Source organism: Colletes gigas, unplaced genomic scaffold (genome assembly GCF_013123115.1).
Source record: "Colletes gigas isolate AHSC1104 unplaced genomic scaffold, ASM1312311v1 Colletes_gigas_Sc00016, whole genome shotgun sequence".
NCBI lineage: Eukaryota > Metazoa > Arthropoda > Insecta > Hymenoptera > Colletidae > Colletes > Colletes gigas.
The window spans coordinates 2,670,240-2,953,483 of record NW_025106645.1 but is presented as its reverse complement, the minus strand read 5'-3'; the positions used below and the strand labels follow the sequence as shown (position 1 = coordinate 2,953,483).

At 37.9% G+C, this 283,244-nt stretch overlaps 29 protein-coding genes and 1 long non-coding RNA gene across 47 annotated transcripts in view; 13 read left to right on the top strand and 17 right to left on the bottom strand.

The window, feature by feature from the left end:
- The window catches only part of LOC122400246 (rho GTPase-activating protein 100F), a 14,950-nt gene extending 12,719 nt beyond the window's left edge, over positions 1-2,231 (bottom strand). The window contains exon 1 of the mRNA XM_043401600.1: positions 1,947-2,231. Within this exon, the coding sequence (XP_043257535.1) occupies positions 1,947-2,231 (285 nt within the window). The remainder of the gene's footprint in view (positions 1-1,946) is intronic.
- Positions 2,232-45,405: 43,174 nt separating this feature from the next.
- On the top strand, positions 45,406-49,221 carry LOC122400201 (ATP-binding cassette sub-family F member 2). 3 transcript variants are annotated; one of them, XM_043401537.1, is made up of 9 exons: positions 45,406-45,524; positions 46,105-46,295; positions 46,363-46,766; positions 46,853-47,016; positions 47,461-47,688; positions 47,775-48,162; positions 48,239-48,430; positions 48,519-48,722; positions 48,797-49,220. In XM_043401537.1, the coding sequence occupies exons 2-9, from the start codon at positions 46,112-46,114 to the stop codon at positions 48,935-48,937; spliced, it is 1,905 nt and encodes a 634-aa protein (XP_043257472.1). In that variant the 5' UTR covers positions 45,406-45,524; positions 46,105-46,111; the 3' UTR covers positions 48,938-49,220. The 3 variants fall into 3 exon arrangements, with proteins under 3 accessions (XP_043257472.1, XP_043257473.1, XP_043257474.1); XM_043401538.1 differs by having other exon boundaries at positions 45,454-45,538; positions 48,797-49,221; XM_043401539.1 differs by lacking the exon at positions 45,406-45,524 and adding an exon at positions 45,872-46,046 and having other exon boundaries at positions 48,797-49,221.
- Positions 49,222-49,508: 287 nt separating this feature from the next.
- On the bottom strand, positions 49,509-51,075 carry LOC122400231 (transmembrane protein 98-like). The gene is made up of 4 exons (XM_043401583.1): positions 50,615-51,075; positions 50,436-50,545; positions 50,217-50,349; positions 49,509-50,154 (listed from the first exon to the last, which is right to left on the bottom strand). The coding sequence occupies exons 1-4, from the start codon at positions 50,768-50,770 to the stop codon at positions 49,879-49,881; spliced, it is 675 nt and encodes a 224-aa protein (XP_043257518.1). The 5' UTR covers positions 50,771-51,075; the 3' UTR covers positions 49,509-49,878.
- A 699-nt stretch (positions 51,076-51,774) lies between these two features.
- Positions 51,775-54,931, top strand: LOC122400230 (ubiquitin-conjugating enzyme E2 J2). The gene is made up of 5 exons (XM_043401582.1): positions 51,775-51,853; positions 51,922-52,394; positions 52,489-52,723; positions 52,799-52,927; positions 53,235-54,931. Exons 2-5 carry the CDS (start codon positions 52,279-52,281, stop codon positions 53,445-53,447), a joined length of 693 nt encoding a protein of 230 aa, XP_043257517.1. The 5' UTR covers positions 51,775-51,853; positions 51,922-52,278; the 3' UTR covers positions 53,448-54,931.
- A 1,856-nt stretch (positions 54,932-56,787) lies between these two features.
- Positions 56,788-60,509, top strand: LOC122400242. Its single transcript, XR_006259342.1, has 3 exons — positions 56,788-57,032; positions 57,308-57,461; positions 60,217-60,509. It is a non-coding gene; the product is annotated as an uncharacterized LOC122400242 (long non-coding RNA).
- A 7,044-nt stretch (positions 60,510-67,553) lies between these two features.
- Positions 67,554-70,363, bottom strand: LOC122400226 (protein twist). Its single transcript, XM_043401578.1, has 3 exons — positions 69,818-70,363; positions 69,361-69,775; positions 67,554-67,690 (listed from the first exon to the last, which is right to left on the bottom strand). Exons 1-3 carry the CDS (start codon positions 70,361-70,363, stop codon positions 67,554-67,556), a joined length of 1,098 nt encoding a protein of 365 aa, XP_043257513.1.
- A 24,743-nt stretch (positions 70,364-95,106) lies between these two features.
- LOC122400245 lies at positions 95,107-98,312 on the top strand. Its single transcript, XM_043401599.1, has 5 exons — positions 95,107-95,443; positions 96,457-96,640; positions 97,598-97,706; positions 97,918-98,040; positions 98,143-98,312. The coding sequence occupies exons 1-5, from the start codon at positions 95,203-95,205 to the stop codon at positions 98,305-98,307; spliced, it is 822 nt and encodes a 273-aa protein (XP_043257534.1). The 5' UTR covers positions 95,107-95,202; the 3' UTR covers positions 98,308-98,312.
- Positions 98,313-98,425: 113 nt separating this feature from the next.
- On the bottom strand, positions 98,426-102,653 carry LOC122400199 (protein brambleberry-like). Its single transcript, XM_043401533.1, has 9 exons — positions 102,303-102,653; positions 101,846-102,231; positions 101,136-101,321; positions 100,898-101,066; positions 100,535-100,831; positions 100,249-100,461; positions 99,946-100,185; positions 99,491-99,806; positions 98,426-99,369 (listed from the first exon to the last, which is right to left on the bottom strand). Exons 2-9 carry the CDS (start codon positions 102,215-102,217, stop codon positions 99,228-99,230), a joined length of 1,935 nt encoding a protein of 644 aa, XP_043257468.1. The 5' UTR covers positions 102,218-102,231; positions 102,303-102,653; the 3' UTR covers positions 98,426-99,227.
- Positions 102,654-103,373: 720 nt separating this feature from the next.
- On the bottom strand, positions 103,374-107,621 carry LOC122400184 (protein SMG8). The gene is made up of 15 exons (XM_043401511.1): positions 107,418-107,621; positions 107,162-107,306; positions 106,811-107,085; positions 106,488-106,718; positions 106,219-106,412; positions 106,053-106,156; positions 105,770-105,963; positions 105,454-105,693; positions 105,161-105,364; positions 104,861-104,973; positions 104,639-104,794; positions 104,351-104,561; positions 103,908-104,219; positions 103,617-103,796; positions 103,374-103,513 (listed from the first exon to the last, which is right to left on the bottom strand). The coding sequence occupies exons 1-15, from the start codon at positions 107,456-107,458 to the stop codon at positions 103,393-103,395; spliced, it is 2,721 nt and encodes a 906-aa protein (XP_043257446.1). The 5' UTR covers positions 107,459-107,621; the 3' UTR covers positions 103,374-103,392.
- An 845-nt stretch (positions 107,622-108,466) lies between these two features.
- LOC122400239 (prefoldin subunit 1-like) lies at positions 108,467-109,433 on the top strand. 2 transcript variants are annotated; one of them, XM_043401593.1, is made up of 2 exons: positions 108,467-108,655; positions 108,878-109,433. In XM_043401593.1, the coding sequence occupies exon 2, from the start codon at positions 108,886-108,888 to the stop codon at positions 109,264-109,266; it is 381 nt and encodes a 126-aa protein (XP_043257528.1). In that variant the 5' UTR covers positions 108,467-108,655; positions 108,878-108,885; the 3' UTR covers positions 109,267-109,433. The 2 variants fall into 2 exon arrangements, with proteins under 2 accessions (XP_043257528.1, XP_043257527.1); XM_043401592.1 differs by having other exon boundaries at positions 108,469-108,661.
- A 1,889-nt stretch (positions 109,434-111,322) lies between these two features.
- On the bottom strand, positions 111,323-121,561 carry LOC122400180 (chromodomain-helicase-DNA-binding protein Mi-2 homolog). 3 transcript variants are annotated; one of them, XM_043401503.1, is made up of 21 exons: positions 121,326-121,561; positions 119,225-119,316; positions 119,014-119,136; positions 118,624-118,917; positions 118,245-118,538; positions 117,615-117,869; positions 117,261-117,423; positions 116,968-117,153; positions 116,687-116,876; positions 116,239-116,612; positions 115,980-116,149; positions 115,686-115,911; positions 114,060-115,604; positions 113,714-113,982; positions 113,539-113,630; positions 113,274-113,460; positions 112,792-113,064; positions 112,429-112,710; positions 112,105-112,352; positions 111,739-112,024; positions 111,323-111,640 (listed from the first exon to the last, which is right to left on the bottom strand). In XM_043401503.1, exons 1-21 carry the CDS (start codon positions 121,360-121,362, stop codon positions 111,323-111,325), a joined length of 5,904 nt encoding a protein of 1,967 aa, XP_043257438.1. In that variant the 5' UTR covers positions 121,363-121,561. The 3 variants fall into 3 exon arrangements, with proteins under 3 accessions (XP_043257438.1, XP_043257439.1, XP_043257440.1); XM_043401504.1 differs by having other exon boundaries at positions 116,230-116,612; positions 117,270-117,423; XM_043401505.1 differs by having other exon boundaries at positions 117,270-117,423.
- A 1,883-nt stretch (positions 121,562-123,444) lies between these two features.
- On the bottom strand, positions 123,445-125,583 carry LOC122400232. The gene is made up of 2 exons (XM_043401585.1): positions 124,974-125,583; positions 123,445-124,822 (listed from the first exon to the last, which is right to left on the bottom strand). Exons 1-2 carry the CDS (start codon positions 125,073-125,075, stop codon positions 124,259-124,261), a joined length of 666 nt encoding a protein of 221 aa, XP_043257520.1. The 5' UTR covers positions 125,076-125,583; the 3' UTR covers positions 123,445-124,258.
- Positions 125,584-125,695: 112 nt separating this feature from the next.
- Positions 125,696-129,513, top strand: LOC122400194 (ATP-binding cassette sub-family F member 3). 3 transcript variants are annotated; one of them, XM_043401527.1, is made up of 9 exons: positions 125,696-125,825; positions 125,911-126,016; positions 126,161-126,347; positions 126,433-126,764; positions 126,853-127,351; positions 127,444-127,667; positions 127,746-128,107; positions 128,274-128,494; positions 128,566-129,513. In XM_043401527.1, exons 1-9 carry the CDS (start codon positions 125,753-125,755, stop codon positions 128,710-128,712), a joined length of 2,151 nt encoding a protein of 716 aa, XP_043257462.1. In that variant the 5' UTR covers positions 125,696-125,752; the 3' UTR covers positions 128,713-129,513. The 3 variants fall into 3 exon arrangements, with proteins under 3 accessions (XP_043257462.1, XP_043257463.1, XP_043257464.1); XM_043401528.1 differs by having other exon boundaries at positions 126,161-126,351; positions 126,437-126,764; XM_043401529.1 differs by having other exon boundaries at positions 125,816-125,825; positions 125,911-126,011.
- A 9-nt stretch (positions 129,514-129,522) lies between these two features.
- Positions 129,523-132,643, bottom strand: LOC122400223 (WAS/WASL-interacting protein family member 3-like). Its single transcript, XM_043401575.1, has 5 exons — positions 132,353-132,643; positions 131,896-132,085; positions 131,529-131,824; positions 130,806-131,457; positions 129,523-129,680 (listed from the first exon to the last, which is right to left on the bottom strand). Exons 2-5 carry the CDS (start codon positions 132,047-132,049, stop codon positions 129,592-129,594), a joined length of 1,191 nt encoding a protein of 396 aa, XP_043257510.1. The 5' UTR covers positions 132,050-132,085; positions 132,353-132,643; the 3' UTR covers positions 129,523-129,591.
- A 680-nt stretch (positions 132,644-133,323) lies between these two features.
- Positions 133,324-138,302, bottom strand: LOC122400187 (transcription factor Sp4-like). Of its 2 annotated transcripts, none has more exons than XM_043401516.1 (11): positions 138,123-138,302; positions 137,474-137,674; positions 137,093-137,407; positions 136,621-137,023; positions 136,358-136,542; positions 135,937-136,026; positions 135,426-135,722; positions 135,110-135,347; positions 134,515-134,989; positions 134,143-134,437; positions 133,324-134,054 (listed from the first exon to the last, which is right to left on the bottom strand). In XM_043401516.1, exons 2-11 carry the CDS (start codon positions 137,507-137,509, stop codon positions 133,890-133,892), a joined length of 2,499 nt encoding a protein of 832 aa, XP_043257451.1. In that variant the 5' UTR covers positions 137,510-137,674; positions 138,123-138,302; the 3' UTR covers positions 133,324-133,889. The 2 variants fall into 2 exon arrangements, with proteins under 2 accessions (XP_043257451.1, XP_043257450.1); XM_043401515.1 differs by lacking the exon at positions 138,123-138,302 and adding an exon at positions 137,775-137,903.
- A 1,687-nt stretch (positions 138,303-139,989) lies between these two features.
- LOC122400193 (glycerol-3-phosphate dehydrogenase, mitochondrial) lies at positions 139,990-149,734 on the bottom strand. 3 transcript variants are annotated; one of them, XM_043401524.1, is made up of 13 exons: positions 149,542-149,734; positions 146,935-147,064; positions 144,365-144,521; positions 144,051-144,273; positions 143,809-143,972; positions 143,606-143,718; positions 143,323-143,516; positions 142,864-143,252; positions 142,541-142,791; positions 142,128-142,475; positions 141,941-142,039; positions 141,790-141,891; positions 139,990-141,259 (listed from the first exon to the last, which is right to left on the bottom strand). In XM_043401524.1, the coding sequence occupies exons 2-13, from the start codon at positions 147,019-147,021 to the stop codon at positions 141,125-141,127; spliced, it is 2,262 nt and encodes a 753-aa protein (XP_043257459.1). In that variant the 5' UTR covers positions 147,022-147,064; positions 149,542-149,734; the 3' UTR covers positions 139,990-141,124. The 3 variants fall into 3 exon arrangements, with proteins under 3 accessions (XP_043257459.1, XP_043257461.1, XP_043257460.1); XM_043401526.1 differs by lacking the exon at positions 141,790-141,891 and having other exon boundaries at positions 149,542-149,733; XM_043401525.1 differs by lacking the exon at positions 141,941-142,039 and having other exon boundaries at positions 139,994-141,259; positions 149,542-149,732.
- Positions 149,735-150,598: 864 nt separating this feature from the next.
- On the bottom strand, positions 150,599-156,900 carry LOC122400216 (coronin-1C-A). The gene is made up of 6 exons (XM_043401558.1): positions 156,734-156,900; positions 154,360-154,565; positions 153,733-154,214; positions 151,750-152,128; positions 151,422-151,664; positions 150,599-151,345 (listed from the first exon to the last, which is right to left on the bottom strand). Exons 2-6 carry the CDS (start codon positions 154,555-154,557, stop codon positions 151,166-151,168), a joined length of 1,482 nt encoding a protein of 493 aa, XP_043257493.1. The 5' UTR covers positions 154,558-154,565; positions 156,734-156,900; the 3' UTR covers positions 150,599-151,165.
- A 637-nt stretch (positions 156,901-157,537) lies between these two features.
- LOC122400217 (restriction of telomere capping protein 5) lies at positions 157,538-160,985 on the top strand. Its single transcript, XM_043401560.1, has 5 exons — positions 157,538-157,797; positions 158,313-158,693; positions 158,763-159,041; positions 159,138-159,631; positions 159,873-160,985. The coding sequence occupies exons 1-5, from the start codon at positions 157,633-157,635 to the stop codon at positions 160,021-160,023; spliced, it is 1,470 nt and encodes a 489-aa protein (XP_043257495.1). The 5' UTR covers positions 157,538-157,632; the 3' UTR covers positions 160,024-160,985.
- Positions 160,986-161,158: 173 nt separating this feature from the next.
- LOC122400215 (dnaJ homolog subfamily C member 7) lies at positions 161,159-164,776 on the bottom strand. Its single transcript, XM_043401557.1, has 11 exons — positions 164,452-164,776; positions 163,939-164,027; positions 163,743-163,867; positions 163,494-163,682; positions 163,285-163,403; positions 163,056-163,209; positions 162,830-162,994; positions 162,596-162,761; positions 162,370-162,516; positions 162,146-162,298; positions 161,159-162,033 (listed from the first exon to the last, which is right to left on the bottom strand). Exons 1-11 carry the CDS (start codon positions 164,508-164,510, stop codon positions 161,915-161,917), a joined length of 1,485 nt encoding a protein of 494 aa, XP_043257492.1. The 5' UTR covers positions 164,511-164,776; the 3' UTR covers positions 161,159-161,914.
- Positions 164,777-165,076: 300 nt separating this feature from the next.
- On the top strand, positions 165,077-169,091 carry LOC122400185 (eukaryotic translation initiation factor 3 subunit C). 2 transcript variants are annotated; one of them, XM_043401513.1, is made up of 12 exons: positions 165,077-165,135; positions 165,465-165,570; positions 165,690-165,822; positions 165,886-166,170; positions 166,248-166,342; positions 166,428-166,555; positions 166,634-167,047; positions 167,120-167,329; positions 167,395-167,548; positions 167,645-167,860; positions 167,926-168,742; positions 168,819-169,091. In XM_043401513.1, the coding sequence occupies exons 2-12, from the start codon at positions 165,478-165,480 to the stop codon at positions 168,950-168,952; spliced, it is 2,679 nt and encodes an 892-aa protein (XP_043257448.1). In that variant the 5' UTR covers positions 165,077-165,135; positions 165,465-165,477; the 3' UTR covers positions 168,953-169,091. The 2 variants fall into 2 exon arrangements, with proteins under 2 accessions (XP_043257448.1, XP_043257447.1); XM_043401512.1 differs by having other exon boundaries at positions 166,245-166,342.
- A 78-nt stretch (positions 169,092-169,169) lies between these two features.
- LOC122400212 (vacuolar protein sorting-associated protein 33B) lies at positions 169,170-171,803 on the bottom strand. Of its 3 annotated transcripts, XM_043401554.1 has the most exons (7): positions 171,614-171,803; positions 171,236-171,423; positions 170,939-171,162; positions 170,351-170,857; positions 170,037-170,267; positions 169,641-169,966; positions 169,170-169,471 (listed from the first exon to the last, which is right to left on the bottom strand). In XM_043401554.1, exons 2-7 carry the CDS (start codon positions 171,406-171,408, stop codon positions 169,208-169,210), a joined length of 1,725 nt encoding a protein of 574 aa, XP_043257489.1. In that variant the 5' UTR covers positions 171,409-171,423; positions 171,614-171,803; the 3' UTR covers positions 169,170-169,207. The 3 variants fall into 3 exon arrangements, with proteins under 3 accessions (XP_043257489.1, XP_043257490.1, XP_043257488.1); XM_043401555.1 differs by having other exon boundaries at positions 171,244-171,803; XM_043401553.1 differs by having other exon boundaries at positions 171,236-171,802.
- LOC122400183 lies at positions 171,803-176,004 on the top strand. Its single transcript, XM_043401509.1, has 10 exons — positions 171,803-172,018; positions 172,535-172,653; positions 172,749-172,994; positions 173,071-173,192; positions 173,319-174,698; positions 174,773-174,982; positions 175,078-175,187; positions 175,281-175,495; positions 175,566-175,822; positions 175,886-176,004. The coding sequence occupies exons 1-10, from the start codon at positions 171,857-171,859 to the stop codon at positions 175,969-175,971; spliced, it is 2,907 nt and encodes a 968-aa protein (XP_043257444.1). The 5' UTR covers positions 171,803-171,856; the 3' UTR covers positions 175,972-176,004.
- Positions 172,869-178,956, bottom strand: LOC122400218 (sorting nexin-30-like). 3 transcript variants are annotated; one of them, XR_006259339.1, is made up of 8 exons: positions 178,751-178,956; positions 178,432-178,587; positions 178,238-178,348; positions 177,964-178,128; positions 177,704-177,899; positions 177,365-177,639; positions 176,867-177,286; positions 172,869-172,922 (listed from the first exon to the last, which is right to left on the bottom strand). XR_006259339.1 is itself a non-coding variant. In XM_043401561.1 (7 exons), the coding sequence occupies exons 1-7, from the start codon at positions 178,913-178,915 to the stop codon at positions 176,927-176,929; spliced, it is 1,428 nt and encodes a 475-aa protein (XP_043257496.1). In that variant the 5' UTR covers positions 178,916-178,956; the 3' UTR covers positions 176,041-176,926. The 3 variants fall into 3 exon arrangements, 1 of the variants encoding a protein (XP_043257496.1); XR_006259338.1 differs by lacking the exon at positions 172,869-172,922 and adding an exon at positions 176,041-176,643; XM_043401561.1 differs by lacking the exon at positions 172,869-172,922 and having other exon boundaries at positions 176,041-177,286.
- Positions 178,957-179,395: 439 nt separating this feature from the next.
- LOC122400186 (DNA-binding protein RFX2) lies at positions 179,396-190,201 on the top strand. Its single transcript, XM_043401514.1, has 17 exons — positions 179,396-179,513; positions 183,477-183,787; positions 184,074-184,266; positions 184,571-184,615; positions 184,908-185,013; positions 185,150-185,249; positions 185,340-185,492; positions 185,825-185,956; positions 186,296-186,477; positions 186,559-187,029; positions 187,115-187,236; positions 187,306-187,403; positions 187,850-188,005; positions 188,092-188,294; positions 188,363-188,516; positions 188,947-188,998; positions 189,080-190,201. Exons 1-17 carry the CDS (start codon positions 179,396-179,398, stop codon positions 189,121-189,123), a joined length of 2,640 nt encoding a protein of 879 aa, XP_043257449.1. The 3' UTR covers positions 189,124-190,201.
- Positions 190,202-194,340: 4,139 nt separating this feature from the next.
- LOC122400221 (traB domain-containing protein) lies at positions 194,341-197,822 on the top strand. Of its 2 annotated transcripts, XM_043401570.1 has the most exons (8): positions 194,341-194,792; positions 195,230-195,495; positions 196,000-196,211; positions 196,474-196,588; positions 196,671-196,807; positions 196,889-197,298; positions 197,369-197,522; positions 197,634-197,822. In XM_043401570.1, the coding sequence occupies exons 2-8, from the start codon at positions 195,237-195,239 to the stop codon at positions 197,679-197,681; spliced, it is 1,335 nt and encodes a 444-aa protein (XP_043257505.1). In that variant the 5' UTR covers positions 194,341-194,792; positions 195,230-195,236; the 3' UTR covers positions 197,682-197,822. The 2 variants fall into 2 exon arrangements, with proteins under 2 accessions (XP_043257505.1, XP_043257506.1); XM_043401571.1 differs by lacking the exons at positions 194,341-194,792; positions 195,230-195,495 and adding an exon at positions 195,781-195,864.
- On the top strand, positions 197,557-200,012 carry LOC122400229 (probable histone-lysine N-methyltransferase set-23). The gene has a single exon (XM_043401581.1). It carries the CDS (start codon positions 197,675-197,677, stop codon positions 198,437-198,439), a length of 765 nt encoding a protein of 254 aa, XP_043257516.1. The 5' UTR covers positions 197,557-197,674; the 3' UTR covers positions 198,440-200,012.
- Positions 200,013-200,179: 167 nt separating this feature from the next.
- On the bottom strand, positions 200,180-202,568 carry LOC122400227 (holocytochrome c-type synthase). 2 transcript variants are annotated; one of them, XM_043401580.1, is made up of 4 exons: positions 202,334-202,568; positions 201,890-202,179; positions 201,443-201,798; positions 200,180-201,370 (listed from the first exon to the last, which is right to left on the bottom strand). In XM_043401580.1, exons 2-4 carry the CDS (start codon positions 202,112-202,114, stop codon positions 201,133-201,135), a joined length of 819 nt encoding a protein of 272 aa, XP_043257515.1. In that variant the 5' UTR covers positions 202,115-202,179; positions 202,334-202,568; the 3' UTR covers positions 200,180-201,132. The 2 variants fall into 2 exon arrangements, with proteins under 2 accessions (XP_043257515.1, XP_043257514.1); XM_043401579.1 differs by having other exon boundaries at positions 201,890-202,134.
- Positions 202,569-203,806: 1,238 nt separating this feature from the next.
- On the bottom strand, positions 203,807-206,885 carry LOC122400198 (GATA zinc finger domain-containing protein 14). Its single transcript, XM_043401532.1, has 4 exons — positions 206,763-206,885; positions 206,077-206,263; positions 204,476-205,921; positions 203,807-204,095 (listed from the first exon to the last, which is right to left on the bottom strand). Exons 1-4 carry the CDS (start codon positions 206,797-206,799, stop codon positions 203,807-203,809), a joined length of 1,959 nt encoding a protein of 652 aa, XP_043257467.1. The 5' UTR covers positions 206,800-206,885.
- A 14,770-nt stretch (positions 206,886-221,655) lies between these two features.
- On the bottom strand, positions 221,656-223,446 carry LOC122400224 (protein ALP1-like). The gene is made up of 2 exons (XM_043401576.1): positions 223,138-223,446; positions 221,656-222,738 (listed from the first exon to the last, which is right to left on the bottom strand). The coding sequence occupies exons 1-2, from the start codon at positions 223,431-223,433 to the stop codon at positions 221,856-221,858; spliced, it is 1,179 nt and encodes a 392-aa protein (XP_043257511.1). The 5' UTR covers positions 223,434-223,446; the 3' UTR covers positions 221,656-221,855.
- A 33,821-nt stretch (positions 223,447-257,267) lies between these two features.
- On the top strand, positions 257,268-265,685 carry LOC122400237 (potassium voltage-gated channel subfamily KQT member 1-like). The gene is made up of 3 exons (XM_043401589.1): positions 257,268-257,361; positions 260,485-260,664; positions 265,510-265,685. Exons 1-3 carry the CDS (start codon positions 257,268-257,270, stop codon positions 265,683-265,685), a joined length of 450 nt encoding a protein of 149 aa, XP_043257524.1.
- Positions 265,686-283,244: the final 17,559 nt, after the last annotated feature.

Sequence of the window (283,244 nt, the reverse complement as noted above, 5' to 3'; positions counted from 1 at the left end):
AGCATCGCCAATTTAAGACTCTACGTTCAATTTAAGCGGATCGAGCAGTTAAATTCCGCCAAAATATAGTCTTCTTTGAGAATTAATTCCATTTAATCCATTTGAACTCATTTGCATCGTACGTAAGAATGAAAAATATTTTCTTGTCTTCAAATTTTCTCTTATTAATCTTCATTTTTAATTATACTCCTCAAAGTACGAATAAATATTGCATAAAAGGAAAAGTCTGATTTTAGATTTATATTTATATTTGTATTACTCAGTCTCTTTAAACGAAGCAATATTGAAGTTCCACAACTAGCTGTTTATTTCTGTCTATTCTACCAGCAAGTATTTTCGTTCAGTATGTGCGTTTAGGAGACTTCGAATATCATTCCTAAATTGAATTAACTTTAATAACTCTTGTTATTGAGAAGTGCATTATTCCAGGAATAGGAATTCGAACGCGGAAGCTGTTATTGGAATAATTAATGAAACTATTTTTAAGATCAGGTATTTCATTTCGGATTCACGAACGCGTTTGAATATGTATAACATTTTAGGAACGTCTCGATACGTTCGCTACGCTGTTTTTCTTTCACGACACTTGAATTTGATGGCAGACCTCGAACAGCCTCGATTCAGCACGTCTTGGAACTCGAGGAACCAATAACTCCCTTTCGACGGTTCAGAGTACAGACAGATACGGAAACTCATCGAAAGAAGCGAACAAGTGTTGGCAAACCCACGTTTGGAGACTAACCATTATTTTCATTTCCTACAAGACCCACTTCAACGGGAATACGCTACAGACATTAATAGAACAAGCAATACATAACGTCTGTGCAAATGTAAAAACAACAAACCCCTGTTTACCGGTAAAAGTAAAATAGCGTTCAAATTACGGATAACAAAATAAACTACTTAGTATTCGTTACTCGTAGAATAACAATTAAAATAATAATTATAGAATGAAACGTTTCACCATGAACAAACAACAATTTAATCGATCCAATAAATTCATTTAGTATCTATCAATTGTGTTCTATCTTTTAACATTTGCATTTGCGTAAGAATTTTTTATGTATCCGATCTCGAAGAATTTTTCAGTAATGCACCAGCAGCACACGTGTTCTATAAAAATGCGGAAACAGTGACAATGGAGCAACTTTCTAGGGCTTTAATTTTTTTTTTCAGACGTCGACTGACGCATGAATATTCCTGGCAGATACTCCTAAACAATGGTTCGTTCCAAGCGTCGGTATTATAAATCCAGCCTTCCAAATGTCCTAATAACAATGAAAACCCGCCGTCGAACACTTCAACAAATAACTTTTCTTTTCAATCGTACTACAATTTAAATATGTACACGTTACTGATTAACGCTGTACGTACTTGATCCGTTCGTATTAATGAAAATGAATCTAGAGCAACGAGTAAGTTAAAAATATATAACATTTGATTTTCATGAAATCTAGCATTAATAATCCAAAGCCAGCAACGTTATCTATTCCTCCTGAAAAATAAAATTCCTGGCACTTGCATTTCTGCATCACTTTCTCTAAAAAACGGTTCAGCTATAAATTCTATGATTTGTTTATGCATATCGTCGCCTGGTATTCTACGCTCGGTCCTGACCGTAGGATTCCCTAGCCGGCAGTAAAACGCCAACGCAATCGTTCGTGTGTCATGGCCCTAAGGACATGGACGTAGCAAGGTGAGCAGATCTTACGGACAGCGAGTAGTGAACGCGATTTCGTGGCAGACAGACTGCTATTCCTGAGGGAAGAAGCTATTAGCGGTACCGATCGAGGGTATTTCGCTTAACCAACCACTCGAAACTGACTTAAGTGGATCACTATGTATTCGTTGGAGGAACTTGTACGGTCTAGAACCGGTGCACGCACGTTCCACGGTAAGCCGGTGCAGGACGGTTCCGAAGAGAGGCACGCGACGTGTAAACGCACCCCGTGGAGGCATGTGAAGAGGACGAGCCACGCGGCGGAGCCGCACATCCGATCGCAGAGGGACAACAAGGACATCCACACTTGCGCGGCCGATTTGCAACCCCTTTTGTTCGAGGCGTCCTCGGCAAGCCCGGCGGCGGCTAGCTCTTCGCCCTTCGTGCAGCCCTCGGCACCCCTCTCTCTGCCCGGTTCCTGCGTCCAGGTCTGTTCCTCTTTCCGTCCGTTGGTCTCACCCTCCGTTCGACCCCCTGTCGTCGCGCGTTTCGTGCCAGCCTGCGTATCCATGCGTCCACGGCTCGAGGATTCGAGGGAACGCAGAACGGCGAATTGGGCCACCGGTCCACCCTTCCGCCCTCTCCTCGGCCCCAGAGGCAGCCTCCTCTTGCCCTATGGCCTTTTTACCAGCCCGGTTTTCCGTCCGTGGACACCACGCGACTTGAAGACGGCCCGGCCACGCGACGAAGTACACGGATTACCTTACGGGAGAAGAAGCAGCCCGAGCCACCCCTGTCGCACATCCTCGCCTACCCCATGCTGGCTAGTATGGCGGGAAGGAGAGCGCTCAGGAGCGTACGAGCCGCGCTTGCGTACTATCGCTTACGATGCCGGGAAAGGGAGTGTGGGTGAGTATCGACCCGACGTGACGTCACTTCCCGCACAACCCCCAGCCCTCAACTTCTCTTGCTCTGTCTTTCGCGTTGATACTCGGTTACGCTGCCCCGTACTACCTCCTTCAACATAACCTCTCGTCTCTGTCCGTCTCCCTTTCTACTCCTGGGTTGCTTCTATCTGGTGCTGGTTTTCTGCTGTTTGCCCTCTCCCTTTCTCTTTACCACTCTCTGGGTCTCTTCTTCGGAGTCTCGGTGTCCTGTTGGCGGCTACGCTCCGCGACGATACGGCAGGACTGTTTGTATCTTGTAGCGTTTCGACCGGCTAAACGAGATGCAAAAGACCGAGCTCTATCTCGTTTGCAATGAAAGCCACGGTTCGTGAAACTGATCAATCTGATCGCGTCTCTCGTTCAAACCTCTTTGATTTTCTACCCTCGATTGATTATCCCGCGTCATCTTTAACCATCAATACTCCTTTACACGATTCCTGGCTCTTTTCACGCTTCTTCCTTCCCCTCCCACTCCCATCCTCTTCGCCGAATCATGTCTCTTCATTTCTCACGATTTACGGCGAATCTTTCTCCACCTGGAACTCATATTTGTCTCCCTTTCGCGCCAGTCCGAATCCTCGTCATCGATCCCACCATTATTTTTACTTCGACCTATTTTACCCGCTCGAGGATATTCATTTATCCCCCTTTTATTTCGCGACGCGGCCGTTCGCCACTAATTGCATCCAATCCGTCCTCTCTTGACATCCTTCCCGTCCCGATGCACCTTGCCCAACAGTTCCTTTTATTTCCCATGGTTTTCATCCTGGATCTCGAGTGGGTCGTCGACACGATCGCACGCACACTAGGGTGGAACCTTATCTTTCGACCTGAAAACTTTTATTTTTATGTAGTACGTTGATTATTGGAACCTCGATTATTCGAATGTCTACTATCCAAACACAAGTGAAATTGGTAAATAAGTTTTGGAGAACGCATCGTCAACGACTCCACGCTCGAATCAAGTAGAAATAACTAATAATGGTTAGACGTGTTCACAATCGCGAACATTAATGATCGATGCAAAACTGCAAATCAATTAAATGAAGAATCGCGGGGGCAACGTTAGCACGTCGCAACGATAAAATAATCCAGCACCTGACGGCCGGTATTAATTGTATTAAAACGCTAAACAAAGGGAAACGAGAATCCACGAGGGTAGCCCGCGAGAAGCGTGCTCTTCGGTCTGGACACGTAAAATCCACCCGTGTCGCGAAAGGTCGTCACGCATGTGCCGACGATTTCGTTCGGGACTCAATGAAAACGCCACGCTCTAATGCCACTCGCTACTACCGCCAGAAAAAGTCACCTCCATTCAAATTGATACCTCGCGAAAATAATTTGAGTAATTCGGGGAGAACGGCAGCGCCGACAAAACTCGTATTTAGAATTCGAAAAACACCGCCGCCGAGGCAACGGTGAATTTTATTTCTGGCGTTCGTAGCACGAAAATGAGCGATTCTTCGTTGATAGGTTGATAAACGAAAGAGAGATTTGTCGGCTCCATTCCCAGTGGATCCAACTTCCCTATTCGATTCCACGACTTTGGGAACAAATTTTTAAATTTTCAAGCTCTCGAATGGACGATTTTGGTATCGAACTTTCGTATGAAAAACTGTCCGCAGTCCCTTGCAAGTTAACAAAAATAAGAATAATCGATTGCAGGGTCTGTGTGTGACAGATAAAACTCTCCGGCGAGTACGCTCGACCTAAATATATCTGACCTAAAATCGTTTCGCATCGTTCGAAAAACACTTTCGAGAAATATGGTGGAAACTTCATTAATAGGAATTAATTGGGGGACAAAAGTGGTCACCTAAAAGAACAAGCGATTAGTCCTCAGCCTTGAACAAGACTGATATTAGAAGAAGATACATATAACAGGAGTTAGAAAATTCTGTGGCTGGTGGTCCAAACCAAGAGACGAATGGTAAGTTCGTAATAGACAATGTTTGTTAATCACCGATCATCAGCACTCTGGGAAAGGTTAGAACAATAGTCTCATCGTTTACATAGTAAGAGACGTTAATGTACAGTCCGCGTGCGCCATTACGGGCCTTCTTGCACCGGTTTCAACCTCCTGCTAACGCCATCCTTGTTACCATCACCGCCTTCATCGTGTCGCTATGTGCCCGACGACCCGTTGCAACCCCTCGCGGCAATTTCAACCCCACGGATTTCGTTGTGGAAGGGGTTGTTCGACTCGGCTTGTGAAAGGAAGGATAGCTAGAGATGCAGACGCTTAAGGGATGAAGAGACGTTGAAGCGCGCAGGAGAGATAAGTATGTGTACAAATAGGTAAAAGACTCGGGAGTATTAGCATCGACGGAATCATGTGGATCCGTGGAAGAGATAAATATGATTAGGAATTATTTTGGTTAATAATATTTAGACTTGAAAACTGAAATTAGGTATCAAAGTGGTTACAGGTGGATGATGTTAAGAGAACTCGTAAATAAAATAGACGGATGAAGAAGCAAAACGGAACCAGCATTCAGAGGATATAGACGTGAAGGTGTATCAGAAATTTGCGTGGTTATGAAGTGGAATAACGCGGAAATAGAGGGAAGAGTAGAAATGAAAGTTAAGGCGGAGGAATATGCAAACACAAAGTACAAAAAAGGGCAGAGCATCTAAACAAGAGCCAAGCAACATTCAGACGGATAATAATAGGGGACGGTCGAGGGGGGAGTTAGAGTCGAAAAAAGAAGAGCCAAAGCACTCGGTTCACAATGCAAAGCACCCTCGTGTGGGATGGAGAGAGGGGAACGATAAGTGCCGAAAATTTCAAGAACCCCCGACGACGGCGGCATCGGCGTCGCTTATATCCGTGTCTCCGGTCGTAAAACGTGCTTCAACGAATTCTCCCCGGTTTTTCGACTCTCGCTGAGATTGATTCGTTAACTCGAGTTAATAAAGCGCGACGAGAAACATACCGGCCGTCAAAGCATGCAAAAAGCGAACCGGTCGAAGATGGGAAAAATAAATAAGAGAGGAGGATTCTGTCTGAAAAGGACCGAGATTCAGCTGCGACGATGAAAACAGAGGAAAAGAGGGGGAGGGAATGGAACGTTTGGCGGGAGAACGCGAACCGGAGGAAAATGATTACCGACTCGTGGGGTTCTGAAAAGACCAGGGAAACTGTGAGCGGCGGAAAGAGAGGACTAGTCAAAAGAAACACACAACGACAAACGGATGCTGAGAACAAAGAAGACAGGCGGACAGATAGAGACGTACGGTACCGAGGACAATATGGGTTCGCTTCGAGGAAGATGACGATACCGCGGCAAATCGAAAACCCGAACAAATGTGTACCGTCTGTTTACGAGTCACCTTCTAGGATTTGAAGTTAGACCCTTAACGCGTTCATTACCGTGTATCCTGCCGACGGTCGTCAATGATAAAACTACAACGTTGGAGAGAACTTGAAATTCAGATTAACAATCTAAGAAAAAAATGAACTCAAACAAAAGATAAGTTGTGCGTCCATATTATGCGGAGAATAGCTCTGAATTTACCCTTGCAAAAAACTTCTAACTTCACCCTGGCCAGTTTGCACGTTACCCGAACTTAAAGCAGAGCGCAAAGTGTTAAATGAATTACTTTCAGGGCTTTAAGGGCCTATTTCGCGGCTGACAGGGCGCGGAAAAGTGGCCAGCCCTCGGTAGGCTGCGAACCGAGTCGGTCGAGGGTCGAAAAATGGTAGAAGCAGGTCAGAGGGTTACCCTAACGTCGAAACGTGTCCCGCTGGGCTGGATTCAAGGCGGCCGATTTACCACGGTTCTGTTTCAATTTGGCACCGCTCCATTGGCCTACCGTATACTTTTCCAGGGAATTTACCCACCGGCGAACAAAAAGGAACGCGGTTCGATATGAAAAACGACTTTTGGCTGCTCTGACGTAAGTCTCGATTTGTGAAAACAGCGAGCGTCGTTTCTTTCGAAGTAGACTGCATCAACGACTAGCTGCATTGCTCAGAATTATACAATCTTATCTACAGACAGATGTAAATCTGAAGAAGCAGAAAATAACAGTTATTTACAACATTTTTTTGGTAAAGATCGTCGAGTAAAAATTAATTCTTAAAAGATCTAATTGTTTTATAATTTCCTAAGTAAAATTACTGATACTGTGCTCTATTCTTTTATATAACAAGCTGCATAAAATAAAAAGAATTTGGCATAGAAGTCATTTTGTCCGTCACACGAGCTAGTCTGTCGTTCAAATCTGCCGCTGCGAATGGCTCTAGAATAATGTGGGGCATCGATAACGCTCGACAAAAAAAAAAAAAAAATAAGAGAGGAAGAAAGAAATGGGAACGAAACACGAAAATCTCTTAAACCGCTCGAAGTGTGGAGAAGTGTCGCGATAACCGAAGCGATCAAAACCGTACGGAGGATACGACGTCGAGAAAAAACGGAGACGAGATGAGGACGAATGGAGGAGGAGGGTAGGAGAGGAGAAGAAGACGCTGGGCGGTGGAAAACGTAAAGCTACGCTACTGCGCGTAGTAGCCCCGGAAGTATCAGTAGTAAAACGTAGTAGTAAGTAGTAACGGCGTGTACGCAGGCGTACGCACGTACGGCGTCGTTCGGGGTCGAAAAAATGTGGAGCTGGTGGGAGATTCGAGGACGAAAGGGAGCGAGAAGGAGGATCGTTCGCGGTTCTCCGGAAGGAGATGCTGCCAACGATGGGGAGAGGGAAAACTCCGAGGAGGGGGACCACGTCGGGAAGAAGGGAGGAAAGGGGAGTAACTGAGAGCAGGATGAATACTGGGAGCGGGGGAGAGGGGGCAAGGGGCTGGGTTATAAGAAAAAATAATACCGAAAGTCGGGGGTGAAGTAGAAAATATAGAACGGAAGTTATAGAAGAGGAAAATAATGGACTGGGTCTCGAGGAAGGCACAAGAGGGAAGATGGTGGTGAATGAAATCGAGATGGAGAAAATAATGGAACGCGAGGGAGAGTAAAGGAAGTTAACTAAGAGAATGATAAATACCTCATCAGGAAGAAAACCTACGAAGTCAGATAATAAGAAAAAATGAATTGTAAACCAAGATATGCCAAACAGAATGCATGGTTCGGAAGGAAAGACTGAATTCGTGAGAAGAGAGTTAATGAAGACATGAAACCAAGTATATACAAGACGACGGAAGAAATTGGACAGATGCGGGAAAGGGTGACGAAGAAGAAATAGTCTCGAAGATTAACGGGGCGAGAAACACCTGGACAAGAACCGTAAAAGAAAGAAGAAACAGTTCAAAAAACCGGGAATAAAGACACCGGCGAGAAGAAAACGCGCAGAACCGTGCAAAAACCGGGAAATACACTGCAAACAAGACGTCGGGATAGGGATAACAGAATCAAACAACGGGAAATAGCAGAAACGGCTAGGATCGCGCGAATAATACGACGAAGAGCATGGCTGGGTGGCTGGAGGAGAGGATTGAGGGGGTGGTTTCAGTGGATCCTGCAATACGATGGTCTGGTAACGCGCCTGCGTCTCGCGATCCTGAAGTGGCTCGAACTGAACTGAATTCACCCCGGTGGTGCGCGCGTGTGCACGTGAACGTTTCCTTCTTCGTTCCTCTCGGCCTCCGCCTCTCTCGTCCCCGGGTGTTTGACCACATTTCCACACTGGGTCTCTGTGCGCGCGCGCGCCCACCCGGAGGTCGATGCACGCCGGTGTGGGATTCTCTATGTGTCTACCGGACTATGTACATACGGGAGTACGCCGAGAGGTATGTGCCACGTATGTACGCGCAATACGTGACATATATTGCGCCAGTGTACCGGCTTTTTACCAACTTAATACGGCCTCTAAGCGAAGCGTTGATCGCGACAAAGCCGCGCGCGTCCAATTTTTTCATCGCGGATTTCGGCAGAGACGCCCGCGCCCCTTCCGGTTCACACGAGCCGGACAAGATGGTGGCGGGAACAGGGAGCGGCTAAAACTCGGGATAACGGCATCTACGAGAAACCAAATGGGATTAATAAAATTGCAGTTGGGATATTGTGGGATCCGGAGATTCCCAACCCATAGAAAAGAAATCACTATCACCGGAAATAGCAGCGGTACGGTGATAGCGAGGTTGGTAAGACGACGGCTGGCAGGCAATCTGAAGGTCGTGGGTACGAATCCTGTGACTTCTCTTTTCCTTTCTTCCCTTGATTCTACGATATTAAGAATAAGAGTTTCTCGAAGCCAAGATTCCACTGATCTGCGACTGCGTGTTCAAAACGATGTCCCTCCATAATTATGCATTGCCCAAAGACTTCTCTTAAACCGAAGAAAACTAGAGGCATTAATTATTCCTTCGATGAAATACGCGTTTATGAAATGCAAAATTCTTGTGGAAATAATATTCTTCTTTTCAACCGAGAGGGAACAGAAGATACCTTTGGAGTGAGTATTAATTATTACTTCGACTAATTAGTCTTTTCGGCCGTCTTTGAGCATGTTTCTATATGAAATTATTCCATTAAGTTACAGACAGGTAACGGAAGACGCTTATACGCAAGATAATTTACGGTATTAATTATTAATTCAATAGACTAAGCGGTTTTGAGCGTACTTCTATAGAAAATTCTTCCATTGAAGTAAATACATGCGCCGGAAGATCATTCTTAAATCGAAAATAAATAAAGGTATTAATTATTATTTCGATAAAGATTATTCTTGAAAGAAAAGACGAACGTTATTTCTTTCTCGCTAAACTTGTTTGTCTTTTTTCACAGTGTACGATTTAAGTATCTTCTGATGAGGATGGGCGCAATAAAATTTGAGGAAACTGTTCTCTGTAGCCGCTGCAAATAGCCAGTTTATTTGTCTTGTTCCTCTTTCACCAGCCACATACGAGCGTCCAACCTAAACTGGGTCAGTTTTATTGAATTTCTAGAATGCTTTTGGGAATTAAATATTGACCGTATCTTGAAACAGCAAAACAATTCCATCGAGTACACTTATTCACCTGAATATCAACAGGACCACTTCACGAGTACAAGGAGCTTAACTTCCGATTCATAATAGTATTCGAAATTTTGAAAAAATGACTGACTGGACAGCTATTTTTCCGAGGGAATGGAAACAAAAGACTTGTACGGCGTTTGAATGAATACATCGAGCTAAACGAAAAATGTAAAGGAAAATTCTATTTTCTTGTCTAGGTCAGGTACTTAATGAACAACCCACGTGTGTAGTTACGAGAGCGAGAACTCGCAGAAAAGTGCAGGCTTCGTGCGTACAGCGGGCGACAATAATGGCGGGTCTCGAGTACGGGGGGCCGTCAAACTTTCGCAATTAGCAAAGTAAATTGCCGGTAACCTCCTGAACTTGCGAAAGAGCGGCGTTTCCATAAATTAATAACGCGCTCGAGTTCCCAACGTGAACTCGTCTCGCGGATTGTAATCCTCGGCTAGCCAGCGAAACGCTGCTCGAACTTTTTGGGATTTGCTTTTCCGATGGAGAACACTATCTTTACAATGAGGAAATCCGCAGTCGGCATCGAAGCAACCATTAATTATTGCCTCGATAAACCGAGCGTCACCAAACGAAATTTTTCTGTAAAAAGTATGCTTATTGGCGACTCTCTTTATTTATTGCATTGGATACAACAGCAGTGTGTAAACCAATGAAGAGCACTTTTTTTATTATCAGGTGGTACACCAACATTCGATAACCCCTTACTCCACCACCGTCACCCAAAGAAACGTCCACTTCACAGAGAATTAACGTTGTCCTACGTACCCCAGAGCATGTGTGTGTGTGTGTGTGTGTGTGTGTGTGCTTACTCCTTCAAGAGTCTGCAGAATACGACTCCGATAAAAGGAACGTTCTGAGCGGGCTTTGAACAAGCCTGAAGAGAACTTTCGACTCCGAAGCCGAGTCGGTCACTCGGAAGATATCGGTCCGGAATCGGATACGTTTCCCGGGGCTTTATCGGGAAGAGAAAGAGCCGCTTATTGGGTAATCCTGCTCGTTCGTGCACAAACAACGCCTATAATCCGATCGGAGAAAAATACAGGAATATCTCTGGCTCGATTTGCCTCGCTCGAGAAATAGCCTAGTCAACGGAGGCCCGATTTCACCGTATAAAATGAATAAATCGGAAAGTCTTGGAATTTTCGCACGGATAAGCTGGCTGTCCCAGTAATCGAGCACTTGGCACAGTTTCTTTTTTTTTTTACAATATCTGTGAATTCAATAGGATAACACAGTGTGTCCTAGTAATAATGGTACACCCCTCATTCTGTGTGAAAAAATGAGTCTGTCAATTGAATTTGAAGACGATTTGCCTGGCGCGTCTGACTATCAATCGATGTTTCCACTTACGGTGGTATCCACATCGATTAAGAATAAGAATTTATTCTATATTCTCGACTTACGACTTACTCTTTCGACGTAGAATTACCTTCACAGAAAACCTATCACATATTTTTAAACGTCAGAACTATAATGTTTAACGCTGCGATTCGACAAGTAGCACATAAACTTTGCACCGCAGTTTAGAAACGAGGACATTAACTCGAAACGACGATTTCTACTCGATAGCGAATGTTTTTGAAGTTTAGGGGGTTACTATTGGACGAGAGTCAACAAATTTCGTTCGGTATAAAGATCAGAGGCGCCTCGACGTTGCGGAGGGACTTCACTCGAACCCTTCGAAGGAGGCAAGAATTGCCCGCCGTGAAGTTAGATCGCAAGAAAATTACTTTTTTTAAGTAACCGAGGGTTTATTGTATGACCCTGGAACGACTGAGGAGTTAAGACCCTTAAAAAAAAGTAGTTACCTATAAAATAATCGTATTAAAAACTTTAAATGCGATTTTCGCAAAACGGTATCTTGAAAATTGCCGTGCAAAATATCTCGAAAACTGCTCGATCGATCGAAGTGAAATTTTAAATATACACTCATCGTTATACGGTCTCTCTTTATACGGCTTTTCGCTATAACGGCTTCTATTAATTAATTAATACTAACGGTAATAATAATTTTTAATAAAGGCTGTTCGGAAAGCCGTTTAACGGGGTACTAATGTACAATAAAATCTTCGTCATCTAAATAATCCATTATCCAAATATTCTTCTATTCGAACGTTCTACTGCACGGGCAGATAAGGAAAAAAGGTAGTGTACTGATATTAGAAAAATCTTGATTAACAATCTTTGAAGTCACACATTGTAACAAGGGATAATATTGTAACATTATTCGAAAACTCAGGTCAAAGGGTTAAGGGCTAAAAAGAATCGTAAGATAGCTAATGGTAGCACTAGCAAACCGTTGATTGTTTAGAATTGTTCGAATATTAGGCGAAAATTGATTAACGTCGACAGAGGCAGCCCGCGAACATTTCTGCTCGTTTTAGCGTTGTTATTTCCTGAAGGGCTTCGTGAACTTCGAGTGGTCTCGTTCATTTGTTCGCGAGCTGTTTCCGAAAATTTCTGCTTGCAAATTGTCGCCGGGAATTTGACCCCACCGTTGCCGCGAACTTTGCACCCTGTCGTGGCAAAAAAACACTTTGGAAATTAATTGTACGGAAGTGTTCGTTTCTGGGTGCTTGTTTGATACAAATTGTGCTATTTCGAAAGCTTGCACTCGGATATTACGCGACGAAAATAACGATTACTACTTTCCGGCCTACACGACCTGTCGCAAAACTAACCAGACTTCATGAAATAATAAAACATTGTTTTAAACATTATATCATAACAGCTCATAATAGCAGATATTTTACATCATAATAGTTTGTATTTTTTGTTGCTTCGCGCAACTTTTCTTCGATCGCGAAGTATTTTAATCAAGGGAACCACAATCGGTGACCTTCGACGTCAGGGAATTCCATCCAGACAAGATCAGTTTTCAATCCAGAGCTTTCGGGGAGCAACGGAGCAAGGGAAGAGCAATCGAAACTACGAGACGTTGACAAGCCAGAAGACGTTTGCTATGTGCAAATATCCTCGGCGAATATCACCGGCATATAATAATATTTCGAGGCAAGCTTTTCGAGTACAAAGGTTGTTGCACCGTCTAGCATAAAAATGCGCTCGGTGTCTGGCTTCAATGCGACCCAGGTCCTCCAACTTTTCCAATAACTTGCGTGAAAGGATTGCCTAGCCTCGCTGTTCGGAAGAACTCGTGTCGCTAAGAATCGACCACGGATTAAGTATGGAATATTTTTGATCCAATTAGGCGCACGCCGAGTTTCCATGTCCTTCAGGATTCGTCTTCAATGGTTTTCGCATTGATTCGACGCCCCTTTCAGTAACTCGTTGTATGCAACTCTTTCTTATCGAATGCCAAATGATCGTGTATTGCATTTTATGCAACCATTGTTTTCCAGTCCTTTGACTTACGGTGAAAAATTCTCTTATCAAACTGACGAGTGCTTTGTTACGTCGTCAAAGAATTCCCTTTGAACAAGAAGTATTTCTGTACGTTTAAAACAGTTATGCTAAATACGAGTATGGTTCGATATGTTCCTTGAACGTTTCCGAGTGTTTTCATCTGAATAATAAGAAAACAGACATAAATAATATAGAATGAACTAATAGGAATTAAATCATAACCCGTTAGTCAGGCGTCGATCTTTCTTTTAAATGAAATTTAAATTATTAAAAATTGAGATAAAACAAAAGGGTGACGCTTCTGAGTTGTAATAGTAATTATGAACTGTACCGCTAAAGTAATTTCTAGACGAAAGTATGCCCTAATAATCCCGAAATTTTCCAATAAAATTTCATTTCGGACCAAGTCGACACCGTTACTCCCCGTGAAATTTGTAACTGGAATTTGCCAAAACTTTTTTCAATAAGTACGCAAGCGTTTCCTCGGCACAGTACAGTTTCGCTGGTAAAAAGAACGCAACGGTAAAAATGGTAATAATGAATATTTTTCTAAAGAGAACGATAAATGTACAGATTAAACTCATTTTGCTGACAGATCAGATACGAACAATAATGGAGATACATTGCAAGTTCATAAGATTGGAAGTAATTGAACGAACGCAAGTAATTCAATCTAGCGAGGCATCTCGGTCAAAGGTTATGGAATGATGTCGAGGAATCGATCGGAGCTTCCCGAAGTAGATAACCGACTAACTGTTCGCAACCATGCTTCCACTAAATGTCAAGCGTCTGCAAAACCCTTTGAAAAGATTTTGATCGAAACGGAGGACAATAACCCAATAATTCTATCATTTCCAACCGAATCTGTTCCTCGTGAAATGAACCAATTGCTCTCAACCAAAAGAAACTAAACACATAACCAGTTGTTGGATAAGAAAATAAACGTTTCTGAAACTCAATAAGGATATAGGTAGAGTCGATATTGTATAGACTTCATTTTTAATATAGATTTTAATGTTATTATGGACGTAAATTTGGAGATTAGAGACATTTCTAGCGTTAAAAATAATTTTAAAAAATCATATTAGATAAACCAAAAAAAATTATTTTCAAATGAAAAATCTTACTACACAAAATGAATTATCGTTGTATTATTTGTATACGATTCAGTTTCGCTCACATTTTTGTAATTTTCTCCCTCACTGGTTATGTACTATAATGCTTTACTTCATTGAATTATTTAATAGTTAACACCCTCCGTTTACAGTAAGGCTAACATTGTCATATGCATTTGCTCTGAATAATTGTACAGAAAAGTGGTGTGACAGTTAACGTGTTAAATTCGTTCGTATATTTACGAATTCTAAAAAAACAAAAATACCGACGCTCAACGTCAAGAAATTCGTTAAAATAATTAAAAATTGAGCACAGAAAAGTACGATGCTCAACGTACCACCGTGCAGTAAAGGATCGAAGGTTCGCTCTTTTTAGGGAAAATGGTGGCAGAGGTTCCCGAAAAATAAAAGGCGGAAGCCACAATGTAAACGAAGACAATTGCTGTGATTGCCCAACACGTGGAATAAACCACGCCAGCCCGCGTGCATATTCTGGTTGATTCACGAAGATAATGCAATTATGGGAGACGTCGACGGACGTTCAAATTATCTCCAATGTATCGCGTCGAATCGAACATTGAACATATGCGCTGCGGTTGGAACGATAATGTCCAATAATTTGAAACGGCCTATGACAGGCTATCCAATAACCAGATTACAAAAAGACCAGCGTGTGTCCTTTCAATTCCTGAGAAATTTTTCACGCCAGGATACACCCCGAATAACGAATCAGAAGATTAAGGAGTCGAATTAGTTTTTCGTTTCATAAAATACATTTAAAACTTTTTTGAAACCCGAGTTGAGCGACGGACGAAAAAAAACCACAGACGAAAAAACAAAAAGGGGACAAATCCACCAAATGATAATTTATTTTTTCCAACAAAGTTTTTCAGTCATATTCCGCGCGGCAGACCGGCGGCCAGAGGAGGTGGGTGTCGCGGTTTTGCAAATCGATCGACCGCCGCGGGGGATTATTGTTTTCGAATAAAATTTTTCCATAAAATCGAGCGGAAAAGGGGAGAGAGACGCACTTGGCGCGGCAGGCGGAAAAATATCGGTGACAGCGATCGCCGAAACAATCCGTGTGAGAAGAATGAGTCTCGAGTGTCCCTCGATTCTATATAAACTCTCGCCTATAAATCGTCCCGGTCTGGCTATGAAACGAGATCCAGAACGGCATGATTAATTTTTCGAGAGCGCTTTTTAAATCGTTTTTTATTGCATCGTGCTTCTGTTCCAAACTTTTTGTCTATGGCGCGATGTTATCGTTATAATCCTTTAGTTGGACAGAGAATTTTGGATCGATTTTATGGCTTCGATAAAGTATCATGATCCTTTCGTTGGGAAAGAACTTTGTATTCTCTCTTCAACAAAGTATCTAATCGAGTCGTTTCTGATCACTTTCATTTTCGAGATATTAATATATATTCGAGCAGAGCTTTTCCCCAGGAAGAAAATAAAATCATAGAATATAAATGAAATTACAATTTGAACTAAAAACGAAGAAGATAATTAGACTATATCTACATATGAAGTGATAAAAACGAGGAATATAATCACAAACGAGGTGTACGTGTAAACCTTATGTCCACTGTATTTTTTCAGCCCATTATTCTGGGGCTCTATCACCATTTTCGTGTTACTTGCAACATTACCAACAGGTTACAGAAATGAACGCAAAAGGAAGTGAGACAGAAAATGAAATTACAGAAATATTTCTGTCCACACATTATATTTTCGGTAATGAATTTTTTTTTCGAAAGTGGGCAGAATTTCGGGGGTATGTCTATTGACCAAAAATGACTATAGTTGACTCCCACAACCAAACAAATTTTTTTTTAAACGATTTGAAAAAATTTTTTTTTGCTAAAAAATTTAGGCACCTACCCCGAAAGTGGGTGGGATTTCAAAGGTATGTCTATTGACCAAAAATGATCGTAATTGACCCCTGCAACTCAAAATACTTTTTTTAGAACGGTTTGAAATGTTTTAATTTTGTCGAAAAATGTATCCACTTATTGAATTTTTTTCTCAAAAGTGCGTAAGATGTCGGGGATATGTGTATTCACCAAAAATTATTGTAATTGACCCCTGCAACTAAAAATAATTTTTTTAAAACGATTTGAAATAATTTTTTTTCTCTGAAAAATTTAGGCACCTACCCCCTGTCGATTTTTCCTAAAAATTCGTTTTTGATCTTTAATAATTTTATTTGACGTCTTACAGAAAAGTTGTCTAATACTTATTTGTAAGTATCCATGAGCTCTACTTCAGAAAAAAGTTTCATTGAAATATATTCACTATTGTAGGAGTTATGGCAATTTGAAAATTGGACCATTTTTATGCGGTTTTTCTCACTTTACGGGGTTAAGGAGCAACTTTTCGAATATTGTTAGAATTTCTACATATTCTTCACTAAAATACGCGTTGTTCGCATTTTGAAACATTAAAATCCTTCAATCCGTTTAGAAGTTATGACGTTTTAAACATACGCATGAAATTTCAGGGAAATGTATCAATGTCTAGTCAGACATTGTATTTTCGGTAAGGAATTTTTTTCTCGAAAATGGTTAGGAATTCGGGGGTATATCTATTCATCAAAAATGATTATAATTGACCCCTGTAACCGAAAATAATTTTTCCAGAACGATTTGAAATTTTTTTTTCACCGACAAATTTCTCCGCCTCCCCCTCTCAATTTTTCTTAAAAATTTGTAGTAATAAACAACCATGGGTAGTGTAGTAATACAAGTTGTTCATGGCGGCTGTGACTCCTTTATTTGTATGAAATATTATCCGTAAATAACATGTACTGAAGAATATGCGAGGTAAATATGGCTGTTATTCGGATATTCCGGATAGCCAGGTGCCGGATATTTGGAACTCTACTGTACTAAGTAAAAAGTCGGCGAATCTGATAATCGAAAAACGTTCTACTTGTTCCGTGCTCAAAAGTTGTCACGAATGTTGCACAATGTAAAACCGAAACTTCGCGTTAAAATTTGCGGAATAAGTTGATCGAAGAAGATTGATCATCCGTCGGTCATACGGTGGCAAACAAAATGGAAGACTTAGTCTGGTATAACAGAAATAGTGCTGCACGAGAATTGAAGCTCGAACACGAATGGACGGTGCATGGACTGGTGCTTATTGTAAATGTGCCGCATGTTCGGCTTTGAAAAGAGCTTTGCAAGCGCTTCATTTGAGACTCAGTCTGGTGTGCGTCGTTTCAACGCGAACGTGGATGTTCGATATCTTTGATATACATGGCGAAAAACCAGCGATAGGTTAATCGACCGGCGAGCACGAGAAACGAAGAAACAAGGGAAAAACAAAGTCTGTGTAATCCGTGGGATTCTAAGCTTTGAAACTCGCGCGTAATTCCGATTACCGATAAATCATACGGTCATCTTTGACTTTGCCATTTGCCACTTTGTGAATTGAATCTCTGATTTTTGCTTTTCCGCTCCAACGTTCACTTCGAAGATTGTAATAATTGAACGTAGTTTTTCAGAACTTTAATAACAATAAAAATTGAATTGATGGTAGAAGAATTGGAATACGCAACGCTCGAAGGGTTAAACGGCCTATATAAATGTTTATTCGCTAATCGTGAATGAATTTTCCCAACTTTGCAGGTACGCCAACGATAGAAATGTCTTGGAAGAGTCAGGAAGCATCGAAAGATACCGCGAACAGAACATACGAGGTTTCATTTAAAGAGAAGGATGCGTAGGAAATCCCGGGTGGCAAGCGATCGGGTAAAAAAGACAAAAGGGAGTGGCGCGAAGCGGCCGATAAAAGGCTCTTTCGAGTGGCCCTCGGGTGATTAACCGTGGCCTTCCGAATCGGCTTTGAAAATCTGCGCGGATGATTTTTAATGAGACCGAATCCGCGACCGGGTGTCGTCGTCGACAAACGAGAAACTCGATCCTCTCATTCAGCTTGGCTCGCATTGTCTTCGCGATTGCTAGCACCGATATAGTCCCCTCCGAGTCCCTCCCCCAGCCCCTCTTCAACCCCTTTAAGTCCCCATGCCCTCAGGGTGGATGCTTCCCTCCGCCTTTTCCGTGAATCTTTTCATGCATTTTCGCGGTGAACCACGATCGCGAGGGCCACGGGGGTTGTGGACGCCCACGGGAGGGGGTGTTGAAAGAAAGGGGGGAGAAAAGGCATCGTAACGATCCGACTGCTCCAGTTCCGGTATGTGGAACGTGCGAGAGGGATAATTGCGGCTCGCCTGAAAATCAAAGGGACTTCCGTTTCGTCCGACATTCCCAACACCCCACAGCCACCCCTGCATCGTCGTTTTCCGTCCCATTTTTCCCCCTATCTCTCGTCCGGTTTCACCCTTCCGCGTATATCGTCCAAGCCTATCTCGTCCCACGCTTCCCTCACTTTTCGTTTCGGGTTAAAAACTGGAAGACCGTATCGGGACTTTCTTCGACTTCCTTCGGGGGTTCTCAGGGATAGTATGACAAAGGGGTAGGCGAAGAACAATTAACACATTGACCGTAGAGGCCACCATCCACAATATCTCCCATCCTTTCGCAACTCCGATAAGATGTAAATCGATTGGGATAAAAACTGTGCATTGATACGCGCAACTGAAAATGGAAAACCGATAAAATCCACCGTTTTATAATAAACGATCAGTTGTTCCCTCGTTTTCGAATGAAATTAAAAGGGCAAACAATTGCAATGGCTGATAGTTCAATCACTGAAATTGGTTTACGATACGCCGATGTGTCGGGGGTGTTTGACATTTTATCGAAACATCGATAATTTTAAAAAAGAAAACATATATACAGACATCGTTGCCATTGATCGCTCTTTTAAATATCGGTTTACGACATTCGCGAAATTTGAATTTGCCTTTACATTACTGATTTCAGATCGGTAGATAATTCTTACCCTCATTATTCTATAATACTTATTCCGTTTAAAATATTCTTTTTTTCATATTCTGAATTGTTAGATTTAACTTGTGATCACGGTAATTTTCAGATAATTTTTCGTGTAAAATCCAATTAATTATTAATGCTGATTATGTAGATTCACATCATAAACCATATGAATATTTAATCCACTATGTTAATTTTAATAATCCAAGGGAAATCAGGATCCTCCACACAGATAAAATAATTGCTGATATCTCATTAAAGTTTCCTAAGAGAGAATCTGTTTACTACTGAACAGGGATTAACAAGCCTAACGCATTTAATTCTATTTTTTGTTCTATATACTTATATAGATTTGCCAATGAAATTACACGTACTAAATTTTTGGAGAATGCAAAATAAATATTCACGTTTTTCCAGTTGAAAAAGCATTGCATGTCGTGTGTGCTAAAAAAAACGTGCTAAATATAGTTTAACCATTTTTTCATTGGTTGACACAAAAACCACTGCGTGGCGAATATAAAAATTTATGCGGATTCGCAACCAGAGAGACCGTATCAAATATTATTCGACAAATTTTGTTACGGAGTAAATAACTGCTACACGAAATTGATAAAAACGTAATAATGGAAATATGTATTCGTCTCTATTAATTTTCAATCGTTACCTTCTTTCTTTCTGTAACGCGTTTTCGCGAAATACTAAATGTTTGTTCACCCTGTAAGTGAATTTGAGCATTGGACTTGATCGAAGAAGCCACCGAAAACTTGATCATCGACCCGACGCACATAGTTGGATCTCTGTCAAACTCTCCCCGTCGCTTCTCTTTTTCCAGCCTCTTCATTTCACTCTTCTCGTTCGGTTCGTGTACCCCGCGACGCGACAATTAGTCCTCAATTATGAAACCTCCCTCAGCAGGGTAACGGGTGACCCGGAAAGGAAGGGTGGCGGAAGGCCGCTTAAGGACGTGTCACACACGACCAACCACCGCCCCAAGCCAGTGGTTTGCTTCCTCTCGAGTACGTGTCGGGGCTGTGTGTACCCGATCGAATGCTTCGTGTGCATGTACTTTTCGTGTCGATGCTAAACCGATGAAGGGTCGTCGCCATCGCCCGGATAGGGGACTATCCGTTTTCTACGGGGTGGCTCGATGGTAACGAGATCGTGCCCATTAACAGACTTTTCTAGTTTGCAACGCTAAGCAAAGACGTTTCTCCAGAAATTCTAGCCTCGAACACCTTTCGTTATACATATCTTTCGGAAATGTTCATAGTCTTTACAGGCTGTACAGTGTGTACGATCGGGCAAGATGTAATTCTACACATAGTTGGAAATGTAGTCCGGTTTTCAAGACAATCGAATTTGCAAATTTGTCGAGTACGCGTGCGATCGAGCATAGTTTACTTAGCGCGTCTGACCATGAATTGATATTTCTACTTAAGCTCCGACATAAGGTCCAACATAAAATAGTATTCTACTAAAATGTTACTTTACTTTTCAATTATTCTAAAGTGTATCGATGTAAATATATGTTTTGATTGATAATTTTTATTTTTCAATAATATTTCGCGATAACAATTGGAAGCTCGGAAACACGTTGGATTCTTGCAAAAAAAGTGAACAGTGTCGCTGAGAAACCGTTTAAAAGGTTAATTCGACTTTAAATGGCCAATAAAAAGAATTTTTTCTTTCGACAGGGTGAACATGGACTGCTGGAACGACGGCCAGAAGAATGAAAAGGGCAGAAAGGGCCGTGGGGGCTAGCGAAAGATAATTAGATATTGATTTCGCATTAGAGGCGCGTTAAGATAGACGGCTATTCATTAACGTGTTATAGCGGAGGGTCTTCGTTCATTGGCCGATCTATTAAAATCAAAGGATGGTCGAGACCTTCTGCATTTTATACTTGCTCGTCCAACCTTCCTCCCTTTTTCTCCATTCTTTCGCCTTTCCCTTTGAAAGACTCCCCCTATTGTTTCATTCCGACTGCATTACCAGCCAGTCTTGTCCCTCGCGGTGAACTCCGTAACCTCAGAAATACCGAGAATACTGTCTTTCAGCATTGTTTCTTCGAAAACTCGACCACCTATAATGTCGTGGTTCCGATATAACCCAGAACCGAAAGTAGATTGAATATACAGGATGTCCCAGTAATTGTAGCCCGACTAAGAAGGTGATTTCGTGTATGAAAATTAATCGAAATTAGTAATTTATTATGCAGTTTCAAATAATACTGACACCATGATACGATATTACTGAAAATAGTTTATTACTCAATATTTTTAGAAAGGAAAGACTAAAAATGAAATTTAATTGTTGTTAAAAAAGTACATAGTTGTTGGTACTAGACCAAGACAACTATTTTGTATTTGTTTCATACTGTAACAGAGGAGGTTCGTGACCGTCGCAAAAGGATATGCAAACGAAACAGAATTTTTCAGTGAGAAATGACAAAGGCGTCGCTGTAGTTCGCCAGCAAACGAGAAGATTGCATTGTAGAGCGATGTACTTCTTTCTGGGAAAGGCAATCTAATATTCAAATCTTCTTGGAAGTAGGTAAGTAAGGCGAATCGAATGCTCGAAGCGAACGTTCCGCATAAAGATTCGTGTAAAAATATCATCGAGGCAGAAAAGAACTAGTATCGTGACAGAAATTCACTTCGAACTGTATGAAATTCCAGCAAACGTTAATAAACGAAAGAAAACTTCGTTCGACGAATGGAACTGATATTATTTCGCCGGGAAATGGTTCGACTTATTATAAATCGGCAAGTAAAAAATAATGCGAGCGATTGAAAGTTGTAAAGCAAAGCAGCGTATCGATAAATTACACCCACGATGGAACAGGGCTAATCCGAAGAAAGCAACGAAAGCCTTTCAAATATTTAGCGCACCAATTATCCTCGAATAATGGCCGAATTGATGCACACGGCTGTGAAAAACCGGTGTAGATTGAAAAGGCGACACGTTCATTATACACGACGCAAGAATTTATTACTCGAACCGTATCTCTAATCGATCATTAACATCAATAGCAGGTGAACGAGCCAATAATGAGCCGGCGTTACGGACAGGTGAAAAGGAACGACGATATTAATTATTTCTGACAACCATTCAGCGAAACGGATTCAAAATGATCGCAAAACAGAACACGTACTAAAATAAAATAAAGATGAATACACGCTCGATCAATATATAAAATCGCCACGTGTCCTTACAATATGAATTTCATCTTTTCAGATTATGCGTAACGATAGGGTCAATAAATAATAGAACGAGCAAGAGTCTTTCCAAGTAAAATATCGAGGTAGCCTGCAAAACGAAGACGACATTTAACGGTATAGTGCACAAGGCACATCAATCTTGCCGAGGTACGATGCAAAATTCAGACTACAAAGGTCTCGTTCCAAGAACTGGTAAGTCCACCAATTGCTAATCAGTCGGATTTACATTCTTCCTAGCGATTTCTTTCGTAACACCGGTTGTGCCGCAGCCATCCTTACGAAACATCCGGTTCGCGTGCACCCTGGTACCCGATTGCACGTAATTTGCCACGACTGCAAACGAGAGTGGTCGGAGTTTTCGCCAAAGCATGCAAAATGTTCGGGGCGCGATATGCGGAAAGAACGTAAACTCCGCTTCCGGAAACTTGTACACACCGACCGCGCTTATGAAAATATCGAACCGGAAGTCGCTTTTACGACCTCGAAACTGCCCCCGTCGAACAAGTTCGACGAAAAACACGAGGCTTCGACGTTGTGCTGGCAAATGCTTTTCTATACATTTTTTACTTTTTAATAGTACAGCAGGTTTATGCTTAATTTTTTATCCCTATCCTAATATTAGGTCGAGTCATAAGTAACTGCCGATGCAGCTAAGTAGAATCTATTGTTCGTATCTAAGTTTTTGTTTTCATTATATAGACGAGGCTTCAGTTAGTCTTTTGTCAACTGTTTTGTGTGATACACGTTACGTTGAACTGTTTTTTTTAACCTCTGAAATGGAGAGTCAAAAAGTACATATTCGTCATGTAATGCTTTGGGAATTTAAACAAGGCAATAGTGCTAAGGCGACAGCTGAACAAAATATGCAGTGTATATGGTGAAGGACTAATAACTGATCGGGCAGTTAGAAATTGGTTTATAAAATTCTGTTCTGGAGATACGGCCTTAAAAGACGAACCTTTTAAAGGCAATATTGGAGCAAAATCCACGTCAATCAACAAGAGGTATAGCAGAAAAGTTGAATACATCGCAATCAACTGTTAACCGTCACCTGGAGAAATTAGGGAAAGTCAGCAAGTTAGGAGTATGGGTACCTCACAATCTCAGTGAACGGAATAAAGAAGATCGCATGTCGATCGCCACAAGTCTGCTCTTGCGGGTAAAAATTGAGCCTTTTTTAAACAGGATTGTAACAGGCGATGAAAAATGGGTTACCTATGACAATATAGTCCGCAAAAGACTACCACCTTTTCTGTTTCTTACAAAACTTTTTGAATGGAAAAATCTTCAATTCTGAAGAGCAAGTCAGGCAGACTGTCGAAAACTTTTTTCAGTCCAAACCAACCACATTTTACAAGGAAGGAATTGATAACCTGCCAGGAAGATGGGAGAAGGTTATAGATAATAGTGGTGAATACATAATAAATTAATATAATTTTGTTATTTAACCTTTTGACTGCGGCGCGTCCTAGGAAGGATCCATCAACATAGATGGCGCGATCGTCATATGCCTGTCGCTGCGACTGGTGACCAAAAAAGTACCCGGAGATTTAGGAGATCATTCTTACGGTTTAAAAAAATAATAAATGCAAATAAATTAAAATATCCAATTCCATGTCGAATCAATTGGTAAAACAGTAAAAGGTGTTATGGTAAAAAAAAATGCAGAGGGCGTAAATTTACGCTTTTCGTATATATTGATAGACTTGTGAAAGCGTATATAGACGCCTTTAGCAGTCAAAGGGTTAATGAGAGCAAAATAAATGTCTGAAATTACATGCTATAATAGAAAGCCTTCTCTACGAACGTCCTGATGGCCGCCGATCGGCGGGAATTGACTTGCAATGAAATTTATCGATGAAAAGAAAACGGAGACGCGGACGGACCAACAAACCCTCGAAAAAAAAAGTTTCCCCGGCGTTTCTGTCTGAAGCGAAGTTGCAAACCGCGGACCGCTGGGTCGGCTTACATTCTACTCCCCAAACGACATCGTTTATTATTTTAATGACGTCATTAGTGGAATTTAAATAAACTTGTCCGCGAGCCACTTCGTTCCCTCGGTCCTGGCCAGAATTTTATTCGTCGTTGCCCCCGACGTTTGGCGACTCGCGCCACGTTTACAGTGCCATTAGTGTCTTATTTTTCGTGAAATATTGCGCGATGACGCCAGCTAATTTGCAAATCGTCCGTCGTTTCGAGATCCCCCCTAAACTTTGTTCTAAAGATGCATAATTAAATACAATTTGTACCGAATTTCAAGTTTCAGAGGAAATCTTAGCAAAGCAATGTTTGTTGAATCCCTCCGTTACTATTCAAATACTCTGAACTCTTAACAAGTACCTAGATATTCCCTGTGTTTAATTTCCCCCTAATATTATCTACACCATACGTAAAACTATCCCTGAGAACCAAATAATAACACACGTGTGCAATTTGTTTGTCCAAGAAAACGATAGATCGTAGAGAACGATAGCGACACAATATCGATACAGATTCAACAAATACCCGGACAAATCGTTAACAAACACTCACACCTAATAGCGAAACATTTTTCAGCGTGGAAATATCGAGGGAAACAATCAGGGATTCGTAAATTCATACGGTAATCCAAACATGGCCCGGCAAGGATACAATTTGCAACGGTAAATATCGCCACAAACAAAAGCTCGGTGTTCCGCAAATATCGAACGGGTTTCTGTGCCATGTTCACGGCAAACTTTTAAACTTTTTTACCCCGTGGTACATGAAACGCCGGCACAGAGTGGAAGGCACCCTTCAGCAAGTGTTAAAAGTGCTACAGTGGCACAAAGGGGGACAACTCCCTTCAGCAAGTATCAAAAGCATCGCGACAGTACAGGAAGGTCTTCACGACGACGAGGTAAAACTCAAAGAGTTAAATTTCAAGATTCCGCGCGGCGAAATTTTGCAATATCTTCTTGCCTCGTTTTTCACCCTACTACAGATTTTCATCAGCGACCTGCTAACTTTCTACTCGTGGAACAATTTTTTAATTTATAATTCCTCCGTAATATTAGGTCGTCCAAAAAGTTCGCGCAACAATGAATTTTCTCTTCTAATTTATAACCTGTTTGACAATCGTAGGTATAAGATTGTAAAATTGTTAGAACTTCGACGCCAGAGTGTGTTGCAGAAGTAACAAAGTAGAAAAAGAAACCTAACACAATTTCAATACATAAAATAATTTTGTCATAAATTAATAGATTCCAGAAAAAAGTTTTTGATCTGGGTTGTACCAGTAACAAGATGTTTTCGAATGCCCTCTGACCAGGTCGCTTCTACTTGCTGGTGGATTAAGATAGTTGGAGCCATAATCTTGGAGTACCAAGCCGTTTCTAAGCGCGTCTTAACGATGCTTTACGCGTTCGAATAATCTTGCGAAGAAGCAGACTACCGGGACTAATGTGGAATAGTGTAAATAAAAATTGCTCGACCGTAACAAGATACCGAGAGAAAACGCTTACACGGGAAAGAGGGGTTAATAAAACTTAATCAGCGTCCGAGGCTCGCGGTTTAATAAAGCGTAAACGCGGCAGATAATAACGCGAAATAATAGATCGTGAAATCTCCACGTGGATGAAACATTTCCAGGCCGTAGCTCGGGGGCTGTTTTCGAGGGACAATATAAAAATGACGCGGCACTGCTGCGTAGGCCCGACGACGGCGTCTTTTCTTTTCCGCCCTGTCTCCATTGTCTCGCTTCCGTTGAACTTGTGCACATGGCTCGTTTTCAAAAGACGAGTTAGCGATTCTCCGCTTGTCAGACGTCAACGGGAAATAAGGCGAGACGTATGCCGAAGGCCGTGATATTTCGTGGTAATCCGCTGCTAGCAACAGTTTTAACGGGGTATTCTACTGCGTGAATCTTTGAAAAAATCAATTTTCTTAAAGAACAGTGAGCTCTCGAAAGTAACGTTGTAAATATTACAAGAAACAAGGGTCGAGATCGTAGGTACAAAATTGGAAACGAATGTGAGGTCTATAAAAGTTATTTAAATCAAGAGACAAAATCCAATAACCCAAATTTCCAACTCCCGAATCTCTTCGCGGAAATAATAAATAATGATCCGCGATAAAATGTTGATCACGAGGGGAAATCGAGGGAAGAAGTACGCGGCGTTTATTTCGTCGGTTCGGTGTCATCGGTAGAATAGAAAATAATAACAGACTGCCGGATATTTGTGGCCGGGATTGTGACAAATATATATATGATAAAAGCCGACTGTTCCGTTCCATATCTCGATATTGATTTACAACGAACCGATACCGTATCGGGTTTGCGTTTTCGATTTCCATGTAACGCGTTCAGCCAAAATTTCATATTACGCTTGAAACGCCGTAAAGGATATTAAAAACCAAAAATACAACCGCCTCCGGCTTAGTTGCGGTTGCGAATCAATTTTATAAAACTAGCACGCTCCTTGAAAGATAAATTTGGTTTAACTGCACCCTAACTGAAAAACAAAATTTTTGTAAAATTACTACACGCTTTAAACAAAATAAATATTGAGAATTAAACAAGGAACCGGTGGCAGCAGGCCCTATCGTAAGATATTTTTCACCCTGTACAGTAGCAATACTCCGCACGAAATTAACACGGGAATAATGAAGTGTATCTCTTGATCTAATCACTTCGAGTCGAACAGATTCAAACTCCTCAGCTCTGAACTTGATACCACCCCTACATCAAAGGGGTTTCTCGTCCCCTATGCAAAGCAGCCCCCGTCTTCGACGCAGGATCTCATTGCAGCCTGTAACGAGCATGCAATCCTGAAGAGGAAGAGTACTCACTTTTCTGCGGCCGCAGCAGAGCATGGCTGCTGTGCTGCAGCTGCGGCGAGCCGTCGACGAGAGTTGAGGCTGATGACAGACGTAGCTGAGTCGTGCGCCCCCTTCCCACTGCAGCTGCAACACGCGCACCTGCAGCTGCACCTGCTCCCGCTCCCGCTGTCCTTGACCGACACCGACTCGACCACCGTACTTGATGCGCACGTGTTTTCGCCACTGCATGAGTTCGGTGAGTCATGCCCTCTTCCTGAAATCAATTCGTCCATTATCAGAAATCCACCCCAAACTTAGGAAATTCGGTCCAAGTCTACCTCGAACGTCAACTTCTTGCCCTTCGGGGAACGGACACACGATGGAACCCTACGATCGTTCGTTTTCGAAAGTGGGAATCGCATGCGTGGTCTAGTGACTGTATTATTTTAGAGTTGTACTCGAAAAAGCGAGCAATTCGAAATAAACAGGACGCTTCGAGAAACCAAGAAGCTTAAATGTGAAAGTACTTTTTATAATGATGGATCGATAGCACTGCAGAAAACATGCAGTAATGAATGTATTCACTAGACTAGGAAGTACTTTTTAAAGAATTGAGCCCTAGTAAGCTCTTTTGCACTTTGGGGTACACAAATATGGCGTAAAGAGCCGAAGGAAAATAGAAGAAAGATTTTAGAATTTTTGTCTATTTTTGGCACGAAGTAGTGATATCAAGATCAATCAACATTACTTAACGCATCAGTGTTAAAAGGTTTCCAGAGCGTTACCGCGCAGCTAATGCACTTTGGTAGCAAAGTACCTCCCCCCAGGGTCACAAATTTTTGTTGAAACTAAGGATGCCAAAAGTTACTTCCCTTCGAGAAAGGAGGACGAAACGATCGATACGTACTAGGAATATAGAGTTCGCAAGTTGGGAGAGTATGTAGAACACGCCAAATGTCACTATAATCTCAACTAGTACTTCCAACACTAAAAGCACGTTCCCGTCTCGTTGTATCGCTTCTGGTTTCAAAAAAATTCTCTACTTCTTCCACAGATCTCTCCACTTCATTCAGTGTTCGCAATCTCGTCATTCTACGCAAAATGAATTCGCGATTCTATACAATGTTGGTAGATGTTTTCGTTCTATTTTGTAAGTGTTAAGAGAAGGAAGCAATTCATGAATCGTGGCACAGTCAAATTCTATTAAACGATATTATAAAAATCGATATATTTTCCAATCTGTTCTAGGGTCTCTTATCTTCAACACGTATTTCGTGCGACATATGCTCATAATGAATACAAGGTTTCACGTTTTGGAAAATAAGAGTGATAAGCAGCAAAAATTTAGTCGAATATTGATTAATTCGTTCGATTCAATGGTTAGATATCTTTGTTCTTGGTTCTTCTATGGGGTCACTGAATTATAACAAAAGAAAATTTACACAGGATAGTCTTCGATAAAGTAAACAAATCTGTTTAATTGGTTGTTAAGATATTCGAATATGATCTTTTATATTATTATGTTTATGTACATGTAAATAAAATTATAAACGCTAGAAGAATCTGCATTTGTGCGATCATTTTCACACTAAAGTTTAAACGAACGTTAAACACTAAATATGGAAAACAGGCGCGGTAGTCATTAATTAATGATATTCAGTTTATAGTCCGTCCCTGCCGCGTTATGAAGAATTCATATCGAAAGAGTTCGGGGACGAAAAAGGATCGAAAATCGATACCCGTGCGCCATATTTATATGTGGCAGAAGAAACGAACAAGTGAATGTAAATCCGAGAGATACCCGGGAAAAACGATGCGAAATGTAGAACGAGGCCATTGGGTGTACGCGTTACTTGCCAAATTAAAATGAGTCGATCATTTGGGAGCCGACGAATGGATTTCCACGGCCCATTAATAAATTAACACACCGCCGTATCGACTCGGAAACGAGAGTATCGGGTCACTATCTATATCTGCGCGTATCTCGTATGGAACTGTGGTATTTCATAATGCAGACTCGTTACTATCTTACTGGATCTCTACGATCGTATGCCGAGTTCATTAAATCTATCAAATCTTAGAGTCTTCTGGATCATGGATCATTAACAACGGGGTCCCAACATCGCTTTTAATGAAACTAACTTAAATTTTAAAGTTAAAAATATATTATTGACCTCTTCTCTAAACCTACCTCCTATCTGGTATCAGAGACATACTTCCATTTCCAATACAAGCTTTAAGAATTTTCCACCGAGTAATCAAGAGTTTGTAGAAAAGCAATAAGAAGACATCCTTCCCATAAAAAGTTCATCCATAACTATTATGGGCAACTGAAAAAAAAACCAAAAAGTTTAGAAATCGATGCTTTTTAATAATGTCGTTTGTTAAAAATTTTCTACGGACTTTACGATTGTCCTCAACTTAAGTAACAATTTTTCGTATAGGGTATTAGGATATGTTATTTCTGGTCCCTGTCATCTTCTTTCGAAGCGTGTCGCGTCCCCTGCTATGGGGAACTTTGGCACCGAGGGTAAAAGCTCGATTCAGGTATAACTGCAACGCTCTCGGCCGGAATGATCAAAATCACCAGACCGCGGTGGGGTCAAATGGGCCGAAACAAAACGTGAGCAGGCCTCGAGCTCCCTTCATCGTAACCGAGTAATCGATCGCACGTGGTCTGCGCGCAATCACAGTTGACCTAGGGCCGCGAGAGTTATGCCAGGAATCTCATAAGCGACGTCCGTCACGGCCGAATGTCTCGGTCTTCAATTCAATCGGGGTTACTATTCGTACGACATTCTGTGTCAAGCTCGCGTTGGCTCGTTAAGAATCAATGAAATCCTCAACCGCGCGGTGATGTCGTGCCACAACCTTGACCTCCCTGACGAGATCTTCCCCTAAAAAGGGGGTGGGCCCCTACTGCACCGAGACAAATTGTTGGATAATCCCGTTCCGCTCGAACTTCCTGGAGCAATTAATGTTCTGCGTGACCCAGTTACTACAATTTTCCTCTAAGTCCGCGTGGAAGTTGCGATCTCTAAAAAAAAAAACAAAAGCAAAAAGAGGAATAAAAATCATTGTTTTTCTGTCGCCTGGATTTCAGTAAAATGGCTCGAGGAACGACTCTAATACAGTATGTTCCGTTATTGGTAGAACAACCAGACAGGGGCGATACCTTATGAAAAAATAAATCGAAAAGAAGCTCCGTTTACGAGAAAATCGAATTCGAAAAATTTATTAAGTTCACGTGTACCACAGATTTCGAGTTTCCGTTTCTGCTGGTGTTTGTGTTTATAAAGAAATTCTTTATGAACCCGAAGCTAAACGTCGACGCGTACACCGAAAGCTTCATAATTTTTCGAATTTCCTGGCCAAAGGCCTTTTCCTCGTTAGTATGCCTTGTCCCTGAGCTGCTGCAGCTTCGCGCAGCCTCGCAAACAACGTCGCGATGCTTCTCGAGTAAACGACCAATTGGTCCCCGGTGATGTTTCCTGCGAGGAAACGCGCTACAGGGAGAGAAAAAAACGCGCAACGTAATGATAATGATGCACGTGCAACGACGAAAAGTAAACTGTCGCGTTCCCCCCCCGGGGAGCCCTATGGATTCTACACCCACTCCCCGACATAAATTCTCGGCAGCTTAACGACTGTGTAAAATTTCACTGAAAAGTGACACGTTAATTTTATAGCCTAACTGGTAGTAGACCTTGCGGGTATAATAAGAAAAACAAATTTTACAATCCCAATCGAGCGTCTGTAAATTGGTGTTGAAGTATGTGTTCGAAGAAAAATTACTGCCTAATAAATATAGAATGACAATCGGTAGAAATATTTACGATTCTGTGGTTAAAGATATCAAAACTCAAGAAAACGTTGCAACCGGTTCATATTAGTCAACCTTACCCTACATTCTTATCCGAGACAGTCATATTCGTATGAAAGACATTGCATGCAGACGATTCGTATTTCCAGAGTAATTTCCAGGCGAAGCAATTCTCTGGGCACACTTGAGAGTTCGGCGAACGAGAGGCCGTAGAAAGGAGAATAAGAAAATGAGAATGAACGCGAAGGAAGTTTGATCGGGTACCTTCTAAAAATCATTTCTCGTGCGAAGGACCGACAGGACCCTGCTCGAGCAGACTCGGATGATTTCTCTCATTCTGGTCCACGGATCACCCTCGTCCGTCCTTCTGAAACAGAAATAAAAGATGACCTGGTTACGACGATACAGCTGGAAATCAAATTTGAAAATGTTTCACAACATTAAATCTCTTTTCTCGGCTCTAACATTCAAAATTTTCAAAACATCGAGAGACGTCTATTCAACTGCTATTCTACAATATTTTGTAACTGCTTTTAATGGGTAAAATTAACGGAAATTACAATTTGTTGCTTAAAATGTCCAGTAATGTATATCAAAAGATTTCGATCGTCGCAAATATTTAAATTTATACCAGAAATATTGGTACAAATTGAAGTATTGGAAACAAAATATTGGTACTTGGGCAAAGTTGCTAGGATAGGAAATCAATTTTTTAAAAATTCACGACATCCAAGTTACAAAGAGACCCCTTTAAACGATTGACTTTCGAATTTACGAGAGGGGTGATTGCCAAGTGACATCGATGAATTTTAAAGCCACCCCTGTAAAAATTCGTGGGAACCCAGCCGTATCCATTTAAGTTCACAGCCAAACGTGCAATAAAGCTTCCTAGTCTCGGCTCTGCTGGCATCTCCACGGGGAAACGTCAGCATTTAAGCGAAAGGAATTTACATATGTACCAGTGGTTTGCTTATTTTTTCGGTAAATAATACTTTATAATTTTTGCTGCGTTTTCTTTTGAAGCATACCATTTATTTAATAATCTGTATACACTGCGTAAAACGAGCAGATAGATTGGTCTCTGAACAATTTCTCAGAATGATCCAAAAATACAGTCACAGATTATTAAAAGACAAAATCATTTTAAGCGTTTATAACGTCCTGACTGTTTTATTTGACCCTTGTCGGTGGTAAAGACACTGAGTGTACGGAAGTGCACACGGTATAACTTCTATCTAGTGATTAGCATTGAAAGTATCAAGTACCTGCGGTAGTAACATCATTTGAATAGACGTTCCTCCAATTACGGTCGTACATAGGAGCACAGGGTCACGGAACAAAGGTTCACCGAGTTTCTGTAGCCGAAATCGACGGTATTTTTCTACGTTTACACAACAGTTCATCGAAAAACACAGGATAAAAAGTTGTCCACCGGGGCGCACGCACGCGAGATTAACTGCACCGGCTCACGCCAAGCGTAAACTTAATAGCGCAGTGCACACCACTTAAAGCTTAACACCGCGAGACGATTTTCGTCCTCTCCGCGTACTGACGGACGACTTTCACGGAGAACGCGGCCCCAAACTGCGCGGCGACGAGGAACTGTGTGGCATCGTCAAATAAAAGGGGGGACACACTACTGCGCACAATCTTAAGGATAGTTCGATCGCGATTCGGTCCATGTGATATCAACCACGTTCCTAGAGATGGCCCAATCAGCCTCATTTCGGTAAAACGTAATGCGAGCAACTCATTAATCGACTTTCAACCTGGCGGATTCAACCCTTCGCACTCTCAGAATTTTCTTCGTCCCTTGCGTAGGTCAGGGTTCCTAAAAATTCTTTAATGCGTTTACTTCGAGCTAACGTGTCCTTAACACTAGATTTGCGTATGTTTGTCAATGAAAATCCAAAGATTGTAAGGAAGCCAGCAATAAAAGTTTCATTGAAGTAGGATTAAAATTAAAAAGTTGATTCTGTTACGAGAACTGATGCAACTGGGCGCTAGAATAAAATATTTTTGAGGGGACTGGGAAGAGAATCTAAAGGTGAATCTCAAAGGACGATTATGTCCTTGTATTTGAATTAGCCAATAAGGAAACCGTTGGTTGGTAGCGGAAAGAAAGAGTCAACGAGATTTGCCGCGTCGGCATTCAACTGGTTCCTGAACTTCATTCTCCGATTCCGCTTTCCGTTTCACGTTCTATCGATCCCGAAGACACAAGGAGGGACTTGTGGCAATGAAGCAGCACAAAGCGACACACGGAAAAATACAAACAGACACGCGCACGGAAGCTGTCCAAGTAGCCCGAACCGAGAAAACTAGCAGCCACCACGACGAAGCGCAACGCTTGTCTTCGATCGTCTTCGTTCGCGGGGAAAGAAAAGGCGACACGACCGGGAACTAATCAGTCAACAAAGTTCTTGATTTTGACTTTATGCTCTCCACGTTTCCTCGAAAGTAATAAAACCAGGCACACCGGCTGCTTTAACGACATCATTACTTTCAAAGAAAGCCATACAACGTGAAAAATAAAGCTATTTACACGCCTCCCTGCTTTTTCCCTGAGGTCTCGTTGTTTTAATTATGGTTCCCTTTCGTGTAAGTATGACCCGATGGTCGCTTTACGGAACAAGTCCAAAAATTCTGAAAGGCGCCCAGCCACGCGACAAAAAACGCTGCTCAGAGTGATCAGAGATCGTGTATCCAAACAAGCCGACCCAATATTTCTATGCTACAAACTTCGCGAGCTAAATCATTCTAACGGTATTTGGATTATGTTACAGATCTTATTCGCTGAACTTTGTCCTTTCATCGATGGACCATAATTCTTAAATAGGAGACTTGATATAACACGATGTTGTAGTCGCATAACGCGATTTGTCATACAATGCGCTTTTGTGTAATTAATTATAATTATATAATACATTTGTTAAACTATTTCTTTTGCTGAATGTATATGAGATAGAAAAGTTTTGTTTACATGCATTAGTAATATATATTTTTTTTTAGTAAATAACATATACTATTTATTTTGACGAGAATCATTTCAAACACGTTACTCTATATTATTTGTGTTATACGAGAAAAGTTCTTGTGCAACACGATTTCCTAAAACGTTAATTCTTACAACGCGTAACGTATTAATCACGTTATACAGGTATTTCAATTTCACAAAGATCGGCGAGAGTGCACCTTTACTTTTAATATTGGTATCTAAACGCGAAACCTGCTAATCAGTTTGCGTGTTAAACTGGCGAGAGGATGGTGATTGGAACAGAAAGAAACGGTTTGAAAAGAAAAGTCAAAGAACCGGAGAGTCGGATAAGAAACGTAGAAATATGTCGTAGGGCGCAATTTTGAATTGTACGGCGGCGTAGCCGGGCTTCGATCGATAAGGGATGCGTTTAAGGGCGAGCAGCAAGAGTGACACAAGAGCAACACTGCAGCCTGGCGAGCCTCTTGCTCGCGTTTGGTAATCCGTAGCCAGCGTGTGCGATAAAGCCGTGTGCTCTACGTGTAGACGTTTGGCGAGCGACACCTGTCAGTGAACATCGAATCGTGGCAAAAAAAACGTGGCGTATACCGGTTAAGGAGTGGAGAGGGTGGTACTAAAAAATCAAAAACAACACGAAAAATAGGGGTCGCGTTAAAAAGAAGCAGGAAGCAAAGCATGGTAGAAACGAGAAATAGGTGAAAGAATGGTGAAACTGGGGGCAACAAAGGCGACAAAGAAAACAGAGACATCCGGAAGAGAGGGTGAAATAAGGAATGGAAAAAACGAGGAGAGCCGGCAGAGAGAAGCACGATTTCGTGGTGGCGTGCCAGAGCCGATGGTCCCGGACCAGCCGATCGATATACCCTTTTTCGAGAGTGCCTTCGACCGACCCTCCTTTCGGCGTACTGGCACACCACCCTCTACCTCTCTCTTCCTCGAGGAAGACGCGCGTGTCGCCTAGACAAGGGCGGACTGTTAAAGGCGCGCTGAATGATCCGACTGTTACCAGGACATACCTTCCGTCGGCGGGGACGAGCACCTCGAAGCGGGGAAGCCTAACCGCCGATGGTCGTGCGGCAGTTATTGGATTTTTCAACGGGCGACCGAAGAAGCGGCCGCAAATCTTCCGGTTGCAGCTTTCTCACCTCACCGTATAACGCCACGCGGGAATCAATACGCGCGCCTGCCTCAAGCTTTTCTCTCTCCTTCCCCTCCTCCCACTCTCTATCGCGCTTCTTCTCCGCCCTTACTCCGTGCTACTGCTCTCTCCCTGTCTCTCCCCGTTATCGTGCACTCGCGCGAGCACTCTCCCTGTCCCTGTGTCCGTCCGTCGCACCGCCAGTCTATCCAGAGCCGGACGAACCTCGTGGAATAGTCGAACACGGGAACCTGGACGGGCTCGACGAGCGTTTTTTCCCTTTTATTTTTCCACCGCGGTCGCGGAACAACCTTCAGACCGCGACCGATGCCAGTCTCGACGGGGCACGCGTCGCGCTCACGAACGCAGCACGATAACCGAGGATTGGTCTGACGACGGTGTGCAACGCGCCGCGCCGCATAACCACGACTACCTGGAGAGCACCCGGGCGGACATGTTGGACGCTGGCACTGCGCACACGCGCCAACCCCCGGCGCAGCGCGCCGCGGCGCTCGTTTTCTCGCGTAGTCGCCCCGCGGGGTCGGCTCTCCAAACCACGGGACGGACGCCGCGCCGCGCCGCACCGTCGAATCAATTTTTCCGCCAGCGGAGACTCGATTTTCGAAGGTTCCTTTGCTCGAGTTCCGCCGGAAAACCGATGCCGTAAACGCGGCCTGTGTGGACGAGAGACTCGACGACCGATCGGAGGGACCAGTTTAATGGGAACCAGTTGCCAGACAGGTCTTTCGAGTTTGATGGGTTTATCGATTCCCGTGAATCTTTGCTGCCCCGTGCACTATTCAGAATATTTTCTTTTTTTGCTTTTCTACTTTAACGCCCGATGCAACAGGTTATTCGAAAGCTTTTCGTGAATACTTTGTTTCAGCCATCACAGGACCCGCTCTTCCTCATTCTCCATGTTAGGATCTCGTATCGTTCTGCCGTCGCTCGTCTCGCTCGGTTGCATCTTTCTTCTCCTCGCTCTTCGAATCCTTTTCCTACAACAAAAAAAGAAAATAATAAATGTAATTGAAAGATAGAAATGCACAACTTTATCATAAGGAAAGCGTTCACAATGTTACGGATGTGTGGGAAATTATAGTAAATACAAGACTAAGTAAGGTATTTTCAAAAAAATGTATAACACATGCTCGATAAGAAGGAATATTTGTTTACTTATAACTATCACTAATAACCGGTGCAATAAGCATAGAACTTTCTTTTCAAACTACCGTGTTGTATGAAGGTAGACTGTAATTACCATCCTCTAACGACAACGTTCTTTGGACAAATATGTTCCAGGAATCTCGAAATTGAAGTAAGGAAGAAGCTAGGAATTTTTCCACGACGGAGGGGAAGTCTGCGATAACTCTTGGCAAAGTTACCGTAGGATCGAAAACTGAAATATAGATTCGTCTGGAAAATTGATTCCATGCAACTGTGCAAGACCAGTCACCCTCGACTTCTTCCCGTCCCGGTTCCTTACGCTCATTCTCAGGCTGTCGAACTCTTGCACGCAGATGTCGAAATTTTTCTCTCCCTTTTTCCACCCTTCGCCATCTCCTCCGCCCACACGACGACAGTGACAGAGAGTATGCACGAGGATACGTCGGTTTCTACAACGACTTGACTGAGTTTTATTAAATTTCTTGCCGCTCGGTAAATAGTCCCTCATACGAAACGATACTTATCGAGCGTCGAAGATACGACAGGGAAGGTTCTACCCGTCCCATTTTTTCCACGACCGATGTTCTTCGGTATTTTAGGCCACGAATCGATGGGGGAGCTCGTGAATTTCCTCTTTGCGGCGTTCGACACTTTGGCCAATGTGTTTGCCAGGCGTTTATCACCCGTTAGAACAGACCTTCGTAATTGCTGTTGAGTCGACTCATCTTGGCTTTGGCATTCTTCACGTTTTCTACAAATCTCCACGTATACCTTTCGAATACAGTACGCTCTTGTACGACTTGTACATTTATTGTATTTTACAACTTGTTATCGAAGACGACGAGATTTCTCCTTTTCGAAGACAAACATGATTGTTTTCCAGATAACATTATTTTTTCTACTTTTGAAAGTTATCGATCCTGTTAGAGTTACTTATATCCAAATAAAAAAAAGTTTTAACAACGCATTAGAGGTCGACAATGCGTCAAGAAAAACTGAATTGATTATCTGTTTGAACAAAAATTCACGCGTTTACGATCGGAGGAGCATGAACTCCGGGGGCTCACCAGTTGAGGTGAAACACGGCTTTCCGGTGTCGCGCGTGAAACTGATACACTACCTGAAAGACAAGTAACTTTCATCGATTCTCGTTCGACGATCCCGTCGTTCCCCTACCACAGGCAATCCACTCGTTTTTGCGTTTAATTGCTTGTCACGGCCGACGAGGCTCGAGCAGAGGCTCGAACCCGAATAAATTTGGAAGCCGTTCACGGGGAATTTTATTGGACGTTCGAGGGGCTCCCGATTCTCGCCGTTATTAATGTTTCTGTCCGAAGCACGTTATTTTACTCTTAACGCCAACAAAACGGTCACGTTTATTGAATCGTAAAATCACGATTTTCCCGATCAGTTGAAAACCCGGGGCTAGAACTGCTCGTCGAATTTTCCTACCTCCGAACACTACGGTGGTTCAAGCATTCGGTGAGTGACATTAGAATTAGCGCCGTTGGCATACTCGAATACTCAAACAGAAAGATCGAAATGTACAATGATCGATTTTGTAAATCTAGGTGGATGAAACTCAATTCCTAGTTCTTTCAAGTATTAACGAAGCCACGCTAGCATGTACATTCGGTGATTCTGTGTCACTCTTTATCTCGTCTTGTAAGAGTTTTTTACCAGTTCCGTAGTTACTTCGACACCAGATCCATCGATCGACATTATGAGTTATAATCCTGCAGCAAGCCTGCTAAAATGATTATGGCAATTTATATTCTACGGGGCTGCCTACAGCAGTGTTTGGTATCGTAAGAAATAAGAGCTCTAGTATTTTGAGTAGCATTTATCTTCGCAAACGTCTGAAATCAATCGGAGGGAAAGAGGATAAAAATATGTAATAAATTTTTACCACACGAGGCTTCCTTCGCGAGAAAACTGAGCACAAAAGGCGACGACGGTAGTCGTAGAAGTTGTTTTTCTTTGGGAACGGAAGTCTCGAATGAAAAAGAAGTCCATTCTACGTTTTACGCTTCTTTCCCGAACTAAGAGTTATGTCCGCGATGTTGGCGGTTATTTAAAATTATTTTCATTCTCATAGCTCTACGGCGCTGGAAGTGGCAAGGTAAGTTTGGGAAGTCTGACTAGAATGGTCCGCGTCTACTTGGACGTCCCCTTCATCGCGCAATCCGGACTACGCGGTCTCCTGCGACAGCTGTATGACAATTGCTAGCTGATTGCGATCTTTTACTCCAGGGAAAGAGCAAAAGTACGAGAGAGAAAGAGAAAAAGGATTAGCTGCGGAGGCCGCAATCAACGTGTCTCAGAAGCACCGTTGGCCAGGCTGGTGTATCGATCTAATAGTCTGTACTTCGTAGTGGCTCGTAAAACACGGTGATTACACCACGTGATTTCGAGGAAAACCATAAAGGCGAAAACACATTGTCTGTCACGTGATCGCACTTGAAGACAATTAGGGGACGGATAATGATGCAAGCTGAGCATTAACAATTTCGTAGGTTCATCCGTGTGCCATGGGAACAAATAGAAAACTACGAACAAACTGTTCGATCTGTCAGAAACACGAGCAAGAAGAACCGTATAGTTCACACCATTGTTCTCAAAAGTAAGAGGCATGATCCTTACAAGATCCTTTAGCTAAAAAATAACCGTGTCTGAAGAGACTGCAACAACACGTTTTTCATTCACTGAGACTATATTAAAATATAATCTAATCGTAATCTAATTTTGATCGTTGAAAAAATTGTGATTGTTTAAGCTGTATGCCATTATTTTATTGAACAGAGAAAGGGTTAAACTCTTTACCTTACGATTCCATTTGTGACTGCGAGTGCTATGGTCGGACTCTGGATCACTTGTACACCAGGTCAAAGAAAGATCCGGTAATACGCTTAATCTCCTTTTGTAGGTTGTACAGAAACCAATGGTACTCTCTAAAAAAAAAAGAAACCTGTTTCAAAATTAATTCTTTTATGAAACATGAAACGAGCCGTTCATTACGGAAGTGCTGGAAGCCCATTTATCTTTGTTTCGCGATATAAAAGGTTTTGCATTTCGATCAACTTGAAAATGTTAATAACCGATAATTGGCTCGTTGTATACTTTTGATAATACCCGATAAGTGAATTTAACAGGTGTTTAAAGAACGTAGACGTTGCAAATTGATTTACGCTGTTACACCGAAAGCGTTCCCTAAGTCGGTTTCAAATCATTTTTATGAACATCATAAAATATCATAAAAATCAACATTCAAACAATTCGTGACAAGAGAAGAGAAGTAAACTGCATAAGTACCATTCTTCGCCAGCGTTTGATCTCACGGTTTTTTAAACTGAATTGCGTGCTCGAACGATGCCTTTTGATGGGACACGAGTCACAAAAAAATTTTTAAGTTAAACCGAGAATAGGTTTCAGAGATACGAGGGGAGTCAAAGTAGTCAAAGTTAATTAACGCGTCAGCCCATACGCTTTGAAGCACGACTTTTTATGTCAGTCCGATAATTTAAAACTTCGTACCCGAGGATTTGACTGGCTGCTGATAACGAAATTAAAGTCACATTTTCAAAATTGAAAATGACGGAGCATACATTAAAAAGATATTCTAATTTCTACGACAGACATTTAGAGGTTTTTTAATCACTGACAATAAATCTGAAGTCAAATTAGTGGAAAAATATTGATGCCCGTCGTCTGAGACAATCGCAAGTAAGAAGATTGCTCGCCCAGCCACGGACACTTGGCCATCTTATTAATTATTTTTATTACTCATAATATCGTTTACAACCATCTTCGTCTAGTTCGAAATACGATCATGTTGACGCCCATAGTCTAAATGTTAAACGCTAACACAGCTAGAAGAATCACGCTCCTAGACGCAAGTACACGGCTGGCATCTTATCAACCGAAATTCGTTCGAGTGACTGGCTCGGGGTGGAAAAGAGGGCCAAGAGATTCAAAGTTAAGTCACTCGGTCTCGATTCACCGTTGTCATTCCCATCGAGGCTAAACGTCCTACTTCCGGTTCGGCTATTCTGGCTCCGATCGATTGGCGAAGCCGCCTCCGTGTCAAAAACACTCGGCGGAAAGACGTCACGTCGATTCTACGCGAAGAGGAACGAGATCGTCCATCGGCTCATAAATTTCAGGACGGTCTGTAGCTACGACTCGAATTCCCCGGCTGAATCTACGCGGCGAGATTGCACGGGTTGCCCCTTTCCTACAGCTCCAACTCCCCCGCCATCCCAAATCGTCCACCGCGTTTTCCATCTCGTCAAAGAACGCGCCGCGGCGTATCCCTCTGTGTCGTCTAGCACGCAATTACTTCTCGTCATTACTGGGATGAAATGAAGTTCAACGTGTAGCTGCGCGACAGGGAACCAATTCAGCAACCTAAGTATCATCGAACAGCGCGCGACGATTTATTGTTTGCGTCAGTTTGGTGAATTTGCCCTGTCTAGCTTCGGCTGTATTCGTAGGCGGGCTGATCACTATGAAACAGACACAAATAACTTTTATTTACATATAATTATTTACTACGATAGTATTTCGGCTTAGGGACTCTGTAAGAATTTTGATAATAATTGTGTATCTCTCCACGATTACTTACAAAGATTCGAACAGGCAAATAACAAATACGATGATGGTTGAAAGTTCTATCGCGCTTATTAAAAAAGCCTGTATTTATGAAACTGATCGAGTACTGGGCCAACTACCTGACTTTAGATAGAAAATATCGCGTGGTCATCTAAGGTTTAACGCGACGCGGAATCGGCGAGGACTTAATAATTCCCGGTGTATGCCCGGCCCTGCCACGCGACCTGGAGTACGATGCTGTGATTGGACGGCATTTGAATGAATGCCATTCGGCATTCACACCTTTTTTCAGCCCCTTCCTTTCAGTCGCGACCCCGTCCGTCGTGAAACTCCCCGATGTACTCGAGGGTTACGGTGGTGACACGCGACAACGCGCGCACGTGCTCGCGTGTGGGTTCGCGTCACGCATACGAACCGCAGGGACGTGACAACACAACCCAACCTCCCTTGGATTAAGAAACACACTCCTTCCTAGCAAAGTTGGACATCGTACAAATAAAAGTCCACTTATTGTCCCAAGAGTTCTTTTCACGTTACTTTAAATACGAGACGTACAATCTTTGATGTTTCATGTTATATTATTGAATTATGTACGATCCATTCTACAATATTCTATAATATTCGTGACAGCATATTTCCAAAGTTTCCCTGATTTATTAGCAAAATATTGTTCAAGTTGATTTTGTATCTCATTTATCGAACCGAATTTTGTATTTCTGAGGTAATTTTTTAGCGAAAGAAACAAACGATAATTGAAAGAGACATGGTCTGAAGAATATCTAGAAGAATTGACCATCTGTCTGAGACTATTTATTAACAAACAAAGGTTTCGCCAAATGAAGTTATTCCACGAAACCCCATTCCGCTGGTATCTCTCCCTGGGACAGATTTGCATCGTCAAAAATTAATCGTTGTCCGCTTCGAAAAGTGTGTCAAACGTCTCAACCGATCGATTATTACGTCGGTGTCGTACGTCCTGCCGATTGGTCCGTATTATCGTCGTTCCGGCGATTCCAGCCCCTACCACTGACTAATGAACGACACTTCGAGTACGTCGTTCAAAATTGGACTCCTAGAAGACGTCCAGAATCCTAAAATACATGTCTTAATACGTTATAAAGAGTCCGTAATCCTTGAACTTACCATTCGAATCAGATCAGCGTCTGCACGACCGTCTGAAAGACGTATCCAGATTTTTAGTTCGATATTAAAGAAACTATTTAAACTATTACTTATAAAGAACAGTATGACAATATTGATCTCAATCGAAACTTTAGATTAACAAATAGTACATATAGAGTTCCAAAAAGTGGATAACAAGGAATAGAAAGTTCTAGGTTCGTCGGAAGTTTAGCTGCTAAGAAAAGCAGAAGGATACTTCAGGACTCCTAACATCCATCAAGCTCTACAAGACTATCAAAACTTTCGAGCGTCTTAGATTCTCTAAGAGTGTCCAGCCCCACGAGACTCTTGAGATTCTAAAACACCTTACAATCCAAATAATCATTCTACAGCTTACACCTTTTCTACTAAATTAATAGAATGGACTGTTAGTATCGGCAGTTACCACTAAGTTTTAAGTATCTTAGATTCAATCAATTCTCGACAATATTGAAAATCCCCAAACATTCTTCAATTCCATACGATAGACTAATGATGATCGTGATCTCCTTGATGACGAAGTAGTCGAATTCTTCATAATTCTTTCAACAGGTACACTCTAATAATGAAATAAATAGAATGTTCGGCCATCCCTGGGAAAAATTTTAATGGGGAATTCTAGAGGCCAAAATAAGACGAAAATCAAGAATACCAATTTGTTAATGAAAACTTCGTTAAAAAGTTATTAACGTGTAAAGTTCCGCCCGTAATGAATATTTTTCCCGAAAATGCGTAAGATTTCGGAGGTATGTCTATTCACCAAAAATGATTGTAATTGACCACTGCAACTGAAAATAATTTTTCCAGAACGATTTGAAATTTTTCTTTTTCGTCAAAAAAAGGCACCTAATTAGATTTTCAGTAAAGAATTTTTTTCTCGAAAGTGCGTAGGATTTCAGAGGTATTTGTAAGGACCAAAAATGATTGTAATTGACCCCCGCAACCGAAAATAATTTTTTTAGAACGATTTGAAATTGTTGAATTTAATTATTAATAACTTTTTAACGAAGTCTCCATCAACAAATTGGTATTCTTGATTTTCGTCTTATTTTGGCCTCTAGAATCCCCCATTAAAATTTTTTCCAGGGGTGGCCGAACACCCTGTATACCCTGAAAACATGTACATGTACAATTTTCATCCATCATTAATAATAGCAGCTTATTGTATCAATAAATACAGATTTACTTTGGACAGCCCAAAATTAAATTTGAATAGGATTTATAAATTTCGATGAGATTTCAAAAATTAATATTACCCCAAATTTTAGGTTAAGTGGTTTCTAATTTCCTGAAAACCAAACGATTTGGTTGGTCAGTGAACGCGTTAATTAGGTTGGAAGCTTTCAAGACTGAGAATCGAATTTTCAAATAAGGGGTTACCAGAGCACCTATTGGGCAGCGTCTAGGTACGTCACTGGTAAGTATACGTCGATTCGGACAAGCGTGCAGCTTACATACGAATAACGACGACGCCGACGACTACGCCGTCGACGAGGATGAGCACGACCGAGGATGCATTACGCCCCCACCATTACGTACTACGAAATACTACGTTCTGTGATGCGGTGCAATTAAGCCCACAGCCCCTCCCTCGCCTACATCCTACGCCCTCCTTGCCCCCACCATCGACCCGACAGACTTCGGACCCGCAGGGGCGCAAGTCCGTCTCTTCTTTTAAACACCCCCTACCGCCGCCGTTTATCCATTCGTTCATTCATCAGAACACACTTCTTTAACCGGCTCGCAATTCGAACGACGTAACCTCGGAAAGGAGAATACGATTCTTATGGCCTGGTTTTTCCCGAGACTTGTATTTCCTACAGGGTTCAGAGTCGATACGTTACCAAACTATGGTAAACGTCTCAATTATCAACATACATTATAACAATCGTTGCTTCAAACGATCATTATTTTTTGTTTATTTTATAATACAGTCAACCATCGACCTAAAACAATTAATTCTTACAGTGAGTTGTTGCAAGGAAACTGAACCTGGATAGGATCCATCAATTTCAATTGGATTAAAGAATTTAACAAAAAATCAAAAGAAAAATTCGAAAATCCCACTTTAGAAATTATAAATAAAATTATATAACATAGTACTCTCGAAATTTTGACGACGCGTAGAATTGAATCACCATTTTCTCGAGAAGTACTTTTCAGACTTTAATAATGAACGTCTTTGTTGCGAATATTCAAATAAAATTTCACCTTTTAGAGCGCCACTCTTTGAAACATTAATTGGATCCGTTACAACGAAGCCAAATGCAATTATAAAAGTTACAACCGATTTAAACAACTTGCTATTATTCTCTGAAAAAAAATCTTTGTTACATTGTTCTTTCATTACTTTGCATGTGTTTCTACTCTAAATTACACGTATGTAAGTTTTTATACAGATTGCACAAGAACGCATATTCGTTTCAACGATTAAAAATCGATTCATTTTTACTTATCACTATTATATACGGGCGCATAAATATACGGACTTATTTTTTTTTAAATTTAAGTAAACGAAATTACGAAATTATAATTAAACTCTAAAAATCATTACTAAAAAACATATGAATACAACTACAAATAATTAGAAACAAAGCAGAATTACTTAGGGTTACTTACAATTAGACAATCATCTTCAAAATTCGCCATACATTTTATCCACCATGACAGCAACTCCATCCTGCAAAGATTTTTCGTTTCTCGTACCAAGAATCCAACATTCTACCAGAATCCTACAGATCGTTCAAAATTCGTCATCATCCGAGCAAACGTCATAACTCTTTACACAAATTTATATACACATACGAATTTCACAATTCGAACGTAGCTGTCTCTTTAGCAACATTGTAACGACTAAGTTTCAACTTCACGCAACGAATTCCCTCGCAAATTTTCAGCTGTATACGTGCTGCCATCTCTCGAACAATCCAGCAACCGTTATTTTTAAATTATAACGGCTTTGTCTTCATCCGTGCTCGCGTGTATAGTTGTGCACGGATTTTTCGATTTTTTAAGCACAACTAGACAATTTCTTAAATTAGATATGTTTCCACTATGAAAGGAAAACATTTCCGAATAGCCTTGATCTAACAAACATTTATACAAATCGAAAGCTTTTTTAACCTTCAATTCTCAGATAGTCTTCATGTTCAACAATTTATATACATTGCAACGCTAATTAATATACGAATGCAACTACAAATGATTAGAAATAAATATGAATTACTTAGGATTACTTACAACCAGGTCGATCCTTCTGATGTAAAATTTCTTCAAAATTCGCCACACTTTTTTCTATCATGGTGGCAACTCCATCGTCCACAGATTTTTCGTTCGTTATACCGTGAATCCAAAATTCTTCCTCAATCCTACACACCTTCCGAAATTCGTCATTGTTCAAGCAAACATCACAACTCTTTTCGTAAATTTACATATTCATATTTTACAATTCGAATGTGATTATTTCCTTAATATCGCAACGATGTACCTACTAGTTTTAGTTTCATACGGCGAATTCCCCCGCAAATTTTCCACTGTACATGTGGTACCATCTTTCGAACGATCCAACAAACGTTGTCATTTTGACGGCTTTGCCTTTATCCATGCACGTGTGTTCGCGTGTTGCACGGATCGTTCGATTTTTGGCGCACAACTAGGTAATTTCTCAAAGGTATTCTAAGATCAGTAAGATTAACATCGATTAAGAAAAACGAGAAATAACGCGCGTCATTAAGCATTGTGTAATTTTAATATGTTTCAACATCAACGTTGAATCAAAGTTCCTTTTGTCTCGACTGGTGGTGTTTCGTTTCTCCTTTACAAATCGTTGTACCCTTTTGCCTTCGTTTAACTTTCGTTTTCATTTTTCGAATGCTAGCTATATGCAACTGAATTACTTTCGAAAAAGTTACTTTCAATCCCGCGCTTGGATACTGAAGAAATGCGACAAAAAATGAACCTTCTTGTCTGCCTTCCTCTTTCCATCGCCCCACTTTGTCCCTCTCTCTCCTTCTGTCCATCTTTGTTTCTCTCGTTCGTTGTCTCATGTAACGAGCCGTTTACGGCAATGGAAATTTTTCGGATTTTCGAATTCAACGTTACTGCATCGTCTCAATTTGCCACCTGAACGCACGTGCGATCGTGTTCCTAACCTGCAGCTTACATAACTCATATCATCTGTACGAATTTCATAAATTTACGTAGTAACGACGCTAGAAGTGTTTCATGAAATTTCAGACGAACCATGCCGTCCGACGCAAAGAAGAAACAACAGCAAAAAAAGAAGGAAGCCGCTAAGGCTAGACAATCTGGGAAGAAACCACTCCAAACCAATCAAACAAAACCTGCAGAAGATAGCAAAGAAGGCAGTCCTGGTTCAGGGGCCCTTCAAAACGGAACCAATGGAACCCCCCCTATCAGTACTGAAGGTAAAACTGAAAATATTTTATGTCAATTCTACATCCCATCTAATTGAATCTCCCTTGATCATTACAGAGGCATTATGTCTGAAATTGGAAGCAGACGCTAGACTTAATGCAGAAGCACGCTCTTGCACAGGTTCATTGGCTTCGCATCCACGTAGTCGAGACATAAAGATATCTAACTTTTCTATAACTTTCCACGGCTGTGAGCTTCTACAGGATACTATGTTAGAATTGAATTGTAGTAGACGTTATGGTTTACTTGGTCTTAATGGGTCTGGAAAGTCTACTTTATTAGCCGTACTTGGAAATCGTGAAGTTCCTATTCCCCAACAAATTGATATCTTTCACTTGACTAGAGAAATGCCTGCTAGTGATAAAACAGCTTTAGAGTGTGTAATGGAGGTAGATGAAGAGCGCGTTCGGTTAGAGAAACTAGCAGAAGAATTGATGGAATGCGATGAGGAAGATGCTCAAGTGCGTTTCTATTTATATTATTTTAAATTTAATATTTACATTCGTCGACGTAAAATTGAACCAAAACGAAAATTTTATTTAAATAGGAACAGCTCATGGATGTTTACGAAAGATTGGAAGATATGTCGGCCGACACGGCCCAAGCTCGCGCTGCTCATATTTTGCATGGATTGGGTTTCACTGCAAAAATGCAAAAGACACCCACCAAAGACTTTTCCGGAGGTTGGCGAATGCGAATCGCTCTTGCTAGGTACAAAAAGCTATAAAAATAATTTTAAAATATTGTAACAACTACAGTAGTCTCCGCTTTAGCGTCTACACTTTTCCCCGCTTAGGCGTCCGTTGCTATCCCCACCAATTCTTGGAAATAGGACCTCGGAATGAACTTTGAACGATCCGAGAAAACTAATATGAAACTTGATATAATGTTTACAATGTTAGTAAAATTTTTAGTAACAGAACGTCTTCTCGACGGACGTTCGTATGTCTTACCTTTTTCTTTTAGCTTGTGTCTAAGGCATTTGATGCTCAAGTGCACTTTTACGTGTACTGGGTACCGATATCTCGCTCATCCTTTCCCTTTTCTTTATTTAAATTTCAAGAAGTCACCTCTCCATATAAACATCCAAATTTGGTCCCAACTACGGACACTAAAGCGGAAACTAGTGTATGGAGTGAAAACATTTTCTTTCAGAGCCTTGTATGTGAAACCTCATTTATTGTTACTCGACGAACCTACCAATCATTTGGATCTTGATGCTTGCGTGTGGTTGGAAGAAGAGTTGAAGACTTATAAACGAATTCTCGTCATCATTTCTCATTCGCAAGACTTCCTTAATGGCATTTGTACAAATATCATTCATGTCAATAAGAAACAATTAAAATACTACACTGGTAATTACGAAGCCTTTGTGAAGACAAGGTAAGTTAATAATAATAATGAAATCTTCCGAAAGTAATAAATGTAAAGTAAACATCGATATAGTTAATATGAACTGTTTAAATTAGGATGGAATTACTAGAGAATCAAGTGAAACAATATAATTGGGAACAGGATCAAATTGCGCATATGAAAAATTATATTGCTCGATTTGGTCACGGTTCCGCCAAGTTAGCGAGACAAGCTCAATCGAAGGAAAAGACTTTGGCGAAAATGGTAGCTCAAGGCCTCACAGAAAAAGTTGTCAATGACAAAGTATTAAATTTCTATTTCCCCTCTTGCGGAACTATTCCGCCCCCCGTTATAATGGTTCAAAATGTTAGTTTTCGTTACAACGAAGATTCGCCTTGGATCTATAAAAACTTAGAATTCGGTATCGATTTGGACACCAGAATTGCGTTGGTTGGCCCAAATGGTGCCGGCAAAAGTACGCTTTTAAAACTGTTATATGGAGATGTAAGTACCATAATCTATTATACATTTCAATGATAAAAGCAGACTTAAGCACTTACATATTCATGGATAAATACAGTTAGTTCCATCAAGCGGCATGATACGTAAAAACAGCCATCTTCGAATAGCAAGATACCATCAGCATTTACATGAACTATTAGACTTGGATATATCGCCTCTTGATTACATGATGAAAGCCTTTCCAGATGTTAAAGAACGCGAAGAGATGAGAAAGATTATCGGTCGTTACGGATTAACTGGTCGTCAACAAGTATGATTGTTTAGAAGATTCGAAAACCCGACAAAAATGATTTTTTTTCAACATTTTAAAAAGTGTTACTTCGTTTTCTTGCGTCTAGGTATGCCCAATACGACAATTGTCTGATGGCCAGCGTTGCAGAGTAGTGTTTGCATGGCTCGCTTGGCAAGTACCTCACTTACTCCTTCTTGACGAACCAACGAATCATTTAGATATGGAAACAATCGATGCATTAGCCGACGCAATTAATGACTTTGATGGCGGAATGGTACTTGTATCTCACGATTTCAGATTGATTAATCAGGTATATTTTGGTTTAAAAGATTAACCACATGAGTTTTGAACAAGGATAACAATCTTTTAAATTTGGTTTATTAGGTGGCAAAAGAAATCTGGGTTTGTGAGAATGGTACTATCACAAAATGGAGTGGAAATATTTTGAACTACAAGGAGCATCTTAAAAACAAAGTTCTCAATGACAACCAAAAAAGGCAGAAGGAATTATTTAGAACTAAATAATGTGAACATTATATTTTGTTCTGCTCCATTTCTCTTACCAGTATACTGTCCCTCCGATATAGGAATCTGCCTCTTACCCCCTCTTATTTTTGGACATTTCTTCGTGTCTAGCACTGAATTTGCGCTGCTGTGTAGCGTTATCAGTGGTCAAGAATTTCTTAGCTAATTTATTTAAATAATAAAGCGAATTATTCTGTGACAACATACAAGATTAATCCATGGTGTATTTGCCATGCTAATAATTTAGGGATCCGATATCAACAATGTACTGTGAGAAATATAAATTGGATATATATATAGATTATTACAGAATATTACAAGAATAAAATACGTTTAAATATTACAAAAACATTTCAAATATTCGACTTTTTCTTACAATTCGGCTTTATTATAAAGTCCTATTTATCTATAAATTAATTTAATTTTTATAGATATACAAAATATATGTGTGTAAACACTTATAAATACTTAATACAATTCAAATGACGTGATCTTTGAGATATAGTTTTTATCTCAAGTATATATAAACAATCTGATAGTATAACAATGGAAGACTAAAATTCTGCGCATATCCATGTCACAAAATATTACCTCTGGTGTTCTCTGATCATAAAAGTGTTTAAATATATATCTTACAATATTTTTTAATACGTCATGAAAATAATGTATGCATTTTTATAATTACTGTAATTAGAAACAATGTAAAACACTAATATTGTTGGTAGAAAACTTGAAATTGCACTGTTGGGTTTTTGACCTTGACATAATAAAAACAGAAATACATAACACGTAACATTTTCATAACACTGTGTGTACCTTCAATATCTTAGGTATATCTTAGGTAGATCTTAATGAAACTTAGTATTAAGACCCAAAACCATGGAAGATATGGAAATAGTAAATACTAGAATAGTTTTTTACATGTCAGGAAATTAAATTATTTAAACCGGTGTTGAAGCTGGAACAGAACATGCTACCTCTTGTGCCAGAGCTGCATTCCGTAAAATTGCTAAATGAGAGTCCATATCGCTTAAAGCTTGATCGATAAACGCTAATTTCCTAGCATGGTTTTTTGATACTCCATGCTTGGTCACTAATGCTAAATGTGCCACAGCCAATACCAATGCTGCTACTCTAGCTTCTAAAAGTCTTGCATCTAATGGTGGATACAAACTTCTAACCACATCATCGACACGAGGTGGAATACGTCTAGCAACCTAAAAGTTAAAAACCTTAGAATATTAAATCGAATTCGCGAGATCAAAAACTATTCACTTACATCCACTATTTCCAGTGGAACAGTGTTACTGTTTACTGTTCCTGCAATAGCAGTAAGACTTGACGCCAAGGCATGACAAGATCTTAATACAGCTATACATAGTGGAGCTAAACCAGTAGCATCATCAACCCACCTGCAGTTTTTGTACAATTTTATTGATGAAAAACATTTTTAAATTGTTATATCTTTTCAACATCATTAATAACAATTGTATTATACCTCTCAGCGCCTGCTAACCACTCCTCACTTTCCCATGCATCTAAGCCTAATCCAGAATAATTTTCTCCCTCTAACAAATCTGAGCTTAAATCTGGAGAATCTTTTTTATTCTAAAAGAAAATCATAGAAACTTTGTAATCATTTTCTAGTTTCTATTATATTGACAACATGTAACTTACATAGTAACATCGTTGTCTTTTACAAATAACAAGCAGCACTAAAAGAGCTCCGAGGAAAACAGCAGCAAGTGCACCAAGTGCTACAGCCACTACTGTTTCCATGCCAGTAGCACCAGCCGTAGGGCCATTATTGCTCATAGACACTGGAGAACTCATCCTTTAGATAAGCTTGATAGTTAACTAATTTTATTGAAACGAATATTTAAAAGGATCGTAAAAACCTCGTAAACAGTTCATGAATACAACTCAAAGTGTTTCCCTCGTATCTAAAATGTCAACAACAGCATCGAGTTTCCCGGTGATAGTCGGTGAGAGGCAGAGACTGTCACAAATGTTAAGCTCCATTCATTAACAAATTCCTTGTTGCATCTTTCATAGCTACCGTGATATTATGTAATTTGAGGCTGATATTAACAGGTGGAGTACATTTTATATTGTTCGTCGTCTATATACAACAGAATCGTGATTAAAGAACTTTCAAACAGCGGGAGAATTGATACTGAATGTGCTTTCGAATTGTAACATTGAGAAGATCATGACTACTGATCGATGACGAGATTAATTAAGACTCATTTCAGTAAAACCGCTTAGAATATAATCTTACTAATTGATTCGTTAGGATTACAAGTGGAAAATTTTAAATGAGAAGAGGCATTAGTTGCGTGGAAAAAATTCAACATTCTTATAATTATTAATTTAAAGAACTAAGCAGTACAATTATAATAAATATTGTTTAAGCATACGCTTAAGTAGGTGTCTATATAGGCATGTGTACTTTTAATGATGTATTCTTATATAAACATTAACATCTAGGGAATTCTAACGTTATGGATGTGTATTAACAACTCCTTTCAAATGGAAATACAATTAAATAATTAATCATTGTACAAAATACTTTAAAAACATTAAATTTCATTGTATAGTCCATGTTATATTTTGTTTGATGCTACCAAATGATTACTAGGATCCGCGTTAATTGAAAATTTTCAAATAATCATTGAATTATTCCTTTCGCTACACTTTTGATAGGAAAAAGATAAATACCGACGAAGTGTCAAGTGTAAACGTCTAACTCAAAAAACAATGATTTAACAATTGTTCAGATAATTGAACACCATATGTCAAACGAACTTGGTAGCACTGATTGCGAGAATTAAAATATTTCAGTGGTTTTCATAGTCATATGTTTTCTGTCATGAAAGAATTGCTGTCAAATTTAGTGTCATTTGTGAATATTCGGTAGGTAGATAATCAAAAGATTTTCACCGAACAGTTTTCAATTCTATAATAAATTATTTTCAGTGTAGTTTCGAACTTTTGACACTGATCGACAAGTGGAACGTAACCTGTTTCAAATCATTTATAAACTTATTCCTTCACATGTGCAGGTTACAATAAACTGTACGATTTTTAACGATACGTTTCATGCGTAAAACACGTTGCAAACCTTCTAAATTGAAACTTATGTGGATATTATGGCTCTATGAATTACTTCAGCACTGGGATTAACCCAAAAGGTGTTACATTACTGACAGACATAGAAGAAAGAAGTATTGCACAAAGGACTTTCTGACAAGGAAATACTCTTTAAAATATTAGAAACATTGCCTATCAAGAGATAAATAAATATTTACATAGCATCTGTAATAAACTTTGTTATCAATATGAACAGAAAAGCAAACAGTGCTACAGCAATATTAAAACAGGATTATCTGCGTCTGAAGAAGGACCCTGTACCCTATGTCCTTGCAGAACCAGTACCTTCCAATATATTAGAATGGTATATTTTTTAAGTATTTCAATACAATTAGTAGGTGTCTAGAAATATAGAGTAATAATGAATGATAATGAGTATGATGTAATATTTTTTGTAGGCACTATGTAGTGAAAGGTCCAGAGGGAACTCCGTACGAAGGAGGATTTTATCATGGGAAGCTTATATTTCCTGGAGAATTTCCATTTCAGCCTCCTAGCATTTATATGCGTACACCAAATGGTCGATTTAAAGTTAATACTAAATTATGCTTATCTATTTCTGACTTTCATCCGGATACATGGAATCCAGCATGGAGTGTATCTACTATACTTATTGGACTGCTAAGTTTCATGGTGTGTAACTAAATACATTAACACATATCAATATTTAAACTAAAGTTTAATGTCTAATGTTTATTTTTATGGTAGGTTGAAAAAAGTCCTACTCTGGGTAGTATTAACACAACAGATTATGAAAAAAAACAATTGGCTGTCCAGAGTTTGGCATATAATTTAAAGGACAAGATGTTTTGCGAGCTCTTTCCAGAAACCGTTGAGGTATTATTAATGCTTCTATATTTATTATGTACAGTAGTGCCCACATAAGTGACCGCATTTTTGCCCGCTTAAATGACCGCGGTGATCCTTACCAATTCTTAAAAGCCAAGCGGCTTCGACCATCGAGCGTGTCGAGCGTAACTTGACGTCGGTCGTTATCGATACATCATATATATGTCCTCTTTCCTTATCTCCATTGAATTCTGAGAAGTAACCATGCCCACATAAATGACCGCGGCCGGGCCCGAGCTTGGTCACTTATGTGGGCATTACTGTATATATGACCAATTTAATATTTATGTTACAGGTTATAAGAGCAGAGTTAGAACGTAGAAAAGAGTTGGAAAAACAGGCGAGAAATCACTGTAATATACCTAATGGTTCATCTTTGTCACAAAATCACTTTCAAACAGATCAAAGCCCATTGAACAGAGTGTTAACTAATCTCGTTGTTATTGTCGGCTTTGCGGCATTTGTTTATATAGTGAAACACGTTTTGACGAGCATCGCTATGGAATAAGCTAAAAGTGAACGCAATGCAGTCATCTCTGATTTTTAGGTAAAATAAGAAAGAAGAAGAAGTTGTGATAACAGTGCGTGCAGATCTTGAGTAAAGATCTTAAGAATGTGATCGAGGTATAAACTTCTAGAGTTCAACATGCCTGTTCATCTACTTATCTACATGGTACTATGCAACCTTTCGGTTTTGACTATGCTAGTATACTGTGGATGTTTGGTAGATTTTCATGAAGGTTAATTGTAAAATACAAGTTGTACTATATTTGCAAATTTTAAACACGATAACAGCAAGTCAAACGTAAAAATTTATTGGATTTTCATCCAAATGTTTAGTATTGGAAACAAAGCGTCGTATGGTTTTATTTGTTTCTGAGAATTTAACACCGTTATCGATTCAGATTCTTTCAATCAATATCATTAACTCAAGTTGAATTCTGTTACGCGAACTTCCAAAGCATAGTTCTTGGACCACCTATACTTAGCAATTATTTGATAAATTATGTACAAGAGCAAAAGCGAAAACAAGGAAAAAGAGTGAGAGAGTGAGAATAATAAGATCGTAGGGGCTTCCCGCGTTACAATCGTTGACCCAAATCAATGAACATCAAATAATTTTGATATAGCTTTCGTACTTCCATTTCCAATTCATTTGTGTACTTATGATAAGTTTCGCCCCATGATATATTATAGCCTTATAAAAGAAGAAATAATTGCACAAACTTACGTTAATAAAATAGCTGATGTTTGTCTTTGCGATGTGCCAATGAAACTAAGTCAAAATTTTTAACTGAATTGGACTGAGCTTAATGAAATAGCTTATATCACGAGTGAAAAATGTTGATCTTGTAAATATGTGTAACAGGTTAGTAAGAAATACATAACTGATGAATACGAACTTATCTTAAATCTGGAGATCAGTGTCAGTATTTATTCTTTATCCGGATAGTACTGCTAAAAAATCAATTTTCAAAAAATAAGCACGTAATCTTGCTTTTCTGAATGTACAATGTATGTATATCACGTGTGCTCGCTAAAGGTATAAGAACGGATTCTAATTTAATTTAAACTTATAGATTAACAACGTAACATTATACAAAATAATTAACAATCAATGTGTACCAAGAACACTAACGAGAACTGAAATAGGATCTGTAAGTCGATATTTATGTTACATAAAACTGCCTCAATTTTATTTATGAATTAAACAATGTAACAATTTCGTACATAAGAAAATGCGTCAATTTTTTTTCTTTGTTACATATCTTACATCGTTTATTCATTACTCGAACAATTAAATAGGGTGTACGATATAATAAAAAAAAAAGCATAGAATTAACACGAAAGCTAAAATTAGAAAATTTGGTGCGCTCGTCGTTTAGTTTAACTGTGCCATCGTTTATTATGATTCGTTCGAAACAAAAGTTATTGCGGATGTTACGTTACTTTTGCAAGAAATGAACGTATTCGCATTAATTACAACATTAAACACGCGCAATATTAAATAAATATTTGTCTTCGCTTACCATCGATTTCAATCGATCGTTTATTCGCTTTCTGCACAAGAATTCGAGATAACGCGTGCTTGTTTATACTTGTGCCTTCTACTCGTGTGTGCTCGTGAAAAAACTGTTTCTACTTTACTGAATGAACGTGTAAATACGATGTACGCGTTATAATTAAAAGTGTTAAAGTTTCAGTTACCTGACGATAGACAAAAAGTCGCGGTTTCTTATCGTAACTATATTAATGCAGTTCGACGAACAGAGATGTCGTTGCAACCGATTTTCAAAACTGCACCTGTTCTTCGCTGCGCAATTTCGTTTTGTTGTATGGTATGTTTTATTTATTATTATTTGTTTGTATTTAGAGTATATTGATCAGAAAATTCTAAGGTAAGAAATTTGAAAAATACGAGCAGTCTCTATTTTCCAATTTCCATATTTTGTTTTCGAAAAACATTGTCCGTGTTCCACAATACTTTAGTATGCAAGCAGGGAATCCTAATATAATCACTCTAGGGAGGAATCATTTTCTTTAGTGTATAATGACTTAATTGACATCAAAACCAAGTCGAGCCCCTGTAACAGTACGACGTTTGAATAACCTTAAATACCAAAGTTTGTGTTCGAAACATAACGTTACAATTTTGAACAAATTTTTATACTCTATCATTTCAAGGTCACATGTTACAGGCCGTTGAAGTTTTCTCGATATCAACTAAAATATTATACACGAAAGATAGATACGTGTAGTCTTATTAGGAGAAAAATAAAAAAAAAAACACCAGCGAACTTAGTTGAAAAATATAATTTTGAAGAAAATGATCCGTCGATCCAATGGCGGCTTATGACAGAGACAAAACAGACAATTGTCTAGTACTCATGATGTTCTAAAACTTGGAATATTTAAAAAATATTGCAAAGCCCCGAGTGCAAGAGATCGTATAGCTTCCATTTTAATGCAGAAATTAAAATGTATACAATAAATTAAATTATTTAATTTTGTTCTCATTCAACATTAGGTTAAGTACATTTTAATTATATTGTACAGAAATTCAGAATTTTCTTTAAATATAATATAATAATTTTAACGCTATAATAGAATAGTTTTAATCTTTTCTATGTTTCTACGTTTTATAAATATATTATTTTTAACATTAAAACGAATGGAAAAGTAATGATTATTGTCTAGGGCCTTGTTGAAGGTTAATTTACTACTACTTCGATCCAAATGATTTTTTGTTTGAAGAGATCGTTACGTAATCGATAACGAGAATATTTTAATAACAATGAAACAACTATGTTTTATATCTATTGCCCTCTCCCCTATAACATCCTTTACTTGTGAGAATTTTGTGATGTCATGCAGGTTAAACCTTAACCCTAAAGTACCACGCTGGGGCCCCACTGGATTCTAGTCTGTTTTCTCGTGTTTATAGATTTCATAAACAGCGGTGTTGGGTTCCTACTGCTACCAAAAGAAATGTACATGTACAGTTTACGATGTCCACCATAAAATAGATGGCGTTTTAGCTTTAGTGCTCGTCAGAAATTGGATCCTATCACGGTATAAGAAGAAGGATCCTACAGAGATTTTATACAAATATGACATATTATGGTATGCCATCTTAGAATAACAGATTTGATACGTCATGAATTGCTGATCCGTTTCTCATTGAAATTAAACGACAAACAGGTACCATCTTTTGCAAACTAATAAATTTCATCTAGATCCACGTGAAAAAAACACATATTTAAATTTTGACGAAAAAGTGACATAATCAGGCTTTGCAATTTGACCACAGATTTGATCGATGATTGTTTTGATGCGTAGCAATTTTGGATTCACCTGATTCATTCGCGGACGGAGACGTGTCCCACTGTTTTTGAGCGACGCGTGTAAAGAACCATTCACAGTTTATCGATCGTCAGCGAGCGAAGGAGAATGGGAAGGGAGGAGGTTCGTGAGATAGCTCGCAGTTTACCGCAACGGTAAACAGTTAGGATTTTCTTTGAATGGTCCCTTGTACGTGTGCGCTCGGGAGGAAGGATGCATCCTGCGAAGACAGCTTCAAGCTTTCTTACAGGTTTTGTGTTTATATGTTACTAGATCCGCGACCGGACTTGGAATTTCGAGATAAATGTCATAGTACGAATTTCAGTTCAAATAACGACGACTGTCTTATGCAAACAATTGAGGAGTTACTTGTAATAAGGGCCTATTTCCTACGGTTGTAGTTTGAGACGATTCAATATCGAAACTTCTGTTTCTTTGTAGAGCCGCGATATTAATGATAAACTTATACAATCGATGTTGTATAAACTTTATTTTTCATATAGGATAAAATAAAATTTATTGCAGGGAGGTTATGTCGAGAAGGAAGACAATCGATGGACGAGGCGTGGTCGGAAAAAAAAAAATATACTTACCGCCGAGCTCTGTCTACGAACTTTTATTTACTATTCCAAGGCTTCGCGCGCACTGACGCTCTCATTGAGAGTCCGCGCTATTTATCGTACATACCACGGGTTTTGTGTATATCGCCATCTATATTATAACCGCGGCTTGGTTTCACGAAAAGCGAGGCAAATACAAAATTTGCCTACATTATTTCATATGCTCATAGCAATATGGTGATAGTTAAATTGTTAAGGGGTAAGACCACCGTAAAAGCCTGAAATAAAGCGTTTTTTTGCGACTGTTTTTGAATGAATGGGAAAATGAAAGAATAATAACATTCAAGAATGTTATTAACCATGTCGTTAAGTGTTTAAAAAAAATATTTATTCAAAAATAGTGCGAAATGACGACGCTGGCTGGAGCCATGCTCGCAAAGCGTGTGAAAATGAAAAAATTTTCTCTTAATCTACATGAGTATAGAGAAATACGTAGGGGTTTTTTGAAACATTAATTTTTGTGTGATTGGCGAGCATTTGAAGTAAAAAGTTCAATTTTGTACAAAAAATGGGCCAATCATTTATCAATAAATATTGTTAAAATTAACTTATCGAAGATCCCCTACGTATTTCTCTAGCTATACTCATGTAGATTAAGAGAAAATTTTTTGTTTTTTCCAGATACAAATTTGCGTCAGTTACACTCAATTCAACACTATTTTTAAATAAATATTTTTTTTTTGTAACACTTAACGACATGGTTAATAACATTCTTGAATATTATTATCCACTCACTTTTCCACCCGTTCAAAAAAAATCGCAAAGAAACGCTTTATTTCAGGTTTTTACAGTGGTCTTACCCCTTAACTTAAAAACAAAAGATATCAACGTCTACATAGTTTTTAAGAGAATGGTTTGTAATTCTGTGTGTACATGGATCACCCTATGGACAAGACAGACTATACTTTTCCTTTACGAATTCAACACCGGCAAAGCTGTGAGCAACAGCTTGGTGCTTTAATATTTACTTAGAACTCACCCGCGCTTAGTTTCCCTCGCGTTGAAACGGTTCTGCATCTGTCGTAGAGGCTTCCTGTGGATTGGTCGTTGGTAGATCCACCTTAATCCACGAAAACATCCCGCAAAAGAAGCAAACAGCAATTTATTCGGCCACGAAATAACAAGGAAGTCGTATTCTACGTGGCGCGTAACTTCTTCCTTCTTGGGGCCACGGTTTCGAACCTCCCCGTACGACCTCCTTTCGTTTCGAGAACGCCCCTCGAGAGTTAATCATCGCAGTAGGCGCCAGGACACTTTGGTTTCGCCTGAGATCCTGCGAAAATAAGATGCACATGTCTGCGACGTGGCTCCGTTCCGTTCTATGTGTTTGGATTTGTCGAGTCGGTTGGTCTATTTTATATGTGAAATTACGTTAAAGAAATTACGCTGGTTTCTCCAAGAAATGTTTAATCTCTACTGTCTTATAATTTCTGTTTAGGTACCTATCTTGAACGCTTTTATACGAAGAACCAGATTACTTTGCATTCTGTTGATTCGTATTTTCGATTCAAATATTTTTGCACAAGCACGATTTGTTCTGCATCTAACGCGGCTAATAAATATTATCTCGGAAGAAAAGGTAGCTATGTCGAGTTGTTTATATTTACTCTAATTTATAAGTGGCTAGGTGTACAAATACTTTTTTTTATCCACTGTAAATTCATTTGAAATTGGCCCACGAGGCGGCAAAGTGACGTACAGTGTCGTCAATCGGTTCGAAACAGTTTCGGGGAATCATTTTACGTCCCCATTTCCTGCCGCCGGACGAGCTACGATCGCACAGGACCGTTCATCCGTGTCACAAAAATAATTAACTCGTGGAACGACCTCATTATGCCGCTTAATTAGCCGCCACTGGTATCCGTGTTTCTCGCGGAGCCCGGGAGCCCGAGGAACTTAACCGAATCGGCTACCGAAATATGGCGATGTTCCGTGGAAGGAACGTGCTTTTTATCAACTTAATAAAGTTTTAATTATTTAACGTATGACTTCCTTATTATTTTCTCAGAGCAGAAATCTTTTAGTAATATGATTGAGTTTTGTTTTACAGCATATAAAAATCGCACCTGTTAAGCCGTTACATCCAGCAATAGTGCTGGTGTTCCGATAGAAACGTCGTCCCCTGTAAAAGCACAAGGACGGAAGACCGCGACATTTCGCCGGTTTCTATTTCCATCGGCGTCTATCGGCGTCCAGGCATTGCTGATAGGGTGGTTTCCACGCTGGTGTATTTACCTACGTCCCGTTGAAGTGGCACAAACCGCCGTAGAACGGTTTACTGCTGGCGTAAAACGGTTTCTCCCCGGTGCTCGAATAAATGCCGTGCCATTGGATTGCTTCTATTCAGATATATATACGTCCGGCACGGTGGGGACTGTACAGGGGCCAGTCGTTGGCACTAACGACGGACGATTCATCATCCGAGGGAAAACGAAAGGAGTGACAGAAATTGCGGTGATTTAGTAGGAAAAGACAGAGAACAGATGTTAAGTCTTTCCGTCGCGTCTACCAGCCCCCTTATCCGTTCCCTTTCCTCCATCGCGATTCGCTTGTCGCACACTCTCTTTTCTTTAACCTTCATCCAATTCCTCTTTAAGGTAGAACGCCAGGAGTTATCTTCCGTTTAGTTAGCGGAATTGATCCCTGACGATCGCGGACTCCGTTCCAGCCTTTTGTGGGTGACACGGACAGTAACGAATCTGAAGGAGCTCAAAGGGAGGGGGGTTGTATTTTGAATCGAAGGGAATGAACAAAATTGTAATCTTATAGAGATTTCAGTCGTCGAGGTTCAAGTGTAAACTTTTTGGTCAATAGGTGGAGGAGAGGGAGAGCTTATACCTTCGCAACCCCGAAGGACTTGACGAGTGGACGAGGAATGAGGATTCTTGATCTCCCGATGGTAGGATGAAGTGGTTGTTGAAGCACTCGTACCTAAGTGGTAGGGTTGGAGATTAATTGGCCATCCATTGAAACGGGAGACTTTGTGTAAATATGCAACTCCACTTAAATTAAATTTAGGATAACCACAAGGTCGATTTTAAGTGGTGCCAGTAAAATAGTGAATAATTAAAATTTTAATATTTGTTCGTATTCGTAACACTACGCGACCCCCAACATAACGTTGCATTTCGTTTGAACGACAGCTTTATTTCTAAAAAAAAATAACGATGATGTCTTTCGTTTAGATGAATCTGCCGCGATTATTGCATATAAAAAATGGATATTTGTAGCATTGGAAAGAGGTTGCAATTGTATCCTAGCACCCTTTCCTGGTGTACTACTGAATTAGCTTAACACGTATGTAATATGGAGGACATATCGGACCGCATTGAAATTGAAAAAGCAAAGTCCCAGTTGGAGAAAGGGAAGAAAAAAGAGAAAAATGGTCTACAGTCGTGCATAGAACGCTGTCAGGATTTCCATCAGAATCCCCGCGTTCGTAAATAAACCGGTGAAGCGTGGTGGGTCGCTATGTTTAGTTTAGGTGGTTTCTCAGATTTCTGGGATCACCATGAGAGAATGTGACAGGTCTTTCAGTTACCGGTGGCCGCTTTATGATCACGACTACCCTACGGATTCGCTTCCAGTCGCGAAGGGGTAACAAAAGATTTTATACAGTCAAACGAATTGCCCGAGATTATTTAAGCTAATCGCGGAAGACGGTTCTCGAAGGATTATATCATTTGCAATGACGATTTCGTTGCATGAGAACAAAAATGGTCAAAAAGAAGTTAATTACGAAGTGGAAGATGCTATGGAACAAATTTATTCCCTTTTTATATTGGAACCCTTTCGAATTCCAAGCATTTTGGTTGGTCGTAGAAGGGTTAGGAGGTCGGCAGAGGTGGGCAAGTAGGTGAATTACATCAGCCTGTTTGTCGCGTTTTGCGCTCACGTTCGCTGTTAGGGTGGCGGCATCGCGTTGGAGGGGGAGCGACAACCGGTCGAAGAGGTCGAAGCAAACATCCGGTGTTCGCGGATTGGCCGAAGGACGATTGGTTGACATCGTTTTTGGCCAATAAGGCAGACTGGGCGTCGCTGGCCGCCGTTTCCTTGCAATAATATTTGCACTGGCACGTCTAATCCATTAAGTCCGCCATCGGACGTCGTTCGGTAAATTATTTATCGCCTCTTTCTCGTCGCTATTTCGTTTCCCTCCACTCCGCCCCTGCTCGTCTCCTCGCGCTAACCCGAATTTACGATCTGGGAATATCCGTATGTTTGTGGCGCGAGTCGTTACGAGCATCCGTGACGTCAGAAGTCGAACGTAACGCAACACTGAGATTTAAACGCTACCAGCTTCTGCAACGTCTTTCAGCGCGGTCGAGACCGCGTGACGTTTAGGGTTGAAAGAATTCTTTTTTATTTTTGTTCATTGACCGATCGAAATCAAGCAAGACTTTTGAACGATAAGATTACCTTAAAAGATTCTCAATCGATCGAAAAAATGTCCCTCTTTGCGCTGTATCGCGTTTTACGTTATTTTGAGTTTATTTTGTTCGAAGCGTTGCGTTGTTAATTTTGAATTACCAGAATAAAAAATGAAAACCTGATAGTGACAAGACGGGAATGAAAGGCGATAAAATTCAGGTCCGATGATCATTTATTGCAGTGCTCGCAATCGATATAAAAATACTGTACATTAGAAAGACGCTCGATCATATACAAATAAAATGCACGAACGACACGCCGTTTAAGGAATGGAAATCTAAATTTCGCTGTATCCGCTAAAAACTGCAGGAAAACGCCACTTCCACAAAGATGGCGCGCGTCTTAACATGGTTTAAGCATCGGTGTAAGTCAACAGCTTAAATAACTAGGAAATAAACCTTCAATATCGTTGTGTTAACATTGTTACAAAGTTTACATCAGTGTTTTCGAGAAAAAGAAATTAAAGAATATTTTTCGATCGACTTACACCAATTTGCTTGGAACTCGTCCACCATTTTGACCATTTCGTTGCGAAAGGGAACATTAAATTATTAATACTATTCTAACAGTGTGAATACGTACATCTTAACGTTGTCTTTATGGAAAATTACTGAATACAACGTAAACAAATAAGCTCGTCGAATATTTCAGTTTTCGATTTGGTCGTCAAGCTTATTCTTTAATTTGGACAACGTGTAATTAAAAAACGAAAAAATTTCGCGGCGAAAGAATCGTCACGAATTATTTACAGAATATTTACAAAGGTCCTCGTCGCTGGCCCTCAGATTCAGAACGAGGAATAATAAATTATTGCGTCTTCCGGCCATTGTTGTACATACGTAAAACTTAATCTAGTCTTAACTTAGGCGGTAAATCGTTCGTGAAAATATACATACTATTATATTACAGTCTCTTGTACGAAAATATACAATGGATCTTAACGTTACATACTTAACTTACGTCGACTATATACAGAGTTTTTGGTATTGTTAGCTGTATGTTCAAGGCACTCGAAGGCAGCTTGAAATGCTTACGATTAAATAGGTTTTCCGTATTACATATATACAAGGCACGTTTCATCTCCTCGATTTAAATGGAAATGGAAAAGAATTATCGAGGTGCTCTATCTCTATGTATAAAGTATCTTGTTAGAAACAGACCACCACCTTAATGTCTACAGTATTTTTTAGATATTCTATAGATAGCAATTTCGAATTCCACAATAGCTTCAGAATCACAATTTTTATCAAAACTAGAGAGGATCATTATCTTTCTGTGTCTCTAAACACTGCACTCTACAAAATATAGTCTAACATATTAAATCTTCAAGAATATTAGAATCTTCTGTTCCTTTTTTTAAAATAAAAATATTTAATCGAGATCACTGTGCACCGAAAGGAAACAAAAATGCAAAATTGCTTCTCTTCTTTGCTTCATCGAGAAACAAGTATAAAGATAAATTCGATAGACGCCGTCAAACATTATTTACACTATCTTTGATTCCCTCAATGTTTTTTCAACATGTCTTCGATTCTTATCTAATATATTTCTCATAAAATATACATCGATCGGTATAACTATTCCTTAGAATTAAATAGACTGTCTATAATAAAAGTCACAGTATTTTGGCGTCGTATAATTCATATCGAGTTCCTTTTTCATTTATATCGAATTGATAAAATATTTCGAAAAACGAATCGTTTAAGAAGAATGCAATTACCGAATAAAATTAAAATTACTAATATAACATTATGTAACGAAACTATGAAGTAATTTAAATAGGCGATCCTTTGGCGTGAACCCATAATCGTTTTGTCCGCTGTATGTTCCCGCCAGAATTCTATAATTTATACATTTCGGCGGGATTATAACGTAGTAACTTTAGGAAGTCGTCGATTATCTTGGACAATTTACCAAATAGTATTTACATTTTAGAAAATACTCGGCCGAACGGTGTTCAGAATCAAGAGAGAGCAACGGAATTACTGTCACGCTTCTCGAGGGCGCGGATTTCGTATTCTATCAGCTAAAAACGACCAAAGACCATCAGCGATCCATTATCGGGGCAGTGAATCTCGGCTAACGTTGTGTCAAACATTGTTTTGAGTAACTTGGCGGGCACGATGGATGTCAGCGCGGGATTCAGAGAGGGATTGTCACTCGGTTGCTCGTCTCTGGAGCCGTATTTTTAGTAGACCACGAATCACTGACAATTACGCGAGACTTGGGATTGAATTCAAAAAGTTTTCGAACCGTCATTGGACGATTCTGTTCGCCGGTCGATTGGATCGTCCCTCCTAGGAAGAGAGAAGGGGATCTTTCTTTTGGATCTGATACAAAATCTCCTAGAATCTTGGACAGAGAACTGGTACGAGTAAGGACAGTTTAGATCTTTGTCAGAGATAATATACTAAGAACTTGATTCATTCGTTTCTATAATTTCGGTAGCAACTATGTTCTTTGGGCTGGCTACGGGCGATACCAGAGGATGTACAATTTAGCGTCGAAATTAGAAAGAACTGGACCGAAATGGGATGTCTGAATTATGATCGAAAATCTTGGCGCGATTTTCAGCCACGAAGCGTTGATTTAGATGCAAGACGTAATCGTGACTGCCAAAATAGCAATTGTGAGTATATTAAGTAATGTTGCAGTATTATACTATGAAATTAGTGTTAGAGATTCTAAGACATAGCGTACAGTGTATCGGTCGTAATAATAATTTCTCTCGGTATAACTGCTCCAGCAACATACTTTACTGCTTCCTCCTGTTGCCATTGAAACAACAAAACTTCTACCAATTCTGAGACGTTGCTATGAGAGAAATATCACGGAGACATAAGAGAAGAACTTGATCCAGCGATCGATGACGAAATGAAAGAAATGAACCAGCCCAGTTACTAAATGCGAAATGGTTTCAAGGACGGAAATAAGACGCGCCCGATGCGTTTTTCAGGGCGTCTCGCGACTGGAGGATGAGTTTGCTCTTGCAAAGAGAACTGCAGAGGAAGCATCATTGGGTGTCCTGATTCCCCGAGAAGTCACGGGATGTCAGACTTCCTGGCTAATTGAATTCAAAGAGATTTATGGTTGGCACCGGCGCACGTCGTCGCGAAAAAGAATATTCGCGCCTACTAAAGGTGTCCTCGGCGACAGTCGTCGAACAGAAACGTTGATGAATGTTTAAGTCTGCAATTAAAATCCTTCTTTCAATAACGGAAACGAGACGGTACCGACCAACCATCCAATTCATACAGTCTTCCCTCGCTGCGATGAAAAAAAGAATCGTGAAAAGATCAGAATCGTCTATGGAACGAGGATCCAAACCGATTTTGCGGTATTACAAGAACATTAACCGTTTTGTAATGAAACGTGAGAAAGAGTACGTCTTGGTATCCGGTTATTGACACAAGGGTTATAGTATTATTTTTAAATCGACCATTTGCCTATTTCTTCCGTCCTCCGGGAGACTCGCGAAGAAAAAGTATTGTACGTCGGGCAGACCTTTCGAAAAACTTTCCGAAAGAAGGCATGCGACGAAAAAAGAACGTGCATACTCCCCGAGCATTCTCTGGCGATCGTGACAGCTTCTCGAGGGGAACGCCGATGGCACCTCGTTTGGAAGGATGGCGTTTTTTCATGAAGATTCAGTGCCGCAATAAAGACGCTGGCGGATTTAACGCGGCGTGTCTTCGTTAAGCCAGTCAAACGCGGCGCAACTTTTCCTTCCGTCGGTTTAAAATAACCGGCCGCGTTCGAGATATATTCACACGGTCGTTGGTTCGATTCAGAAACAAAGCTCCCGTCGGCCTGATATCGAAGAGAATCCTCCTCCGAACGGTTCGAAGGGAGTAAGGGGGAGGGAAGAGAAAAAATCGTGCACCGACCGACGTAACGGCGCCAAAATGCTCGTTAACGCTGCTCCGCCGTTGTTTTGTTTAAGTTTCATCTACTCTGTCGGCCGGTTAGGGCTTGTTTCCACAGCGTCGGGACTGTGCATCTTCGGTCGTAAAAAGAACTTGTAAAATTGTAACGAATGACGCAACCGTGCTCGTCGTTCAACCAGAAAAGGAAGATTTTAAAGGAGATTCGAGTTGCTTCGTATATTAATTTATTCGTGATGTTTTCATTTAAAAATTTAAATCAGCTGATTTGGACATAAAATGTAGAGCGAATATTTTAATTTAATATTCATTTTCACAATTGGTTATAACAGAAACTAGAATCGATTGCTACGGTGAAAGCACGGAACAAAGTTAGAGAGCAGTACTCGAGGCATCCACTCCCGAGGCCATAAATTCACCCTAACGGATTCGCCACCAACGTTTCGAGAGGTAGCGAAAGTAGCAAGAGAAAATGATGTCGGAAATCCCAGCAATAATCGACCATTGAATGACTTAATCGTATACAAAGAAACGGTTTTACATGTTTGCTGGAAAATGTTTATAAATTTCGACGATTACTATCCTGCTCCAGCTTCACCACTTCGATGCAATAGCGAAAAATATTAAAAATTATCTAAAAATGTCATGAATTTAGTCTGATATATATGTTAACAAGCGCTGCAAGAACTGGTCAACCGAGCCACGTTAAAGCCAGATCACGCCCCTAACTAATACACTGTGATGATCATGCTCATTTCAGATCACCTGAATCAAGATTCGCAAGTCGGAGTAGTTCACGATCTCCGTTTCTAACCAGGAACGGATCATTCCTGAGATTGATACCGACGGCGGGGGAGCACGATCTAATAAGACCAGCGTACACGATTGCAGGATTTCACACGGTGCAGAAATTACGACGGAATTGGCCAGCCAGCCAAACTTGTCGCACCGTTAATAGACCGACGAGAAGACGTAAATTATTGGCTTACATTATCACGGAGACTAGCGGGACCGGCTGATCTATCGCGTCGCGAAATGAACTGTCGCGATTGGATTTCAAAGAGCCAACAATGTCCTGACGGTGAGGAGAAACGATCGTTATTAATTACTCATCGCTGAATCCGCGGAAGTGTGACAGTGGTCCCTCTAATTGCATTTAAAACACTACTCGTCTCTGTTCTAGATCGAAGACCTTCGATTCCCGAACTCTGTACTAAAAAAACTCCCACTCTGCCGCAACATAGTCTTCGAACGATATATTTCAATTATATTCGCCGAATCTTGAATAGTTGAAGCATTCAAATGGTCGAATATTCGAATACAGAAAAATCCTACAATGCCAGCCCTAATTCTAAGAAATATTCACCTCGATTTGGCTAGGAAACAAATGGAAATCGCACCTAGAAACTCGCTCGAGCACGAGTCCACCGATTCTCAAACGCGTAGCAACGCTGTGTATTTGCAAGGGAACATCTCCAAGTGATCAATCTTCAAGTTACTTATTAAAATAAAAATACATGCCTTGAATTAAAAGAGAATAGTTAAACTATTTTAGAAAAAAAAACGTTATTCCATGTTTTTGTTTATATTGAATAATACGAATGCTTTCGTAAGAACTGTTTAAGCTTCATCCTAATTGACGATTGTTGCTTGACAATATTCCCTTGTTAGTGTCTTTTACGCCTATAAGCAATTCCGGTACTTTCGAGCCGGCGAAAATAGGAAATTGACCTAGTCTTCTCTTCTTACGTTTGCTCTTTGTAATTCAAGAGTGATTAGTCGCCGTTGGACTTTTACCTCGTGACTGAAGCGCGGAGCTTTTGATGGAAGATCTGTCTAGAGGTTCGAGTTCCAATCGTCCTCCATTCTCCAAACGCTGAAAGCGTACGAGAGCTTCTCGTGCGCCATATAGCTGCACGACGACGAGGTTATTTCTCTCGCAGCCAATACCGCGCTTCTTGGATTTCTGTCACCTGGAAAAAGAAAATTCGGTCTTTTATCGAAAGTGTTCTGGTATTCGAATTATGGACATGGGAATTTATACAAGCCAAGTTAATAATAATTAAATCCCAAAAATCGACAAACATGAAGTTCTTTGACGACCCTTTCTAAGCGAGGGTCCAAAACTGAGGCTTTGTCAGTCTCGTGGTAAATCCGCCACTGTGTAGAATTCACTACATCTATAATATTTGCACCGAGAAATGAAAAGTGCTTCGCGTACAATCAAACAATTGTTTCTGACCTATCTTTCAGGTCTAATCAACGATCGGAAAGTTAAGAACGCCGCGTCCCTGGCAAAAGAACGGCCCGAAAAGATCGCGGTACTGCCGACCTGGTAAAAAAAAACGCACAGCAAAACGAGGGGAGACGCGACGGCGTATCAGCAAAAATAAAAGGAAGAACTGGTATTTGCGTCCCGGTTGCTCGCTGAAAGGGGACTGCGATCGGTGCCTTCAGACCAGTTAACGTCTCGATATCTTTAGTCACCTGAAGTTATGGCGTATCTCGTCGCGGTTTGCCGTGTACTAGGTCGTCTTGTACCCTGTCAGCCTCTGAATGAGATACTGGGGGATGATTTACCCGCCACGAGCAGGACGGTTCGTCGTGTCGACGCATTTCTGTCGCAATTGTCCCGTCGACGGAAGTTGTTGCAACTCCGTGGACGTGGATTCTTACGAAGGAATTAAAACGGTGGCTTCCAAACTTCTTTGGAAAACGAAAGTTACTAGAAAGGTACCCCCTTAAGTATTAAACTGACATAAAAGAAACTTTTTGTATACTCCTAATAGTTACAATTGTAATAATGGTGCAGTGTCCCATAGCCAGTTGTTACGAAGATATAGGGAGAGTCGCATGGCGTGTTCATCGGTAACCAAGTACCACGTGTTTAGAGGGACTAGTCAGCGTTTATTTACAGTGCAGTGTAATTAAACAGAACCTCGCGATGAAGGGGTCCCCAGATTCGGGAGTCAGAAACTGGCTAGTCGCGCGCCACCCCAGAAGCTCTTACGCGAGTGTCTTGCTACCCTTTTGGGCAAACATAGTTTTCCCGGGTACTCGAGTCGATTCGCCGTAGGCACAATATTTACGAATTGCTACGGAGACAGAGGATTTCATAGACCTAGTCCAAACGATCTCAAGTATCCCGTACGAAAGCAGACTGTGTGTTTAGAAAAAAAACGGTGACCATGAGGTAACATCTAAACGATTAAACTCGTTTCTCTGTTGCAGGGAACATATGGATTTTCGTGTAAATTTCTTCGAGCATTGAAACATAGATTTCATATATTGTAAACATATAGTTAAGTATTGTAGATACGTTGACACTTTTTTTTCCAGCGCTGACCGTGGCCTGAGTCTTTATCTGTTTCGGCAGTTTATACGTATCTGTTTTAATGCCCAAAGAAATTTACGGCCTCGCTATATCATGAAGGTTACAGTACAATCATGGTTGACGGACCTGTTTTAAGGATCATTGAAAAATCTGTGGAGTTGATAACACAATCGCTGCTGCGTTAAACACGATATCACGGACAAAAAGATAAGACTCTCAATTAATTTAAATTCAACGCAAACATCGTGAAAGTAGATTGGCCTATAGTAGTCACTCAATTGCAATTTTCAGAAAGTGAATAAGACTCACCAACATCATCGGCGGCGTCGGTGTTTTCCATGTTGCAGTGCAACACCTGGAACAGGAAGTCGATGTACCTGGTGGCCAGCTTAAGCGTCTGGATCTTGCTGAGCTTGTCGCTGGGCAACGTCGGTATGATCTTCCTGAGAGACGCGAACGCCTCGTTCAGACTTTGCGTCCTCTGCCTCTCTCTTACGTTCGCCATCACCCTCTGGTTCTGGATCTCCTCGAACGTCGCGCAGCTCTTCTTCCTGAACTTCGACTTCGTCGAGGAGGCGTTGCTCTCCGTCTCGGACTCGTTCTCGGCACTGCTGGACTTCCTCTTCCTCTTCCCGCTGCCCCTGGACCCCTCGACCGCGTAGCTTTTCGTCGAGGACGACGGTTCCATTATCTCACTCAATTGTTTGTACCTTTGCTGCTCCATCTCGGATTTATAATCGACGATCTCCGGTTTGTACTCGAGAACCTCAGGCTTGTAATCCACGATCTCTGGCTTGTAATCCATCGGCTCCACGTGATGGTAGCTCTGTTGAGGATGCCTGGGCACGATCTCTTCGCCACCGGACGAGTACATCTGGGGCGAGGGTGTTAGGTAGAGATTCTGCTCGTGATCTCGACTATGATCGGACAGAAAGCCCGGCGAATTGTCGTGCAAACGTCTGTCGTACTCGGTCACCTCCGTCTGAAGGTCCCTGAGTATCTTATTGCTGGCGTGCTCCTGGTACCTCTTCGTCTCATCCTGATTTCCATATATCGGGTAGGCGGGTGGCTGGTAGATCATCTGGTGATGATGATGGTGATGATGGGTCTGGTAGCCTGGTAGATCTCTGTGCTCCGGCGGGCTGCTGAGATCCATCAGGTGTGTGGGCGGTGAAAACCGTTCGTAGTGGTTCGGAGAGTTGCTGGCCGAGCTTCCGGCACTGTGGGGGATACCGGAGCTGTCGTTGTTGTCCAGAGTGTAAATGCCCTGGATACGCTGCGACTGAAGGCTCACCGGATGCGTGGTCTGCATTGTTTCCCGTCGGAACTGTCAACGCATGAAGGACGCGATTCTCTTCGGAACTGTTACGGGTTCTTCTTCTCTCGTGGACGCGGTTCCTCGAAACCCCGAACACTCTCACCACCACTGTTCGCACTAAGTTGTTTTCTCAAAAACACACCGGAGGAAACGAAACTCGGAGCGGAAACAGTCGGCCTGCTGGTTCTCGAGACCTTTCTTCGTCTGTTCAGAGTCGACACTACCAATATATATTATCGATAAGGGAAACGTCCAACTATCTTCGAGCAGGTTTCTCGCCAAAGACACGTCTCTGCACGAAGGTTAACACACGTCTGAACCAACAGGGCCTCCGTCGACTTCTTGGTTGTCAGAAAGGAACCCCGCCTCCGAGCATGGGGCTGCACCCCCACCTTTTGCCGTTGCATCTTCCCCTACCTCTGTCTCCCTGCTCCCCTCTACCTCCCACGCAGCCACTCCACGGGCCCGGATGGTTTCTTTTATCCGTCACGTCTGTCAGTTAGTCCCCACCCACGAATCTTCTCCCGTGGAAAGAAAGGGAAGGACGGATGGTGGCTCGGATGAGGAGGAGGCTGGGAGAGGGATTTCTGATCACGGAGAAGAATCCGAGAGCAACAGAATTGTATCTACAATGCGAGAGGACCACCGAGAGAAGGCTAGAGGAATTTGTTAGATCAAGGAACAAATATGGAAATCGAGGTTCTTTGAATTTTTATTCGTACAATGGCTAACGAAAGTACACTTCGCAAAAATATAATAGGACACCCCTGAAGTTGTCCTGTTTCTCAAAACTAATAATATATAGAAAGATTTTTTACACGTGTGTGTAAATAATGATTTTCCCTTAATAACGTGCAAAGAAACAGCCACTGACCACGTATGTATATTTTTACAGCAATCTAAGTCCTTCGAAGGCCACGGGAAAGTCATTTTATGGAATATCCTTCAAACAGATATTAACTGAAGTCTCTTTACTTTCATCGGTAATTTTAATTTTAGGAACAAAAAGATATCAGCTAAACTAACAAAAAAGCTATTAGATAAAGATCAATTTCTTTTCAATTTGTTCGATCATCGAGGTGAAAGAGGACGGTGAAAAGATCGACGGTCCTCCGTGATCGCGATCGAGGGGAGTAGGGGCTGAAGAAGGAACGAGTTTACGATTTCCCGCGTCCCCGAGAGAGATGGACGACTCAGGCGGAAGAGAGACGACAGGAACGAAGAAGAAAGATGGAAGTCTTGAGGGACGACCCATGTTGAATATTTATATCGCGAGGAGCCAGTGAGAACAAGGCGAGGGATCGCGAAGAACAGGCTCTGATCTGCGAAACTTCGCATTCGCTTGCTATGGAATGGCGCGAAAACGGACGATTCTCCGTTCTCGTTCAACCTAATGCATGCTTCTCATTGTTTTCATCTATACAGACTCTTTAATTTACACGAGTAACAGTTATCGTCTAGCTGACTTCCGAAATTTTATATAAGAATTTAAAACTTCTCCGCTCGGGGCGATTTCTTCTTTGAAGTGTAGTTGAAGCTGCCCCCAAGATCTATTTAAAAGTGTCTGGAATAGTAATTATTTTCTGAAAAAATCAGTAAACGTTTTAGCTGGGCAAAGTAATTTTAATTTCACTGAGAATAGTTGTTTCATCAATTGTTAAATGTACTTTTAACGCGTACAATTAATAATTTATCCACCCACTGTAGAAGCTTTCTGCTTCAAAGTTTCCCTGTCAAGTTTTCTTCTGGTCAACGGATGACGTCTTTATGGCCGACGAAGAAGGTGCAAATTGGACGCTTAAAGGGGGCTAAATATCGGCGCCAGCTTCGTGGATGTTTTAATCTGAAATAGCTCCGGTGGAAGTGTTTTCGGGATTGAAATTAATGTAAGCGGCGTGGAACGATTCAAAATCGCGCCCAAGACCCGCACCGCCACGGCGACCAGCGTGATGGATGACTGTGCTGGATTGCCAGGACGTGTTTGTTGTGACGGACGAAAGCTCTTTTGAAGGTGTCTATAAATTCCGCGGTTTCGAGCTTTCACGAGTTCCACGGTTTTGCCTCCGCCTCGTGATTTACCATTTCGTTCGACGTCGCGCCACGCCTGCGAGAAATTTAGTTGCGGGGGTGGCTGCGAAGAAAAGTACTAAATTTGTCCTTAACCGGACAAACCGCGGCCACCTCGATACAATTTCCCCGCGGCGTGCTTTCAAACCTTTCAAAATCTTTTTCTTTCGTCGTTTCAACGAACTACATACTCGTTTGCTTATTTTTGTACTTCTTTCCTTCACTCGATGTCTTTTTGTGTGCCTTTGTCGTGACATTCCGACGCGATGATTTCTTCTGTACACATTTTTGTTCTTCCATTTAACTTCGCTAAAAATACTTATTACACTTTCATTTACTGTTTATTTCCCCAAACAATCTATCAGTTTTTTGCCTATTATTTTTTTCTGTTTCAGACACGTTTACTTCCTCGGTATATTTATTTCTTCTCCTTTACTTCCATTGTCCAGACTGTTTGGACGTAGGATCGGTTGGAGCAAATTTCAATGGCTATCCAGTAGAACTGAAAGGGGTTGAGGAAATTACCGTCCTGCGGGAACAGGAAGACGCCACGAGTTATTCGACTTTGATCATCGGCTAGTATTATTTTCGTGTTCGACCGCGTTATTTATCGGCCTCTTTATTGGCGATCTGATTTTCAGTTGGACCGCGGCCAGGATCCAGTGAGATGAGGATGACTACAAGAGACTCGGGTGTTTCTACTGGTCGTTTCACTTCTCAGAACCGCGATCCGATGGCGAAACAAACCGCGATGAAACTCGCTAATGTCTTTACTTTCGACAAACGCGTCTCGACGTTAACGACGAACGCGCTCGTCGTGGTTCAAGTGTTGTCAAAGCGAGAGAAATTATAATTGAACCATTTTACCTGTAACATTCAGCTAGAATCAAAGTTGGGTGAATTAAACATTTCGTACAATCAACGAAGCTAGTTTAACACTTGCTCCGCGGTCGGTAGCTCTATTTGGACCCAGGTATTAATTATTTTTCATTCAATCTTTTCATAAATATTTTCCTAATAGTTACCTACAGTTTTCTCTATAAAATAATAGGAAAACTCTGGTGGATGTAGTGAATCGGCTTTAAGAGCATTTCGACCTGATTGTTCGCATTCCTTGAAGAAAACATTGGCGAACATCGCTGCCTGGGTGGTCGTGTTAGGAAATTGATGGTAGAACCTGGAAGCGCTTTGTTCCTCTGATCTATCTTTCTTGATATTTTATAGTGAAAGCAGATTAATGTTAAAGATTGTTATCTGACGGTGGATGAATAGCCTTTGGATGTTGGACTGTCTTTAGGCTCGTGTTTTGATACGAACTACTTGATAATATTTGATAGCGACCAACATTGTTACAAAGGAATGCACGGTGAGCATGAATAGCTACGATACACGAAGAACTATGATGTCTATAAAAAAAAAAAATAATCATTAACCGAAATTTATGCGGTATGCCCATTTGTGCGGTAAATGAGTTACGTGTGATATTTGTGTAGAGTGTGGACTGCTTTCCCGAAAAGCTTATGCACGTGCGCATACTTGTGCCGCACGCACCGTTTCACGATATTAACGCGGACTTAATTGCCCGTGCTCGGTCTCGTTTAATCGGCGTATACGCGCGATGTACATAAATGTGTTCTTCGTCGTGCGCGGCTGCAGGCTTAAGAGTCCCTATCGACTCCTTCGAGTCCTTTTTTTTACTAACAATTAAATAGTCTGCAGCTTCGATCCTCAATTCCCATCGTTTAACAGTACATAAAGACATAAAAATTTATATAACTTCATTAATTTTAATGTTATGAAAATTCTACGTAACAAATTTAAAAATAATGTGTTTTTACCGCGCTTGAATTAAATGAATCATGAACCAGAACCAAGTAAGTTTCTATCCCATTATTTTCTATCTCAATATATATATAAATAAATAGGAATAAAATTTGTTGACCAGTGTGATTAAGAGAAGGAAAAAAGGAGACGATCGTTAACTTTATTCGAATTAATCACAGGTTGTAACTTAATCGTTAGCATGCGCCTTCTAAATGCTCAAAATAAGCAATAAAACATTTGTTCGACAGGGCACGTATTTCCCAGCAAACCTGTCGCCGACGCCTCGTCTGGATCTCCTAATTAGCAACGACGGGTGTTCAATAATAACGCACCTTTTCGACGCGAAATCCGATTTAATAGGGATTTATGGAAGGGGCTGTATACACCAGCAAACTGGTGACAGAGGCGGGACGTGCTTTCAGGTTGAATTCAGCCACCAGCAGAGCAATTAGCACCTGATGGGCACCAGTCACCTCTCCCCTATTCAAAGCTTCTTGCCCCCACTTAGTCATAAAATGGGCGCCGAGTTGTCTACAGTCGACCACTACAGAGTACCATCTGGGTGTTTATGGTTGGAAAACCCCGAGAACTCCTTCGAACGGCGATTCAAAGTGACCCTTAATCTCATTTCTCTTTTTAAGGTAAAAAAAAAAGTTCCATACTCGTAAATAATAAACTACATCGTCCATTGACCATTATGTTACTTATGTGATTACATTTAATTTTCGATTTACACGAACAGCTTCATAATTCCTCGTTCATAAAAATCAATCTGCTTCCTCGTAAAAAAACTAATCAGAAGCCGTTTAATGGCCCTTTATGAATCAAAGCTTTGGCTATAGAGAGAATGTTGCCCGGGGCATTATAATATTAATTTTTTTTATGTTTGTTATCGTTTATCCGTCGTTTGATACGAAATCTTTTCGTATATTCCGAGCGCGTTAAACCAAAGTCGGGCAATTCGACTGTTTGAACCGAGTAAATCGGGGATTAGGCGTATAATAGACTTAAAAGTTAATAAGTAGGTATTGTGGATCAAAGTAATCCTCTTAACTCCTTTATCCTGTGTAAAGGGTGAAGAGGACTATGAGTTGTAATAAAATTATGAATATAAAATTTGTAATATTGCTCAACTGTGTCAGGCGGCAACTCCGCTACCTATCTCAGCTAGAAAATTTTCACGGTGGAAATTTTTCAGGAGGCACTCCCAAACTCGGCCTGCGTTTATTCCATCGAGTGTCCCTGTTTTTACTGTTCAACTTGCACAACATACTCGCCAGCCTTCGGGACCAACATTTATGGTAGCCTTTGAGGGATGGACGGCTAGCATTACGGCAATAGACGCAGGACGGCGGTCCATGTGTCGCTACTTCGAGGACCGTTCCACTGGCGAATTTGCATTTACGAGCCGAACGGCAACCCGGAACATGTGTTCGCGACCTGCCGACAACTGCCAGTCGGAAACACATGTTCCCGCCAGGAAAAAGGTGAAAGTCCCTGGTGGGACCGCGAAGAAAATTGGCAAGGTCGCAGGACAGGCTTCCTTCGTCGACCGTCCAACTCTTTCCAAAAGAAGCGAATAGCTAACGCTTTTTCTATCAAAAGACATCTTTTAACGTAAAAAATTATTTTCTACGCTTAGACATTTATTTAGTAACATGATATTAAAATAATGTACATGAACAATTATTTGAATCCAAATGCGTGCGTAAAACTATGATAGAAATAGTGTTAATGAACCGTTAAAGAAAGGTAGAAAATAGTGACCAAAGTCGGACCCTTTTCTTAATCAAATTAAAGGGAACATTTGTAGATCGATAAAGATCAATACAAATCACGCTTGAGACTTCTAAAAAAACCAGAAACATTCAGATGCACAAGCGTAGAGTTTTCCAATCAGAGCGATAGAACTTTTAATTAGCCGCCATATTTGTTATTCGTTTGTTTGAGTCGCACGAGTGCTTGAAAATGAATTGTACTAAAGACTACAAGAAATGGAAAGGCTAACACCCTTTCAGGTTTTAAAAAGAACGTTTGTCAATTGCTTGGATGTGACGGTTCGTCCAAAATGTCAGATCCCGCGGAGGTAAATTTTTCCACGTGGTCCTGAAAACGGAAGGAACGTGCCTCCGCGTACGGTTTTCGTTCTACCTCGGCCTTATTGCTCTGTTCTCGGCGCGGCACCGCCGTGTGTTCGACACATGGCGAAGATAGTGCCACCGGTGCAAACATTGTAGAAGTTATCTGTCGGCGCGGCTCGTAAAGGCAGCGTTTATAATGCGTACGGTTTAACCCGGGGACACTTGGCGAGCAGCACGTGGGCAATAATGTTAGCCGAGAAGCCATGGGAGATATTGTCTGTCCGCAGATATTTCAAGTTTATGGCCTGCCTACCGATGAACAGACGCTCCGATTCGCGGGTCCGGATCTTCCTTTCCGTTCCCTCAGCTTTTCTACGGTCGTTGTTTCGCGCCCCGGCAGACTCGTACCTGACGCATTTAATCTTCGCTCGCAAGATTTATCGACGTACTCGACTCGCTAGAGCTAATAAGAACCGGATACGTAACAATTGTACGACAGATACAGTCAAATTTATTACGATCCGGGGACAATTAGCAGAGTCACATTAGATTTTTACCGCTAGAATCCTGTAGGAAGACTAGTAAACTAGTCTCGACCAATTGTTAGAAATAGTATACAGAGTGTTCGGCCAACCCTGGGAAAAATTTTAATGAAAGATTCTAGAGGCCAAAATAAGACGAAAATCAAGAATATCAATTTGTTGATGGAGGCTTCGTTAAGGAGTTAACATTCAAAGTTCCGCCCGTACTGAATTTTTTCCCCGAAAATGCGTAGGATTTCAGGGATATGTCTATTGACCAAAAGTGATTGTAATTGACCCCTGTAACCGAAAATAATTTTTCCAGAACGATTTGAAACTTTTTATTTTCGCCGAGAAATTTAGGCACTACCCCCTGTCGATTTTTCTTAAAACTTCGTTTTTCATTTTTAATAAATTTGTTTGATGCCGTATAGAAAAGTTGTCTAATACTCTTTTTGTCTATTACTTCAGAAAAAAGTTTCATTTAAATATATTCACTATTGTAGGAGTTATGAATGTTTGAAAATTGAACCATTTTTATGGGGTTTTTCTCATTTTACAGGGTCAAGGAACAACTTTTCCAATATTTTTAGAATGTCTACACATTCTTCACAAAAATACGCGTTGTTTGCCTTTTGAAACATCAAAATCCTACAATCCGTTCAGGAGTTATGACATTTTAAAGATTCGCATGAAATTTCAGGGAAGCAGTTCCTACGTTAGATTTTCAGTAAAGAATTTTTTTCTCGAAAATGCGCAGGATTTCGGGGGTATGTCTATTCATAAAAAATGATTGTAATCGACCGCCGCAACTAAAAATATTTTTTCCAGAACGATTTGAAATTTTTTGTTTTCGCCGAAAAATTTGGGCACCTATTCGAATTTTTTTCTCGAAAGTACGTAGGATTTCGAAGGTATGTCTATTCACCAAAAATGTTTATAATTGACCCCCGCAACCAAAAATAATTTTTTCAGAATGATTTGAGATTTTTTAATTTAATTTTTTAATAACTTTTTAACGAAGCCTCAATCAAGAAATTGATAATCTTGATTTTCGTCTTATTTTGGCCTCTAGAATTTCCCATTACAATTTTTGCCAGGTGTGGCCGAACACCCTGTATATCAAGCCAATATTTTACACAACGGGCATAATTTGATCGACATACATCTAATTGTTTTTTTATATATATCTTTCTATTCACCTTAAGACACTACACGCAAATAAAGCTGTTGTTATTGTTCCAAAATTGATTATTGTAAACACGTTATTTTCATCGCGTTGTTTGGCTACATTATTCAAATTATGTTTACAGGAGCCCGTAGTGCTGAGATTTACATCAAAATTCAACGAGCAAATCGTCCTCTTGAAAGGGAAGAAAGCAGCAGTTTGACTTCTGCGGGAGGCATGACACTGAAAGTTGAATGGTCTTTATGATTCTTGAATGGCGACAAGTGCCTCTCACAATGCCAACCCTCTAAAGTATCACGAAAGTATCTTACTGCTCCGCCTTTTTATTATATTCCTGTTTGTACATCATCATCGACACCCATTACTAAGAATGCAACCCGTTCTAAAGTTACCCCTAAATAAATTTCTATATTGTTGCACATTTTTAATTTTCCTATAAGGAACGAAACTATTCACTTTTCTGTATGGAAAATAGTCCTGAACTTTTAAACTTTTATCCTTCCATGAAAAAATAAAAGTTTCAGCGAATTTGCTTAATTTTATAACTGTTTCCATGGAACAGAAATGATAACGGTTAAAAAGTTCTTATTGTTTTGTAAGTAATTAAAAATTTTAACAGTTTCATTTAATTCCTAGTCAGAAATTATAAAATTTCCTGTTCCTTTTTTCGTAGAACTTAGGAGAGCGTCGGTCCGTGCATTCACTACGTGGGCAGATACTAACGGTAAGTACGATCGCCAAGAAACCGGTAGTTGCTAATCTGCCTATTGTTTTCAACACAAATATTTTTCCGGCCTGTTAATCCGAATTACCAGCTGACTTTGGCGATCAGAGTTTACGTGCAAACCACGTACCTTTTACCGAAAGCTTTCCCAAAGTTTGTCAAACAGACCACTTCGAAACAATAACAATTTTCTAACTGCAACATACCTTTTCTCAGGCTTCCAATCGGTACAGGAAAAAAGAGATTTCGAGGGACAGCAATCTTCCAACCATTCGACCGAAAGATAATTTTTAAAATAAGTCCAAAGTAAGTTGGAAGTTAATTAGAATTCATAAATTTTATAATTAAAGTTCTACTTTTCATGTTGATTATATTATTCTAGAATTCTTCAGACCTGCTCCATATTTTGCTATATTATATCACTAGTAATGGTTTACATATTTTATGAGTATTGGAGATCTGAGGAATGAGATGTAAGGAAAAATAATTTCAAGTTAAAATGTTAAACGGTGGCTTTCGACGTCTTTAGTAGAAAGAGCGTTAAACATTTTAATTGATGGCTGACTCTGCCGTCGGCCATTCAACGGCCATGTACTATGCTGATCCATTGAGTTACGTGTTTCAGATTTATGACAGTATAGTGCAAGAGAAACAGGCAAGTTGACCACGGACAGGACCGTGATGGCGGCGTCTTGAAGCACGTGCTACCTGCTTGCACGCGGCAATCCTGCGTCGGTGACCTCCCGGCATTCCTGGCGAACACATGTCAGCACTCTGGCCAGGTCATATAAATTCGAGAAAATTTGGCGAACACGTGGTGATCACACGGTGCACTTAGGTGCACCTTTAATGAGATTCTGGTCACGTTGCTTATCTGGCGTCCCTCGCGTGTACCTCGTCCGAGTAATTGCACTAACATTTCAAGGAGAAGGGAACAGCTTTAGGGCAACGTTTCATAGTATTTACAATCGACAATGGAATTTTTAAGAAATATGATGAGTATTTAAATTTAAAATAATAGCATGCACGACTAATACAAACGTTACTAAAAAATGCAATCCGAATAAGTTCAACCTTTTACTGCATAAATTTAATTTCACTAATACAATATATTAATACTCAAATAATATAATATTCTAGAATGGAATTGCACGAGAATCGTCCCTCTCTCTGGCTGACGTTTCCGTCGAATAGGAATTTGATTTTCAGCCAGCAATTGACCGATCCCGGTCAATGTTTCCTGAATGAGTTTGAACGTGCTGAAAATAATAGGTTTGCTGGTGTTTTTACCACACCACGATGGGGAAATACGTCGCCCGCATGTTCGCCACTTTTGGATTACAGGGCTAATAAAGTCCCATAATCCAGCCTCGAAGCTAGGGAAGGAACCGGAGACAACGAAGCCCGAAATTAACTGTCGGGTTGCACAGGTAAATAACTGAATCGCCCTCGACGGGTTTCCCCAACAATTTCTTCTATTGCACACACCTTGCTGCGATCGTCGTTTTTGAACGCTCGAATAAAGGACCTGTGAAACATGATGGTCGATCGATGTTTCGTCGAGCGCAAGGTAGACACAAAACAGATGCACCTTTTTACGTTCCAACCTATGGAAAAAATAAACATGTTTTACGACCTCCTTTTCACGTTTTTACTATTATAGCATTTCCATAATACAGAAAGGTGTTGTACTATAAAACGTGTATTTGTAAGATCTATACACCTTCTTTTTCTCAGAACACCTCACACGTCTTTATGGACATTTATCAAATACGTAGAAATTTTGTAAAATTAAAGTAATTGCGATCGACCATTCTGCATGTTCTAAAACGTATATTCAAGATTGAATTATTTGTGGCGTTCTAGCACGATGCAGAGGGGTTACGCAATGCGTGAAACGTGTTATTAAACGTCGGAGCTCCCGGACAGCGATCCTTCAGTGACAATAAACAAAACGAGCGACGACGGAAGTGCAGAAACGCGGCGTCGTCGGCTGTTTGTTTGATTTTCGGGTCGACTTTCTTTCTGGCGGCGTCCACAACGTCAACGACGCCGTAGACGACGCGTGCACCGAGTATACATCGGTTCCAGAACGCGGTTTGTCGAACCGTGAGAGAGGACCACCCTGGTTGCATGCCATATATACATAACTTTACACCGATCCACGTCAGATCCGGGCTAAATTACACCTAAATACATTTTTCGACAATTACATACTCTTGGTTTTACTACACTTTCTTTAGATTTCTCTTCCCCTTAAGGAAAGTACAGGGTTACGAATTACAAATATTAGAAAGAATAGAGTTATAGAATAGTGCGCTTTTAGACGCACAAATGAAAATTTTCATAGTCTGCGCGTTGACCTGGTAACGTACAGAAGCTGGCAAGAAAGTCAACGTCCCTGACGAAGAGACGAAGAAACGCGACCGGGTGAATGAAATTGTGTAACGTCGTTGTAAATTCTTTACACCCTTGTAAAACGGACCTAATGAAACGTAATTCATTCCCATGCACCTTGAGGAGACATCGTCTGGCGAACACATGTCTCCGTCGAATTTTATCCATTATGAAAAAGCACGCCCTTCGTCGCGCAACATTGGCCGGTCGTCGAACATCGAAACCCGAACTCGCTAATTCTCTCTACTTGTCCAGATGCTGAGCTAAAGGGTTATTAAATATTTCTACGTTACCGTTCCCTAAACGGACCACCGTTTCCCACCAACGAAAACTGGAATTTACTAATTAATTTATTACTAACTCAAAGAAATCTACGATTCTAGTTAAAGAATAAATGAGAGGTATGCCACTTTCCAGAATCCTGATAATTATTTCAGTATACGTAATCATCTGTCGTTTATACAATAATGACAAATCCTTTCGAAAAATACACTTTCGAAGAACAACGTTCATTGACAAGATATCAGTTTCTTCTAAAGCGTCTAATTCGAGACTTGTAGGTAGATAAGCCTGTTAAACTGGTTCACTTCGGACTCTTTGCAAATATTTAAGTTAGATTTGCTCCTTGATCTCGTTCTAGGGAAAGCATGCTAAAGCAGATAGGGTAGCTTCGAGGTATCGATACCGTGCACAAACCTAAGCAAATGTCTTTTCAGGATTATCTACTTGTCCTTCGGTCGACCGATATAATTCCAATCGATTCTCTGATTTCATTTATAGCGTGAAAATTAAACTACGTAATAAATACAGATACATTCGCAGTGCATGTTTCTTGTTTCAGAACTCGCGATCGGTCCTCCGAAAGGAAGAAATACGATTCCTCGGGCGGGAATGATGTCGCAAGAAGTCCGGAAGTGAAAGAAACCAGCGAGAGCCGGATCGCAAACAGGGAGAGACGCGTCAGGAGGCCCCCGGACGTGATTGTCCCTGCGAGTTTTGTTTTCAACGAGTCGAAAGGGATCACAGGGACGATTAGTGCCGGTGCGGCTAGGTAGCCCAGCCTGCATGTGCAGATTCTTGGAGCATTTCAGAAATGCCTACTTCGAACACACGTGTTCGCCATTAGGTTGCTGCGGTGGTTGGTCTTAACCTTCGTATTCCTACCCTCCCAATCCTTCCTCGTGGCCCTGATATTCGTACAGCCGACGATAGGATATCAGAAATGAGCAAAATTCTTATTCTATTCTGACAAACCAACGCAAGATAACTTCATATTGGAATATACTAGTGCAAAATCATGTATTACGGCAGATACAAAAATCTGCAAAAAATTCTTTGAAACGTTTCTATACGTATATTTGGAAAACGCACTTGTAAGGATTGTACGATAATAGGAACTTCTTTCTCTATTGTATAATACATTAAGAAACGTTCATATTACTTACTATAATGATTGTATTAGGTAATTTCATAAGCCTGTAAGTATTTTACGTGAGCACCGTAGAGCCTGGATTGAATTTCTCGAATCAACGTCTTCGAGGGGGTATTAGACCCACGGGGATGACCCCTGAACATCGTGGACCCCGATGTTAAGGCCGACGACTGGAAAAAAGGGCCTCACGGGTGGTAGTGGCTCAAGGGTCCTCTTGGATTCCTCAGTGGGGGTCCTCCGTTTCTTTCGTTTTTCTTTTCGATTTCCGAGGATGCATTGTTGTTTTTTCTGCCTCTGTGTGCTACGACTGCTCCCTCCTCGCCGTGGAACGTCGGTAAATTATTCGGATCTCTCGTTACACCTCTACTCGCACTCCATTTCCACCTTCTTTGACAAAGCCGAAGAACTGTCTTCGGTCCCATTAAGAGTCTAGTTTGGCAGTTTGAAAAAATTATCTTTCATTTTCTTATAGTATAGGATCTTAAATGTAGTTTGTATTAGTGGAACATTAATCGCTAAAGAAATATAATGTACAACAATAAATTTCCTCTTGTCTTTTCAGAGTTAAACGATTTGAAAAAGAGAGTTGTGAAAACTGTTAGTGTAAATTTCTCCATACTTGAAACGTATCATAGTGCTAAGGGGAGACACTTCTTAGACCTATGACGCGTCACTTTTGCTCCCCGCAAATGTCTTCCAGATGTTTAATTTATTTCGGGTTCACACTTGATCCCGTACAATATTGTTTTAATCATCTATCAGCATTGTTCCCTTGCACACTCTTCTATTACTGCACGCATGACGGTTGCTCTTTTTTTTTGTCTCGAGACCGAGAAACAGGTTTATGGGTTTACTGACGGGATTGCGAGACCGTGAAGGAACGCTGTACTATTTGGAAGAACCTGAAACGCTCAAAGAAAAGGAGGTACGCACGCACACACATTCGACTACGTTCTTTTTCACGTTCATTATTTCGTGAAGGAAATTAGACACAGCTTTTCGAGGACCCCTGGGACACCAAGGACTTTCCTAGGAGGTATTTAAGTAATTAAAAAAACCGGAGCTACTTGAACATAAATCAAAGTTTGAGTCATAAGAGAGCCAAGAAATAGGATACAAATATAGAAATAAGTACTCCAAAAATTTAAATTCTTAATAATTTAGTGAGCAAGAATAAACTGATAGAAAATTCCATGCAATATAGGTATGTATACATATTACTTGATACGAACTATGTAATTAACATTTAAAAAATACAATTAGAAACAATGGGCAATTTAATGTTGAAGAAATGATGTATTTACCAGAGGAGTATTGAACATTCGACGAATACAGTATGGACTAATGGAATATTGAAACATCAAAGGTATAAACGATGGAACACAATGTACCAGAAAGAGGAAACCATCTGAAGAATGATAAAGAAAATGGACTGCAGAGTAAAATGAAACTAACGAAGAATCTAAGAAACGAAGTCCGGTAATTACTAGCAGGACTTTTGTTGGGCGGGGGCGACGAAGCCATTCAGAGGTCCAGAGCCCCGGGTCGAGGTCGAAGGTCGGCTCCTTCGAATCTAAACGATCCAGGTTCTTGGAACAAGAGAAACATCAGGACACGCGACACTTCCCGAGTCGAAGGAAGCGTGCCCTTTCTTATTTTTTCTTCTCCGTGGAACCCCGCGGGAATTCTCTCGATGAAAGATTCATAGTTGCTGTTTCAGCGGGTCTCCTACACGCTACCAACAAATGCAATTTGTAGAAGCCTCTCGGAAAAAACGAGTCACATTGAAAACCACTTCTAAGATCGCTCACGACTTTCGCTAGGTAATTATTTATCTCCGGAAAGCAGCACGGGGAAAAGTAATTATTATTTATTCTTCTTTCAAGTTACGTTTCGTTTCTAATGAAATGGATTAATGGCGCTTCGTAGCTCACTGTCGAGCATTTAAAAATATTAACTATTGTGTAGGAATTCAATAGCAAAAAATGAAGTTTGACTTGATGTTAATAATTTTCGTTATTTTCCTGTTTGAAAAAAAGACTGTTGAAATATTAATATGTAGTTACTTTCTTTCTGTTTCAATTTCATTTTCATCGAGGCGAAATGATAAAATAGAGATCGCCGTCCCCGCCATTTTGCTTCGAATCCCCCGTGATCTGAACTCGACCAATCGTCGAGTATCTCGGAAGACTCACCTTTGCAGGTGTTTCGGGGTCGCCATTGGAGGATTTGAGACAGGTAAAAGGCAGATGGGCTGACGGCCACCACCCAGTTTAAATGGACGCGTTCAATGGACGAAAACAATATTACAAACATTAATTTACATCAGTACCAGTTATTAATATTACAAATCTAGTTTTTTGAGACTTTAAACGGCTGTTCTTATAGAAATTTCGTCCACTGTACTGTCCTTCAGAACTATTTCTTCGCCGATTCTGCAACGTTTCTTCGTTTCTTCAGAGAAGACAGTTTGCTGGAAAGCAACCAGGAGAGAAATTCGGAGACGACTTCGTCGTCCTCATTGGAAGGTTCTTTGGTATCGAAATCTTGAAATATACGCAGGACATTTGTGGCCAGGTGTGACAGACGTCTGCACTTGCAGCGCATCGTGGACACGACCGGCTGCTACGTTTCGTCAAAACAGCTGCTGTCTGATGTCGTGTCGTCTCCCCTTAGACCCACACATAGAACCATTAAAATTCGACGGAATCTATTATGTGAACGTATAACTTGTCCAAGATGAAATTTATCCAAGGCTTTGTAGAACTGACTGATCCTCTGGGCTGGAAACTGGAGTAATTCATTGCCTGTCTTCTGACTGTCTCGCCTGGTGACGGATAAAAAATTTAGGTGATTAGGTGTAAGAGTACAAGGACAAGTACGAAAAAGTAAGAAGGCTATGCGTATATTGATTTATGCTCCTTCGTTTTTAGAACATTAATATCTTTTCTTCAAATAATACAAGGCAATCAAAAAGAGTAGAAAAGAAAGTGAGAAGACGCTTTTCTTGAACCTCGACAACTATTTTCGTTCAAACAGTATAGCTTGAAAGAACAGTGAAAAGTATCGTATTCAGGTTTTGTCCGTTTCTTTGTTTCTTCTTGTCTCGCACGCTTCACCTGCGTCGACTCGTTTCTATCCGCCTTCTTTGATCCATTTCCGCCGTTAACACGAAATAGTGGCTGTGTTAAAAGAGAGGCACCGCTAACCATTACCTAAGCCATTCATACTTCTCTTCTTTTCCAGATTCCGCTTCGATATTCCGTATTCTAAACCCAGCGTGTCACGTTTGCGCCGTGAACCGCCGTTCGTATTGCAACCACGTTAAATGCACCGTGGCACGGATGTGTAACGAGAGACGGTCGGCCCTTCTTTTCGTTCCTTTTTTTCCCCGAAGTCGGTTCAGCCGCTGCTTTGAAATTGGCACGCGGGATGATTTTAGCTGTTCCGTGGCCGAAGAAGAGGAAGAGGAGAAGAACGTCGCCTTCGACCCGTTGGCGCCAGCGCGACAAAAACCACCCATAATCAGCCGTGTCTCCCCTCGTTCCACCGTTTCTACATGCACCCCTGCTCCGCCGTTGCTCGCTCGAAGATCCTTAAATCCTCGATGAACTCTTCTTTAAGCGGAGAGATTCTCCTGTAACAGAATTCCGACATTCTTGGCAATGAAATCAATTTTCATAAAAAATCTATGGTAAGAGACCCAGTTACTGCCACCTGAAAAATTGTCACCGGTACTATTTCGTTGTTTTTATAGGACAGAAGAGAATAGCGACGTGAAAAGTATTAGAAGGCAGAGGTTTAGAGATTGGAAGATAAATTTTAAATACTTAACATGGTACAGAGATATAAAAGAAAATGACTCTATAAATCTACTACTAACTTTCCCACGTCTGAGCGTATAAACTGTCGCTATTATAAAAACAATGACGCAACCAAAGTCGTTAAAAAAAATCAATCGTATCGAAAGCGCCGGTATCTCGGTGGGTGGCTGCCTCTCGGAGCAAAATAAGGATAAAATCCTAAAAGCGTTCTATAAAAAACGAGAGGTCTAGCTGCATGGGGGAGGGGGGCGCCATTCAGTCCATGTGAAAAGGGTTGACTCGTTTTAGGAGTGGCATCCAGAAAGGAACCGCGATGGCCCCTTTTTATTTGGACACCGAAAATGGTGGCGGCGATGGGCTTCGACGTATAAATCAGCGGCTTGGAAAAACACACGGGAGTCGTTGGAGGCTGATATACGAACGCGTGATTCGTTAACGGCTGCTGATGAAGTATGTGTTAATGAAGAGGCTCGCCATCACCCCGCCACCCTCACGAAACACGTGGACGAAGCGTTATTTTCGAGGTGTTGTTGCTAACAAATCATCTTCAACGGAACCGTCGATCAAGGCGAAACTATTTCGACTTAATCCTTTCAATGTGCCAGTCTTGCTTTTCCTCGGGCGGAAAAAGTGCTGTCCGAAATGTTATCGGGGCGAAGACGAATTGCATTTAATTTAAAACTTCAGTTATGCGTTTAGAACAGTGGTTTACGAGCATATTGGTAGGCGCTCCTCTAAAAGAAAAGAGATAAATGATAAGTTTAAAACGGTACAAGAAAAATATCCCGCAACAGGATAATAAATAATTTTTATTAAATTACAATTTTACATGCGTTCTGCTAGCCCAATTCTGATAAGAGATTTTCTTCTAGGTGTACTGTATCAGCCCCATGGAAGATCGACACGCACCGGTGGTTTCCAATCACGAAGATAACCACCCCTTTTCGTTTCGAGGGATAGTGGATACCGCGGAAGAGGGCTGTCCATTTCTTCTGTTTCGTTCTTTCTCCCGTGTTCCTTTCATGAAACCGACGATACGCAACCGCAGAAGGGCGGTGCCTTCGGAAAGGGCTTTAGAGATTCAGACGCCCTTGGTTTCACACCGTGCTTCCGGTAAGGGTGGAACCATTGAATCCTTCAGGGTGTCTAACGCCCCCGCAGCACTCCTCGTAAATTATCCAGGTTCTCAAGCTACATACTTCCAGATTTATCTTTTTCAAATCCGTGACTCGTAATTCTTTAATTGATTTCTTCGTTCCGAAGCATCTTCATGGCGTCTTTATTTCCGAAATCAGCAACCTCTTCGAGAAGAAATCAATTGCTCCAACGCGGTACAAAAGCTCTTCGATCAATTTCTGCTTTCTGCAATGTTTTCATGACATCGCCCTTTGCTAGATCGACGATCTCGCCAGGAAAAAGCCCTCGTCGTCCGAAATAAACGTTGGATCGAGCGCAGTACCCTGCACCAATCGCCTCGAAAATGTGTTTACACGGCACTATACGCTTCACCGGAATAATTCAACGCTCTCGGGCTCGTGTCTTTTTGCTCGAAACGAAAACGAACGAGTTTTCCTTGGCTGCTGGTAGTATTGTGGCCACGGATTTCGCGGTATCGTAAAGTAAATTCCACATTAGGGGGCGTACGAAACGGGGGAGCGGCGGGCGAAGAGGGGTTGCTGGAGCCGCTTAAAATTTACTGTTTCCACGTTCCGATCTATTTTAATTATTTCACCCCGGCACGGCGTCGGCCGTCACGATGGTCCTCCCGAAAAATTCCATAAATCTTCGTCCCGGGTAATTAGCGGCCGCGATACTCTCGCTCCGGAGGAATAAATTGCACGATCCCTTCCAGGAACTTCGGAACATTGACGACACGAGGTGCGCCTCGAAGTCTCAGTGTCTCTCAAGTTTCACGATTATCTCCCCGGATCGTTGAGTTTAAAAGAAAAGAAAATTCCTACTTCGCCTCCGACAAGGGTGAAAGATGTCGCGATCGAGAAAAATTTCGAGAAGTTATTCTTACGTAAAAACACGTTTAAAAGATTTTCTTCAAATTTTCGTATGTACGCGACGGCATATTTGAAATTTGGTTGACTTTAATTTGAGAGACACTGTATCAGAATGTATCGCTTGAAAAATGAAGCGGCTGAAGAAACAACACGTAAACCGCTATTATAGAGCTCTGAATGCTTATAGCAGTTCTTAATTTGCGGGGACGTTTATTTCGTGCCCGTTGGATGTGCAATGTAATTTGACAAGTTTTGGGTATTTTTGTCGTTCGGTGATTCATTTTCTAGCATTAAAAAGAATTATTACCTTAGGACTTTAACTCGGCGTGTAGGACTGCTTTCATTTTTATTCGAGCCTCCTCGGTTCCCTACCTTAATGACTTCAGTAATTTGTTCAGTTGAAAAAGAAATTTTGTAACACTGGTCCGCAACGATTATGCAATTTTAATCCCTATTACGATACTAAATGTAAAACACTACATTTTTTTTCTCATTCCACCTTTAACACTAGATTTACGGAAGCCGTCAATTTGACGGATGTCAGATTCCATATTTAAAATTGCAGAACGCGTAAATATTATTTTTTAACAACTTATGTTGAATTTGTTTGGTGCAATAGCATGAATACATATTCTAATTAAAAGAAAAATCGTATTTTAAGGTAATCGTCAACGATCATCATCGATGCCCGTAAATCTAGTGTTAAGTGAATCAAACATTTTTATAGCTTTGATAAAATTGTCTCGAAATAAAAACTAACAAAAATGCCTATAATAAGCCCGCCATTTCATTGTCGAAGAGAGGAAACTGACTGGGGATAATAATCGCCTTCCGTTACCCGTAAATCTTTCCTTATGAACGATGCGATAGGGTTCTCGAACGAAAATAGAGTTTTTTCCTGGCCGTCGTAAAATATTTATATGCGCAAATAGTCGAGCCGAGTCGGAAATAGGAATCGCCCGTGACTCGGAAAAGAAGAAGACGACATCGATATGAATTTTCTTCTTTTTCCACCCATAAATATCCCTTTGATCGGACTAAAAAATTTGTTCGAGAAGTGAAAATTGTCGGATCGGTATAAGATTTAAGTGAAAGGTCTTATGAAGCTTCGGCTACAGAATGGTAACAGTAGTTTTCAGAAGAAATAATACGTCTTGTTCTATAACATACACAGTATGTCGGGAAAATAACGGAATTTTTTTAATTTAATGAAAACTGCTAATGTCATCTATTGAAATAATATGTAAAAGCTGTATATTTCCTCTACAAAACAAAAGCATCATTATTGGAATCGACTAACGAATTGTCAAGTTAATTGTTAAGTTAGAAACACAATAGAACAAAGAGTAAATATTTAATTTTGTTTCAAGCTCGGGAAAACTTTTACAGAAACATTTGAATTGATGAAAAAAGTTTATGGTGATGATTGTTTATCCCGTACAGGTGTGTTCGAATGGTATAAACGATTCCAGGATGCTCGTGATGCTTTGGAAGATGACCCAAAGCCAGGTCGGGCAAAAATGAAAAATCGCGATGAGTGGTATTAAATACGACTAAAGACATGATTCACGAAATTTTGACAAAGGACTTAAACAAACGGAAAGTCTGCGCTCGATTTGTTCCTCGCGCATTAAGCGAGGACCAACAGATTGCTCGCGTTGAACATTGCAAGGATCTTATTAAAACAGCCAGACGGTACTGCACATTCCTGGAATCGATTGTGACTGGAGACGAGACTTGATGCTTCAAGTACGATCCACAAACAAAGTGCCAAAGTGCAACGTGGAAGTCCCCAGACTCTCCGAAATCGAAAAAATTGCGATTCCAGAAGTCACGAGATAAGACAATGTTGATCTGTTTTTATGATTCTAAAAGTATCATACTTCGGGAATTCGTTCTATAGGGTCAAAATGTCAATGGTGAATATTATGTGGGTGTTATGGAGCGTTTGTGGAAAAAAATCGTTCGAACGAGGCCCGAATATCGAGCGCCAGAAAATTGGTTTTTGCTGCACGATAATGCACCATCGCACAGGACTGTCGCTGTTCGTGAATTTTTGGTGAAAATAACAGGTCCGTATGCTCTAACATCCTCCGTATTCGCTGTACTTATCTCCATGTGATTATTTTCTATTCCCAAAACTCAAACTGGCCATGAAAGGAACGTTTTATGACAGTGTTACACAAGTCCAAGGCGCGGTGACAAGAGTCATTGAGGCGATTCCGCAAAATGATATAAAAAAATCTATGCTGGCTATATCTATATATTGAATAAAAAAAAATAATTTTGGCAAAATCACTAATTTTCTTCTTTTAATTTAAAAAGTTTCGTTATTTTTCCGACATACCGTGTAATTATTACAAACTGCTTTCAGAATTAAATTGAACGCCAGGTTATAACATATAAAACGTAACAAATACTCAGGCAATTGTATAACCGAAGAAAAGAAGTTCACAGTTTCTGTGACGAATAGTAAGATCAAAGCAACGGCTCAGAAATCTTTCATGCGTCCATATAGGCTGAAAATCCTTTGACTCCCGCAGATGTTGGCAGTTGTGAGTGTCGAGGAGCCGGAGAGGTGACAAAATCGGGCCTCCGGTTTTAATAGAGAAGTGGACCCATTACATTATCGTCCCGTCGAAGCGAGCGTTACTTTCGTCGGACAGCTGTTTCCTCGCCCGGCGTTTTGGGAAGAAGTGACTGCGAAGAGATCCTCGAGAGTGGGCGAAGAAACGTTTAAACGGCCACGAACACGCTGAACCCGAAGAACCTGAGACGAATCAAGGAATTCGATATCGACAGTAAAGACAATATTAATTTTTACTTTCTTTACATAATCCGATACAAGAAACTCGAAACCTTACGTCAGTTTTATTATTATTATCCGAATACAACTTGCAGGTGACAGAGGAATGGACAAATTTTATTTTAACCGTTTCATACATACCTGAATCCTTAAAGTATGTATTTCTTTTATCATTTGAAATCTACCGCGCAGGAATATTCTATTCTCTTCTTTCTTCTTTCTTCTTGAAAGGGAGGCGCTTGTAAACAATTTAGAATTTTATGTTGGCTTGGAAAAATTGGAAGACCGACACTGAAAGGAACAGAAACGAACATGTAGTTGTTAGTTGGTTTTCGGAAAGCTCTTATAAAAGTCTACTAAAAAGAAACGAAAAAGGGGAGAGCCGTGCGAACCGGATCTTACGTTGCGGCAGCTGTCGAGGGGACACGTCGTCGGCTTCTCTCCTCTCACAGAAAGAATCTTGCATAAAAAGGAATAAATGTTCGCCGAGGAGCTAGAACGCAAGGAAACCACGGAGAGACAACCTGGAAATCAACAAAATTACTAGACGACGATTCTTAAGTACAAATAGAATAAGTATACTGCAACGGGGAAAATTTCTTTTCGAAAACGAAACGAAGAAAACGAATTTAAACGCTTTCTTTGCTTTACAAAGAAAATCATAAACTTAAAGCTTTTAAAGAATCTAGCCAGCCGTTATTTAATTATTTTGTGTTACTCGTTTGTAGTTTATAAATAATCTTCCGTTGTGATTCGCATGTCACGGCAATCGATTCAAGATCAAATTAAAAATACAGAACTGAAAAGAATGTCTCGCATAGATTCGCGTTTCCTCTTTGAAGTCGCCGATAAAATGAAATCGCGCAATGGCCGCGAGACGGAAGATAGGAAAGAGAGGTTCTTACAGGGTCTCCCAGGAAATTTATAATTCGAACCGCCTGTCGGCAACTAATTTCCTGTTTGGTGGGCGGGTCGTCGAGTTCGAACGATTTTTCTAACAAAGGCCTCTGACCTCGATCTCCGAGCATATCCATCGCGTAATTAAAATTCGAACGAGCAGAACACCGGAGAAATTTTTTTCAAAATCGCCTCTCAATCACTAATATTTATGTGGAGTTTTAAAACGTGTTTTTCTGTAAAAAAAAAAAAGAAAAAAAAGAAGCATTGTACAGGTTAAACAAATTTGTTCTATAGTTGATTCGAACGTGGAATATGCTTGATAGATTCTGGCAACGAACGAAAGACGGCTGAGTCACTTTTTAAAAAATTGAAAAAAGAACCTTGCGAGCGACTTTTTGCTAAATCGCACTTATCAAGGACGTTCAATTTGCAACACACTCGCGCGAAGATGGTGCTGGTGGAAGTACGTATCGATAAACAGGAAAACACTGTATGCATTCATTCCTCTTCCCTGACCCACATTCGCAGAAGTCGCTATCTTTTCTTCTGCTCGTCTCGCCCTCGAACAATCGCCCATAATTCAAACCACGGCTCGTTAAAGATCGCTTTAAATCTGTCGTTTCGCTCCTCGGGATCATAAGAACACAATATCCTTCGTGGAAAAGTTGAATATGAACGATTAAAAAAATTTGTCCAACGAAATAATAAAATTATTAAATTCTTCATTCGTTTTCTCAGCAATATCAAAGCCTGAAATCTTCGCCGTGTTTTCTAGTAAAATTGTAATGGTTACTATAAGCTATCGTTCCATTAAAGAATTACTGCATGGAATTATCGCTTCGTTTCTTCTGAAAAATCAGACGTTGAATAAACAAGTAAATATCAATTGACTGATTTACTTTATAACGCTACTTCGAGAACCACTCGACTATACATATCTATAACTTCGTCTCTTCGGTACTTCAAGTTAAAGTGTTTGTTCCACAGTTTTTTTGGAAACGTTTCCCAACGCACGAAGGAGAAACCTGTCCAATAGTAACCAAGTTACGTCTGTCGTTGCGGTGTTCCGTCCCCTTCGCCTTTGATGTTAACTGACACGAGTACAAACCGTACTTCTTCGAATCGAACGCCGTCAGGAGATACCGGCGGCAGTTTCGGCTCGAATCAGTAAATTAGTCTGAAATAGTCGGCCGATGTCTGCGCGAACGTCAACGAAAACGGAATAGAAGAAACACGATGGTGTCCGGTAGATGATCCCTCGGCGTCGCGACGCTGTCGCACCTTTGTGACCTCCGACGATACGGAAAAGAAACGATCACGACTCCCGTGCATGCCAATAAAATATATTTACAAAATTTAACAGTTGTTTCATACGTGTATTGCAAACCAATTTATGATTTTACAACAAAGGACCCCGCACGGATATTATGGAAAATGGCCCCCGGTTAAATTAGCTGAACTTTTGATACGATGTAGTTCATGACGTCTTGATGAAAAGTTCCAATGGGCCCAAGCTCGTAAATTGAACTGTTTCCGAGATACGGGGGATCAAAAGTCAATAATAGCGCGCCTTATTCTAGACTACCACGTTTGAGCATATTTGAGTGTAAGAAGCACTGTTGTGACCCCGTGGGCCCTTAAATGTTACCCCGTGACCCCCTGACTCTCTGACTCCCCTTCAGGAGTCAAAATAAAAAAACGCCAAAAAGGTAAAAAATGGTTCTTTTTTTCATTGTACAAACATGAAGCACCGTCGAAATTAGCATTACCCATTTTGCACACCATGTGGCCCCTGAAAAGGGCCGTTTTTATAGTTCTCTCTATTTGTCCATAACAATCTCAACATTCATATTGTCTTGATGCCCTCTGTGTTATTGCGAGTATTTTAAGATTATTAGGATTTGCTCGTCATCAAAGACATGTCAAATATTCGGATGGCAATCTTCTAAATACGACCAGAGACCATCAAGACAATATGAATGTTGAGATTCTTAGAATAGAGAGAACTATAAAAACGGCCCTTTTCAGGGCCTCATGGTGTGTAAAATCCGATCGAGCAACTTCCTCGTGGTGCACACTGGGTAATGCTAATGTCGACGGTGCTTCATGTTTGTACAATGAGAAAAAGAACCATTTTTTACCTTTTTGGCAGTTTTTTTTTTTGACTCCTGAATGGGAGTCTGAGGGTCAGGGGGTCAAGGGGTAATATTTAAGGGCCCACAGTACAACTACTGAGTTTTAAGGGGTCAAATAAATGGACAGTGTACAACAGTGCTTCTTACACTCAAATATGCTCAAACGTGGTGGTCTAGAATAAGGCGCACTATTATTGACTAATTTAACCGGGGGCCATTTTCCATAAGATCTCTGCGGGATCCTTTATAACGAAGTAACAACTGTTAAAAGAATACACCGCGCTAATTAAGTACAAACAAGCTGTTCAACTTCATTTTTTCAAGTTGTAATCTGTATTTTGATTTATGCAGAAGGTGAAAACGTTACAAGAAGGACTCGAGCAGAAACGGAAAAAGCAAGGCAACGGTCAAATGGTCGACGAATTTGTAACAAGGTTGTTTGAACACGAGAAGCGAAACGAAGTCGAGGAGAAGAAAAGGAAGTAGCCGATACGAGTACATTTATGGGTTGTGTCTTCGTAGATAGTATTCATTAGGGACACCGCGTATGCGTCAGCGTGCTCTGTAAAAAACGGGACGAAAAAAATGATTCGATCTACGCTCGTGGGAAGTCGACGTCCCCTGAAGACGTCCACGAAATCGAGATAATTTAACAAAAAGTGTTCTTTGCATGCAATTAAATGTTTAGAAAAAAATAAAACAACGTTAATTCTTCTATAGAAAAATGCAATTAATATTGTATGATATACGAAATGAAAATGATATTCAAGAAAAAACAATGAACTCGGAGTTCTCGATTTATTTCGTGTCCACATCGTACTATTTAAACATTTCGAATGTCTGATCAAATAGTATTCGAATAATCGAATAAACAAGAACTAATCATATAACATAACTATTAGAAGAAGAAGAAACGACAGTCGTATGTTTTCATTTCTTTTTGACAGATTTCACGGAACGTCAGACGACTTCTTTTCTTGCGCGAAAGCTGATCGATTTGTGATGGCGAAACCGAAGGGAAACGTTACGAAGATCGAACCACCGCCATACAGAGAGCGCATGGAGCTCAGGTCAATGTCGAGACGCTCTCCGCCACCTTACCCTGAAATCGACAGCCCGAAGAACCTAAACTCGCAGGATGATTCCACATTGAAAGAGCAAAACGGTGCCTTTTCGTTCTATTTCATCAGTTTCTAATTCGTCAAACTTGAACATTTATAAGTATCTTTGAAATATCGCCTTCCCACGGACCCCCTTAACAAAGGAAAATGATTGTCAAAACCTCTAGAGTGGAATTAAATTATTATATTTTCGATATCGTCGAAAATTGATTTTAAAAAATTGTATTTAAGTTATAGGGAATATCCTGTTATATCTCAGACATTCGACATTCAAGTTCCTGTAGCAGCAAATCTTTCTTCCATCACCTATTTAACATGTTGTTAATATCTAAGATAAAAGTTATTTGCATTTAAGGGGCCATTCTACTTTGTAGGCAAGAAAAATACATGCGTCTTTGTGATTTTTTTTTGCGGGCTATTAAAGTGCGATTAATTCTGTGTTTTGTGGATATATTTATTATATATTTTACTATATTTACGAATTTTTGCAACGCATAATATCTATTGATTACGCAGTTTTTGTTGACCAACGAACAACAGTTTTTACGAACGGCGCCCGACTGCGTAGGTGATATTTTGCGAAGAAGCTAACCGAAATCCAAAAACCAAAAATATTCTTAATGTAGATTTTTTTAATTTTTTTTAAAAAAAGTATTGCATATATCGCATTTATCCAAGTTCATACGATAGATGAGACCAGTTCTGAAGATACTGTATAAATTTGACGTTGATATCTTGAATAATTTTCATCTTATTGTCTACGCAGTGCCAAAAAGTGTATTTTCCAGAAAAACAGCTTTAAACATTTACGTCCAGTTGTTACACCTGCGCGTGGTACATTTCAGCAGGATATAACTTCGTTAATTTTCCGAATTTCAATTTAATATTTGGTAGATATATTTTCGAGACTGCATACCAAAAGATATCGCAAAAAAAAAAAATTCGATTTTTTTAATCCCACAAAGTAGAAAGGTCCCTTAATACAATTTTATGACTAAATGTTTTTGTTAAACTGACTGCTGTATAATTAAAATAAAGTTTCTGTTCGAAAATCCAGATTCCGATAAAACAAGGTTGGAAGAAAGCGTAGATTCGGCGACGATAATAACCAGCAACTGCTGTGGCAAATTTCCAAGATACATCTGCTATCGCATCGGTGGATTCTCAATGATTATCATCACTGTTGTCCTGTTAAACTTCTTGTTCCCCTATCCGCTACATGCTTCGTGCGTTGTTAAATGGTATCGCCTGAACACCTTTTATTGCTACAGTATTTGTCAGAATACGGTAATATTAGCGGCAAACTGTATTTATTACTTACTGCTTAATCCTTTGCAGTACAATGACGAGTCTGACTCGTCGTAAGCTCTTTACGCCAAGTTTTTCGAGGTATTTGCAAAAGAAACACTGCACAACGAACAAAACAAAATTAAATAACATACATTTGAAAAATTGCTTGTAATTAAATCGTGCACCAAGGGGTTAAAATTTATCCTTTACCCAGAATCCTTTCTCTCGGCCATTTCGATCCTTCGATAGAGCTTTACATTTTTATTCGATATAATATCTCTTTATTTTTGTACGTTACTCCGACGACAAAGTTCTTGGGCGTTTTAATGGGTTAGCGTGATTATTTGGCTGTTCCCGCGAAAGCTCGAGAAAAATGTGTTCTAAGATAACGTCTACTTGCCCAGCCGCTTCTGCAAACAATTCTTGTGCATAAAGAAACTCAATATTGCCCAGCGCAGGGTTCGTATATTTTTCTTTGGCTGGACGACACCGCTTGAAAAATATACAAACCGCACTTTTCAAGCCCATGAGAACGTTCATGAGACTGATACTGTGTTATTTTGGTGCACCCCTTTGATCTTCAGTGTAGCCAAACGATGACAATAAACTTTCTTGACTACGGAAGTCAGAAAGAGATTAATCCGAATAATATGTACTACACTTTTCTCCACTTTTTGTTCCCCATAATTGTTTCTGAACCTTTAATCGAATAGTTCCCTGGAAAAAGGACGTATGTTACAAATGTTCAAACTTCATTTTATCGTGGGATTGTGGTCAGTACGATTTACTTTTTAAAATAAAACAAGGGCGTATATTATACTAGCTGCTTCCTCATTTGCTGCAGCAGCACTTTTTTCCAAGAAACTATTCGATTGAGAAAAAACGTGTTTCTTATTGTACTGTACTAGGAAATTTGGAGATTCCTGCGTCGATACTATGCAAAAATTAAGATGGCAAATACTTGACTGGTCGTCCTGCATTAATTGTGGCTCACGTGGTAGCAGATGCCTCTACACGGTAAGGGAAAAGTCACTAAAACTAGTAATCAGTTATATTAATTTGCAAATTAGAATCTTTTAATTGCATTCAGACGAGCGAATCTGTAAGCAAAAATTAACTGCTGAGTGAATATAAAATTTATATTCGTTAGTCATGAATTAAATTTACTCAATTCTGCTAATGAAATACTCGTGTCCTTCGATTGTAAGATTCCAGTTCAATTTTACAGCTCGAGGAGTCAAAACCGGATGAAAGCAATGTGATCAGAGCCGTGCACGTTGCATCGAATACGAGAACCGTGGAAACAATAAAAATAATTTTTGAGGAAGTCAACAAAACCTGCGTCGCAACGGTATAACAATCTAATCGTTATTATTGATTTTCTCTTCACCTTTGACCATATAGCGAAGCCGATAAGAATAATTCTTAATCGTTTCACTTCTTATTATCGAAGGGTGAATCTGTGTCAAACGAATGGTTCAGGATATTCGATTACGGCATCAATTACTGTAATTTACATAACTTGGTGACCGGGCTCGGTTATGACAAAAGCCCCAGATTTTTGGAGCTGACAACCAACGCAGTTTGCACTCAATATAATATGGCGGTTTGTGGCTAGCCTCTTACATTTTGTATCGTGTTTTCATTTAATAATGTCTGCGGAGATTTTTTTTTTTTTAAACTACGTCGAATAAAACAGTAAATCATTCTGAATTTTTATTCGATATTACGTTGCGAGGTATTACAAAAATAAATTATAATTAAGTTCAACATGGTCAGATAGTTAAAACGTATCCTCTCCTAAAATCGTACATTATCGTTTAATCGACTTAATCACAATGTCATCATCGTTGCTCCGATTTAATGAATAATTGTAATGGACATTTCTGGCATAAATTATTATTAAAATACTATCCAATTATGTACAAATTGTTACCCCGTGTTTGCAAAGAGGGTATTTTTGTTATTCCTATTCAAAGTGAATAAAATATTATTTTCTACTATGTAGCTACAGGTGTTCGATTCAATTTTTTCTTTCAGTTCTTTTCTTAGATATAGCTGTTTAAAATAGTAATTATAGAAACATCTTAAGTCTCTAACTTAACGCTTTAAGAATTTGTTTTACATTAGCACAGAATTGGGCCGTATTAATAAATTATTAGTGAAACCTTTGTAACTTATAGAATGCGATCAAATAGATCATTATAAACTGTTACACGTATATTGTCATCACAATATTGCTTAAAGATTAAGTTACAAACGTTTCGCTAACAAAACAAGCTTTAATCACGTATCAACGTGAGATGCCCCTCCTTTGTGCGCGTGCTAAATTTTATACTAAAACAGAATCGTTCTTAAAGATGTTAATTAACACGTTGAGTGTCGCGTACGTGACTTTGCCAGTCAGTTATGCGAACAAACATAATTATTATAATTAACTGACATCTCAAGGAACAATTACGCTCCATCACTCTAACACGGAATTTAAGACATTATCTTTCTTTAACCTATGAACTATTAACGTCTACAACAAATATATCAGTCGCCCATGCTCGAGATTCCGCTGGAATGTCTGCTACAATACTGGTGACCACTTACCGCATTCAACCGACACTTCCATCCGCTTTTTGTTATAGCGTTGCATTGAAATTTAGGTGTTCCTGATGCTTTTGAACTGACGCTAGAAAACAATGTTATTTCATTTTTTTTACCTTATTAACAATATACAGTAGCGAATAGAAGTTTCTCTAATATATTTTTATTGCATTACTCGATGCAAATTTCAACTCTACTTTATGTACCTTCTGGCAGGAGATGCTTGATGACTGCGAGAGGATCTACCGATAGAATGATCTATTGCGTTTAACCGTCGCCTTAACTCGTGCGCATCAAGCATAATGTCATAGTCATCGATATTTACGTCATTTTTATTCGATACATTGGAATTCTCGAAGTCAGTAACGTCATCAGACATACTGGGAAACTCGTGCGGATAATTATACACAAGATCCTCCCGAGGCTTCTTAGAAGATACATACGTACAGGACAACTCCTCGCGTTGTACTTTATCCTGCCGACTGCGGGGAATTATCGATTGTACCAAGGAACTGCATTTCTCTATAAGAAAATTGCTTTTACGTCATAAAAACTTTTCTTCCAACAGCCCCCTTGAATTATAGAGCGTTTCCATTGGAATTGCCCTCTCTACTTTAAAAACCACTGAACGGAAGATAGACTTGCAAGTCTGTGAACTTACGTATGAAATGATTTATTTGGCAGAAAACTATGTCATAAAGTTTCCTCGTCATTTTCTTCAATTTCGTGTATAAGGACACTGCTGGAATGCGAGGCGATTTAAGATTAGTATTAGAAGATAAGACGTAAGCCTGTGTATTGCCATTCGCATGCCCGTTTTGATTAATAACTTGTATCGGTTCTGATCGTGCGGTTGTTTTCGGGCCAAATATCCGTTGTATTCCAACCATCAGAAAGTGCACTATAAAATCAAAACAATTAGAGTTATCAAATAGACTTATAGATATCTTTACAAAATACATACTGGTTGTAATTAAAAGTATTAATATAGTCATCGATGGAAAGTCCAGGCAAGCTTCCATGCCATGTCTCAAATATGATACCAAGTTTAATGGCACAATTCCCATTATAGTGATTCTAGTTAAGAACGGCGCATAAAGAAAAGAGGCAATTATCATCGCGCATAACAAGTAAATAATGTGTAATCCTACGCGATACATTCTGTGCATTTGTTCTCCTGAAAATTCAAAACACTTTAATATCCTAATTATCGTTCCATTACGAGTTGCAACAATATTTTACATAGATACCAGTGTCGCCGATATAATTGGTTAGCCAGTTTAGTTTCTGATCCACTTCTGTGCGCATAGTGTTCGTTAGGTTCCAAATAAATTGAATTGTTTCATTGATCCGTGCTAATCTTTCTAAAGTCTGTTCATACTGGTCAAGAGCCACTTTGTGTTGTGCAAATATGCGATTAGTGCTAGTCTCTATTTTGTCCCAAATCAATTGAGCTTGTTCTTGAATGTTTGTCAAATCATTAAGTATTTCTCTATGGTTTCCGCTGCGCTCGATTGCTTGTTGTTCTAACTTTTGACTTGCCTCCTCTACAAAACCATTCATGCAATTAAAACGATCATGATTATGTACGTATTTTTCTTCTGTTTAATTACCTAATCTCTTTCTAATGTCTTCAGTCATCGATGTTAACTGACTATGTCCTATTCTTATCAATGCCCTTTCATTGATCAATTCTCTCAGATTTGTTGTCACAAGATTGTGAGCAGATGTTTGAGCATCCATCAAGTGTTGCTGTTGTTCTTCCAGTTGATCTTGACTTACCTGAATTAATATTTAATTAAAAGTAAATAGATAATACGAGTTACGATAATATAGTTTTTATGCAATTACCTTAAGGGAATCCAATGTTTTGATTTGTACGTGTGCAGTTTCCATCAATTTATTAACAGTCAATTCTGAAAGAGCACGAAACTGTGTACTACGAGCCGAATAACAAACTGCTCTTGCTCTGTTACTCATTAAATGGTATGCATTCCACATATCTGCATCCATATCTGTTGTACACTGTTTCAGGGACTGCAAAAATGTACAACAAATATATATTGATATCACAAATAACATTTCTTCCATATTTTATAAGTATACAATTTATTAATATATTATACTAAACTATTATTGTTCACTTAGAAATGCAGACTTAATATACAATTCAAAAAAAGTTTGGAAATATTTGATTTGATGTGCACATGTATGAAGTACTAGATGTTATGAGACTAAAACTGAAGGAAGCTCAGAGGAGGTCTGGATTGAATCTGGGTGGGGGGTTGACAGGTCTGAACATGTCCTAAACCACCCTTCTATTATGGCAAACACATACACTAAATCAATATATGGAGGTACTAGTTTTACTTAGGGTAGAGTGATAAAAGTAAATGGTAAAATGAGCAACGCTTGAAAATATTTAAAAATACAATTGCAAAAAAAATTATACCATTTAAAAAAAATTCATAATGTTATCATAATAATATACGAAACATTTTTAGAGGAAATAATGCCAAATTAAATAAAGGATAATTTATAATTTCAAAATTTGATTGTACCATTTCTTCTGTACATGGGAACATCTTTCTGCCTTCTACAGCAGACTGACAGTTTAAAAGATTAACGCTTAATTTAGCAAGTTCTTCCTCTGTCATCTGAGAGCAGGCAGTTCTAATTTTCATAATAACTTTGTGTTGGCAAGTTTCCAACGGCGATGACACCTGAATCTCTGTAAATTTTGCTGCTTCCTGGAGGAACTTTTCATCCTCTGTCATGGATTCGTACGGGATCGAAATAAGAGGTACTCCATCTGCCACCAAAACAGTTGTCTCGTCTTTACTGCTGCCCCAGACCCATTCGAACATTGAATATGCTTCACCTCCAGAAGTTATTGTCATAATAAGGAATGTTAATAACCATGTATGCTCCATTTTTAACGAATTTTCTGAAAATACATACTATTGATTATTTATTGCGTTTGCTTATAAAATTTAATTTGTATTGATCATTCATCACCTGCTATAAATTATCTAAACTTAAGGGTAAGAAAATAACCTCCTAACAAAAATAGTGTATGTAATGAATCAGGTTGACATACATATATTTAATAAAATTGCAAAATCAGTTCTCGCAATATGTTGTCCGATGCCACATCCGTATCTTTTACAAAAATTGATTGAATAAATACACAACTCGATTCAACTAGTACGTGTTCAACGACCACTGCTTTGGCTAGAAGAAACGAACTATTTTTGCTATTTGCAAAGTAACTAGGTATTTCATTCGTGTATTGAAAATCTTGTGGATTAGTGTGTTACGGATAAAAATAATTCTTGTACAGGGGAGACGGGAGACACTACACGTGCATATATTTTTTCACATTTGAAATACTGGCAACATTACGATGCTATACCTGTGCAATGGTGGAAAGGAATACAAAGTTTGTTTTCAATTTTATAAGAAATGTACTTCTACATCAACATGAATTTGTTACAATATATACATATTGAGTGCAATGTATATTTCATTACAACTTTTAATTGCAACGTTATGCAATAAATTAGAATTTTGAACAATTTAAAATTTGTATTGTTATGCTTAACGTATTTGAAATTCATGTAGTAACCGACGCTACTTTTGACAGCTTTCGAATGGACCAATCGCAATGGTCCTTACATAACCGATCGGCATAAGCAAATTCATCTCACGAAATAACTCATAACTTTCTCAAATTTTAGTAAGTACTGCAAATGTAACTTTGTTAAACAAACGATAAGATTTAAGGGAAAAAATGAAAATTAAGAATATTTTAGTGTTCGATATTGGAAACACATGTAAATCTTTCGGCAAAGGTAAATATGAAACTATTTTTAGATCTTTTTTGTTTTTTTAATTTGTGTGAACAGTTCAATATTCTAATTTCCATTGTCTTTCAACTTCCTTTTTTAAAACGTGTAAAACGGGTTTTCATTTAAATAAGGTATGAATACAAATTGTACTTCGTTTATTTCAAACTACAGCAGATAATTCACCTAGTACTTTCATATTTACAAGACGTAAATCACACGTTTCGTACAAATTACTTATACAAAAATTAAATACTATGTTATTTCTTTTCTGGGACCACTTCACTAATTCCATACATTCCCGCCAATAATCTTCCGTGTGAAATTGGAACCGGTTCTTTTGGTGCTAAATATGGTCCCTTCTCGTCCATGTATACGTATCTAAATCTCGGTCAAAGAAATTTTTTTAATTTTTGAAATTGTTTAATTCACCGGAGATACCATTATTTAATAGACTACGTAAATATATGTTTCAAAAGGATACGGTAATCTTAAGACCCAATATGCACTTTGAGAAAGTTTTATCGGTTCGTCGCAACCGGTTACAAATATTGGACAGGGTGGAGGCCCCGGTTGAACTCGAGGATTCAAGGTTACGTGAACAGGTGCTTTTGGAGTTACCACGTGAATCCTCATTAACTGAGCTATTAATGGTTTCGTTTGCCTAAACAATTATTCAACTTTAGACGTTATTACATTTTTGGTAAAAATACGAATCGAACGACAATTAAATGAAAAATCCCTTTGATAGTTTAATCTTCTAAATAGTATATACCTGCAAGGGCACGGAAAATAAAGAGGCATATCCGCGGTACTGGATGTGACTTTATTACCACTATCCTTTACGATTCCATTTCCAGTTGCTTTTAGGACCTTGTCAGGCGCAGATGCCATAAATCTGTGTCCTCGTGGACACTCGTACTCTACTCCAACGAATATCTTCACAACAAATTCTTTTCCACCTTTAGATTTACGACCGCGAATTGTATTCATGTTTTGGAAATTTTTCCCTCTTGGACAGTAACCAAGAATTCCTTGATCACCTATTGTAGGCCACAAAGAACCTCTTTCCTTTTGATGCTCCAATCTATCAGAAACAAAGCATATATGACGTAAGCCTGATACATCCACCTAATAGACAAAACTTTATAAAATGTACATCTTTTCTTTTGTGTAAAACTTAAAATCTATGAGTACACTTTGTCTACTTCAAACAACCTTACAGTCACATCCCAGGGTAGAAGGAAAGCAGAAGTGGGCAGAACACCAGCCTGATGTTGCAACCCCAAATTGTGTGAGTATAAACTACTCGGTCCAAGACAAACTAAGGACCAGCTGGAAAATTGTGGTAGCAAACCAGCTGGCGACTCCGTGTGTAACATTCCTGGTAGATACTCCGTTGTCGATGGTTGTCTGACCAGAGACTTCTCTGTATATTTGAGATTGTTAAGCGTCTCTAGTCTTTAACATACAACGTTTTCAGGATTTCATTGAGGAATTAATTACCTTTATTGTCCGCATCGCTATCAGAAACCTCTATCACAACTTTGTGCGCGTCGCTTGGTGTCAAACTGGTTTTACTACTAAGTTTAGGAACATCTTCGTTTGTTTCACTTGTTTGCTCGGATTGACCTCCACTTCCATATGGAGTACGAATGTCGTCTGGAAATTTTAAAGCGAGAATATCGGAATTTTAAAGTACAATAAATTTTACGTTAAAGCGAATACCATTTAAAGTGTTGACTCCAAGGCTGCAAGGTTGAGTGTTCCCTCGTGGTGTTGGTGATTCTGCGTGACAGAAAGAATCTTTTCGTTTTGTCACCGAAAGTAGTTGTGCTGGTCTGCAACGAAAACAGATAACATTTTATAAAATATCCTTGACCCTTTAACAATAAAGGACTCAAATTTAACGCGTTTAATCTGCTATTTTTTTTAAATTTTTGTATTACTTTTATTAAATAATCGATTAATCGAATCGAATAATGATCGATCTTACTAGTATTTCATCAGTGTCTAAGAGTATCTTACCTATAATTATGCGTACTCGGTTGAAAAACTGGAAACTGTATGCTTTCAAGTTGCGCACAGCCACACTGTTTTGCTAGCATTTGGAAGTAGTCATAGTTAGCCTGACGCAGACTAAAAGGGTCCTCCCGCGAGCCTTGATAGCGACCGCAGATACAAGCGCAAATATATCGAACTCCGCTACAATGTTCTCTGATTGGCAAATCACTATAAAGTGAAATAAGTTTTTATTGATGTAATACATTACGCAACGCGTATGCGATTAAACGTGAGAAATTTATTTTAAATCGTCGTACTTATCGCTGTCCCTAGGCTCCGCTGGTTCTCCACCTCCAGCGCCATCGCTTCCACCTCTATGAGTCGGATTCGTGCAAGGGTTGCCTGTTAAGGACAAGACTTCGCACATTTGTCTTCCGGAACGCCAGTGTTTCTCACACTCGGCTTGTAGCTTCTCGCTAAATTCCTCGAATAAAGGACCACGCGCATGCATCTCGAAAACTGCCATTGCGTGAGCCAATTTCGTCTCGTGATATGCTCTAATATAAATATCAAAAGATCCACGTTATCGACATTGTAATTCTTTTGTAATTTTTCACCAAGACAAGGCTGTACCTTGTGTAATGTTGAGGTAGATTTTCCTGATACGTTTGCAGTGCTCTTGGTAGCACTTTACTGCATCTACTTTTGCTGAATTTCACATCTGTATCCAACAAACTGTGTAAAGTTTGAAACTCTTTATCTGTACCATGTATGAAAAAATCGTAAACCTTGTTTGCCACTTCACAGAATATTCCAGTAGTAGGTATCTAATAGAAAGAATGAAATATAAGTATCGCATAATTCTTCTCTAAATCCAAAACTATATAATTATTAACATTGAATTTGAAATTCTTACCTCAAAATATGCAGGTACAGAATGTCTTCCAACATTGTCATCAAAACCTCTTGCAAAGGCCAGATTGATGTGTTGCTGTAGAAACAATTTGAAGGAACGAGTTTCTACGAACACATGATAAGATAATGTTGCTTCAATGAATTAACTTCAGTTGTTTTCCACTCACCAGTTTCTGTATCATCTATCTGAAGATTAGAGTCTTGACTGGCCAAACTTCTTGAAGTACTACCACCAGAACTGATTTTGCAACTTTGTATTAATTTTCTTGCCATATAACCCAAAATATCTCTAGATTCTGTAGTGCCTGTGTTTACATATACAAATTCTTGATTCGCCGGAATTGCAAACAGAGAATTTGAGCTAAAAATGGACCGATGAGTTTCATTAGGCAAAATATAATGATTTTAAATTCTTTTCTTTCAAGTAATTTTTTACCTAATATTAGTTACTATACGATTTTTTCTCAATACGTGGTAAATTTGATCTTCCAAGGAATGTTCTAGCTTCTTGATATTTGCTCCACTAGCAGGATCTTGAAACACAGCAGGACAAGTTTCAAAATAGAATAATACTCTAGGAGAGCAAGGTCTAACATCGGATATCCAATCTTTAGGCAAACTATAAATGCAGCTCAAAACATCAGAAAGCTGGGGTGAAACTTTTTGTCTAAGAACCAACAGATTGATAAAATCCAGCAACTTTTAAATAGCTTCAAGTACAGCTGTAAATATGCATGCTTGAAACAGAATTACTGTTACCTCACAATATCCATTGCTCTGAATAAATGTACATAACTATAGTCAAATGTGTGAGTTGGATGAGTAAGGACAATAACATGAGATATATGAAACAGAACTAACAAAGCTCTAGCATATTTGTCTCTCATATGAGCCCATATACTGAGGAAATCCTTGCAATCTTGTCTCTCTATAAACCTATCATACTCTGTTAAAAGAGTATGTGTGTCTAATAGACCCCGTAAATGCAAATATATAGTTTTATCTTTTGTATCATAGTATCCTTCAATCTCACACTAAAACCAAATTCAATAGATTAATTGATTAATTGCAATTGCTGGTTCTTACTTTGATATGTTTAATATTTCTTACAAATGAATCTTTATCCACTTTTGGTTCATCCAAGAGATCCACTTGGAGGATCGAACCAAGCATATTCGTCTTGCATCCTTTTACACGATATTGCGACTTTCCAAACACAGAGACAATCACTACCTTCTTATCTAAGTGCGCGAAACTAAAACGAAACACCGTACGACATTAGCAAAATTTCAAAATTAATACGACTGTCCTTGACTTTGTATGTCAGAAGAAAAGAATTATTTTCTTCGTTTAAATATACAATTACCTGTCTGCATTACACGGCAGTCGAAATTTTTGCGGTCGCATTGTATATTTATTTATATTTCGATAAGACAGAAATTATACCATTGCGTTCACTATCGAGTATTTGTAACAGATCACAGTACTTGTATTCCCTGTCACTGCTTAAGACCAAACAAACTAATCAAATCCAGCTACAGTGGCGGCCACACAGGCAGTGTTGACTTACACAGGCCACACTGCTACATAGTTACGGCGTATAGTGTCTACCGTGTTTATAAATAATGTTTTATGACTTTTGATATGCTACTCAAATCGTCGGTTCGTCGTAGCTTCAACAGAAGTTTACGTTAAGTTTACGTTAAATAAGTCTAGGGAAATCCTTTCTCACCAACACCGACGGATTCCGGACGTAACAAGCGATATCTGAATTGGAGGATTCCCGTCATTCCCGATCGGAAAACAATACAAAGAATAGAAAGAAATCTTTTGAAAATGGTTGTTTCCAACGACCACTACGAGACTGTACAAGTATTCGTCAGAGAAAGCAAGATAATTAATTTCAGCAATTCTGTAATTAATATTAAATGATGAAGTTAATCCATTTTTAATTTTTTTTTGAATCTAGTAATTCGTAAATATTCTGTAAAGATTGTTTACAAAACACGGTAGACACTATATGTACAGGGCGAATCGTATCTCGGCCGTCAGTGCGTATAACACAGAGCAAATTTTAAAACTTGATTATTTCGAAAACTAAGCCGAAATGAAAACAATGTTATTCTTTTTATTTCTCTTATTTTTCCATAAGGAATCACCTACCGCTCGCTCATACATGTTATTCGGGAACACCCTGTATATGGAGCTTCCTGCTTCGTTAAGATTCGTTTTCATGTGGCAGTAAAAATCCTACTGGCACACACTGTAATTACACTATGGGAATTAAAACATTAAGGAAATTATAATACCTTTGTTTGACAACAACGAATTTAACAAAAAATTATTGGAAATGTTAAAAACTAATTGTTATTAAAAAAGCATAATCATTAAAGGCGTAGCACCTTTTCACGCTATTTACGTACATGAAAATGAAGCGCATAATTTTCGTTCTTTAAGATATTTCAATCACATACATTTTTGTACAAAATATAGCTAAATTATACTGATCACGTTAAAGTTGAGAATAACTCTTTATAAGGATGTGTTGAATACATCAGAATTTTCAGTTTCTTTTTTGTTAACCCACTAGATAGGGTCAAGAAGGTATACGTAAGTAATTACAATTTACAATTACTTCGTTTCATCTATCGTGATTTATTTCAAAGTGCGATTAGTATAATGCTAAGTAATGATAAATAAAGTGTAGCTAATAAACATCCAAGCTTTGCATTATATTTAAATAATAAAGTAACAGTAGACGTAATTTCCTCGATCGTTCAAAAGTAACGATCCTAATTTCCTAACCTGCATTACTCAAAATCGTAGAAACGAAAATGGCAAGGGAACCGGACGAAGAATTGAAGAAGGCGTTCTCTCAACTCCATGAGAAAATGATCGACACTACGCAAAAATTGAAATTGGCGGATATGCAGATTGAAAAGTTAAAACGGTCCAAACAACGGGCCGAACTTACCCTCAAAGAGCTAACCTCTTACCCGGAGAACACGATGACGTATGTATCTGCCGGTAGAGGGTTCTTTTTGGACGACATCAATAACGTTAAAATTGATCTTGACAAACGAATGAAGTATGCTGACGAGAAAGTGAAAACTTTAGAGAACAACAAGACGTACTTGCAACAGAACTTGAAAGAGTGTGAAAACAATATTAGGGAAATGGTTCAGCAAAAGCAGAACAAAGACACCTCTGGTTAACGTTTCAATCTTTGAAACTTTTTCTTATCTTCAATCACCATGGAAATATGATGGAAATTTCATATTTTCTTTCATTACTTTATTGATTTATTTGTTTTTGTTGCATCTATAAGAAATCATGTCTCTGTAATTTAAATAATAAAAAAACTGCACAATTCAATACTCGATTACAATCGTATGTTTGTTTCTGAATCTTTTGTATTTTGTTGAATATATTTTGCATGTATCTATGTGAATTATAAAATGTACGTTCTCTTTTTACCACAATCCATCTATTAAACCATAATAAAATTTTTGTGTAATTTTTAAAGCATATACTAAAAAAGCGAGTGCTCTAAATCTGGGCTGATGAATTTGTGATCTGTGAAACGTTTACAGTTCTTTTTCTACTTTGCCTGCAATTAACTAAAATATCTAAGATGAAAAAAAAAAACTTAAAGTATTGATTTAGTTTCTAATTATTATTAATTTATTCCAGCAGAATTAATACATACAACAAACGGGTTTCCGTGGTTTGACTTACTTTTTTACTTTTATCATTCACTCTCCCTTTCTTTCACTCTGTCCACACTCTCGCTTAAATTCCTTAGCTAGGTCCTAAAATTACCCTTAAAAACTTATGTGCCAACACAGTAATTTGGCAAAATCGATTAAGACGAAAATGAAAAATGTTCTAGTGTTTTCGAATCTGGGGTAGAAAAGATTGAACAGTTAATATGCTTACTCAAAGACCGGTTAATGGTTTTCTGTCTCATAATTACATTTAGTCGCTGTTTACTAGCATAATGCATGGGGTGTCGCGCGCTTCCGGCCTTATGAATTACTATGATACTCATGTGTATATGTGTATGTGTGTGTGTTCTGACATATGGTGCGAGTAGAATGTAACGACAGTATGTACAAAGATTATATCAAATTTGAACCTAAGTCCTATTTACTTTAACGGTGCTTGCTCTCATGAATTCGGAGTAAAACAACCGATCCCTGCGAAATCGAATTACATATATGTAATATATTATAGTTCACGTACCGTGTGCATTGTTGTATTATTTAAGTATCAAACAGACTTTTTGTGCCACTGCTTCCCGTAGTTCATACATGCAGTATCCCGTGATTTGTTTAGAAAGTCAAACACAAAATTTAAGAACCTCACCACCGAGTTCTTATTCATATAAACCCATGCATTACAGTAGCGTGTTGTGTAAGAAAATGAATTCTCTTGGATACAATATGCAACATCAGTCTTAACTAAAATGATTGCCATTGTTCATCGTCATAATCTATTGTTAATTCTCGATAATTCGTGTGAGCATGCGATCCAAATGAAAACCGTTGATTTCGCAAATTCGACTAAATCGAGTCTTTCCTGTATCGAAGGGAAATAAAAATAAAAACGAAACGTTGAGAATAAATTATGCGAACGACCACTCGACGCAGCCTACCTTACGATAAACTGCACACGTAGATCCACGACGTAAAACTATTCATTTCTTAAATAAGATTTTTTTTTTAAGTAAAATGTACTTATCGTTACGTTTACGATACATCGGCCAATGAAGAAATAGAAATCATGCTATCTTAATTCAGCCCAAGAAAATAATTTACATTGCTTTCTGCAGAGACCGTATGTATAAATACAAAAAAAAAAAAGACATGAAAACTTCGATGCTAGTCGCCGATTGTATATGTAATAAATACAGGGAGTAATGTAATTTGGATGTAAAATATTACGCACGTACGCATGTATGTGTCTGTGTTTTTTTTTTGTTACTCTTTTTTAACCCTTAGCGTCTTCTTTCTAATGAAAATTCAGCTAAAAATCGTAATTTACGAAAAATAATACAGCGCTACACGATTGCGTGTCAAGGTAGTGCAATCCGCGCCATTCTGAGTTATCTTGTTTGAGCCACTATTCGTCAATGTTTTGCTCTTCAAGCTGAAAAGTAAATTATGTTGATAAATAGTTTATCTCCGTTATAGAGAAACTAATAACTAGACTGTATATAAAAATATGCCTTTACATAAAGATCCGTAGTCTATTAACGATAAATCGTCATTACGAACCTGTGAATCCTTGCGGCGGTTGACCCGGTACTGAGTATTGCGGTCTGAAATTACCAAAATTGGCCGCACCCGCGAAAGTAGCTGGCAACTGTCCACCGGAAAAGCCAGCGGGGAACTGTTGTGCCAGCAAAGCCGCTTGACCCGACTGAGAACTACTACCTCCCGGTGCTGTAGCTGCTAATCGACTTAATATCGACCTCTCGGACATCTGAAGTCTTTGAGCAACAGGTGGAATGCGAGCTAGAGTTGCTGGTAAGCGGCTCACATCCGACTTCATATCAGACAGCAGCTCCTCTAACTGATTTAGTACCTACGATGAACAATTTAAAAGGAAACGTTCAACATAATTGTATTCTGAATGAACTCTTTCATTTCGCGTTACTTTATGTAAACGAAAAAGTCATTTACCTTATGCAACACAGCATTCGCTGGCTTATTGCCGGCAAGGCTCTCTTTACTAAGATGTTGATGCGATTCGGCAAGGCACTCAACTTCAGCAAATCTCGCATTTAGGCTCATCGCAGGATGGTTTGGGTCCTGCGTTAAATTCAGGTACGCGGCTCTCCTCAACTGCTCCTCTATCACTAATGCCTGTTCCAACAGTTTGAAGCGTCGAGCCAAGAATTTATTTTTTATTTCTAAGAAGTTACCCTTGCCCACATCCATTTTGAAGGGTTCGTTTATTATCGCAAACCTGCAGAGAACAATAAAAATGTTTAAAAAAAAAATATTCGAAGTAGACCACTTTACTTTTAGCGTTGATGTTTATGTCACCTGATATCATTCTGGATGTCCTGCCAGCGACCATAGCCGTGTGTAACAATACCAGCCAACAGCCAATAATCATGTCTTCGATGCCATATTTCATACTCACGACCAGGTACCGCGGCTTTCTCCTCGTTTAACCATAACGTGTGTAATTCCGTGAATCCACCATCGGCAATGTTGAACATGAACTTACGTTTGGGTTTTATCACTTCTGAATCACAGTCCTTTACATCTTTGTCCTTGTTGTCCTTATCCTACAATTATAAAATTAAATACGTTGACCACAATTGAAGTGATCTCGATATTCCGATATGTGAAATAGATGAATACCTCTCGTTTCTCAGTGTCTTCCTCATCGTCTTTAACGATAACAACATCTTCCTCAGATTCTGGTTTAGGTTTATTTTCATTATTCTCAATTTTATCGTCATGTTTCATTGCCGACTTTTCGTCTTTTGTATCTAACTTATCTTTCTCTTTTTCTATCCCTTCAGCCTCAGAGTCCTCCTCTTTCTTAGTATTCTCCTTGTCCTTATCCTTTTCAACACTGCTCTCTTCTTCATCTTTGGAATCTTTCGGTTCCTCTTTAACAACATCCTTTCTGTCAGTAGTCTAAAACATATGTTTTTTTAAATTTCTAACTTAACTCTACTTTGAGAATTCTATACATTTTACATCGTCGTTAGCACGAACCTCTTTATCCTTCTGTTCCTCTTTGTATTCCTTCAATTCGGACGCGTCAGAATTCGATTTACTGATCTCGCTAGTAGCGGTACCAAGGGCAGAAGTTGGTGTTGGAGTCGCAGCAGGACTTGGACTAGGCGCGTTCGAGGTAGCCGGTGTCGCACTAGTACTGCTAGTTCCAGTTGCTCCGTCGACCCCGCTTTCAAGTTTCACAGGTTCTACCGGTTTTCGGATCATCTCGGGCATGGAATAATATCCGTTTATATGCTCGAATTCTTGAACCTGTTTAGAGAGAATTCGTTCAGAAATCAATCGCAAAAAAAGAATCAATTACACTGTTCTTCGAAATTTCTATAAGAACACCACAAACAACATTTTGTTGCGTCTCTAACTGTTTTAAAAATATAGCTTTTCTCAGTTGCGTGGGACAACCTGCATATTACTAGCGTTATTTGTGAATAAAAATGCCGATAATGTATTCGCGCACGTGCCTTCTTCCTGATTAAGGACATCACACCAATTCTCGTTAAGACGTGTTGCCTACTGAGACCCTCTCTTGGTACACCATCCGCGAACGTCTCAGCGTTGTCGGCGCCTGGCTCGCAGAGATGTCGCATGAATAATGAAACGTATGCCTTGAAGTTCTTCTCTGATTTACCCCGGAGATCCCGAACCAGCCTAAAATGCGACAATATACTTTAACAGAACTTTAAATTAACTGACAATCTACAATCGTGTTCTGAGCGAGCGACTAACCACTGAGAGTTGAACGCATCCTGCGGTGGCATGCCGTAACGCATAATGGCATTGAGGAATGCTTTTCTTTGTCTGGCGTTAAAGCCCAATACCTAAACGAAAAAATTCATTCTATTAACATTGTTGCTTACCATTGATTATTAAGAACTTAAAATTAAAAATCAAATTGCTGTACTTCAATGTTTCCGTTCACTCGAGCAAGCAACGGTGGCAGAGGTCGATCCTTTTCGTCTCTCCTCTCCAATCTTCGTCTACTTCTACGAGATAATAAATCTCCGTCGCCCTTCTCATCAAAATCATCATCCTCTTTGTCGTCATCGCTCGGTGCGCTGAAATCACTATTATAATCCGACAAGTTCTCCTGCCAGGGCTGATCGTCTCTTGTTCCCTGATCCCCGGTCACTACACCATCATTGTAATTCACTTGCTTACGTACTCGTTTACCTGTAATTAATTAGCATTTCTTAATTATCCATGTACAGAAAAAAAAGAACAATAGATTGCATAAAATATACACATACCTTTTCCAAGAGTTCTAGCAATATCTTCTTGCTGCTGTTCATAATGGTGTCTCAATAATTTGATCCAGTAAGCAGGATCCGTATTTTCAGCTTCTTGCTTTATGATTTCCGTATCTGCCTCTTCTTCAGTTTCGCCTTCCTTTGTCACGTACGACGCAACTTTGAAGGAACTTAAGTATTCATTGGCCCAATTCTCTTTCTGTTCGATACCTTCCTTGCTTCTGTCTAGCAATTCAGCGACAGCTTTGTCATCGTAATGAATGGCTTCGTCCTCTTTGCCTTCCTCCTCCTTGAACAATTCTTCGGTACCGAATCGTAAGATGTCATCCAGTTCCTGTTTGCTGAAATTAGCACCTTTCCCACCCATTCCGGGTCTAACGACCAAATGTGTAAGCATCATTTTTCGTTTCGCTACTTGCGTCACTCGTTCCTCGACGGAGTTACGAGTAACGAATCTATAGATCATGACCTTGTTCGCCTGACCGATTCTATGAGCTCTGCTAAACGCTTGAATGTCGTTGTGCGGGTTCCAATCAGAATCGTAAATGATGACAGTGTCGGCAGTTGCCAAGTTTATACCCAAACCACCGGCACGAGTAGAGAGTAAGAAAACAAACTGCTGCGCACCAGGCGCGTTGAATCTGTCTATAGCCTCTTGTCGCTGCGCACCTGTTATGTTACCGTCGATTCTTTCATACTTGTAACCCTCTCCTTCCAGATAATCCTCGAGAATGTCCAACATTTTCGTCATTTGAGAGAAAATCAGCACCCTGTGTCCACCGTCCCTCAATCTCTTCAACATTTTGCTCAAAAGCACCAATTTTCCAGCTGCTTTAATCAACGCGGATGTTTCGTAACTTCCGTTAGGCGCGGTTGGTGCCTCTTGGGAAGCAGCTGGGAATAAGTAAGGGTGATTGCAACACTTCTTAAGATCCATCATGATATTTAACAACGATACTTGTTGACCACCTCCCTTGGGATTCAACGCCTCGAAGTTCCTTGTCAAGATGTACTTGTAATATTTCTTTTGCATGGGAGACAATTCGACGCGAACGATGAACTCCGACTTACTTGGCATATTTTTTAATACGTCGGCCTTCAATCTTCTCAACATGTGAGGCCCGAGCAACTCGTGCAATTTCTTTACCTGTTCCTCCTTTGAAATGTCGGCGAACTCATTTTGAAACGCAGCCAAGTCATTGAATTTGTCACGACACAAAAAGTTTAACAGATGGAAGAGTTCTTCCAAGTTATTCTGCAGTGGAGTACCGGTCAACAATAACTTATATGCGATGTTATAAGAAGCCAATAATCTAAAGAATTTTGACTGATTAGATTTCAGCCTGTGCGCCTCGTCTACCACTAATACGGCCCAATCTATTGATCCCAAGCATGCAGAGTCAATAGAAATAAGTTCGTAACTGGTGAGCAGCACGTTGAATTTGATTTGTGACGATCGGATTTTCGACGCTCGACCACCACGTACAGCACCCTCTTCAAAGGACAATTCATTCTCTCGTATCACGATACGACTATCCTTGTCGCCTGGAATTAACGTGAAACACGATAAATAATCATAAAATTGCGGAAATCGTTCGTAATGACTTTGTAATTGTATTCACTAACCGACATAAGTGACGCAATAGAAGTCAGGTGCCCATGTTTCAAATTCACGCTCCCAATTAATAATGGTCGATAAAGGGACTGAAACGAGAAAAGGTCCTTTGCAATGACCTTCTTTGTACAACGAGTACAGGAAAGTGATAGTTTGAATAGTCTTTCCCAGACCCATCTCGTCTGCTAAGATCGTGTCTATACCTTGGCCCCAGGAATATCTCAACCAATTCAAACCCTGTGAAGCGACGAAAGTATAGGGCACTTTTCATAAATATTTAGATAGTTTCATGATTTTATACTTACTTCTAATTGGTAAGGATGTAATTGCATTCCAGTTTGATCCAAGTAATCTGGTTGTCGCTCATACTTTTTCTTAAGATCGGTGGTAGGCTTGTCAGGTGGTGGTGTGTACCGTTTAGGTGTCCTCTCTTCATCATCGATGAGCTCACGAGCTTTTGATTTTTTGCCTTTACCTAGATAACACGAACGATTACCGTTATAACCTAATTTAACAAAGGTTGCAAAAACAAAAGAGAAAAATAAATTAACCGACTCTTCTCACCCTTCTTGCCCTTGCGAGAGGAACTACCATCGCAACAGTTCGCTGCTCTGAGATCCAAGTAGTACTCGATGGCCTGCTTCAGACCCGGAATATCTTCGTGTTCATCTTCCAAAGTAGCTTGATCGTATCCTAATTCTCTCCATTTAACGAGATACGTTGCTCTGCCGTCTCTTGATAACCGATGATTAATTACTCGGTGTACTACTAGCCATTCTGGCCGAACTCCATAACGATAGAATCGTTCTTCCAAATTATATTCATCTCTGTTTGTAGCACCGTCTTGCTCTTTTAACCGTTTGACGCGGGAATCGCTTTCGTCTAATGGTTCCTCCAATTTTGGAGGTTCATCCATATCATACTTTCGTGAATAATTTCTACAATATACATCAAAAATCCATAATAACGAAATATATTGTGTATATTATCGTTTATTCGATCAACACTATACCTGAACATAAGAGGATGAAAAACGTCTAGCTGTAATTCTGTAATCCAGTCACAATGCCAATACGACATATCCGCCCATTTTACAAAGAACTCGCGCATCTTACGTTGCTTAGGAGCTGCCTTACTTGTAGAAGGTTCTTCCGATGGCATTTCTGGGCAATCCTTCCACCTCCATGTTAAAATCTTAGCAACTGTCAAGTGGTAAAGTTAAGAAGTGTTCGTAAGTATATGTTCGCCGCTGTATGTATCTTTCCAATATTATTTTATAGAACATATACAAACCTTTTCCACGTAAAGGCGGACAAGAACATCTAGGGCACTTCCAGTCGCCATCAGGAATCTCTGAGAGCGGTGGATTTAAACAATGCGTATGGTACGCGCTAGTACAGCTATCGCAGCATAGCAATTCACCACCGTCTTTACATATTCTACAGAATTCCATATGTTCGTCGTCATCTTCAGCCGCGCCTAAAAATTTAACAATTAGATAAAACTCAGTTTGCATCTATTATTTCTCTTCTCTTTACTTCAACATGGTGGGCGGGATAATAGGTGTAGGATCATGAGGAAGGTACCTGCAATACCTTCTCCTTCGCAGTGAGGACAACTCCATTTTCCTTCAGGCGTTTCTTCCAACTCCGGCTCTAGACATACCAAGTGGTACGCTCTAGGGCAGGTGTCACATAATATAATTTCTCCACCTTGTTGACACACTTCACAATAATCCTGATGGTCAGTCTGTGCACGTATGAAGATAGGCATTATTAAAAAAAAGAGGGAGATACATATTTTCTGAACAAGTTAGTTGCTTGATACTAACAAGAAATTCTCAATGTAATTGTTAGAATACGCGAATTTTTACAGTGAAAGGACATAAATCATGATGATAAAAACAATATCGATCGTCCAACGAAGATAGCTTGAATTACCTGAAGACCTTCCTCTCCATCCGGAAACTTCGATGTAGTCTTCGTCTTTTTCTTCTTTTTAGTTTTGTTTCCAATTTTAGTTTTTGCCTTCCTACGAATAGGTGGTTCTGCAGGTGGCTCGACTCCATTTTCTTCAGCATTCCCTTTAGTTGTTCCATCTGCACCGGGCGGCTCTTCTGCGTCAGCCAACATTTGCTCAAACTCCATATCGGAATCTCTGTCACTACCAGCGCCACTACCTTCTGCTTCCTCATCCTAAACAATAACATCAACGATCATCGGAAACGAATAAATTACTAACGATTAATATATAAACTACGAGTGTAAATTATACAGAAATGAAAAAATCAAAACGGTTTCGATACTTTGGGTTGCAGCATCCTCAGTGACCACGTTAAACAGAATAATTATACAAGAATGAAATGTGCGAAGAAAGAATTAATTTTTGTATAATTGTTATGTTGAACAGTGGTCACTAAGGATGACACAAACTAAAGTGTCAAAAACTTTTTGTCGTTTGATATTTAAGGCTTTCACGGACCAGGTGTGTTCTGACGCTCTCGAGAACTACTACATTTTATAGCTTTATAAACATGTGTATCACCTTAAGATATATCAAATTTTGATTACCGAACTTCCTCGTTTACGTTTTCCAAGTTTTATTTTGAGCGTTGGCACTTTAGAAGCTTTTTTTCCTTTTTTCGCCCTGGACCCTCTCGATTTTCGTTTCCTATCGCTATCTTCGTCATCGTCCTCCTCGTCTTCACCTTCCTGTACCGTTCCACTGCGATTCGCTCTTGAATTTCTACTATCCTCATCCACATTCGCGGATGCCACATCCGCGTCTGGCTGCGTATGTGGATTCAATTCGGAAAAGTCTCGCCACTTAGCAGCTACCAACATCATAAGTTTTGACATTGGAACCTAAACATACAAAGTACGAGAATCAACAAATGTCTACAAGAATTATCTCCCTTGCGCCCAATAACTATGATAAAAATAAATTTACTTTAGGATTCTCCTTTGCTAGAAGTGGTCTGACATGTTGTTGAAATAATTTATATGTTGTTAAATTCTGGAAGTCTGCATCTGTATATTCAATCTGTACATCAGTCAATCCAAAGGTATTACAAACTTCTTCTATAGTAGGCATGCCTGTTGTGGGTTCCTGACTCGAAGGAGCTGATGCAGTGTGGCTAGATGACTTCCTAGACGATGATTTTCTACTTTTTCTGTTACCAGCATAGTCACTATCCTCTCCAGCTACATCACCTGCTTCACCGCCACCTCCAAAATCACTTTCCTACATTTTCGATCATAAAAAAGGAAGAAAAATTAACAAATTAGTATACTACATAACATTAACTAAATTATCCATTCAATTAAAGAAGATAGTTACGTCTCCAGAATCAGATTTTTTCTTCTTTTTCTTCTTCTTTCCCTTCTTGTCTTCACTACGGGCTTTACGTTTCTTCCCCTTCTTCTTTTTTCGCTCCTCTGGCTCATAATCATCATCTTCTTCCTACATTGAAAAATGTTTAGAACAATTGTAATGTTATCTTACAAAACTACTAAGACGTGTAAATCTAATTTTGATAGAAGATGCTCACTAGTCTCTGAGATTCTTCTGCGTCAGACGAACCATCAACTTGCTGATTAACATTTGAAACTTGACCTCCAGTTTCTTCTATATCATCTTCTCCTGAAAGTGAAATACGCAAAAATAATATTTAATGTAGTTTATATTTATTTTATTGTTGTAATAAAAAATATGATATATATTAAACATGAAATGCTTCATTATTTTACCGTATTTTTAATATTTTTGTGATTCAACCATGTATAGCATACAACTGATACAAAATGACTTCATTGTCAGTTTCTGACTTACATAAAATCAATATCTGTATTCATTATAACTCAGACTTACTAAAGAATGATCTATATATCAAATATTAATGTTTGCCGAATTATTAATTACATCGCATATTCGAAGCAATTAATGTAAAACTATCGAATCTATTTTACATACATATATAAAAAAAACATTACATGTCTAATCATTAGAGAATATTATTCAAATTATCTCTCAGCGCGCTATTACGCGCGGTATGAAGACGACTTCTATCAATCAAACATTTTTCCATAAAATTTGGTAAATTTTACTTGGAAACTATATAACGTGACCTTGACTTTTCCCCTTCGAACACGATACCCATTAGAAAATAATTTGAAACCTGCGTTAAAAAAGAATAATAACAATAAGAAGCAAACTGTGAACGGAATTTTGTTCATCCAAGCCTTTGTTCGCATAACGACGCAGTATTGATAATTGCCGAATCAATAACAACGTTTATAAGAAACCGATATTTTTTTTTTAATTTAGGAAAAACGATTATACCGATAAAACTAACATAATTTTGGACATTTTCGGCAAAAACGAACATTTGTACATGCGTAAGCATCGTCTCAAAAAACAACACCGACATCAAAATCAAATTAGTCCGATCGTATAAATTATTTCGGACTAATCCGCCAGTTCGGTAAATGCTTTGTACGAGTGTGCGTCCGCCATTTTCTTCAAAAGGGCTCACACCACATTAGTTGTCTATATTTTATATTTGTGACATTGCCGCGGAATTTGTAGCACGTGTGTATTTTTTAAAGGCGCCTAAAAGAGCCATAGTCGAAGTCATCCTTTTTAGACTGCAGGATATACCAAAAATCTGTATTAAGCCCTGGAACACGCGTTCTTTCCACGCGTGGCTATGTGTGTGTACGTCTATACGAATGCACCTGAATGAGAAAAGAGAGACTTCGTGTGGGCATGCGGACAGTAATGCACACATACATAGCCATGCCAGATGTTCGGAAAACCGAAGCAAACGTTGTAAAATTACTTCGAGATTTCACTCGGACAGAAATTAGCAATTTTTCACTTTCAAAGACGATTCTTGCAAATATCGAAATGTATTGTATGTGTACGAAGTCGTCGAAATAAATTGAAAACGCATTGCAACGCGGTTCGTGTGACGAAACAACGCGTGTCTTCTAATTTTTCGCGTGAATCGCGACGGAACGAAAGAATTCATCCATATCGGATAAATGAAACTAATTACACAATGTATCTTTCATGGAGTGTTCATTAACTACTAATTATGTAAGGAACGCTTTGAAAATAGCGCGAAGTATTTGAGGGGTGCTTGCAAACAATCTTGGCCAGCAATAAAATCACAATGTCACGATTTTAAATCTAATTCATACGGGGATTTGTGATAGAACGTTGACAGTGATTTAGCATTGACGAAAGGCCGAGAACCATGTGATTTCCGTCCAACTATTGGATGTAAACAATAACCTATACCTGAACGGTTATTTCGTTGCGTTTACACGGAGATTAAACGTGTCGCGATTACCGACTATCAAAAGCATCGTTATCGAAGACTCGAAATATTTGACAATTCAAAGGTTATCTTCTTTTTCATCGATAAAGTACCGAACCTCCATGAACCGCGATCAAACTCCAACAAATTCCCTGTAGCGTGACACCGAGTCTAACCAAAGCTAGTTAGAAATCGCGGTAAAAAAAGCATGGAAAACTACACAAGGACCAATTGACATGGCAGCCATCGTACGAAAAGCGCGCGTCCTGCGTGCTCGAGGACACACAACTTTCCGGTAGTATTCATGACCAAGAGGCCATGCACTTACCCGCGTAGCTCTCGTCCACCTCCTCGTCAGACGCCATGCTCCAAAACCACGGGATGGATGATCAACGCTTTCGAATACCACCGGGATATCGCTTTCACCGGAGAGAAAACACAGCGTAGAAATTAAAGCGACATTAAACTAGGCTCGCGTTTGTAGCTCGACGCTCTCTTGCGTTTCTTTCAATTTCGGCGTGCCGTCACTTCGTCTCGCGTACGTGCACCGATGTGCACCTACTGCCGTACGCTTCTTCTCTCACGCGATTCGTCGATTCTCCTCGTTCTTCCCTCCACCACTCGCCGATTTTAAGTCCCTTCTCTGCCCGTGAGAGTGTTTCTTCCCCGCTTCCCCTCTATTCACCGCCGCGTCCCCTTGCACAGACCGTTACAGCGTGCTCTGTGGCTGATGTACGCGAATGGATCTACCGTGTTGCATTTATTTCTTTTTCTTCACCCTCGCCCCCTCACCCCTTTATGCAACCCGTAGATTTCAGGAAATGCTTTTTAATCTTTGAAAAAGGTCCCTTTCTCCAAAATGGTGATGGATTTCCGTGCGGTGTACATAATTGCTCATTACGCCGGTCTGTATCTTTTTTATATACATGTATGTATGTATATATTTTTCTTTTCTTTTTATTTTCCTTATTAACATATCTGTATATACACGATCTGATCTAAGATTAACTGGGTCCACAATCGTGAAGTGTACGATTTTCTAAAAATTACTTTTATATCGCGGATTTTTTTTAGATTATTATTGCCGAGTGATATATTGTTTTATAACTAAAGTATGCAGCAGAGGTTCTCAACCTAGTCGATCAATTTTTCAGAGGGTCGATAAATTACCAATGAAATTTATTTTCAGTATGTTTAGAATTAGAATTACCATCGTTAATTATAGTACGCGCTTTCGTATAACAAATCGTATATACATTTGATGACTTCCATAACTACGAATTAGAAGGTACATTGCGACTCCTCGTTGTTGTCTGTACAAGAAAAATTAAAATATCGTTGACATCCTGATTGATATTTTCCTTAATTCTATTTATAATTCATAGTTTTTTACGTTATAGAGTACCTAGAATTAAAGAATTCAGGAAACTATATCGTGTGAAAAAGGTCCATTACACGAAACAATTGAGAACCCCTACCATATAAATTTGTATTTGTTTATAATAATCACACAATTACTATAATTGTATTGCAAGTGAGATAAAAATATTCCTTTCTCTCGATTAAACTGGGAGAAATAAATTGCTACCAATTTTTATTCCGAAAGCAACAATTTATCACGAATTCGACGAACAGTTATTATGCGAAGAATTCCTCCATTTTAGTTTGATGGAAATTGTCAAAGCTGTAGCCTGTAATAGTGTGCGTGTACGAATTCGCGGCACGATTAATGGCTGAACACTTAATATGTACTATACTATATATTTCGAGCGCGTTATATGTCATGTATCGTCTTTTTTGATAGAGACAAGATAACCGAACACAGTCGATGTACATCGTTTTTTTTCTTACCATGCGTGATGCTTATTTTTAATTTAGGAAATGTATCATAATATGCATGTTATTGATTTTGCGCGTTCACTGCCTCGATTCGCCGCGGTATTGATGGTGAGAACAAATTGGAGACCATGAAAAAATTTAAATTAAAAAATTCGTTATTATTTTTTAATACATTTGTAAATATATAGTACTCGTCGTTTTTACAATACTCGCAAGTTCATAATGATATGAAATACGAACGATAAGGTCGAAAACGGTGTAATGTATCGTTCTGATAAAATGTTGCATTGAAATGTAGTGACTTGTTCTATACCTTTCACTGCCCTAGAAAAACTATGCTAATTAAATAAAATTGACCGATTAATGAAATAGTTCTAAAACCGTTTAAAATTATGCACGGAATTATTGCAGATGCATCGCTATCTGCAGGTACTGTATACCTAAGAAAATACCGTAAACCTTTACATTGTTCTCTGTAAGAAAATCGCCTTAGTTTGGTCAAGTCATAACTTTGTTCTGTCGTATTATAATTCGCACCAATACCGTTAGATGCTGGAAAACTGGAGGAAATCTGTGCGTAATAACACGGTCTAGTATTCGTTTATATTTATTTATTTATAGTTTATCAGACATATGAATTACCGAGAATGCGTTACATGTCTTATTATAGAGCTACATGTCGTCGTGTAACGTGAATGGAAATTTATTTATACGTTTCGTACGTAACAATCTATTTACAGATATGAAATACATATATTGTGAAGGCCATTGTATACAAAAGGAAAAAAATAATCGTAGTATTCTTACATACAATGGCCCTCTTTTGTTTCTAAAAGTATATATATATATATATATAATACTAATTTTAAAACGTAAATATACTTTATGTATCGCGCAAAAGTTACATTATATAGAAAGATGAAATTCATCTCCAGGAATGGATAAAAGTAATACAATGCTGCATGGAATGAATTAGTACCTTTGAACATACAAAACTTGTAACTGATGTCACAGTTACTGTACATACATATTTTGCATATGTATATATTATTGAGTTATTTGTCAAAATGTCTAAAGTTGTAAATGCCAGCTAAAGACTGTAATTTATTGCAATTTGTAGTACTCTTTTCAATGTATTAAAATCATACTTTTCAATTTTTTTAAATGATATGCAATATGAACAAAATTTTGTACTAAACTTAATCTTCTTTTATATATTAATGAAATCTGATCAATGATATTTTAATCTAACATACACATATGTTACACTTCTATGCATAACTGGATTTATCTGCATTTGATAGGTAAAGAAATAGATAGTCATCAGAGTCTTTTTCCTTAGAATTATTTTGACAACTTCCGATGAATATCATCTATGCTATTATATAAACATATTTTAGGATAAGATTTTATTTGGCATGCTCAACTATAGTTAACATTAGGAGCAGTGAGCCCTTTTTTTTTGATAGCCTCTGCTACAGCTCTTTCTAAGAAGTTTTCCTGCTGATCACTCTCATCTATTTTATCCAAATCCAAATCAAGTCCATTGTATCCATCCACATCATTTAAATTGCTCAGTCTCAATGAATTTGTAGATGTATTTATAAAATCTTCAACATGAGTAGGTGGACAGGAACAATGTATACCTGTCCAAGATTCTGGAGCATTATCACTGGAAAGTGCACTGGAATGACAAACCAGTTCTGCAGATCCAATTAGACCATGATTTTCAATTGCCATCATAATTGCAGTGTCTTCCATATCATTTGTTCTAAAAAATTGAAAACTGGATTCCTCAAGAGAATAAGAGGGTTCCCCCAACGTGTAGATTTCTAACAGTTTGTTAATGTAATTGTCCGCATGTCCCTTAGCCAATTGACATTCTTGCCAATTTTTCAACCTATCTCCCACATGTATTTCTACATCATCATATTCAATGTTGTCTGTATATTGTACAGTATCTTCCTTTATGCTTGAACTCCTCTCCTATTAATAAAAAATCCTGTTAAAAGATATTTTACAGAAACATTTTAAAACGTACAAGTAGATAAATTAAAAAATTGAAATAAACATAATTTATTGGCACACACTGCCTGGTAAAAAGTAATCGTTGTATGAGTATGTGCCATACAATTACCGTATCCCGAAACGTCTCGTTGACCTTAACGAATTGCGTGCATTGTCTTTTCGGTGGAGCGTTCGATTCTTCAATGTCCGATTTTTCAATGTCGGTCGCCATTTCCTCTATTTCGAACACCACCGTGCTGAAAACTACGCTCTGTTTTTAAAGCGTTGTAAAGGAAGTTAAACAGACCCGTTAGTATTCCAGAAGAATCGTTAAAAGATAACTCGAAGCTTCGTCGTAGAAATTCGCAGTGCTTCTAACTCTCCCCTCAACATCTTTCTTGAAACAGCGTTTATTTCACATTACACATTTAAAATTCAGATTTAAACCTTTTTTACATTTATGATTATGTTTACTTTACACGAGGCGAGTGACCCGCAATATAAAAATCTAACAGTAATCAACGCCGAATGTCAGAACACGAAAGAACGTATCGCGCATACAATCAAACAGCAAGAAACGCTTTTGACAGCTTCAAAATGGCTACTTAGTTGTTGGATTCCTAATTGAAAACGAAAACGTGTACGTCGTGAGGAAGTTTTTACGAGATATTTGCGCGAACTAATGACCTTGACAACATCAGACACGAAAACGTACACAAATCGTACACTTTAAGAATTCGTTTAAATTCGAATCAATCCATAGCAATAGCGGTAGTAAGTTCCAAAATGGCGTAAACATGTGTTCACAGTGCCAGAGAGAACTTTGACGTCCGTTCTGTCAAGCGTGTCATTTTGTGTATCGTTCGAAGCAAATTCTCTTTGACATTCTTGTTGAACGTGTTAACTGGTATGGCAGTCTGCGGAGAATATATTCGCAGTCAATTTCCTACGATAGATGATGATTTGTATCAATATGTGGAAGGTATATTTCAAAGACACCTAACCTGTAAATCATGAAACTGTTTCTCATTACTGAAATTGAATGTACGATATTTGGTTGTCCAAAGGAATCTTAGATAGTTCGAAAGATGACTTCGAGGACGGTGACGAAGTGTATGAAGCGATAGGGGAAGTATTGCACGAGGTTGCAGAGAAACCAGAGAATGAGGTTAGGTCTGTAAACGTGTTCGCACTTGTCACTTTTACTCTACTCCCGATTATATCGTATCGATGTCATTCAATTCATTGTCGTCGTTGTTTGATTAATGTATTTGTAACAAAATGTCCAATTTAGAACTATTTTTTTTTTACATGTAGGCAAATATGCGTGAAGTTACTGGAAATGCTGAAAGGCGGTTCGAACGACGAAAATGTCGAAAGGAGAAAAAATGGGGTGAATAAAGTATTAAACGCTCCTGTTCATTTAGGTACTATGGCTGCTACTTTGGAGGCTCAAGTAGAACAAATAAAAAGTATATGGGTCACTACAAGGGATGATGGCATGTTAAGTATTTACTTTAACTATATGTCAATATTAAGGAATATCTTATTTCTATATCATTATATTTTATCTAATATTTATCTAACAGAAAGTAGATGCTAAGAAGTTGGAAAAAGCAGAGGCAAAGTTGCAACAGAAACAGGAGAAACGAGTTAATGAGTCAAGTGGACGTGTTAATATTACAAATCCTGGTGTAGAAGCAGCAAGCGCAAGTCAAATGACAAGCAAAAAGGACAGTAGAATGGAAACTAAAGGCAGTGTAAATAAAACTCAAGACATTAGGATAGAGAATTTTGATGTAGCATATGGAGATAGAATTTTATTGCAAGGAGCTGATCTGACTCTTGCATTTGGTAGACGCTATGGCCTTATTGGTAGAAATGGACTTGGTAAAACCACTTTGTTGAGAATGATATCTAGGTACTAGAAAAGCATAATCTCTGAACAGTTTCTTAAGTAATGATGAGATTTGATTTGTCTCTTATTTTACTATTCTACTTTGTTGCAGCAAACAGTTAAGAATACCTTCTCACGTAAGAGTGCTACACGTAGAACAGGAAGTTGCCGGTAATGATACTTCCGCCCTTGAGTCCGTATTAGAGTGCGATCAAGAGCGAAGTATGTTACTTAGCAAGGAAGCAGAATTACAAACAGCAATAGAAAAAGATGGTGGCAAAGCAGGAGACGTGTTAGGCGAAGAATTGCACAGAGTGTACGAAGCGATGCAATTAGCTGAAGTAGATAAAGCACCTGCTAGAGCAAGTGCCATATTATCGGGACTCGGGTTCTCTGTTGAAAGACAATCGTGGCCAACCAGATCCTTTTCCGGTGGTTGGAGGATGAGACTTGCACTAGCGCGGGCGCTATTCTCTAGGCCGGATCTTCTATTACTCGATGAACCTACAAACATGCTTGATATAAAAGCGATTCTTTGGTTGGAAAGATATTTACAGTCGTGGCCAACCACGTTACTCGTAGTTTCGCACGATCGAAACTTTTTGGATACGGTACGGTATTAAACCTGGCCTTACTCTTATTTTTATTTTTTTTTAATATTATTTGTGAACAACTGGATAATGCAGTAATAAATTTGTAATAGGTTCCCACAGATATATTATATTTACGCGGGCAGAAAATAGAGGCATATCGTGGCAATTACGAACAGTTTGCGAAGACCAAAGGGGAACGCGAGAGGAACCAACAAAGAGAGTACGAAGCTCAACAAGCTAAAAGAGCTCACGTACAGGAGTTCATCGATCGGTTCCGATACAATGCCAATCGTGCTTCGAGTGTACAGAGTAAAATAAAGATGTTGGAGAAGCTGTAAGTATAATGTCAGTATAACAATGAACAGATTAAATTTTGAACAAACCATTAGGAATATTGCTGTCGCGTTATTAGGCCAGAATTGAAACCGATGGAAAAGGAGGGAGAAGTAACGCTTCGCTTTCCGGACGTCGAACAACTAAGTCCTCCAATATTACAACTTAATGAAGTGTCCTTCAGTTACACTGGAGGAAGCGACAACGCCATATTCACCAGTGTAAATCTTACCGCTAGTTTGCAATCTCGCATTTGTATCGTGGGAGAGAATGGTGCCGGAAAAACTACGCTTCTGAAAATAATAACAGGCACTTTGAGTCCAACGAGGGGTACGGTACATGTACATCGAAATTTGAAGTTTGGATACTTTAGTCAACATCATGTCGATCAACTGGATATGCGTGTGTGCCCGGTCGAGTTATTGCAAAACCATTTTCCAGGTATGAACAAAACTAAAGAACATCCCTTCGGTAGCATTTAACGGGAAGGGGAAGGGGGGGGGGGCATTCAAAATATTTTACAAAAATATATTTTTCTATACTTGATTTTTAACTGAATGCACCCACTTAAACGATCATAATATAGATTTGGTTCGATGTTCCGCAGGTAAACCTGTTGAAGAATACAGAAGAATGCTTGGAAGCTTTGGAATAAGCGGTAATTTAGCCTTACAGAATATAAATTCTCTATCTGGTGGACAAAAGTCGAGGGTTGCCTTCGCACTAATGTGCGCTGCTATGCCAAACTTTTTAGTGCTCGATGAACCCACAAATCATCTTGATATCGAGTCAATCGAAGCTTTAGGGAAAGCACTAAATACTTGTCAGGTAAAATTTAATTTCGAGTTCATAGTCTTATAAAACTTATGACAGGTATATTAATTTTACAAATTTTTCAGGCTGGTGTAATATTAGTTTCGCACGATGAAAGGTTGATTCGCATGGTGTGCACTGAACTCTGGGTGTGCGGAGAAGGTTCCGTTCGATGTATCGAGGGAGGTTTCGATGAATATCGTAAGATCGTTGAAAGGGAACTTGAACTATAAAGATCGATTTAATTCAATCGCACTATCACTTCGCATTGTCCTGTGTTAAGTTACCGATATGAATATTTCCATTGATATAAATAAATGCAAAAAATACAAACGTTCGCTGAGACACGTTTGCTCCGTCATTTTGGGACAATGTATCTTCTGATTTGTTCGTCGATGTAGATATTTATCGACCACCGCGAAAACATTATACTGCCTATTTTAAATAAAACTGAGTGCATTAAAAATTATTGTTTATAATATATATTTCATTGTCAACACAAAATCTGCGAGATAGACTGAGTCTTAACGAATTCACGACAAATAGGATTAGGAAAGTATCACATCGTTTGACTGCCAGATACAATAACTATATCTAAAGAATTCTGATATTTAATATTGTACATTAGTAAATAATAAAAAGTCGTTGTTATAAATAAAAGTATACAACATTCTATATCTTTTTATAAAACCGTGAAACATGTAGAAGATTACAGTGATAAATATCATGATTAATTAGTCGCGTAGTTATTATTGTAGTTCTTCATTGTTATCAGAAAAACCACAGTTTCGTTGTGGTTTTTAATTTACACGCATATGATTTTAGAAATCACCATATCATAATTTAATGCAGTCTTGTACTACATCAATAATTCATGAAAGAATACGTAAATTAAAATCAACATTTTATTTTTATTTTTAATAAAATAAAATGTTCATAATTTAAAGTAATTAATAATTTTAATATTCTTATTTCAACAGTTTCTTATTTGACCTTCCATTTGGTTGTAATAACGCTCCGAAAGGTATTAAAACTAACGTGTATCATAATAAATAAAACAAATTACTTGAAAATGTTTAATATGCCAAAGAAGTTGCATTGTATTGCCACGATTAACCCCCGGATGTCGTATTTAATGGTACCATTATATTGGATAAAGAAGACGTTTGCATAGGTGGTGCGGGAGCCTGTTGTTTTGCCGCTGGAATTTTCAAACATTTCCATTACTATCCTCTTGATGAATGTACACTTTAATTACATATACCTTTATTGAGCAGTCACTATGAGCACTATAACATGCAGGTATGTCTCGAAGATCTGCGTATTAGCCAACTCAAACGATTAATATCAATGACCAAAAATCATTTTGTTAAGCATGCAACTAGTATTAGTAGTTTCCAATCAGAATTTTATTAATCACTCCTAGTCTCTTGATATAGTACAATATACGATAAAGCGAAGTAAGCGATTGAACTAATTAAAGGAGAACACCACCTTGACAGTTTAAAAAAATCGATTATTTTCTTTTTTGCATTTTCTTAAAATCTAACAACTTAGGAATACTTTTCAAAAATATTAAGGTAAAATTCGAAATAATAGCGAAGATAACATTTTTCGTTGAGCTCCAATTTATTTCTTAGCATCTTTAATTTATTTGGTCCTGAATTTCTATATGTGAAGAGAGTTATTAAAACGTTGTTTCAGAGAAAATACTAACGAAAGCGATGCTCTTGTAAAAATTGCAATGTATCTTGCTACTTACATACTTAATGATGGAGCAAGATCTATGCTACTAATTACACTAGCAATAAATACTAAAATTAGACATCTCGCTATAAAATACTGCGGGAATGAATCCCATGTTTTTCTTTTCGATCTTCAAGGTGATGTTCCTGATAAGATACCAAACGATTAGGGAATATTGTTATATGTACAATCACCAAAACATAAATATTTAAATACACAGCCACAAATGCTAATGTCGTATAATTTTATTCTCGATTTTCAGTTTGTTCGATGCAAATTTACACTCTAATAACGTAATTTACAGACAATGAAACAGGTCGTGTCATTCATGCATTAAATCGAATGAGAATGATTAATCCTTAAGGTATGAAAAAAGACATGTGAGATTCTAGCATGGTGACTCATCCTTTGTTAAATCACACGAGAAGCAGTGAATAAGCCTTGATTTATATTTTTAGAATTGCAAATGTACAGGACTTTCTCGTGCAAATTGAAATTTACAGAAACAATTCAGAAGTGTATCGTCTAATGGTAAAATTTAAGAAAGAATGCGAATGAGGCCCAAGCACATCGTTCTCACCATTTCTGCTGCTGTAGACTTTCGTAAATCCTTTGAACTGCTCCGGTGGTGGAAAATTCGCAATAGAATGAAACATGTCCGCGAATCGTACCTCTAGGTCTAGGGTGTTCATACTTCGGCCATTGCGCATCGACGAACTCCTTGTAGGAGGTGTCGGTGGTGGCGGCGGTGGTGGTGGAGCCAGTCTCTGATGAATAGGAGCAGGACGATGCGGAAGTGGCGGAGGTGGAGGCGGTATACATGGAGCACTAACTGTGACTCTGGAAGGTGGTGGCGGTGCTGCTCTCGTTGCTGTGGTAGTCGAGCTATTCGCTCTGGAAGTAGGAGGAGAGGGTGGTTTTGCAACCGGAGGTCTAAGAACTCGATTCGTTGGCCTTGATTGAGTTTCATTTAAGCAATCCTGTGACTGATGAAGAGACGGTGGAGTTGGTGCGAGCACAGGAGGTGATCTAAGCAATCGCATACTTTGTGCTCTCGATACGCTTGCTCCGGTAGTCAAGTTTAATTTCTTAGGAGGTGGCGATGGCTTGTGCAATGTCGTTGACGAAGTAGGTGGCTTGGGTGCGAGAGTGGGCTTTCCAAATCTCTTGGGCGCTTCAGCAATGGAACTCACAGAGTCTGTAGTGCTGTATCCCGGCGTCGAGTTGGCCTTCTAGAATATTAATTAATATTTTAAAATACATTTACTAACATGCTTTACCAACATCATCCAATGTCCTATACCTGAACAAACATTTGTGGCTTTTGTGAAGCTGGTGGAACCGGAGGTGGACCTCGTTTTATGCTAGGTGTAGTAGATTGACTGAAATTCATACTATTTACATTGCTAGTGTCCTTTTCACTAGAAGACGGCCTGAGTCCTGTAGGCTTTAATTTTGGCATACCACTAGAGAATAATCCACCTAATCCTATGGGCCCTCCATTATTTATATTATTAATGCTGCTGGCTACTACATTAGAACTATTATTTTCTCTGTTATTTGAAAAAGAGGAATTTCCTGATTCTCCTTTTATTTTACCTGGTAGAATAATATAATTGATGAAATGAAAATTTTATTTTCAAAATCTGCAAACATACTTTATAACATACCACCAACCGCAGGAGCACTCTTATCTACAGTCACAGTTTTCTTCAAGGTTTTTCCAGCTCTAATCGATTGAAGAAGTAAACTTCTGTCTTGTTCTCCGCCACCAGAATTGAATGCATTGCAATTAGGAGGCGGTGGAGGAGGTGGTGTAGGCATAGTCGTTCAAATTTTTACAAAAGTATTCAGTTGCTCCTAATAAGATCAATTGATCGATTAATTCAAGAAAAACGTAACGCGATCTTGGTGGTTTCGGCTTGAATCGTGGGAGGTAAATGATACAATGGCTGAAGTACATTTTGAAAGATAAGATTAGACCTCCCACAGAGAAATTGCTACAATTAGGTTAGTATAAAAATAATTTCCACGTTTTGCCGAATGTGTAGTGTTTGTATTAGAATACCCTATTATTACGTTGGATTCATAAAGAAGACAATAATACAAGTTCCGTTAACTGTTTACCTAAAATTGACAGCTAGATCCTCTTTTCACGGCGGGATGACCTTTGAAACTACCGCACTTTGTGTCAGTTTTTGATTCACTATGAACAAACGTAACACACGACATTCCAAAATTTTCCAGTGGTGGCGAACGATTCAAATAGACTAACACGTTTTACGAGTACAAGTCGACGAAGACCCGGCACACGTACGGACGATCGTGTTCTTGCACATCCCGACAATAGTTCATCGTTTGTTTATGGCATTGACGAGTCACATCCGATCGAACATGCATACGTCGAATGCACCTGAATACATACCACACCTGGGCTGAGAGGCCTTAAAATCGTGCAGTGAAACGAGAACGGCGCTTTTCCCTTGTAACTCTTTTACAATTGGTCACGAGAATGTTTCTGTATCCTCGTATTCCGTCGGAGAATCGGACATACATCCGTTTTCAAACGGTCAGCATGCCAAACCTTGAACGTCTTAGCAATATTGTTTGAAACAATTAATTCGTATAATGTGTTACTTTCTATTTTACAATTACTTCGTTTGTAAAGTATCGATTCATCTGCACGAATAATGCAAATTTTTTCCTTATATTATTACCAGATGGAATCCGTCCACATATTTTACTTTATCAGTTATAACATTTTGCGGTTTGCTGTTCACGTAACTCAAAAATTTAATTTTAACTTTGGCGCTCAGTAAATAATGCGTTAATTTTTCTTCTTTCTGGTTTATTGAAAGATTGATGAAATGACAAAAGATTCTGTTGAATTTTTAGATAAATCGAGTGTCTGAAAAACGCGTAAACTATTTTTATAGCACACAAGAGATCCATTGCTTCGACTATGAAAAACACTTACATATTATATTGGAAATGTGTGGAAAAAAGGTATCATAAATACGAAACGTGTATTAGTTCATGAAGCTGTGCGATTTTGGTAAACTACGTAATTAACATACAATAATAACACATACATGTAGGTAGTATAAGGCTGTTCCAAAGTTTTTTTTTTATGTAAATTAGAAACAAAACAATCTTACCTTTCATTTGTTTATTTTTTTATATTATTCTATTTAAATATTATGCCTGAAAAGATTAATTAAACGTACCACATTATTGTCCCTACGTGCCATAAAAATTTCACTACAATAAGGTGAAAGACCATTTTTACGAATCGTAATATCAAAAACTGTTTATAAGTGTAAAATTCATTTTGTGCAAAAATTTTTACATTAATATACATTATATACATATTTACAATTTTTTTTTTTCAATACAAAAATAGATTATATGCACTATGAATTATAATAATCCCTGTAAAAAGTTTCTTCTCTCTCGCCTTCGCTTTATCGCAGAAAATATTTGCAATAATCTTTGAAAACCGCCAATAAACAATATAACGCTATGGCTATTGACAAATTTCATCTTTTATCGATGTCATGAACGTAACAATCAACCAACCAACCAACCAACCAACCAACCAATCAACCAATCAACTAACCAACCAACAGTTTTACCTAAATCGTTAAAGACAAACGATTCTGTTTTATTCGTTTGTTACATGATTCGTTGATTGTGACTTCATTTCATCTATTTGCTCAGTAATGACAATATCGGATTGTTCCGTGTCTTTGTGGAGGGCAATGATAATTTTTTGTTCTGTAGAAGATTGACTGTCGGAAGAACCTTCCTGCGTCGAAGTAGCTGCTTCCTACAATATAAAGGAAACGATTACAATATATTTCGTAGTTAGTCGTTCCACATAAATAAGTTTCTCTTTGGACTACAATTCTTCTTACCGTACTTCGAATCTTCGTGTGTGTCTTTATATGTTTCGTTAAATGATCTGATCGCATGAATTTTTTTGTACACTCAGGACATTGGAATCTTTTCTCTCCAGTGTGGGTTCTACGATGCCTTTGAAGCTCATCCGATCTAGTAAATTTCTTACCACAAAATATCCAACTACAAACAAACGGTCGTTCCCCGGTATGCCACCTCAAATGAGCTCGTAGATGACTGGTTTTTCCGTACACTTTATTGCATCCAGCTATGTGACAAACGTGTTGCCGTTTTCTGGTCAAGTCTCTATTCCTGTACGAAAAATTTTATTATAAAGCGTATTCATGCGAATGATTATGGGAAGAATTTCCTACTAAAACGTTCCCCACCTATCACCATCGCCGCAGTTGGGACACGTGCAAGCAACTCTTCTTCGATGCTGCTTAATAGAGTCTGTATCCACGTTTGGTGATCCTGCGGTGGTTACTTGATGCTGGTGCGAAGTAGGAGCAGGCGTCGTTAACGTGTTATTTGACTGAAGAGTTTGCAGAATTTGCCATTTTGTTGGATCGTTCGAGTCTAATTGCACCGTTGGAGCAGCTACGATAGGTGTAGCTGCGGTAGGCAAAGTCTGAACAGTGGCGGGCTGAAGCGCGCTAGCGGGTATGACTTGCACATTGCCTAGACCTGGGATATTTTGTACAGGTATCGACTGAAGGAAGCCATTCGCCGCATTCATTCCAGTGGCAGGCTGAATCTGCATTATACTCCCGCTACCAACGCCTCTCATCATATTGCCTTGTTGAGCGGTTAGGTTTGCTAACGCGGACGCAGGAATTAGAGTTAACTGTTGCGCTTGCGTTCCTATAAAATGTATGAATTTATTAGTATATTTCTTTCAAGAAAAAATTAAAAGAGCTATGGAATCGATATATGTTTTTATCTATTTTGATGAGAAACAATATTGCGAAACTGCAGTCATGCCTGTAATCGTGATAGGTTGGACAGCAGGCTGTGCCGATTGAGCTGCTGGAATATGTATAACTTGACCACTAGCTAATTGTCTGGCATCGATACTGGTTACTTTTATATCACCTTCAACCGACTCTGGTGGTCTGGTTAACGCCGACAATGTTTGCACATCAATCTTCTGCCCATCTTTTGTAGTGATTACATTACCGCTTGCCGTGATTGGCCTTCCAAGTGCACCAATTCCAAGTACCTCCAAAAATAGGAATATTCAAAGCCCGCATTCAACGATCCATTTAACGATTGTTTGCTTATTTATTCTACTATTTACCTGGACATTGCTCGGAGTCGTTACAGTTGTGCTCCAAGTTGCTACGGTCGAGGATGGCGCAGAAGATTGTTGCTGTGCTTGTTGAACTTGTTGCTGCTGTTGTTGTTGTTGTTGTTGTTGCTGCTGCTGCTGTTGTATAACCTGTTGAACAACCTGCTGTACTTGTTGCTGCTGTTGTTGCTGCACCTGAGCCTGTTGCTGTTGTTGCTGTTGTACAGATTGTATTACTTGTGGTTGAGCTTGCTGTTGCGCTTGTTGTTGAGCAACTTGCTGGGCTACCTGCGTCACCTGTTGACTCTAGAATATCAAAATGCTTTAATAGAAACAAATATATATAAACTCCAGTTTAACAGCCAGAATTCTACGGTTTTATGTTGGTTATTTGCCGTTCGGTTTTTCCTCGTATTACTTTAAAATTGGATAATTTCTTGAACAATTACATAGTTTGTTAGGTCAAGGTTTTACTCTATTTTATTACACTATCGTAAAAATCGTTTAATTTTATGTTCACCTGTAAACTTTGAAGCTGTGGCAGGTTAGCAATTTGAACCTGTTGAATCTGTCCATTTGGTGTAATTATCTGAGCCATTTGAGGAATTTGCTGTAATTAAATTACACTTAAAATAATCAACATGAATTCTTGTGTTACCGTAATTAATTATCACTTTATCAACTAATCCATTCGGAAATGAATACGTCGTAACAGCTGGAATCTATCACGCATAGGTACGTACGATTATGTATTTATAAAATTCTATAATTTTCTAATAAAACTTGAATGAAGAACTTTTTATCTTAATCTATATTTATCTGGACAGGAGTTAATTTACGCGTAATCTATGTACATATATAATAAATGTCTAAAAAGGTCTAATAATAGGCTTTTAGTAGGTAAAGTTTCAAGCAGCTTTTATCATTTTGTTCCAACATACTTGGGTGATCTGTGGTATCATTTGCGTAGCAGGCACATTAAAAACACTAGACAATGCTTGAACAGGAAAGTGTACTGTTTGATACACGGTTTGTCCATTGCTAGCAGTGACTGGTACCTGCACAGGTACAGTTTGCTGAACATGCTGCATAGGAAATTGAAGCGGTCTTACTTGTACACTTTGCCCTGTAATATGTACATAATAATATTAAACTATCAAATACATATTAAACGTAGTTTGTTCAGTATACAAAGAGTACACACCTGATGGTAATTGAACAGTTTGTCCAGTAATATTTTGTATGATAGAAGTAGGAAAGACATTGGGTGCCCTTATCAAACTGACAGGTTGTGGTGTAATAATGGTCTGACCATTAGCTAATTGGACTTGCTGACTAGCAAGTTGAACTTGTTGCCCACTAGCTGTAGTAAATTGCATCGTGGGCTGAGTTTGGTGATGACCGCCTGCTGACATAGCAGAAGATGGAATGAAGAGTGCTTCTTGGCCATCAATGTTAACAGTTTGCATCTGTGGAATTACGCTATAGCTAAGTTGTTGTTGTGGTTGATGTTGTTGTGGCTGTTGCTGTGCTTGCTGCTGCTGTGTTTGTTGCTGCTGCTGCTGCTGAAGAGCAGCTTGAGTTTGAGTACTAATTAATTGAGCACCCTAAAACAATTATTGTATATTAGTAAAAGTTAAGCTATTTATGGTATTTTTATCAACGGATATACTTACTTGCAAGAACTGTTGAGGCAAAGATTGTACAGAAATCGTTTGCGCTCTCTGTTGGTCATGCTGCGGCTGTTGAGTTTGTAAAGGCACAAAGTTTTGCAGCTGCTGCAATGTAATAACTTGAGGCTGTTGCTGCTGTTGTTGTTGTGCTTGTTGCTGAACATCTTGCTGTTGCTGTAGTTGCTGCAGAACATTTGCACTTAAAAAACGAATCTGTGGTTGGGCACTTTGTTGTTCCAATTGTTGTTGTTGTTGCTGTTCAGCCTCCTCTTGTTGTTGCTGTTGAACTTGTAAGGGATCATGATCTTCGATCTCCTCCTATCAAACAATTATTTTAATATTCTTTCGTTTCTATTCATTTAATATCTATTAAAACTGTTTTACCTGGGTGATATTCCTTCCATCCACGCTTCGTTTCATGATGAAAATATCCGTCGTGTATATTTTCCAATGAAAATAACGTCGACGTCAACGCTAATTTTACGTTGAACACCCTTATGCTAGGAATCCATCCTTCGTTTTTACGATTGGGACTAACTATTTAGTCCTCGGTACGTGAAAATACTCACTCCGCGAGCGTTTGATCTGGAAACCCATTTTCCTCTTAGAAATTAATCTCCTCTACAATGTATTGAAAGATCATATTCATATCCGTTTCCCATTTTCGAATTAAACAAACACACACCTCGCGACCCGTATCCTGACCCAGCAACATCAAGAGAAGACACTAGACGTCAATCGAACCCACGGGGCGGCCAAAGACTAATCGTAAGAAGCTTGAACGACTAGAACGATATCGACACGTGCAAAGACCACTCTCGGAAGACAAAGAAGGCCAGAGAGCACTCCTCGAGAACCCGATCGAGGACCGCCTCCCTACGCCCCTGTTCCTGCCGCCCCACCCGCCTCTCGAAATATCGCACGCTGTGGCAAGGACGCGCATAGCCACCGACACAGGCGCATAGCGTGTGTCGTCACACCCGCCCACTCGGTCGCGCTGGTCGGCTGTCCGCACACTCACACTATCACGTACCTGCGATAACGGGGAAGGCAGCCTCACGATGCAGCCTCCACCCACTTTGCGCATGGGACTCCACCTAACTCGCGAACCGGCACGTGCTTCTCCGCGGAAACGTCCACACCAGTCCACACTGCCTCCCGCTACCGTTTCCTTCCCTCGAGAGAACCAGATATCGCACCCCTGCTGTTATGCTTCCTGTTTCACCTCTCAGTTAATGTGAAGGCGGCCATTATAGGATGCGACCAATAATAGAGTTCTATCCTTCGCAACGTGTTTGCGTGTTAAAAATTACGAGGAACCTCTCACGTTGGTCATTTTATAAAAACGTACAGGATTCGTTTGGACGCACTGGTTATTGCCAGGCACGTTTCACACATGCAAACGTTCGACGATGAGGGCGGGCAGGCACGCGCGCGCGCGCGAGCGCACTACGTTGCCCAGAGTGATCACGGTCGACGATCTACGACTTTCCCGTTGGTCGATACACGAAACTCTTTGTTCCCGAAGCAGTCGTTGTCCGAAGCAAAACTTAGCAACGAATTTATGCAGTCGTTACGGAGTCCTTAGCTGAACGGTTCTATAAGTGAACGAGAAAATCAACGCTGCGTTTAAAATTGCCGCCAAAAGCACCGAGTACGTGGTCAAGCTGATATTCTCGTTCTGTTGTGACGATATGTCTCCGCCTAGATTGAGAGTTCTCGCTGATAAACCGCGGCCACGTTGGTCCCTGCAACACCTGGCGCACGCGATCCAATTTCCAATGTGATTTCAACACGTGCACGTATATCCGTACACGACAACGTGTTAGTCGGCCGTCCCTCGCGAAAACAGGGCTACGAATACCGCTATGAGAGGACTACTTTCGCCGTGGGGCGGTACACGAGGTGGCAACGTCGCCGTCCGCGAGACGATCGGACGAGAGCCCTGATTGGTCGTACTCGCCTCACAATTGCTGGCAGCGAGCAAAGGTTCGTTAGACAGGGGCGTACGCAGGAACCGTCGGACGCCCACCCCGACGAAGAGGGATAAACGATGCACACCTCCTACTTTCTCTGGCCTTCCTTCCCCTCTTTTTAGCTAGTGGTAGCCCCCGGTCAGGGCCACGCTCGAGCGGGGTTGCGACACGCCGTCGTTATTGGGTATATGTTCTTTCTTGCTCCAGTTACTAGGAGCAACATTAACTGATGACTGCCAGATGACGGCTGAATCTGAAGAAGGGAGGAGCTGGACTCCCTCGCTATGCCGCCGCCCTTCTTTTCATAATAGCTTCACGCGATTTTGTTGGGTATGTACTAAACGGCGTTTTTGCAAATATTAGATTTCCAACACTGAAATCTTATAATAATGGCGTGCATTATGTTAAATGTACGCTCTTATTTCAAACTTTTCTAAAGACACACTGAAAAACTTTATATTTACTATACTGGCAAATATATGCACTTGTTGGTAAATGAATATGCCGAATCACGCATTAATGAAGCCATACTAATAATAATAATTATACATGTGTACTTCTACTTTTATAGAAAAGGGTGTTCCTCATTCGAATTTGATAGAAATATACATGAAAGTTAATCCACGTTAAAAACATTTCACTTTATCTTTGAGGTTATGTCAGTATACGTATCATGTTTTGATGCATTGGAGAGGGGAACCCTTTGCACGGCAAAAAAATTAATCTTCCGTTTATTGTTTTATTTATGTGTTGAAATATTAGAAACACATTTCTAAAAAAAACGGCTAGGGCGTTTTCGGCTACATTTGTTAAATAAAAGTCAAAATGTATACATATCATTTCTTTATTTGCCCCTTCCACAGTGAAATCTCTTTTCGAGGACATACTAAAAATAACATCAAAAATTGGAGTATAGTGAATATTGTATAGTAATCTCTGCAAAGAAAGTGTTTGGTCAGATAGTGCAATATGTACTGTATATTAAAATTAAATTTTATCATACAATAATTAATCTCAATATTTTAGCTATATAGCTATATATTAACCTCCTTTCAAGAAAAAATTTAAACAACTTTAAACAAGTCATGTTGACTCTCATGTTGCTCAAGCATAAAAATGATTAAATTAAAAACAATAACAAAATGATATTGAGTAAAATACATTCAATAGTAATAGTACAATATGGCTTTTATTAAGTCAATGGTAATGACTAATGACAGTAAAATAAATTAATCTCTAACATAGATCATGTATGTCGTGACTGTGTGACATTAGTGGCAATAAATTAAATAAGTATAATAATTACTTAAATAATGGGTAGCCTATGTAGAGACTAGTACTAATACACAGTAGTAATTAATATAATTTATAAATAAAACCATCTTATCGAGTCCTAAAGACAGGATTAGACTTGCGACGCGAATTACCTTCACAGTAATCGACGTGTATTTGTTGTCCTGTGCATTGCAATTTTCATGCGATAACAGAGACGAAACCATCATTAAACTGCACTGTGTTCTTGTGTAGTTATGATGAAGCCTAATGATAATGATAATTAAAACATTCGCACCCTATGAGTTGCCAGTATCATTCCATATACATACACTATACATATGCATGTATATATATGTATCCGTATACAAACAAGAAAACGAATGTGTAATTTGACGTGAGTTATATTGACTGATATATTATAACGGTATATTTATTCGTTGATACGTCCGAATCATGTTGTATTTTGCGAAAGGCGTATATACAGACACAGTGCATCTATTTTTGAGTAACTTAAACGCTGTACACAAGATATTTACATTAAAATTCAAATTCGTATGATTTCATCATTTTCATTGTTAAAATCTAACGGATGCAATGAAGTAGTAATCGCTGTAGAAAGTACGAAAGACAGCTTTTCGTGATAATTCTGTGCTACAGTGGGCTACATTTCATGTTCAGAGTAAATGAAAATTCTATGATACACAGTTTGCCGTAGCTGTTTGAATGTGTTGATCATATTAGAAACGTACGAAAATTTGTACGATGCTGCCGAACGTGAATTTTTTTACAGTCCACCACCTGATCTCTCCACGCTTATCTGTTTCTTCAATACTTCTTTTTCATGTTGCGCTTCTTCCATTTCCGCCATCCTTGCAAAACGCGAGTACGCCACGTGTCCAGATTTGATCGCTGACATCATCTGTAGAAGTAAAGCGTTTACATTTGAACGATGTAAATTAGAAATGCAAGAAGAAACTGTGTCCAAAAACTTTCAAACAATTACAATTTCGATCTGGCACAAGAGCAGCATGACACTAGAATACTTTGCAAAAAAGATAACAAAGCAGATAGATTTAAAATGTTTGTTATAAGGCTAATATCGTGATGGAAAATGGTAACCTTTGTATTAGATAGGTTGCCTATTACTATATTCACGAAAGTAAATCTATAGTTTGGAAGTAAGGAAAAATACTGTTCGTGCAAATAAAACAAATATTAAGAAAATTGTTACAACGGAACTATAATACAACCAAAACAAATACGGAAAAAGGAAGATTAGAGTGTTAGCTATTCGTATCCAACAGGTCTTTCGATTTTACTTTTTGTATTAAACTAATAACCGATTCTAAGTTATATTAAAGACAACAAAACTTAGAGTGTTATGTAACGCAGGAAATTTGAAAGCAGCAAGACTATACGGCAAATCCGTGCGTGCGAGCTTTCACAGACCTGAAGGTATTCGTCCAACTCAACTTGACCATTCATATTAGTGTCGATTTCGCGTAGTATTTCATGAAGCTCTTCACCAGGTACTTCCTTGTCACCAAATAGCTGCGAATAGTAAAAAGAAATCTGATTAAGTACATGTTCTATAATTTACCTGCAGGTAATCTTGTAGTTCCATTTGCCCATTGTAACTGAGATCAATTTCATTGAGCAATATGTGCAGCTCGTCTTCTGAAACTTTTGTCCCAAGTGCCTGGACATCGATAATTAAAAAATACGAAACCAAGAAAGAAAAAGGTGAAAAACTTAAATATGAAGTTAGTATAATTCTTTTTGCGAACCTTAAGTCCTCGCCTGATGTCGTTAATGGATACGTATCCTTTGTTGTCTTTGTCGATAATACCAAAGCGTTTAATGTACAGCTGTATTTCTTCCTTCGTAAGGTTGATGGGAATCTTATCGCGAGAAGCACGATTAACCATCTGGCCCATTTCATTGCAAAGGAATTCGCTGGCTTGTTTGTGTTGCTTTTTCTTTTCATCCTCGGACCAATGTAGTTCCTCTGCCATGATGTCTATGATGCCTGGAAGAGCCTCTTGCGCTGCTTGAACATTCAGGAACGCTAATCTCAATCGTCGCGCGATCATATCAATTGCCGTTCTCGCGTATTCACGAACTCCGTACCGAATCTGAAATTAATCGCGAATTATACTTGAAAGAAAAGTGATTACCAAAACGTACTGACAATACTCACCTCAGCATCTATATATGGAAATTCAGGATGGAGCTTTTGACCTATAATTGGCCACCGTTTACCAGTCAGGGAAGCCATCTTTGCTACAGCAAATGCTCGATCTCCGTAGCTTTTGGCCAGATGTTGCGCGACTTCGCACTCCAATCCAAAATCTTGCACTAATCTAATGTACATCGTTGGACTCCAACCATGAGCTCCCTCCAGAAGGAAACCATTCGTTTGGCAGGGTCTTTCAGGTTTCAGATTACAAGCTTAACAAGAAATTAAAATTAATAATATAGATCGAGAGATAATTGCGAGTATAGATTAAAATACAAAAATACCTTTGATAGCTGTGTCGATTGTTTCTTCAGCCATCGCCCTGAAAGTTGTCCATTTTCCTCCAGCTATCGTGATAAGTTTTGTAGGGCTAACGTGCACAATATGATTTCTAGCAAGCGATTGAGTGTTTGGTTTATTCGGATCGGAAACAAGAGGTCTGATACCGCTCCAGGCGGACAGCACGTCCCCTCGACGAACTTCAACGTCTGGGTTGAGGTAGTTCTTGACTTCGCGTAAAATAAACATGATTTCGTCTTCGGTGGGTTTGGGATTATGTGTTACATCACAGGGTAGATCTGTCGTTCCTGCGATCGTTTGCTTTTGCCAAGGTAGGAAGAAGATCACTCGACCGTCGCTCGTTGCTGGATCCAGGAGTCCCATCTGATCAGGACTAAACAAAAATTTATTCAATTAATAGAGGCATCCGTCGTTTCGAAATTGTTTGACCCGAAATCGCTCACCTATAATAACCTGGAAGAACAATGTGAACGCCAGAGGAAGGACAACAGATCTCTTTGACACTTTGATCGTCCATTTTCCTTATGTAATCCGTGAAGGGACCTGTCGCGTTGATTATAGCTTTTGCTTTTATGTCCCATTCGTCTCCAGTGAGTTCATCTCTCAAATGCGCGCCAGTGAGTACTCGGTTACCATCCTTGATGCATTACAAATTTTATTCTGATAAGAGATTCGCTCTAGAATCTTACCTCTACCTATACAAGTATAAAGACAATATCTATGTACCTTATCAAGGCCTTTTAAGAGATTAACGACTGACACATGATTCACAACCGTTGCACCGTGCCGCGAAGCAGTCAGAGCGACAGCCAAATTCATTCTGGCATCATCCTGTTGACCTGTTACATCAGAAGAGTAGAATTACAAATGATATACGTAACTGAGAGGAATGTTGTTGACAAATGATAAATATACACAACGAGACGCACCATCGTAGTAGACAATAGCTCCCGTAAGTTTGTCTCCTTTCAGCATAGGGAACAATTCTAATGCATCAGCTTTGCTAAGGAAATACGACGATTTCACTGTTTTGCTTCCAGCCACCAGATCATACATCTTTATACCGAACCAGTAATAGGGAATTTGCCACCATCTGTTAAAGGCGCATCCAATACAGATCAATGTATACAATTACTTTTAGATGACGAATAATAATGAAAGACAAACGTACGTGTAAACAGGTAACATAATAGGCAGAGGATGAGCCAAATGAGGCGCGCTGTGTAGCATCGATGCCCTTTCGTGTAGCGCTTCTTTGACCATTTTATATTGCTCCACGTCTACCTGCAGTATGGCTTTTTGTAAATAACGGACACCTCCATGAATAAGCTTTGTACTTCTAGACGATGTACCGGATGCGAAGTCATCCCCCTCGATCAAGGCAGTTTTCAAACCTTCAAATTAACAGTGACATATAATTTTTAATTATTCTTTCATAGGATATCGACGTACTTTTTTTCAATTAATAAATATAAAAGACAATACCTCGTGTACAGGCATCCAACGCACATCCAGCCCCTGTTGCACCGCCACCAACAATAAGAACGTCATATTGTTCTTGACTTTTTAACGTCTTGACTTGTTCTTCTCTCGTAGGCAAAGGCCTCTTCAATGGCTTTAGTATCGATTTGTCCGCATAAACCTACAGCGAACAGACGAACATTATTTCAGTTGGACCAGCTATTTATACGCCACTGAGAATAGTTGAGGATAGATGGTTTATCTATTTTTACATCTACGAAAAAGAATTCTTCTTTTCGTGTTTAACAGAACACCAAGGGTGTTAGACCAATGTAATCGCATGATTCGCAGAAATTAAAGTACAAAAGAGCGAACTGATTGTCGCAGCGTAGGAGTCCCTGCAACTTTATTACCACCGATTGAAAACGATTCGTTAGTTGCCATCGTGCACGCTCGTGTTAATATGCATCCGATTATCACAGCAGAAGATTTCGTATGCCTAGCGCCAGTGTTGAATAATCAACTACAATCATCTAATAACTAAATAAATTGATCTCGTGATGCCTGCCATCCACAAAACTAATTTCCGAAACTCAATTATCTCTTCTTGGCATTCACGTGACTCCAACAAGTTGTATCACTTCTGTTATTGCGTAATTTAAAAATTACATAATAGTCAAACAGTTTTTTGTTACAGTACATGTTTACGTCTCAATGATAGATTACCTAGATCAACGATACCGCAAACTGAGTTTTGTGCAACACGAACAAGTGTTTCACACTAAATCGTAATTGTTAACATTATGTTTTATTAATCAATTAATAGTTAATCGTGTTACGACCTGTACATAAACTTTGTACGTCGTAATTATATTTTCGAAGAGCTACAAATGTAATGTAATTTATTTTATTCTTTTAAAAATTGTAATTTATGTTATTTTGGTCGGCGTTAAGTAAAATGCGATCTGATTAATGATTATTTATTAATTCAGTAATCATAATTAATGAATAACATAAATAATTAAAACAAATATAATAGATATGATTAACTACATTAATCATTAATCACGAAATATTTAAATTTCTAATCTAATAAGTTAATAATGATACTACTCAACATTGTTTTAAGAAAATATATATTTATTAAATAAGTGAATGGGCGAATGAATTAATTATGAAATCAGAAGTAACGAATTATGAAATATGAAATGGATACAGAAGTATAATTTACTTTTAGTACAACTCTCAGATATTTTATCTGACAAAAATAAACTCAATATAAATAATATAAAAATATTAATATATAAATTATATGTATTATATTTGTTATACCGAATATTCAGTAACGGATGCCAGAAACTTTAAAGGATGATCCTACATGGCAAAACAAGACACAAATAAAAAATGACAAAATTAAATTTAGGGCAACATGCCTTTTACTTTTCCATCTATAAATTAGATACGTAATCAAGACAAATTTTGAGAAATTTTTTTTATAGAAAAACACAACATTCCCAAAATTAAATAACCATAAAAAAAATAATATATTTTTTAAATACTATTACAAGCAATATTTTACTAGTAATATGATATCTAATGTAGTATTTCAAATAACAGTGTTTTAAAAGTGTCTAGGTCTAAACTATATTACTGGTTCTAATAGAAATTAAAGTAATCTTTCATTGAATTCTTACAAATAACTGATTTACGATTGTAGATTATAAATGTAGTCTGTGACTTTCGATTAATCTCGCGGTGATGTCTGCTACTGTTAGATTATGTTTATCATGATTGCTTTGTGTAATCAGTTATAAAAGTAACCATAAAGTAATTAATTTCTCCTACATATAACTTTTCTCGCGTAGAATATAGCATTAATTCTGAATTAATTTTAAAATTTGTACATGTATATTTTTATTTTGATTTTGTTTTTAAAAAAATCAAATTCGATTAAGATTTGATTTAATGTTTTTCATTATATTCTCCGTAACTAAAAAGTTTTGGAAAATGTTCTAAATAAAACGAAGCAGTGAAAGCGCGTAGTCTTTCGTAGCGCATCGAATCTATGCCTAAATGCCTATCTATATGCCTAAACTATGGTTTTAGAATAATTGTATCGTGTTCGAAATAGTCTGGCCTGGCTTGGCACAGACCTTCCCAGCAGTGAAATTTTGGTAACCACGCGACTGCTGGCTGAATGTGAAACACTGTGCAGCCTTGACTGCTAGCATAGATTACGTTTAGTAATACATAGCTTTTCATTTCGTGACTAACCGACTAAACCCGGATTCAAGAAAATATTCGAATAATAAAGTTCTCTCTATTCAGATAACACTATAACTATCTCTGCATTTACGTCATTTCATTGTCTTTTCTTACGCGCCAAAAAGTACTAAAATTTTAAATCCTCGAATCTTCTTTCTTTCCCAAATTAAGGAAGTCCAAAATGTACCCGTCTTTCGAAATCTTGTTACTTCTCGAAAAATAAATTTTCGATTCCTGCGAAAAAGATGGAAGGAAAAAAAGGATGCTTTTTTTTTATTTGCTTCGAAGGAATTAATGGTTCGTCGTTCCAATAACGGTAACGTACTTACGGTATTGTCGGAAAGTAACAGATAAGAGGTAAGAGCACTGGCACCTATGGCACTCGCACCTCCCACCAGCAGCTTAAGCGTTGCCATTTTACGTCACTTACGGCCTGGACGACAATCTTCCAGGAAAGATCTGGAATAAAGTTAAACGTGTACACGTGATGAGATAATCGTATGACTCGTTGGCAAATTTTCCGCGAAAAATGATGACCGCCCAAGGTCGCTCGACTTGTACATGGAAGATTCTTCCATTTTCGTTCCATCCAGTTATATTGCTAAGAAAATTTCATCCTAATTAAAAGGTAAACGAGCAGCTAATATTTTCCGCTTAGAATATAATTATCTAAACGATATACAGAAAATTTCAGAAAAAGATACCAATTAAGGGTTGTTAAGATATTGAATAATCGATCGCGCGATAAGTAACCGTGAAATTATAAAAATTTCACGCGTGAGATTAGACAAAGTGGCTCGAATCGCCCGTAAACCATCGGACGTAATCTTTGCCAATCGATTAATCGCGCGGATGATCCACTTAGTGAATCACTGTTCATGATATTTGGCAATGTATCAACAGGTGCAGCATGCACGTGTGACACGGTGATCACGAGTGAATATGGTTTTAGCATGGAAGAACGAAGAGGCATTGAAATAGTTCGTTGGCTTCAGCTGGTCGATTTATGTTTAAAAACTAAATGTATTGGCAGAGTTGGGATACCAGTTACATCAACCACGTTGGATTGTATAACTGACCGCATGTGACAAATGATTCCTGTATATTTCGTATACATCCATGTGCTATTCCGATGTGTCATGCAAAACATACGCGTACAATTTACGATATAACGTTTTACGCTATGATGCAATAATTTACCGATTAAAATCCCCACCGTTTTCGTAAAAAAGAAAAAGAAAAAAAAACGCACTTATGATTGCGGTAAAAACATCCTACTTGTGATTAATAAAAATGCGGTGATAACTATATTACATAGAATAGTCACTGCCAACTTATCGGCGAAGAAAATATGTGATTGATAACGAACACGTTGAACTAGACGCTTAGCATGGCGTAACGCGATACACGTAAAGTTAATGAAATCAATGCTCGCCTTGCTGAAATACCATTGCTCAGACTGTTAGTTACGAAAGATTACAACACACTTACTTACTGGATTATACCAGATTATAAATAACGTTCTTCAGCAACATATCACACCTCTGCGTTTCAATTCCCGGTATGCGCACGAGATATACATTTATCTCGAAAAATGTATAAACAGAGCGTATGAAAGAATTTTGAAATTTCTTTACACCCGGAAACGGAAAAGGAACCGATAACGAAGCGAGCTACACCCAACTCCATTGTTCACGCATACTATTGCTTACTACAAGGTCACGCACACGCGTTCGTGTTACAGGTGGACCATCTAAGATGGCCACCTACTACTGAACTAAGGTATCATTTAATTAAATTTTTTCATCGCAAATCTATTTTCTGGCAAAAATTTTTACGAATGAAATGTGTAGCTTTGAACGTAATCGTTTGGAATTTCACTTTGATATTGTTGATAAATCTAAGCGCAATCGTGAATTACTAAGAATTACAAGAGCCACGTGTTTCCAACGTATAGTTTTTTCCCCCGATGAGTGACGATATTAATTTCCTTACGTTATTTTAAATGATTGTGATAATCTAAATATATCGATAGAAAGAAAAGAATAAAAAGAATGGGTGTTTAAAGAATAGCAGTGATCAAATATTTTTAAATACCAATAGCGCATTAAATCCCTAGAATTCCTACATTTGACGCCACTATCGTTGAAATGTCGAAAAATAATTCATATTATGCTAGCTGAGACCTTGACAGACCCCCGAAGCACGTGGGATTACGTAAGTTGGCACTCGTATAACCAGCCAATTCCAGTATTTTTCATTACTTTCACGAATATTTTTCAATTATCGACGCATCGTGGTAACACAAAAAAGTCATTAAAAAAAGATGAACTACGAAATTCGAATACGAAACATCAAATAAATCGCAAGGGTAGGTTTACCATTGTCCGTACAAATGGTGTCATAAACCTTTTCACGATGTTTTACAAACGGCACGCCTTGGAATACGTGCATATTGCGATAATACAAAATCGAAAATGATGTCGCAAGGCTATGTTTTAAAATAGCACCCGCGAATCCCGTGCCAAATGCCTTCAAATGTCACTTGTATTGGACGCGTTCTCATTATGAGCTACATATATATATCGTGTTCGTGAGGGGAAAGAAAAATGACGAGAACGTTTAATAATTTTTTTTCAAACACTAACGAACAAGATGATTGTAAATAATCGTTATTCTTCGATGAACTAACCTTTCTTGATCGCGTCACCCTCGCATATTAAGGGATAGTACTCCAAAGTTAGGTTATAAAAATGTTCGTAGGGAAATGAGAGACACCTTTGCTCGCGCGCGCGTTAGCAAGTGAGGTGCTAAGTGACTGACCGTGAGGATGAACGTGTTTGCTTCAAGGATGATTATCATTGCTGTGAAACGTTAGTACTAGTCAGGAGAATAATCGAAAATGTTGAATATAACAATGCGAAAATATTACTCACCGTGAGAGAAATTGTTGACAATTACCTATGATCGGACTCTCGAAAAAAAAAAACACCCAACGCACGATGGTGACGAGTGTGATCTGTGAAGTTAAAAGTCAATGGTGCACATATTCAACAAGGATGCCGGCACGCACTTCACTGATTCGCGCAAGACTTGCGCCGCAAGTGAATAGCTGGTAGCTCGTACTGCTCGTAGTGAACGATTAGGCTACAAGAGCTAATAATTCAAATCTAAGACGGTAGAGGGCACCACTTTACACGCTTGTAGAATAACGCAACCACCAAAGCTTGCTACATACCGGCAAACATATCGATAAGTGCTTCGTTTATCTACTTCCAGTATTTTCCAAAATGGGGGCATCTTATAACCCCTGGAGAAGCGCGAAAGAAAATTTGTTTAATCGTAGAAAAATGTATAGAGCACTTAACTGTAAAAGAAATATTTGAAATATGATTCTTCAATCAAGTTATAAATAAAAAATTAAGCTAATTTGTGTTGCTATCTTTTCAAGATTTTTTTGATTAATCTCGAACGCAAAAGGCAAAAGTATATATTGCTTTAATATAAATTCAAACTAATTTTGTTTGCGCAGCATTAAAAGTATTGAAGGATCTAATGATAAACAAGTTTTTTCGGCATTAATTCTAATTTTTGTTTAAGTCCCAATTTTTAAATAGCAGAATTGAGCAGTGTGCTTACATTATAAACGTAAGTTACGCTACAGAAATTCCCATAATCTCCGTCAACGACTTTCGAGAAATAAAATATTATTTTTAGCCTTAAAAACAAGCAAGATGTTGACAGTTTCGATCATTGCAGCAGCAATATAGATGTTCTGCTTAGATCTCTGTGAAAAAAGAACAAATTCATTCTGTCAGAAGTAAGAGTTAGCGAACCACAAAGATATTATAACGAATTTTTCTATAATGAATAAATATTCATGTTTTATAAATATTGCAGACCATTGTCCGAGGATTAAAGAACCAATAAAATTCTGTTGGATCAGTTATATTATTTTGTATTCACATTTTTTGTACAAAACAAATGGTTTCCTTTTACGATATTCGAAAAAACAGATTAGTCAAAAATACTTAATATCTTATTATTTGTTATTTGCACAGTGTTTGTAAAATAGCGATTATTTTTTGTTTTAATTAATTTTATGTCGCATAATTTCCACATAAATTACGCATCTGTCCGAGAAAAGTTACAGGTATTCACATAAATGTTATACCAAAATAAAATAATCATTCGTTATTTTACAATGAAATATCTGTACAAATTAGGCACTCGTTTATGCTTATAAAGTTGAATATACATAAAAGTTTCGAGAGATTACTAGACATTATATCTTAATGCTAGCAAACAGGCGATGTCACGTGTCGGCTATGATCTAATAAAATAAAAGATGTAAACATAGTACAAATGCAAAAGATGTATGATGAATGGATGTACAATAAATAGCAAAGATCATTTCAAAGAATCAAGACACACAACGTAGCTAAAACCTACTATTTACACAAATTGTTATATCAAAATATATGATCATTTTTTTATTACACAATTAGTTATCTTGTCGTATTATTTTTTTTTTTGCGAGCTAAAAATATAATTCAAAGATTAAACCTCGTCAGATGCAAGCACCTCTCTTTCAGCTGGCGAAGACGATTTCTCTTTTCGTTCTTCTTCTTTCATTTGAAGAGCTACAGCAGACTCGAGCACCCGTATCCTTCCCTCGTGTTTTACAATCACTGCTTTTAATTTTCTTATTTCTTCGGTAAATTCCTTCAGCATCTCCTCCTGTAAGAACATAATCATACATTTTAACAAATTTCCTCTAAAATAATAAAACAGGAATTATCTACATTAAACGCACTGTAATGCCTGCCGACGCCTGTGTAGCATTTTGCGCAGAATTAGAAGCAACCTTTGCTCCTTTACTGAGAATATTTGACTTTTTATGAACTTTAAGTTCATTTTTGGCTACCGAAGGTTGATAACCGTCTCGCAAACATATCAGCACAGGATCCCCGTCTGTTCCACTTTCCCATTCCTCCGCCGAAATTGCAGCAGTGTCACCAGGAGTATCTGGATATAAATCTTCATGGAAAAGTTCAGACTAAAAATTAAACAACATTATATTTATAAAAAATGTTTCATCTAGTTTAAAATTTGTCAACTAAGCTCGGCTTGCTTGAACATACCTTTCTTGGTACCGTCATAGAAATAACCTGGCAAAAGCCTGAATTGTTGAGTCGGTAAAATCTAGCTATTTCACAGCTATTAACATCACAGCCTCGTTTTGGCATCATTCCTATACCTCGTTGAGGATCAGGAGTTTGAAACGTATTGATATAGTGAACAAAAGGAGGTTCGGGTGTAATTTCAAAATATCGAATCACAGAATCACCCTTCCCACATAAGTAAACTAGATTCGTATCAGGATCGTATAGGGGAAACATAACTCCATTACTCGTATCCAATTCTACCATAACTATAGGTTCACCTAACATGTCAGGGGCGCGCAGCGAATATTGTCTCTCAGACATTTTGCTGAAACCTGTGGTAAAGATCAAGCCTCCCCTGCAAACATAGTAAACAGAACCTTGTGGATAGAGAACTTTGGTCGAATATGAATATCTTTAAAACATGTATCGATATGTACACATATAAGGTCTTACAAGATGTAACTTATTTCTAAATACTCTACACTTATACTATATAATCCTTTCTATCATATTGTTTTACGAATTCTCTTATTTAAGTTAATCATCAAAACTAAATAACATCCACCTTGTTACAACATTAGGAAATTATGCTTTTGCATAAATTTCTATGTTTATATTAAACACACATGTGTGAAATAATATGAAACAGATATAGTGACGATTAAGAAAAATTGTGTTGTTTGTACGTCAAATTATTCGAAGTTGTATTTAAATAAAAATCAGTATACCAGCTGGACACTGAATATTATAAGATGTATACCTGAATCATTTGTCTGCTTTTCGAAACAGATATTAACAGCATTCAAAATTGTATTAAATGTTTTATTTTGAATGCAGAAAATCACACTTTATCGTTATAATATGCTCTGAATTAGTGTAGTTACTTCGCTGTCTTTTGAACTTATACACATATTTATTTATCAACATGTACAAAATGTTATACTTTAAAGTAATAACTTGAGATACAATACTTACTGCAATTCTTATGTAGATATTACACAGTGGACATCTTGATATTGTCATTTACTAAGCTGACATCCTCCTGATGTTGTATTTTCAATCTTGCAGTTTTCCATTAAAAAATACCAAATCTCGCGCTACACAAATTGGAAAGACCATGTGATAATAAAAAATAAAAATATTCTTAACGTGCGAATAGAAGTGTATCTTTCATGAAACTTTTACAAATACTCTTGTTAAGAAATATTAATTACACGTACAATTAAAAGATATTGTAGACTGCTAAAAAATTTATGGTATTATTAGTTATTGCTGCAAGTAGTAATCGAAATATATATCATATATTTGTAGTTCTATTTCATCTTTCTATATATACTTATTGTGTAAAAAGGCGGATGTATATTGTTTGATGATTATTTGATGTGAAAAATATGTTGACAGTGTTTTGCATATTAAAAAGTACTTATTACTCCTAGAAACATTTCAACAGAAATACTCGTCTTAAGCTGATTTCTACATATCAATTTATACAAATATAGACAAAAACAGCTTCTATGTGCTAAAACAAATGTATACAATTTTAGAAGACAACTAATAGCACACCTGTGAAATAAGAAACAAAGTTTTTTTCTTAAATACATATGTATTCATTTGATGATTATAATTACTCACACCAATTAGTTAATATTGTTTGCATAAAAACTAAAGTCAATATTAAAAGCAAAAAATAAACTATATCTGTAAAATGTTTCTTCAAATTATAGCAAGTTATTAATTATATAAAAAAGTAATTGCTTTACTGAAAAAAAATTGCTAATTGATATTAACAACCAAAGATTATGGCTATACATGTATCATATATTGCATAATAAGTTTGTTAAACTAAAATGCAAAAATTATTTATATCTAATATCAAAATTCGTGAGTAACTGCACGAAAAATTAAAAAATAGAAGCATTTATGCATTTGTATGTACTGATCAGATAGAAGTTTACATACCTAAGAAAGATTGCACGTGTTGCTTTACTACCTTCGTGCGCAATAGCTTCTTCTATTATTTCTCCTGATCTTGGATCCAAAATACGAATTTTTTTATCCTTACATGTAGTGACTAATCTGGATCCATCCCAGTTCCAGCAGGCAGAATAAATCATGTCTGGATGACAGTCTATTCGTACCATGGCTTCCCCAGTACCAACGTTCCAAATCAAGACAAGATTGTCTGATCCAGCTGTTAATAGCACGTTCAGAGCAGATGGATGCCATAAAACGAGACCAACTCTGCGCTGATGCAACTGAAGGTCTACCACTGATTCGGTTAATGTCTTGGAAATACCGCCATCGGGTATTTGCCATACTTTAACTACACAGTCTTCAGATCCAGATGCTATGACATTTTCATTATGAGGGCACCATGCAATATCTAATACAGGACCTTTGTGTCCACCAACTAAAGGATAATCTGCTGGTATTCGTCCTACCTATAACAATATGAAATGACTATCAATACTATTTACGATAACTATAACGTTCTATGTTGTTGCTGCCATGATTCAAACATAAAGGTATAAATAAAATCAAATGCATTTATCAGAAATAGCTGAAGAAAAAGAGGGTGAGACTTACTTTGTTATGAGGCAAGACTATGAAAGCACCACCACCCGCGGATTCCACAATGATGGCGAGGAACTTTGGGTTCACGGCACAAAAGGTTGAGTCCCATGAAGACTTAGACACCCTTATATTGTCGTAACATTGTTCGCGTTTTAAAGGCGTTCCGTACACGTGGCGAAACTTGCTGCTGCGCACAACACGGAAAGACATATCTGCACCTACTTTCGGCAGATGAACAAACAAAAAAAACAAGAATGAAAGCAACAGATATTAACCTAAAGAAGTGGACGGGGTATCTTGGTGTGTCAGTATTATGATTTTTTTAATAAATTATTGTTACGTGTCCACCGCCGGCGTGGGCGTCGCGTGGACCATCCCCGTTTTATAAATAGTTTCCCCACCCTTGATGTTGAAATGAGCGCGACTGGGAATAAGAATATTTTCGAATCCTGAGACTTTTACGGTTTACGGAGTTAAACGCTCGTCCGGTCTGAGCACGTACACACATGTACATCACAGTGCTGCCAATTATCACGAATATCGCCGGAAAATCTTGTATAGACCATACTTGGCGAATCGAAAAATAGATCCGATCCACCCCGAAAATAAACCGGCCGCCGCTTTTATATGACGATGATTCACGCACTGATCATCATAGCGTTCCCAAATTTGCATTATTGGTCATTTTCGAAATAACGTTGTTCAAAATATTAACTGTAAAACAAAAATCTCTCACCGATAATTTTGTTCGAACAAAGTATCGCTCGGAACGAACTATTCTGAAGATTCCTTGAAACAGAAAACTGAAACGTTATTTTCTATTTTAATTTCAAATAAAATTTGTTCAGCTCTGATTCCGTCTAAGGAGTGAATTATTATTCGGATATAACGTTATTCCTGATATATTTTTGGACGGCTTTCCACGACTAAATCGTAACATTTTTGCCATTTCTGAAACGATTCTGGCTACGGGCGGATATTGAAATTTCAATCACCTTGCTGGAGAACCATTTAGGTCAATTGTATTCGATTTAATATCTTTCGTGGCATTAACGCGTTAGAAATCGCAGACACTGCTCAACTTAAGTGGAGCAGATTCTTTGCACGGAAACAGGCGAAATAATAAGCTTTAACGACAGAACCGAAATGATTATCATCCCCCTGAACGTGATTCCTTTATTTTATCCCGACTCGGATAAATGATCGAACTTCATCGGTGAATGATTTTCAAATTGCAAACCGGCTTATTTGACGAATGAATCACACACGTTTCTAGAAAGCTGAGTAACGGAATAATTTCCACGTCCCGATTATGTAGTCGTTCTGCTATCGTCGACAGATTGACGCTGACTGCTAATCACTCACACTAACTGTATCTAATCTACCAGACCGTGTTTATATCGGAACATATTTACGGTCGAATAATGTAACATTTTTCCAAATTGGATGATTTGTATAAATCATAAATATTTTTATTAAATTAAAATTTACATTATACTATTAGACTTAAATTGATTTTATAATGTATCGCCAAATTTAAATTTATAACTCTTAGTTGTAAAATAAACTAAATGCGTGGAATAAAAATCTTTTAAGAATGTGTCTTGAATAGACGTTTAATCGCCAAAAAAACCTCAGTGACTCTCCATACAATACATTGCTACATATTAATGTTACGTTTGTCAAAATAATTTTATACATTTTTGTGTGACAAAAACTTACTTTCTCAATCGAGAAATTGCGAATATTGTTACAATCAAATTTCGGGGGGAATACTTTTACTGATTTGTTACCGAAAAAAATATATTATTAATATAATCACTGGAGAACCACTGAGATGTTTGTTGTCAATACGCGTAGTCCTCAATTAACTTTCTAACTCAATTTTCTTAAAACAGAAACCTCGTAAGAAGAAATGTTACTCCGCATTTTTTTTATTTATTTTTAAACAAGGAATCACCTTCGGTTTTACTGTATTACGAATTATGCCGCACCCTGTATGCACGATACATACACTCATACACATAGAAATATTCAGGCGTATGCACGGATATACATACGGTTCACAGTCAAGCATTACACTGGCGTACTACTGATAAGAATGCAAAGCTGCATCTGTGACTACGTGAATACTTTTGAAAACTAACACTTCGGAATTTCAACGTTCCCGCCGGCAAGTAATAACGTTTGCATCGTAATTCAACGAACGATCACGTAGTGGCGCTATCGACACGGATTGGCTGGATCATTTGGGAGCACCTTATTTGGAAGCGCGCACCCTGCTCCTGTGAATACCTACCCCCGAAGCTACCACTTCTGTCGCATTATTATGACTTACAACGTGTTTCTAACCGTGAATCTTTTTTAATGATTGCTTTCGTCTCACCCTTTCTTTCTTTCTTTTCTTGTTTTCAAGCACTTTATACGCACGAATTGTCAGTGTTGCATACGCCACGAGTGAAATGGGAAGAAATCGATTCAGATCGTTCAGTAAACGCGACGGAACACACGCGTTCGCGTGAATATTTTTTTCGAGTCGGGTACGTGTGGCAAACGAGATCTCACCGACAAAATTTTTTCCCGATGACAGGCGATGCACGCTTTTGGAAAAGAACTCTCCCCACCCCCCGATGTCTCACGCGCTAACGAGGATGATGGATGCGCGCGCTTCCTAAACGCAACATGGCGGTCATACTCGCGGAATATATGAATGTTGAGATCAGACACATTAACACTTTCACGGCGGGGAATTTAAACTACCAAAAGTGGCGTTATATGAATCTATTGGGCAATGATCATAATAATTAATTATTACAATGATTAATATTTTCAATAATTAGAAGCTTCACTTTTTCAGTATGCATTTTCACTAATTCGTGTCACAATCATTGTTGTAGTTAGGAGATAGAAAATAAAATAAAATTACAAAAGAATGTTACGGTGCTAAAACACGAACAAGTTTTGTGTAATGTGTAGCGTCTCACCTACCGGAGTGACGTGAAGTGGGAGGTAGAACGTAAACATTGATTCCTCGTTATAAAATAATCGAATTGTTGGGAATCGATTCTTATAATAATCGTTAGAATAATCGATTTTTCGGAAAAAGAATCGAGTAGAATCGTTCATTGCTATTGTAGCGCACGCACTACTTAATTTTGTATAATTCATGACGATCTTGTCGAAAGTTGCATATGGTTGCATGCATGTTTGTTGTCGTGGGCGATGTTATCTCCAGACGAGAAAGCAGTGAAGTCGCTTATACTATAATATTTTAGTCGAATAGAAATGGGTAATCAAGTGACACGTGGGCATGCATCCACCAAGAAGACTGATTCTGCTGCACACGCCGGCAACGCAGCCAATGCAACTAGCCTTTCGAAAAGTTCCTCGGGAACTGAGTTAGAAAGTAATTCGCACATGCAGTTCTTTCCGATCGAGAGTCTAGCGAAGGTATGAGGATGTTGCCTTATAACTGCATTATTGCATCGCGTATTGTTCGTTGCGTATTTTAAAAGAGATGTTTTTCTATGAGTCGCAAAAGAGAATAACACTGCGATTTGTCGTTGTGAAAGCTTGCCGTTTCAGGAAATTCCTTCGTGTTTTAGAAATTTGAACTGTCGTGTGCGCTTCATGAATGACTTACAGGTCATTCTTCAACGCTTATTCATGAAACTTTATTGTATATTGACAAATACTGCACTTCATGTAACCTATAATCATGTTCCTGATGTAACATTTTGTCATTTTTCACAGATAATGTTATTGCGTTGTGAAAATAAATTTATATAAAACACTGTTGACTTTGCTCGGAAATTTAAATGAATATTTAACTGTCATTCATTGGTATTTTGATATTGACAAAATAAACTATAACTGATTGTTTATAATAGTTCGAATAGCATTAATGCATATTACAGATTAGATTTTTTTCTGTATGTGTTGGTGATACTGTATACATTTTGCAGACTCTGTCACATCTGACACATGACGAGGAACGTATAAGTGGTATTACAAAATCTGTATTTCAACGGTACCTTTTCCCTAATTATCCAGAGTTAGGTGAAAAATTATTCAACTATTTGCATCACACTGCCAATGTCAGTACTTCTCATATGAGTGCAAATTCTTTTAAGCAACAAGCTGAGAAATTCCTCTCTGTGATGAATGATCAAACTGTATTAGAAAATTATGTAAAAATGTATTCAAACATGAAGGATGATGGAAACATTGATCCTGAAGGATTGAAAGGTCTATTACATATCTCTTACAAAATTGCCATGGATAGTAGTGGGACTGCTTCATGTATTTATGCTGGACAAATAATCAATGCAGTCATTATTTCTTGTGTTAGTAAATTTAATATTTATTGAAGTATGATTTTTATTTGTTTCCATATTATAAAATATATATTACAGTTTCATGGCAAATATGCTTTATCTGTGAGTTTTGTGAGCAATTGGATTTCGCAGCATTGTCCACGTATAATACATGGTCCTCATCATTACATAGTACATGTACTAACAACTGCTTATCGAAATGGTAAAGTTCTATTGTCTAAAGAGCAACCCCAACCGCATCTGGAGATACCAACGCCTATATTGGAGCAACCAGAATCCATAGATTTTCCTCAAATTCTACTACCTGTGAGCTATGTATGGTTGCTATCAAGTACATTACCCGAATGTTACCTTCAGGTACATTTTAATTAAAAACCTCATACACACCCCATTACAAACCCCATATTGTTTCATTGCATTATTAAACAATGGACCAAACAAATATATGTTTAGGTAGATAATTCACCACAAGATGTTCCTCATGCCTTGATAGCTAAAAGGTTGGGCAGTGTGTGTCCTAGACATTGGGCATTGTTATACAATAGCTCAGAGCATGGAACAGGAGCCAACCGTTTTCTCCATCACGTTTTAGGATACAGAGGTCCCACCCTGTTGTTTATAAGAGCTGTTAGTCCAGACAAGGATACAGTGTGCCCTACATATTGCATATGTTCAGCAGTAGAGTGGCATGAAAGTCACTTGTATTGGGGTGATGAAGATTCAGTAGGCATTGAACTATTTCCATCATACAGGGTTATAGAAAAAGGAGCCAAATTACTTTATTTAAATACTAATATTCGGGGTTATCCTCACGGATTACGATTTGGAAGTAATACACGTTCGCCGTACATCAGTATAGACGAATCATTCCATTCAGTCAGTATTGCAGGTGCACCTTATCCAATTGCTAGTTTAGAAGTGTGGGGCTGTGGAGATACAAAATTGAGGTAATGCATGTCTCATTATAAATACCGGTTGACTTAAGGGTTTACATCACCTTAGCAGTGGAAAAGAAATCAAATTTATTTTGTGTTATTATATGTTTAATTTATAAACGCAACAATCATTTCAATTAGGTGTATATTATTGTTATAAAAAATTGTGAAAATTTTTTTGTATTTACCTGCCAAGGTAGTGTAACCCTTTAAATAAATGTTGACAAAAATATTAATGGAAGAACATCTTTAGGGAGCGTCAATTGGAAATTAAGAAGTGGCAGGTAAAAGAAGCAGAAAAACAAAGAATTGTTAAATTAAGTGCTAGTGATTGGATAGATCATCCTGATCGTTACCTACTTGAATTGGCGGGTAGAGCGTCTTATAATGAATCTAGTAATTAAGTATAAGATAATATACAATAGCACAAAGTTGATTCAGGATTTATAGTGGATTGTTTGTATATATGTATATACTATCAAACAACTATGATATCGATATGTACTTATGCCGTATGTGTAAGATTGCAGACACCATATTTGTTTGAAACAGTTTAGTTTAAACGGATATACTTACTCTAGAGTATGCCATCAAGGACAAGTTTTAATATACGGATATTATAACAATTTTAGTATTTTTTAGAGTACCAGTAAACTCGTGATATAGTTTTTAATATGCCATATGGAACAAGTGATTGAATGATACTAAAAATTATGTTTACGTTCAACATTTTACCAGAACTAAAAACTAACATTAAAGTATCTGTAACGCCTAAATTATATAATAGTTGAAAGAGACATTTTCATAAATTATTACCTGTGCTCTGTAAAAGAGTTACTTAAAACTTAGAATCCAAGTACTTACTTAAAAGACCTTATGCAGTATATTTTAAAACCGTACTTTTATGCTCAATAATATTAGCTAATGTAAAAAATATACAAACGAAATACTTGACATGTACAAAATGTAAATGTGCTGTCCTATGTAATTAACGATTGTATGTTTACAGTATATATGAACAAATGAAAAAACGATAGTCGAAACGTTTGTTAATATTGTAATTTTTAATTTCGGCAAAGTGGCATGCACATATTCTTGCTGAAAGTGAGATTTCGATAAATATATAGGTGCTGTTACATTTTTTAATGTGCTTTTATAAAATATATTTCGGCTGTTGCGTGCCTTATATTCAATCGTTTAATTCAATCTAGTAAAATGCGCATAATCTCCGCAAATTTACATGCCTGTATTTTTCAAGCTGTGACCAGTATAGCGTGCCTTATACATATATACATATTGTTAAAAGACACCTGGTAAAAGTCAGCAGACGTTAGTAGTGAAATATTTCTGTGAACAATATACCGTTAAAAATTCTCCTTGAAAACTACTATTTGCGTCTGAAACTTTATTTATTTATATTGTTTTTTTTTTTTTTTTTTAATAAATTATTAACATTCAGGAATTTATGTTGAACAATTAAATTTTTCAGAAGGTGATATTTGTATTTAAATAAACGATAAAAATACCAAATTTGTTTATTTTGATGAATTGGATGTGTGATCTATGTTGCCATCTGTTTAGAGAAATAAATAAGGTACTTAAATTATTTCTTACAAATTCCATAGTTATTCATAATATAATAAGTGAATGTTTAACAGGGATACTTAAATAATAGTCTGTTTACTTACTTTCCGTTTACTCTATAATTGCTATCGCATTACTCTTAAATTTACTCGGTTATCTAACTACGATTACCATAAAAATCCGCAACTTCGTTTAAGAATTTATTATAGTTTCATTTAACAATGCTTCATACATTATGTTTCTACAAAGAGACACGAATTGCGTAAAATTTATTTATCTCATTCCAAAGTCAATTTGAACGTTATATAATGCGCACGAACAACGAATTAAAGCGAGTCTGGAAAGTTTATAGCGGACTGTATTACTCGGCTGAATATATAAGCTAACTTTGTAACATCACTGAACGACGAAAGAACTTACATATAACATTTAGTAAGTAACTATCAATACAACTGTACTTTTTCAAAAAATGTGACCAGTTTAAATACCGATATGATTCATAAAACTCGTCATTTACGTATCGTACTGCGGTGAACTCTATAAGGATACATATAAGACATATTTACAAATATTTAAATAAATATATAAAACTATATCTAGTAAGTTTTATATTATTTACGTTGCCTGATAATACGAGGTGGACTACGAATGAAAGGTACACAAAATCTAATATAATATAACGAGCATAAAGACGTGCTTCTTGGAATGCTGTTAACTAAAATGGAAGGTAAAACCAGACGGAAAAGCACCGGGATAGCCGCCACCTGTATGGAACTGGTAACCGTTGTGTTGGTTGAAAAACGTTTGATACACTGCATTTGGATCGATATCTATATAAAAATATAAATATTTTTCCTCATTTAAAAATACCACACGACGTACTGCAATTAACGATGGCATATTTTGCTGCACCTTAGATATAAATAAAATCATTACTCTAACCTTGAAAACCGCCATCACTATCAATTACATCATGTCCATTGTCGTAACGCGATCGTTTCTTCGGATCCGATAAAATTTCGTAGGCTTCTCCAACGTCTTTGAACTTCTTTTCTTGTTCCTTCTTTTCTCCTTCGGTTGCATTCGGATGCCGATCTACAAACAGCAGGAGAATCAAAGCAATATTAACATGGCTTGTAAAAGTATGCCATCAACTTCAATCTTACCTGGATGATGTACCATAGCTCTTTTCCTATAAGCTTTCTTAATATCATCAGTTGATGCATTTTTGTCGATGCCTAAAATCTTATAATAATCCTTCCTCATAGATATTTTTAACGCCAATTTTGCTTCCATAAGTAACCGTTTGTTGTCTGTAAATGGAAGTACGAGGAGTTACTACAGTGTACCAGAAAGATTATTTTTATTGTAAAAACAAATTTTATATCGTACCGCGACTTTTATCCATTTTATATGCTTTTTCGAGATCATGAATAGCATCTTCGTATTTTTTAAGTTCCATATAAGATGCTGCCCTCCTAAGAAGAGCTTTCAAATAATTGTTGTCTAATTTCAATGCTTCTGTACATTCTGCAACTGATTCACTTAGGAGACCCAACTATAAAGTACACAAAATATATAATCCTTTTCAAAGATTCCACTTTGGAGAAAATAAAAATATAATACCTTTGTAGCTACTGTCGCTTTATTAAAATGAAGTTTCGCATTCGTTACTATGTTTTGTGGATCTATGGTCAGGGCTTCAGTATACAATTTATATGCTTCTTGATACTGTTCCATATTGTAAGCAGCATTACCTTCATTTTTCTTTTTCTTTAAATTTTTGGCTCGCTATAAAATTATAATGCAATGTAATAAATAATTAATCAGACATTCTTTGAATGTTTCTTACCTTATATATTTCCAATGCCTTAACGTGATCTGGTGCCAATCTGAGTACTTGTTGAAAATGTGCAAATGCTCTGCCAATATCATCTTGGAAATACAAACACATACCGCGGACATACAGCGCATCCGGATTTTGTTTATCAATATGTAAAATATTGCTGAAACAGAAGTGTGCAATATAAGGTAGAAAGCATAGTACTATTTTGAACACTTAATATAAGTAAGTCATATACTTTGCAATTTCTTGTGCTTCTTGGTATCTCCCTAAGAATGCTAGACATTCTGCCTTAGATAGTTTAAATCTTGGACAAGAAGTGCTTATATCGCAACATCTGTCCATACAGTACACAACCTACAAAAGTTGTAATAATTAGTCATTTTTAATTACATCCATATAAATTTTATATGCGTATCTTGATTTATTTAAGAATTTATTCCAAACCTTGCGAAAATCCTTGGCCTTATATGCAGCATCTGCATCTTTAAGAAAGTTTTGTAAATATTGTAATTTTTTTTTTTCTGCAACTATTACTTTATTATCAGGATCAATCTCTAATAACTTTGTTAAGATGGTTTGAGCTTGAACAATATCTCCCAAAATTAAAGAACACTGTATAGCTCTTCTGTAAGCCTGAAAATGTGAATAAATACAAAAGTAAAAGACTGATTATTTAATTTATACATAACATACTTTGATGAACTTCATATCTAATTCAATGCATTTTTTCGCATCATTTAAGGCATCTTGAAATTTTCCAAGCATCATATAACACGCAGTTCTATTTCCATAGTATACTGGAGACTTTGGGCAAATGTCTAAAAAAATATTTATGTTATCGATTCATTAAATTGTATTGTAACAGATTCATGACCAAAAAATACCTTACCAATAATTTCATTGTATTTTATCAATGCCATATCATATTTCTTTTTCAAGTAAAATTCCTTGGCTGATTCATTTTTATTTTTCGCCAAACTAGAATGATCAGACATTTAATCATGGAAAGAATAATTCAGCAAGTCACCTTCATAACTAAAGTACAGAATGTTTATTAAACCCTTTATTATACTTATTACATAATCCAATAATCTTCTGTAAAATGTAACTAACATAAAAAGAAAATATTTATATAAAAACTTCAAAGATACATTTCGAACTCAAAATACGTTAACCGTAAATAGAAAATTATTCTTTTTTACTTTGAATGAATATAAAAAAAAAAGTAGATTATGAAATGGCTAAATATTTGGAAAAATGATTTATTATACAATTCATCGAGTAAATCGTATTATTCTGATTATATCTGAGTTAACTACTTCAAAGCGCGTATCGTGTGAGTACATCAAGACTACGGGTCAAACAATATGACATTGCATGTTTATACTCATATATTACTTACTCCTCCACCAATTTTGTGCAATCCATGTCACAGGCTATTAAATCTGATTTATCGTCCATCGCGTCAATTGTTATCGTTGCAGCTTTTTCAATAAACTGGGGAAACTCCCGTGAGAAAATGTGACATTCAACGAAGCGTTACGTATCGCAGGTAAACTGTTTTCTGTTTTGTGTCGAAATCACAATCTCGTTGAAACGGATCGTACGTACTTCGAGAACGTGTTTCTATTCTTTGTATAAGAGTTGTAGGTAGGTACTCCCTTTAATAGTGCCAACAGAAGGGACCGATTCCTAATAACGATCCCGGGAATTTAGCGTACATGCGTTCCGAAAGGTTCGAGGCAATTTTGTGACAAACGTTACAGAAGTATGGGCTAATCCACAATCGTTTTCAATACCACATTTTAAATAAAGTTATTGAACATTTTATTATTGTATAAAATTGATATATCCAATCGATGACATAAAAAGTTTGAATATCAACAGGTTTACATTTTACTAACATTTAAGTTGAGAACATCAGAAAGAACAAATTTAAAAAAATATTGTACAGTTCAGTTTTGGAACTCATTTTATGTCATGCGCTGATTCGGTAGCAAGCGTATCCGCCTTTAATGTCGTTGTCAGTCTAACCTATAGTGGTTTTGCCCTTTGAAAGAAAAAGGAGCAAATAATTTTGTTCACTGTAAGTTTTGTAGAATAAATAAAATTTGTATTTTTAAGATAACTTTTCATTTAATACTACCGTAAGTGTTGTATTAAGCATTATTGATTAAATTATTGTACCATGTGTTCAAAGATAATGCAAACCGCTATATGGAAATGATTGTTTTTATATTATACGCACAATTGCTTTGTAATATCGTTATATTTTGTTAGTATTTAGAAGCAACGAATAAGTTATACTTAAATAAACACTTAAATGTACATTAATAACAAATTGCATTTGAAAAGTTTAACATGTTGCTATGAATAAAAAATACCTGTTAACCATATTCCACTTTACTGTTACAGTATCTTTTGCAATATGAGTCGTTTCTTTGCAACTGGTTCAGACTCTGAATCTGATAGTGCCTCAGAAGAGGAACAGATTCAGAGGGCACCAGCCACAGCTTTTACGGTAAATACAAATTACATTTTATAATATTATTTATTGTAATTGAAAAAAGTAAAATAATAAGCCCACTAGATCAACCTGTATTTTAATCAAATCATTTTCTACGTTCTTTCTTCTTATAGTTCAGTGATGAAGAAGAAGAAACAAAGAGGGTTGTACGTTCAACAAAAGAAAAAAGATATGAAGAAATTGCTAATCTGATCAAACTAATAAGAAACTATAAAAAGATCAAAGATATGAGTAGCATGTTTTCCAGTAAGTGCATATAATATAACTTGCAATTAAGATTTTCCTTATTTAGAATCGTTATGATCATAGGTTTTGAGGATTTAATGCGTGCCTATCAAAAGGCATTACCAGTAATTACAAAGGAAGAAGGTGGTCAAACACCACGTTTTTATGTCCGGTGTTTGGTGGAAATGGAGGACTTCATCACTGAAGTGTGGGAGGATCGTGAAGGACGTAAAAATATGTCAAAAAATAATTCAAAGTCATTGACATCATTGCGACAGAAACTTCGTAAATATAATAAAGACTTTGAAGAGGATATAATCAAATTCAGAGAAAATCCAGATCAAGATGATGATGAAGATGAGGAAAAACGTAAAAAAACATACATAACTTATATTACATGTATGTTTCTATAAAAGAAAATTAATTAATGTCTTAAATTTTAGCAGATGAAGTTATAGAATCAGAGGAAGAAGATGACAGTGCAGTTGCATTTAAGAAAGCTGGTTCTGAGGCAAGCGAACCAGATTTATCTAAATTCAAGGTTTGTTGTAGATGCAATTAATCTTTATAGATCATTTCAGGTACACGTTTCTTTTTTTATAACAAAATTTTGCATAACTTTTTAGAAAAGTGTGGCCGATGGTGAAGATGGTAGTGAAAGCGAATCTGATTGGGGTAGTTCGTCGGATAGCGAGAGTACAAGCAGCGAGGAAGAGGGTCAATATCAAAACATACGTGAACGATATATCAAGAAGTAAGTTTGAATAGATTTATGAAAAATGAAGAAAAAAAATATTTTGGTATTGTAATGACACAAATTTTTATACTGTAGTAAGGCGGCATATAAGGAAGAAGACGAGGATAAGGCAAAACGGAAAGAACAGCGAAAGGAACGCAAGGAAAAGGAAAGGAAGAAGAAGAAAGATGAAGATGATGGTGAAGGCGAGTGGGAGACCGTTAAAGGCGGTGTGGCTATTCCGTCTGAGAAGCCTAAAATGTTTGCAAAAGATGCTGAAATTAACGTGACTGCAGTTTTGAAAAAACTCTCCGAGATTATTGCTGCTCGTGGTAAAAAACGTACAGACAGACGAGAACAGATTGAACTGCTGTACGAATTACAATGCATAGCTGATTCTCATAATCTTGGATCAGCTGTAGCAGTGAAAATTAAGTTTTCCATTGTATCTTCTATTTTTGATTACAACCCTAAAGTATCGGACGCGATGAAACCCGAATATTGGTCAAAGTTCGTATATCTGTCAAATCTTGTAATATGAAGTTCACTTTAGAATATATATAAATAAATTATTCTACACAGGATTCTGGAACGTATAACAGAGATGCTTGACATGTTGTTAGAAACTAAAGATATGATAATCGCTGAAGTTATTTCCGAGGAAGGAGAGGAATACGAAACTCCTCCATATAAAATACACGGATGTGTGCTGACACTAGTAGAACGGTTAGACGAGGAATTTACGAAGCTGTTGAAGGAACGCGATCCACACAGTAATGAATACGTCGAAAGGTGCATAAATTAATACTTGAAATTAGTCGTAGTATCATGAAATTATTATTTGATATTTTGTCTAGGTTGAAAGACGAGAAACAAGTGTCTGCAATAATAGACAAAGTTCAGGAATATTTAGAAAGGCAAGGAACTGTTTCAGAACTTTGTCGTGTATATCTACGTAAAATAGAGCACTTGTATTATAAATTCGATTCAAATGTTCTTAAACAGAAAGAAGTAAGTTAATTATTACTAAAGATATAAACATATAAATGCAAAGATATTATGTGTATGTATATACATATATATATATATATATATATATCTTTTCAGGGAGAACTTGGTCCAGAAGTTGTAACGTCTGTACAAGTTATGGAAAAGCTTTGCAAATACGTTTACGCTCACGATGGAACGGATAGGCTTAGAACTCGTGCGATTCTTTCCCATATTTATCATCACGCTCTTCACGATAATTGGTTCCAAGCACGTGACCTTATTTTGATGTCTCATTTACAGGAGACTATTCAACATTCCGACCCAGCCACACAAGTGCGTATTTTTAATCACACAAGGATTAAAATTACTTCCTAACCTCATTAATTTTTTGTTTGCAGATTTTGTATAACAGAACAATTGCCCATTTGGGCTTATGCGCATTCCGGCACGCAAACATCAAAGATGCACATAACTGTTTGGTTGATTTAATGGTAACAGGGAAGGTTAAGGAACTTCTGGCACAAGGTCTTCTGCCTCAAAGACAACACGAGCGTAGCAAAGAGCAAGAGAAGATTGAGAAACAGAGGCAAATGCCTTTCCACATGCATATCAATTTGGAACTTCTCGAATGCGTTTATTTGGTTTCTGCTATGCTCATTGAAATTCCGTACATGGCCGCGCACGAATTTGACGCAAGGAGAAGAATGATTTCCAAGACTTTCTACCAACAATTAAGATCGAGTGAACGTCAGTCGTTAGTCGGTCCTCCAGAATCTATGAGAGAACATGTCGTGGCCGCAGCGAAAGCGATGCGCAACGGAAATTGGCTGGCATGCAATAATTTCATTATCAACGAAAAGATGAATGCTAAAGTTTGGGATCTTTTTTACCAGGCAGACAAAGTCCGTGAAATGCTAACGAGACTGATTAAGGAGGAAGCGCTAAGAACATATTTGTTCACCTATTCACACGTCTATGATTCAATTTCTATGCCCAAATTAGCAGAAATGTTTCAGTTGAAACGATCTATTGTTCATTCTATTATCAGCAAAATGATTTTCAACGAGGAGCTGATGGCGTCTTTGGATGATCCAACAGAGACTGTTGTGATGCATCGCAGCGAACCAAGCCGCCTTCAATCCCTGGCATTACAGCTTAACGATAAAGTGAACAACTTCGTCGACTCCAACGAGCGTATCTTTGAAATGAAACAAGGTAACAAGGAGATATACTTCAACTCATTTCAATTGCTTATATAGAATTGAATAAATTTAAATATAATATGTTACAGGAAACTACTTCCCAAGAGGAAATCAAGGAAACTTCCGCGATAGACAAAATTACAACAGACAGGGACAAGATTGGGGCCGTCAGAGACGCGATCGTGATCGAGATCGTAACCGAGAGGAAAATCGAAATTATTAAATCAAAGAACATCGAATACTATTTACTTGGGCGTTTAACATTGGATCATTGTTCTATCATGTACACATTCATGTAAATAATGTTGGAAATAACATTATGCAAAGTAACGGTATATTATTTTACTGTACTATTGAAATATCCGGACTTCCGTACTTGTCATTTTCATTATTTACATATAAAACATAAAATATACAGTACAAGAATAAACAATATTCATTATTACAGATTTTATATTCTCATATTAGTCACGAAGTATTATATTTCTTGCACACTTTCGAGTATTTTATTGCCTGTTATTATGCAATCAGATGCAAGAACAAGTTGAATTCCAGTTGATTTTTCTATTAATCTACAAGCAGCTATTTCGGCATAAGTGATACCGCCTATAATACATATCACCACCATTTTCGGCTGTAACGAACCACGTCGACCACTTACAACGCAGTTTGATAAATTTGCCAGTTCTTCGAGATTCTTAGAGTCCCTTTCTTGACTCATAACAACATTTAATACTTGAGCCTGTAGAGATATAGTTAATTATTTAAATATAAGAATAAATGAGTTAAACGAAGAAATTACTTGCTCTGTATAGTAGTAAGTTGAATTTCGATTTTACTCTACATGAATAATTAATTACCTTCATACAGGTAAGAATTAATGAACAAATCGTATTAAAAATGATACTAACAATCACAGGAATGTAAGCATTGTTGAACACATAACTGGGACATGTTCGTCTTTTCTGGTCTATTTGTTTGGCATAACTTGGCAAAAGTTTTAATTTTTGTGCATTATTGTTCCATTCGCTATTCCAATTTGGTAATTTGTGCAAAATATTTTCCGTTCTGCTCTTTAGTAGACCTATGCTTTGCAGTTTATAAATTAATGGTATATGTTTATAACCGTGCGCGTGAAGATGAAGTTTCTGGATAGAGTATAGCTCGTTTTGAGTGATGCCGTCACTCGCGATGGACAATAAACATAACAAACGTAAAGCTCTCAATGGATGATCATCTGAAAAATTTATTGTTTTACAAACGATACTGTAATCTTAAGGTATATAGTAGTAATAAGGTATACATACCTATGTGTCTTTCAATATGAGTTAAGCATTCTTTTCTATCTTTACATTCAAGTATAGACTTCTCTATTTTTTGTAATGTTTGAAAGTCGGAACCTAGCATATCAGCAATAAGTTGACAAGCAGAAATATGAAAAGCCAGTTGACGCGTCATATCCCTCGTTTTTTGCAATCTCGTTGCTACGTATCGCTCCATTTCGGACAACTTCATTGTTTGTATAGCATCCTGTTCAGCTAATATACAGTATCAAAGATATTACTGTTTTCTATCGAAATCAGACGAAGTAAGAGGAATGTATAGAAACGTGAAACTGTACATTTTAGAGACTTAGCTTTCCCATGTAAAATGGGAAAAACATCACTGCACGGTGTGTCTCTTACTTCTCCATAAATCTGATCTTTATTTGGATCTAATTTAGTTTGAGATTTGCCCAATGTACCTGTACCAACATTTATCTCTACAACCTCGTGCAACAATCCAGCATAAGTTACAGGAGTTAGGAGTGGTGTAGCTAGATCATAATCCCTATCCATCAAAATTAGAGCTCCTATTTCATTTTCTGTATTCGATGTGCCTAAACACTTCCTTATAGATTCCATAATTTTGAATGTTTTTTGACTATGTTTACCAAATGAAAGCAAAAGTTTGGGTGAGCCAAGTATAAGTTGTAGTGACCATAAGTTGCGTGCTAATGCTGGCAGTAAAGTAGTATCTTTGTGATAATAAAGATCGGTAAACATAGGACTTTCTAAAGATAAGACATTGCCATCTAATCTTATGAATTCCCATGATAATGTTTGTACAGTGACTAATCCAGATAAGCCTAAACAAATAATGACATTCTTACCCAAATTTGACTTTAATGATCATAATTATTATTATATTTATTACTGTAAATAATCACCCTCCTCTTCAATAATAGAGTTCAAAACTGTTGGTACAAATGGAGTTACCAAAATATGATGGCACACTTGTACATGCGGTCTGATATTTGCAGAAATCTCTGACTGTATTTGATCTAATACCCTCTTACAAGAGATCAAATCACTTGAGACTAGGAATATACGTTGAGAGTTTGAAAACTTTAAACTTTGCTCCATTTTATAAATTTTGTCAATTCCATAACGTCTAAATGAAAGACAATATTATTCTATGAATATTTCACAATAATATACTTTAAATACTTATTACAGGCTATTACTTTAGTACAGAAACTCCTACAAAGCTATCCAAAATTTTCATAAGTTTTTGTTCTATCACCAAGTCTTTTGTTCCAGGAATTGCGTCCAATATTTCAACAAGTTTTCGTTGACTTATTTGTTGCAGTATATTTAATTTATCATCCAGCGTGATTTCCATGTTTTCGTCGCGCATAAATTCATTTAATTCCTAACATTATTTCGAATAAATGATTAAAATGTTATTCCGTAATCGTTAAACCGTATTTCAATTTCAAAGAAAACATTTGCGTATCTCCGATTGTTACAAATAAATAGTATCGAAGCTCTTTAACCCTCCAGGGTTATACGAATCTTGTATTTTTTATTGACTAACATGAATTCGACACAAAGCTAAATACCGTATGTGCAATTCTCGCGTCTCGTAAGGTCTATCGGCGCGTTCATCCGAATCGCGTACTTTCTCCGATTATTCTTCCAAACAATCAGAGGACCAAATAATCGAGATTGAGTTTTCACGTTTCTCGAGAAAATAGTGTTAAAAACAATTCGACTGGTGCGCCCATGTGGTAAACCTTGGTGAATCGCGTTTTCCGATCTTCCTGACGCTCCTCACGCGTATCTCTCAGTAGGGTTATTTAAAAATGGCGGACGCATCGTCTTCCGACACTACCTCAGATTGTTGCAATGAATGGTTCTCTGATATTACCTCTGAACGATCGGAGTACGTTATAGTAGGCCAGAAACCGTGTCTGTCCCACCGTCGCAGCAAAAGACATTTCTTACAGAAGCTTTTTTTAAGAGAGGTAGGGCTGCTTAACCTTCAACTAGCGGAGGCATTAATGAAACTGACAGACAGACTCGATACTAGACCTGTCAAAATACATCCTCGATTTGAACAAAAAAAAATAAGTAGCATTATGATATCTTAGAGAAAAAGAATGTTCGATTGTTTTTCGATACGCTAGTATGCTTGTTATTAGACAATCGCTATGCTAAGCATTCAATGGTTGCAAGAAAAAAATGTGCTTTTGTTCTTGCCCATGTAGATTTTCATTCCTCTTTTTGTTATGACTTGAAAAAAAAAAAACAGATGATTGCATGATATTTAAAAACTTGACAGAAAATGATGAATCATCGAAGACTTGCAAACTAAAAGTATTAGGCAATCTTATTGATAATAGTTTTTCTGGGATTTAATTTCTGAACACTGTTTCCAGTTTTGTTGCTTCATTGCATGATGTTTAAAAAAGATTATATTTATTTATAAGACTAATTAGTAGAATACACTTACGACATTGTAAAAGGATTCATTTTTATAGATCAGAGGTTGTTTATCAGCGCACAATTATGCATCAGAGGAAAGACTGTTCGCTACTGTACCTTCATGGAGACATTTACCACTTCTACATGTACTCCCAAAGTCTGCATTAGAAGCAGGGTATGTTGGAATGTTTACATATTATTGCACGAAGTAATGTGAAAGAAATAATTGTATCCTTAAGCATTTTGTAATAATAATTATTGTAATTGAAGGCACATTGTAATGGGATTAACACAATGTGGTCAGTTTTTACTTACATATACATACACAATGGATATGAGCGGCAATACTTCTTTGTATAAATACTTGTTACACTGGTGGGCTTTCACTCCAAACCATGTTGCACGTAAAGTTGCTGAAGTCACACTTTTTGGTAATTACACCATCTATAGAGAACTTAGTATTGTTATATCTCAATGGCCAATGGAGCGGAATAAGCTAGTAATACATGGCCTATGGTAAGTTTTTATTAAGCTATTTCATTCGTTAAATATTTCGATAATTATTATGTAATTAATAACAATGAATTTTTAGTACAAATTGGCTGCATCTTCAACCAACAGATAGAGCATACTTAACAATAACCACAGTACCGTCTCTCGAAAATTGTAAGGATTGTTTGAAAGTTGCTGCATCCTATGAAGAAGAAGGTGAAGGTAATGAGATAACAATTTTATTATTCAATTTATCGTTTATGAAAGGATAAAACGAGACATATATCTTCTATAGCATTGCATTCTAAATATAATTTTGAAATGAATACATTTTTTTCGTTTCTATAGAGTTGGCTGTAAACTGGGATGGTTGCGTGCGGTGTAATTGTCTTCAACATGGTCTCACTGTTCATACCACCTATGAAGTAATTTCTCCGTATCCTAGGTTCCGAGCTACCGTCTGTTTGAATTATTGGAATCACGTAGTAGTTAATACAGGAAACTTTTTACATGTACTCAGGGTGGATTTGGACATTCCAAAGTTCAAAAACCAGAAGACTTGTGATAAGCAGGACACTGTCATTCCTGATACAGTGCCATTAGATATGAGTGACGTCGAGGAATTATATTATACGAAAGTGGAACGTTACGAAAGTTCAGACGAGAAAGTAGGTACACCCGAGTGCGTGGTCGATCAATCCCCGAGATGCGAGTCGAGTATAGAACATGACTTTTTAGAAGAATTAATTAAAGTAGATGATAAGTTAGCTCGTGATCCATTGAATACCTCAAGCAGTAATCAAAGTGACTGTGTCTGTGATATAAATAAGTCTGCCGATGCTGTAAGTGTTAAGTCGTGCGAATATTCGGACATCGTTGAATATAAATGTCGAAATGCGAGTCCAGTTTCTAGGACCGAACAACAAGCGATATCGGTCAGAGATAAGATCTTGCAGGATTTCTGCGAGGATATGTCTCAGGAACTCAACATTGGTAGTGATTTAATTACTTTAGTGAAGCACCCGTCGTGTTCTCCACGGTCTACGCCTCAAAGGCTTCCCTCTGATCTCAAAACAACCACGTGGTCGTCACCAATTCTCACACCACCGTCAGATATCTTAAAGACTCGAAATTCGGAATCTAGTCATAAAAACGCACGCAGTCAACGTTCAAACTCCCCGCAACCAGGTGCTTCGGAAGATAGCAATATGACTTCCGTAAATTCTCCTCTTCACTCGGTCTCCATAAAACCTTCTTCCTCGTGTTCTTCGCGTTTAATGTCACCGCCCGTTACGCGGTCATTTCGTCATCCAAGTCCTCGCAAACGGTCTAATCTTCACTCTCCTCCACCTATCGTCAACTCCACGCAATCGAGAACGAGAGCCACGCACAAACTTATTCTTGAAGCGGAGAAAGCGTATGAGTTCACGGATGAAGCGCAGGAGACCTGCGAGAAGCTCAGTTCATTCAGAAAACGCAGACTCGCCGATAAGAAGTACGAATTTTGTGATGAAACAGAGGACGCCGAAAACATAGTTCCTTTCAAGCATATACGAGATCAATTCAAACACCGTGGCTGTTCGATACATCAAATACCATCGTCCCCGACGATTTCACCTGTATTGTCAAACGGTAGGAAGCATTGGCCAGATTCTGATCAAAGCGAAACTGATGATTTTAGTATTAATCAAGACATAGGAGTGTCGAATGATTTAACTGCAGATTCAGGTAAACAGATTACTATTATTAAGAGGAAAATTTTATTCTTGTGCTCACTCTATATTACCGTTCTAACTTGTTAGCTGAAAAGAATGTGTTACGTCCGTTGAACCAAAATCAATTACCTAATGGATGTATAAATAGAGATCGTATAGGCAAACATTCTTTAAATTCTTCTCCATTAGTTCCAAAAATAAATTTACAATATCCTACTATAAAGTGTACTGCACACTTTAAAAGAAGCTATATTGAACTTGACGATGAAATGATATCTGTTATCACAGATGTTGAAGGTATGTTTATTCGATAGTTACAGTCAAATTATGTATTAAACGAATGTAATGTTACTTGTCAAAAGAAGAAAGAATACTGTACAAATATTTCACAGATGAAGAGACAGGAGGATACGTGAGTTATCAATATGTTCTTCCTATGCATGTCCATGGATCTGGATATGTTCAAATGCAAATGATCAGCAACAGCAAAGCTGAGAAATTGGTATTGCATTTGAAACTCTGCCATTTTAAATTATTGCCTCGTGACCAAAAGGAAGTTCAATAAATTTTAATAGAAGGATGATTGCATTTTCAGATACTACCTTGTGTATCAATAAATCAATTAAGTTTTGACATCGAAACATTTTCTCACCACATTGCTGATTGGATTTGTATGAGATTTAAAAAGAGATATTGGCACTGCAGCGATTACGACATTGAAATAATAGATGTATGCGCATTAAGTGGTGATATTATTTGTTTATTAATTATGAAAATCCAGGCTAGTGAAATTAGTAGTCAAACTCAGTGGTTAGTATCATTTTACACTTAGGGATCTTTGTTACACTTTGAGCACTCAACATATGTAAAATGTATGCAGTTCTCAAGAAAGGAAACAATACGAAGTGGGATGCAAATTTACGTGGAATATTGATACAAGTCAATATAGAATAACAGACGTATTACCTATGGAAGAGGTAAAACCAGAATCCTGGAAACCAAACTTTATGAACGTTCCGAATTTTCGGAGTCCGTTGTGGAATCCAACACGACGCTTAGCACCAAAGTTAAGAGAAAAAATACAGCAACCATATGCGCACGCAGTACGATTTTTACATAACGAAATGACGCTGGCAGGTGAGAGTTTTAAATGAAATACTATTTACTGGAATGACAAAAATATGCAAAATTGTTTTGCAGGTGAATCTATAACCAGACTATATGATTTGGACAATTTGGTGGAATTCTATATTACACCAATGCCAAATTATCCTTCGATCGAATAAGGTAACTGTTGGATCAATAATATGTTGCAAACAATAATTTATTTGATACAAATCTAAGAATTTCATTATCAATAAGATAACGTGTACAATGTAATGAATGTATTGGAAACGTAAATACTATATATAGTATACATAACTATCTCAAGAATCGTTAGTTCCAAGCGCGAACAACAGCAGATATACTACGTTGTATAGATTATGTGCTTTTTTCACGAGACTACCGTTGTATAAGTTGATTGTTAAGTGCTGCTGCGTGGATTGTCCAAAACTTAATGATGTAGATTAAGTGTACTGATTAACGATACAACGAACATTGCAAGCGTTTGCTCCGATCTGTAAATTATATTCTAGCACTATGCTACGTTGACTATCTATGATATATAGATAACTTTGGTAACTACCGGATATAGATGACTAAACACTGATTGTCAATGAATGTATTGTACGTGATTCAAATTAAGAGAAAGAACAAATCGTAAAAATCATTTAGTACTTGGTCCCAAACTTAACTGGTGATCTAAAGGAAAATATATCTTAAGATCTTAATTGATTCTATGCCGAAATTTGCCCTAGCTATATTTATAGGATTAAACATTTTAATTTAATTTTTCATGTCATTTCATGATCTTGTATTATAAAGCCATTTCACCATGAACTTTTTATATCTGAAAACTATGTGAATACATTATATAAATGTGTAACATGTGCGTCTAACGAATGCACTTGTAATTTATGTAAGTACTGATTGTAACTTTCAACAAAGAACATTTAAGACTTAAGAGATAAAGTTATTTAATTGCTGAAGCAGAGACATTGAAGCTGATAAGGTCAGTTTCTTAAATGCAATAAAATTTTCGTCATTAATGGCAAACGTCTTTTGTGTTTACGTTTTTACCTTTGTAATTGTACGAGATGTTTACTGTGTGTAGATGTGTCCAACGAAAGTTGTAGCAATTCAAACAGGTATTTTTATAGGTGGTCCTACGCTAAGATCAGATCCTACTCCATCTAATTTCAAATCTGCAAGAACTTCGTCCCATGCGTTCATACATTGTTGGTAATGTCGGATTTGTCGGTCTGCCGTTGAGATTAACATATTCTTTAAATCCATTTGTTTCTCCACGTTCCATCTTTGTAAATCACTGCGCAAATTTTCATTAGCACATTCCACGCGATCCTGCAACACTTCCGCTTGTTTAGCCAATCGTGGTATTGTTTGTCCAAGTCTTTCCAGCTTTTCATCGCGAGATTCAGCCTTCCATAGCGATCCACCCCAATTTTGTGTTGATGTTGCGCCACTTGTAAGACCCATTAGCTTTTCAAACAATTTAAATTATTAATTATCGTAATTCGTTATCACGATTTAAACTAACATTAAATTCAATGTACAGACCTGATCTTTCTCTAGTCTTTTCTTTGCTAAGTCTTCGACAGTCATTTCATATTTGATTTGCATCGAATCGCGTCGAGATAATGCACTTTTAACTGCATCTATATATGAAATATACTCTCGCTCTTCATTCGGAACGCTTTCTAGAAGCTTCTGGTGAGCCATTGCATTACAATCTATTGCTTTGGCAATTGCTAGTAGAATAGGGGCGAGTTCCGGTTCAGAAGTTGCCCATAAGGTAAATATTGGATGCAGCTGATGCAGCTCAAGCAAATAGTCTGATACCAAAAATAGTATTTAATAGAATTTGTAACAGAAATATTTTAAATAATTTTGCTCTACCTTGTCTCTCCTTGTGTATACAATGATTTATTTTATCTATAGTTCCTAATTTCTCACTAAGGGCTGTACAATAATCTCGAATTTGCTCAAATTCAAACTGACGTTGTTTCATAGTATACGTGCTTGCTATATTTTGTAAAGAATCAGTCATTTTGACAAGAACATTTGCACGATTTTTACGATGTACAAGGAATTCCTATGAAGAATGAAAATATAATATTTGACAGTATATTATGTAAAGTGTCATAGGATATGCTTACAGCAGGTTTAGTAGTCAAAAAAATGTGCAGATTTTTGTCACAGCTAAGAATCGGATGATTAACAACTCTGTTAAGAAATACATGTAACAGTTTCATACGTGCTATAATAAATTCCTTAGAATAACGATCTAATTGGGCGAGCAATGTATGTTTTCCAGGCATTGGCTGTAATAATAAGATTAATATATAATCTTTTTCAAAAGCTACAACATTATCCTAAGGGCAAACAAGTAAATAATTAATTAATAGGCTTTTAATATATGCAACAGCTCACTGGTATAATATGCGTTGAATATAAATCCACCAATTTTTGTCGCAACCAAATAAAATCATTGTAACGTCTTCGAACAATGTATTCTCCCTCCTCAAATTCTGGTCTTGTGGACTATGATAACATAGATACAACGTTGTTAAGAGAACTTTTACTAAAAACTGCCAAACATAAAATCAAAATGAAATTAAACCTACCCTTGTTGTTATACGAAAAGTAATATAAGTTTCAAGTGTTTCAAGATGTTTTTGAGGATTGTCTACTTTTACTTGTAGGTCTCGAGGATCTATTTGAAAGTCTGATATCTCTTGTTCAGGTAGAGTAGAGAAACTATCAATGGAAGGGGATGCTATCTGAAAATTGATATGTAGCTTTTCATTGTTTTTGTAATATTATTGCTACATTCGAATGGAACCCACCACTGTTGTACACGTCAATTATTTATGTTATTTTAATAGTGCTTCTTAAAACTTATTTAATATCATCTGTCAAAAACATTTCAGGTTATACTCTTACCACAGAACCTTCAATGGAGTTACTGCAATTTGAGAAAAAGTCTGCATCGCGGCTTTCCTGTTTGACAATACTTCCAACTGCAACTGTACTCACTTCTAAAATCGCGGTATCTTCCGTACCTTTTTCTTCTAATTTCTCCACTTCAGTTTCTAAAGAAGTCATCATCTTTAAACTGTCAAGCAACAGAACTTACACTTCACGAACTGCGTCACAGCTGCGCAGCATTACGCGAAACACGAATGCGATATACGAGCATCGATCACGTTTCGAAGAAACTTTTCGCTAGGAAAATTTCAATCGTAATCACCTTATATTTTTAGAAATATATATATATATGTTTACTGATAACAATACGTTTAATCTAACATATAATAGATATATAGAATTACGGTACATAAATATTATGATTTACCCGCCTTTTTTTCTTACATTTATGCTATGAGACGTTGTATCGTAACGCATTGTTGTTCTTTCTATAATTGAATAGCTACATTTCGATTCTCACTTGTTTGTGAAGCGTAGCGGAAAAAATTCACGACTCTACGAAATAAGAAGCCAAATATTTTGCGCCCGTGGAAACCGTATCTCTGGGATACATTCGACGCTTTTTCCCGCGATCAAAAATTCAAAACTTTCGCGAGAGGGATGGACTGGCCGGAAGACGACGAGTATAGTTCCATTTTTCCCAAGAGATATTCCATATTGATGACGGAAGAACCCTCGTTGCCAATTATATATTACCGATCTCAAAATCCGTTATCTAGTAAGTTTATTTTCATCCTGAAAATATAAACGAAAGTTTCTAAAATTGTTATAAATTCCCAAACTATATAATATTACACGTTTAGTAATTTCTAATATTCTCGTTAACTTTATTCGCTTCTTTGACATAGTATCGAACAACAACCAAGCTTGCCTAAATTCAATAATTCATGAGTTCATTGTATCTTGATAATTTCGAACAACGCGCTTCGTAAAGACGCGGTGTTATTTGTTCGATTCATTGATTTGAACGGACCAACTAAACATTAGAATTGATTAGTGAAAACGCTTTAGCATACTGCGTGCATTTAATTAGGTAAAAATCAACAACCGATCGAAAACTTATATTTATCGGAGTAAAACAAATGTCATAATGCGGGCTCTCTGATACGATGTGTGGTGTGCGCATTAATATGCGATTGCGCACGCACGTAAACATGTTCCAATAAGTAAAACGTTATTTTGATGTAGAAATAATATTTACTGTTCGAAGAATAAGAATTCCTTACAAAAATAATTGAAATTAAATTCTTGCCCAAACAGAAATTATAGATTTCAACGATTTAACGAAATACCTGATTGACTATCAGAGTAAAAAGAGGGGCACCGTGGAGCTCTATAGTGCTGTATCAAAAGTTCGATGTTTCCAGTGCGATATATGCATAATTTTTGTGAATAGAATTGTCGTAACTACATTACACTTAATTTTTGGTAAGATTTACAGGATTCGTCGTTCAAAATTGAGTAGTATATCAGAATTTCCAGCTATCTTATTATCATTTACAAAATTACAAATACTTCGTTAAGAAAAAAATATAAGATTCGTTCAAAATGTACTAAAAAATAACGAATGAGCATCGATACGTTTACTAATTACATGGAACGTGAGATTAAAGTTTAATTTAACATCATCAATTGGAATTTAAAATACCGAGGTAGGATACGTATCTACATACTTCTGAAGTGCATATACAGAGTGTCGTTTAGAAAATAGGAGTCAGTTTGACATATACATTATCGAGAAATTTTTCGAATTGATTTCTGTGTCGAGAAAGAATCTTCGCACAAAAAGATTTTATTTTACGTTTTCGATTTTTTTTTTTACGGTGAGTCATTGGTTTTTTGGTTTTACCTTGAAATTATTGAACATACTAAAGTTCGAACGCAATGTTTCAAGGTTTGATTCCATTTATAAATATTATTTTTGTTTTTCGAAATACTTGTATGAAATTCGAACGTATTCCATCAGATTTGTGCCTCTACTCATGATATATATCATTTTGCTGTTAGTTATCAATCTCTTTTTGGTTGTACCTTAAACTTATCGAACACTCGGTATAATAGGGGTACTGCACCCTCGTAGCCGCTGTATTTCGTACGGTAATGGTTGTGACGCGGGCAGTGATGCCGTAGTCAAGGAGACCGCAGTAGCAGACAACCAACACTCCGACTAGCCGTCGACAACAAAATATACAGGTTCGTCGAAGTGTGCTACTCCGTTTTTCCGCTTCTACGGTGGCTTGGCTGTTCGCGTGGTTTCCTGGGTGACAGGCACGGCTATTCCTTAAACGGGAAAAGACCGACTGAAATACGTGGGGGAACACGTTCGGCCGCGCAAGTGCGCCCGGGCGTCGTGTTGAGAGTACACGCCATTCATGAAGACAGGTGAGTAAAAAGAGACGTACAAATCGCGTTTTGTTACCATTCTAATTACGATCCTCCTGATACAATGCTTCGTTTTCATGATTTTCTTGTACGTGCACGCGGGAATAACGCATATGTTCTGGAACTTTGAAATTCGAGCGCGTTATTGACTTCGCGATAATAATTTTATAGTTGACAATATGTATTCATTTAATGATAGTCAATAGTCGTAATTTTAATATGAGACAGTATATTCAAGAATATATTGATTTTTCATGATTGTATGACCAAATTTCTTAATTTTTCAGTATCTTGTCATTGTCATTTGTTTGTTGGTATCGAGTTTTCCAATGTGAACTTACTGTTTTAAGTCATTGTATTTAATTAATCACTTTGTTTTGTCTGTAATATACAAGTTTTACTTAACCCTTTGTATATCTATGTAAGAGCAAAACAAGGATTATTCCAGTAAGGAACTATATTTATATTTAGTTAATAGACCATATTAATATTACATTTTTAAAATTTTTTTCTTAAAAATTCTGTAATATTTTTTGGTTCACTGGTTCTTTCGAACATCTTTCTTTTTCAATATTACCTCTAACAGCAGGAAACCATTACAGATTTCTTGCGTTCTATATTCCCCTATTACATCACGCTTTACCAATTTTATTGTGCACCCTTATCCAGGGGGTATATAATATTTGGAAGCCTCTGTGTAGCTTTTAATTAAAATGGGCTTATCAATTATATCAATGAACTTCTTGAGGCATGAAAGAAGAAGCACGGCTGAAAAGCAACTACCTTTAATTATTCCATTACTGCTTGCAACATATTAAATTATTTTGTTCTTTTATATAGTATTTATGAAATTACCAGTGCAATCAATTTGAAGCAATATGCATTTTAATTATTTCCTATTTTCTATATGTTCCAATAATTGTATGATAACATTATGAAAGAGTTATGCAAATTTCTGATTTTATAAAGATTTAAAAGAAAATAATAAAAGAACAAAGAACATATATTGTAAAGGAACAGATACAGTGTGCAGAGTAGTCCCAAGCATCAGTCATGCATAACACAAGCCAGGTGTACACATGGTATGTTTTCCAATATAATCATCGGTTTACAGAATGACATAATACTTTGTGTTAAGCAATATATGCACGAACTACTGTTTATTTCTTCCATTATATACTAAATTAAAAAGAGAACTTTAAATATTTGGTTTATAAACTGTGTTTGTAGAAAAAGAAATTGTTTCAAATTAACTAACAAACCTTATACCTTTCTTCTAGTAGAATATGTACTGAAAATTTTCATATCCTTCTTAATAGTAAAGCTTTATTCTCTTCGCAAGCATTTTGGATAATTAAAGAATTTATTGCTACCAGTAAGAAGGGAGTTTTAATACTCTCTAATTGCATCTATGATCTGACCTTTTCTACTGATACTTCTAACCCTCTTGAAAAAGGGCCTCTATATGTCCAGTCACGCGTACGGTGCATTTTAACCATCACCCCTCTCCCTCTCGTTTTCTTCCCTTTGAAACATTGTATTTGGTACCTGCCACCCTACAGGTACAGAATTTACCAACACATTTTGGTGTACGCTCGTTGCAACAATGACGTGTTCATTCGTATTGGGAGCTTTTCGGGGCTTCCCTTTGATCTACAGATTATTGAATGCTGCACACCTGCGAGAAATTACGTAGCCGATCTATCTTATGTAGGTTAGGGTGCCTGTTAATCTGTCGGTATATCTAATGCCCAATCCGGGCGTCGTCGTTCGATCATATTCATTTTTTCTATTTCTAAACATACACACACGCACACACACACACATATACATATACATATATATATATATATAGCATGTATTGCTAAAATTACGATGATACAAATGATAATTCTACGATGTATTCTATATCGTAATATTTTTTTTCAATTTTCTAGCAACAATATGCATGAAAACTTATCGTTAGAGAATAATAAACGATCGACATATCTATACAAATTGTATAGAATACCATATTTACGCAACAGACGTAAATAAGGTTTGTATTTGATGAGAAAAAAACCTTTTGTCTTTTCTACTTTTAATTATAAGTTCTTTAAAAGTATTTTTTTTAGTTTGCATAATATATTTGATAGTAGTTTTGTTTCTTCCTCTGATCACTCACCTTTCAAGCTAATTGTGTTTTGAAAGATGATCAAATTTATAAGGGGATATTATAGTTGTAGTTCATGCATTGAATCTGTTGGAAGACATTATTGATATTTGTTGCATTCGTGTGTGTTATATATCTATGTTACAGATCCTTCCCTTCAGAAACGGGGAGGTAGCAGTGGTGGCGATACTGTGGGAGTAGAGAGAGGTGAAGGAGTGATTGCCATGGCTACGACGGGAGCTCAGTATGCCCTCGCAGCATCCACCAGAACTAATAACAGTGGGGGTAGCTCTACGACAGTAGGGGTGGAACCTAAGCCAAGCGTCGTTGTCGTGACTACTTCCAGTTCCAGTGGCAGTGGTAATGCAGCACAGAGTCAGTCGACAAGAGGCCAGCAGCTCATCACTGTTGTTACTAGTCCTGATCCTTCCAGCTCAAATAATCTGCAACCTATCCAGGTTTGTTACATTAAATTATACTGATCATTTGTTTATTCATGGTAAGATTTTTTTTTTTTAAATTTAATGCTAATTTAAAAAGTGTTTTTTATTGAGATTTGAAACATAAATGTATTATTGATATTTTGTATGCAACTAAATCAGGATTTATGGAAAATACGATTTTATTTATTTATCGTATGATATTGAAATATATACATAAAGATATCCTCTCTAAATATTAATATTATTATATAGAACTTTGCTGTTGATCATGAGGACACGCATACTATAAATAATAATTTAGTTATTGGTTCAGGATCCACTTGAAACCGCTGCAGATTCTTCCAACGGCTCAACAGGTACTCCGGCACACGTTACAGCGCAAGTTGTAGTGAACACTACTCATTCGGGTCAACACACCCTCGTGGATTCAGACACAGCATCTACATCAACTGGTACTATTGTCAGTGGTTCTCCGCATTTTATCACTGTAACAGGTGTGTTTCAAATAAAATAAATTGTTACATACTTTTATTTCATCTGCTTATCAGTTTACAAAGTTGTTGATTACAAACGTATGAAAAAAAATCTGTTCAAAAAATTAGTTTTACCGCGATTAGCAATTATGTATCATAAAAAAAAATAATGTTGATAAGTTGTCAAAAGACTTTTTACAAGTTGTTTATATGAGGGGTGAGTATCAGAATCAGTTTGAAAAATTATAGTGTTTGAGTAGAGATTTGGCCCTTTCCATGCTGCTGAAAAACATGCACCTCTCTTCTTCTACTCTGACTACACTAGGCACCGGTGATTCACCATCTTACGCGTCCCTCACAACGGCAGTAGGTGAGGGCAGAATATAATCTGCATGCATTATTCTCGTTAATTATATGCAGCATATCTATAAAACTACAATATATTGTGTTGATCTACACTTGATTTTGCATGTGTTGATATATTTCTTACATTAATACAAGATTTCATTAGAAGAGTGCAAGCATTAACACTCTATTTTTTCACCTGATTTCTTAACAAGGTATAATTCTGTCACACTTAAATGTTTATGAATTTTGTGAAGTTTTATTTATTTGAAAATCAGTTGCTGTAAATGAATTAAGATGCATTGTATCTGTTTCAGTGTCAGGTGAACCAGAGGCAGTGGGGTCCGAGTCAGTTACTCATCCTACTTATGTTCAATATGTTGAAGGGGATGGTTCCACATATATACCGGCAAATGGTCAGATGTGAGTATGTAAATATTGCAATTAACCCAAAGACAATTGGTTTGTAATAAATCGATCGTATTATTTATCGTTCTATTTATACTAAAAATGAAATTATATAATGTTTCATTGAATTGTATAAATTGTATATTTGTAGGACATATCCTGTATATGCTGTTGGAGAAGCAGGAGCAATGTACACTCCTGCTTCAAGTCAATATTACACACCGGCATCTACCCCGGTGACCTATGCACAGGTAATTTATAAAATTGTTAGAACCACAGCGTCAATTGAAACACGACACGCGTCTTAAAGTATAATTATCAACAATGTTGTACGAATTTAGGTCACTGGTCAAGGTTCAAATTCAACAACCGGACAATTATTATCTCAGGGTAACGGCACGTATCTAATTCAACAAAGCGTCGTAGATGGAGATCCGACTGCACATACGTTGATATCTGCAACTGCACGTGCTAGTCCACAGACAGAAAATGCGGTAAGACAGTACTGCATGTTTATAGTTTTTATTTCAAACTGCTTTTCTTTTTTTCTGGTTTTTTCTTTTTTTTTTTTTATGTAAACTTTTAGACTGCTAATTTATGTTTCTGCAGGCATGGGAGCCCTGCATGGTTGTAAAGGGATGAAAAGAGTGGTTTTATTTGATAATTTCATATTTTTAACTTAAAAATGGATGATAGTTGTGATGGCAGTTATACTTTTTAGAAATATAAGTTTTGTTCTTTTTTTGTAAATGAAAAATTATAAAAACCTAAAGTTCTTTTTTAAATTGGGGTTAACAAGCTATTGGTATCTTGGGTTGTTTGATAGGAAACTGTGGTTAGCGGGGGTGGAGGGGCATACTTGATCAGCGGTAATTCAGGAGGTACTGCTGTCACCGTGGAAGACGCTGCAGCTGCCGCAGCAAACATGACGCATGCCACTAGAGTTTCTCAAGCAACAGTAAGCTGATATATAATCTGTATTTGCAGGCTTTACCATATACTAATTTGTTGTAGCACGTTTGTTGGCATTAACTGCTTGCTTAGGGATGCTTTTTGTACATAAGTTCAAAATTTTATTCATTTCAGTAATAACACAAGTAAAAACATTTTTTCTAACATGATTGTAACTAGTATGAATGTTACGAGTAATTTAATTAGTATTCTATATTTAACGTTGATTTGTTTTCAGTATTGCATTGGGTACATATTTCTTTTGTTTGTATAAAATTCATTTTTAGTTAGAAAAAATAAAATTCCCTTCCGTGTTCATAATTCATAATATTTGTTAAATAAATAGGTTCACTGGTTACTTGAAAATTATGAAACAGCGGACGGAGTTTCTCTTCCAAGATCTACCCTTTATAATCATTATTTGCGTCATTGTTCTGAAAACAAATTGGACCCTGTAAATGCGGCAAGTTTTGGAAAATTAATACGTTCCGTCTTTTTGGGTTTAAGGACTAGGCGGTTAGGCACGAGGTAATTAATCTTGATGTTGTTTTTGAACGTAGTTTATATAGAAACATATCAATAAATGGGGCTATTTGTGACTTTTTATAGAGGAAATTCAAAATATCATTACTATGGGATTCGTGTCAAACCTAGTTCTCCTTTAGTAATGTTAAATGAAGATGGAACCCCTCGTCAGCAACAGAGTGCAAATTCACAAACAAAACGATTTAAATTTGTGAATCAAAAGCAAGATACTACGTACGAAAATAATACACATTCAAACACAAATATTTCTTCAAATACTTCGCCGCCACAGTATCATCAATACCTTGGTGAAGCGAGTGGCGCTATTCCTGAATTTCCCGAGATAATAGTGGGGCATGGTTCATCCCCCCCAGAAGATTGCACGTTAGAAGATATTGACACATTCCGTAGCATATACAGAGAACATTGTGAAGCATTTCTGGATGCTGTTCTCAATTTTGAATTCGCTACTGTAGAAAGTCTTTGGAGAGAGTTTTGGCGTAGTCAGGACAATAATAATGGCGATGAGTGCGAGGAAGAAAAATATTTATCAAAGTAAGATTTTTAAGAGAAATTTCATTACATGTTTTGCAAGTTAATTAAAGGAAAACAATTCTAACTGTATGTATTGTGTATCTAGAACCAAATTATATCAAATGTGTAAATGTTCAGAAGTTCAAGATTTCATTAGAAAGGTTGATTACACATTTTATCAAAACTTGGTGGAAGTATTAATGCCTAATGTATTGCGACCTATACCAAGTGAGTTGCATCAATCCTTTCTTTGTGCACTTATGATTTCATATTATTGTATTAATATATGGTTCTTAGGTTCATTGACGCAGTCTATTCGAAATTTTGCAAAAGGACTAGAATCATGGCTGACATCAGCAATGGCTGATTGTCCAGAAGAAATGACTCAGATAAAGGTACTACGAATACTGGTATTTGGTGGTGTTACATTTTATTTTATATGCATAATTATCTTCCAGACTATTTGTTATTCGAAAAAAATGTTTCCAATAAAACTTACTCTCTTTCGAATAGGACTTTTTATGATGGACACAAATATTGATTAGGTGGAAATGCCTTCTGAATTACTAAATGATCTTTGTTTTTTCCCCCAATACAATTATGTATTTTCATTTAGTTAGACGTGTAGTTCATTAAGAAATGAATTCATTGATGTAAAAACTATTCACTGAATTAAGTTACATACTTCCTCGGAATAATGTAAATCCTGCTGTAAACATTTTGTCGAATAACAAAGAGTACAGGAGATAATTATGTGAATACATTAAAAGACGCATCCTGTATAATGTTAAAAATTATATCTTTGTAAGCTGTTCCTATTATAAACAAACCTTTATTTTAGTTAACCGCTGTATCTGCATTTGCTCAGACACTAAGGCGTTACACATCACTGAATCACCTTGCTCAAGCAGCACGTGCAGTGCTTCAAAATTCTAGTCAAATAAATCAAATGTTAGCTGATTTGAATCGCGTTGATTTTCACAATGTACAAGAACAGGTATTTACAGTAGTTAAACGGACAAATGATGTATCAATACGATTCTCTTTACAGCTGCATAGAATACATAGACACATTTTTTCCAGGCTTCGTGGGTATGTCAATGCGATTATGCAATGGTGCAACGCTTGGAAGCAGACTTTAAAGTAACATTGCAGCAACAAAAGTCATTAGAAAATTGGGCGACTTGGTTAAAAAGTGTCGTGACGCAAGTTCTTAAACCATTCGAAGAGAAACCTACGTTTGCAAAAGCTGCTCGTCAATTTTTACTCAAGTGGTCCTTCTATAGGTAATAAATTTTAATATACGAAGTATTATTACCAATTCATTGTTGTTTTCGTTTTATTCATTCAACAGTTCCATGGTCATTCGTGATCTTACCTTAAGAAGTGCAGCTAGTTTTGGGTCTTTTCACCTAATTCGATTATTGTACGATGAATATATGTTTTACTTGATCGAGCATCAAGTAGCTGTTGCTACAGGAACAACTCCAATAGCTGTAATGGGAGATGTGCGTACTATTTGTTACTGTTATATACCAGGGATGGAGAACCTTTGGTATTGAAAATCGCATGTCACTTCACAGACCCTTATAATGACATACATTTTGCGTACAGTTAATTTTGCTAAACAAAATGATTTGCTAAGAATGATTTTTTGTTTATTCTCTTTTGTTTTAACGTTTTGTATCCGCAGCACACTACACCAATCATAGAACAGTGGATATATCAATAAGAACTGTTAATAGTTTAACATTGTACATTCAAAATAAGAATTTCATAATCTTAATTAAAGTACATACCGTTTAGTAATATATAATATATAAACGAAAAAAATAGGTAATTGATCAAATTTGCGAAAAGGCCGTAGGTTCCCCATCCATGCGATAGATGATATATTTTTTATAATTCTGTAATTCAGTCCGTTGTATTTCCTTTCAGAAAAGTCAAAATTGCTCTTTAGTCAGTGCATTTGGTGCTACTTCTAATGGAGGTGAATGACTTTTCATTTATATTTCTGACCCGTAATCTATAAAAACTATAGTGTCTTAAAGAATGTTTTTTTTTTTTTTAGATACATCAAACACAAGTCAATCAAAGCGTATGAAACTAAGCTAACTGCGTGCCTACGCCCTTTAGTTTGCAAGTAAGCCAGTAGCACCTGAGAATGGAATTTTAGCACAAGAGCATGCCAGGCCTACTAACACACTAGTCCCATAAATTATAATTTTGTATAAGACAAGATCTTGTCGTATTATGACTTAACAAAGAAGATTTTTGCATAACGCCCAGAATGTATACAATCTAATAAGTAAGTTTGTGTGATATAATATGTAGGAATACGTAATTGCAGTCTTGCTTTATACAAGAAAGCATATGATTCAAGTGTAAGGTATCGCTGGCACGATGTTTAGTACGTTAATGTATCATCTAGTCGAAACATCATTGAAAAATATTTGGGACCATGAATTTGTCATGTCCTTATAGCATCGATATCAAAAGTTTACTTGAGCGAATATTTTATTTCTTCGAGGTTCTACGAATTCTGATGTTTAGAAGAATTCAAATGCCTTATTTTAATAAAACAAATTGATTTGTCAACAGGCCATCCACGATTCGAAATTCGCGTTACTTAATATTTTACTTTTTAACAATTAATACGCTATATTTTTAAAGCATGTTACGCGAAAATAAAGTCGAGTGAGCTTAAAATAGGAAAAGTCAGTTTGTGCAAAAGAAAACGTTCGGGGAGAAACATTATTTGCGGGAAAAAATGGTAGTCCTGCATTCATATCGACGGATTCTATTTTGCACAAAGTACTCAATAACATTTTACTAAATCCGCCCTGCCGACGGTATTGTCAAAAAATTAAAAAAAATATTCCTACTGGAGCAGATGCAAATTAGGTTATTATAATTATATAACAGTACGAGTTTTAGATATTTCCAACATTCATATTTTTTAATGTGATTTATTAATTATACATCGAGCTACGTAAGAAATTCTGTTCTAAGCCGTCTGTTACACTCTATATATATTCTTTCAGTATTTTTAAACGAATAGTACAAAACAACAGTGGAAAAGTATGGATGCAGCGATATATAAAGTAATCGTTTTGATTTACTGATAGAATATACAGTATGGCTCTTGCATTAAATGTACATACATATACAAATGGTGTGGCAGATAGAACAAGTGCACAGTTGTTGAAGTTTAAAAAAAAAAAACAGAACAAAAAGAGTAACAGTAGAAGCTGTGAGTGTCTTCAAACATGCTTCGCATTTAAATAATTTTAATATATTTACTATAAAAAGAAAGTGTGTGTCGATATATCGTTTATATTTGTAGACACTCAAGTAACTCTTCTGTGTAATAAAGTACTAGGATTAAGTGTGCATCGTGAATTTCACGTCACATTTCTTTTGTTATATATATATATATATATATATATGTATATACATACATACATATAAGCTATTTCAAATGTTGAAAACATACGTAATATTTTTCTTTTATGTACAGCGTTTAAAGTGCTGCTGTTCATTCATGAAATATTTACTAATTTATTATTATAATTAAATTGAATTATGTGAATATATTTTGTAGCCACTTCTTAAACATTGAAGATTGCACAAGATGATGGCTGAATTGACGGCAAATAGACGAATTTAATTTTTATTTATAATATGACACCAAAAGACTTACTCTAATTTAATATATTCTTTTCCATTAGCATTTTAGTGTACTTTGAAAGGGAATATAATCTGTTGCATATTACAGGATCATTAAAACTTTGTATGTGTTATTTTTTATTTTCACAAACATTCGTTCCATGTCTCCATATTTTCATATACTATATATTTATATTTTATGTACTTGTACTATCTTATGTATTCGATTCATATGCTGAGTAATGTAAATGATTATATACACACTATCATATCTCATTAAATAAGTACAAAGTTTCAATGAAGTTGATATGTACTGCTTTATATATTTTTCCAATAACTTGTTCATTATGGTTATCAATTAATGTCAAAATGCTTATTAAAGCAACACTCCTTCATAGAAGATTCATATGGAAACTTGCACTTAAGTGATCTTACATCACATACAACGTTTTAAGTTTTCCAAAATAAAGTTTGTGCATATATATAGTTAATTATTCTTGCGATAATTATCACGGAATATTCTACAGTGAATATATTGAAAGACTATTGTCCAAAATTGTTAATGACTGTATGCAAGTTCTTTCAGGTACAGGATCAATGTTCCAATTGTATTTTCTATTGCAAAGTACTGCTGTATAGACCATTTACAAAGCTTTACATATTCACATCATATTATTAAAAGGAATTTGAAGTTTAATATGTAAGATCACATGAATTGCTTGATTTTACAGACAAATCCAGAGTCTGATCATATCTCACAATACAAAACGAACGAATAAATGCAAAAAATGTTTGAATTCACTGTAAAATGCTATACCTGTTCAACAGTTAATTGAATCGAAAGATATGAACTCCTATGAACAAACTATAGATGTTTGGCAAACTTGGTGCCTTTTATTTCATACAAGAAAAAAACATTTTTTTACTGTACCTTAATTATATAAAGAATCGATAAGAAGCTTCCGACGCCAAATGACCAAAATGAATTAAATAAATAAACAAACTTGTGCTCTTCCTTTAGAGCTTCTTTGCAAAGCTATTTTAATTTATATCGTATTTTTGCTTTAAAAATGAAGATATACTAGTAAATTTTTTCAAAAATATGGAACAAAAAAAAAATTAATGAAAGTTTGGAAGAAAATGTATGCATTGTATCTATAAAAATATTGTATCAAAAAGTATTACTTCTTTTTCTATTTATTTAACCGAGTCTCTGTGACTGAAAATTTCTTCCAAACTATGATTCACTTTATTTTAGATCATAATAAAGGGTACTAAACACTGGTCAAATTTATTGCATTGCGACATTCGCAAATAGTTTTAACGAAGATAGGATATATGTTTATTTATTGTATAAAAATATTGCATACTAGTCAAACTTCATAGTTTTAAGTCGAAAAACAGGGATTGAGTATCACACAGTACATCGACCATTGGTTGCGCATGCATTATTTGTGCAAGCAGAAAGGATAGAATATTTCCATAACTATAATGAGCTTATATGTATAAAAACTATTGATACCTATGTGTACTTAGCATAAGAATGGCTTTCTAAGGAATTTCTAAGTTTTCTTTTCTTGTCAAGGATAATGCACTGTTGATAAGTACAACCGAATATAGAAATGTGCACCCGCATAACTGGCTTTTGGAACAAGGTGTTTCAGTATTAAAATTGAAAAGAAATATCCTATTACTAAAATTGAAATAAAGCAATCGAATTTTAGTACACAATTCTATATTCTACGATACTCGTTTGTACTTTTAGGTAGGATTGCTGTTTGTAAGTTTCATAATTATCACAAGGTGCGAGCAATTGTAATCTTGTTGTTGACAAATGAAAGATCAAACATACCATGGTTTCCTATGTTGCGGAATAAAACGGCCTTAAATATTTTCACTTGTAAGACAGAAAAGAAAGATTTACTATGTTGTTAAGAGTGGACACGTATAACATGAACAACAAAAAAGGGAAAATTAAGACTTACTATTGAAAGAGGAAGGAAGTGAAAAAAAAGTATTGTTTTCCTTATGATGTATAGAAGATATTTTGATACCTCCAGATTTGCACAAATCGAGTGTCATTTATTACTGCTTAAATAAAATTATTTTTACTGAATGCAGCTCAAAACGATAACAACTTATATAAAGTTATGTGAGATATAAGAAGCTGTAAGAATTGTATGAATGCGCGGATCGCAAAAAAAATAAATAATATATGTTTAAAACTTGTAAAATTGTGTTTGTTGTATAATTTCATAACTCTGCATATTTTGGTTTGCTAGAAAATTTGAGATTTCTCATTTGAGATATACAGTCGTATTCGGAAATAGTAATATTCATAAATACCCAACATGAGCAGAATCTATTTTTCACGTATCGAGTATAAATTCAATCAGGTATTTATACTCAATCGTATTAATAATATACATACAGTATACATATGCTTGTTCATAGGAATAATAACAAAAATTTCTTTTTTTTCAATAGTTAAAACATGATCAGGGGGTCTTAAAACGCGCGCACCCGTTTGGTTGTCCAGGCGGCAGGGGAGGTGAACCCCTACGTGACGCGTCACCAGGTGGCGGATAGGGACAGCCGCTGGGATGGGATGCGGGGATGAGTTCATTAACCTATGAAGGATGGTGGCCGCATCCTCGCTTGGCATCCCGGAGGTCGGAGCGAAAGCACCCCGCGGAACAAACACCGGTATGAATGTGTGTGTGAGTGGATTGGAGCATGGGATATTTGCCGTGGGTTTTACCTAAGGCCGCAGGTTTGCTAGTTGGCTGCAGATGAGTCCTGCGGCCAACGTGACCATGCGGTCGCGGGCGCTGGTGACCAGGCACCTGTGGTTGAGTGGGAATGCGGAGGGAGGTGTGCCTCCAACCGGGAGGAGCCCAAGAACGGGAATAAAGCATGTATACGAATACCCTGCGTATTTCTTAATTCCTAATTCCATTCTACGCGTCTGTCTAACATATATAAAATTTAATTCGTCCTAAGATTTATATGAAACATTTAAAAGATTTTTTATACATTATGCCTATACATATATCGGAACAACTATGAAACAAGAGGTATAATCATTATTATCCATGGACTGATTATAGTCAAAGTCTAACCGGACTTTGAAATGAGAACATAAAACTTAAATGTAAAGTTTCATTTAAATTCATTTAGCTATTTATACTCAATCGTATTAATAATATACATATGTGTGCTCATACATGGGAATAAAAAAAAATTTCTTTTTTTCCAATAATTAAAATATGATCAGGAGGTCTTAAAACGTGTATTTCCGTAAAATAAATTTTACAACATTTTTTTTTCATTATGGGTACTTTGCTTATGTGCGCCTACATAGGTCGGAAAGTAAAAATGCCTGGGCAGTCGAGAATCTCGGCTCGAGAATCCAAATCGTATGCCGTTGACTGGAGGTCGGATTTCAGTTGTTAAGAGCGAGAAGGCAAATGTGAGCCTTTCTCTCTCGACTCCCACGAAGCGGTCCGAAATTACTTCGGGCAGCTTCGGAGAATCGAGAAAGAGGGCATGCGTCAGTTTGCCTTTGTCGTCTTTCCGGAACTCCACGAGCTCACGTACGCGTATCTAGCATGTGTGAGTGTGCACCCGACGGTGCTTTTCTGGCATCACTGGGCTTGGGCTTATTTTGAAGTTGTAAACTTCATTTCACTTTAATATTCTCTACCAATCTAGAAATTGATTCTCTCAGAACTGAGAAAGATATCAAATATAAATATCATTCGAGATATTAAGGCAGGAAAAAAATTGCAGAATTAATAAGCGTAATATGTATCGAGAAAAATTATTGGACTTATATTAAAAAATAATTTAAAGTTGACAGTAATTGTCGATCGTTTTCTATGTGTGTGTCATCGTCTGTGATTTTCGATCGTTATAAATGAAAAATAAGTCAAACTATGCAAAACTTGATTTTCCCTCAACAGCTTTTAACTACTTTTATCAGATGATTGAATTTGATAAGGATTTTTTTTCACAGTCGAGCGAAAGAAATTTTTTGCTGACAACTCCTAGTAAGATTTTGGGAGGTGGTGTTGTGTTCTGTCATTAGTAGCTTTCTTCCACAATATTTACTTGTAAGTTAAACAAAAATAATACGTGTCAATTGTCATTTTTCATGGTCGCGTTCGTAAGATTTTTAGAGATCTTGATTTATTTTGATTATATAAATCATTTAATAATTAAACCATATGTTTGTTACTTTATTGAGGTTATTGAAACGTTGCGTGATTGATTACAATTAACGTATGCGATCATTGAAAGACAGATATTCTCAAGGATTTTATAGTTCTTGTTACAAATCTAGTAAAAGCTTGTCTTTTTCATTGCATAATATTTTCACTTTTATGCGTTAATTATATTTTATAATCATGCTAGAGAAAGTCAACAAAAATAATTTGTTTTAATCAGTTACCATATGGAAAAGTAGAAATTTCTTTTTAGAAAATTTAATTACTAATAACCAGTAAAACAATGTTAAATAGTCTAATATAATGCGTACTTTAATTGTCAGATGTAAAATGTCATCAAATGATGAAAACTTTGGCAATTCGAACTTCATCGTGTCTCAAAGCCCAATGTCTGTAGAAGATAAACATTATTATGTAGTCAATGAAAGAGATGATTTCAATGTAAAATCCAAATCAGATATGCAAGATATGACTGAAAAATTAATTGCCAATGAGATAGGAATGGATATAGATCCTTTGCTCAAATCAGGAAATCAATTTTCTACAGTGGCATCTTTTGCAGATATAGAGGAAAAAGAAACTAAAGATGGTAATACAAAAATAAATAAATAAATCTTAAGTTATGAAATTATTGTTAATTGAACTTAAAATCATAGTTAAAATGCATACCTGTCATTTTGTTTTTCTGGATACCTTATTTTTGTATTCAATCGTTAGAAATATTAAAAAGCTTTCAATAATTGTGCTGCCATTTTGAAAGGTGCTTTGAAGTAATTGATGTTGTAAGGTTTCAAAACAGCAACGTTCCACTGTTTCTCTCTCTAATGTAATAATGAAATCAATAGAAGGCCATTGTTTGAATTCTAGAATGAATTTAATACAATAATAGTGTTTTACATTGGTGCTTTCAAAATGCCAGTGCAATACAAAAATAGAAGAAAATTATCAAAATATCGAGGTATCCTTATCAGTTACAACACTGTTACAATGATTATTGTGAACAATGTGTTTTTGCAATGATATATTTGTTAGACATTTATAAATTTATGAATTATTAAATTGTATGCCTGAACAAAGATTCTTCTTGCTCTAGAAAATGTTGGATCTCAATTAGGGGCCAGTGCTCTCGATAAAAGTGACAATAAGAATTCTGATACTAATGTGTCAAATCAAAATGAATATGACGCTAGTATAGACGAAAGGTTACCAGAAACAGTGACATTACTTACTACACCGGAGGGAGCAAAATTGTATTTAGTAGGAACAGCACATTTTAGTATTGAAAGCCAAAATGATGTCTCAATGGTAAATAAACAGCATTTTATAATTTTGTAAATATAGGACGAAATACAAGGGTTATTTTTGAAGGTTTAAGATTTTTTACATTTAGTATATTATTAATTCATTTTAATATTTCAAATTCAATAAACTATTTATTACTGATTCCTAATTATTACAAATTGTATAATGCAAAAGATTTAGAATGACCTTTGTATTTCTAAATCAGTTTGTTCGCTAATTTTGAAATATGAGAACAGTTAAAAATGTATCCTTTTATAATTAAAAGATAATTCAAGCTGTACAGCCTCATATAGTTGTGGTTGAATTATGCAAAGACAGAATTGGTATATTACAACTTAATGAGGAAGTCTTGTATCGCTATACTAAGAATCTAACTTATCGTGAGTGTTTGGTATTTCTTATTTAAATATTGACAGTTACTTTTGTTGTTTGTTAGAACATTCATAAATATTTATTTTATAGAATGTATTGTTGAAACACTAAAGGAATATGGACTTTATAGTGGATTGTTACATATCTTGTTATTGAGAATGGTAGCCCAAATTACTAAGGAACTTGGAGTGGCACCTGGTGGTGAATTTCGTAGAGCATTTGAAGAGGTAAATTAGAATAGATAGGTTAGAATTCAGGGATCATTTAATCATTATGAAATAATTATAAACTCCATAATATTCTTTTAGGCAAGGAAAGTACCAAATTGTATTGTGCATTTGGGTGACAGGCCCATTGAAATAACATTTCAACGTGTATTAAAATTATTATCTTGGTGGCAAACTATAAAGCTTGGATGGCAATTGATAAATTTAAAAGGGGATATTAATAAAGAATATGTTGAGATTTGGAAGCAACGAAGTCTATTAAATGATGTGATTGCTCAATTAAAACAACAGTATCCATCAATAGAGCAAGTATTTATAACGGAAAGAGATCTGTATCTTACATACACACTTCAAGTAGCATGTATGCCTCGATGTACTCCAAATGGGGTAATATCACCTAGAGTTGTAGGAATTGTTGGAATAGGTCACACTCCAGGAATTATGAAAAATTGGGGAAAATTGCAGCCATTTGACATAGTGCCCATTATAAGGTACTTTTTTAAATATAGTTACCTAGACGAATACTGTAGATATAAAATTGTACCTCCTTTTCCTTTACAGTGTGCCTCCCCCATCATTATCAAGCAAAATATTGAAATTTATTCTTAAGACCTCTCTATTGAGTGCAGTAGTTTACGTGGGATATAAAATTTTACCATTACCTTCTGGTATTACGTTACAATCTATCAGATCGTCGGCCGAAGGACTATTAAAGGTCAGTGGCGAAAAGTAGACTGTTTGGAATTTTATTTCTAGGACTCCTGGTATAACAAATTTTTATCGAAAACCAAATTTCTCCTTTATTTTGTGCTGCCCATTCCTAAAGACACTATCAAATTTCTTTGGGTTTTTTGTTGATGTAAAATTATGGTAAGCATGGAGGTAACTGCTTGTGCAGATAAATACGAGCATACAGTACCAAATGTTATGTATGTAGTAAATAATATACCAGGTCCAGGTGTAGACATAGAAGATTTTGAATCAGAGTACTCGCTAGGTTGTTCTTGTGTAGTTAAGTGCTCTGATTGTTCATGTACACGCGGTTCCCCTAATTATATTAATGGTCGGATATTAGATGAAAAATTAACAGGGCCAATAATTGAATGCAACTCTCATTGTACATGTAGAGAAAATTGTGGTAATAGAGTGATTCAGAATGGACCTTTGGATTGTTTAACTGTGTCAGGAGTTGGTGAAAAAGGACTCGGTCTGTTCACAACTAAATTAATCAAAAAAGGTCAATTTATTTGCGAATATGCCGGTGAGGCAATAGGTATCGAAGAAGCACGTCGCAGAGTCGAAGCAAATAAAACTGGTATGAATTACGTTCTTGTGGTTTCCGAACATATTGGAGATCGAATTATCGTCACGTGTATAGATCCAGAATATTTTGGTAATATTGGACGGTACTCTAATCACAGCTGTGAACCGAACGTTAATCTCGTACCTGTCAGGGTTGAGGGAGTAGTGCCTCGATTATGTTTGTTTGCATCTAGAGACATAGAAATCAACGAGGAAATAACTTTTAACTATGCTGGTGGAGTTGCAAATTCCGTCCATGATTTCAGTGACACGCTCTGTCTTTGTGGTTCCAATAATTGTTTTGGCTATTTGCCACATAGTTCTATTTAGAAACATTAAGTAAACACGGAGTGTCTCATTGAGATAAGTATGTCTTACCTTGACATCACAATACTCTGATAAATTTTGGAAGAATAAATCATAATGTCACATCGAAATAATTCACTAAAAATTGCAGAATTTCGAATGATTACTTTAATTAATTGCAAGATTTTGGAAAAGTAGAAATTCATAATAGCGTTTTTGTCGTAATACAATTGGCACTATGCCTGGTTGCTGCTTTGTAAGAAGTTCTAATATACTGGGTGTCCCGTAACATGTGGAACCCACTTAAGGACTAGAATCTGCAGATGAAAACAAAAAAAGTTCATATAAACATACGTCCTATTCGACCTTGTTTTCGCACTATGACGAATTGTACAAGGCTTTCATAAAATTCGAACAATTCCTGAACAAACGGAAAGGATAAAGCAGGTAATGATAAAACGTCTCGAGGCCTATGTTCAGATGCAAGGAGCTCATTTTGAACATTTGTGTAAAGGTGAACAAATACGGTGTATTAAGGAAGAAACTCGCCATAACTCGAAAATGAAGTCGAATAGGGCGTATGTTTATATGACCTCTTTTTATTGCTTTCACGTGTAGAATCTAATCCTGAAGTGGGTCCTACATGCTACGGGACACCCTGTAGAGACATTTAATTAATTGTAGTTCAAGACTACTATCTTAGTCAAGAATACATACTTATGTGTATGCATTCTTGATTTCATAATTTGTATATTAATTTATCGCTTTGTATGTTAGTTATCGATTGAACAAGCAGTATGAAGGTATAAAATATCAATTGCACCCTCGTTTATTTTCATACAAGTTAGCACGTTAAAATATATTTGTATTTAGTGAAAAAGAATAGTTGACTATTGAATAAAAGCTTTGACATTTATTATAGAATATAGACAATTAATGTGCCAATTGTACAGAGAAATTTTAATTTTTTCCTAATTTATATGGAATTGTAAATATTAAACACAAATTATACTACTTCAACCAATCATGGCAATTACATTTTTTATTACAGTCCATTTGTGTGTTCATTTAAACTGATATTAAGAACTATAAAGGATATTTATACAGATGTAGCCATTATTCATTTTGTAGTAATTTTTAAAGAACATTGCAAAAGCAAACATGGGAATTGTCCATAGTATTAAGGATCGGATAATTTACGATAATACAAATTCATCCGTTGCGACGATTGTAACTACTATTGATAATATCAAAATAAACCGTTTCTCTCCAAACAGTAGGATATGATTTTAACACAGGAAGCGAGATTTCCATTAAAAATTTTTCTGATATCAGTTTTTATCGATCAAAATAATTATATCTAAAATAGTTTCTATGATTTCAAATATTATCTATGTTTTATTATGGAAATATTTTACGTGCTATTGTAAATTTGAGCGAAATTACCATAATTTCAAGTTTCTTTGAGTTGTAGCTGCAAAATCTACGAATCGAATTTTATGTAGGGGTATAGTGTATAAATGAATGTTCTCTAGGAAATTAAATTTAAAATAAGGGCAGGGTAAAGTTAATATTAGAGATAAAAATATTAAATACTCTAATTGATATAATTTCCTAATGATGTAATGTCATTGTTACATATATATATACCGATTTAAAATTCAGTGTTATATATGTATCAAATATTTGTGTAATAATCAATGTATATTACTTATGTATTATATAATGATGCAATATATACATATTTATACAATATATGTCGAATAATGGTTTAATGGGTATCGTTTAATACAGAGTGTTTTATAATTCATTTTATAAATATTATTTACAGTGCCCAAATTTTAAAGAAGGAACTTACAAATTTTATATATCAATCTTTTAATCAAACTAAGTCCTCATGTGATTCTAGTGAGTTTCATTGTTATATTAAAAATGAATTGTTACAATTTTGTTTGCACTTTTAGATGAATATAATTTCACACAATATAAAGTCTTTAAATTCCCAAATTTCGTTATAGATGTTAATTCAATTTTTACTATTCATTTCTCCAAGCTCGGACGACTTTTACAGTGATCTTATTAAACATGTATTCATATACGTATGTTTTGGACACATTCGTGAGAAATTTTTTATTTAACTCTGATTAATTGTTTTATCAATGTTTAAAGCAACGGTTTTTAAAAATACAATATTTTTAACTACTTCATCACGAACATTATAATTGCAATATGTTACAAATAATATACGTGTCGGTTTGATAAATTGCATCATTTTTTGAGATCAAATTGAAGTGCAGTTGTATTAGAAGCAACGTAAAAAGAGGTGAATCTATTATCACTTTAATACTGTTCTTAGAAAAGTTGATATTGTAATTTGTTATATGCAGTACGTTATATTTATTAACGTATTTTCGAAGGATTTTTGAAATTGTTTATAAGATAATATTGCTGTTGGCAGTCAATTTTTCTTCCAAGGCTGAATATATTTTTTGTTGTATAAGTACTCAAAAATATCGTAAGCAATTGAATGCATATATTTTGTTTAAATATGAATAAATCTCTTTGGTTTTACTACAATTACAATTTTTCCTCTGTCTTTTAAAAACTGTACATTCTTTGACAGAAATTGTCCCATCCAATGTCCTCAAATTTATAAGATGAGCATCTAATGAGGAAGCTAATATTTTTTAATTCTATCTAATTTCTAATTTCTCTTTTCATTGCGTTTTGTTGCACTCAGATTTCTCTGATTCATTACAATATTTCCAGCGCAACCACGCTACTCTCATACGATCCCAAATATTTTCTAAAGAGTCCATAGCAGGTCTTACATCAAGTAAGGCAAATGTGTACTTTTCATCTACCTGACCACCATCATAATAATCTATAACGTATCTTACGTTTTTCCCGCATCTGTCTACAATCCAATCGTGACGATCAAATGGCAATTCATACCTAAAAGTATATTTATTTATGTAATATTTAATGAATAATTATCTCTACATCTTATACAAAAAAATAATTTACCCCATCCAATATCGAATGCGTGCGCGTGGTGAATAATGAGAAGCTTTACCTCCAAAGCTGCGGAGCTTTGGAGAATCACATTCTCTAGCATGAAGTGCTTCCCACTTAAGAACTTCTCGCCATGCTTGCTCATTGTTGGCATTATGAATTTTTATTATATCGTCCATGTCCTTTGGTGAAATATCATCGTTTTTCCAACGCCAGCCTTTCCTTAACATTGCATTCCAAAACATTTGTTGAGAGGGATATACCCAAAATTCCTTGTTTTCTGTTGCTTTTGGTATTGACGAGACTTGTCTGGCGGTGGGCAATGGGAAAGGCTGATCTGGTGCTGGTTGTTGATTGGCAGCAGGCATCTGTTATAATGGAATTCTCATTTAATAATAATTTTCATTGTAAACAATAATTAATTCTGATGCAAAAAACTTAAATGTTGATTATACAAACCATGTTGAGGGGATTAATTTCATCTTCACGCGTGTGATCTACTGGACATTCGCTAGTATATTTAGGAGATTCTTTTTTAGCTGGTTTGTGCATAGGACACTCAGGCGGAGGTTCTCCTTCAAATTTATTTGTACCATGGTGGTATATAGATTTTGAAATCTCTTGCTGAGGTACTGTTATAATTACATCAGCTGCTGACACTGCAGAAGTTAGTACATTGCCCATTGCGTTTGTCCTTGTAATTTCTATAATATACGTTCACTATTATATTCTTCTTTTCATTTAAAAGACTGAAATAATTAACCTTAAAGTAATAACCTATAAATAGATTATGCAATAACCTGAATGTTGTGATATTACATTTAATACTTCTATTTTAATGCCGCTATAGTAGACGTACGATCACAAGAAACAACAATATAATTTTTTGTTAATAATACTTACACGCAATTAATCTATAAGTTATTTCGTTGTTTAGAAGATTCTATTTGTTTATCAATATATTTTAAATATCGTTACGATGTGTATCAATGCATTTCAATAATCACAAATGATGAAAATACGTCACAAATTAAATGTAATGCATTTTGAAGAATTGGAACACCTCAATTCCGAATTCTTCTCAGCATGAGGCTATATAGATAGTTTAGTAATATACATAAAGGTCCATTCAGGTCCATTGATTCGTTCCATTTGAGGAGAATTGAGGGGTATTCCCCTTCTCCTCCATGATATTTTAGCAGTTGCTACATGCATGCACGCTTTTATGCATGTTAAGAATGCGCCATATAATTTAGTGCGCATGACGACCGCGCAAGTCTTTTTGCCGCGTGAAAGTTTTGATACGAAAAAGCGACGCCAAGTTAGTTAGTCGGCGTTCGCGCTTTGGAAGACTGAGATTGTATTTTGTGGAATGTTTTATTATTGTTATAGGTAAATGCATAAGTTGTTGAATTTAACTGTAGTAGTTCATATCAGTTCTCCTACGACTGTTTTGTGGGGAAATACCTAAAGCATAGTGTTAATTCCTAAAATATATTTTTGTTATCAGGCGGTTCAAACGCTAGGTGGCGATATTTAAACAACTTGACTGTTAACTCATTTATGTACTAATGTATGAGACCTAGCACAACAAATTTAAATTACTGCATTACATTAGTTGTAAATGAAAAAACACACATGGTTCCTTTAACTTTTGTTTCAATGTTATGAAAAATGTAGAAATATGGTTGAGTTAATAATTCTTCACAGCATTGTAAATATATGGGTATCTGTGTATTAAAAAATACACGGATTAAGATTCGGATAGATTTAGTACACGTTAAATAGGAATCTCTGATAGGAACGTTGAAACGCAACGGGGGAAAAAATTAAAAGGCTCGACGTTGTTTAGTGCTTTTTGTTTCAATTAAAATACTTATAGTATATACACTTAGTCCGCATGTTTTTGGATACGAATGGAGACATTATTACAAATTTGAACATCTTTCGTTGTAGTATGTACAAAACGTATAAAATTTCGACAACATTATGCTACCAATATACGGCGGAATATCGTTTTAGCTTATTTGTAAACTGTTAACGCGAATGGATGCTTCACGTACATAATACTTTAGTCTACAATACTGTATAAAAAAGAAAGATATGAAAAAAAGAGGTCTATTGAAATAGGCATAATCGTCAGATCTCAATGGATCGTTATGTACCTAATGTAATCTACTCGTTACGACAAAATCGGCTTTCAATATCTCTTTCTTTATATTGTCGTCGAAAGCCGATTTTGACAATACACTGGCCACTATTACGCGTGAAGTTATTCCAGAGTTTCTTGGAACTTTGTGTGGCGAGATTGGTTTTTCTAATGTGTGAATGCGTATCATTGATTTCCGAGGGATTCAATTGAAAAACGGAATGGAATCAATTCCTCGCGATCTTCGTGGATTCTTTGTTTCCGGTTACGTGTTCAAGGTCGAGGCTGTCGTATTCGAGGCCCGCAGTGTTATCGTAATAAGCGTAATCGTAATCAGATTTTTTTCCGGATTTCGGTCGCGGTGTACTGGTAGCGGGTAGTCTCGTCGTAGACGAGAAAGGCCTCGCAGATCCACTGACATAAGTGCTTCCCCGTGGAGTAGTTGGCGATTGCGGCGGCCTCTGGGTATTCGAGTTGAAATTGTTGGGATTGTACGTGGTAGCTGTGGAGATCCTCCTGTACAAACGAAAAGGATTCTCGATTCGTTGGATCTTCAACTTTTTTATCAACGGTGTGGTAAAAGTGTGTAAGTTTGATAAAAGATCTTGGAAAAGATTAACACTCGATCAGCCGACGTTGGGTCATTTTTAACCCGTCTCTACAATGCGTTCGTAAATAACCATTGTTTTTGCAATTCCCCGCTTTTGGGTCGGTACTGGGGTGGTCATCGATCGTAAAAGCTGAGGACTCGTACGACACTCTGCAAGGAAATTTTCTAAAGTGAAATTAAACAAATGACCCGTTTAAGCTATTTTCCCTGCAGATGTGCAATGTGTTGCTGGAGGATCGGCTGGGCGAGGGTTAAACGTTTAACATACTATCCGCTATTGGAATACCTCGGCACTGGAGTGGTAGATCGCGGAGATTCAGCCAAGTGGTTGATACTCGCTGGACTGAATCCGATTCCAACGGACGATCTTGCAACGTCGTAATTACTCGTGCTGGTTTCGGTGTAATATTTTCCATTGGTGCCTTCATAATTATTGTACTGCGTAGCCTTTTTTGGCGCCTTGGTACTATCATAATATTGGGACGAACTTTTAATTTGTTGGCTAGTCTTGTCGTAATATTGTCCATTATCGTTATTTCTTACAGAGGTTTGAACTTGACTATTGTCATTAGCAATGTACTTCTTTGTGGCTGGACTGTAAGTGGTAGGTGCATAGCTGCTGCTTGCATAACTGGGGAAATACTTCGTGGTTGCCTGAGCAATGTCTTGCCTTGTGGATGTACCGCTTCTAAATTGGCCATTATTATTATTATTATTGTTGTTGTTGTTGTTGTTATTGTTGTTATTATTATAGGTATTATCGTAAATAGTGGGTGGTGGAGTCGTAGATTGATACGGAACATTATTATTTCCACGTTGAATGTTGTTGTAATTTCTTTGATAGTTCGTGTAATCGTTTGATTGGTAATTAGTGCTGGGTTGCAAGGTCGTGGGTTGCACGAACTGCCCGCCGTTGTTGTAATTCTGATAATTCTTGTTGTAGGTGGTTGGTTTCACTGTCGTGCTCTGGCTAAAACTGCCTGTGCTCTGTTGATTATAGTTAGAATTTACGTTGTAAGCGTTGTATACGGTTGTTCTTGCCGTTGTACTAGGAGACTGGAAATTGTAGTTGTCTTGATAATTCGTGCTAGGTCTGTACGTAGACGATGGCGCGTTGTATCTTTGCGTGTTTTGATTTCTACTGTAATTCTCTTGAGGCCTGGCACTGGTAGAGGAAACGAATCCATTAGCTCGCTGGTTGTAGTTCCCGCCACTGTAGAATCCAGTGTAAGTGTTCTGATTGTTAACCGACGGAGGCGCGGACGTACTGGACGAGGCGTAATTGTTATTGCCATTGTCGGTGAACTGTTGTTTTCTGCTGATCTTCCTTACTCCCGTTTTCTTCCTGGTGTCCGGAACGATCTCTTCTTTGTACGCCTTTTCGTTCTCGTAATCTTCCTCCTTGCCGTTTCTGTTATTGTAGAAGTTACCGCTGCTACTGCCGCGCAGATCTCTATTGTTGTTCGCGTTATAGTTGGTGGAGGACACTCTGTTCAGAGTATTGGCAGACGAACGGACCGGATCGCTGGTTTCGCTGCGCTGCAGGTGATCCTGGGGCTCGGCGTCGCTACGTATGCTGTCGTAGTGCGGCGATTCCAGCCCGGAACCGATTCTGTACAAGTCGAAGTTGTCGCTGGCGTAGTAGAGGGTGGCTGCCTCGCAGTCCACATCGTACCAGTCAGCGCACGTTTGACTCTCCTGGTCGAACGCGGTGTCGTTAGGACACAAGAACCTTTCGGAAACCAGAAATCAGAATACCTACTATTTGCCTAATTGTTTATCGCGAAATAAAGAAACGTGCAACGGTCTATTTCGATCGTAACATGGATCGTCAAAAGTAGCTCGGAGTTACCAGGTTCCTTTTTTTTTTGTTTCGCCGTTGCTTACTTGTAATCCTGAATAGTGCCCGACACGGACACGCAAACGTGGAACACTTGGCAGTCGGTCTCAGGGTCGGCGTAGTAGCTTCCTACGATCTTATTGCGACAAGTGAAGGAAGTTTCCGGCATATATTGTTGGGAGTACCTGGGCGGTGGCCGTTGAAGCCCGAGAACGCAGGTTCCCAATACAGCTACTGTAATAAAAGAGAATTTTTAGTCGAAAACCGATTGTATTTTCGTCGACGAAAAGTTTCTTTCGAAAGTTAGCCTCGGTATCAATAATTCGCACGAAGCCATTCGAGAATTTACAGCGGCTAGTCGTTCGTCATGGTTTATGAAGACACTATTATATTTTTATCGGGCGCAGACTTTTTCGTATGCATAAAAGAGCGTGCGCGATATCTCCGTTAAAGAGTTTCTACCCACGTGTCCTGCTTGAGAAGGCGTGACAGCGAACGCTAGTCGACGCCGAGCAGAAGAAAATTCTAAAGGAAAGTACTCTTGCGCTCCTCGTTTAATCGATGTACCTCTCACGTTTAATTAAATCAACTATGTCGGTTTCTCTTCCAAAATTGCGCGCGTGTAAATCGTTGAAATCGATCGAACGAATTCTCCGAAATTATTAATAATGCTGTTGACCAATCGATCACTGTATCGAGTGTTTTGTCCGACGGTTCGAAAACTGAAACGTACCCCAGAGGAGGATGAAACGTCGTCCTACGGCTTCCATGGTCTCGTAATAGGTTTTACACTGTGTTTGCTCTTTGTCGTAGGAAAGATTACACTGTAACTCCCGTGTTACCTTCGCGAAGGGATTCTTCGTGGCGACTGCGGTGTCGAGGAGAACGTCTCGACTGAGAAGAGGATGCCCAGCGGGAAACGGTTTCTGGGAGGATGGCTCTGGGGCCCGCGAAGGTAGGGGGCTCCCGTGCTCCTTCCAGGAGAAGGTACTTACACGTGTGATGGGGGTAGAGGACGTAACGCTTCGTTACATCACTCTCGAGCTCGATCGTCGGCTAAGTCAACGGCAGATGGTACTTGCTGGAAGATGAGTTCTCTGCTATTTCATGACTCTGATCGTTCCTCTCTCTCTGTATGTGTGGCTGCGCGAACGCGCGTGTGGTTACATTTTACCACCAGAGAAACTGTCGAGGAAAGTGGGGGCGGGGAGGCCTTCTGGGCAATTTGCGCCTACAATTATTATGGTCTCGAGTTTTTGCGGTCTTTTACTATAATCGCCTCTCGGTCTGTTTTAAGGTGGTAGTCCAAACCTTTGGCGGAAGTGTTTTCGCGTCTAGGAGAATCTGAAAAAATTGCAAAAATTTATCTTCAAAATATCAAATTTTATCTAAAAATTTATATTCAAATTATAATTATAGAAACAAGCAATACTTCGATTCTTAATCAGTTTGTTTACGAAGAATTCTGTTAAATGCTAAATACTGAATATAATTCAACGCGATAGGCATTCTATTTTATAAAATTTCAATAGATAAATTTTTATTACCTGTTGGAAAACCCTATAGTACAGTGAAATTGTTTGTCTTATTTTCGACGTGATAAGAGAGGAGTTGCGCTAAGATTGACCTGTACCAGAGTTCTGATCTTTGAGATCCTGGCTGATCTTTAAACCCGAGTTAGAGGCGACATTAAACCTTAAGGTGTACTTGTTCCCATGACAAATCTGTTTCGCGATAATCTCTAACGGATGACAAATGGTCAGTCTCCTAGCCGGAGACAGTAAAAATATCGCGTTTTATTAATGAGGCTGTCTGGTAATTTTAAACTAAAAAATCGATTATTTTTATTCGTTCAATTATGCTCCTTACTGTACACTGTCTACTAATTTTTACTTAAATTCAATTATTCCTTCGTAAGAACAAAAACAAGCGATAAAGAATCGTCAAGCTTTGGCTCAAAATATCGTTGACATTTAAATCGTTTTAGAAAGTATCTAAATATAGCAAGTCATTTGAATTTGATAAAAATGCCGGGGAAGACGACACAGCTTGGAAAAAACATGACTGAGGACTTGTTTTAGAGTTCAAGATCGATAGAGATCTAACATCGGGGTTCGTTCGATCAGTCGGTACGATTGAAGCTCACGACGCGACGTCCGGATCACGTTTTAGTAACATATGTACGAAACGTGGCATCTTAAGTTTGCCGTGACCGGTCGTCCCGTGCCCTTTGCCAGGGAGATCGAGACTAGTTGCACTCTAAAAGGCGCATCCAGGGAGTGCTGTGTTGCATTCCAATAGCTTGGACTCTGCGTCAGCCTGATTAGGCTGTACGGAGATCTACTTGCAGGATTCACTAATCAAACGTTGGACTCCACGTTCCAAAGATAAATGGCCAGAGTTTGTTGCAACCTAAATAGAAAAAAACGCTATTTGTAACTTAAACTGATATCAAAGCAGAGGATAGTAGAGCCACGACTGATACGGAAGTAATAAAATTAGAGAAAATGCTTTTGGGCGGAATAAACTTAGCGATCGATATTTTTGATAAAGGTTATTTCGCTATTATTCGGGCTATCGTATCGCGTAAAGTAATTACTATTAACGTTACGGTCATGAAAATTTTATGGGCGAAAAAGGCGGATTTGTTCCGCAACGTGAACATCATTCAGGAGCATTCTTTATGGTTATACGCGGTAGATCGAATACGATCGATTACACTGTGCATCGAAGGTAAAACGCAGAAAGGAAACACAGGGGGGAGGGCGTAGTCACGTGGTACGACTATTCTACGAAGATCGAGGTCGTACCTCGACAATCGAAATTTCGCAATCTCGTCTGCCTTGTATCCTGGCGGTACGTTGTTTACCCTGCGTGTAACGCTACGGGAGAAAGAGAGAAAAAGGTTCCGGTACGTTTACGAATCGTAGATGTTAAAACCAGGTTACGTAAGGCCTCAGTTAGAGGTGTTGCTTTAAATTGCTTCGTAAGTACCAAGAATCATCCGAATCGATGATTATCCTCGTCGATACAGAATCCGGGTCTAGTCCCTGGAACACTATAGACAGAAAGAAAAGACCTACGAGAAAATGTCCTCAGATGCAATAGTACGATGAGAGTCCTTTACCCTTTGGAGCGTAACGGTCAGGGTGTTTGGTATTCTGCGTAAAAAGAAAGACTCGTAGTTAGCCTTCGCAAGGCAGACTTGCTCGACCACGTCCACATTTATTCTTTTTCCATTCGGTTGTAGCCGGGGATGCGTCCGTTGGAACAGCCGTATTTCGTAATCGTGTGTATGCGCCTCGTAACGGTTAATTAACGAGGGCCATTCTATTTTTCAATGACCGTCTGTCTCTATTAAACGCGATGTGCCCGCGACAAGGAATCTTCTCAGCCTTGGAGGGCGAAAGTTGTCTTCGGCTTGTTCGTAGATGGCCACGATATTTGCACCTACGAGTCACGTATCTCGATGCTAAGTGGGGAGCCAAGTCACCGACGTATCTACCAGCCGTCTTCAATTTCGTCAAATTTATTTATTTTCTCCAATGACCATACTCGCTAGAACGAAGAAGAGAAAATTACAATCGCGTCGGTATTTCGGTCGACGTTTGTATCTTTAACAAGTTAATGAAATAAATTCGTAGTAAAAGTATTGGTACAGGGTCCCCACGTGGATTTGATCCTCCAAACTTCGCAGAAATTCTTCGTATCTGGTTACCGCGAAGGTAGTAGCCCAGATGTAGGAGAACATCAGCTTCGTCAGGGTTTTCAACCTGACCAGAAAGTCCCACTCCAGCCTCGTGCCCCCACTGCATATTGTTAGAGGAATTTGGCGTCTCGTTGTTTGGAAAAGGTTGGCTCGAGAGATCGTTCGAGAGAGCTGAAATTCTTCCTCGAAGATTCCATCGCTGGCAAACTGCGCTCTGTCGCGATATTTGTCAGGAATTTCGTAGGCGAAAGGTACACAGCTACGGTAACTACGAATCGATTTCGCGTTTGATAAGCGGGCGCATTTAATTGGGCAATCGCAATCGACCGAACAATACGCAAATGAATTCTGATTTGAAACGAGCCGCATCAGATTTCGTTCGTTTAAAGAAGAACGATAGAAAATTTCAGATGTCGAAACAATCTGAAATTTGATCATATTCCTTTTAATTAAGACGTTGGTCGCAGCTCGGCCAGAGTCATTGACCTTTCGTGTTAATTTCGGTTGCACAATCGGGTGTTCCGTTTGTCATAATTGTCGAGCTGTTAAAACACCGCTCGTCGTTGGTACACGTTAGGGATTGCTTTAGGCTATCGCCGTTCTAACGTGAGCGAGGAATCGTCGTTGGGAAACGCATGCTTCTAATTAAGCATTTTGATTCTATTTCTCTGTCGTAACACGTCTCCCGTAGAGAAACCGATAGGTTACTTTTGATGGCTTCCTCTTTTCTCGGTTTTGTAATTTTAATGCACGTTACTTGAATTCAGCATGGTCTATAACTCTATTATGTTAGAAAATTAGGCGAACTGTACGAAGCGATTGATTCTTGGGATGTAATACGTTTAAAGCAATACCGAGTACAATACAAATAGAAAGTACGGTAGTACAATCGATTCTAGCTTGTACATCCTATCTTTCTGTCGATGACGGAGAAACATAATTCATTTCAATTGAGGAACTCGTCAGAGGTCCCTGACAGAGTCTGTGTTTTGTTAGACGTAAGATCGAAAGTGCACGGCGTTTTGCATAATGTCCATCGCTTCCATCTTTGTTGGTTAACGCCTACGTTTATAAATAGCAATTCGTCTGGGAAATTTCAACGAGCGTGACATCCTTCGGCGACCGTTAAACCGCCCGGAGAAAGCTTAGAAGGTCAGAGGTTCGGGCAGACCATTTTTCCAAGATGTAATCTCGTTTGATAGTTTTCTCAGCTAAGTGCAGTAAATGTAACACTTCGGTAATCAATTTATCACACCGCGTACACGGATCAGTTCGATACTGAAAAAGACTCTTATCGGTATTCTATATATTTCGTGCATTATTCTTTCGATTTCCATGACTCTTGAATAGGGAACAATGCGATGCAGATTCGCATTGTGATTTAAAACTCTCAACATTCCGGGAGATGTGCGGTTGTTCCTTGAACGAGGCACATCCGCGGAATGTTTCTTCTTACTCAAGCGGATACAAAAAGGTGCTAAGTATATGCGAGAACATTTGACTTCCGTCAGGTACATCCGTGCACGAGCTGACATGCGCCTTGAACGTATCTCGAAAACACAAAATCGGAGAAAAGAGATCCATAAATTACAAATTCGTGTTTTCGTTTTCTTCCTCACCATTATTTCCACGAAACAAAACTGTGTATTTGAGATTAATTTAAACAGTGGTTGTTGCATTCAAGCGATTAGGTTTATGGGGAGTTCTGTCTCAGGAGGAGGAGTGCTTACGCTTCTGTAGCTCTCCCCCCCCTCTATATCTGCAGATGCAGTTAATTTTTCGAGTCCACGTTTCAAAAATAATTGAGTCGAGATAAGCTTGATGAATAGTCTCGTGTTCGAATGCTCGAGTAAACGTATCGAGAACTATGGAGAAGCGCGAAGATGAAAAAACGTTTAGAATTATTTCTATCCAGAACTGATCTGAAAGTGGAGATGGTAGTGTTGCCCCAGCAAGAATTAGAGATTCGCAATTTATACGTCCTTGGTATGGGCAAGAAACGAGCTAGGTTCCCCCTTTTCCTGTTTCCCTTCGTCCGCTTCTCATATGCTACGAATCGAGCTAGTGAAAGCGTTGGTAGATCTCGAACGTCCTCCACGAAGCATCGCATAAGTACATTCGGCTCGTGCGCCGAGCGAATCCTCCTCACGAATTCGCGATTTATGGCGTTGCTGATCCGCGGGGAAAGCAATAGGAACTGGAGCACAGGGTATCGTCATCAGGATTCAATGGGATGCATAGATGTTGTCGATGGTTCTGATCACGTTGCCGATCTTCCGTTGGAGAAACTGGTTCTGATTCGATACAGATTTGGACAAAGTTACGAAACCGTGTTTAAAACGAATGCTGTACGAACAAATGCATTTTTACGAACATTGTGTAATTTTAATAAACGTATATAAATTACTGATTAAAATTTAGATACACTTACTATTTTTTATCTTCGACCTCTCTTCATTTTCGATATAAAGGAGATCCCATCTCTGTTAGGTAAACTAATTCTGGTTGCATTGATACATTCATATTTATTCTTCCGGTTTCAGTCTCTTCGTCGGTGCCCCGTTGGTAGACACTTTTCGTGTACACCGATTCCAGAGAGGTTTCGACACAAAGGAAATTATATTTTAATTGGTGACACCGCAAGGAATAAATTACTCGCGTCTTCTCGCGATAAAAATCGATGGGAAGGAGGTTGAACAAATCGATGCTTCGCGTTCCTGACCTACGACCCCGATTGCGTGGTGCGTTTACGTCGCAAGAGTACGCGAGGGAAAGCTGGTGGCATTTGTTTGCGACTTTTATTTTATTTTAACGGCATATTTCCTCGGTCATTGAAAAATTTCACCGTCTGACGTAATCGACTGTCTCCAGCTATGCAAAGACAAACAACAAATTTCCTCATTGCGAACTGTACGAATACAGAAGTAAAAATTCTGCACAAAATTCGTATACTTTCGAACGTCTGCGTCAAACTTTCTATCTGAGATTTTCGTAAACATCGAAACGATATAATTTCGTTTCATACATACTATCTGTTTCTGTTTATTGGTAGTTCGTATCTCGAAAGGTAGTCTTCTCTTTGAATATTCTTCTCGCGTGCGGTAGGTTCGCGCGCATTATCTCCCATTACGTTGTCGCAATTACGTTTTCTCTCTAAAAAAAAAACAAGGGAACGTTTTGTATCTATTTACCCGGTTCTCGTTTCACTTAACGCAGTTTCGCCGCGGACTCTAAGCTCGAGAATCACATACAGCGACAGGGATGCGACTAGAAATCAGTAGAGGCGAATACGAAGATAGAGAAAAGTTTGTTAATACATAAAACGTGTAAACGTAATGTTAAAACCCGAAGCAATTTAAAGACGATCGATCGAGTATCAGTTACAATCTGCCCTCTCGGTAGATCGATCGCTTGTTCGTAACTTTCGTAGCGTATCGATGCCATCGCTAATCACGCAGCCGTTGCAGGGGAACTGCATTTAATGCACCGTTGCATACGTGCTAGACTCCAAAGATGGAACAGCGAACGGTCTCGATAAATTCGCTCGTGCACGAGGAGGACGATCCTCCTGGAGGACTTTGGTATGATCCGTCGCGGTGCAGAGGGGCTCGAGGAGAGGGTCTCCTCTCGTCTCCACCACGTGAGAAAGTGAAAGCAAAAGGCGAGCGTTACGCCGTGGAGGTATCGTCTCTTCTAAGCGAACACGACTCGTCCTGTCCTGACTGGCGATCAACCTGAAAATTATTCCTCGGTTAATACTATTTTAAGATCGAGAGCACCGTTGATCGAGGTCGCGTGGAGCAGTTATTAAACCAAGATGTCATTTTTAGAAGCTTCGATCAGTACATACCTTAAACGTCGGCGGGTTGTGTCCTTTAGGAACTGAGTTAAGAATTCTTAGAAATATTAACTAGAACGCTGCGTCTAAGGCTTTCGAAGTAAACGATAACACGTGTACGTAGGAAGAACAAATTTCTTTCCAAATACGAATTTGTATGATCTCGTGTAATGTCACGGAGTCGCCGCGGAGCGTAGCCTCGACGATGTAAGCGAACGCTCGAGGTCTTAATTACACTGCCGAGGAAGGCTCGCTCGTTATTGTGACACGACGTGCATACTTTGGTGCAATTCCGTGCGAAAAAGGGAATGATCCGCTCCTCGTCGCGATACGCACTTCTCTCTCACGTAATGCAGTATCGTGCATTTCTAAAAGTAGTTACATTTGAATCTCTCCTGGTCGTAAACACGTCTCGATGAAGGTTCATAGATGACGAGGTTGCAAAACGACTTTTACCCGCTCGTCGGTGTAAACATTGCGATTCATGAAACATTTGCTAAGCGGATAATTAACCCATTCGCTGGCAAGCCTGAACTATACGAAATCGTTCCTATTGCCACGAGTATACTTTAACGCAGTGTACAATATTCTCGAAACGAAATATTTCTCGGACAGCGTTGGTCCTCGTCTTATCTACTGCGACAGGAAACGGTGGGAATTGGAGTGTTCCCGATCGAATCAACCGTTTAAATCGTTGCTCCACTTTTTATCGAGCACCTCACGCAACAATCGTGTTTCCCAATATTGTTCGCGAGCGGAACGATCGATACCATCTATTTTTCTACGCGCATTCTGGCAAATTTCTGGCCAGATCTAGGTGGTTTTTCGCTAGGATGGATTTCGATGCATCTCCGCGCGAAACCAATTTATAAATATGATAGGTCATTCCGATGCTGCACGGCCCCAGGAGTCGGCATAACTTTCACTCGCGGTGTCGCCGTCCTGCTGGTTGTCGGTGCACACCACACAGCCGATAGCCGGGTTGTGTTGATCCGCGTGCGTACACGAATCCTCGAGCAAAGTTGCATAAACGCCTTTACGCGCTCCCGGTGCGCGCGAACACGTCCTGGAACGTGGAAGTATCGTGGTTATACAAGCAGGCCGGTTCCTCGTCTCTTCTTTTCCCGACAGTTCACGTAGGAGTCGACTTTCCGGGCGACCAACAAGAAACCCTGAATTCAAAGACAGAGATCTTGACTCGTCAAGTCTGGTATCCGTTCAACTCTTTTGGATAGTTGATTTATACGGAGTTGTATAGTGGTTTACTTACGGAGAAACCGTTCGATTAAAGACGAAGACCTTCGGTACAGTTGTCTGTCGAGATTATTATTTGATCAGAGGCTTCATAACACGTTTTCGACCTCCCACCAGCTCGAAACACCTATCCTCGCCTGAAAAGTAAAACGCTTAGTACCGTTTGCGAGGACTCGATAGACAAAGGAAAGCAATGCGTAGCAAATTGAGGACAACTCGTGGACAATGTACCCACGCGTATCATTGTTAACGAGTTATTCATCACACTTGAACTCCCGTTGGATGCAAAATAGAGACGCGTTTGTCTCGAAGCGTTCAGAGACACCTGAGCGTTGAAAGGATGAAAGTCGATCGCAGATGCGATTCGTTAAAAGGAACAGAGGTGAAAAAATCAACGTGCGAAAGTGGCACGGGATGCGATGGCGGTAGAATAACAATATGGGAATACAATGTCTAGCTATTAAGACATTGGGACGCCGTGTTCGCCGTGTAAAACGCGTGCACGGGTAGTGCAGTCCCTCGAACGATATTCGAAGATGGTTGAGTTCGATAACGGCAACAGAGAAAGTCAATTCACCAGAGGTCCAGTGCAAATTTCGTACCGAGAACAACAGAGGCGAGATCGAAGAAGCGCGGAACGAAAGCGACTCGTTTGAAGTGACGGATACGGGAGGAAGAGGTCGTCAGTTCTCCTGGGACAACAGTTTCGATCAGCTGATCTAGAGATCGAACGACGCTCTTCCTGAGTCGAGGATAGGGTTAGTTGCCCTAATATGGAATACGTTACTAATTTGGAACACCGCAATATTGAAGAATCGTGATTTTGCCATCTATTGGCGATGCAATTAATGTGCATATGCCCGAATTCCAAAGCAAAGTTCGTAAAAGAATATTGAAGAAAATGTCGCAGTCTAATATTATACATAATAAGGTAAGTGCATCAGCTTTGTGTTAGCCCGATTATTTCTTCAAATATAAATATAAATATAATTATAATATAGTATTCCATATTACGAGCACTGTGAGTCTAATATGGAAAATGAGGGCCCCACTAAAAATAGTAAACATTTCCTAAACCGTTATTATATTTTAAATTTGACTGTTACCAGTCAAATGAGCATAAAATATTTAAGTTTTTGTAAAAGTTCTGCAAGTAAGTGAAACATGTGTATAAAAAAGGGTATTCCATATTAGGGCAACTAATCATTATCACGCGAAAACTATTGCATTTAAAATAACAATTTTTTGTAGGAACAAAAAATGCACGGCTGCTACCGATCCTGATCTCCCTCTTCCTGTCGCCAGTTCAAGAAACGGTCTACAGTCCACGATGAGTTTACTCCCGTCAACGTCGGAGAACAGAGGCAAGGGAAAACGGAACCACCAAGATCCACCTGACCGGCCGACGAATCCTTGTGCCACATTCGAACCGACAACGACACATTCGTAGCACGAAACCGATCTTGCGATTTCGTGATTGCAACAGACGCCGTGCCCGTACGCTTCGTTCCTGTCGAAAAGATGCGTTATCGCTTCCTATAGCGTGCTGCTTCGCCTGCAGGAGATCCGACTTTCTCGTCGCCTCGATCCTCGGGGATTTGTATCGTCAAGTGGCGCTCGTCAGGGATGTTTCCTGTAATATTTAGTACAATTGTTACCGAAACGATCGTTTGAATTACAGTTATAAAGCGATTGGGTTTACCGAGTCCTATCGTTGAAACTCGACTTACGAGTATCGCAGAATAAATCGCGCAGTCTGTGGTTTCTATTAGAGTTCAAGGATCCCTGCAGCGATTCGATCCATAGTTGTCACGGGAGACAAACGTTGCTTCACGAAACAATCAATGAAGACGTCTTGCGCTAGATCGTTCGAAACGTAGGATTGATCTGCTGTCCGTTCTGTCTTCCACTATAAATGAAATTATCGCGGGATGAAGAAACCGCCGGACGGATTTACATAAGTAACGTTCACAGGCTGGACTGATTCCCACGAATGAGTTTAGAATGACTTTTTTTAGAAAACGAAAAGACGCTTTGAACATTTCTGTGATTCACGGGAACGTACGAGTTTCTTTAAAAAAAAGCAGACAAGAAAACTGTCTCTTGAACGTTCGTTCAACCAAACACTTTTCCCTTTTCTCGTCGAGCGAATCGCGTTAATTAAAGTAAGATTATTTCCAGTCGAAAGTGTTATAAGTTTTACTGGGAGAAGAGCGAACGCAATTATTTTTTTTTTGTATGTAGCGTGTAGAGTGGAATTCGATGGACGATTGTGTTTAAATACTGATACCGTGAAACTGATGAAAGTGCGGGATGTTCGCGTTGATGTTGCGTGATCGGAGGCAAGTTTCATTAGAAAGAGGAGGTCCCTAGCGTAATTGGGGCGAAGCTTAGGAAGCGTGCATTCATTACTAGTGAAATGGTGCAACTTTGGCTGCTTTTTAATTATCCATCACGCAGCGAATCTCACGGACATGTTTATGTAGATTCACGTGCCACGCAGAACCATTCTTAAACTAATCATCTGGAAACCGTTTCGTTCCCTCGGCGTATCTACGTGACTTCTTCAAGTTTTGTCCAACAACCGTTCGTCCCGTTCGTATTCTTTCAATATTGTTTTTTTTTTTCATCGTTCTCACTGCTACTTTGTACGTAACGGAATTCGTTACCTCGAGGATGATTTCCCTCCGTTCAGAAGTTACCTGCTTGGTTTGCTGTAGGTTGCTACAGGTCTTGGTACGACCCGGTATAAATTCTATTTTCCTGGTGCATTGTTAGTCAGTAGACTCGCGTCTAATTAGCGAAGAGCCTCTCACTCGTCGCACCTGTCCGTGGGCCCTCTGCGAGAATCTCTCACGAGAGTTACGCATACGTTACGGGGGCCCTCGCTCTTTCTCGTCGATTCCCGCACAATTTGCCCCGAATACGGCCTGGAAACGCGTAACCCACATTTACGCAACCTCCGTCGCGCTCAGAGGTGCGAGAGATCCGTGTAAACGGACTTTTGCGCGATCGAGTACGCCGAAGACGTTCGAGAAATGTCGGAAACGCAAAGGTCAACGAAGCGCGTTGTTGCTGAAGAGGAATCCCAAAGGACAACCGATCGACGAAAATGAGACTCGATGTCGGCGATCGGACCCTTTCGATTCCGTGTCTTCAAGATTTTCTGGCGATCTGATCGCCAACGAAAGATCCATCTACCTTGATTCCAACAATAAGCAAATGAAAAATAATTTTTATGTTGAGCATTTATAAAATTTATTTTAATATTTGGAAAAAATAAGGCCTCTTGAAGACTGTAGCCCGGAACTACAACCTCCTCCTTAAGCCATACTTGATTATCCTTATTTAAAAAAAAACTTTCGCGGATGTCATCTTTTTGAACGACGCGCCACTATAGTGGCTCAATCTAGTGGCTCATTCTCGTGGCTCACTCGCTCACCGTTTGAATTCAGTGATCGTTTTCATACGTTTAGTTTCACACTATGTTTGCCTTCGCAACGTTTTATAACGGTGTTAACAATGTACAGAGAGAATATACAGTCTTTGTTTTTGAAACACCAGTGTCATTCCAATGTACTCGCGTAGAGAACAGCATTGCCCCGCGCAAAATTCAGCCATGCCTAAGAGGTTAAGGATACTTTATCGCCGGATCCACGTTTCGTTCCACGTTACGAAATCATTTACCGCGTTCAGCAATCGCGTGTCCATGCGCTTTTCCTCGCGATTATCGGTCACGCACATGATCTTAACGAACTTTCGTATCGGAACCTTGAGAGAGCCAGAGACGAGCCAGGAAGAGCCCACTAGAGACGAGTCGATCGAAGGAAGTTCTAATTGGTCGAGGGCATATCCTGGAATAAGCGTGGGGCCCCGTTATTTTTACGAGGCAAAGCTCTCGTGGGAGGCTGCCAGGAATCTCACAGTAGACAACACTCATTTTATTACGCCGCCAGGTATGCGCGCCATCAGGTCCCGTAATTGTTGGTAATGCGACCCGCTACGCTAACGTACGTATGTACACGATCGCGTAACACGCATGCGTTATTGTATGCGGGAGGGGAGATGACTTTTTTTTTCGCGGTGTCCTCCTGACGCGAATTTAAGACCAGGAAGCGGCCTGGTTGCGCAATGGGAAACGCTTTCGAAGATGGAATCTCGGGAAAAATATGGAACGGATCGTCTCTGTTCACCCGAATTTTGAGAAATTAGAATAATGTCTAATTTCTGTACCGTTGCATAGTTTAGAAATTTAGATCGCACGCGAAAAAAGTATGCTGTGAACAGATTTTATCATGACCGTGGCCTGAGCCATGAACGACATCCTCCGACGTAACCTTTTAGCCTCGGTAAATTGTCGAACGGGGAATCACCCACACTTTCAACTGTAACGACACCTGTACCTAGTAGAACGTATCGTTCGATCGTGGAAGTTCAGGCGGACATTGTCAATGCTCGATCGAATTGTCCAATAGCATCACTGAAAAATGAATCAAAATTCAAACTTCTTGTGTACAAGAAATTTATTGAAACCTTATCGAATCTAAGATTATAGGTTAGTATCCCAGTATTGATAGTACAGTGAAAACTCGATAAATGTCACTACACATTACATTACCTAACCCAAACCTATCTCATAAGTGTTACAGTTTCTGATCACTTACGGAACAGTGGAAGCATTCCGTTTGAAAATAGCTACCGCATATTCGATAAATGTACCCAGCACCTCGATCCGTCGTTCTTTGATGTTTCCGAAGATAGAAAAGGACAGCACAAGATGGATAAACAAAGAGAGAAAGACTCTCAAGTACAATATTTAATTCAATATTATGCTAACAAATATTGACCGGTTTATATCGTGTTTAGTCTCATTTTAATCAGAAAAATCTCCCCCAAACGATAGTAAAATTTTTATTAAAAAAAAGGAAAAAATAAAAAACTTTCTTCTTGTATAGATAGTAGTGTGGTCACACTGACAGGGGCATTTAAACGAAGATGACGAAGGCAATAAAGATATTTAAAGAAAGCCGCTACGTCTCCGGTTACACTTCGCCTCACTGGTTTAAGGGGGAGCCCCCTAGTGGTGAGGATAAAAATGTATCATTTACGGAACAGCTCTTGAGGACGTTAATCGAGTTCTCACTGTATTATGTTGTTCCTTACATTCTTTTCGTAGTTTCCACATTCGGCTTTTATGGTCAACGTCAAATTTTAGTTCCATTCCTGTACATTTTGAAATATAGATAATTAGAGAAAGCATTTGTAGCACGTGATGCTCTACTATTTTGTAGTATAAGACAGCCCACCATCGTCGCGAACGTGAATACTCAATTTCATTCATTTCGTTCCCTCTAATCACTATAATCCTTGAATGCATAACCTTTTGATGAAGTCAGTGAGGATCCGAGAAGTTTCATCTAAATGCCAGAGGAGTAACATCACGATGTGCTCATTGATCTACGACGCTATCGGGCATACCATAAGATGGAAGCGCTTCATAAAGAAAAAAACTATACAGCCTTTTATGTTACCAAGGATATTCCGTTTGTATTGCGACTCCGTGACTTTATAGAATTGCGGTAACCGAACATGTAGTGTAATACGTTTTATTTCCTTTTCTAGCAGCTACCTCAAAGATATCATCATTGAAAATTGTGTAAACCCGTTTTGTAATGTAAAAAGTGACAAGTTGACAACTTGTTTCAAAACGATTAAATTCTAATTCAGGTTGTAAAGGAATTCTCTATCTCATAAATATTGAAATAAAGATAATCAAGTATGGTGATTGTAGCTCCGGGTTTCGGTCTTCAAGGGGCCTTACTTTTTCCCAAATACTAAAATAAATTTTTATAAATGCTCAACGTAAAAATTATTTTTCATTTACTTATCTCATTTCAATGTATTAAAATTTCCAATAAGATTGTTTAATTTTGTCATTATTGAAATACTGCTTTTTGAACCGTGTAAATAATATGTTTTCAATTAAAGTTTTTTGATAGAAACTTCGATGGCTTGAAGTTGGCTTACTGTTAAATGTAGTGGTAAGTGGTATGTGTTTTTACATTCGCCATATACACATTACGTATTGCAACGGTTGTACTTACATGGTGTTTTCTCAGAGCTATATACGAAGATTGCTTGCTACAAGAAATTCGGTAATGATTTCAAGTGATAAGTAAGCCCTGAATAAATAAATTTATTTCGTATAAAAGTCTCCATCCTCACAATTTGGTTGTCATTATTATTTTTGAGTTAGTATAATGTGGTCCACTCTACAAAACATGGCTCTGCTCGTAGCCCTCTGGCGAACAAGAACGTAATAATTTGCATCAGAGTGCCATCTATTGAAAGGAAATTTACTTATAATGTTTGATAATGTAGGAAATTAAATGCAACCACAGATAATATATAAGATAGTTCAGAAATTGAATGGAATTTTCTGTTTCAAAATATTTTAAAATCCATTTTTCCCACTAGGATATGAATCATCTCTATAGAGGATAAATTGTTAGAACTGACTGTAGAATAGCAAGAGTTTTTACAATTGTTCAAAGGATAAAGGTTAGAGGGCTTTGGTCAAAGGAATATGAACAGTCTGCTACATACTTAATTTAGACTACAACAATTCTTTATTAATACATGAGTTCTGTTTCAGATCCATAGACATTTTAAGTGTTCACAAAATTAACTTAAACTATTTCTTTTTCTTCTTTACAATACATTTGCTCATACTTCCTTAAATAGATAGTCACATTTAAATCCTACGTAGATATGTATATATGTTAATTCTATATCTTATATCACAGTTCTTCTATATTAATTTAAATTAATCTCTAAAAAATATTTCCTATGTATCATATTTACTGTTTCTTTAATACCGTCTGCGATAACGTAGATAAAAATAGTAGAACAGATATAGAGATCTTATTGTGCAACGAATGTTAAAAGAAATGTAACTTACACGGTACGAAATACGATACTTGGTATATACATATATGTATGTACCGTATCACGGACTGAATAAATTAAATATTATCGTATTGCTCTGGAATGGGGCCACGAGACGAGACAAAGTATGTTGTCAAATAATCACGAGTAATCACATGACTTCTGCCTCGTAATTCTACGTTTCGTGTATATTTATCTAACCCACATTCGTGGAATGTATCTGTGAAATCAATCCCATCTTTGCTGCGTACATAATTATGTAAAAGACAACAAGCTTGAATTACAGCCACAGAAAAATCCATATGATGATCCAAAGGACGATGGAGTATCCGCCATTTGTTCACCAACATCCGAAATGTGCAGTCGACCACTTTATGGGCTCTCGAATGCCTATAATTATATATTTTTTTCGCGTACGATAAATTTTTTCCCTCGTACGGTCGTAAAATGGAATCCGACAGTCCAATTGTTTTATCCCCTAATAGATAAAAGGGCACAGCTTTCCCTTCATCGTCATTCGGTAATTTTCTCTCGCTTGGCACATTCAATGAATTTTCTACCAGCCGTTTTCCCATATCGAACGTTTTGAAAATATCAGAATCGCTATTTTCATGGGCGCCGACGTCTACGTAAACGAAATTGTAATCCGCATCGGCCCAGGCCATCAGAATACATGAAAAGTAGCTTTTGTAACGGAAGAACGAAGAATCGGAATTTTCGGGTTTCTTTATTCGGACATGTTTTGCATCCAACGCTCCAATTACGTTCGGAAACTTTGTCCTCTCATAAAATCGATTAGCTATTTCAATCCAATCTTCTTCAGATTTATCTTTCATATACAGTGGTTGTAATATTTTCCAAATTTGGTCACAAGTTGTTCTTACAATACTTATTACTGTTGATAAATCTATCAAATATTCGGACGACAGCGCCGAAAAACTCAATCCCGTGGCTAAGTATCTGAAAGGTATTTTTCGCATATCATTACAGGATAACAAATTTCGCAAAAAACGGAGATTTAACAAAAATTTAATTCCGCTCGTATTCACATCTGGCATTTAAACTAATTGCATAAGAATATAAATTTAATATCGTACCGAATTTTCTATACGATTTTAATCTATAAAAACTTCTTTCATTACGATTCAAACAATAGTATAAATGAAATATTTTATAATTTATTGGCAAGAATTGCTAATTTATATTATTATATTATTTATATTATTTATGAACGATAATAGAAAGGCAATCATGATTTTGTCATTGTATATTTAGCAAATTTCACGTATATTTTTTCCATGCATACCTTTCTCTTTGAATATAAAATAAAGCAGTTAATAAAAGTAGCATTTCAGTCACCTTAGCGTAACACTCAATCTTTCTTCTGGAGAAATAGCACGTCTTAATTTTGTGTCTTCCATTCTTATACTATACGGCTCAATTAATGCCAAAAGATGTGTAAACGCTGCTGGGCTCATCCGATAATAGTCGTAAAACTTACGTGGGTGATCTAACAATTTCTCGTGTAATAAGTGAAATTTTCTTTTTATTAATCGTTCACAGTTTATTGGATGAACACAGTAACGTCTACTTTTTTCCTTCTTTTTACGTTCCCGGTATAAAAATGAACAAACGAGACCCTCCACGTTCAACATCTTGTTGCCGCGAAGATCAGCGACCAACTGTTACTCGCATTGCATATTGCGTCTCGCAATAGTGTCACAGATAATGTATACGAGTAGACCTTTCACCTTATGGACTTTCGTGGTCCAATCTGACTGCCATACCGGCCTGAAAATACGGAGGTGATTGTAGCGTCCTCTTCTCATGAGTGGCGGTCAGTTGACGAACTATTCACTGAATTAATATTGATGGGCTGACAGCTGTAGTGTGTGCATAAATCCATACGAGTTGACTATGGGGAAGGGATTGAAATTCATTTCTAAACTGTTGGTAATGTTGCGATTGTCATGAAAATGGTAATGGGGCTCTAGAACTTCATAAAAATAGGCTGAAAAAATACATTGGGTGAAAGGTTTACTCGTATACCTCGTCTGTGGTTACACTAAAGGACGTTTCGTTGTTCATTGTCGATACAGTCATATTTATTCGTGTCCATTATATCAAGTGAAACACCTGAAGCGACAATGTGTCTAGGCTGGCTAATTTATAAACTTATCATAACTCGTTAAAAAGCTTCGAATTATTTAATTGCAGTGGCCCCCCTTTATCAACATAATGAGCAATTAATTGATTCGTTTGCTTTCCTAGATCTTAATTTTGAGAAACAGACCTCGATGTATCATATGGTTTATAACTAATTTGAACAATATAAAAGTATCTTGACTGTAGAACCATACGACCGTACAATGATTAACTGTAAATAATTTTTTATACAAACTTTTGTCGATATTGTATCAGTCAATTTGCTGATGTTACCGACGTCAGTGAACGGGTTAAATATGATTCACGGAGTCGTTGTCTTTAAATGCAGAGTGCGCTGTAAAACTACTCATTGTTTACGTGATTAGTATTTCGATTCGGTAGAACACAACCTCCTGTTAAATCGGTTGTGTAAAGAACACCTAATTAGTCATTAAACTATTGTTTATAAAAGTTATATTTATTCCAAAACTTGTTATTTAGATGCGGTGAGTGCTACGGAATGGAAAGTGTCGACAAATTCGCGATATTGTAACTTCACAATCGATTATCGTTACAACGAATAAATTTTAATTATATTACTTTTTGATACTTATTAAATACTCTGTCGGAAGAAGGATAAATTTTAGATCAGTTTCTGAATTAAACTGATCTTCACTATTATTTTATGTATCCAGAAAGTAAAAGAATAAAATTTATTCGTTTTGTCAGAAGAACAGAAATTCTTCGATCAATAATCGAATAGAAACATTGGTCGGCTCTCGTACGCACTCTATGCGTAAAAAATGTAACTTTGTCAATCATAATTACATGTAATCATCGAAGTGAATAATGTGAACGAATGCAAGAATCTTGTCATCCATCAGTGCGATTCTACATTCAAGGTATTTACGTTGTTCTAGTACGTAGTCTCAGTATCTTCGTCCTTTCTTTTTGTATCCGCGGTTTCTACCTGAGGTGTCCCTATTCCTTTTCGATATACAAGCTTCGCGAGACATCGGAACTTCCCGTTCCCTCCTACCTCATTCGCGAGCGATGCTGGGTACCACGCGGGGTCGCCATTACTATCGTAAACATTGACGGGGTAAGACGTGTCCGAACGCGTCTGGACCTATTGGCGTTTCGCGATCGGAGTGTGTATTTCTAACCTGCTATTTCCTCATTATTACTACTCGCGTTTATTTTCTAACGATGCTTTCGTTTAAAATTAATACATTTCTACCATAAATTGAATCAGAATCGTGAGAAAAGTTGAATCGCATTTTGTACGTTTTCCAATCGGCGTCGATTCTTTATATCCCTCTAAACGAAATTACATATCTTATACATATTATTTCAAGTTCAATTATTCTTTAATTATGTTTACTGTAATACAGTTGCTTTTAATTTGCATTTTATTTCTGTTACAGTCTCCGAAATTCGAAGTCAAGGAATTTCTTTTCGAAATGGAAGCTTCGGGAAAGATCGGAGGGTACCGCCACCCACCACTTAATTCGCGAGCGCTGCTGGGTAGAACGAGGGGTCGCCATTACTATTGTAAAAATTGGCGCGATAAGACGTGTCGAGACCTGTCGGTGTTTCGCTATCAAGAAGGTACGTATTTCTAACCTGTTGATATTTCATCATTATTACTACATGGGTTTAGTCTCTAACGGTGCTTTCGTGTAATATTAATACGTTTTTACTACAAATTGAATCGGAATTGTGGCAAAAACTGAATCGGGTTTCGCGCGTCTTCTTCGATATCTAACCGGCGTCGATTCATTATATCTACCTAAACGAAATTGCGTATCTTGCACATCAATTATTGTTTAATTACGATTAGATATGTTTTCTACAATGCATTTGACTTTAATTTGTAGTTTATTTCTGTGGCAATCTCTGATGGGAACACGACGCCATGGAATATTGGCGCGTAAACGACACCATGATAGATGGCAGATAACTCGATTTTCGGAGGGAATATTCGTAACGTTTAACCTATTATAATGGCGCGTAAACGACGCCATGGTAGGTGGCAGACAAATCGACTTTCGAAGGGAATATTGGTAACGTTTAACCTATTATAACGAAATTAACATACATATTAATTTTTATATATTTTTATCTATTTATCAAGTTATTTGTTGATACATAATTTTATAATTTGTCCGTGTTAAGATGAATCATGAAAATGATTAATGAACTTTGTATCTTTTTCGATATAGATATATCAAAGCACTTTCGATAGTGTAATACTTAGGAATGGCTAACGGTAGACATTAAGGTTAAATTGGAATGATTTATATTTAACTGTATTCTGGCCGCGAGTACTATTTATTAAATTGATTGTTTATAAATCTGTCTTTATGAATTGTTGTAATTGTAATTGGCATACATTTTCGATGCAAGTTTAAGAAAACGTAGAAACTACGTAGTTGGAATATGCTATTAAAGCATAAATAACTAACGAACTTTAATTTTTGCAAATTTCGCAATACTTATAAAAATTACGATATATTCAAACATTCGATAAATTAAATATAATCATTCCTACAACTCTAACTGTGAAAGTTAGTGATATAATGTTTATAAATTGAATAATTACTGTAAAGTAATTATTTTTGTGTATAATATTTTATCGTTGTAAATCACTTCGTTTGAGAATATTTCGCCTTCGTGGCAGTAACCTTTTACGGTTAGTCGTAACAAATTATATAGCAGTACTAAGTGAAGCAGCATTTCTGTTGACGAACATTGAAAGAAAAAAGAAAACAAGTAGGAAAAGCACAGATGTGCTCGTTGTATTTCTTGTCTCCTGTCCCTTTCTTTTCAGTTTCTTTTTTCCAGGAAATTTGTTGGCCGCGAGCAATGCGGCCGGTAGCTTCGGTGTTTGTGCGTAGCAACAGTTTGTTTTTCGGGGCAAGTGACCCTGAGTCGTTTTCGTGTTAGGTTACGCGATAATAGAATCAGTGTTTCTTACGCAGTTTTAAAATTATTTCCAGAGCATCGTGGCTCTCCTTGTTTTCTGAATCGCGAAAATAGAATCATTTGTTCGCCGATTTCAATCTTCGGTCGCGGTAATGTAATTTAATACTTTCTAATAAAATTAATTATTTTTTCAATTTGAAATTTAAACTCCTCGTTATCGGAATTAGAGTCAGTGCATCACTGAAGAGGACTATTGGGCGATGCTCCACGAGCAAACAATGTAAGTATAAATTTATACTTTGACATTTTTAATTAAAAATCTCTGTAGTTTTAACAATAGATTCTAACTGTTTTCTTACAGTTTTCTTACAGTCTCTGAACCTGATCTTGGTATCCAGCAGCAGTACCCGGGGGGGTATCGGGCGGTGGACCACGAGCGAACAACGTAAGTATAAATTTATACTTTGAAATTTTTAATTAAAAATCTCTATAGTTTTAACAATAGATTATAATTGCTTTCTTATTCTTTATAGCAGGACCATGCAGGGGGCTCTGATGACTTCCACTGGGCAGCAGCAGCATCATTATGCAGTCATCCCAGAGGTACAAGTTCATCATTTGTGAGTCGCATGCTATTTGTGTTCCTCTGGTTCCCAACCATGTTGTAGGATGAAAGATCCGAATCAACACGGGTAACCAGTTGTATACTTAGTAGTTTTTACGAGTTAAGTGACCGCGGGTATGAAAAATACCCATGAGTTATATTTTTTTAGTGCAGGCTAGGGTCTTCTTGCACTCGCGTTTTTTAATGTTATCAATAAATATTACACAATATGATTATTACACAATTTTGATCAAATATATGAAATATGTTTATTATCTTTATATGAATTATATAATTGAGTAGAATATAGATTCAGTAAAATATCTTACATTATTAATATAATTATTAAATATTCGTTTTAATAATTAATCCATCATATGATGTATTTTATGTGCAAGAAGGCGTTTCGCGACTGGTCGATTTTCAACTCAAAGGAACATGCATGTTAATTTTATTTTTTAAAAAATTTACTTTGACGACAGAATCGACCAAGTTTAATTGAATATTTTGAATAATAATTTAATGAATTTATTTCAATTTGCAAAGTAAATTATTTTATCATGAAATCTTGATTAAAGTCTTACATTTTAAACAATTAAATTTCAATCACAAATTTTTCTTGTATAATAATATCTTTCAATATTAACGTACTCTGTTGTTGATATATTACATATAACGAGTCGAGTCATTTTAATTGAGAATAGATACCGTTTAGTTAATTATTAATAACCAGTTTTTCTAGTCAGGATTTTCAGGATACTTTTCCGTGTTCGTTGCCTAAGTTCATGCACATGCCCAAGTGTTATTTGCACGAGCAACGGCAACGGGGCACGATGAGTTAGTTTGTAACATTTACAATAATAATTTATCTGTGCGACTGACAATGCTAGTGTATCGTGCACGATGTACTGTCCACATATGTGTGTTTGTGGTTAGGATGTGGAAGTGCATCGTTTCAATAGTTTATTACAATTCAGATACAGAATTTTTTGACATTAGATTCATAACAATCACAATAGTAATATTAAACTTATAGTTATTATTTACTTGGCAATTGTTCGTATTGCATACACGTCGATAATATTGTAAAATGCATAATGAATTAGCTTTTCAATCTTATATAATCATTTATGTATAGAGTATATTTAAATAAAGACTATATCAGATATATTAAAATGTTTTACATAAATAATAAAAGTATGCAATGGGCACTAGCTTTGTCAGTCCACTGCAAAAACTGGTATGTACACAATTAGAGTATGAATGAGGTTGTGTCCGGGTGTCGGAGGAACCCCGGGGAGTCCTCCCTAGTTTAGGTCGCGCCCAGACATTGTGAATGAGAACCGTGGAGTGTTTGTTTGAGAGACTGAGTTTTGCATTTTTTTAAATATAGGGTTAGGTAGGTAGGTAACTTTCTCTCTGGTGTGTGTGTGTGCGTGCTTAATCTAAGTAGGTAGGGTCAGGGCAGGACTGTCCACATTAGTAATTCGGGTAGGCGCGTTTTCGCGTGGCAGTTCTGTTCCTGTAGTTACGATTTCGAGAGTAGAAATCTTGCTGATTCAAACGATGCACTTGTGCTGTTTGTTTCGGCTTTATTTTCGACTCCTCGAATCGCGCGACTCTTAAAGTCGCTCTCTCGCGCTCGCGGTCGTGATTAGGTCCCTTTCGAAACGCTCGTCCCGCTCGAGATGACCACGTTGCTCTTTCAACAATTCGTATATTGTTGGAAGACTACGTATTGCACGAAATCTCGAGCCCAGTCTTTCGTAAGTTTCAGGCATCGGCAGGACCGCCGAAGAAAGAAAAGGCTCTATATGAGCTGAAGAGACCCTGACAAACTGTTTCAAGAGTGGGCTACAACAAATGGCTTTTCATCTTCATCTTTGGATGAGGATGGAAAGTCATTCCTGTTACTATTTTGTCACTTAACTCGTCTGTAGTTGTAGTTAGTTTGTTTCTTTGGCTGGCTCACGTATGCATGTACTTTGTACATGATTGCACCATACATGCCAGCCATCCCTTCCCATAACTCGCGGTTATGATATACATAGAGTTGCGAATATGCAATAATCGCGTTTGCTTGTAGAGTTGCGAACTCTTATTTTTCACGTTGCCTTTTCAGGGTAGCGTTGCGACACGATACGCGATTGGTTTTTTGCAAACTTAGGTACTGAATGTTTGCTTAAAAATAGCGTTGCGAATTATTGATAAACGCGATTGCTCGTAGAGTTGCGAAATACTATTTTTCGCGTTTGCTTTTCAGGGTAGTGTCGCGAACAATCATGATTCGCGTTGCATTTTTACACTTTTGTACATATAATGGACATCAACCGCGTTTGCAATTTTCATACTATAAATTAGCGTTGCGACCTTGATTAATCGTGCGATTTTTTATTTAGCGTTGCGACATTTTCAATGCCCAAATTCTACCGCAATTGTAGTACTAGTAGTAGTTAGTTTATCTTGTGGCCAGTACATGTATATGTACATGTACCAATAGCCCCTGATTAAAGTTAGAGTTGCGAATAATATACAATGTTCGCGTTTGCTCGTAGAGTTGCGAATAAATATTTTCGGTTTTTATGCAAACCGAGGAACCGGGTGTTTGCTATCAATATAGCGTTGCGATTGATTAGAAAACGCGATTGTTATTAGAGTTGCGAATTACCATTTTTCGCGTTTGCTTTTCAGAGTAGTGTTGCGAATAATTACCATTCGCGGTTGCTTTTATTCTTACAAGTCGCGTTTGGAATTTTTTCTATTATAAATTAGTTTTGCGATTGTTGATTTATCGCGTTGTTGCCCCGTAGTGTTGCGATATTTAAAACGTCTAACTTCATCCCCATATGTGCCACTCTATTGTAGTTTTAAGTAGCTTGAAGTAGCTAGTTTATTTATTGCATGTGTATTTGCATCAACGATGGACACCGCCAACACCCACGATCCAGCATTTTTGGGCAAAACGCGATTTGAATTAGCGTTGCGAAACATAAATATATTTCCATTAAAGATAGAGTTGCGAATATACAATAATCGCGTTTGCTTGTAGAGTTGCGAAATTCCTATTTTTCGCGTTTCCTTTTCAGGCTAGTGTTGCGAATTCCATACGCGATTGCTTTTATTGTTATTTAAGAATAGCGTTGCGAATGCACTGATCGGTTTACTCTTAGCGTTGCGAATTACTATTTTTCGCGTTTGCTTTCCAGGGTAGTGTTGCGAATAATCACCATTCGCGGTTGCTTTTATCATTAGAAATCGCGTTTGTAATTTTTTTATTATAAATTAGTGTTGCGATATTGATTTATCGCGGTTTTATTAATTAGTGTTGCGATCTAATGCCCAAAATCTGATGCTGGCCACTGCTTCAGGATCACCATGAAGAAGCTGTGATTCTACAAAGCCTCGAGTGGCTCAACTTCTTTATTAAAATTAGTGTTGCGTATTATTTAATATGGGTGCACGCGATTTGATTAATAAAACGACCCAGTGTGGTTTATTTTACGAATGATAAGCACCCCTCGCGACTTTTGTATTTTTTATAAATTAGCGTTGCGATAGAAAGAATGGTCCACTCACGCGTTGTTATATGAATTTATGAGTGGACGTTTATTCTAACTATATGAAATATATCTTTTTTTTTTATGTATTGGTTAACGAAAATACTGCTTGAAAGTACTGTTGTATATGTATAGATCAAATGTTTTATTCTTTATAATGTGTAAATATCTGTAATTTTTTAAAAAGATTTAAAACATTTAAAAAAACTATATTATGATTAAATTGATCTTAGATTGAATTCAGAATTCTAATATATACATATATCACTAATTATTCATTATTAGAGTCGTCAATTTTTATGGGATATCGTGATCTTTCTAACCGGAATATTTATTTATAGATAGTGGATTTTTTTATAAATATTCGAAATTCTTTGCATAGATCAGAGTTTGTTCGCGATCATTGTTTCAATCGATGGAAAATCAAATACTTGCATCAAAAGGGGATGCAAATTGCAATTTGATATTTTATATTGAGAGTTAATTTCCGTATAAAATCGACATCTGTGTTCATTATTGTTATATTTTGTACAAACCTAACTTACTTTTGACTACAGTAAAATATAATTATTGCAATATATACGTCTTGAAAAATCTATATCTAATATTATTAAAGAATAAAATTCTTTAATTACTCAATTTTGCAATTACCAAAATTTTACTTGAAAAATGGAACGAATAATAGAATCTACGATAATGAATGGATAAAAAGTTCAATTTATTCAGTATTAATCTTAATACAGACGAATTTAACTTTTCATTAAAATTCGATTACGTAATATTTATGTTTTTAAACTTTGAGCGTGAAAGGTTTAATTTAAATGTTAATTTCGTAGTATCTATTTTACTATGATCGATGAACATTGTTCTATCTTGACAGTACACGATTATTTTTTTTCTGTGTCCACTAATATATTTTCATTTCAGCTACTAATCCTTTGAACAAGTTCTTCTTACAGAGTATATGAGCATATTTCGATTGAAAATATAGAGCACGGAAAATGAAAAAACCCGATATGAATTGGAAATAACAATTGGTAAAAGTTACTACAAGATACGAGGTTCAAACTTAATCGTACTCAGGGAAATATCTATTTTATACAATTTTATTTATTGTCTGAGTTTATGTTTCAGGAAAGCATCGTGGGATTCCCAGACATCAAGAAGAAAATATCTTTTCATATTTGTTTGTTTTATGTGAGTTATGTTTGTTCTGTTTGAGTGCGTGTTTCAGGAAAACATCGTGGGATTAACGAAGACATGAAGAAGAAAATATCTTCGTTAATTGCGTTAGACTATAAGTATAAATGTATAGTTAAGTTATTATTATTAGTGGCCACTGTAAGTACCTACCTTATAAAATAAAGAAGCGATCGCTATAACGTCTAGTTAGATACTAGCAAAATACAAACGTACGTTTAAATAGGATTAATTAATATTAAGGTACATATTAGTATTCCACTAGACAGTGGAACAGTTCATACGTGCAGTCGCACATTTCTACTTCGTTTTTCAGTGTCTTATTAGGCACTATCACACATATATACACAAATACATAATGATATTTATGTATCTATTTTGTTCATAAAAAACACGTGTCTTATTAGACACTATCATACATATATACATAAATACATAATGATATTTATGTGTCATTTATGTATGTATTTCGTTCATAAAAAACACGTGTCTTATTAGACACTATCATACATATATACACAAATACATATTGATATTTATGTATCATTTATGTATCTATTTCGTTCATAGAAAACATGTGGTGGCTGATCTCACATATATCGACGTTTTGTTAGGTTGTAGGCCTTTTTATCAGGCAATTCTTCTCAAAACACTTTCCTTGTCGTTCATTTCTAACGACAGTCGAATTTTGATAGCTTTTCTCTTAGGGGAAACTATCCAAACATATTAGGATTCCTCACCAAAGGAGGGTGGTTGGGGTGAGGCTGGGGCGGGTCTCCATTCGCAGCAACCTCCACGTGGTGAGACCTGGGTAATATTATTTAGCGTTTAATTAATAATCGTATCACTCTTAGCTGGGTAATGCAATTATTAATTAAAAACTAAATAATATTAGCAAATTGGCTGCGATCCGCTTTGCATAGGTCATCATAAATATAGAGCTTCTTCACTAAGTTAGTTTTGATTCCCATTGATTCATCAAAGATTCTAGAGTATTGTCACAGGTGTGGTATAGAAGTAGATCCTTCATCCAATGTATTTTTTCGGCCTATTTTTATGGGGTCTCAAAACTCCATTACCATTTTCGTGTCATTCGCAACGTTACCGACAGAGTCAAAAATGAATTTCTTCTATAGTCAACTCATATGTATTTACGCAACACTACACCTGTTTGCCTATCAATACTAATTCGGTGAATAGTTTCTCAACTGACCGCCATCCATGAGAAGAGGACGCTGAAATCACCTCCGAATTTTTCGCTCAGTATGGCAATTGTTCGAACTGACGTACAAAAAGATAAAAATTAACGAGATACACTCTTCCAAAGTGGAACAAAATGTTAAAAAGATCATGCATCAAATTGTAAGGGAATCCTCGTAAGAAGGCTTTACTCTTCGTTTAATCTTCGTAAAGGTTTTAATGGGTCGATGATCAACAATGACCAGCTTATGGTCACTGGTGGTCAACAGTGAGGTGGACGTCAAGGTCAGAGGTCCAGCGAAGATTCAGAAATGGTCAAGAGGTGAAACCAATCGAAATAGTTCCTTTGTACATGAGATAGTCTTAAGTGGTAACTTCAGCATTGGCTCTGACTGGTCTCCCCACCCTTTCACCACCTTGGACATATAAGCAGGGTTACTGCGAAGAATTGTTCAGTCGCGTCGCGTATTCGGGAGTGGGCAAATAGCCAAAAGCGAACTGGGGACCGCTGCTGACCTCTGATGACCGCTGCTGACCACCACTGGCCAGCGCTGACCATGGCTGACCAATACTGACCACTACTGACCAGTCGCGGCTAGCGTTCCTGCCACTACTGACCACTACTGACCACTACTGACCAGTGCCGGACGGTGATGACCAACGGTAAGAACTGTTTAAAATTTCTCTCCCCTCTTCTATTCTATCGTTTGATACCAATTTCGCTTAAATGAACTGATTTTGCCCTGCTTGTCTAACCGACGTTGCTATAATATGAATATTTTCTTACTTTACAGCTGGCCCAGTGGTAACTATCCTGTGTACTGACAACAAGTAGTAAGTCCACTCCACTCATTTATATTTTATTATTTTTATTTGTTTGTTCGATGTGAATTCAACTGTATTTATCTATCTGATTTGTATTTGGTTATTATGAATGTCCTTTTTCTCTGTTTCTACTTCTACATTGTTTCTCGAATTTATGTTATTGCTTTGATATGTATAATATTGCAGGATATAATAATGTAATATTGTTTTCCATCGTATACTATGTTTGTTTCTATACAATTTCATGGATTTTGATTTTTGCGTTCTTGCTCGATTTCTCGTAATATTCTGCGGAGGTACTTTGTTCGATTCTTTCGTTTCGTTTGATCGTTTGGTGTTGATTCAATTTGGTGTCTCGATCCAAGTTTCTTTCGTTACAACGAATGGTCGTTTTGATCTGTATAACATTGTGTCGATTCACATATCCATATTTGCTTCCATTCACATATCCATATTTGCTTCGATGGCTCTGATCAATATAAGAGTGATCGTTCTGATATTTACAACATTGTGTCGATGTACATATCCATATTCGTTTCGACGACTCTGATGAATATAAGATTTTCAGTTTTACGTTTACAGCTTAAATTCTTGTAACATGTTGCTAATATACTTTGTTCAATTCCCTTTAGCTAGGTGATAGATCATTTTAAAGTGTTTATTAAATTTCCTACCATATCTCACTAATATACATATGAGTTTTGATTTCAGTTTAGGGTTAATCGCAAGGACATCGAGGGAGAACGCCACATACTGCCGAGGGACCTTTAATTGCAAGTTGATTAGTAAGCTTCGTCGCGAGTATTAAAATTAACGTCGAAGCCTTCTTTATTATACGTATCTCCGCGTCCTACCAAGCAATTATTCAATAAGTAGCTTGTCTCTCGCTCGTTCCCTCGTTCCTAGCTTCGGTCACCGCTGTTTCATCGATTGAAACATGTGATCGGCCGTGTAGCTGATCCGAAAGATCTAATCGCCTTCCCATTGGTAGCTCGATCCAGGGAAAATGGTACTTTGCTGGAAGGTGTGGAGTTTCCGTATCCTGCGGAAACGCATACCTTCCAGCGAAAGTCGACACTGTTTCAGAGGTACTCTCTCTTTGTCAGACAACTTGAGTCGGGTCCTTCGGGCTCCCGGCGGGTTGCGTTGGAGCAATGGAGACCTTAGATTCGGAGTCGCAGCCGTCCGTTATCCCATAGAGATCTAGTTAGCAAGGGCAGTAGGTTCGATCCTCGGATCTGCTGCACGGTTCAGCGTCGCGTCGCGTCGCTTCGCGTGCCCCTCAAATTAACTTCGTCCCTCTCTTTAACCAAATAATTGCTTGGTACAACTAAACCAGAACATCCAAGGAACTTTGTTTCCTTCTATCGTCCGAATTTTAGTTTTAACTTGACCAGACTTGAGCTTCGACGTTAATTTTAAGTCCCTATTATATGCGTCTCCCAATATTGCCAAGTAATTATTTAACAAGTAGCTTCTCTCGACTCGTTCTCTGGTTCCTAGCTTCGATCACCGCTGTTTCATCGATTGAAACATGTGATCGGCCGTCCAGTTTGTCCGAAAGATCTAGTCGCCTACCCATGATGGATCGATTTCTAGAAATAGAAATCAATCTACCAAGGGCAGTGTTGATTCGATCCGAAGATCTGCCGCACGGTTCAGCATCGCGTCGCGTTGCGTATCCCACAATATAGCTTCACCCCTTTTGAAACGAAATAATTACTTGGTACAACTAAACTAGAAGATCGAAGGAACATTGCTTCCTTCTATTTCTCTAGTTTAGTAATCCAGCTAAGCTTAGCTAAAAGGAAGATCGATGGAACTTTGATTCCATCTATCTCCCTTCGGGTCTCCACTCGCAGCAACCTCCACGTGGTGAGACCTGGGGATTATTATTTAGTATGTAATTAATACAATTATTAATTACATAACAAATAATATGATCTAATGGCTGCGTTCTTCAGAAACCATTCCATTTCTCATAACAATCGCGAAAGTATTTCATTGTGTATTAATTTCTCACAAAAATTCAGATACACTCGTCAACTACAGATCGATTTAGGATTAGATCACAGACGAGGTATAGGATCATTTCAAATGATTGATTTTAATGAGTCAGCGTTTTTTTAAATTTCTAAACAAAGAGGACAAATAGGACAGTATTTTCAAATATTTTCAGATTTAAAAATTTAAAATTTAAAATGTCTTTTTTTTAATAGTTAAAATATGATCAGGGGGGCCTAAAACGTGTATTTCCGTAAAAAAATTTTTGAAATTTTTGTTTCATTATGGTTTTTGCTTATACGTCTGCATGTATACATCTACATAGGTCGAAAAGTAAAAAATGCCTGGGCAGTCGAGAATCTCGGCTCGAGATTATGCGAGATGAATTTCGGCTGTGTTGAGAGCAAGAAGGATAGATTCACAGTCGCCGCCTTTCTCGAATCCACGAAGCTATACGAAACGCCAGAACTCATATACAAGGTGGTTGGCATTAGTGTATGTAAGTGGAGGGGCAGTTCCCTTTGGGCACGGGTCTGCCATCTGATAATACTGCACTGTCTTTTTCAATCCCTCCCATAGTCAACTCACATGTATTTATGCACACGCTACAGCTGGCTGCCCATCAATACTAATTCAGTGCCTAGTTCCTCAACTGACCGCCATTCATGAGAAGAGGCCGCTAAAGTCACCTCCGAATTTTGAGATCGGTATGGCAGTCAGATTCGGCCGCGAAAGTCCATAAGGTGAAAGGTCTATTCATATATCTCGTCTGTGGTGTAAGGTCTACTCGTATATCTCGTCTATGGTTCAGCAAAGGCTTTGTCGACTGTTGATAAAGTAGGTATTACAGTCATAAAAAATGATCGGGTTCAAGGGATAATGGTACCATGATAAAGTATTTACTTAGAATGTAGACAGTTTTGATTAAGTTCTGCTTTGAATCAGTCGCAAGTTTTACGATGGTTAACCAAAACGTATGACCCATTACGATTTTCAATTTCTTTCAGTTAAATTTTTCTTCCTCTCTGTAATACTCGAGAAACGTTGCGAACATTGTATTACATAAATCGTACTAGTTGTTTTGATTCTTCACAAAAACGAACGAAAACCCATTGTAATTTTCTAATTTATATAAAATATAAATTAATTATTCCCTATCAGTCCGAAATAATACCAAATATATTTGTTCATTCTCTATTACATTTTACGCAATGGAATCAGATATTACAAGTATCAATATAGTACTTGAAATTTTGAAAATCGATTAACTAGTTTCATTAATTAATTCGTTATCGAGGGAATGTATTGCTGAAAGATATGAAAGATAAAAATGGAATTCCCTACTAGTCACGGCATTAGTATTCAAGGTGTTCATTGATTCGAGTTGATCATATTTTGTGGGAAGATTTCCACTGATAACCCCGTTTTATCAAGAAACGATTCGCTACACACGGTATAGTTTATCTGACTTTCACATCTTGATAGGGTACGACTCGATTTCGTGCTGTTCTGCTGCCATTTTTATCGTGGAACGATCTTATCATCGGCGAGGCATTAGATCAGCTGTGATTCCATTTTATTTTTCATAGAACTCTACACCCAAATGATGCAATCGACAATCTTGAAATCGCGAATGCGAGACCACAAGTATATCAGAAATTTGACAAGCAATATTCTTATTTAGATACAAATTTCCAATAATGAATAAGTTACTTGTAGAATCAGAATTATTTTGTAGAAAAGATAACACGAATAAATTGCTTTATGAAAATCATATCTTTCCATGCTCGTCGATAAATTTTTAAAATTGCATTGGATTCTTTAAAAATTAAATCGTTGCTGTATCGTTGATTTTATCTCGCCATCCATTGTTTGAATAAAATATTGTCCATTTACGTCGAACATTGACGCGGAAACGGAGACATATCGCGATGACAAACGTTCGTTCCTATGTATGTATATCGCGTTGTAATTATATTTGCACGTATGCTATGGTCTATCCATTACGTGAGCACTAGGTAGACAAATGAGTCACTAAATGTCAACCGAGTTTAATGTACACTCAAATGAACATTACATTCGTTGAAATGTTGTTACTAATTAGAACGATGCTTAGAAGGCTTGTAGGGCGAGGTACTCGAAACAATCGTAATTGTTTCATTTTTAGGGAAAGAAATATACGTTTAAAGTACTGTTTGATCGCGTGTAATGTCTTTGTACGACTTTATACGATATCATCGAGTTTTCAAGCAAATTTTTACAAGGCGTGGCTCTAATTGCCCTTGACGGTGGTAATTATTTTGACGTACGCTTAAATATCCCGACATTATTATGTACTTTCGTTATGTAGCTAACATTGTCACGCTAGATATTGTTTCAAGAGCCAATTTCGATGTCTCGAATTAATTTGAACGCGAGATCAACGATATTCTCGAACCGCAAAAGTTACTTTACGTCCAGCAGATGAAATTGTAGTAATTACGATCCGCTAAATCGATTGGTTTACATAACTTCGGTTCGCTTTTAATTTTTCCAAATATCCGTTCGACTGTACAGGATTTTGTAATTTTAATTTTGTTAGTGTATTTTCCTATGAAAAATGTCGCTATTTATTAAATATTTAAAAATCACGATTCCGAAACTGCGTATACTTATACGAACAGTGGTAATTGATACTTTGGGTCAAAGAAAGTCTTTAATAACGTGTTTCTTACAATTTGTACGTAATTGGATTTTACATATTCCATTGAAGGAACGGTTGGTCGTTGAATTTCGACGTAGAGATTGACGGAAGCATAGAAATATGCAAGCAGCGAAGCTTACTACCACGTGGTCACCTAAGGCTGATCGATCACGTGGAAGTATCACTGGGACGGTTTCACGTCCTTGAGTATATGAAATGAAATATTCGTAGACTGTGATCTAACTTTTGTACGGATGTTCAACTAGTAAGGGTGGTAGTATGGATTACGAGAAAGGTAGGCCGCTTTTCTTTGACGAATTTCGTCACGAAGTCGTCATCAACGCCACTTTCTATAGCCTCTGGAAGAACCATTGCGTGCGACACACGTGTCTCTAATCATACTATGTATGAAAACAATCTTAATCGACCAACTCTACGCATTTTTACCACTTTTCTCTTCCTTTCGTTCAATCGTTTTCACGTATCGAGTTGTTAACCTTTGTTTTTACAGTAAAGAGGACGCGAAACGGAGGCGTTTGAAACTGCGTATCTAAAAGATTTGAGCACTCATAGATTATTAAATTTATAGTCGACTGGGCACAGCACGAGTGAAATAAACAGAATAGAAATTTATTCGAGTATTCTCATACTTTATTTACCCTTATGCTAATTTTACGGTAATTAGGTTTACTCGAGGTACAAGTGACGGATGTTTGAGTATCATTATTTATAAGTACAGATATAAGCATGCACTTGAGTCGGTGATATTTCGAAGTTATTTACGATGAGAGCGCTTGAATTACCGCGAAAGGATGGATAGATCGGTTACTCGACTCGCAAGTATAATAAAGTTGTGGATATGGAAGTTGTCGTACAGTATGCATAGACTCCGAGGTTCCACGATACGTGCATTTGATATTGTAGAAATAAGCAAACGACTCGCGAAGCGGAACGCCAATATTGAAAACTCTCTTTCAATCGTAATTGCATTATTGCCTGTTCGTACTGTTTATTCGTTTTCGGTTGATTGATTATGTCGAGGAGCTTTTGTTTGTTACTAAAATATCGTTATTGTCGTTGAAATAACTTTTAAAAATATTATTCGAGTCATTGTTATTAATAAAATTGTGTCGTGTCAGATTCTTATACATTTAAAAAACCAAGCTATCTGTCTTTTCGTAAGCTCTTCCAAAGCATTCGTTCTTTTCGTTCTCACTAGATTTATTCACGTTTCGTGTCGTTGTCCTCCATTCGCGTTTTCGCTGAATACCGTTTCACTTTCAATTTGTGATATTTTTAAAGATTTATACTTCCAATCCTGACACCTTTACGATGTCACGGTAAAAGTTTTCGCGCCTTGGGTCGCGTTATGGAAGAAAAGTTTCTCTTCCAGAATCAGCGAGATCACGCAGGTGTGGGTGGGCGGAGCGGTGTCTGTGTTTTTGGTTCATGCGGACGGCGATCGATAATTTAAAAGGTATCGGTACGGGTATGACCGATCTGGTTATTCGCAGTGTCTACGGCCCTCGAGTTTAACCGCCATTGCGAACGCATCGCGAAATACGATCCATTACGAAAATACATCTCGCGTTTGTTCGCGTTACCCATCGATCGTATCGTTTATTCTTAGAAACGAGTCGCGAAAAAAAATTCAAGCCCCGTTGATTTTTCTCTATTGTTAGAAACGTAGGTATAATTACCTACGCGATTAAAGTATAATTCGTTCCGCGTATAGACCAGACTTTGTTCCGAGCAATGGCGTACTTCTTCGAACGGCGATTAGTAATTATGACGACATATCATACGCAGTTGTGCGTAGTCTATTTATCCTCGTACTTTTTGTGTCACCGGAACAATGGCGGATCGTAGATCATTTAATAAAATTTAAAAGAACTTGCTTCTTTCGAACGTTTGGTGAATAAATTCAATTGTCATAGAGAGCTAGTGGTCTCGCAAAGAATATAAAATAGATATTCTAAATGGTTTCGTTTTAGAAAGTATCGTCGCGCAAAGTACCATCGATCGAATTTATTTGAATCGAACCGAAAGGGTGACAAGTTTAAAACGTGGATGCCTAAATGACCCAGCTTTTGTTTACGAATTGCCTGGTAAGATTCTGAGCGTGGCAGTTGGCGCGCCTGCCTAATGAGCGAAGGGACACGATGCGCGTGAGCGTGTGCGCGATGGACAGAGGCGCGCGTGTACTGTACGCCTCCTGTCAGAGCTGTCCGTCCGTATCGCCGCAGGACGAGTTGTCTCCGTAGAAAAGCCGCCTATAGTAGCTCCGCGTGTCACACGAGGGACGATTATTTTTTCCTTCACCGTATCACGGCGTTTCGCGCACAATCGATAGTCGAAGCGTGCGTCTTTTACGCGCCACGCTGTACACGTGCACGCGAATGCACATCGGTGGTACACGTGTCTATCGTCGTTGACAGGTGCAACTCGAAAGTGTTGTTTTACCCATTTGCTCCTGGTACCGCCGTCGTAGTTCCCTGCAGCCCAGGAGGCTGGTGAACGACCATACGTCCTCACGCAGCGGAGCGCACGAATCGATGCGACTAGGATCTCGAGGAACGTTAACCGTACTTACGAGCAACCCGTATGTGATATGTGAACCGGATAACGGTCGCCTCCACGGGATATACAGCCCCTGGTTAGCCTCACGTTCGCTCGATCTTCTTTCCTAACAGGTAAGCGTTTGCTCTCACCTGGGTCTCTCAAATCGCGATTGTCTCCCCTTTCTGGCGAACCTTAACGGAATTCGAGCGAAAATAACGTTAGTAGACACGTTTGCGTCTCGAAAAAGTATTAGTGAAATAATCTTCGATGGAAAGGATCTCGAGTCCTGCTGGAAAGCATTTTTATTAAACGCGTATGGACGTAGTAAACTGAGTATTGGAGCGTGAGCGACGGAGTTGGAAAATTTGTAAACCAGCGAATTTTGGCGGGACATCGATGTAAGATGGTATTTAGGAAATAATATGTTAGCGAAAATGATCGAGTGAGCACGTTTTTTGGCAACAAGCGTGAAAGAATCGAGTATAGTAGTGTCAGAGGCGATTAAATATAGTAACAGTTTGCTCGAATATCTAACTTGTATGACAAGTGGAATACTTTTAGAACCTTAGAAACTTAGTTGGCGATAAAAAGTTGTTGAACGAGTGACCCATTAATTATTCCGAGTAGCGCGTACAACGAATTTCATATATTCAGCCCGATGGCCTGGATATGGTTCGAATCGCACTTTATAGTTTTTAGTTTTGCGAAATATTGCACGATTCGTTACGCGATGAAAGGAATAAAAAATAGCTTTTATCTAAGGTACGTTGGAAATAGAAGCAACTATGTAATATTCTTAAAAGAATCATTTTTCAATTGCATATCATGGTTGTAAATATTGAATTTTAAATGAATTTTTTATCACAAGTTTAGAGATTAAGTTTATTAATTTTTATTCGGAACTGAGGAATTTGCCCTGTGTTTGTTTCGTTGTTTCTGTTGCGCGAACCTTTCGTTTCAAGTTTCTTTTTTATCCTTGGTGGCGATTAGAATGCAAACAGACCTTGAATTTCACGGTACAAATAAACTTTGCGACTTTTTTTATCACATCACTGATTTATCAGATAGCGGTGCTGCTGACGATAACGCGATCGATGAATATCGAGAACTTTCATTGTCGATATCTCTCGATATTCATCTCTGAGTAGAATTTAATTTAAGGTATTCGTACAAAAAAAAAAGAATACTAAATACGTTTAACGTACTCGTAAATGCGGGCACAATATATTAATAATTTTTTTCTTTTGGGAAGGATCGATTTTAAGATAGATCAGAACATTTTTCTACGTAGATTTAACGTACATAGTATTTTAACCATGACTTTCGTAATTCATTCAAACCCTAATAGGCACTTATAATTAACTCCAAGTTTACTGGGATATGACTTTGGATCACGCACCATGTTTGAGTAACAGCAGGGTCTGAAAGTAAATTTATATGCCAGTGATATTTTATTTATTATTCGTCCATAAAATTTAATGATTTATAATGTAATCAAACTTGGTGTATAAGTCAGATTCCCGTGGGATTGCGAGGAAAAGTAATTAGTTATTCTACTCCATTATTTGATGGAACGTAGAAGGGAATGTAATGTAACCAAAATTAATGATTCTTGCATTAAGTGCTATTGCATATGCAAGCTTTCAGTTCTCAGTAAACGCTTTTCAGAAGCCGAGCATCTTCTTCTTTTGCTCTTATAACCAAAGTACATTAATCTGCATGCTGTATTAAACTCGATGAAAAATACATCGGGCGGCCTTAAAAGACCTACTTTGAATGTCTAGTGCTTGGTTCTTTATTACACTTTGTACCCCCGTTTCTGGTGCTAGCGAACAGTTTGGTCTTGCAGGGCTAAATTGTAATCTATTGCGAAACGATCGATTGATCCATTCAGAGAGGAACAGACATCTTAGTTTAAATTTTAGTAGCTTCGGTTTCTCAGTAATCTTGGATTTCTTTTTTTCTTATTTCATTCTCACGGTAAATAAAAATAAAACAGTCACTTTTAGGGGCAAAAATTGCTTTTGGAGTAATCTAGAAATTAAATTCTGTACAGTGTACTCAATTTTAAAGCCAAAATGGGAGTAGAAACCGAACAATAGAAAGAAATATAAATATTTTCAGAAGCCTAGAGACGCAATAATATAAGGATTGATGCGTTATGGACGTCTAATTAATAATTGTTGGCAGAGTTTCTGTTGTGAAAATGGAGTGAAATGATTGTTCTTTCAAATCTTGCGCTTTTGCTGTGTATGCATGAAGCGTGGCGTGTCGACTTCCCCACTCGTAATCGAGTTTTATCGAAAGCCGCTCACTGTTGCGCGAGTTTTCGGCGGTTTACACCAGAAGTCAATAACTTACGGGGGGTGACTAACCGACGAGTTCGCGTTTCGCGATTAATCGGGTCGAAGTTCAAAGCTCATGGCACTTACATTACGCGATCTCGAACAAAACCGTGGAATTCCATTATGATAATGGAGAGTGGAAACAATTGTCATGATCAACGAGTTAATATGCGCCGAGCGATAGAATCAGCACAATGTCACATCTTGCGTGCAGTATTGTTTTAGTAAGAACTTATACTTTCGTTTCTATTAAAAGGTATAGAATAATATGTAATTTATGTTAACAAAAGCATTTGTTTTCAAGAAGTATATTTCAATTGCAAAATGTACATCACCGCGAGTAACTAAGGGTTGGTTTTTTTACTTTATGTATTTAGTAATAGAGTATTTCCCGAGGAGTGTCAGACGTGTGTGATATTTGATCGTTATTTCTTCGGGTCTCTCACCTTTTCATACATTGAGAACGAAAGTGAGAAAACACTGCAATTTTCTGTCTGTCATCTAGTTGTTAAGAAGAAGAAAAATAGTTCAAGCAGATAAGTTTCTTCGTGTTTCTTCTGAAAGTTGTCTCAGAAGCAACGAAACTTTTTTTCCAAATACAAATATTAATATTCTATAATACTCGTTTTTATAATATACTACCAGTTTACGTAACGAATTTAGTAACGTGCATTCTGTAATTTGTAAATACATAGTTTGATAGTTAACAAAACCCATGACTGTGGCCCGCGGCTTGTTAGAATCAGTTGTTTGTTGTTCGCCAGTTCCTAGTTACGGTTCAGCGACGATAATTATGCTGCAGATAAATAGACAAGTATTTGGTGTACACCAAGCTTGCTTTTCACGTCACGTTACATTGTCTCGCGAAATATACCAATGCGAGTAGAGCTTGTTTTCCGGAGAATATGCTAAAATATGGAGTATTCGTTAGCTCCCGTAACTACGTACAATTTTCTATAACAAATTTCTATAATTTGGCCGATCATTTTCTCTTAATTACGTTAGAAAGTGATTCGATTGTACGAGCTATTTTTATGGGTAAAAACAGAAACACAAAATTCAACCCAATTAAAATTTTTCTAAAGTACATACAAAACGGTAGAATAATGTTTATTCGTGCAAACCTTTGCTTTTGGTGGAAACGTTGTTTTCTTGAACAAATTGCCAACGCGGCGGTACAATAGATTTTTTAGAAAAATGCATCGAAGCTTTCGATTAACAATAACGGCCCATGGATCGAACTTCGTCGGTCGCGATATTGCCTCTGTGCAAAATTAACTACAGTTTACTAATAGATAAATTGTACCGACAACATACTCAGCCTAATCAGCTATTCCTAGTCCGGAATACAGCCCCTCCTCCAGTTCGTGAAATTGATTTTGAGCCGCTGATGTTTGCTGTTGGGCAGTTCGAGTCCCTGTTCGATTCGCTGTTCCGTTTCACTGTGCGTATCTTTCTTTCAATGTCCTCGAGCGTACAAAGAGGAGTTAACAATACGGATAATTAGAAAAGTTTGTATTCGTGGAGCAGTATATACGGTCCATTTAATGTTTTCGATCCTACATATTGGATATATAACAACAAATTGACAAACCGTTTGACTAAATTAGGTGCATTAATCTGTTAAATGAGCGTTAAATTTGTCGCTATAATTAATAGATATTTTGATAATCTTTGACAAGCAAATAACATTTTGAATTAATTTATTAAAAGAATACGCGCCGTTGTGTACGCTTGAATTATTATTTAGGCAGTTTTGGTTGGCCATGAATGTTTTTTCGATTACCTTAATTCTGACATATTTGTATGATTATTCTTTAAATATTGATACTTTATATTGGGCAAGTCAGCCGTCCATCCGCAAACTTGACCAGCATACAGGAATATTAATATTTAAAGTGTAATCATATAAATAAGTTAGAATTAAAGTCAATCAAAAAATGTTACATGATCGCATATTCATGGTCAGTCAGAACTAACCAAACTATAGTTGAGAAAAAATTCAAGATTTCGAGGATTCGAAAATCGTACCCCTAAGAATAGTAAAAATATTATAGTTTTTACATTTTTTTGATATTTTTTACACGGTTCGTATTCGCAAAAACAATCGAATTGGCTCGTTAGAGGCTGTCGAAATTGAACAAAACTACGCAGTAAGGTAGAAAGTAGAGTAAATTTGCAAAATTAGCCGTCATTAATTAGCAGGAAGAGGGGTGTCAACCTTTGCTAGAAAACGATTTAAGAAAGCACCTCTGTACTGTATTGTGTTTTAAACTCGTTTCATTAGTAATAGCTCGATCTATTATTTTTTTTTTAAACTGATGCTTATCATTTATGAACAACTCGCGATCGAATAAATTTCAATGCACACGACAAATATATATTTGCTTCTCTATACTTTCGTGGAACGACTATCGCTGAAGCAATTTGCGATAGAATTTTACGGAAACACCGTCAGTCGCATTCCTTGATATTGTGACAAGACTTGGTAATACGTCCGTGGATTTCTCGTCATGACCGATTACATATTCCGTCGGGACTTACGGTATCGTTAACTTTTCAAGTTCGCTTGTGTGTTGGTGAAATGTAAAGAAACACACGCAACGGCGACAGAATCGACTACCTGTTACTGTCGAATAACTTTCCCGCGATTCGAATCGAGGTCTGACGTTCCGCACGCCGTTTTATTCCACGGTGGAGAAATATCGATCGTTTCTAAATTATTTAATACCATTGTGTCAGTCACACTGATTGCTTCGGGATAATTTGCTTAATTGTGTATCGATTCACTCTACGCGCAATTATTTAACGGCCGCATTTGTGTAACGAGCAGTCTTCGAGATTATTGTGACCCACATTCGATGCGTTCGAGCATCGTCTTGCGAAGTTTCGACGAGTCGAACACTTTTCTTATGTTCCATGCACGGTTCCAGCAAATTTCTCATTACATTTATATTATTCTTCGACTCGATGAACAGTAAAATCCGTTCTGTACGCTCAATCTCAACGAGTGTTGCAATGTACCAAGAAGATTGATAATCGTCGTTCTATGTAACACTTCGATTACTGCGAATCTATAACTAGGCTGCAGATGTTTATGCATTTATGGGAAATTTTAATTCTCAAGAAACTATAGAATGCTCTTAATATACAAAAATAGGGTTGAGTCAACCCTCTACAAAGCTCCCATTTCATTAATTCTGTTAATAAAAATATGAATTTGCATAAAGGTCCGCAATCTAATAATAACTGACGTGCGTGTTTAGTCGTAATACAACGGAGTAGTAACGATAAGATTTTGCAAATATCTTTGACTCTAAGGGTTTTATGTACAAAAAAAATTTGTTTAGAATGTCGAGTTCCATAACATGTTTGGAAACCATCGAAATGAGTGAGACGGTCCCCCCAAGACAAAATGCTACATTATTATTTTAGCAATCGAACGAGTTATTCGCTTAGATCCATTACTAGTATCATTTGACTGCATAGTCTGCCAACTTAAACCCATTGTTTGTATCGAAAACAAGTATCAGCGTCAGTAGGCCGCTTAAGTGTCTGAATTCATTATACGGGATACTATTAACCCAGGCGTCGTCCAACAAGATTTTATTCACCTAGGAAACAGTAGATCCAATATCGACAACTTGGATATCATTCGACACGATCTTGGTCATCCAGGAGTCAATAAATCCGATACTTAAACCCAGGAGTTAGGTGGTCGATACTCTGTTAACGCCACAAATGCTCACAGGGAACATTACCCAGTGCCCGAGATCGATTTTGTTCTGCTTGAAATATGTTTTCTTCTTTTTAAGTGAATCTATATTTAGCGTCGTATCAGCTACATCTAGGCGGTATATTAGCGACGATGATTTAATATTTTAGGGGGACACGATTAACATAAATTGTGCGCAACCGACGTACGTCCATTAAAAAACAAAGCGATAAGAAACTCCGTGCAAAGAGTTAAATCAAATGTAAATACGGCATCTTTAAAAAAAAACAACGGACCACCGCCCGTGTATCGAAAATTGAAAATCCAGTAACAATTTGTTATTAATAATTACATGTACCTTTAAATTTGCAACGTTTGGTTCGCAGTTTAATTAGAACTGTAATTTCGACTCTTTGATCACGTGATTCGCTGTGTTTCTCTGTCAGTTAATTTATTCATATACGTCAGTCTGGAATATTACCGAGCACACGAAATTATGCATTTGTTAACTGATAACAAAGCGAGAGCCTGGATCGCGACGAGTTCGGTTAATTGAAAATCCTTTTGCATCAATATTATTGTTCCGCAGTGGAAACTTGTTAAGTGTACAAAAAACCTAATTCAGCGAAAAGAATACCGTTTGTTTTTTTCTTATTCCCATTATGGCCTCTGATGTCTACGTCACTGTTCGTTTCTCTCGGCAGAAAAATTTACCCTCTAATTTCAATATCGAGGTTCATTTTATATTCTCCCGGGGACCGGAGCTGAATTCGCGATTAAGCGTGACTTATAAAAAGTCGTTCTTAAAGGAGAAAGGCTATCACCGGATTAAAAGTACGTTGTAAAAGGGGTACACGCAACTGTAAAAAGAGCTGTGTCACGACTAGAAGCTCAGTTTGTTGGATTAAAGCTAGGATTTCCTTGTAAACGTTGATTTTTCGTCGCTAAAAAAATATTGCACCGTTAAAAATGTTTCTTTAACCAGTTTGTTATAAAACTGTTCGGTATTATAATTGATACGAAAAGTTTAAGACCTTCTTATTCCCTTGGAGAAAGTTTCTTTCAACAACTTACGCGGAACTCGGAAGTTGCATTTTAAAATAGATCCCCAGACGTTTTCTTTGATCCAAAATCTTTTCCAATAGCAACAGATGGGAAACCCGGAGCGTTCTTTCAATATTATTTGTAAATTATCGTTGGAAACCTCGAAAATGTTCAGAACGTGATTCATCTTCAAAATTTCCTCTGCGAATACTTTGCACAAGTTTGGCAGCTGTTACCGCCTCGTTGCTCGTAAATTATATAGCATGGCAATTTCACTTTATAGGTGGGTTAATAAATTATCAATATTTATCATGACATAGGCGAACGTTTGTCAGCGTAAAGACAAAAGTCGTGCACCAGTCAGGTTCACGCGTAAATCTTTGAATTCCGTTTTCTCGAGAATCGAGTTCCGCGCGAGAACATTTTATTTCATATTTTCCATTTATTTCCATTCGAGGAATCATCCCCTTTCCGTCGCATCGTTGGTTTCCTCCGTATAGGGATGAAAGATAGCGCGACACGTCGGTTTCCTTCGACAAGAGTATCCACCTTCTGAAAATATAATCTGAGGATTTGCGAAACGCCAGGCGCGGTTGTAAAGGCTTTTATAAATTCACGAACCGTCTGTCTGTAACTTTTGTGCACCGTCGAAACCATTTCCATTATGTTCCCGATTCTATTGTGAATCGTCTTCGATTTCGTCCTCGGGACCCAAGATGCAGAATCGATTCTAATATCCTTTCGTCGCGAGAGTCCGACGATGCGAGATAAGTAATTTCATTAAAAGTATATACAGGCATCGATTTATCTACGGCACGCCGGTAATAGCATCGATGCAAAAGTACACGTTTATAGACACTTTTTCGAGGGGCAATGCTATAAATTATATCATAAATAGGCTTCTTCGCGCGATGGAATTCATTACAATTAACGTTTTATCACAAATTTAATCGTGTCTTTTCATTCGTTTCTTCATTTCTAACGGTATAAAAAAATAGAATATCTTTTCGAATATTTTGTTTTATTTATTGTTATAAAAAAAGTGGAATATATATTAAAATTGTAAACAAATTCGTATTTGTTTGACTTTAGTGTCCAAGAACAGATTCCGAAAGAAATGTGGGTAACGAGTTAAGGTTTACATTTGATAGAAGTAGAAAAATTCGTATTTGTTGGACTTTAGTGAACAGATTTCGAACAGTTGGATGATTGTCGGTGTTGGGAGCCGAGCATCGATATTTTAATGTCTGGTATGAAATATGGTGAGTCCTGGATGACCAGGATCACGGCTGGGTGATACCTAAGTTATCGATATTGTGTCTGTTCAGTCCTAGATAGAGCACATCGTTTTCTACGGACATCCAAGTTGTCCACATTGTGTCTATCGAGCTCTAGCTAGGCGAGATCGTTTCGGATCGCTCCTACGTTGTCGGTATCTGGTCTATTGGCTCCCGGGAGGGTTGGATCGTGTTGGATGACTCTCAGGTTGTTGGTATCGTGTCTAATTATCGCAGACTATGGGGAATCTACTTCCACAACTTCAGGTTCATCGATATCGCGTCTAATAAGTTCTGCGTGGGTGGTGTCTGGTGGAACGACAGGCTCTCGCGAGCTGTTAACGAAATAATCGCTTGCACCTCTCTCGACTTCCTCTAAGCCTCTATTCCCTCCGTCGTTCGTAAAATTATTTATTATTATTTATTTATTAACGGGCATTAAACCCTTTAGTACAAAGATGTAATATGCAGGGAACTACAGATGTGGATTTATATAGTCAAACACTATCGCTTAGTGAATGTAACAAAATAAATTAGTTTACAATATGTTGCAAGAATAATTTTAGACTTTCTAATGATTGTTCAATTAAATCTGTTTTAGTGTGTACAAAATTTGCATTACTAATCATTCTATTTACACAATTCTGAGATCCAAACGTTGTGCGGTAACTTTCAGAGTAAAATAGAAAGTGATTTCTTAAATATCTAGATGGTACATACACAGGAAACAATTGAATAATTGTTGAACACGAAATATGACCTTTGATTAGCTTACTTACAAACATGATATCTGCAATTCTTCTTCCATTATGCAGTGTTTGGAGATTAGTATCAATAAGTAAGTTATCATAATTATGAGACTCAAGAGACATGGGATTCCCATTATGTCTAGCAAGAATACGAAGAAATTTGTGTTGAACTCTCTCAATGTCGTTTATGTATGTTTTGTGATAAGGAGACCAAATTATACTGCCACATTCTAGAATAGGGCTCGTCAAAGCACAATATAAAATTTTAAGTGTTTTGGTTTTAATAAAATATCTGGAAACCCTATGAATAATATGAGTTAATTGTAATTTATATTTGTTCTAAAATATAATTAAAATTCATCGAGACACCCATCCCTTGTGAAAGAACGATTTCAAATCTCCAATTCGTTTCTTCCCTCGTATTCGTGATTAGACAAAGAGAATTGTCTTGGAATTCATATTGTATATGATGCACGAATTTTAGTCTAAGAAAATAATTACTAAGACAAATTTCAAGTTACCTAGTTTACAATTGTTTAAAATCAATGTTTCAGAAATAATACTTCAATAGCAATTAGACATATTGTTTAATAACTAACTTTAATCAGGAACAATGCTTCTAATGTGAACCTTTGTAAAACATCGATTTTTTTGGCATTTTTTTTTAAAGAAAATAATTTGGAAAATATATCTCCAAAACCTTGTGCCTGAACTCCTAAAGTGAATGAAGTTATAGCTATTTGAAGGACGTGATGGTCAACGTCATTGTTATAGGGATACGAAACTTTAGAAGTGTTTTTCTCGAAACTATGTTTTCCAAAATGGTGTCCATTATAAGGGAACATCTATTTGACAACATTTTTAAAAAACTTTGACCAAACCCATACTAATTAAGAGTCTTTCACGTGTTTTTTGTTTGAAACAAATAGAATGACCGGAACTATAAAAACTCATATAAAGCCGAAAAAAACGCGGTTCGCGGTAGAGGGCCCCCTTAAGCAACGAAAGGGTTAATGGGTAGGTTTCGAATAACAGGGATAATTTGTCGCGCGACAATATGCCCGTTCGTTGGCAATTTAATTAGCGGAAATCGGTACATTTCGCAAATACACATCCACGCCAGAATAAACAGCGGCGTATAATCGATACTTTTGAAGCAGTAACGATGCTTTCTCTTGGTTTCACGCGCGTCCAATAAAAGTGCATCGTGTAATGGATTTATTTTTATCCTTTCACGTTTATTGCTTCGTGTCGATAGGAGTATTACCGTAATATTCTCTCTGTGCATCGCGCGAGGGATAAAAGGAACAGAAACGGCGGCGACCTGAAAAGATTCCATTAGAAGGGTCGGGGCTCGATTAGCATGACGATTTCGCGTCGTTCATCGATGCTCGCTATAAATCTTGGATCTACGAGCGGGGGTTACCCGGCTCGTTTATTGGAAGGCAAAGGAAGGAAGGTCGGCGTGTCACGCGATTCCCCGTGTCCGATGTTCCCCGATTTCCTTCTTAAATATCAATTTTCAATGACTGATTTCAAGGTGTCACGACCACGCCTCGGTTTGGCGGGAAACGGAGACGCAGAAAAACCAACCCGTTCGACGATAGCAATCCGATCGAAGAATATATAACAACCCGCAATGCTCAGATACGCGGTGATATAAAATATCTGATTATAATATCATAATGGTATAAATCGAGTTACGTGGGAAAATGTAGGTCAGAGAATGTTTGATCGCGTTTGTCCCCGTCGAGTGGAATATTGTCTTCATTGGTTCGCGGTCCCTTTTGAATTTCATTTATTTACTTCGTTATCGTATATTCATTATACTCGGTTACGTAATCTATAACAACTTACTAATTTACAAATATCACGTTCGTTTTACTTTCTCGGCCGTAATTAACAAAGAGAATTGCTCGTCGTCAGTCAAAATTTTACTCTCATCAAAGCACTAATTCTTAGAAACTGTACTTTTTTGGTAGTAATTATCGTCCAAAGTCCAAAAGGAGAACCGTGTTTCTAACTGTAAATATTCTTTTTAGAATATTATACAAGGCGTCTGCTCAGCTAAATGGGATCACTCAAATATCTGCTTTAATTTTTCTCGTATGGAAATCCTTTTCAGGAGAAAATTGCACTGTTTCAAGGGGCATTTAATATGATTGTTGCACGGAAGACATTACGTGGGGTAGATTACACGAAAGTGAGAATGTTGAAGCAGTGGAAAATAATACACCGTAAAAAGGAGACTGGACAATGATAAAGAGGAGGTCTTGCAAAGAGCTCGCTACGACCAGTGAAAAATAATGTTCAATTAATACAGAAAAGTATCACTGGGTCATCCAAGCTGTAGGTGTTACATGGCACAGTTACCATATAACGTCTCTATTTTTGTCAACTCGTCACACTATTGATCACTTCTATAATGTCACAACATTTACCTTGTTAATGTGTGATCGATCATGAGTTACTTTTACCCGTTCGTCGTTTGAGGCTCATTCCATCCAGCGAATAGAGTCTTGATGCCATTCTTTTTGGACCTTTACGTATCACTATGCATGTATTTAAAACTCACCTAACCCAGTTTCATACTTCATCACCAATAGGTCTTTTGCTAGATAGTACAGAACACACTGTACACGTAAACAAAGTTATCGAATAAGAGATTAGAATTGCAGGTATTTTTAAGTTTCAGTAACTTGGATTATTTTTCTTTAGTTTACACGTCTTTTAACGATCAGTTTTAATAACTATATTATACGAGTTGTCTATAATATTTGCAGTTTTCAGTTTCAGTTATTTCTTTCTAACTATGGATAGTGTGAATCATAGTTTTATCTACGTTCTCCCATAATATGAAATCAAATACATACTTGTTATCGTCTATCGTCGATGATCGTATCTGTCTGTCGTTAATTAAACACTCGCCTTGCTATGCAATTCATTGGGTCGTGAACGTACCCATTTCGCAGAAATAAAGTTACCTTTTTACACGAAGTTTTGTAGAATCCTCCTTTGTACGTGTCATTGTTAACAGACAAAGGTGCCTGCAATTTCAATGAATTTCAAAAACGAAAAGAGATTCATTTTCACACGATTTTCAGAGAACTTTTTAGATGGAAATCTGTAGCGCTTCGAATTTATGGTATACGATACGCTTGTTTGGCAAACGAAATACTTCTAAACTGACACTTTGAAGCTGAACAGTAATTTTCGGTATCAAAAGTGAACTTTCGTATAATGGAATTGTTTAATACATAACAGTTTAAAGGATCCATTGACCTTCTCATATTCTGAAAGCACATTTCAGCATTTCACCTTCAGCGTGGAACAATAGCTTTGCTCGTGATTTGCCTTGGAATTTCGGAGTTCACGTGGTTCGTTAAATGTCAAGCCTTTCGCTATTTGAGGTCGCTATTATTTTTCTGACGATATAGCACTCGATATACGGTAGCATTAACTGGTACAAATATTTATGTTTTGTATTTAACTGGTAAATTAATATGAATGTCTAATATATTTAAAGAAATTGTCGTTGTTCAATTTGTATACCAGGCTAGGCATTTAACGTTATCATCGAACGAATTTTCACATTTTTTGACAACACGATAAAACGATCGTGGGAGAAATTGATTTGGAAGACGAATGGTTCTTTCAAGCATTTATTTAATAAATGAATTTTACCAACTACCGAATTTGAGGCGAAAATTGTGTGCATTTATTTTGATATTAATTACGCGACGATCACTATCATCCAACTGACTTTCCCGGCTACAGAAATGTTTATTTCAATTTCTCGATATTCTTTCAGATTTTTAACATTTCATACGGATAAATTTGCATTAACGGGACCATCATTGTACGCACATTAATTAATCGATAAAGGAATTGAGAGAAATATAATTCTGATCGTTTCTCGAAATAATATTAAATAATTTATTTTCTCATTATACGTTAAAAATAATGCTCTAGGCGCATGTGTATTAAATAACAGACGAGTTAAATAATTCGTCGTGAAATTCGAAGAGAAATAACTCAAATTTCCTCATTTGCATTCGTTATCTATTAATTAAATAAACGCATGATTCTTCCTAAATGTAATGCGCTTTTTAATCTAAAATTTTAGACAAAATGAAAAATTCTTTCGAACCTTAATGAAAAATGTTTGGTAACAAATGAGTTTTGTCTCAAATTTCGTAAAATAAAGGGACAAAATTTTCGAAATTATTACACATTTCCCTCGTGTACTCGGATACTAATTGTAAGTGATATTCATATTAGCGAATACACGCGTGATAATGTTGCAACATATGAATTCTCTATGTAAAATAATCAACTGTAGCCACTGTGTTAGTAAAACAGCAAGGTTCTAAGTGGATCGTTATGTGCTCATTCTCATTATTTTAGACTTTACGACGCAGCTAATGATGCACAGTATCGCGTATAATTATTCGAACGATAGTGAATTCTAATTTTACTCTAGTATAATTATATTTCGAGTTAGCAAATTTTATTTTGGAATTGTTTGACGCGGTTCCCGTTATTAATTGAAAATACATTTTTTAAACAGTTTATTATATATTTAAAATTATATTTACGACATATCTGAAGCAGGTATATGTATATTCGTTTTGAGATATTGAACGTGTTTTTTAGTCATGGAAAGTTCTATTACTGTACCCTTTAGGGCACGTCGCCTTTAAATGAAAAATATCTCTCTATTCGTTGTACCTTTGCCTACGAAATGTGCATTTCAAAAAGATGAAACACCACTTCGTGAATATTCCGAAAGAAAAATTAAGAAGCGAGCTGTGCCCTGGAAACTATAGCGCCACGAGTCATCTGCTTTAAAATTTGACTATTTTGCCAGAACGTTGTTGCCTTAAAAATATCTCTTTAAAAAAGCTGTTTCCGTCGACATTAATTAAAAGATTAAAAGCTAATTTTTCGATATCATCCTCGTATTTTCGTAAATACAGAAAGACAGTGGAATTAAAGGTCACTAGTACCCGTAACCTCTAGCGAGGATTTTTCCAGACTTTGATAAATGACCGCGCAGTTAGAAAAGAAGGAATCGCGTCACGGTGTGTCGTCCGAAAATGATTTATGTAAGCGACGAATCACGTTAAATATTTCATCATATTTCTTCTGCGGCCGTTTGTCAAGTTGGATCTTAAGGGATTCGGGACTCGGATGACGTTTTGATGCCTCGCGTTGTAAGGTACGGATCCTTCGAGCCAAATTCTTAATTCGACGATCCTTTTCGAGAGACTGAGTGCACGAAACGAAACGCAGAAAAGGTGCACCCAAGTCTTCTAATATGTTTGATTTCTGTGTCTCGTAAAGGATTTATGGAGATTGCAATAATGATTCCAGTCATCCACTAGTTCGTGCTACGTGTCTGAATTATAACCCTTGACTGCAATCGACGTAACCGTTCCATCGTATTCTTCCCGTCTATAGAGTCTATTAGTCTATCGTGTAAGGACGTTTCGCGTTCGCATATTCCTGGTTATCAAAGTGGACGCGTAGACCGGGGTGTTTGCTCACAGTACACATTACGTGCGTGTGAAATAGATCGATAGGAAATGTGTCTCGATTACTGGGTCTAGTTCAACAGAATTCTATAGTAGATCGTGCTAGTATAGGCATGCAATCCGTTCGTGTCTCCTAGACCGACAGTGACCTTACCGTTGCACGTGATATTTTCTTTTCTGCTTTTTTTTTTTTCTTTTTGTTCGTTCTTTCATTTCCGTCCTTCCCTTTTTCTCAAACACTCGTCGTCGCGCGAAACGACCACGGTTAATTTCCCAGCGACGCGAGAACGTGTCTTCGTACGAGTTTTCCGCTCTTTTTCCATTTAAATGTCAGGCCAAGCGCCGTCGTCGCCGTGTATGTCACGTAATCAGTCTTTATTTAATCCTTCCCGAGGCTTTAAAGGAATCTAAAAGTTCACCTCGTCCGAGGCTCTAATTAATAACTCGATCGATGGTAACGTTTTCTTCGCGATGCAGTTTTAAAGATGTTTTCGATAGGTATTGTTAGATGTCTCGATCAATGTCAACGTTCAAGTATTTTTTAAAAACTGATCGCTTTTTAAGTTTCCGTCTATAGTAAAACTATTCTTGTTATTCAACTTCTGTCGTTTGTACTGAAAAAACTTAGTCCAGAAACAGTACAAAAAGAATTTTCATGGTCATGCAGCTCGAAACAAGTTGCTCATCGACGACAGAAATAGGAAGAAAGGTTTGGAGTTTGCAAGAGAATTATTTCTATTTTATATGGCTGTTATCAACTATTATTTGCATGTACAGTTCTGAAACTTTGTGTGGGTGAGAGGCAACGATTATTTTACTAACGCGTTCTGCATTTTCTTTGCAGAGCTGAGAAAAGGACCAAGCTTTTTGGAGTACTTTAGTCGAAGCTGTTCAATTCGAGGACCTTTGTGATCTGGGCATGGTCTTAGGGACGACGGCGGGGCGATGACGCTCTACCACCGTCCGTCGTCATCGTCAGGAGTCCCTCAGGACTCGCCCAGTCTCCCTTATCGGTGTTTGGTCCCGATCCTAGTCTCTAATAGCGAACGTTGCTGCTGCTATTCATCGAGGAAACTCGCGAAGACGAACGCGGTTTGTACGTTCGTGAGGAGGCATGAAGGATCGACCTCATCGACCTTACCGAGATCACGGGCAGGCGATGCCCCTGGAGGAGGTTCAGGGATTGCTACTTCCACCCTCCAGAACAGGTGAGACGCCTCTTTCAGCAGCATTGGATCAAGCATTTATTTTATGAAGCTATTACTTGCAAACGTTTTCTAAACTCGATGAAAGAAACACTTACTACAGTAACGATTCTTAAAATGAACACGTGATTCGTAAATTGAACATTTCTATCCTTCTCAACTGGAAGGATCTTTCTTAGAGCCCAGATTTCGCCATCTGGCATTTAAAAACCACAGCTTATTTACTCTAGAAAGATATTTCGTAAAAATATGCTATTTACCATGTTAAATTATTTAATAATATAATAGTATACAATCATTCTGACTAAATTAAAAGAAATAATTACAGTAAAGTTGTTTTAATGTTATATAGTTTATACAATTTTACTAACATTTATGGATTTTCCGGAAAGAAATATTGTTTTAATCCTTATTATATGAATTAATTGTCTGCAATTGTTTGTTGGTGCCGAAATTCGCCTTCGCTGTTTGAAAAACGAACATACAAATCCCAGAGCGATGTTCATTTTACGAATCATCACTGTACACTTGGAAAATGGTCTAGTCCAAATATGACGTCGAATATTATTATTAAAGTGTTGAAATAATCATTATTGTTGCTCTCTTTGAAAGTTCTCTCGTTATTTTTCAAAAAAAACATTGGAAGAAATGAAAGCACCGTTTTAGAATTGCATTGGGAGCTCCTTAATTTTTATCCGACTTTTTGATGGATCAAAACGGAACGCTCTGTATAGTAGTTCTAAGGCACATTTAAAATTTAGTATACGAAGGTATTAATCCATAAAAATGTTGGTTGTAAATTTATATAACGCAGCATTGAAACCGTGTTGCAAAGGTCACGGGTCACGATCCGTTAAAAATTTGTTATCCGAAAATGTGCGTTTTCCATTGAATTTTCATGGAAATCGTGGCGTACCGACGAAACGAAGTGCGCAGTGCGGATATCTAATTTGATGTTCGCCAGTTATGAGAGCCTGGGCATTACGAGCAGTAGTCGAGTCGTAAAATTTTACTGTCCTCCTTTATTAGGCAACACTACACACACGAAGCTTGACCACTCGTGGCATGCAACATTCTCGTATTGTGATATTAAATTGTAAGCAATAAGGGAGCATAGTTCGTCGCGTGCTACGCAAGCTAGCCACAAGGTTACTCGAAAATATAAGAACAATATGTAATAAAATATGCTTAAAAATGTAATCGCGTGTTCTCCATTACACGAAAACGTAATTGCGTTCGCGAGTAAGAAAATGTTCGTTTATCTAAACGGTAGAAGATTGATGGACAACGATTTGCTAACGATTTAATGATCCACTCTCGTATGAAATTTAAAACTACTAAATGTAGATTAGGTAACTCGGTCGTACTTCGTGTACAGTTGACTGTATCAGGTTCGACCTACTACAAACTAATTGACGCGCACAGTGAAATTGATTTGATCCTGACCGTGTAGTATCCAATTTACCACGGATCTCGACAAGCTTCAGCAAAGTCTAATTTAGTTCAGTGGCGTTCAGTCAAATTCATATAGAGCCCATTCGAGTTCAGATAGATTTAATCGTTTATCGCGTGTTTTAACAGTCATCTGGTAAATTAGTTTTGCATCCGTTCGGTGTGAATTATAAGCAAAGCGTATCGTAACGTATCGAGCCGAGTCGGCACATGTTTACGCTCGCGAACGTTTACTTAACCGCGTGCTAACAAATTCATTAGCGAAGTCAGACGAATCACTGGTATTTCAAGCTTAGAAAGGGCGAATAAACAACAGACAAAAATTCTACAAACGTGTAATTCGGTATAAATTCTCTGAATTAAACGATCTTCTTTTTACGAGGTTGTCTTAAAAGTAAAGTGCACGCCAATAAACCGAATGCAATCGAACAGCTAACACTACTCGCGATAGTAAACATACTTTTTGAAATCTGTGAAAAGGTAATAAAATGAGAGAGTTCGAGTTTGTAGAGTGGAAGTTACTTCAGAGAAACTTTTGAATTAGAACATGGATATTCTATGACGTATTTTGTTGAAATAGTAAAGGTTCGAAAAAATGAAGATTTTGTATTGAATAGCAAATAGAATATCACACATTTCTTCATAAATAGTAAATCTGTACAATTTGTTTGATTGGATCAAGTAACTATTTTTTTGAATTATCATAATCTGTGTTGCGAATATAAGACGTACGTTTTCAGTAATGGCCTAATAAGATTAAGTAAACATTTCTGAACGAAAATGCAGTGATAATCCTGTAGCAGGTGCGAACTTGGCTTCCGCGTAATTCCTCTAAAAGCGTTAGTAAAATATAGAAAAACATTGGCTTGAGGTTGTATGGAAATGGAGGATGAACAGTTACACAAGTTTAAGAGTATTATAGTCGCTCGCGAAGCGTTAACAGAATTCTTTCTTTCACGCGCTGTCATAAGTATTTTCGAAATTGCGAGTAAATTAGAAACAAGACACAAGGATTAAGGTTTAAATGGATTTAACTTCGGGTCAGGTTACTCGGGGCTCGGTAAAACGGAGGTTAATTACCACTTAGCGACGTTCGCCACAGCCTCATCGCCTCTTATCGTGTTATTAATTCAATTTATACCAATAATTATAATTAATCGCGAAAGGCCGGAAGAGATAGTGCGATTTTAAACGATTCGATCGACGTTTCAACCGATGGAGACGCGAACGAACACGTATCCATAACAGATCTATTATATTTGGTCGATTATTATACGAGTCGTTTTTCCAAACGAAGATATAAAAAATTACTCTTCAGCGTAGTTTCTGTTCCTCGAACTTCTCTCTAAGCTATGTAAGATTCAGATATAATTAAGACGCCGGCGGTGCTGGACCCGTGCAAACACGTCGTTCCGCGACATTTATTAATATTTGACTTTGAGACGAGCGCGTAATAATTAATTAGTTGGCCCTGGAAAAGTGGCACTCGGTGGCTGGAATATCCCAGGAAACTCGCGTCTTTTTCGACGGGGATCGATTAAAACGGGGTACCATTTTCCCAGATGATCGTAAATACCAATCTCCTGCACGGGTTAATAGGAGCTCCGGCGTTCGTCCTGCGGGAGTGTATTTTTGGCGACGTAGGCTCATTGCGGTTTGTCTGTTTTACGACAGGTAACCGGGGACCTCTGAACGTGACGATTGTACAGGTTGGAAAAGGAAACGGGGACGGTGGAGATGGCGGAAGTGATTTACTGAGATTGGAACCACCGTCGGATTTAAGGCCAAGTCCATCGCCTTTATCCGACATCAGCGCCACGCTGCAGTCCGACAACAATGATACATTTAGCGGAGGTGAGGCGGCACTTATGGCTACTCTTTCGAACGTAAAGATCCACGTGAAAACGAAAATTTATGATAGCAATGTAATCGCGAAATGGCTTCGAGATTCTACCCGTATGAATCAGAGTATTTAATTTACAGGCGATTGGGAATGTACACCGAGTGAGGAAAGTTAGGTTTTTGTGACTTTAGATTCAAAGATTTTGTTCAAAATAATTTTGTCAAACTTTTTAACCCTTCGCTGTTCAAGAATTGTTTTTGATACGAACGACTAGCAGCTGAAAGTTGGAAGTTTCTTCTTAAATTCTTTATAACTTATATTTTACTCCTTTGTTTGGTTAATTTAGTCTGCGTTATTATAAATTAAATTTGAATCGATTTATGAGTGCAAAGGGTTAAAATTGATTTGGCTGATACAGTATAAAAAAATGGAAGAATTATCGGTTTCAAGAAAGTAATAATTCTTTTGAGCGGTAGGGTATGTAGAATATTGTATAAATGAAGATTAGAAAGATAAAGGTGGCGGTCGACTTCAAGTGTAAACTCCCATTCCAAACTCACCAGGGGCTTACAATGGCAAACATAGAATAAGGTCGAATTGACATTACGAAACGATGTTAATTAGAGAATGAAGTTAACGCGTATTAGCCTTCTGTCAGTCTCGTAGAAATTGCAGAGAGCAAACGACAAAATACATAAAATTCTAGTTTAAATAAAATAGTGCAATACGAAACTTTAAATGTTTCTTAAACGATGGCAAAATATTTGCGTATCGCTCGTTGGAGATAACGACGATAATTATTTTGCATTTTGTGCGAATGTAAAATTGAACGAAAGAAAATGGCGCGAAATTATTTTGCACGTTTGAATGTTAGTGATCACGGATATCGGATTTGGTTACACGCGGGCACCTTTAATTCGACGGTAGATTGTTTTCACCGGATGGAGGTCCATGTGTGTTTACTTGTCAATAATTGGATTACTTACAATCCGTGGTCCGCGTTGAGGTTAGTACGGCTTTTTCGCGGATACGGTTGACAGTTTCACGCGGTGGAACGGCGAATAAAAACGTGCATCGTTGCCGATCGAACGAATCGCGTTTGTCTGTTCGATAAATTCTGCCTCGCAAGCTCCGTGAATTTTTATTTCGACGAATCGATCGAACCACGCGTCCGTCGGGGGCCTACCGTGAAAAAAAATGCGTTCTGATCGGCATTCGAAATTGTATTTCCGTCGCTTAATGGTCGATTATATTACGAGCGTGGCTAGAAACGAGCCTTTCTCAGTGACGCGTCGTTGCACTTACATTTATAAAAAGTAATTGATTAAATGTCGATTCAATGTTTTTCGACTTCGAGATCATGAAATCGGCGAATAAGAGAATTTTTACGGTTGAGTGTGCAAACGATGGGAACAATAATATCACTGCCATACAGAGAAAATATTATAGACACTCCAGTATTCGTAGCCAGAATTTTACACAGATAAGTATTCGATCGTTGATCTTTGGTTTATTAAGGGGAGAGACTCAACTAAAGTGTTCCGTCGAGAAGCGATATTTGATAATTTTTTTATAGCATAAGGGTTTGATGAAACTTTTCGCCACTTTCCATGTATATTCTGTAACATTTCAAGATTCGACAATTTTTTTTTTCGTTACATTTTATCGGCTTTTAATGATTTAATAAATGTTATTGCAAATGCAAAATTGTAGAAGATATGCGGCTTTGAACACGATAAAATGATTTTTGCAACAAATTTATAATTCAATTATGCAATAAGCACAGTTCAAATAATTATTATTATGAAGCCTGTTAATCCTTCCGACGAAGAATTTAGTAATACGTATGCAATCCTTGACCCAGCTTAATGTTTCCGACACGCCACTCTCACCAACTATTAGTTCATTTTAAAATTTTTACACAACATTCTTGAGATGTAAAAGCATTGTTTTATGAAAAAAAAAATCGATTCTATTGATCCGTTACTTGAGTCTTCCCCCTTAAGCAGGATTGTTACTACGAAATAATATCAGTATCAGAAAATATTGCGTAACTATGATGAAGCATAATTCCATGACTTTGCCAGTTTCACAACTCGTTTCAGGACTTTCTTATAAATTACAGCGACAACTACATCGAACCATCGAAGCGTGTGTCTATTATAATGTATGTACTTTATTATATGCAGTGTAGGGTGGAGAATATTAATGACAACCTTCTAGGCTAGGAACAAGCCCTTTTTCAAAGGGGATGTTACAAATGAGGCTATCTTTCGGGCGGAGCACCGTCATAATTCGCTACGTTAGGTCTTTTTCAATTTCCGCTATTGCACGTTCCTCTTGTAGTTTCCATTTCTAAATATTACTAGGAAAGTTGACCAAATTGTTTCGAACCGAATATTTTATTAATTGCAATATGTGTTCGTGCACCAGTTATACTTCGTTGTTTCAAGATTCGAAATAGAGTTTCTGTTTCGTATCGTATTCAATGAGCCTCTCGTAGCGCGTACGGTTCCGTTTAATTTGAAATTCTGAATTAGTTTAGTGTCGCGATCGGAGTTAATTCTTCTGCCCGGAGACAACGGCAGCCGCGGAAGTTTGCAAGCTCTGAGATTGTGGCTGGAAACGTCGCTGCATACGTTATCGCTTTCGAAATGTTTAAGTGAAAATGTTTCCTACAGTACGAGGATGGAAAATTGCTCGCGAAGATTTCTAAATTTCCACGATACTTCGTGCATTATTATTCGAAGATCGATGTAATTTTAAATTAATAGATATCGCAATGAACCACTTGGATTTTCCGATATTAGTGTGCTTTATTATATGCAAACTTTCATTACGTTGTTTGGAAACTCCTGAACGTAAAACTTCTTCGAAGAGAGCTTATTGTCGGATGAGTTTCTAAGAAAGTTCGTGCATTCGATAGAGTGGAATTAAGTTTTAAAGTTACTTTCTCTTATCAAATAGTCTTGGATAGAGGATATATATACGAAGTTCATTTATATATTAAAAATATGTACTTTTTACCCATCAAGTTCGACGTAGAAATTCTTATTTTAGAAGCTACTTTTCACAAGAAATTCTTCAAGTAAGATTTTTCTAAGTAATCTAGCAGATAGTATTCAAGCGGATTTAAATCTGAGCCTGCCAGCCAGCCAGTCTTCATTGTTCAATGGCCATTGTTGAGCTTTTTTCCGCTTGTAAGGTGGACTAAATTCCTGATGGAAGATCTACCTTTGTCTTTGAAAAAGAATCGTACCCAGTGGGGTTACCACCTGCCAGGTCATCTCTTCGGTAGTCTTTGGCCCAGGTTCTAATGCATTCGAAACGTCAAATTCGTGAAACCTATAGGAATCATAATATATAAATAATAAGTATTGTACGTAGAGATTATTCTTATTTAATTACTAGACTTGGAATGACTTCCGAATCACATTTTCTATGTGGTGAATTTCTCAAACCTTTCCATTACTTAGAATCTAATAATCTAGTACGCTTTATCTATACGAGTAGACCTTATACTTTATGGACTTTCGTGACTCAATCCCACTAGCATACCGACGTGAATTGAGAAATTTCAAATCGTTCTAAACAAATTATTTTTAGTTGCAGGGGTCAATTACAATCATTTTTGGTCAATAGACATACCCTTGAAATCGTACGCACTTTCGAGAAAAAAATTCGTAGGTGCTGAAATTTTTCGGCGAAATTAAAAAATTTCAAAGCGTTCTGAAAAAATTATTTTTAATTGAGGGTGTCGTTTACAATCATTTTTAGTCAACAGACATACCCTCGAATTCCTAACCATTTTCGAGAAAAAAATTCCTTACCGAAAATATAATTTCACGCCCCGAAATGTCACTCCAAAATTTCGTGCGTATCTTTAAAACGTCATAACTTTTGAATGGATTAAAGGATTTTAATGTTTAAAAATGCAAATAACGTGTATTTTAGTGAAGAATATGTAGAAATTCTAACAATATTGAAAAATTTGTTCCTTGACCCCGTAAAGTGAGAAAAACCACATAAAAATGATCCAATTTTCAAACAGCCATAACTCCTACTATAGTGAATATATTTCAATGAAACTTTTTTCTGAAGTAAAGCTCATGGGTACATACAAATAAGTATTAGACAACTTTTCTACAGGGCGTCAAACAAAATTACTAAAACTGAATATCGAATTTTCAAGAAAAATCAACAAGGGGATGCCTAAATTTTTCAACGAGAAAAAAAAATTTCAAATCGTTCTGGAAAAATTACTTTTAGTTAAGGAGGTCGATTACAATCATTTTTAGTCAATAGACATACCCCCGAATTCCTAACCATTTCCGTGAAAAAAATTCCTTACTGAAAATGTAATGTCTGACCAAACATGACATGTTTCACTGAAATTTCATGCGTATGTTTAAAATATCGTAACTTCTGAACGGATTGAAGGATTTTAATGTTTCCGCAGGCAAACAACGCATATTTTGTTGAAGAATATGTAAAAATTCTAAGAAAATTCAAACAGTTGTTTCTTAACCACGTAAAGTGAGAAAAACCCTAGAAAAATGACTAGGCTTGGAATGACTTTCTATTTACATTTTTTACGTAGTGACTTCCTCAACCCTTTCCATTATTTACAATTTATTAATTCAGTATAGCTTTCCGTACAGATTATTATCAGTTTACAATTTTTTTACGTTCGGTTTCCCTCGTCACGTAAACATTTTTATAACCGTGCCTTTACGACCATTTCACCCTATCGCTCGACAAAGTTACGTGCGTTCCCCGATCGAAGATTTTTAAATTTCCGATTCGTCGGTATCTATCGGGTGCTTGACGTTGACCCGGGCTTTACGTATCTTCAGGTGTCGATCCAAGATTGCTGTTGGGTGGCACCGGTGGCGATCGTAACACGTGGGAGGGTCGTTACCACATGAAGGAACATCGACGTGCTGGAAAAGCGACTTTCCAGGGTCAAGTTTATAACTTCCTGGAGCGTCCCACCGGCTGGAAGTGCTTCCTATACCACTTCTCTGTGTGAGTATTCAGAAACGTTTTTCCCTGCTTTCGATATATCGTAAATGTTATCTGCTTTATCCTCACTCGACCTCGTCGCCATATTGAATGCATTTATTTCTCTATGCAAGTGTAACAGAAATCGTTGGTTACTGATTGACATTCGAATTATATTGATATTGGACAGAGAAAGAACCGGGATCAACGATTGGCTAAGTAAGTCTTGTTGATCGTTGGGGGTTTCTGCTCGCAGAAGGTCGAATGTTATCGATCGCTGTCGTATCTTGTGCTTGCAAGTGTTTGCAAACTAAAATGTGCAATTTCTGATGAAATTGTACAATTTGTAAAATATTGAACATTGCATCCTAACACTGTTTCGCACAGTAAACAGCTATGCAATTTCTTTTAAACAATATGCGAAATCGGAAGTTCGAAATATAATCCATCATTCGAAATTTAAAGAAAATAGAGATTAGAAATTGTTCAATCGTGCTTCGAGGCGAATCTAAAACCAAGGTCGAAAACGTTCCTTTCTCGATACAATGCTGCTTGACTCGGTTACAAGAAATATGAGTCGATGAATTAAACATGTCCCTGAATGCAAAGATTTCCCTTATCGATTATCACTAAAGGTATTTATAACGGACATCGAAGTATATTCGCGAACAATCGGTTACTTTATTTTAAGCAGTTTCGTTTGGATGCTGTCTCTATTGTCGATAAATCAAACCTGGATTAATGAGGCACCAAGTTCCGTTGCGTATATTGTCTACCGAGGACGATGTCGCATCAATCTTTATTGTCAGTTAATAAATATCGAGAAGACGGTGTTTTGGGAAGATTGATGGTGCCAATAGAATGTTTCTTCGATGGTATTATTCGCCAGTTTGTTGTTACAAATATGCAGCCGTTGTGAATGTAAACAGATTCGTTCTTAAACAAGCGAATTATACAATAGTTCAGTTTATGCAATTTCGTCTCTGTTGATATTGAAAATGTATCGCTAGCAAGACTACTCGATCGATGAAACTGCACGGATTTGTTGCATTTACAAAAATTTAATTTAAAAATACGATCGATCACTGGCTTAGAATTTAATATTATTTTTGCGAAAAACAGTTAGCGACCTCTAAGAATATAGTTCTGTTTTGACATACTTTATCGAGCCATAATTATTTGTGCCGTTTTATCATCAGTTGTGTAGTTTTACTGGTCGGACATAGAACCGAGTGCTGTAGGAGGCGAAAACGACCTTACGACTAGAAATTTTATTACAGAAACTATATTACAAGACAAAGCTATTTGATCACTTGTTATGTGCACGTATTATAACACTATGTAATCAAGTATGTTGTACTGATTATACATTGAATCTACCAGGGTTGTATGACTATTGATCGTGATATACAAACCCGTATTTGTTATACGGTTTGTAAAATACTAATAAGTTTATAATAACCATAGTTTCGAATTTCAAAAATTATGAGTCCTTGAGTAACGATGTAATATTAAAAACTCAATGTCTCCTGAAGTATTCAGTCTTCGATGACCTTACGTTTAAAACGTAAACTGAGTTAAAGAATAGATTCGTGTAGAAAAATTAGTATGATTACGAATCTACTAGTTTCACTCAGCGTGATCGTGTTGACGTTATGCTGACTTTCGAAAAGCATTTCTCTTGTATTTTAGTTTCGTTTTACCATCTGGAATATGAAACGCGTCGCAACTATATCACCGACGAGCCTACTTTTGAGAACAATTTCATTCTGAAAAGGCCTGCGAAGGAAGTTCGCGAAAGAAGTTTTCCCATTCTTTGTTGTTTCTTTCTGACAAAACTTCTTACCAGAAGCGTTCAGTTTGTATATCGTTTTACGAGTAGAACTTGTAGAGATTCCTTTCTAGATTTCAATACCATTAAATTGATACCTGAAAGTCAGAATTTCATTTCTAAGACATACTTATTATATTTCCATTGTCTATAATATCGAATATCTTGACAATTCCGAAATTTTTATTCGATAAACTATTCAGAGTCAGTATAAAATGGAAAAGTCCAGGATGATTATCATAATTAATTTGCACGATAAACTAATATTTTTTTCTATGCAAATATTTCTCTATTAATCTCTTTCAACAGAGCTCAGAGATATTAAATTTATTTACGTTTCAAGAAATTTTTGTTGGACCATAATAATAAAGTTTTTATCGACGGTCGTGAAGTGGTCATATTTTAAGGAAATACGAAGCAGACACGTTGAGACTGTGGGGATCGATTAACGTGTTCGTTGTTTATAAAGATTCGTAGCCATTTCGAAAGACTTACTGGCTCTTCGCGTAGATGGCGCGTTATACACCGACTTGCATCACTTGGTCTGATCAATAGTCTGGCTGTATCACTTACCAAGCGTGCATACAGAAATCTGTAATTTAATTATTCGTGATCGTTTTAATCGAAAATTTATAACAAGGCTGACATCGTAAATTCCTACAACCCTGTGTACAATATTATTTTTTCAAAGTGTAACAATTCAAATATTGCGAAAATTCAGATTTTAGATAATTTTCGTTGCTGAATTAAAATTAATCGAACGTCCTGATTTATGCAGAATCACGATTCAATTACGTATTATGTTATTCGCACGTTCTCAGTTTGTAATTTATCTTTTTTTCACCAATGTTTAATTTTATCTATTTTCATAACATTCTATTGTAGTTTAACGTAATGATAAACTAGTGTTGGATAAGAAGTTTCTTTCATCCCCCCAAAAAAGGTTCTCAACCAGAATCAAAACGGTTAAAATGTTTAATTTTAAATTTTTAATTTTGTCAAAAATTATAACGACTATAAAAAAATAAATAAAAATTTATCACATCTGTTGGCGGAAGTTCACGATGAGCAAGTTTCATAGGGGTTGCGAATCGCTGGTTTATAGAGATTAATGGCCATCGAGGAATCGCGTACTGAAAAGGTAAAAAGGATAGCATTCGTTTCTTTTCTCCCCCCTGCTTTCTATTTGAGCTTATTTCTCACGTCCGAAGAATATTGATATTCTTCTTCTCCGATAAACCACAGCCATAAATTAAATAGCATTGATGCGCGGCGCATTTTCACGAGATACATTATGTTTGGTGAAAAATATACGAGGGTCAGTGTCCCAGGTGGTATTTCGTTCGTCGAACGATGGTTGTAAACAACATTAGGGGGAAGTAAATCTGTCACTGTGCAGTCACGAGTATATATGCGACGTCGAGTGATATCGTCATATTTTGTGCGTGACTTTCCGACAAAACTTTCCATTTTCCCTCCACTGTTCGCTGGGAAAGCCATGAGATACAATTTCGCTCGAACAGTCGCTATATTTGCTATTCCGAGCGTGAAATTTTCGTGAATATTAGACGAGTTCTCGATGCATTTCAATATTTATTTGTGCCCTGTACAGACATATTTTTTATACGTCATTTTACAAATTAGTTTATGTTGTCGATCGGTTTAACACTAGATTCATGGACATTGGTTGCATATATTTTTATCGAAATTCGTTACATTGACGGTTTTTCTTTTTATTAGGTTATTCGTACCATTGCATCAACTAAATTCAATATAAATAGCTAACAAATAATATTTACGAGTTTTATAATTATATATATAGAATTTGAAACCTGTTAAATCTATCGTTGTTGTGGAACGAACGTGACGTAAAGTATTTTGTAACATTAATTTATTAAGGCACAGTACAAAGAACAATTTCAAGCACGATGATCTATGGTCCTCTGTCGACGTTTTGAATGCAAATGTATTCCTGTGCAATGCCACGGCTGGTTTCCCGTACGCGAAAACTCCGCATATCCATGTTTGATGTTGTCATCATTCTTGAATCACCTCCAGAAAGTGCGCCATTGCTTGGAAGAAAGGGTAGTCGAACGAAAAGAAAACTTTGACATATACTTTGGATGAATGCTACAATGGTTCTGATTCGTATAGTTCTCTCACCAATATATCTTGGATATATTTTCATAATCATCGTAAAAAGAATTTTCCAATTAATTAATAGACTAACAGGGTGCAAAGTGATTGAAACTCACCTGAAATATAGGAAGAACCCCAGTACAAACTTTCTTTTATCAGGTAATTTTCTTAGTCAGTGTCGATTCGTATAGCGAAATGTCGGTTCTAGAAACGTCGTTCGTTTCGATTGAAATTAATAGACGAGTTTCGTAATGTGGGCCAGGTTTGCGTATCCTGTACGATTCTAAGAAAAGAATCACGAAGCGTACAATTAAGTAATTTACCACGTCCATCGGAGGTATTCGTGAGGCGATTGCTAGCGTGCCAAGTTATTCAAATTATTCAAATTGGATCATGCGACGCCTGCACGATGTGTACTACACCCTACTTACATATATATATTCCTCGGAGGGTAGAAGTTCTTCGCGTGAGGAATGTTTGAGTCGGTGATAACCGTAGTTTCACGCTACTGTGGAGGGAAACTGCCGCAGAAAAGTATACTGACTCGTTGTGGAGCACCTTTTTCGGTTCAAAGGGGAACACGTACAAAACAGGGTCAAAGCAATATTATGAAACACGTACCGGGTGCTACAAAATATGGCACTGCAAACTTTTTTATGACGTGTACAAAGCGTTCATCAAGAAGATGGCCTTACCGAGTAAAGATGGTTTTACGAACGTTGTGTCGAAATGTATCCTTAAACTGGATTCCACGTGCGCGAAGCACATTAACTCGAAGGTTCATCTTCTCGTTGAATTTTAATTCTGTTTAAAATGCGCACGAACAGGCTTATCGATGCCCAACCAACATTATTTTAACGATGTAGATCACTATATTCTGCAATGTATTTAGATTCTACGGCTGCAAGGTCATGCAAAATGAAACTACACATTATGGCCGTTCTCAGCAACGTGGCTGTGCATTATAGACGCACGTTAGCGGACTTTTCGTTCTAGATTTTTAAGAAAATGTCTGAAAATTCGTGTAATTTTAGCGGTTGTAAATCGAAAGAAAGAGTTTCTTGTATAGATAAACATTTTTTTAGCCTCTTACCGCGAATATACAGTTTCCAAGGTACGTAGATGTTTAGAAGTGACCCTGAGGTTAATGTAGCCCACGATTATTAACGCACTGCCCGGCACATTAGAAGCTCAATCGATCTAACGAGTTAACAGAGTTGCCGTCGAAACCAAGCCATGATTGCCATTCTACATGTTTGCTACAACTCTGGCCAACGAGATCGAATCAGAATTCACTATTATAATTTAGAGCGACTTTGTTCTTCGTTGGGCATTTTTACTCTGTTATTACTATTACTGATCTCAGATAAATATACTCACCGACCGTTAACGGCATCGTACGTCGCATAACATATTAATCAAACGATGTTTTTGCATCGTCGGTAATTCTATACCAACAACATTTTATTCCGACAATTTTATAGAAACAATCGATTTATCAATAATCTGAACTTAATTACTCAGGATTCGTTATACGCATAAAATACTTGGATGCAAGTTGTCAATGCTACTTAGGGTATAGTGCTGGCTACAGAGGGTTAATAAAAGTTATAGTTTTAGGTAATTTCTTATAGAGAAAAATCATCAAAACGTATTTTTTTCATTTTGCGTAGTAAGCTTACGTTAAAGTACATTTAGTAATTTGTTTGTATATTTATAATCAAGTCTTTTAAGCAATTTCTTTACCCGTCTGCGAGTGACATTTGGACGCATGTTTTTCGTTGTACGTTGTACATTGTCTTGCTCCATCGTGGTTGGTTCATTCGCGATGGTCGAGGATCGCGTGGAAACGTGTAACGGGCAGTTAGTTCAGAGTTTCGTCGCGGATGGAAGATGTTGTTGGTAAAAAAGTGGCAGGAAACGTGGCGAGGAATTCAGAGCGACCGTAGCCGCGGAAAACGTTGGCAAATGGCGTGGGTGAAAGAATAGGACGGAATCAACGACGATGTATCGGGTGGAAACGTGGATGAAACGGAGAGAGTAGGATGAGAGGACAACGAGTCGCCTAACGACTAATATCGATTTTCTCACGTTTATAATGGCACATATGAATATCAGCTATACGCTTAGCTCTCCTTCTTTCACCTTGGCGGTTCATTTTTCGTCCTCCTCTCCCGTTCTATTGTACTATATTTGGGCCCTGTAACCTACTTCTTTTCAGGGTACCCAATTGAAAACACAGGGGCTTCGCATAAAGCGGCTGTGGGTTGCTTCTAAGACAGGCCGTGAAAACTCGACTGCGCCACTTCCGTACCAAATTATACTCCTAGTTTGTATGCTTACCTCGGAGAGCGACTACTTACTTCTGGAAAATCGTACAGCTCGGCTAATGTTTCTCGTTTGCTTCAAACGTCGCGTTCCACGGCATGTAGGAGTCCTTTAGACCGTGTTTACCCGTTAAAAACAGAAATTATTCTGTTAATTTCGTGACATTGTTCGTCAAACATTCTGTACAGAGGATTACGCTTTAAATGCCTCGCGTGGTACGATATTTAGAAGTACGATGAAGCGTGTTTGTCCGTTAAAAACAGAAATTGTTTCGTTAACTTCCGGACATTCTTCCTCAAAGTTTGTTTTTCTTCCTTTATGTATCATCTGGATCTGCGGAAAATTAAGTTTCGAGAATTGAGAACCTCATTCTTGGTGAGTTTATTACTTCTTAATGGCTGGAGAAAGTGACAGAAATAAGTGTCGTCTTTCAAGTTTGTTGCTAATTGCGATAACAGAGAAATGCTAAACGGTTTAGCTGGGAAAACTTTGCCTTCGTACTTTCTTCCGAATTTCCACTACCTTCCAAGGAGTGGCTGTGGTTATAATTAAAAATATAATTAGAGTCTGTACGGCGTATATAACGTTAAAAACTGAATGGCCTTTGAAAGTATATTTAAGGCGAATTAAATTTTCTCCGAAAGGATGCACAGTCCAATAATCACTAAGAGGCGGAGGAACGTTGTGAGAATTTTCCTTTTTCTTCTGGTACAATTTTATCATTTTTTGCTATTATATATTTCATAAATTCTATTATATCCATATTTAAACTGCTAATATATACGAAGTCATGTGCTTCGTTTAATTTTTTATTCCAGTTTGCTTTATTGTTCGACTCAGGGACGAAAAAAAAATGCGCATCGTTGCCCTCTCGCAATTGTTTCTGTTGTTTTAACACAAACACGCGTTTTCATGCGTTTTTTTGTTGTTGTTAGGAATTCAATGAAAAACCGCGCTACCGGAAAGCATTATCGATCAACACGTTCCGTTCCTGTGATTGCCTCGCTGAAAAACGCGATAGGCTTGCGAGATTCCAATATCGCCTGAAAAGAATTCACTTTGAGCTCATGTACGATATTGAGGAGGCAAGGTGATGCACCGTGCACTTTGTACTCGCGTATCAATGGCACTATTGCGTTGATCTTTCGATTCATTTTTCGAATCTCGTTGTGGTTTTTAGAATGGTTTGCCGCATACGCTCAAATTTCCACGCAATAGAATTTCAGCTGTTTACTGTATGCATAATAAACGCACGAATACTGTTTACTGCTTGAAATTCTGTTAAATTCTTAACTTTACAGACGAATGAACGTATAAATAATTTATTTTCTAAACGAAGTCCACCTTCGAAAAAAAGAATCATTTAGAGTTATATTTAGAAATTTTAATTAACCGCGGCGACGAAGGAAACAGCGATATACCGACTACTCTTTACAACGTGACTTTTTACAAGTTTTTAATTTCAGAACCAAAAAAGCAACACAAACAGTAAACTTTCGATCATGCCGTGTTTAATAAATTCTACCTGGGAACAAATGGGAAAAGTTTAATTAAATACGTTTGGATCGCGTTGTAATTGCTATTGTTTTGTATCGTGTCGTTGGAAATTAATTGTAGCGAAATGTCGCTCGTTTCGTTTAAATTTTTTGTTCCGTGAGTTATATTTGAAGTTCGGGATCCAAACCGGGAAGAAGTTAACGGATAATACACCGTTTCATTAAAGTTACAACGTGTCGGTTCCCGGTGACGTTTGTGAGTAAATTAAGCCACGATGCTTTCATCGTTTTCTATCGTACTAATTGATCTGCAGCGGCATCTTCCACTATTGCGAGTTGTTATTAATTTTCTGGACGTCTACGGAGATTAATCAGTGCTCGGTAATCGATAAGCTGTTGCTTCGTTAGCGGAAGTAACGTTGCCCAATGTTCGAATGGGTTAACCAGGCCTTAATTATTAGCAGATGCAGTTTTGGCTAATTATATTTGTTTTAAATGTGAATTAAGTAATAATTGTTTGGTGACATACATGCGAGAGAAAGGAGGAACTCTGGTTATACAAATTTTCATTTTCGTTTCAACCAGTATTTGCTAAATTGCAAAGTCCTCAAGCATTCAGAAAAAAAGGAATATTTCCTCATTATTAATACTAGAACTACCCTCAATTGTGGTGTACTTATTTGTACCAAAGAAATTAAAACGATAGATACGTGAAGAAATGAATGTTCATTCATTCTCTTATAGAAAACTACGGTAAATTTTAAAAAATCCAGTCGAATTTTTACAATTTTTATTAGAAATTACGAATGGGTAATTTTTACCACTTCGGTAGTCCTAGTGTTAAAAGAATTCAGAGGTTTTCTGTCGCTAATAGTGGAAACAAGAAACGATTCATCTTTCGTTCAATTTCAGAGTTGATTTCTCATATCTAAGGAAGGATGGAAATTTTGTGTTTCTTTGAAAAACAAATCAGTGGGGTAGTATGCTTCCATACTGAATTCCTCCATGAAAAATTTGCTGTTTGGATTAGAAAGTCGAACCATACTCGGTTTAACTGAATAAATCTAAAAGATGTGGGGGCACGATCGCGAGGGTGGAACGCGTAGCGGAAAGAATGACTCTTGAAAACGGTAACCTACTGCGGCTGACTAGAAAATGTCAGTTGATCGTAATGTTTTGATTAGATGGATACAGTCGCTGGGCGTTTACACGTGCACATGTCATCGTTGAGAACGAGGGCCGGTGTGCAAGCGAGAAAATTATTGTGACAGAAGGCGGGCGGCACGCGAGGCTTGGTGACCCGCAAACAGCGAGACACCCCCCATTCCATAAAAGCCGTCCATCAAGCATCAATAATGCAGAAGGGTCGCGCTGTGGCCTTGCTGCGAGATATCGACCCGCGTGCAAATATCGATTCCTTCCATCTGACGGAGAGAAACCCACCCCCGTAGAGCCAGACCTCCGCTACAAAGTAACTACCGTTGTTGCGTTTGCCTTGCGGCTTTGCACTTTTCCTCTTACCTTCTAACCTTTCTACCCAGTTTCCCGTCTCTTACACGATGCCTAATCCGCGATACCGACGCGACGAAATACGAATTTTTTCCCGCTCGAACGGGAAGGACACACCAAATCGTCTTCGACCCTCGATGCGTCTTCAACCCCACTCAGGAGGCAGTTTGTTCGCTCTAATTATTGATATCTACGCGTAGAAACTATGATAAACATTGCCTTCCTCAACACAATGTCTTGTATATACAAGGTGTCCAAGAAGGTGCGGCCCGTACTTATACTACGTGTTTATAAAAATGCTTTATTGAAACGATACTAGCTTTTAAAGATATTTAAGATTTATTGCTACAGTTGTGAGAAGTGTTCGATGTATTCAAAATACATTTACTATTATTTCCAATACAGATGGATTATTTGAAAGAGTTCGACGCAGAGGGTGGAATTTTCGAACATTTCTTATAGCTGTCACAGTAAATCATAAATATCTTTGAAAGCTTATATCTTTTCAACAAAGCATTTTCAGACATAAGTTTATACGGACCTTTTTTATCTGTTTCACCTCAGTAACGCGCAGGTTAACTTTTGAGTAACAGTCTTTTATTCGTTTCGTCGGATGTTGTGGTACCTATCTTCTTTTTTATAATTTTCAGTTTTACAATCTTCTACATAGTGTTTCGCGTCAGGCGATTTTTTATTATTTTCTCTTCCTCTGATTGGCCCACTTTTATCTTCTTCAATAATTTCTTCTTCCAAGAGTGCGTTTAATGGATTATTAAAACGACTGGGCTCATGAACTAAAATAATTTCAAAAATTATTTGCACAAATTCTCCGCTCCTTTCGAATGGCAATTTTAATTAAATGATTTAAATCTTCGTTCAGGTAATGAAACTAAACGTTGCTTGGTTCCGTAAATATGCGAGGAGTAAATACAGTTACGGTCGGAGGACAAACGTGGAAGATCGAAGTTTGTATAACTTTCCATTGCGCGAGGATAAGTATTGAAGTTCGTGTTTGGTCGAAATCTAGGAAAAAGGAAGGAACAATTTACGGCGAGATGGAGACTGCGGTACGAATATCGATGCTTTTCCTATTCGTTCGAAAAAGCCCGTGGTTACAAAGTGATTTTCTGCGCAGTGCTCGGAATATTGGTTTCCACAGCCGTCTCCTTTTCCAGTCTTTTCCTTCCGTTTTCACGGGCACGTTCTTTATTCATATATTCGGTTGGTCGGAGCAAATAAAGAGTCTAACGTACAGGGTGTCTCCGGCGGCTAGAGAACGTAAAAAATTAACCGAAAGCGTGGAATAAAACAGTAGCTTTAAAAAATAAAAGAGATCGACCATTTTACCAATTTTGGCTAAGTTTACAAATTTATTTTCGAGGAATCCGCGATTCACGGAACACCCCGTATATTCTCTATCGTTGCCGCATATACCTATAGGCCAGATTTTTCCACCATTTGCCGAAAATGGATATTCGAATCGTTCGTTTAAAACAGCGAAGGCGTTCGAAAAAGTATTCGGGGATGGTTTCGTCGACGTCGAGGAATTCCGTAATTTCCATGTCGAGTGGAACGTGTAAATTGGATTACACGCGGAAAAGGATCAGCTCGCGCTAAAGTATCGAGTGTTTCGCGGCTGTAATGTAGTTCGCCCCTCGCGTGTGAATCCGACTGATTTGATATTTCTTTTCTTTTTTTTTTCCCTCGCGTGGCTCCCTCGATCTCGTGGAAAATTTATACACGCGTGACATACGGTCTTTCGCTCGCATCGCGGTCACGAAACGCTTTGATGTCTTCCACGTGGCAGAGAACCGGTCAGAGGATGCTATCGGGGATGGAGCATCGTTCGAATACCTTGGACCAACCGCATACCTAAAACGCAATTACCTAAATAAATTCCGTTTGATCGAGAGGATTTGTTCGAACTACGGTTATTCGTTGCACGCAGGAAACTATTCGCTGTCGCTGTTTAGATTTTCCATCGATGAAAACAGTCGTTTCGACCTTAAAATTTCATAGTTATGAAATTCGTTAGTTGTAATTTTGATCGTTTAGAAGCGTGAATACTAAAAAATATTCTTACATTAGAATCTGGTCTAACGGATTTGTCGTTCGAGGTGTTCGAACAAAATTCCTCGAAACTTAATTAACGTCGATCGACAGACCTGTCGCAAGTAAGATTCACCGGATACCCCTCACGCAGGATATTCGCGTGACTGAAATATACTCAGCTAATTGAAGGAAAATTGGGCAATGGACACACGTTTTTTTATACACCCCCACGGAAGTGATCGCATTAGCGAGATTGGATAAGTCGATCGATCGTGATTTTTACGTAAAATTCTGATAAAGACACAATGTTTCCACGCCATCCATATATGAATGACTTAAAATTAATTCTTCAAATTTATATAGTTTGCAATTGTCTAAAATCAAACTTTTGGCCTCGTAAATAATTGTACAATTTTGAGTCGTATCGTATTATTCATTCGTTAAGCAATCTTGGTTCAGACGAGTCTCGACAAAGCTAGAATCAACGATGTCTCGTGCCTCGATTGCCATAAGGAAACGTACGTAAGCAATTGACGTGTCATGGCGGAGTTTTAATTACCGTAATTCCAGTTTTTCTCCAGTTCGTTTACCACTTCTCGTAAGGCAAAGAGCGACGCGGTTACGGCATTGAAAGAAGGTGACAACGCGAAACAGACTCGTTCATATAAAATTATCCTCTTTTTTCACCGAGTGAAGATGCACTTCGCTTCGAAGACAATAGGGACTCGGTCTCGGCGAGGTCAGCTTCTTACCGGAAGATGAAGTAGCGTGGAAAGAGCGCTCTTCAGAGTACCCGGAGTACACAAACAGATCGCTAATGGGCGCTTCTGCATATTCTATTTCAGAGGACCTAGCCGGTTCCGCGTTTCTTTCTTGTGGAAACGATCTTAGAGTTCCCTCTACGAGCCGGAAGGATTTCGACTTTTCTTTAAAAACGCAAACAGCAACGCTTTCAACTCTTATCGAAATTAGTTTGCAAATCTTACGTGTTGGGAAATACTCGTTTTAAGTCCGTTTTCGATAGAAGACTTATTCAAAATAAATCAACCTTTGTAATAAATATAAAATTTTATTTCTTACAGTAGGAATTGAACTTTTATTTTTTTTTTTATAATAGATTAGTTTGTTTAAACTTTTTTAAATTAAAAACTCATTTAATTTTTAACATACATCGAGATCATGTAGTTTACTTCAAACTTGCATTTATACAGTCAGAAACTCTCTCTACGCCTCTTGTCCTGATTTCAATATTTTCAAGAGCGTTTATCGGGTTTACTTCATCGTTGTCGAGCTTTCGAATTTTTATGTTCGTCTACCTTGGTACTCTATGGTCTGGAAATCACCGATCTCTAATTAAAACCGAAGGCCATGGAGTTTCTGTTTACTTTTCAATAACAATATAGGTACGAGCTATGGGATTACAGGCTGCCCTCACAAAGTAAAAGAGCGTCCAACGTCCCCGCGTTGCAACGGCGCATTCGGTGCAACAAATTTCTGCAGGGCGTATGCAACATTCGGGAAACTCCTTACAAAAATTCTCTTTGGCATCCTCACGGCTCTATATTTACATGCAACCACGTTTCCGACTGGTTCTCTCCAGTTACAAGATAGGATTAATTAAAAAAAGATAATACTACAGCATCGTACCAATATTTTAACCAAAATTCTACTCGATCGTGTTTCATGTGTTTTTAAAATCAATTTCTTGTTTTACATTCTCGATTTATATTTCTACGAAGAATCGAATCTTCCAGTCACATCGACAATTTTCTGTCCGTACTTTGCTTAGAGTAGATTACCAAAATTGTGTAGGTTGAGCTTTCATTGTTTGGCTGCAACGCTGCGTGCGGACGAAAAACCGTGAAGTTTGTTGGACATTCAATTTAGATCGCTATCGAAGCGTGGGTACCGTTAATTTCGAACAACAGGACGTCGAATTTTTCGACTTTTCGTTTCCACAGCCTTCACAGTTTTATCCTGACAAATGTTTGATCCGATTGGACGCGACGCGTGCATCAAATGGTAAGAAAATCAATATGGAGATTTCTCCTACGGGTTTTCGATAAATCTCCTAAACGACATTCTTTTTCAATTCTTTTTCGCGTGTTTCGGGAGCACAGAACGAAAGAAAATGATATTGTTTGGATTCTTTCCAGGTCAATATCTCGATATTCCTAGGAACTAACGCTAAGATTGTTCGATTCAAATACGATTCAGTATTTTATTTGCTCGTTTCGCAGTCAGAAAATTGTTTATCTATTTTTGCAAATCGTTGTACGTTAAAATCTCCAATACCTTAAAACTTGTCCAATATGTTAAAAGACATGTATCAATTTTCTTATTCTAATATTCTTCATGTGCAATTCTAAGCAGGAAATAAAGGAAACAAGCGACCATCAGTTTCGAATAATTATATTTTATTTCATATCTTTTCAATTTGATTCTTATAATATTAAGTTTATATCTCAGCCCATCGAGATACGTTCTGTGCGACTCTATTATAGATCAAATTCGAGATGCAGCTAAAATGATGTTACAAAAATTTCCCTTGAAATCGGTTCGCTGATGCCGGAAATAATCACGGGGAACGAAGATGTGTGTGTGTGTGGCTTGCGCTCTGTATAAGTCCGTGACTGGTACGAGTCATCGGGGACATGTGGAAGTAAGTTTCTGATTTGGCACCAGCTTCAATGGACGCAGAGTCTTTACGAAGTTTTGAAAGGAGAAACGCAGAAAGAGGTTCGTTAAGTAGAAAGAAAAAAAAAAAAAATGAAAAGTTGGAGTAGGTCGCGGTTCGCTTTGAGATCAAACGTGACGCTCGAATGAGCCGTGGCTCAACTAAATTTAACCTGAACTCTCACATTTTGCGTTTGCACGCCTGATTTTTTAACAAAACGCGTGTCCTCGGGCAACGGGGGCTTGTTCGACGTTACGCGATGCAGATCGTACGTTCGTGCTTGCATGCACATTTCCTATGCGCTTGCAGCCCTCTCTTTGCGTCGATTCGATTCACAAGTGGTGAATCTCGAGTTCAAGGAAAGAGTTCCTTTCGTTCCAGATCGCATTCTCTTTCGTTTAACGTACGCATTGTTTATTATTTATCGTTTTCCTCGTCACTGGGCTTTGATCAAATTTTTATTTATAAATCTGTGCTTCCCTAACGAGAAAATCGGATTCACGAATAAAAAGTATGCAAATATTTTCAACCTTGGACGACCAGAAAAATTATAGTGAAGTTCTAACGAAACAAGAACGAATATTCGACTCGATGGTTGAACGGAGGATTTTAAGTATTGTATTTGCGGTAGAGCTTGAAGATCGCTATAGAATCGTATATTCTTAGAAAGTCAATTTAACCGAGGAGCACGATAAAAGAAGAATTGTATAGATGTGTGCGACTGTAGAGGTGATTTACTCGAGTGCGTTTGTACACTGCATGCGTACATATATTGTATGTGTATGGACGTACCACCGGTGGGTTTGCTAGTAACACACCATCAATAATGAAGGATTCGCTTGCTGAGCATGGCTCTGGATAATGTTAACTCTCGGAAGTCGGAACAGCATAGAAACACGGTACACAAAAGTTGCTTTTTGCTAAAAAGTTGAACAACATAAGAATTGCATAATTATTTTGGATCTTGGATCGCTTCAGAATATTTAGAAATTTAAAAAAGGGATAATTTGAAATTTTTACTCGCAGCAAAACGTCTTTGCGACAGTTTTTATTAACCAGGACGTCAAGTTTCGATCGATAGCAGTAATTATTCTTAAGATGAACATAGCTGGGTTGGCGTACAAAAAATATACAAATCGTCGCTGTCATCCCAGCTCGTATCGTTTTTTAAATGTCATTTTTCACTCTTCACTGGTCCTAGTCGACAGTGATAAAAAAGTTCAACTTAGGAATCACGTCTGGGTTCATTTTAAGCATCATTACTATATCGTTTTTAAATGTCATCTTTCATGCTCTACTGGCTCCAAAGGGGATCCCCCCAGTCGAGAGGGATAGAAACGTGTTCAACTTACGAATCATCGCAGTGTTTCCTCCCTGTCGTATTCGGTAACTGACGGGAAAATAATACGTTGAGAAATAAAAGGAAAAAATTCAGTCGGATCCGAGTAGCCTCTTTCACGATTTTCAGGCGTTTTTCGGGGTGATTTCTCGCTTGTCTGTAGCGGGGGGCGGGCGGAAATCGCGGGGTGTCGAGCGAAGTGGCGAGGAAAGAGGGTTGGCGGAAGATCTTGGGAGTCGAGTCGTCAAGTCGAACTGCCGGAATCAAAATGGCAGGGTGAAATTGGCGCAAGCATCGATGCATAAAGAGCTCCGAGGGGGATATATATATTCTTTTTGCCTCCTTTTCACCCCGTTTTGCTATTCGCGCTTTCCTTGGGCGACTTCCTCGCGCTTTCTCCGTTTCTCCACGCCTGGGTCGCCCCGTTGGTCTCTATAGCGGGCAGGTATCGACCCAGCCGACTCTATAAATAGACACGCGGGTCGTCGACGGTATTTAGCATTTCACAACGAACTACTTAGTTTACTTGTGCGGTATGCGTGCACCGAACGGGGGAGATCGTGACAAGCAGGCGTAACGATATTCGTGTCGGTGTCTCGGATAAAGAAAGGGTTGGGAATGCCTTTCCGTTGGTAACTGCTCGCTTTTACGCGCTTTGCTTTGCCCCCTTCCCTCTTTTCATGCCTTTCGACGACCTCCTATTGGACGGTTTCTCGTTTGAAAGCGTCGAAAATTGAAAGCGTCGATGGTTTTCGGATCTGCTACGAACGATGTTACGTTTCGTACAGCCTGTCTTATTAATTGCATGACCCACTTCAGGGATTTAGACTCTTTCGACGAATCGAGCTGACACAATTAATTACTGTCATACAAACAGCGATCGACATCGTACAACGCAGTGGTATTTTATGTTGTCGAGTGAAACTTTTAAATGCACAGGATAAAATAAATTCTTCAATCTTCTGATTAAAAAATCTGCGGTTCTCCTCGTACGGTTCCATAATGTTTGGTGAAGTTTGACCCCCGAATAGATAGTCTAGAGCATATTCTTCGATCTTCTGATTGATAAATTTGGGATTTTATGTCGTCGAGTGGGACTTTTAAAAACACAGGATAAGGTAAATCTTATCTACCCCGATGTCGACTCTGAAAGTGATCAACAAACGTTGCTAAATTCTGATTGATCTCGTTTATCGGTTCTTCGTTTCGTTCGTGACTGTAACGACTGTTATTGCGTTGTTTCAACAGATTGTAAACGCGGAAAGCGATCTTAGTTTCATTACTTAAAGCAACGTTGTGGCTGTTCGTTGCATCGGTAGAGGTTGCATCGTATCATGACACTTAGATAGATACAATACTTTGCGCTCACTACGACCGTTTAAGTCGCGTTTTAACAGAAACAGTTAACAAACCTGGTTATTGCAACCGGCCAAGGGATTATTCCCTCGAGTGTTAACCAATTTACTCGCCAGCAGTAACGTAAGCAGGTGTACCGTTTATTCGGAGCATAATTGCATGTGGCGAGAGTGAATTTCCAGCACGTTCAACTCTGGTCTCCGCTTGCGTTGTCGTTATGGTAACGATCCAAGTTGTTCTTGGAATCGTTCCTCCTAAAATATGGACACGCGAGATTGTATGTGGGCCATGCTCTGTACCGTTGGATAGGCAATTAATTGTTTCGATTGGATCGAAGGCGGGAACCTCGTTTTATTTTCCAATAACAATTTCTAAGTCTGCCAATGAACATTTTGTTAAGCTTTGATTCAATTGGTATTAACATTTATTGTCAGACAACCGAGGCCTATTAATTACCAAAAGAAGCTTAGAAAGTCAGAAAATAATTTATTGCTGAAATTTGCCTCGGAGGGCTTCAAGAACAGTTACGAAGGATTTATTACACATGCTCCTTGTTTCGTTAGACCCTATTATAAGCGGCCCACGTGCCCCTTTGCGCGATATGAAAAATAGCTTTTCCTCAGAGGTTGTGTCGCTTCTCAAAGATTCAATCGTTTACTCAGAAAAAGGGGCCAGCGAAGAAAAAGAAAGAAATTCCATCGCGACGGTAAGAAAGCAGTCTTGCGGGTGAAACTAATTTATGACACCGATCAGAAATTCTCCCATTAGTAATTAATTACATCCGTGTTTCGATCGATGAACACCGTTGGCGCTCTTCGTTTATTTACCGTTCGCTCGACGACCACTACAGACGGTTTTGA

Bases quoted from the DNA above. Each gene is read 5' to 3' on its own strand.
- LOC122400201 (XM_043401538.1), top strand. From the start codon at position 46,112: ATGCCGTCCGACGCAAAGAAGAAACAACAGCAAAAAAAGAAGGAAGCC. The intron at 47,689-47,774 runs GTAAGTTAATAA...TGTTTAAATTAG, and splicing joins GAAGCCTTTGTGAAGACAAG to GATGGAATTACTAGAGAATC. The intron at 48,431-48,518 runs GTATGATTGTTT...TCTTGCGTCTAG, and splicing joins GATTAACTGGTCGTCAACAA to GTATGCCCAATACGACAATT.
- LOC122400231 (XM_043401583.1), bottom strand. From the start codon at position 50,770: ATGAGTTCTCCAGTGTCTATGAGCAATAATGGCCCTACGGCTGGTGCT. The intron at 50,546-50,614 runs GTAAGTTACATG...ATTTTCTTTTAG, and splicing joins AAAGACAACGATGTTACTAT to AATAAAAAAGATTCTCCAGA. The intron at 50,350-50,435 runs GTATAATACAAT...CAAAAACTGCAG, and splicing joins TGGTTAGCAGGCGCTGAGAG to GTGGGTTGATGATGCTACTG.
- LOC122400230 (XM_043401582.1), top strand. From the start codon at position 52,279: ATGAACAGAAAAGCAAACAGTGCTACAGCAATATTAAAACAGGATTAT. The intron at 52,395-52,488 runs GTATATTTTTTA...TATTTTTTGTAG, and splicing joins CCTTCCAATATATTAGAATG to GCACTATGTAGTGAAAGGTC. The intron at 52,724-52,798 runs GTGTGTAACTAA...TTTTTATGGTAG, and splicing joins TTGGACTGCTAAGTTTCATG to GTTGAAAAAAGTCCTACTCT.
- LOC122400226 (XM_043401578.1), bottom strand. From the start codon at position 70,363: ATGCAGACCACGCATCCGGTGAGCCTTCAGTCGCAGCGTATCCAGGGC. The intron at 69,776-69,817 runs GTTCTCGAGTAC...TATAAATCCGAG, and splicing joins TCGTGGATTACAAGCCTGAG to ATGGAGCAGCAAAGGTACAA. The intron at 67,691-69,360 runs GTGAGTCTTATT...TTCTTTTTCCAG, and splicing joins CGACGCCGCCGATGATGTTG to GTGACAGAAATCCAAGAAGC.
- LOC122400245 (XM_043401599.1), top strand. From the start codon at position 95,203: ATGTTTTCATTTCTTTTTGACAGATTTCACGGAACGTCAGACGACTTC. The intron at 96,641-97,597 runs GTATCGCCTGAA...GTACTGTACTAG, and splicing joins GCTTCGTGCGTTGTTAAATG to GAAATTTGGAGATTCCTGCG. The intron at 97,707-97,917 runs GTAAGGGAAAAG...TCAATTTTACAG, and splicing joins GTAGCAGATGCCTCTACACG to CTCGAGGAGTCAAAACCGGA.
- LOC122400199 (XM_043401533.1), bottom strand. From the start codon at position 102,217: ATGGAGCATACATGGTTATTAACATTCCTTATTATGACAATAACTTCT. The intron at 100,186-100,248 runs GTATGTATTTTG...TTGATTTTATAG, and splicing joins AATACTTTTAATTACAACCA to TGCACTTTCTGATGGTTGGA. The intron at 99,807-99,945 runs GTAAGTTCACAG...ATTTTCTTATAG, and splicing joins CCAAATAAATCATTTCATAC to AGAAATGCAGTTCCTTGGTA.
- LOC122400184 (XM_043401511.1), bottom strand. From the start codon at position 107,458: ATGCGACCGCAAAAATTTCGACTGCCGTGTAATGCAGACAG. The intron at 106,719-106,810 runs GTAACAGTAATT...GTTGGTTCTTAG, and splicing joins AGAGCAATGGATATTGTGAG to ACAAAAAGTTTCACCCCAGC. The intron at 105,694-105,769 runs GTACAGCCTTGT...TATTTATATTAG, and splicing joins CTACCTCAACATTACACAAG to AGCATATCACGAGACGAAAT.
- LOC122400239 (XM_043401593.1), top strand. From the start codon at position 108,886: ATGGCAAGGGAACCGGACGAAGAATTGAAGAAGGCGTTCTCTCAACTC.
- LOC122400180 (XM_043401503.1), bottom strand. From the start codon at position 121,362: ATGGCGTCTGACGAGGAGGTGGACGAGAGCTACGCGG. The intron at 119,137-119,224 runs GTGAGCATCTTC...TTTTCAATGTAG, and splicing joins CAGAAGAATCTCAGAGACTA to GAAGAAGATGATGATTATGA. The intron at 118,918-119,013 runs GTAACTATCTTC...TCGAAAATGTAG, and splicing joins AAAAATCTGATTCTGGAGAC to GAAAGTGATTTTGGAGGTGG.
- LOC122400232 (XM_043401585.1), bottom strand. From the start codon at position 125,075: ATGGCGACCGACATTGAAAAATCGGACATTGAAGAATCGAACGCTCCA. The intron at 124,823-124,973 runs GTAATTGTATGG...TTTTATTAATAG, and splicing joins ACGAGACGTTTCGGGATACG to GAGAGGAGTTCAAGCATAAA.
- LOC122400194 (XM_043401527.1), top strand. From the start codon at position 125,753: ATGGCAGTCTGCGGAGAATATATTCGCAGTCAATTTCCTACGATAGAT. The intron at 126,348-126,432 runs TTAAGTATTTAC...TTTATCTAACAG, and splicing joins CTACAAGGGATGATGGCATG to AAAGTAGATGCTAAGAAGTT. The intron at 128,108-128,273 runs GTATGAACAAAA...GATGTTCCGCAG, and splicing joins ATTGCAAAACCATTTTCCAG to GTAAACCTGTTGAAGAATAC.
- LOC122400223 (XM_043401575.1), bottom strand. From the start codon at position 132,049: ATGCCTACACCACCTCCTCCACCGCCTCCTAATTGCAATGCATTCAAT. The intron at 131,825-131,895 runs GTATGTTATAAA...TTATTCTACCAG, and splicing joins GAGTGCTCCTGCGGTTGGTG to GTAAAATAAAAGGAGAATCA. The intron at 129,681-130,805 runs GTGAGAACGATG...TGAAAATTCCAG, and splicing joins AGTCTACAGCAGCAGAAATG to CGGCAAAACAACAGGCTCCC.
- LOC122400187 (XM_043401516.1), bottom strand. From the start codon at position 137,509: ATGAAACGAAGCGTGGATGGAAGGAATATCACCCAG. The intron at 136,027-136,357 runs GTATGTTGGAAC...ATTTAATTACAG, and splicing joins TGATACCACAGATCACCCAA to CAAATTCCTCAAATGGCTCA. The intron at 134,990-135,109 runs GCATGACTGCAG...TACATTTTATAG, and splicing joins CCAACCTATCACGATTACAG to GAACGCAAGCGCAACAGTTA.
- LOC122400193 (XM_043401524.1), bottom strand. From the start codon at position 147,021: ATGGCAACGCTTAAGCTGCTGGTGGGAGGTGCGAGTGCCATAGGTGCC. The intron at 144,274-144,364 runs GTATTGTCTTTT...GTTAATTTGAAG, and splicing joins GTTGGATGCCTGTACACGAG to GTTTGAAAACTGCCTTGATC. The intron at 142,792-142,863 runs GTATTTTTGTAT...TTTCTTGTTAAG, and splicing joins AATCGACACAGCTATCAAAG to CTTGTAATCTGAAACCTGAA.
- LOC122400216 (XM_043401558.1), bottom strand. From the start codon at position 154,557: ATGTCTTTCCGTGTTGTGCGCAGCAGCAAGTTTCGCCACGTGTACGGA. The intron at 152,129-153,732 runs GTATGTAAACTT...CTATGTTTGCAG, and splicing joins ACACGTGCAATCTTTCTTAG to GGGAGGCTTGATCTTTACCA. The intron at 151,346-151,421 runs GTGCGTTTAATG...ATGTTCTTACAG, and splicing joins AGGCGTCGGCAGGCATTACA to GAGGAGATGCTGAAGGAATT.
- LOC122400217 (XM_043401560.1), top strand. From the start codon at position 157,633: ATGGGTAATCAAGTGACACGTGGGCATGCATCCACCAAGAAGACTGAT. The intron at 158,694-158,762 runs GTTAGTAAATTT...TATATATTACAG, and splicing joins ATGCAGTCATTATTTCTTGT to TTTCATGGCAAATATGCTTT. The intron at 159,632-159,872 runs GTAATGCATGTC...GAACATCTTTAG, and splicing joins TGTGGAGATACAAAATTGAG to GGAGCGTCAATTGGAAATTA.
- LOC122400215 (XM_043401557.1), bottom strand. From the start codon at position 164,510: ATGGACGATAAATCAGATTTAATAGCCTGTGACATGGATTGCACAAAA. The intron at 163,683-163,742 runs GTATGTTATGTA...TCACATTTTCAG, and splicing joins TAGATATGAAGTTCATCAAA to GCTTACAGAAGAGCTATACA. The intron at 162,762-162,829 runs GTATTATATTTT...TGTACTTTATAG, and splicing joins AAGCGACAGTAGCTACAAAG to TTGGGTCTCCTAAGTGAATC.
- LOC122400185 (XM_043401512.1), top strand. From the start codon at position 165,478: ATGAGTCGTTTCTTTGCAACTGGTTCAGACTCTGAATCTGATAGTGCC. The intron at 166,343-166,427 runs GTTTGTTGTAGA...ATAACTTTTTAG, and splicing joins CAGATTTATCTAAATTCAAG to AAAAGTGTGGCCGATGGTGA. The intron at 168,743-168,818 runs GTAACAAGGAGA...AATATGTTACAG, and splicing joins TATCTTTGAAATGAAACAAG to GAAACTACTTCCCAAGAGGA.
- LOC122400212 (XM_043401554.1), bottom strand. From the start codon at position 171,408: ATGCGCGACGAAAACATGGAAATCACGCTGGATGATAAATTAAATATA. The intron at 170,268-170,350 runs GTACAGTTTCAC...ACTGTATATTAG, and splicing joins GAAAGCTAAGTCTCTAAAAT to CTGAACAGGATGCTATACAA. The intron at 169,472-169,640 runs GTTAGTATCATT...ATATCTCTACAG, and splicing joins ATGCTTACATTCCTGTGATT to GCTCAAGTATTAAATGTTGT.
- LOC122400183 (XM_043401509.1), top strand. From the start codon at position 171,857: ATGGCGGACGCATCGTCTTCCGACACTACCTCAGATTGTTGCAATGAA. The intron at 172,995-173,070 runs GTAAGTTTTTAT...ATGAATTTTTAG, and splicing joins CTAGTAATACATGGCCTATG to TACAAATTGGCTGCATCTTC. The intron at 174,699-174,772 runs GTAAACAGATTA...CTAACTTGTTAG, and splicing joins TGATTTAACTGCAGATTCAG to CTGAAAAGAATGTGTTACGT.
- LOC122400218 (XM_043401561.1), bottom strand. From the start codon at position 178,915: ATGATGACTTCTTTAGAAACTGAAGTGGAGAAATTAGAAGAAAAAGGT. The intron at 177,900-177,963 runs GTAAGCATATCC...CATTCTTCATAG, and splicing joins TTTTGACTACTAAACCTGCT to GAATTCCTTGTACATCGTAA. The intron at 177,287-177,364 runs GTCTGTACATTG...TTGTTTGAAAAG, and splicing joins AAAGACTAGAGAAAGATCAG to CTAATGGGTCTTACAAGTGG.
- LOC122400186 (XM_043401514.1), top strand. From the start codon at position 179,396: ATGGACTGGCCGGAAGACGACGAGTATAGTTCCATTTTTCCCAAGAGA. The intron at 185,493-185,824 runs GTAAGACAGTAC...GTTGTTTGATAG, and splicing joins GTCCACAGACAGAAAATGCG to GAAACTGTGGTTAGCGGGGG. The intron at 187,237-187,305 runs GTGAGTTGCATC...TATGGTTCTTAG, and splicing joins TGTATTGCGACCTATACCAA to GTTCATTGACGCAGTCTATT.
- LOC122400221 (XM_043401570.1), top strand. From the start codon at position 195,237: ATGTCATCAAATGATGAAAACTTTGGCAATTCGAACTTCATCGTGTCT. The intron at 196,212-196,473 runs GTAAATAAACAG...TATAATTAAAAG, and splicing joins GCCAAAATGATGTCTCAATG to ATAATTCAAGCTGTACAGCC. The intron at 197,299-197,368 runs GTACTTTTTTAA...TTTCCTTTACAG, and splicing joins GACATAGTGCCCATTATAAG to TGTGCCTCCCCCATCATTAT.
- LOC122400229 (XM_043401581.1), top strand. From the start codon at position 197,675: ATGGTAAGCATGGAGGTAACTGCTTGTGCAGATAAATACGAGCATACA.
- LOC122400227 (XM_043401580.1), bottom strand. From the start codon at position 202,114: ATGGGCAATGTACTAACTTCTGCAGTGTCAGCAGCTGATGTAATTATA. The intron at 201,799-201,889 runs GTTTGTATAATC...CCATTATAACAG, and splicing joins AAATTAATCCCCTCAACATG to ATGCCTGCTGCCAATCAACA. The intron at 201,371-201,442 runs GTAAATTATTTT...ATATACTTTTAG, and splicing joins CGCATTCGATATTGGATGGG to GTATGAATTGCCATTTGATC.
- LOC122400198 (XM_043401532.1), bottom strand. From the start codon at position 206,799: ATGGAAGCCGTAGGACGACGTTTCATCCTCCTCTGGG. The intron at 206,264-206,762 runs GTACGTTTCAGT...CTTTTATTACAG, and splicing joins ACGTTTCATCCTCCTCTGGG to TAGCTGTATTGGGAACCTGC. The intron at 205,922-206,076 runs GTAAGCAACGGC...GGTTTCCGAAAG, and splicing joins GGCACTATTCAGGATTACAA to GTTCTTGTGTCCTAACGACA.
- LOC122400224 (XM_043401576.1), bottom strand. From the start codon at position 223,433: ATGTTGAACGTGGAGGGTCTCGTTTGTTCATTTTTATACCGGGAACGT. The intron at 222,739-223,137 runs GTGACTGAAATG...AATACCTTTCAG, and splicing joins AGATTGAGTGTTACGCTAAG to ATACTTAGCCACGGGATTGA.
- LOC122400237 (XM_043401589.1), top strand. From the start codon at position 257,268: ATGAAGGATCGACCTCATCGACCTTACCGAGATCACGGGCAGGCGATG. The intron at 257,362-260,484 runs GTGAGACGCCTC...GTTTTACGACAG, and splicing joins ACTTCCACCCTCCAGAACAG to GTAACCGGGGACCTCTGAAC. The intron at 260,665-265,509 runs GTGAGGCGGCAC...ACGTATCTTCAG, and splicing joins CAATGATACATTTAGCGGAG to GTGTCGATCCAAGATTGCTG.